Source organism: Syngnathoides biaculeatus, chromosome 23, assembly GCF_019802595.1.
Source record: "Syngnathoides biaculeatus isolate LvHL_M chromosome 23, ASM1980259v1, whole genome shotgun sequence".
In the NCBI taxonomy this organism is placed as follows: Eukaryota; Metazoa; Chordata; class Actinopteri; order Syngnathiformes; family Syngnathidae; genus Syngnathoides; species Syngnathoides biaculeatus.
The window spans coordinates 697,501-908,016 of record NC_084662.1 but is presented as its reverse complement, the minus strand read 5'-3'; the positions used below and the strand labels follow the sequence as shown (position 1 = coordinate 908,016).

At 42.5% G+C, this 210,516-nt stretch overlaps 3 protein-coding genes across 18 annotated transcripts in view; 1 reads left to right on the top strand and 2 right to left on the bottom strand.

The window, feature by feature from the left end:
* The first annotated feature begins 1,515 nt into the window (after positions 1–1,515).
* bach2b (BTB and CNC homology 1, basic leucine zipper transcription factor 2b) lies at positions 1,516–124,457 on the top strand. Of its 16 annotated transcripts, XR_009793913.1 has the most exons (11): positions 1,522–2,064; positions 26,495–26,583; positions 37,337–37,379; positions 37,932–38,038; positions 38,956–39,017; positions 57,411–57,665; positions 86,545–88,029; positions 101,072–101,278; positions 111,023–111,143; positions 111,237–111,374; positions 115,476–115,613. XR_009793913.1 is itself a non-coding variant. In XM_061813153.1 (10 exons), the coding sequence occupies exons 5-10, from the start codon at positions 37,967–37,969 to the stop codon at positions 115,944–115,946; spliced, it is 2,526 nt and encodes an 841-aa protein (XP_061669137.1). In that variant the 5' UTR covers positions 1,516–2,064; positions 21,778–21,884; positions 26,495–26,583; positions 37,337–37,379; positions 37,932–37,966; the 3' UTR covers positions 115,947–124,457. The 16 variants fall into 16 exon arrangements, 13 of the variants coding, with proteins under 13 accessions (XP_061669137.1, XP_061669139.1, XP_061669145.1 ...); XM_061813153.1 differs by lacking the exons at positions 111,023–111,143; positions 111,237–111,374 and adding an exon at positions 21,778–21,884 and having other exon boundaries at positions 1,516–2,064; positions 38,956–38,991; positions 115,476–124,457; XR_009793914.1 differs by lacking the exon at positions 111,237–111,374 and having other exon boundaries at positions 115,476–115,610.
* A 68,789-nt stretch (positions 124,458–193,246) lies between these two features.
* casp8ap2 (caspase 8 associated protein 2) overlaps positions 193,247–210,516 on the bottom strand; it is a 102,935-nt gene continuing 85,665 nt past the window's right edge. Inside the window, exon 8 of the mRNA XM_061812807.1 lies at positions 193,247–193,634. Within this exon, the coding sequence (XP_061668791.1) occupies positions 193,555–193,634 (80 nt within the window). The 3' untranslated portion in view covers positions 193,247–193,554. The remainder of the gene's footprint in view (positions 193,635–210,516) is intronic.
* Positions 209,085–210,516, bottom strand: part of gja10b (gap junction protein alpha 10 b) — a 1,446-nt gene continuing 14 nt past the window's right edge. The window contains exon 1 of the mRNA XM_061812146.1: positions 209,085–210,516. This exon is cut by the window's right edge and continues 14 nt beyond it. Within this exon, the coding sequence (XP_061668130.1) occupies positions 209,085–210,516 (1,432 nt within the window).

The window sequence follows — 210,516 nt, the reverse complement described above, 5'->3', positions numbered from 1 at the left end:
CACATAGTGGGTAAATGTCAGTAGAGTCACATATAAAAGATATTTTTCTGACAGTTGAGGATCACAGGCTTGATGCTGTGACAAGCCGAACTGACTTCCAGGTTTCTTTGTGTTGGAGATTGAGCAGACGGTCAGTTTGCAAGTTTTTACTGTTTTTGTTTTTTGTTTTTTTTTTTATTCTATCAGAATAAAAGGAGATTGTCTCCAAAAAGATCCACTTGTCACACCTTTCTTCAACCAACACAATAGAGAAGACCAACAATGACACATGCGCCACTGTGAGTTCTTCTAATAATAATAAAAAAAGTTGCCTGTGAATACACTGTCTATTGTTCTGAGTACTCAACATGTATGTCTTACTAGGGTGGCAACAATTACCAGAAATAAATTCCTTGTGTGTTGTTTTCATACTTGGCCAATAAAGGTGATTGTTTCCAATTTTACAAGTAATCACTGAGTTCCTGCAGTCTCATCAATCCATCCTTCTTTTTTCCATCCCTAATCAGAGGTCTGGTCAAGGCGCCATCGGGTTTCGGAGGGATGCCCAGACTTCCCTTTCCTCAGCTACTTCATCCAGTTCTTCCGAAGGGATCCCATGCATTCTGAGAGACAGTCTCTCCAGCGTGTCCTGGGCCATCCCCAGGGTTTACTCCTGGGAGGATGTGCCCATAACACTCTCCAAGGAGGCATCACAATCAGATGCCCCAGCCACCTCATCTGGCTTCTCTCAATGCAGAGAAGCAGTGGCTTTACTCTGACCGAGCTTCTCACACTCCCATAACCATCTCGCCATTTTAATATCACCTAATTGTTTTTTAAGCATCAAAGTTAATTTAATTGGACTTAGAGGAAAAAAACATCCTTTCTTGTCATTAAACCCAAGAATCAGAAAATTCCCTCTCCACCAAGTTTCCATTTCCTACCTCATCATTCCTTGACTTCTTCCTTTGTTTTTTTCAGACCTACTCTAGCAAAATGATTTTCCCTGTTCTTCACATTTCTTTTGTTTTCACACTTAACATATATGTCATCACTCGTGTCATTTACCGAATCTCATTTTGACCCAATCCCAGCACAGCTGAGTCTACCCGCTAACTCTGTCTTGTACTTGCTAATTTTTCTCATCATTGAAGATCGATACTTGCTTCCGCCCTGGCCAAGGTATAACCCGTATTCCACTCTCAGGTTATTCCTTTCGTTTTTCTCCAGTATCGTTCATCCATCCTCACAAGGGTCGCAGGGAGTGCTGGAGCCTATCCCAGCTGTCAACGGGCAGGAGGCAGGGTACACCCTGAACTGGTTGCCAACCAATTGGAGGGCACATAGAGACAAACAGCCGCACTCACAATCACACCAAGGGGCAATTTAAAGTGCCCAATTAATGTTGCATGTTTTTGGAATGTGGGAGGAAACCCACGCTGGCACTAGGAGAACATGCAAACTCCACACAGGCGAGTCCGGGAAGGACCCAGGACCTCAGAACGTTTAGGCCAACGCTTTACCAGCTGAGCCACCGTGCCGCTAGTATCGTTCATCATAAACGAATTTTCTATTTCACACAGTCAAGCCACTTCACTTCCATCCCTGAGTCTCCCATGTTCCACATTCAACATGGCGGTGACCATTACGTCAAATCGTGCGCCAAGGCGTTGTCTATTTATAATTTCCATGGACACTCACGCTAGAATTTCAGCTTTTAGCAACCATGGGAGCGGCGCGCTTACGGTGTTGTGAATGAAGGAATCGAATGATGTTGCCAGAATTTCAATTATATAGCGGTCGAGAGTAAGTTTTCCAGTTGAATGTAACAAGCAGTAGGAGAGACTATCACTGGTGCGCGATCACTGCAATCGTAGATAAGACTCACGTTTCCACTTAAGCATAGCAGCCACAATAGCGACTAAATATTTCTTTTGTAAGGGAGACGAATTAAATTTAATTGTAAACACTGATAAAGAAGTAGCTTACAGCAGAAAGAAAGGCTTTTAAGAGACGACAAAGCGAGTCAACATGTGAAAAAATTTGGATGGGGAAACGGACATTGAGAAGCAAAGGAAGAAAACGGTGAGCAGCCTTGCACTTTTACGGTGTCTTTGTTTGACTTTTGCCACATATTTTGCTGTGTAATATGTCTTAGTTTTCTGTCTCACAATCCGACAAATGACATCAATATGGTGAGTTTTGATATAGACATTGGGCTCACGGGGATTTTGAGCCATGCAAAAAGTCCCAAGTATAAAAACGTCTATACGCAATCATAAATGTCTGTGATGTTGTTGTAGTGATAGCTTGAAGATGTTGACATTATTCAAAGGTTCAACTCGTCACTGGTTCAAGAATTACACCAAACTTCGAACTACATCCGGTTACGTTTTGACTTGGCACGGTATATTTGCAGTCTTTACTCTGTGTTTGAAAGGCTATGATGTTTACGAGGAAAACATTTAACGAACAATGCCCACCCCACCCCTCATGTACCGAACACCTCAGTCACAGCATATAACTCATTCAACAGGGAGGTTTAACATATATATCCCAAGTTGTAATACTGTTGTGATGTTGGCGTAGCAATGCGAACAGTAGTTAGTGGTGCTTTCACAAGTTGTAGGCTATTATGATGATTTTTCATTATGTAGCTACTGTCCGTCCATGTATAGTAGAGCTGTAGGAACAATGTTGGGTAACAAACAACAATTCATTCCCTCGAATTTAACAAGAATGTTTTCATGTTTTAAAATAATGATCGAAATTTGCGGTGATTTCTTCCAATATATATTTTGCATTGCGAGTGAATAAATCCAGCTGCGCCTTGTATTGTTATCTGAGCGGGTCCTGCAACAGTGGCTTAGTCAGCCCCTTTTATTATGCGGGGTCCATGATTATACTGTGATTGCGGTCTTGATGAGTAACAAGTATTTTTTTTTTTTTGTAAATTCAAATAATATCCACTCTTAGCCCTTCGCTACTGATCAGCCCCTTTTATAATGATGATCCATGATTAACGGGTGATTCTGGTTTGACTGGAGTCTTGATAAGGAATGACACAAATATATTATAAACATTTTCATAATGTCCACAGTGAGCCGTTCATGATATGCATAATACTGATGTGCATGCCAGTGTTATTTTGCCATTTGCGGTCGTGTCTGAGTCATGCATTTTTTTTTTTAGGTAATTCCTACATCTTTCTCCAAATATGTGTCCCAGAAGAAGAATTTCTGTTCATTTATGTATTGCTTGAGTTCCACCCTTGACTCAAAATGTTCTTGCAAACAGTGATTTGTTATGGTGTATTTTTAGTCCGCATTACATAAAGTATAGTGTGCATCTCTTTGTCTGCTGGCTGCTATACCATCAGCCAACATTCCACCCTTTCTTGTCATCTCTCGTGTCATTATATGTTTGGGGGCTAGTTCAGATAGATAGAAAGAAAAAATTATTTGTCAGTGTTGAGAGATTTGTATATGTAGTATTAATGCGCACAACACCTTTTTTTTTAAGACTATGGTAAACATTGCCTGACTGTTCCAAAACGTGCAATGCGAAAGCGTTATAGCTGTCATTTAACACATTGATTCTTATCTAATTTACACGCCACCTATTTGTTTTTTATGTTTGTGGTTGTGTATAAATCCAAAGCAATAAAAATCTCAATGAATGGCTGAGTTAGACTTGAATACAACTGGATCATATCCACTCTTTCAATAACATTTAAAATTGTGGGATTATTGGCAATTTATTGCGTGACATTTTGTGTTCTTTTACAGAGGTGCAGACAGTGTTTGGAGAGTAACTTATTCTATGTACATGGATTAAGATTTGATTCTGATGTATGTAAAATGTATTCAATTGTAATTATTTACATTACTTGGAGAAATGTGGAATTAAATTGCACTAGGATGTTGGACATTTAAGTGGTTTCAATTTTAGTTAGATTTGAAAAAATGCCACAAAACCTCAAAAGAGGTACTTCTTTCTTTTAAGATGACACTTTCTCCAGTGTGCCATTGTGCTGTAGTCTCTAGCTGTCTTGTCATGTGGCAGTGTCCAAACATATTTTTCCAACTATGACCATAAAGCGCCTCCTTGCAGTGCAATCTAGTAGTTTTTTAAGATTTTCCAAAAGGTTTGACTCACACTTGAGCATACACAACTTTGACTTTGAGCAGTTTTGTCTTTATTTAGTTTTTTAATGGAACATTTATCTGAGTTGTCACAAGTGACGCTGTCTAAATTGTGCACATTTGTCACTAGATCACTGTATGGTATGGTTATTTTCCACATTACATGTATAATGTAATTTTTTTTTAAATTAATGTACTCATGAATAATGCGCTCCATCCATTTTTTTGAGCTGCTTATTCTCACGAGGGTCACGGCAGTGCCAGAGCCTATCCTGTCATCGGCCATGAGCCAGGGAACACACTGATGAGGTTGCCAGCCAATCGCAGGGCACATCGAGACAACAGTCCCACTCACAATTACACTTAGAGGCAATTTAGAGTCTCCAATTAATGCATGTTTTTGGGATGTGGGAGGAAACCAGAGTACTCGGGGAAAACTCACGCAGACGTGGGGAGAACATGCGAACTCCTCACAGGCGGGGCCGCGATTATTAGAACGAACAGGTGTGCTTAATTTTGAATGAACCTGATCCATCAGTGTTGAACTCAGAAGGAGGAAACTGCTCCATCGCTGAAGCTATTTCAAAAAACGGTCCCAATTACATTTGGCATTTCAACTCATTCGTCGATAAACTAAAACCATTTGGGATGTGTATTAACTCCTGCAGTGATGGGGTTTCCCAGAATGAATGAATGAATACATTCGCAGTCAGCAGTGACTCAAAAATTGGTGGTGGCAACTACATTAAGGCAGTCCACATATTAGGTGTTAGTCCAAGGATTGAAAGAGCCGAACACATCACAGAGAATGTGATAGTCCTCTGACTTTCAGCGATATATCCATTGCAACATTCATGATGGCACCGGTATTGACAGTTACATCGAAGGCGCAACCACGGCTAATAAGCACATTGAGAGTTTGTGGGGCTTCCTCAGAAAGGAATCAATTGAATTCTCTCTCTCTCTCTCTCTCTCTCTCTCTCTCTCTCTCTCTCTCTCTCTCTCTCTCTCTCTCTCTCTTCTCTCTCTCTCTCTCTCTCTCTCTCTCTCTCTCTCTCTCTCTCTCTCTCTCTCTCTCTCTCTCTCTCTCTCTCTCTCTCTCTCTCTCTCTCTCTCTCTCTCTCTCTTTATTAATTTTTTTTTTTTTAAACTGACCTGAAAGACTGTGGTTTTTTTTTTTTTCAACACGACATATTTGGACAGAAATCTCATTCATTTCTGCTTCCTGGGCATAATTCAGATAACGTATAATTTAATGTTTAATTTTCAAACAATGGCCTATTTATCTTGGATCCACAATAAGTTACATAAACAAAGATGTCGCTCTTGTATTTATATTCATTTAAAGTAGGGTAATAAATCAGATGCACTTCCAAGTGATTCAATTATGATGACCTCTTCTAAATAAAATCAAATAAAGTGTGCAGTGACTCTCGGCCAACAATGTATTTCTAGCACAATACTTGTTTTTCATGTCAGGTCCAGAGCTGTACATGGCACTGACTCATCAAAATCCGAACGTCAAATTCTCTGCTCTTGGACAGTTTATTCATGTGGTTCCCCCCACCATTTACTCAATAAAAATATCGTTTAAAATTAATTGGTTCAAGATATCCTATAAAAATACTATAAAATACCTGACATAATATATAGTTCTCTTACTATCTATAATGCAGCATATCATTCCCCCCCTCTCTAGGATAAATGAGAATTGTGTGGGATTCAGACATCATCAGACCGCTGAAGAATCCCATGGTACCCAGTGACTGTCCCCAAATCATGTACACATTCCTAGAACTCAACTCAACTTTTGACTCCATATCCCCAGTCGACAAAACTGATGTAGAATTGTTTTGGAGTGACTGCAGATTTCGCCCCGCAGTGCCATGTGACACAGACATGTACAACATTTGCAATATTATGATGATGGAGTCACAGATGCGTCTTCCATCTGATTCTTATCAAGCATTGGTTCTATACCTCCTCTTGAGGCACGAGAACTACCTTTGGACTCCTTAACCTATTCCCAATCCACCATGGTGTACTGCATGGATGTCAATAATTTATTTGTTGCAGGCCACACTGTAGTTTAGTTGTGGTTTCTTTCAAAGCACCATTATCTTTGCGAATCTCCATTAATCTATCCATTTAAAAAATGCAAACTAGCTCAAAAAAAGTATTTGCTTCATGTCTGTGTAGATTCTCAGTAAACCGGTTATGATAATCCAAAAAACATGTAATTGTAACTGTGTTGTTCTGGTTTTCCAAAAATATTTAATAATGACTGTGGCCGATTTGTTCTATTAGGCTAGGCAACTGAGACTGAGAAAAAAAAAGCCATCAATTGCATTTTGGGTAAATAACGCTACCTTTGTATTTGTATCAATTTATCCTTTAACTGCTGTTTAACCAACCTAGGCAGATATACTAGAAGCTAAATTGTGTCATTTGAACCATTTAATTTAAACAGTAATGTCTCTTGTTCTCTGTTCTTGCTTCTGTGTTGTTCCCTGTTTTCTGTTCTGTATGTGGTACCAGGGCAGCACCGACTGCTGAAGAAAAATTCCTTGTGTTCCACACACTTGGCCATTAAAGCTGATTCTGATTTAACGTAGTAAATCCAGCTAATGCTTGTTCCATAAAAATCTTGGGGTTGCCTGTCCTCCTCGGGATTTACCCCCTTCTCTTGTTCCACCGCTGAAACTGGGTGGCAGGAACAATCATGGCATGATGCACTGGTTTGCTGCTTAAATGGCTTTATTGGCTCCTTTTAACACAACTTTTTCCCATTTGCTGTCACTAAACCTTTTTTTTTTCTCCTCTCGAAAAACATGAAAACAGGCAAAGAGCTGCATGTGGCTCGATAGCCGCGGGTTGGCCACCCATGATCTAGTTTTTCAGCAAATCGATTTGTCTGTATATAGCTTGCTGTATATTCTTAATAAAACAATGACTGTCCCCAAGGGGTTGAGATTTAGACATGCTTGCTGTCATTATTTGAGAGTAAATAGTTCGACTTTCACAGTAACCTTATGATGGTCTCGTAAAAGCATATTGCTCACCTCCAAATGTAAATGCAAACCAAAATTGGCCTTCTTTAGCTACTGGGGTTCAGTAATATGTGTTACTTGTATTTACAATGAATATTATTGTGTCTGTTCTGGGGGAATTCAGAAAAGTGTTAGGGTCAGGCATGCAAGGTGCTCTCTTTTTTTCCCTTTCCCTTTTTCAGCATGATTAACATATTCCTTGAAATGTTCCTATTGCCAATCTTATATAAGGTTTCAATGGGCAATTTCGGTGGCTGTGGAGTTTTTGACCAACTTATTCAATCAAACGCAGGTGTAAAGATGCCTGAGGAATGGAGGAGAAGTGTGCAAGTTCCCCTTTTTGAGAACAAAGGCTATTTGCAGACCTGTGGGAACTATAGAGGAATAAAGTTGATAAGCCACACAATGAAGTTATAGGAAAGAATCGTGGGGGCTAGACTCAGGACAGAAGTAAGTCTCTGCGAGCAACAATATGGTTTCTTACCTAGAAAGGGTACCACAGATGCATTATTTGCCTTGAGGATGCTAATGGAAAGGTACGGAGAAGGTCAGAAGGAGCTACATTATGTCTTCGTGAATCTCAAGAAAGCCTATGACAGTACAATGAGAGGAACTTTGGTACTGCATGCGTAAGTCTGATGTGGCGGGGAAATATGTTAGAATAGTAGAGGACAGGTATGAGGGCAGCAGAAGAGTTGTGAGGTGTACCGTAGGTGTGACTGAAGAATTTAAGTTGGAGGTGGGACTGCTTCAGGGATCAGCTCTGAGCCAATTCCTGTTTACAGTGGTAATGAATAGGCTGACAAACGAGGTAAGACTGGAACCCCCTTGGACAATGATGTTCGCAGATGACGTTGTGCTCTGCAGTGAAAGCAGGTAGAGGAACAATTAGAAAGGTGGAGAGACGCACTGGAAAGAAGAGCAATGAAGATTAGCCAAAGTAAAACAATATATGTGCGGAATTGAGACGGATGGACCGGGAAGATTAAGGCTCCAGAGAGAAGAGCTAGCGAGGGTGGACAGCCTCAAATATTTGGGGTCAACAATCAAGAGCAATGGTTAGTGTGGTAAATAAGTAAAGAAACTGGTCCAAGCAGGTTAACAGCTGACGGAAGCTGATGCTTGGTGTGTTATTTGACAGAAGAGTTTCTGCTAGGATGAAGGGTAAAGTTTATAAAACAGTGGTGCGGCCACCCATGATGTAGGGTTTCGAGACAGTGGCACTTAAGAGACAACAGGAAGCAAAGGTGGAGGTGGCAGAAATGAAGATGTTGAGGTTCTCTCTTTGAGTGAGCAGGTTAGATAGGATTTGAAATGAGCTCATGAGAAGGACAGCCTAGGATGTTTTAGAGACAAGGTTTGAGAGAGCTGAATTCGAGGCACAGTGAGTGAGTGTATTTGTAGATGGGTGTTGAGAATGACGTTGCCAGGCAAAAGAGTGAGAGGGAGACCAAAGAGAAGATTGATGGATGTTGTGAAGAAGGACATGAAGGCAGTTGGTGTTAGAGATAAAGATGCAGAAGATAGGCTTACATGGAAAAATATGAAGCGCCGTGACGACCACCAATGTGAGAAGCCAAAAAGAAGTGAAAGGTTTAAACCACCTCCCATAATAATCATAGAATTGCCAGACAAGTGTGAAAAGAGCAAGTGAAAAAAATGTGTATCGTCTTTATTTGGAGGGTCGTCTTCTTCTTTTCCTTTCGGCTAGTCCCGTTAAGGGGTCGCCACAGCGTGTCATCTTTTTCCATCTTGGGCTATCTTCTGCATCTTCCTGTCTAACCCCAACTGTCATCATGTATTACCTCACCACATCCATAAACCTTCTCTTTGGTCTTGCTCTCGCTCTTTTTGCCTGGCAGCTCCATCCTCAGCACCCTTCTACCAATATACTCACTCTCTCGCCTCTGAACATGCCCAAACCATCGAAGTCTGCTCTCTCGAATCTTGTCTCCAAAACATCCAACTTTGGCTGTCCCTCTAATGAGCTCATTTCTAATCCTATCCAATATCTTCATTTCTGCTACCTCTAGTTCTGCTTCGTGTTGTTTCTTCAGTGCCACTGTCTCTAATCCGTACATCATGGCCGGCCTCACCACTCTTTTGTAAACTTTGCCCTTCATCCGAGCAGAGACTCTTCTGTCACATAACACACCAGACACCTTCCGCCAGCTGTTCCAACCTGCTTGGACCTGTTTCTTCACTTCCTTACAACACTCACCGTTGCTCTGGATTGTTGACCCTAAGTATTTTAAGTCATCCACCCGTGCTATCTCTTTTACCTGGAGCCTCACCCTTTTCCCTTCCACCCCTTACATTCATGCACATATATTCTGTTTTACTTCGGCTAATCTTCATTCCTCTCCTTTCCAGTCCATCTCTCCATCTTTCTAATTGTTCCTCTGCATGCTCCCTGCTTTCACTGCATATCACAATATCATGTGCGAACATCATGGTCCAAGGGGATTCCAGTCTAACCTCATCTGTCAGCCTATCCATTACCACTGCAAACAGGAAAGGGCTCAGAGCTGATCCCTGATGCAGTCCCACCTCCACCTTAAATTCTTCTGTCACACCTAAGGCACACCTCACCATTGTTCTGCTGCCATCATACATGTCCTGTACTATTTTAACATACTTCTCTGCAACACCAGACTTAGGCATGCAGTACCACAGTTCCTCTCTTGGTACTCTGTCATAGGCTTTCTCTAGCTCCACAAAGACACAATGTAGCTCCTTCTGACCTTCTCTGTACTTTTCCACTAGCATCCTCAAGGCAAATAATGCATCTGTGGTACTCTTCCTAGGCATGAAACCATACAGTTGCTCGCATATACTTACTTCTGTCCTGAGTCTAGCCTCCACTACTCTTTCCCATAACTTCATTGTGTGGCTCATCAACTTTATTCCTCTATTATTCCCACAGCTCTGAACCTCCCCTTTGTTCATAAAAATGGGAACTAGAACACTTTTCCTCCATTCTTCAGGCATATTTCGCTCGCTAGTATTCTGTTGAATAAAAAAAAAAAAAACTCCACAGCCATCTCTCCAAATTGCTTCCATACCTCAACTGGTATGTCATCAGGACCAACTGCCTTTCCATTTTTCATCCTTTGTAGTGCCTTTCTGATTTCCCCCTTATTAATCATTGTCACTTCCTGGTCCTTCACACTTGCCTATTCAACTCTTCTTTCTCTCTCATTTTCTTCATTCATCAACTTCTCAAAGTATTCTTTCCATCTATTTAGCACACTACTGGCACCAGTCAACACATTTCCATCTCTATCCTTAATCACCCTTACCTGCTGCACATCCTTCCCATCTCTATCCCTCTGTCTGGCCAACCTGTAGAGATCCTTTTCTCTTTCTTTCGTGTCCAACCTGGTGTACATGTCTTCATATGCCTCTTGTTTAGCCTTTGCCACCTCTACCTTTGCCCTATGTCACATCTCGATGTACTCTTTTCACCTCTCCTCAGCCTCTCAGTGTCCCACTTCTTCTTCGCTAATCTCTTTCCTTGTATGACTCCCTGTATTTTGGGGTTCCACCACCAAGTCTCTTTCTCCCCTTTCCTCCCAAAAGACACACCAAGTACTCTCCTGCCTGTCTCTCTGATTACCTTGGCTGTCGTAGTCCAGTCTTCCGGGAGCTTCTGCTGTCCATCGAGAGCCTGTCTCACCTTTTTCCGAAAGGCTGCACAACATTCTTCCTTTCTAAGCTTCCACCACATGGACCTCTGCTCTACCTTTGTCTTCTTAATCTTCATACCCACCACCAGAGTCATCCTCCACACCACCATCCTATACTGTTGAGCTACACTCTCCCCTACCACTACTTTACAGTCAGTAATTTCCTTCAGATTACATCATCTGCACAAAATATCATCCACCTACGTGCTTCTACCTCCGCTCTTGTAGGTCACTATATGTTCCTCCCTCTTCTGGAAATAAGTGTTCACTACAGCCATCTCCATCCTTTTTACAAAGTCCACTACCATCTGTCCCTCAAAGTTCCTTTCCTGGATGCCGTACTTACCCATCACTTCTTCATCGCCCCGGTTTCCTTTACCAATATGTACATTACAATCTGCACTAATCACAACTCTCTCGCTGTCTGGGATGCTCATAAATACTTCAGAATTTCTCTTTCAACTCTGGGTCACATCCTACCTGTGGGGCATAGCCGCTAACCACATTATACATAACACCCTCAATTTCACTCGATCTGATACTCTTTTCACCACCAAGACATTCTTAGCCAGCTCTTCCTTTTAAAATAATCCCTACTCCATTTCTCTTCCTATCTGCTCCATGGTAGAATAATTTAAACCCTGCTCCTAAACTTCTACCCTTACTACCTTTCCACCTGCTCTCTTGGATGCACAGAATAATCAACCTTTCTCCTAATCATCATGTAAACCAAGTCCTGAGCTTTTCCTGTCATAGTGCCAACATTCAAAGTCCCTACACTCAGTTGTCGGCTCTGTGCATTCCTCTTTTTCTTCTGACGATGGATCCGGTTTCCTCCTCTTCTTTGTCTTCGACCCACGAGTAGAAAAAATAGATATTCGTCGCTTATTTTGTGTAGTCTAGAGATTAATTTACGTGTTTATTTCATAAACGTTGTTAACCAAACATGCCTGCTCCAAAACAACCAGTATTCACCCGGAAACAGGATATGCAAGTTAACCATACCAAGCATGTACGGACGTTAGGCCGAAAGCGCATGTTCAGAGCTGCTTCACGTACTGCGAGCGCATTGATATCAAAAGTCATCAACGTCATGAGCCATGTCAAAGGAAGTTCAGTACACCAGGGGTGCTCATTGCGTTGATCGCGAGGCACTGTTGACGGTGTGTGTGTATGTATGTAGTGTGGCCACTACATCGAGCGCATGCACATAAAGGCGCGTTCCAGCAAGCCGGCCTCCCATTTACAGCAGTCCCGCGAACCGTTCGAGATTCCATCCCTCATCACACCCGCAACTCTATCTGGGAGCATGAGAGACTGCAATTGTGTAAAGCATGTTGAATATTGTGGCCTCTATACTTACATATCAGCTTCTGTATCCAGTTCTGGACGCTGTAAAAAGTACTTCAGTGAACTGGTATTGGGACTCCTCTGTCTGCAATTATAAAAGACGTGGGGGGGGAGAAACGGAGTAAAATTTGAAAAATTAAGGCATTTTTCTTCTGATTTACAGTGAAGAAAATGTGTATTTGAACACCCTGCAATATTGCAAGTTCTCCCACTTGGAAATCATGGAGGGGTCTGAAATTTTCATTGGAGGTGAAAGTCCACTGTGAAAGAGATAATCTAAAAAGAAAAATCCAGAAATCACAATGTATGAGATTTTTAACAATTTATTTGTATGATACAGCTGCAAATAAGTATTTAAACACCTGTCCATCAGCTAGAATTCTGACCTCAGAGACCTGTTAGTCCGCCTTTAAAAGTCCACCTCCACTCCATGTATTATCCTGAATCAGATGCACCTCTGTAAGGTCGTTAGCTCCATAAAGACACCTATCCACCCCATACAATCAGTAAGACTCAAACTTGTAACATGGCCAGTCGACAGAAGTGATGTACAATTGTTTTGGAGTGAAGTTCAGAAAATTATACAGTCACATACGTCTAACATCTCCAAGCTCATGGTGTCCACATTAGTAGCCAGCGGACGGGTACAACATGCTGCTAAAATAGTACAACAGTCCTCAGCCCATCACTGGTGGGAAATCTTTTCAGGGATGTCAGTCACTGCTAGGAGGACTTTGGTGCCCCCTCTGATTCTGTTGGTCATGCAACGCATGAGATGATTGTACGCCTTGAGAAAAGTAATGGACACTTCGGTGTCGAGAACTACACTGTTAAGTTGGTGCCTCACCCCACTCATGTATACATTTATGCTAGATGGCAAGGATGTTTATCACATCAATATATTCACAGAAACCTAACGTTGCGGGAATTATGGTCCATGTTCTTTCATGACATCATGAATCACACTGGAAATGGAATAGTGTTACCATCGACGTTTGACGGGTATATCAACTAATTTGTGAAGCCTCAAGAGTGGAATGAGAGGAGTGTTAATTAGTGATGCTTCCCATAACCGTTGAATACCCGAATGTATTGTGCAACCATGGTTATATAAGTTGTTTTTCACACTCACTTGTTTTTCTGGTCAAGACATCTTGACCGTTTCACTATCTTGTTTTTCACTCACTTGTTTTTCGCATATAAGTTGTTTTTCACTCACTTGTTTTTCTGGTCAAGACGTCTTCACTATCTTGTTCGCATGCATACCAAAGACGAACATTGTTGTGGGATGTCTTGACAGTTATGGCTGCGTAAGATGTTTTTCAGAGCCTGAAGGACAAACTTAGGTGTCAATAGTAAATCAGGAAACAAACGTTAAGGGCGCCAGGGGGGACGGGTAGGCCACCCGGCCTTCCTCTCGCACGCAACTGAAAAGTATAATCGAGAGATGCAGAGTACAAACAGGTAGAGTCTGCTGCGGGTTTCGTACGGACGCCCAGCTGGTTGACAAGCGGAGCTCTACCTGGGTGTTAGGCTCTCCACCTTCTCGGCATAGGTAAGGGGCTCATATGATTTTCACGCAATGTCAACTGTGTTTTGAGAACTTGCATTTGGTCGAAATAAATATGCCAGTTATTGAGGCTGAATAGCATTTGGGAACATTGGTCTTTTGTTGAGTGTCGTCTTTGTCTCCTGAACGCCGACCAGCACCGATCCTTTCAATAAAACAGCACCACACATCATTGTTACGCATTATATTCTCCACAGACATGTATAAGCAACAAAAACCTTATCCCCAAAAATGATAGTGGAATCTGTGAACTATGTGCGAAATAGTGCTTTGAGGCACCGAATCTTCAGTGAGCTGTGGAAAGAAATGGGCGCTGTGTTCGAAGTACTTATGTACCATTCAAATGTTTGGTAGTTATCCAGGGGACAGGTGCTGAATTGTGTTTTTGGCTTGAGTGTGGAATTAGCCTTGTTCTTGGAAGAGCACCAACATTGTTAGCGTGCATGGGTGAGATATTCGCAGTTATTAATCACCTTAAACTGCTGATGCAGGGGGCTGCAGGAAAAAAGCTCCCAGAACAGTTGAAATCTCTTTACCGAGAATGGCATGTCCCACATGTATATTAAAATAAAGGTTTGGAGTTAGAGTGGTCAAACACAAGGGAAGGAAGTATTTGATTGGAAACCAACTGGAGAAGGGTGGGACGACAGTGAGACAGCTGAAATGTATAGGAAACCGCTGTTCGGGATTGTACAGGTAAACGCAGGCATACATTCACACTGAAGAGAGACAGATCATCCAAGTTTTTTAACCATGTAAGAGGAAGAAATATTGCTTATGAAACCAAATTATATGTGGTCGATGGGGCCATCAGATGTTGGGCTGATAAAAGCCCATGAGAAGAAAAGCTCAGGAGTTGGTTAACATGATGATTAGGAGAAAGGTTGATACAGTGAAGAAAATAAGTATTTGAACACCTTGCTATATTGCAAGTTCTCCCACTTAGAAATCATGGAGGGGTCTGAAATTTTCGTTGGAGGTGAAAGTCCACTGTGAAAGAGATAATCTAAAAAGAAAAATCCAGAAATCACAATGTATGATTTTTTTTAACGCTTTATTTGTGTGATGCAGCTCCAAATAAGCATTTGAACACCTGTCTATCAGCTAGAATTCTGACCCTCAAAGACCTGTTAGTCCGCCTTTAAAAGTCGACTTCCACTCCATGTATTATCCTGAATGAGATGCACCTGTGTGAGGTTGTTAGCTCCATAAAGACACCTATCCACCTCATACAATCAGTAAGACTCAAACTTGTAACATAGCCAACACTAAAGAGCTGGCCAAAGACACTAGAGACAAAATTGTAAACTCCACACAGCTGAAATGGGCTACAGAGAAATTACCAAGCAACTGGGTGAAAAAAGGTCCACTGTTGGAGCAATCATTAGAAAATGGAAGAACCTAAACATGATGGTCAATCTCAATCAGAGTTGAGCCCCATTAAAGATATTACCTTGTGGGGTTTCAATGATCCTTAAAAAGGTGAGGAATCAGCCCAGGACAACACGAGAGGACTTGGTCAATGACCTGAAAGGAGGTGGGATCACCGTTTCCAAGGTGACTGTTGGTAATACACAAATACATCATGGTTTGAAATCACGCATGGCACGGAAGGTTCCCCTGCTTAAACCAGCACTTGTCAAGGCCCATCTTAAGTTTTCCAATGGTCATTTGGATGACACAGAGGAGTCATGTGAGAAAGTTTTGTGGTCAGATTAGACCATAATGGAACTTTTTGGTCATAATTCCACGAACAGTGTCTGGAGGAAGACGAATGATGAGTTCCATCCCAAGATCACCATGCCAACTGTGAAGAATGGGGTTGGTAGCATTATGATTTGGGGGTGTTTTTCTGCACATCGGACAGGAAGACTGCACTGTATTAAGGAGAAAATGACCGCGGCCATGTATTGTGAGATTTTGGGGAACAACCTCTTTCCCTCAGTCAGAGCATTGAAAATGGGTCGTGGCTGGGTCTTTCAACATGACAATGACCCGAAGCACACAGCCAAGAAAACCAAGGAGTAGCTCCATAAGAAGCCTATCAAGGTTCTGGCGTGGCCTAGCCAGTCTCCAGACCTAAACCCAATAGAAAATCTTTGGAGGGAGCTGAAACTTCATGTTTCTCAGTGACAGCCCATAAACCTGTCTGATCTAGAGATCTGTGTGGAGGAGTGGGCCAAAATCCCTCCTGCAGTGTGTGCAAACCTGGTGAACAACTACAGGAAACATTTGACCTCTGAAATTGTAAACAAAGGCGACTGTACCAAATATTAACATTGGTTTTCTAAGGTGTTCAAATACTTATTTGCAGCTGTATCAAACAAACAGATTGTTTAAAAAAAAATCATACATTGTGATTTCTGGATTTTTCTTTTTAGATTATCTCTCTCACAGTGGACATCCACCTACGATGGAAATTTCAGACCCCTCCATGATTTTTCTCGATATGTCAAGTTTAGGATTTGATCTATTATTGAAGCCACACCTGTAAATGAGAAGACCTTGACATACTATTAAATATGTCTAAAAAAAAAAAAAAAAAACTCCAATCCAATTTAGGAGGAGCATAAATATTTACTCTTGACTTTACTCTTACTGTTCTGCTAACACAGCCCCATACAATCACAGATGCTGGCTTTTGAACTTTGTGTCCATAACAGTCCCGATGGTTCTTTTGCACTTTTTGCCCGGAGGACATATTCACAATTTCCAAAAGCAATTTGAAATGTAGACTTGTTGACTACACACCACTTTCCGACTTTGCATCAGTCCATTTTAGTTGAACTTTGGCCCAGAGAAGCTGGGGGCGTTGTATCATCTTGCAGTGGTTATTCAAATAATAAATGGCATTGAATATCTAGGATCTAGACATTTACTCTGTTAGATGTTTATCCAATACAGAAATGGCTATTGATGAAAACATTTGTCCTGAAGAATTAAGAAACCAAAGGTGTACTAAAAAATACGAAGTGGATAGACAAAGTAAAACAACAGCAGTTGATAACAGAAACATATTGAGAGGGCTGAAGAAAACCTCAAAAGCAACTCTTAGTGAAATCAAGAACTGACTCCAAAGAGCAAGATTGAGCGGGTCACAACCTCCTGTTGTAGACTTGGTAAACAAAGGTATATCAGAATGAAATGTAAATACAGTACGTAGACATAACACTGTCTCATTCATATTTTGGTGTAAAACCTAAATGATTTCAGTCTGTAGCATAAGTACACTGACTCACATTTTATCTTTGCAAGAGGGTCTATCATTTTCAGTATATATGGTGCTTTTGCCCCTTTCTGCCACTGACACTATCGTTGGGCACTTAATGTACCATCCTTGGAGTGACAGTAACATTTATCCATTGATTCCTTTCTCTTATGCAACCATTTTTTTTTAAATTGCTTGCATGCGGAGCTGAGTACAAAGGAAATCTAGCCTCCAACTGACTTCCTGTGCAGGTGCTTGTATTGCCACTGTAGATTTTATATAGAACCAAATTGTCCATCCATCTATCCACTGATTATCTGGGCCTCCCATCTTCACAAATTGTACTACAAGGCTCTGGACACGAGACAAGAAAATTTAAATCTCTTCTCCTTCTACATCCATCCATCCATTTTCTTAGTCGCCTATCCTCACAAGGTTCGCGGGAGTGCTGGAGCCAAACCCAGCTGTCATTGGGTAGGAGGCAGGGTACACCCTGAATTGGTTGCCAGCCAATTGCAGGGCACATGAAGACATAGAACAGTCGCACTCACAACCACACCTTGGGGAAATTTAAAGTGTCCAACTAATGCATGTTTTTGGGATGTGGGAGGAAACCGGAGTGCCTGGAGAAAACCCACGCAGGGGTGGGCAGAGCATGCACACTCCACACTGGTAGGGCTGGGATTGAACCCGGGTCCTCAAAACTGTGAGGCCAACACTTTACAGCTGCCCCACCATTCCGTCCCTCCTTGTACATATGTAAAAAGAATGGATGTCCTCTTACATTTCGTCATCCATTTATCCATTTTCTGAGCCATTTATCCTCACAATGGTCGTGTGAGTGCTGGAGCCTATCCCAGATATCTTCACACCGTAAACAAATGTCGTCTCGTGATCACCGGTCACCACCAACACACGTCTTTTGCCAAATTGTTCTTATCATACAGTGTGGAACATCCACTTTTGCTGTCGTCGCATTTGAGTTGACAAGATAAAACTCAATGTAAAAATGAGATGCGGTGGTATCAGAATACCAGATTTTATTGCAGTAATTCTGACAATGCAGTCCTGAAAGAGATTTGTCTTTTTATTTATTTTTTCAAATAACTTAATTAGCTGTCAGATATTTAGAGTACCATGCCAAAAGATATGCGACAAGGCAAAAAATAAAATAGCTTTTGGATTTGAATGTAATGTGCTCAATGGAGATACAGCGAAAATGTCTTTTGCAGAGCTGATCAATGCTAATTGTGACATTTGTGCTGATCATTCAATCAGCACGAAATACTAAATATTGTCCGATACCGGTAGGATCAATCTGATCGGTGTAAATGCATAATGCACATGTCTAAGAATAAACACTGCTTCTGTTTGTGACTTCTCTCGCGTGTGGTTATTCTATAATGCACTAGTATGTCATTCTGTCTGTTAGGATTGATGCATCTCCAAGCTGGTAAAGGCAGTGAAAGAGACCATTGTTCATGTCACTTAGAGGCAAGAACCATGTACTTTTTAAACAGGGTGGGAGAAACTATTCCCATTACAACCCTGGAATGTGTTTCAATCTGTCAGAGCTTTATGAATGTGCTGCTGTCACATAAATGTGGTCATATTTGTCAGAGAACTGGAGACTTAAAATCAACACTGAGCCTTAAATCGAAGGATATTGGTTTTGATGCTTGATTTATGTTTCTTCTGTATCCTGGGAAGCAATCACTATCTTTAGCCTAAAGCTCAAGCACAAATGGCGCTTGCTCACAAGTTTCTCTCCCCACAGTTACATGGAAATGCAGAAAACAACCTTTGCAATTTTGTTCATTTGTTTGGAAGGAAGGGATTTTTTTGGGACAATTTCAGGTAGCTGTGTTCATGTGTGGCCAAAGGTGTCTTTAACAAAGATATGGGGTTTTTCTCAGGGGTGAGGTTAAGGGGGCGGCTCAACTGTTAGGACAGAAAACCGCAGTCTGAATCCCGCTGTTGACCACATGGAAACAGGGTAACGTGTTACTGGAGGGATGAGTCTCCTTGTTGGCTACTGTCAAGATGCTTTTGAGCTAGGCACTGTCCTCACCCCTGAGCTCAAGGTTCAGCACTATTTGCACACCCCTTTCATTCTAACATCTTCCTTACATGCCTGCGTGAATGTGATTTGGTTCCATGAGTTGGATGGGCAGCGCGAAATATATGCAGAAGACTATGAATTCAATTTCTCAAGGAATAATGAATATTAAAAATAGTTAACCATTTTCTAAAAATATTCAGTTTTTATTATTGGCAATCTTCAGCACGTTTTCGCTGAAAATAATCCAGCGGTCTATCAGCATGACTGGGGTGTAATGTCTTTAAGTGGCGCATTAATTTATTTGGCTTGATGCTTTCAACTGCCAACATTTTTAGACACAGTAAACACACCGGTCTTTCCTTGTCTCTCACTGTAGCCAAGCCAAGCGTTACATACGCTTCGTCATATTTCCTCGTCTTTCTGTTGTCTCATTGTCTTCGTCCCTCTCCACATTTCTTTTCATCCCTGTTAAAAAAAAAATGATGTTGCTTTTCATGGGTTCGTTTACTAAACTTCAGATCGCCTGCTCGGTGCAATAAAAAAGACCTACACCATAGAGCTAATACTCCCTGGCCACAGACTTGACAATGAAAGCGCCACTGCCAATTACTGTAGTAAATATGCAATTACACTTTATTTTAGGAAGTTGAAAAAAAAAAAAAAGAAGCATGTTCCCCAGGCTCACCCTGCATCGTGGTGCGCCCCACTATTTGAGAAGCACTGCACTAAGGCAAGGAGGTTAAGCAGAGGTGTTCTGTTGAGGCGTTTCTTTGAGCTACAAGAAGAAATTGGACAGTTTGTGGAAGAAAAGGGCAAGCCAGTTTTAGAATTTCACTCTGCAGACTGGATGCAGGGCCTTGCACTTATGGTAGATGTGACAGAGGACCTTGAACAAACAGCTGCTAGGGCACGACAACGCTGTTACTTAGTATTAAGACAGTATACACTCTTCTTGCACTAGGTTAGGGAACAGGATTATTTTTTAATATATTTCTGCCTGAGAAATGACTGTTATATAATAACTGAGGCATTGTGTTTGTTTGTTCTTTTTCCTCAGAATAAAAAAAAAGCACTTGAAATGTTTTATGATTAATAGTGATTCTTTATTTCGGGCTCTATTAATACAAATAAAGTAATTGTAAGGTTTTTAAGCCATGATGTTCCGGTCCAGCCCTCTTGGTAGTAGTAGATTCTCCATGTGGCCGCGAAGCTAGAATGATTTTGACATCCCTATTCTACACGATGGTGCAGAGTAGTTTCGTAGAGCAAATCAATGACCGCATTGATCGGATTGGCGTAAAATGACATTGAAGCTGATCAGACGATGAGCATAAAATGCTTATTATCATCGGACACCATCAAGCCAATCAGATTAGTTTAAAGTCTATTTAGAATAGATCCCAATATTGTAATTTCTTTAGGTGACAATTTTTGTGGGAAATGTGGAATTTCTGGAATGTGTGAAATATTTTGTACAACTGAAATGATTTGAATCAGCCTAGAATTGTATTTTTTTTTCGGGGGTGGTGGGGTAAAACTGGAATAATTTGGTGAAAATGTTGAAATTTTTGGTGTTTGGAGATTTTAACAATGTAGAGTCTACATTGTAGACAATATTTAGTCATTGGAATGGTTTAAAGTGGTAACGAAGTGTTGGAGGAGAGAGATTATGTACTGTATTCTATATCCTAATCGGGGAATTTTGTTGGTTAAAGGGTATGTAAAGTCTTCAAAGCACTGTTTGCTTATATTATACAGTATTTTATGCTGAACTCGAATCTGAAATCAATTAGGAAGGAAACATTTGTATATTTCGATTATCGGCAAAAATTGATCGCACATTGCTGAATTCACAGGAATACCCGAGCACACAGTAGAGAATCCTGGGCGTAACGTCACAACTAAGATAAATATGGCTGCCGTTCAACTCCAATGTTCAAACGATGATAAATTTTCCGATAATTCGAGCAATGAACATGATTCTGAAGGGTCCCATGAAGACTGTAAAGAATACGACCTTTATAAAGGTGTCAAAGATTATCAATTTGAATCGGTTAGACAGAACACACGTTTAAATGCAGACGAAATAGCTGGCGATGAAGGTGCCGAGCCAGCAGTCGGACCCAGGGAGGGTTAGTATTTAGCTAGGGTTCCTGGTTTGTATCCAATATTACCCTACTTTTCAAGTTGAGAATGGTCAAGCGATTTGCTGTAATAAAATGTATTTTTCGCCAAGAACACCACATGCTGCTTTCATTCGACCATGTCAACAGTGTTCAGTGTTTTCAGTAAATAAATGATCAACATACCTCCGCAACTTGTCTTTTAACATCAGCTCTTGGCAGTTTTGGTACTTTCTGTGGTGGGGCTGAGCTTGTCAAACTGTGTCCAGGTTCAGCAGATGATCCAATTTCGTGTTTGATCCCTTTAGCAAAACTGATCTGTTTAGGTGTCGGAACTTGCTGTATGGTAGGCACTGATCCAGGTTTTATTTTATTATTTTTTTTTTAAACATTTAAAACCCATCTCAGACATGAGTCCACCAGAGATGGGTAAAATGTTCACTGTATATGACAGAAGATTGTATGTATGTATTTTATGGTAAAGTTCAACATTTATTTTCTTCTAGATAAGATAACTTGCGCCTGAAAATTGACATAAGATACACTTTAAAAATGTGGGAAAATTTGAATAAAATGGTGAAATCTTTGTGTGTGGCTGTAGTGGACTTGCTCTCTGCATCACAATTGGCCGGCAAGTTCAAGGTGTACCCCGCCTCCTGCCTAAAGATTGCTGGGATAGGCGCCGGTTCTCCCTTGTCACTTGTGAGGGTAAGTGGCTCAGAAAATGGATGGATGGATAGAGAAGTGATTCACAAAAGTTGTATTTTTTTAATAGTTCAATTTGGCTGCACCAATGCAGTGTTCAATGCAAACTAGTACGTTGCGTGATTTGTTTGTGCAAGGAACGTCATTATGCAATAAACATACTCATGAGTGATTTTGATCATTCCTCCTTACAGGATTGCTTTCACTGTTTCTCAAAGTTAACGGTTAATGTTGAGTCTGTCAAGCACATGAAAACAAGTGCAGATATTTAAAATCAATGTCATTTAATAATAAATATAAATGTACGCAGGTGGCACGGTGGTACAGCTGTAAAGCATTGGCCTCACAGTGGAGTGGAGTTTGCATGTTCTCCCCGTGCCTGCATGGGTTTTCTCCGGTTTCCTCCCTCATCCCAAAACCATGCAACATTAATTGGGCACTCTAAATAGCCCCGAGGTCTGATTGTGAGTGCGACTTTTGTCTCTATCTGCCCTGCGATTGGCTGGCAAGCAGTTCAGAGTATAGCCTGCCTCCTTCCCGTTGACAGCTGGGATAGGCTCCAGGACTCTGACAACCCTTGTGAGGATAAGCGTCTTAAGAAAATTGATGGATGGATTCTAGTAATTCAGTAGACTCAAGAACTGTCATGCCCATCATAAAGCTCTGATAAAACTGTTGCTCTGTTTTTCAATTTGAGACTGCAGCATATGAAATAAAAATTTTAATGTAATTACAATTATAAGTTATCCAGTCAGTGCTTCTGAGATTATTACCACAGAAGTCCTAGTTATGTGAACATTTTCACATGTAAGCAGCCACATTACTAAATTTTTTTTTACTTCTCTTGAAAAGATTTCCATTTTTTTCTAAATGAGTTCTACAAATTGTCACAAGTTAAAAACGCTGTGAAAATATTATTTATTATAGGTTGTCTAATGGTATTACTTGAAAGTGGCACTAAAGATGCTCAAAAATGTCAAATTTGTTAGACTACAGATATGTGTAATGTTAACAAGCCTGTAAAATTTGAATCTATAATCAGGCTTTAAAACTTTAATCATGAGGGCCACTTCTCTCCTCTCAGACACTGCAGGTGTGTCGAATAAATGCACCAAAAGGAATCAAACATACTGAGAGCGGATGAGGTGATTGCTTATACCAGTGATTACAACCTTGATTTGACCCGAGGCATAAATTCAAAAATATCACAGCGCACCACCAAACAAAAGTGTTGCAAAAAGTGGATTCACAAGTCGATCAAATTGAAGAGCATTTGTTCTCTGTTTTTCTATGCCACTGTCATAGTTAAATGAACAAAGATACATCCATCCATTTCTTTGCCCCTTAGCCTCACAAGGGTTGCAGGGAATGCTGGAGCCTATCCCAGCTGTCAACGGACAGGAAGCAGGGTACACCTGAACTGGTTGCCAGCCAATCGCAGGGCACATAGAGACTAACAGCCACACTCACAATCACATCTAGGGGCAATTTAGAGTATCCAATTAATGTTGCATATGTTTAAACCACATCACAAAGTATAATATATCCATCCATCCATTTTCTTAGCCGCTTATCATCACAAGGATCGCGGAAGTGCTGGAGCCTATCCCAGCTGTCAACGGGCGGGGGGCAGGGTACACCCTGAACTGGTTTCCAGACAGTTGCAGGGCACATAGAGACAAACAGCTGCTCTCACAATCACACCTAGGGGCAATTTAGAGTCTCCAATTAATGTTGCATCTTTTTTTTTTTTTCTATTGTGGGAGGAAACCAGAGTGCCGGGAGAAAACCCACGCAGGCACGGGAGAACATGCAAACTCCACACAGGCGGTTCCGGGATTGAACCCGGGATCTCATAATTGTGAGTCCAACGCTTTACCAGTTGCGCCACCGTGCCCCCAACAAAGACACATTTGTTGTAAATTAATTTTTTGACCAATTAAGTGAAATTTGAGAAATGCAGGCTTACGGGGGCACAAGCCAGTGCAATCTGGAGGTCAGTCCCAAGCCCGGATAAATGCAGAGGGTTGCGTCAAGAAGGGCATCCAGCGTAAAACTCTGCCAAAAAAACTATGAGTGTTCATCTAAAGAAGACGATACCGAATTGGCCGTGGCCCAGGTTAACAATGCCGGCCACCGTTAACCTGCAGTGCATCGGTGGAAATTCAGCTACTGTGGGTCGAAGACAAAGAAGAGGAGGAAAGCGCATTTGTCGGCAGTGGAAGAAGAGGAATGCACAGAGGGTACAACTGAGTGTTGGGACTTTGACAGGAAAAGCTCAGGAGTTGGTCGACATGATTAGGAGAAAGGTTGATTATATTGTGCATCCAAGAGAGCAGGTGGAAAGACAGTAAAGCTAGAAGTTTAGGAGCAGGGTTTAAATTATTTTATCATGAAGTAGATGGGAAGAGAAATGGAGTTGGGGATATTTTCAAGGAAAAGCTGGCTAAGAATCTCTTGGAGGTGAAAAGAATATCAGATCGAGTGATAAGGTTGAAACTCGAAATCTAGGGTGTTATGTATAATGTGATTAGTGGCTATGCCCCACAGGTAGGATGTGACCTAGAGTTGAAAGAGAAAAGGAACTAGATGAAGTGGTTCTAAGCATCACAGACAGAAAGACAGTTGTGATTAGTGCAGATTGTCATGCACATGTTGGTGAAGGAAAGCGGGGCGACAAAGAATTGATTGGTAAGGATGGCACCCAGATAAGGAACGGATGGAAATGGCAGTTGTGAACACTTTTTAACCAGAAGAGGTTTTCGGTGTCAGTGCCACTTTAAAGTGGGACTGTCATCCCTATAAACATTCTAAAATAGATATTGTAATGAAAAATACATACAACAGTATTCACTTCAATGTCTATATGGAAAAAAAAAAGTGAGCAGAGAACGCGTAATCCATGCACAAAGTTGCGCAATTGAGTGTCCCTCGACATCCAAGTGGTCGCCATATTAGTCGCATCCTCTGTCCTTGACGTCATCGTCACTTCTGCCGTTGGAAATGCGCAGTGCCCGCTATTACGGAAGCCGAACAACAGAGATTCAGATTTTTCCGAAATCCTCTCTGACACCGAAGCTCTTTTCGAAAAGGACAACACCACACAACCGAGTGAAGTTACACTATTGTTTCAAGCCCTCGGGGCAATATTACACTCTTGTTTCAAGCCATATTCAGATGATATCCGATCACGCCCAAACCACATCCCGACCGATCCACTCCCGCAGCGGAGATGAGCCATCGCGGCTCATCGCAGCCGGCCGGTGTGGCGTATGACAGAGCCAAGCGGTGCTGCTTTCGTCACAGTCGAGCCGGGGCGCTTTATGCGTGCACGTGACTGAGTAACACATTCTCGGCTGGGTTCTTCAGAGCCGCCCCCATCGCAAAGCCCGACGTGCAGCCTTCGCAGAAGCTGTGACCGCCGAACGCGGCGCCTCAGCCGGTGTGGCTAAGTTTCGGCGCCCGTGATGGCATATAAGGAGGAGGGGGAGCCTGGCTATGTTGCTTTTAGCGGTATGTTCAAAGTCGCCGCAGTACTCAATGAACGCTATCGAGACATTGTTGGCTGGGCGACGCGCACATCGACACATTTCATACGCGGATCTTTTGTTATGAGAGAGACCGATTACGTGGTCCGCCCCACACTATTATTTTTTTTTTAGTAGCTGTATGTGCACATCAATACATTTCATACGCGGATCTTTTGCTACGTTATGAGAGAGACCGATTACGTGGTCCGCCCCAAACTTTTTTTTTTTTTTTTTTTTTTGGAGCTTTATACACACCTACCTGTTATTTGTAACTCACGAAGCTCTCGTCCTTTGCACCCGTGCAATCCATTTGTTCACAACGAACAGGGTCTCTTTCAAACTTCCCGAGTGTTCTAGCAATGTCCAGCAATGCAATGACCTGGCATTTTTGCTAACACGAAGGAACAATGAGCTCCCTTCGCGGAGGTAAAACTAATGAAAACAAACGAGTCCACTCGGGGGCTCCTCTGTCTTGTTCTTCTTGAAAACGAATCCCTCGAGAGCATTTTCATCGCAGGAGTTACAAAAAGCTGTATACGTCAAAATCATGTTTTGTGGTGCGGAAAAAAACACATGGGACCATATTGGCTGTGGGTTTTTCATTAATAATATACAAAAAATCATCCGTTTGATGGCTTTAAGTTTATGCTTTTTTTTACAGAAAAAAAATTAATGCAAGGGTTAAGGTTAGATTTGTTTACATGAATTGGAATTAAAATGGGAATTTACTATTTGGAGATTGGGAATGGATGAAATTCATTTTACATTTCCCATGGCAAAATATGTTGTGGAAGTTGAACAATTCGAACTTTGAACACTTCACAAGAATGAATTATATTCAAAGTCTGAGGTTCCACCGGTTATGCAAAATATAAACCTTCCAATACACTTGTACTTCAGAAGCATAGTTTTTAATTCTCTGCATCATCTCGGATTGTGTCTTGTAATCGGAGATTGTCTATTATTGTCTTTCGCTGTATCATTCATTGTCTTGGATTCATCTGCTGACATCTGATTTGTCCACATTGACTGTTGGTTTCTGGTTGTAATTATTTACATACTTCTCTTTTCTTTGCATGGCAGTGAAATTTGCTGGAGAAAGATGAGCATTGTTGAAGGGTCTTTCCTCGCTTTGGCTTGGCTGTTAACAAACTCACAGAAGAAGCAGAAAGGTGGGAATTCAACACTTTTTTTAAAAAAAACTTCTCCATACAGCGAGTCCTTGGGTTTACAACGTCCTCGACCTACGACATTTTGACTTTACGACACCCGTCCCTCGTCCGCAATTTTGTCTAGCTAATGCATAGTGCTTGTCCGTGTTTGTGCACCGGGAGTATCTTCGGGTTTTTCGCTGTATTTTTTTAGACATAATGGCCCCAAAGAAGAAACCTGACTATTTTAGCAATGCTGCAGCCAAAAGAAAATCCATTACCATGGAAGTGAAGCTCAAGATCATAAAAAGATCGGAGAAAGGAGAGACACTGACTTTAAAGAGTTGGGCTTCAATCAGTCAACCGTGGTGACATATTAAGGTCGAAGCCTGCATTTTAGAGCAGATGAAGGGTTTCGCTCCTCTGACGGATACAGTGATCACAATACAGCAAAGCTTTAGCCAATCTTCATAAACTCAGGGTCCAGTGAGAAGATGCATCCGCAGATGAAGCGGGTCATCGAGCCAAGATAATCCGGGAGGGTTGGTATCTTGCGGAGCAAGTTTTCAATGTAGACAAAACCGTATTGTTCTGGAAGCGGCTACCTAATCGGACCTACATCTGTAAAGAGGAGAAGATGACCCCGGGTCATAAAGTTGGGAAGGTGAGACTTATTTTGCTGTTTGGGGGCAGTGCTGTTGGGGATTTCAAGCTGAAACCTTTGCTCATCTATCTTTCCGAAAACCCCAGGGCACTCAAGGAGTTATGGAGTAGCATCCTACTAGTCATTTGGAAATTGAATAGGAAGGCATCGGTGACGCTTGCTGTTTTTGAGGATTGGTTCACCAACCATTTTGTCCCTGCTGTGGAGCAGTACTGTACAGCCAAGGGCATCCCTTTAAGGTCTTACTTTTGCCCGACAATGCTCTTGGCCATCTTCCTACTTTGGGTGATTTCCACACCAATGTTAATGTGGTTTACTTGCCACCCAACACACCATCCCTGCTACAGCCCATAGATCAGGGAGTCATCTCATCCTTCAAGGCATACTACCTTACAAGGACTATGGCTCTGGTGTTGGAGAGGATGTAAGATCAAGAGGGCTTAAACCTTATCGCTGCTGCATAGAATGAAGTGAAGCAGTCCAACATGAATGGCATGTAGAATAACGTGTGTCCCCAATTTGTGAGCGACTTCCCCGGGTTTGAGGAGATTCGGTTGGATCTGGGGTTGGACAAGGACGACATCATGGAACTTCTGGATTCCGGAGAAGAGCCATCAACAGAGGACCTGATTGAATTGGAGAACCAGATGATGCAAGAAGATGAATCCCAAGCATCCCCCAAAATTTCACAACCAAGGGCTTTGCTAAGGCATTTTCTTTTCAAGGCAGAGGATCCCAATATGGAACGATTTGCAAAGCTTTCAAGGTTAATGATGGACAATCTACAGCTCTACCGTGAGATCTGGGAGGAAAAGAGGAAGATTTCCTACAAGACAGACACATGTAAGTACTTCACCAAGGTGGAGAGACCAGTACAACCTGCACATGCTTCCTCAGCAGTAGCTCTCACAGTCTCCCCTCCTTCTTCTCAATCCATCTCTCAGCACTAATGCTAAGGATAGCATCTATTTTTTATTTTATTGCAGTGTTTTAGTTTTTTATATGAAGTATTTTGACTTTAATCGTTAAATCCTATTTACACCAAAATCAGAGTTAAATTTCCAGCATAGGAATGAAACTCGTTCATAACCCGTGGACTCTGTACAGTGAAGAAAATAAGTATATGAAACACCCTGCTATATTGCAAGTTCTCCCACTTCGAAATCATTGAGAGGTCTGAAATTTTCATTGTAGGTGCATGTCCAATGTGAGAAAATCTGAAAAATCCAGAAATCACAATGTATGATTTATTTATTTATTTATTTTAACCATCTGTTTGTGAGATACAGCTGCAAATAAGTATTTGAACACCTGAGAAAACCAATGTTAATATTTGGTACAGTAACATTTCTTTGCAATTACAGAGGTTAAACTTTTCCTGTAGTTGTTCGCCAGGTTTGCACACACTGCAGGAGAGATTTTGGCCCATTCCTCCGCACAGATCTTCTCTAGATCAGACATGTTTCTGGGCTGTCTCTGAGAAACACGGAGTTTCAGCTCCCTCCAAAGATTTTCTAATGGGTTTAGGTCTGGAGACTGGCTAGGCCACGCCAGAACCTTGATATGTTTTTATGGAGCCACTCCTTGGTTTTCCAGGCTGTGTGCTTCGTGTCATTGTTATGTTGAAAGACCCAGCCACGACCCATTTTCAATGCTCTGACTGAGGGGAAAGAGATTGTTCCCCAAAATCTCATAACACATGGCTGCGGTCATCCTCTCCTTAATACAGTGCAGTCGTGCTGTCCCATGTGCAGAAAAACATCCCCAAAGCATGATGCTACCACCCCCATGCCTCACAGTAGAGATGGTGTTTGTTCTGCCCCAAGTGTTTAATATGTTAAGATCGATTGATTTTATTAGAAAAGATCTGTTTGTGTTGTTAATTTTGAGAGTGCATTGCTGAGCTTTTATTTTGAAACTGTAGAATACAGGAAGTTGGAAGCGCTGAGCAGAGCGAAAAACGGGAAAAAAAAAAGCATGTCAACAGTTGAAAGATGTAGCACGTTGAAATCAGCTTATTCCTGTGCATGAATCCGTCAGAAAGCAATGGCTGTGAGTAATTTATGTTCTTAAATGTTTCAGAAGTATTGTTGGTAACTTTAACAGTATCTTCATGCATATTTGTGAGCTGCACTGATTTAGTAACTTTACATGTTGTGTTCATTCTCATGAGATAGCTAGCAGCAGTATGTGTATCTGCTACTCACTTCACTAGAATGCTGTTGCTGTTTGTGCTTAGACTTACTGAATGTGAATGTTTAATTCATATACTAATGGAAGATGTTTATACTCCATACTGATTTGACATTGCAGTCTATTTAGTATGTTTTGTATTTCTTTTTCTAGTTTCACTCCATTTTCATTGTGTCACCCGACTTGACCTGTTAAGAAGTCATTAAAGGAGCAAGAACGCTCACTTCCTGGCTCTTGAAAAGGAGTTTGGCTGGCTGTTTATTCATGTTAGCACTTTGGAAGTAAAACACATGAAGAGAACAGTACAGTGAAAATCCAGTGAATCAGAAGGATTCGTCTGCCACAGTTATGTAAGCACAAGCAATAAAAAGGGAGGAGAAAGCGGCATCAGTGTTCGGCTCCAACTCCAAAGCCACTTCCAAGTCTTCAGTAGTTAGTGTTTCTGCTAGAGCTAGAGCTAAAGCCGAAGCTGCACGCACCAGAGCCACATTCGCTCAGAAGGAGTTAGAACTGACTGAAAAGACAGAGAGCTGGATTGGATTTGGAAAAGCCTACACTAGAAGCGGATTTAGAAGCTCTAGGACTGGAAAAGGCAGCTGCTGCTGCTATTGTAGAGGCTGAAGTTTTAGAAGCTGCAGCAGGACCAGAACATGAGGAGTCTCATCTCATCGCAGATAACATGTCAGCGTACAAAGGCATATGTGGAACATCAGGCTCGAGCCAGCTTTGAAACTGCATCGTCTGTGGATATAACTCCTCATTGTTTTAAAGAAGCGTCGCCACCAAGACAGCAGGAAGCTTCTAAATTAACCCCTGCACACAACTGTGATGCCACGCCTACAAGGAACACACAGCAAAGTGAGTACTTATCAGCACCTCAGCCTCAGAGAAGCCTGTTTAAGCGCTCCAACCCGCACTCTCAGCCTCTCAGCTCGCAACCTCAGAACCCCCAGTCCTTTAAAGGTAAAGCCTATCAGGAGCAGAACTCTCCCTCATTCAGTCATGCTAGCCAATCAAACCACTTCATACAGAGCAACCCACAGCATTCTTCTTCTGCTCCAGCCGCTAACATGATAGACTTCGCTAGGTACCTCGCCCGCAGCGAGTTGGTAACCACGGGGCTCACTAAATTCGATGACCAGCCTGAGAGCTACAGAGCTTGGGAGTCCTCTTTCCTTAACGCCATTTAGGGCTTAGAGTTGACAGCCAGTGAAGAGCTGGACCTCCTGGTAAAATGGCTGGGAAAGGAGTCATCTGAACATGTTAAAAGAATACATGCTGTCCACATCACCAATCCTCACGCTGCTCTCGAATTAGCCTGGACAAGACTCCAACAATGCTATGCTACCCCTGAAGTGATTGAGAATGCTTTATTCAAACGATTGGACAATTTTCCTCGGCTAACCTCCAAAGATAACATCAAGCTAAGAGAACTTAGCGATCTGCTCTTGGAACTATTCTCAGCCAAGCAGGATGGCTATCTACCAGGACTGAGCTACCTTGACACTCCTCGAGGGATTAAGCCAATCGTGGAAAATCTGCCACCAAACTTACAGGAAAAATGGCTGTCTGCTGGCTCAAACTACAAAGAAAGGTACAGAGTGTGTTTCCCTCCTTTCTTGTTTTTTTTTTACTTTGTCAGATGTCAGGCAAAGGCCAGAAATGACCCCAGCTTTGTGTTGGTCAGCAGTAACCGCAGCCATTACCATAGTGAAAGATCCACAACCAAGCATGATAGTGCTAGGACAGCTGTGTTTGTGCATAGAACAGATGTGTCAACAACAGATTCAAGCTTGTTACACAAAACATCTACTGACAAGAAAGGTAGTGATGACCCAACCAAGTACTGTCCAGTGCACAATAAAGCCACATCCTCTGGAAAAATGTAGAGCTTTTAGAATGAAGCCGCTAATGGAACGCAAAAGGCTGCTAAAAGAATACAGACGTTGTTTCAAGTGCTGTTCTGGTACTCATGTGGCTAGAGAATGTCCAGCAGAGCTGAAATGCAATGAGTGTGAAAGCAATCAACATTGCACTGTCATGCACCCAGACACTGCTGTCTCCCCTGCACCATCTCCTCTGACAGAATCAGACGTAGAACAGCAAAACAGCTCTCCTCCAGAAGTGACCTCCAGGTGCACCAAGGTCTGCGGCGAAGGTCTCCCACCAAGGTCCTGCGCCAAGATATGTTTAGTCCGGGTTTTTCCCCAAGGACAGCGAGAACGCTCAATCAAGATGTAAGCCATCCTCAACGACCAGAGCAATCGATCACTGGCCAGGTCTGAGTTTTTTAAGCTGTTTGACATTCAAGGGGACCATACACCTTACCTGATGAGGACCTGTGCTGGAACCACGGAAATGACTGGGAGAAAGGCTGTTGGTTTTCAGATCGAAGCATTGAATGGTGAAGTGTGTTTGGACTTGCCTCCGCTCATTGAATGTAATGGAGTTACGAGCAACAGATCGGAAATCCCTTCTCCAAAGATCGCCACTCCCATGCTCACTTGAGATCCATGGCACCTCACATCCCAAAGATCGATCCTAAAGCACAGATCTTAATCCTACTGGGGAGAGACCTTATACAAGTTCACAAGGTGAGAGAGCAAATCAATGGACCCCACAACGCTCCCTTTGCCCAGCGTTTGGATTTAGGATGGGTTATAGTAGGGGAGGTTTGCATCGATAGTACATACAAGTCCACTGTATCAGTCCTTAAAACCCATGTCCTACAGAATGGATGCCCATCTTTTCTGATGCCCTGCCAGAATCACATCAGTGTGAGAGAGAGAGTAGGCTACGGCGGGGAGCACAGACAGTCTACCTCCGCACAGCTGACAACATATCCTGTGTCTGGTGTTACTGCAAAAGATAAACTCGGATGAGATGTGTTCGTGAGAATGGAAGATGATAACAAATCTGCCTTGTCCTTCGAAGATGAGACCTTTCTGGAGATCATGCAAGCAGAGTTCAAGAGAGATGAGCAAAACAGTTGGATCGCTCCTCTACCATTCAGAACACCCAGATCCTTTGAGCTGGTGGATCCTGAGGAAGACGTGGATGTGAGGCCTCAGCTGACCACTCTTGCTACTTCGCTCAGAGAAATTGAACTCACCTCAGAACGATTCCAACGGTTCTCGACCTGGGAGTCCTTGCTGAGAGCAGCTTCCTTCTTGATCCATCAGATTCGCTCACACAGGACAAACACAACAGTTACATGTAAAGGATGGCATCAGTGCAACCAACCTCTCACTCCAGAAGAGTTAGAAGCGGCAAAGATCGTCATAATCAAAGCTGCCCAGAGAAATGCTTATCCGGAAGAGTGTGTCGCACTACTAGAGAACAGGGCCATACCAAAATCCAGTACGATTCTGAATCTCGACCCTTTCGTGTGTGATGGTCTCCTGCGAATAGGAGGACATCTGAGACATGCTTCAGTCAATCCTGAGCTCAAAAACCCAATCATTCTCCCGAAACAAAGTCACGTCACAAGATTGCTTGTGAGTCATCACCATGGGAAGGTGAAACACTAAGGACGGCAGTTCACAGAGGGAGCAATCAGCGCTGCTGGTCTGTGGATTGTTGCTGGCAAAAGATTAATAGGCTCAGTTCTTCATCGCTGTGTCACATGCTGCAAGCTCAGAGGAAAACTTGAGACACAAAAGATGGCTGACCTCCCTTCAGAACGTCTGAGCTCATCTCCACCATTCACGTATGTAGGGTTAGATGTTTTTGGACCCTGGAATGTGATCAGTCGACGCACAAGAGGCAAAATGGCTCAAAGTAAGCGATGGGCTATACTTTTTACATGTATGAGCACCAGGGCTGTACATGTGGAAGTTATAGAGTCCATGGATACTGCCAGTTGTATCAATGCTCTGCGAAGGTTCTTCGCCTTAAGAGGGCCAGGTAAGCAGCTGAGATCGGACAGAGGCACGAACTTTGTGGGAGCCAGCTCTGAGCTGTGTATGGAACGAGCTGATCCAGGTCAAGCCTCCACTCTTAAGTTCCTCCACGAGAATGGTTGTACCTGGGAATTCAATCCCCCACACGCATCCCACATGGGAGGAGTTGGGAGTGCATGATTGGCATAACCCGAAGAATTATTGACTCGATGTTGCTGCAAACCAGACATACTCACCTGACCCACAAAGTGCTTTGCACCCTCTTGGCAGAGGTATCTGCTATCATCAACGCAAGGCCTTTGATCCCAGTCTCTTCTGATCCCACTTCTCCAATGATGTTGACCCCCTGCTATGCTCTTGACCCAAAAACCGGGGATACCTGCTCCACCTGGAGGCTTCAATGAAAAGGATCTCTTCAAGTGTCAGTGGAAACAAGTGCAAGCATTGGCAAACGTATTCTGGTCTCGATGGAGGGATGAATATCTCCACACCCTTCAGCCAAGACGCAAATGGCACACACCACGTCGTAACCTGCAGGTTGGAGACATAGTGCTGCTGAAGCAGAGCCAGACACATCGCAACGAGTGGCCGATGGGGCTTGTCGTCTCCACCTTCCCAAGCAGAGATGTACAGGTCCGCAAAATTGAAGTCAGGACGTCGCAAGACAAAATAAAGACTTTCTTGAGGCCTATCTCTGATGTTGTCTTGCTCCTGGCAAAAGAAAATCAGTTAAAGTACAGATGCTTTAGTGGCATTAGTGCCAGACGGGGAGTGTTCTGCCCCAAGTGTTTAATATGTTAAGAAGATCGATTTTATTAGAAAAGATCTGTTTGTGTTGTTAATTTTGAGAGTGCATTGCTGAGCTTTTATTTTGAAACTGTAGAATACAGGAAGTTGGAAGCGCTGAGCAGAGCGAAAAACGAAAAAAAAAAGCATGTCAACAGTTGAAAGATGTAGCACGTTGAAATCAGCTTATTCCTGTGCATGAATCCGTCAGAAAGCAATGGTTGTGTGTAATTTATGTTCTTTACATGTTTCAGAAGTATTGTTAGTAACTTTAACAGTATCTTCGTGCATATTTGTGAGCTGCACTGATTTAGTAACTTTACATGTTCTGTTCATTCTCATGAAATAGCTAGCAGCAGTATGTGTATCTTTTACTCACTTCACTAGAATGCTGTTGCTGTTTGTGCTTAGACTTGAATGAATGTGAATGTTTAATTCATATACTAATGGAAGATGTTTATACGCCATACTGATTTGACATTGCAGTCTATTTAGTATGTTTTGTATTTCTTTTTCTAGTTTCACTCCATTTTCATTGTGTCACCCGACTTGACCTGTTAAGAAGTCATTAAAGGAGCAAGCACGCTCACTTCCTGGCTCTTGAAAAGGAGTTTGGCTGGCTGTTTATTCATGTTAGCACTTTGGAAGTAAAACACATCAAGAGAACAGTACAGTGTTCTTGGGATGGAACTCATTTGTCTTCTTCCAAACACGGTTAGTGGAATTATGACCAAAAAGTTCCATTGTGGTCTCATCTGACCACAAAACCTTCTCCCATGACTCCTCTGTATCATCCAAATGGTCATTGGCAAACTTAAGACGGGCCTTGACATGTGCTGGTTTAAGCAGGAGAACCTTCTGTGCCATGCGTGATTTTAAACCATGATGTATTTGTGTATTACCAACAGTCACCTTGGAAACGGTGATCCCACCTCCTTTCAGGTCATTGACCAAGTCCTCTCGTGTTGTCCTGGGCTGATTCCTCACCTTTCAAAGGATTATTGAGACCCCACGAAGTGATATCTTGTATGGGGCTGCACTCCGATCGAGATTGACTGTCATGTTTAGCTTCTTCCATTTTCTAATGATTGCTCCAACAGTGGACCTTTTTTCACCAAGCTGCTTGTAAATTTCTCCGTAGCCCTTTCCAGCCGTGTGGAGTTGTACAGTTTTGTCTCTGATGTCTTTGGACAGCTCTTTGGTCTTGGCCATGTTACAAGTTAGAGTCTTAATGATTGTATGGAGTGGACAGGTGTCTGCATGCAGCTAACAACCTCACACAGGTGCATCTGATTCAGGATAATACATGATGTGGAGGTGGACTTTTAAAGACGGACTGACAGGTCATTGAGCGTCACAATTCTAGCTGATAGGTGTTCAAATGCTTATTTGGAGCTGCATCACACAAATAAAGCGTTAAAAAAAATCATACATTGTGATTTCTGGATTTTTCTTTTTAGATTATCTCTCTCACAGTGGACATGCACCTATGATGAAAATTTCAGACCCCTCCATGATTTCTAAGTGGGAGAACTTGCAATATAGCAGGGTGTTCAAATCCTTATTTTCTTCACTGTGACTGTGTCATGTGCACAGCTACAATCGTCAAAATCCCAGCTAGAGACACAGTACATTAGTACGGTTTTGATGGATGAGCGGTAGAAAACGAGCAGCATCTTTGTGTCAAAGTTGTTTTCCCAGAGGACTCTGAGGAAGTGGAGATGCTGTTGACCTTCTTGATGACCGCTGAGATGTTCTCTGTTCTGAAGAGGTCCACAGAGATCAGAATTCCCATGAACCTGATTGTGCGGACTCTCTCCACACACACACCGTTGATGAAGAGTGGAACCGGTTCAGTTCTCTTTCTCCTGATGTCCACAATGATCTTTTTTGTATTTATATTGTTCAGTGCCTGAGTGTTGTCTGCACCAGATTGTGATTTTCTGGAGCTCCTCTCTGGACAGTGCCTTGTCTCCCTTTTCAGATCAGACTTGGTCAACAGACAGATCACTCTTGTGTTGTCAGCGAATTTGACAACATTATTATTTTTGTGAACTGGGCTGCAGACAAAGGTGTAGTGACAGTTTAGGAGGGGTCTTGGCTTAGCACGCAGCCCTTTGGTGAGTCCGTGCTTAGTGTATGGGTGGAGGAAAGGTGAGAGCCAATTTTCACAGTCTGGGGTCTTTTAGTCAAGAAGTCGTTGATCCAGGTGCTTGTCAGAGGAGGGATATTTGTCTTTGCGGTGAAAGTCGTTCAAGACTGCTGTTTTGTGTCAGAATCAGAAGTCCAAAAGTTCCTGCCGTGTGTAGCAGTGTAGTGCCAAAGCGTACGTGAACAAAGTAGTCAAAAAAACAACAACAAAATACAAAAAGTAGCAATGATAGGGAGAGCTATGAGCCGCTGAGTCCATGTGCGCCGCCGTCATCAGACATTAGACAGTAGTTTTTCACTAGAAAAACAAGCTAGTTATCTGCTGTTGGGAGTTCTGGAGCTAGCATATTCCAGGGGTTGTGAGTTTGTCATCCACAGCAAACAGAATGACAGTATTGTTGACCTTCTTACTGATTTTAGAGAAATATTGCTGTCCGGCCCTGACTAACTCTTGATTAAAATTACCAAGACTTCCTATACAGAAGTCAATTTGAGTTTAGTTCTTACCCCTTACATTTTCCTTTCCTACACTTTGATTGAGAGGTACCCTTGTAGTGCTCCTCTACGGTGTTCTTGGTTACCTCAAGATTATCTTGGTTTTAATATAATCAACAACATTCATGACATTTGCAATTTTCCAGTGGAAATTTTCCAGAGATTCATCAACTGTCTCAGCAGTAAGTTTGTGGCAAAGCTATGGTCTCCATATACTGGCACTATTCTCATTTATCCATCTATCCATGTTCTGAGCTGCTTATCCTCACAAGGCAAGGGTATCAGAAGTGCTGAACTGGTTGCCAGCCTAAAACACTACTTTGGAGTTCTTTTTACTGCAAAAATGTTTCGCATCCTTGACTGCTCAATCATGACTATTAACGTTTTAGGTGTCCTTTTTTCTTGTATAATTTAGTATAACCTTTTGCGCGGGGTGGGGGGGATGGTGATGATGCATTCTTGGCCAGTGTCTAGTAAAAGTGCCTCAAATAGATTTGTAAGTCTGATGTCAATGTTTTGCATTGACTTGTCCTCCTTTTTTCTTGCCTTTCACTGTCCCGACCATCTATGGCCGCTCACTCAGGGTTGAAGCAGCACACAACACCACCAACCAGCCGGATTCCTCGGTAAGATCTTGATTCTTTTTCCTCCATTTTAGATTATGTCCCATATCTTTGGGATTTTCTCCCAGTTAATTCCAGGGAGAACTGGTGGATGATCCATTACAGTTTCAACAGTCCACATCCGTCCATTTGTTGAACTTTGGGGCTGTCTGTGAGCACATTTCTGCTAACCATTTTGAGACATTGGTAGAGTGGTTACATTCCCGACCTTCCATTTACAGTACATCCACAACATACACTTCAAAATGGCGGATTTTCACTTTCATGGTTGACATCCTCTGCAGCAGTCTGTGATTGTCCTCAGTGGAAAAGGGAAGCCTCTTGATTGATGGTCTTGTTTTTAATAGCAGGCTTATGCTAATTCGAAGGCTGGTCTCACATAATGATGAGAGGGTATTGTTGGATTAATTGTACATTATCTCATATTTACTCTCGTTTGCCTTTTTATTAATAGTACATAGCTCTGTGGGTTTCTTTTTTTTTTTTTTTTTTTTTTTTTATGCTTGAATAATATGATGCTATGGAGAAATACGCACTAACAATACATGCGGGAAGCGCTCGACTACAGAGACTGAGGCATCACGACCAGAATGATGAGGATGACATCACAGGACCAATACGAAGAGAGGACAACACCAAGATGCGACACGAGCGCTCTGCACGTCAGTGAAGGACGCACCGCAGTTCGTTTGTTTATTTGCCTTAGTTACTTTATGTCGTGACTCACATTTGCATTGCATGTCACATCTGCTTTCGGTTATGTTTACTATTGTGTTTTCTGTGTTTGTTACATTTTGGATTGCCAGGCTAATTAAAAAGCGGAGCCGTGGAGATGTGAGTAGAATGGGTTGGATTGTGAAAGAGACACATCCCACGTTCTCCTCACGAGCCAGAAGTTCCTCTTATCTTCCTTCCTTGCTCCGTAAACCTGACATTAAATTGGTCCTTCGAGCCAGATATTAACCAGCCAATAGAGGATGTTTTCCCAAACCACAGTATCCATTCCAAATTATCCACATGGACTTTATAGAACAAAATCAAAGTGAAGGGAAAAAGTATTGCTTGGTCATAGTAGATGCATTTTCAAAATGGATTGAACTTTTTCCAACAAAACATCCAGATGCCTTGACAGATGCTAAGGCATTCTGTAAAGACATAATATCTCGCTATGGCATACCAGAAAGAATTTATAGTAATAATAGAGCTCCTTTTGTAAACTAAATCATTAAAAAGATGGGAATAATATTCCACATTGATTTACAAAAAAAAAAAAAAAAACACATTGCGCCCTCAAAGTACCGGACTCATAGAAAGAATGAATGGTACCATTAAAAACGGACTCAAGAAGTGCATTGAGGAGACAGGGAGGACGTGGACACAATGTCTAGATTTAGTGAAATTATATAATATAACAAGTACTGGGGCATTAACACCATATAAAACATTGTTTGGGGGACCCTATAGATTGCCTCAATTTAAATATCAATGGGGAAACAGACAAAGAAAGTAATCTTGCCTATTTCATGTAAAAAAACAAATGCAAACATCCTCTGGTGAAGACCATTCTGTTTCTCAGCAGGACACCACTTTCGTGGAACCAGGAGACTGGATCTTGGTAAGAAGCATAAAGAAGAAGCATTGGTAATCACCCGTGTGGGGAAAGTCCATTTCAAGTTTTACTGACAACACCCACAGCAGTAAAAATAGCAGAAAGGTTAACTTGGATTCATTTGATACATCGTATAAAGGTCATTTCAGTCCAGGATCTGATTGGGGAGGTTAGCTCAAGACTGGTTAATAAGATGGGGGAAGATTTATAGTATCTCAAAATAGCTGCCGGCCAGTAAAGAAATTTAAAAACACCAAACCTATCGGGACACCTGGATGAAATGCCTACCCTAAAGTGGTTCGGTCCCAAAATGGAATGCTGTGGTGTTGTCGTAACCATAGTAACATTCTTCCTGCTTATGATGTATCCTTGAGGTGTCAGAATGCTGTTGTTTTACAATGGAAAACCTCTTGACACTCCTAAAATGAAATAATCCACAGTTGGGTTTTTATGCATGTGATGATCCCAATTTTTATTTTAGCGTAACTGTGTGTGTACCGGTAAACTCAATCAGTACTATAATCATCCCATGGTCAATTCCGACAGAAGGGGAAACAAGCAGCAGTGCTTATAGCCAAAATAAGTGCTAGATGACGAATAATCTGATGCGCACGGGATAGGAGACTCTGGTGGCTGATGAAAATAATTAATGGACACCATCTTGGTGAACATCTGAATTTGCTAGACACCAACAACAGACTTTACAGTCATACCAAACTAAGGAGGGCCACCAAATCATTTTAAACACTACCAAAGTCCCGTTAAAACCTCCTTCTTATGTAGGAGCAAATCCATGTTGGGGCTTTTTCCTCTGGGTCTACAGCTCCGGTAATCCACGCTTCACTTTGATGCTTTGCGAAAGTATAGAGGTAACAGGTAGCACTCTTTCTCCTGGAGCAATATTGGACAGAGTAAGGTTGGTCCAAAAGCTAAAGGTTCATGTAACAACAGTCTATTCGAATGCCCCCTGGAAAAAAAAAAAAAAAAAAAAAAAAAAAAAATCCCGAAAATAACATTACGCGCGTGGCGCAATCAGCTCATTTTTGTTATTCTGTACAACGCAGCACCTCTACACAGATGTGTCCCGGTAGTGACTGTTGTTTCTCCCAAGTGCTGACATCAAAGCCATCTGTGCCAAGTGGAACGAAATCCATAATTTCGTCGAACTTCATTACCCCAATAAATCTGAATGTTGCACAGCACTCCCCAAATTTTAATGACGTCGTGATAAGCCACTTCAAAAATGTTCTTAAGAGAAATGAAAGAAATGACAGATTCGTTTTTTGTTAAAAGGGGCGAGTCACCACCCTCGAAGACATTTGGTACGTACAGTTGTTGAGGCATTTCTGCATTTTTGTTTTCTTTAACTTGAATTACAAATGTTTTTGTGTGTTACTTTTTTCCCCCCGTCATTATTGTTTTCTTTAAGTTATTCGGCACTTTTGTTTGTTAAAAAAAAAAAGTTTACAAGGCTGGGGGCCTAGTAGCTACAGATAAGGCAATGCACTCCCAGCTCAGCGTACTCTACTATTAAAGCATACATTTTAAGAAAAAAATAAATATATATCTTAAATTATTTTATTTTATAAAGTATTTAAACTATACATGTATTTCTAGTATGGAGTTTATTAAAATAATATTTAAAAAATATGCTTTAAAAAGCCTAATTTTTTAGGTTTGGAACGTATTATTTATTTTTCCATTCATTGTAATGGGAAACATCGATTTGGTTTTCGAACAATTAACTTTTCGAACTGTTTTCTGGAACAGATTGTGGTCCAGAACCTAGGCATCACTTTATATTCAAAAAAGGCACAGTCCCTCAGGTTAAAAAATATCCAGGAGCTGCTGCTACGTAATTTTTTAAGACTAAAATTAAGAAAAACAATCTTAACAGCAAGAAAAAAATGTAAGCATAGGCCAAATCAAGTAGACCAAGAAAAGGGAGTGTCTGCACCGTATGAGAGCAGATGAGAAGAGTTATGAAAGCAGAAAGTGATGTTATGTACAATTACTCTTACATTTCCCCCGTTGATAATGATATGCACAAGTTCTCTCATCTCCAATCTCCAATATCTCCAATCATGATTTTCCATTGCGAGACCATTTTTATGTTAACAGATAGTTTTACAGTTGAATGAAAACACAATTTCAAAACTCCTATCTCCTTTATGTGTCCTTTGTGGACTAAACACCACTATTATAATCTGGATCTTGAAAGAGATCTGAAAGTCCAACACAGTCATTACCATTAACATCATCGTCAACCTACACAGTTCCTGGGGTCCTCCCTCTCACTTAATGCAGTTATGATTAAACGTTCTATCATAGAAGAAGGTGTGGAGCAGCATCCACAGAGCAGGTGCAGTGCTGAAAACAGTTTACAGACACAAGCACTTAATATATCAGACCTTTGAACTATGCCAAGGTAGACCATCCCACATGGACGTGTTAACTGCAGAATGTTCTTTAATTTTGGCATTCTGGGCCCTCATGGCTTGGGTGAGTTGGCCATCAGGAGCCGTGTTATTTACCGAATGAAGGTACAGCATTGCTCCCCAATCATCCCACACATACACACATACTGTTATTTGTGAATTTAGACTATTCAACATATTTTCAGTCTTATCATTATGACAAGAGGAGTTTGTAGATGAGTCATCAGCCTCTGAGGCTAAAGAATGAACAATAACTGTATCTGGTAGATCACAAATGGAATCATTCGGCAAAGAAGTTGAAAAGTTGAGAAAAAATTTCTTTTGTTATGGAAGGAGTCACTGTATAAGATGGAAAAATACCCGGAACGTTACACTCTAACTTCTCTGTACTGGGTGAACATCCGGAGAAACAATGACAATAGGATCAGCGCCAACTTGTGCCCCTATCAACAAATCAACACCCGGAACTGGAAGAGAGTCAAGAACGCCATCCTCGATGGTGTCACAAACCAGATCTGAAGTCAAATTCACAAAATGCAAAGGAGCAAGAGAACAGCCACTTATACCCTTAATAGTAATATCTGAGTTAGCTGAAGACTCTGCAGAGAAAGTCAAAACATCTTTCAAAATCAGAGAATGCAGAGCTCCAGTGTCCCTCAGATCAGTAATGGGCCTTGGGGTAGAATTAGCTCCTATAAGTGAAACCGAACCATTGTGAATTAAAGGCAAAAACTTCACCGGAACTTCAGAATCTGAATGTTCATTGTCAGAACCAAAACTCTCCTCAGAACCACCTGGCAAGGAAGGCTGAGATGCAATTATGCACAAGCATTTAGGGAAATAGTGGACTGATTTTTGTATTTGAGCTTTTTGGAAATAGAAATCAAGTGACCGGGTTTCTTACAATAGGCACAGACAGGTCCTTGAATCTGAGAATTTGAATTTGAACCTGCCTTATCATCACTTGAATCTGTATGAGAAATAGTCTTTTGGTGAAAAAACTGGGAATTGCCATCGACTGAAAAGACCTCTTGTGAGTCAAAAAATAATTATCTGGCAACACCGCTGCATCATGTAAGGTTTTAACATTTTGTTCATCCAAATAAGTCCTGGGATCGGAATGAACACTGCTTAAATTCCTCCATCAAAGCCAACTGCCTGAAACTCTGCCAATCCGAAACCCTCTTTGAACTACACCACCTATCAGACAAAGTTTCCTTTTTCCCTTGCAAACTCTACAAACGTCTCGTTGTCCCTTTTTTGAGTACTTCTACATTTCTGACGGTACGCTTCGGGCACTAACTCATAAGCTTCCCGTAGGGTCTTTTTGACAAAATCATAGTCATAACATTGCTCGACAGAAAGGGCCGAATATGCATCCTGACCTTTTCCCTTTATGACGATTTGCAAAATCAATCTTGAGGCTTTCAGCAACTTTCTCAAAGTAGCGGAAGTACTTTTCAGCTTCTTTTTCACCGAAAGGAGGGACCATTTTGGTACACCGTATAATATCAAAAGGTGTTCAACTAACTGAATCAAAGGACCTTTCAAGGTTCTTAACTTCAATTTCTTTGTCAAATTCTAATTTTCCAAGTTATCTGTCCTTCGCCTCTCTCTTTCAATCTGAAGTTGTAATTCCAGTTTCATTAATTCCAAAACGTCTGAAGTTTCCTCTTCACGTCAAAACATCAGTAACAAAAGGTCCTCATCAATGTAATGATTCAATTTTCAAAATTTTGAATTTTCTCATACCAGTTTTGGCATCAAGTTGGAAATTACTACCAAGCTGCAAGAGATAAGACTTACACAAATCACAGACTGATTCTGGGGAAGGGGACCTAATAAAATGCTCAACATTAAACTCCATATTGCTCGGTTCACAGTTTAAGTTGCAAATATGCGAAAAGATTAAATGTTTTTAAACAGATATCAAATGAATTCGATCCCGGACAAGCCACCAATTTTGGTACCTGTGAATTTAGACTAACGTCCCCTTTGTTCAAACCAGCAAAATATGACAAGGCAGTTGTATTGCGTTTCTGACGATTTAAACTCACACACATCAACACAACACAAACGCGATAGAATAGCTAACACAAAATAGGCGTTCAAGAACAGAGTAGTTGAGCCACAACGGTGAATAGTCACCAATGTTGAACGAGTGTTCCCAAACAAGCAAATGTTCGTCCCAGCAGGTATTCCATGTTAGCGAAAGTTCCAGGCGGTCCAAAACCGAAAGGTGGCAGGCATCTGTGTAGTTAGCGTTCCAAACAGCGTAGTTTCCCTGAGCAGCGCTGAGGTCGTAAGAAGAAGCCTCATTGTCCATCTTTCACGTCCTTATGTAGGTAATCCTTGAAACATTTCAGACTTCCGCGCCACAAAGGACGCAAAGAGTTTGCGTCACACGGACCCAAGAGCATTAGAGGGAACCGTGTCACGTCATAAGGACTTAAAAGTATGAAAGGAAATAGTGTCGCAAAGACTGACATTATAACAACTTAAAAACATCATGGGAAAATAAAAACAACAGAGGAAAAAAAATACACAACACTCTCCCCCTTACACATATAACACTCTCCCCCTTAAGGAAAAGAAAGTTGTAAAGAAACTTTCTGTTGTAATATAACTAAGTAACACTTAAAACAATAAATACAGAAACAAAAACACAGAAAAAAAAAATACAACAGAAGTATCAAACATCAAACGCAACCATACACCATAGATAGTGCATCAGCGCGTGCAGTAGCCACCACCTAAGCACTAACTGGTTGTACCTGGCTGTGCTCGACAACATGCCCCAAGAATTCAACCTGGGCCTTTCCAAACTCGCACTTTGCAAGATGGACAGTCAGTTTCCCCACTATCAGTCTCTCGAAGAACACAGGCACGCACACACATAAAACTCCACAAAAATCAAACCCGGGTCCTCAGAACTGTAAGGGGAACGCTTTACCAGCTGACCTACTGTGCGGCAGTATTAATTTCCACCAGGCAAAAGATCATTTCATTGTCACTTGGACCCCAGCCACCCTGATGGCTATAACAACCTTTCCCACAATATGAGTAATATATAATATCCTTCATGGCCACGAGTGCTGTCCTCAGACAGTCCTCCGCTGGCTGGCCTAAACGCACTCCAAAATCGATAGCATGGATGTATGGTGTGTCCTGAGCCTCAGCTTCCGCGTAGTCAGACTCGTGTCATTCCCATCCAAAGAACCATCCGAATAGTCAACATTTACATCCACAGGTTCAAATCTGTATGGACGTATTCCTCCATCTTCCCAATCAACTGATACTGATATTTCTTCATCAGATGAGGATAAATCCAAGAAATCAGCCCTGGACAAAATTATTTACCAACGTAAGCAAGCCTTTGTTGATGCATCTAATATGTCACATCTGTGCACGTTGGTCATGTGACTCACCAAAATGGCAGCGCCCAAGAAAATTAATAATTGCCAATAAAAATCTTCTCAAAACATCATTAAAAGGAGGGTTACCATCACATTTTCAAGATACAGTACATATGACATGACCTATTGGAAATATTGTTAATCCAAACCACCGGAATTCCCCTTTAAAAGGAGAGTGTTGCTACAAATCATTGTTCTTCCTCTCTTAACCATGGGTGCCAGTAAGGAAACATGCACAGTCATCATTGCGATGCACAAAAAGGGCTTTACAGGCAAAGATATTGCTGTTTGTAAGATTGTACATAAATCAACTGTTTATCAGATCATCAAGAACTTCAAGGAGAGAGGTTCAATTGCTATGAAAAGGCACCAGGCCGCCCAAGAAATTCCAGCAAACACCAGGACAGTTTCCTAAATTTCATTCAGCTGCAGGATCGGGTCACCACCAGGAATTGCAACAAGCAGGTATGATTGCAAATGCACGCACAGTGCGGCGAAGACTTTTGGAGGATGGTCTGGTGTCAAGATGGAAAGCGAAAAAAGACACTTCTCTCTAAGAAAAAGGACCGACTGACTGCAAAAGGTACAGGGATTGGACTGGTGAGGAAATGGGGTAAAGTCATTCAGTCACATTTGACAGCGTCTTGTGTCAAATGTCGAGATCTTCAAGTTCTTGGGAATTACAGTGTCAGAGGACCTGACGTGGGAGACAAACATCAACTCCAACCTCAAAAAGCCCACCAAAGGATACACTTCTTGCGACTTCTAAGGAAGCACAGCCTGTTACAAGAGCTGCTGAGACAGTTCAACACAGTGGTCATCCAATCAGTACTGTGTACCTCCATCACAGTCTGGTTTGGGGCCGCCTCAAAAAAGGGCAAACTCCGACTGGAATGGACAATCAAAACCAATAAACGGATTTTCGGCACCTCTCCACCCACTATTGAAGATTTGTACACAACTCAAACTAGGTCTAGAGCAGACAGGATCCTTTCAGACCCTCCACATCCTGGCCACCAGCTGTTCCAGCAGCTCCTGTCAGGAAAGCGCTTACAGATCAATGAGAGTTAAAACTAGCAGGTATTCAAACAGTTTTTTCCCAATTGAGTCATTAAAGTCTTGATCAGCGAACCTCCTATTTTCTGTCTTGTGCCATGGTTGGGACACACCCTCACATCGTGATGGTCCCAGCAGTATTACTAATAGTAATATGTTTTGTAGACTATTGCACTTTTTGTCACTTTATACTGCTCCTATTGCACAATTGTCATTGCAGTGGTCTATCATGGGAACCACAAATGGGCAAAGGCATTCAGTGCAAGCTTAACACAATGTGGGACAGTGACACACTTATCTCTTCCCTGTTCTAATTGAAGAAGACCTTACATCTTGCACATCTGTGACTCTTATAAGGGATAGTTCCTACGAACAGAAATGCCTCTTGTTCTTTGTTCTTGTTACTTTGTTGTTCTTTGTTCTGAATGTCGTACCAGGGCAGCACTGACTGCCTGAGAAACATTCCTTGTGTGTTTTTACACTTTGCCAACAAACCTGAATCGGATTCTGATTGTGAATTCCCTTTCCAATTGTTTGGGGCATCTGGGGGAAAAAATGTCCTTTATCATGCCAACCATAATGCATCCTGAGACCATTTATGTGTGGGTTGCTTCTCAGCCAAGCAACTGAGCTCACTCAAAATTTTGCTTAAAATCACCACCATGAATAAAGAATGGTACCAAAACATCCTCTGAGAGCAACTTCTCCCAACAGTTTGGTGACAAACAATTACTTTTGCAGCAGGATGGACCACCTTGCCATAAGTAAAAAGTGATAACTACGTGGCTCAGAGAGAAAAACATCAATATTTCGAGTCCATTGCCAGGTAACTCCCCAGATCTTAATCCCATTGAAAACTTGTCGTCACTCATCAAGAGACCCGTATCTTAATCAGTGACCACAAACAAAAACTGACAAATTCTGACAAACTCCCAAAAGTGATTATACCACAATGGGCTGCCATTAGTCAAGATGTGGCCCAGATGCTAATAGACAGCATGTCAGGGCGAAATGCAGAGGTCTTGAAAAAGAAGGGTCAACACTTAAATGTTGATTGTTTTCGTAAATTTAATTTAATTGTGACAAATAAGCCTTTGAGATTCTTTTAATTATACTTCAATATTTCACAATAACATTAACAAAAGGGTCTAAACACATTGAAGCAGCAAACTGTGAAAACCAATACTTGCGCCATTCTCAAAACCTTTGGCCACAACATATATTTGTTAGATTCCTTTTGTTCAATTATTAACAAATCCATTTCATACCTGAACAGTTAAGTGGGTCGTTATTTATACTTTTATGGACAACTATAAAAATGCAGACAGCATATGTACAAAACTGTAAAGCATCAGGAAGATTTTAGGAAAAAGTGGGAATTTTTTGGTTTGTGTTTTTAAGCAGATTCATTTTTTCCCCGTCATCAATTTCTAATTGTAGACAAACTATTTCAAACAAATAACTTTTAGAGTCAGATAGTGAAACACTGAGTTGTGTGCATGTTTTATTTAAATATGCTCTGCTGTTGTCAGATTAGTCATTTCAGTGGTGACACAAAACTCATTCACATCACTCAAACTGTCAACCACAATATACAAGAGTGTGTCCTCAGGATTAGCATTGTTTTGCATTATGTGTAGGCTTCCTGCATGTAACACGAAAATTTGACTTGCTTTTGTAGTCAATCCGGTTCCTCCTAAATATACTCACAAGCTCGCACATACAAGTAATTGAACATTTTACAGAAAGAAGGCTGTGCATGATGTCCACGAATCCCATGCAAATCACACCCATCCATTTTCTGAGCCGCTTATCCTCACTAAGGTCGCCAGATTGTAAATCACGTGAACATAAAAATATGAATCTATGAATGCTGATTTTTGAGGTAAGGGAGCCCAAGTCCAATACTGGTATTTGATAAATTTTTTTGACCAAAGTAGATTATTCCAAAAATCACAATACTTTACAATGCGGGACATTACCTTTTTTTTGTCATTTGTCAGCAATATGCAAGAAGGGCATACGGCGTAAAACTGTGCCACACAAATATGCATTCATCTAAGATGATGCGCTGTGGCGACCCCTAACGGGACAAGCCGAAAGGGGGAAAAAAAAAGATGATGATGCAGATAATCGTCACCTCTCATAAGACAGCTTGTACATCAATTACATTGTTAACTGCCTCTGAGCAAGGATTTGTTCCTTCATCCATCCATTTATCCTCACAAGGATCATGGGAGTGTAGCCTATCCCAGCTGCCATCGGCAGGAGGCAGGGTACACCCTGAACTGGTTGCCAGCCAATCACAGGGGATATAAAGACAGACAACAGTCGCACTCACAATCACACCTAGGGGCAATTTAAAGTCTCGAATTAATGCATGTTTTTGGCATGTGGGAGGAAACTGGAGTACCCAAAAAAAACCCATGCGGCATGCGGGAAAAAATGAAAACTCCACAAAGGCGGAGCTGAGATTTGAACCCCATCCTCAGAACTGTGAGGTCAACATTCCACATTTGCTCCACCGTGCTGCCCATTCATTCATTCCTTCATTTTTTTGTATCACTTATCCTCACTCGGATCACGGGCATGCTGAAGTCTTTCCCAACTCACTCTGGGCGAGAGGTGGGGTACACCCTGAGCTGGTTGTCAACCGATCGCAGGTTACATAAGAACAACTATTCACAGTCACATTAACACCAACAGGCAATTTAGAGTCTTCAGTTTACCTAGCATGCATGATTGTGGGATATGGGAGGAAACTGAATTTCCCGAAGAAAACCCATACAGTCACAGGGAAAACATCCAAATTCCAAAGAGGCATGGAATGCCAACATTCGGGCAAAAAAAAAAAAAAAAAAAAGTCTGTTTTTGTCACTTTAATTGGCTTGTTGATTAGTCCCAAATCCTTTTAATTGGGTACCATGGCTCACTAAAGTTTTGGCAGACACTAGTCCGTTCGCAAATATTCCAACACTTCCACATGCACTAACACACATTAATGCATACATGTCATTTCGATGTGGATGATCCCTCTGTTTCAGTGATGCATGAAACTTTCCATTTGCCTTATTATAAATGTTTTTCTCAGTTTCACACAGGCTTCAACACTTACATTTTAACGTCTCTTCCCATGTCAGTTTTTGTTTTACAAACCCAAAGAAATGATTGTTCTTTTGGGAAAATACTTCAAAGGACTAAATTTTTCAATGTGAGCTTGCTTTTGTGCTTTTCAGGCTTTTTTTTTTTTTTTTTTGTGGCGACAAATGTTATTTTTGGCTGAAGCTGCATCATGTGAAAGCAAAAAAAAAAAAAAAAAAAACAGCCCATGTTGATTCATACCATCTTGCTGTTGCGGGGTGGAGGGATCCCAAATAAAAGCATCGAGTAACTGTTTTTTGTCTTTTTTTTTTGGTGTAGGGGGATTATTCAACCAAGATCAGATTACATTCAAAATATGAATGCTGTACTTTAATCATAATAGCTTTATTCAATGTATTTTAATGCTATGTCAAACATAAGAGGCCAAGCAGAGAAGCAATGCTTCAGATATTTGAAACAGTGACTCCAGTCTATAGATATCACGGTGTTTCTGTCACATGTGCATTGTGTTACCATATAAGACAGCAATATGACTCACCCCACTCACTGACCTACTTTGTGGGAAGTCATGATTCATACAAGCTGCATTTAAAGCGGGCAGGAGTCTAAAATAATCTTGCATGTCGTCATACAAATGCGTGCACGTACACGTACCTTGCTCGTTCAGTCATACTTAGCTACCTTCAGACGGTCAGATGGTGTTGGTAACAAATTGTGGGAAACATTAGAAAGTTGTCCCAGCAAAGGGGAATATCAACATGACTGGCTCTACATTTACACCTTTTTGAGGTAATGCAAATATATGCTTGCACCTGGCATTTCCAAGACTTGTCAGTCTGTTGAATTTGTTCAAATATCAGTAGGTAATGTAAGGTATATTAAATGAATGGTAATGATTATCTGCTGTCAGAAAATCTAAACTGATTACATTTCATTTATGTCTTGTCTTTGGCCCACATACATAAAGATTATAATGTGAATTTATTCGAAGTATTGTAAAGCATGTACATTGGTTATTTTTTTAACACCAATATAGACCACATTAATCATACTGTGAGAAGAGCAAACAAATGAAAAGAAATTATCATATTTAGGAGTGTGATATAAATATATATATATGTGTATGTGTGTGTGTGTGTGTGTGTGTGTGTGTGTGTGTGTGTAGTAATAAGTATTATGGAAAGGAACCGCCACTTTGTTGCAGTGTGATAATTGCAGACGCTTTACAGAGTGTGACATAGATTCTAGAATGAAGAGGGACGAAGCTAAGCATGGCATGAGAGCTGATCAAAGAAATAGTGTTTTGTGCATATACACGACAGCACGGTAGAGCATCTGACTAGATTATTTGCCTCACAGTTCAGAGGACCGAGGTTCAAATCCCAGCCTCGGCTGTGTGGAGTTTTCATGTTCTCCCCGTGCCTGCGTGGGTTTTCTCCGAGTATTCTGGTTTCCTCTCGCATCCCAAAAACATGCCTTATTTGAAGACTCTAAATTGCCCTGAGCTGTGATTGTGAGTGCGACTGTTGTCTGTCTTTATATGCCTTGTGATTGGCTGGCAACCAGTTCAGGGTGTATGTAACCCTGTGTCATAAGCCAGCCGCACGGTGGCGGATCCAAATCAGAACTCCGTGGCTTGGGCATTATATTAAGAGTGGTTTTATTCGAGAAGGAGGTATAACACGAAAAGGCAGTCCAAAACAGGTGGAAGCCCAAAAACGCTAGACAACAGGCAAGATCCAAAAACGTGCACAAGGTCCGATGGTGATGAGGCAAACTAAGAAATATGGACAAGACGCGGTCAAATTAAAAAGGCACAGGCTCACTGTGACAGAGGATTGCTCTACACTAAACTTGTTAACTTACGCACAGTAGCAGAGTATCCCAGGATGCAGTAAAGCATAAGCAACGACCTGGCCAATGCCGATGACACATTCACCACTTAAGTGCTTGCTCAATTAGTGTCCAAAATGCAACATAGCTTTATAACAACTGTCAGAGGTGGCACCGTCCAAGTCAGTGGCCTGGCCACGCCCCTCACTGGAAGCACCGCCCACGGCAGTAATTAGGCAATGCCCCTGACACCCCGCCCCTGCCTGATGATAGCTGGGTTGGCTCCAGCACTCCCGCGACACATGAAGATAAACGGCTCAGAAAATGGATTGATTGAGAGATATATATATATATATGTATACATTCAATCACTTAATATATATTAATATATATTATATATATATAGTTTATATTAATATATATAAATTCAGGGCATAAACCTCTGAAATGAAGATATCTGTAAATGCAAACAAGAACATGCCAGTAGTTCCTAAAGTTGACCTATTTAAGCAAACTCAATGTGATATTTAATTGAGTTTAAAGGCCAAGTGTCATCCCTATAAACATTCTAAAATAGATATTGTAATGAAAAATACATATAACATTATTCACTTCAATGTCTATACGAAAAAATAAATGTGAGCGGAGAGCGCGTCATCCATGCGCAAAGTTGCAGAACTGTCATCCTGCGACATCCAAGTGGTCGCATATTGGCTGCATCATCTGTCCGTGACGTCACCCGGACATTCACCAATGAAAACACGCGCACCTTAACTATGGGAGACGAACACGCCCCTATTCGAAAAGGAGAACACCACACAATCGAGTGAAGTTACTGCTACCCGTCCGATCCACTTCCACGGCGGAGATGAGCCATCGTGGCTCATTGCAGCCAGCCGGTGTGGCTCATTTTCGGCGCCGAGGTGGCTTATCACGGAGTCGAGCTGTGCTGCTTTAAGGGTTGTTCACCGCCGTCGCAGTACGCGATAAACAACACCATTGAGCCGGGGCGCTTTACTGCGTTGTCGTCGCACGCGGCTGAGTGAGGCAGAGCCGAGCCATGTTGCTTTAGGAGGTTGTTCATAGCCGCTGCAGTACGTGATGAACAACACCGTCGAGCCGGGGCGCTTGACTGCGTTGTCACAGAACGCGGCTGAGTGAGGCAGAGGCGAGCCGTGCTGCTTTAGGAGGTTGTTCAGCTGAGTGCTGCATTATGGCAGCATTCTTCAGAGCCGCCGCCGTCCGGGAGCCTGTGCGCTTCGCTGGCGAAGCGACGCAGCAGCCCGACACCGTCCGACGCGCTCATCGACACATTTCGTACGCGGATATTTTGTTACATTATGAGAGACGGATTCGTGGTCCGCCCCAAACTATAATTTTTTTTTAGTAGTTGTATACACACCTACCTGTCATTTGGAACCCACGAAGCTCTCGTCCTCTGCACCCTTGCAATCCATTTTTCGCGACGAACCGGGTCTCTTGCAAACTTATGATGGGTAAATCCATCCTCCCGAGTGTTCAAGCAATGTCCAGCAATGCAACGAGCCGGCATTTTGGCTAACATGAAGGAACAACGAGCGACCTTCCGGGAGGTAAAACTAATAGAAACAAATGAGTCCAATTGAGGGCGTGTCTGTCCTTTATGTCATTTCCTGCTTCTTCTCGAAAACAAATCCCTCGAGAGAATTTTCATGGCAGGAGTTACAAAAAGCTGTATATTTCAAAAACATGTTTTGTGGTGGAAAAATGCATGAGTCTGTGTCGGGTGCCGTTTATTTATTAATAACATACTAAAAATCATGCGTTTCATGACAGTGGCACTTTAAGCTGTTTAAGCAAATTCTTCTTTTTCCTTGGATTGTCCCGTTAGGGGTGGCCACAGTGTGTCATCTTTTTCCATCTCAGCCTATCTTGTGCATCCTCCTCTCTTTAACACCCACTGTCCTCACGTCCTCCCTCACAACATCCATCAATCTTTTCTTTTCCTCTCGCTCTTTTGCCTGGCAGCTCCATCCTCAGCACCCTTCTGCCAATATACTCACTCTCTCGCCTCTGAACATGTCCAAAACATCGAAGTCTGCTCTCTCTAACCTTGTCTCCAAAACATCCAACTTTGGCTGTCCCTCTAATGATCTTATTTCTAATCCTCTCCAGCCTGTTCACACCAAGCGAGAACCTCAGCATATTCATTTCTGCTACCTCCAGTTCTGCTTTTTGTTGTTTCTTCAGAGCCACCGTCTCTAATCCGCACATCATGGCCAGCCTCACCACTGTTTTATAAACTCCATCCTCATCCGAGCGGACACTCTTCTGTCACATAGAACACCAGACACCTTCCGCCAACTTTTCCACCCCGCTTGGACCCGTTTCTTCACTTCTTTACCACACTCTCCATTGTTCTCTATTGTTGACCCCAAGTATTTGAAGTCATCCACCCACGCTATCTCTTCTCCCTGGAGCTTCACCCCCCCCCCCCCACATTCCTGCACATTATTCTGTTTTACTTTGGCTAATCTTCATTCCTCTCCTTTCCAGTGCGTCCCTCCATCTTTCTTATCCGCCTGCTCCCTGCTTTCACTGCAGATCACAATATCATATGCAAACATAATCCAAGGGCATTCCAGTCTAACCTCATCTGTCAGTCTATCCATTATTACCGCAAACAGGAAGGGGCTCAGCACGGATCCCTGATGCAGTCCCACCTCCACCTTAAATTCCTATGACACACCAACGGCACACCTCTCCGCTGTTCTGCTGCACTCATACATGTCCTTTACTATTTTAACATATTTCTCCGCCACACCAGACTTGCGCATGCAGTACCACAGTTCCTCTCTTTGTACTCTGTCATAGGCTTTCTCTAGATCCACAAAGACACAATGTAGCTCCTTCTGACCTTCTCTGTACTTTTCTACTAGCATCCTCAAGGCAAATAATGCATCTGTGGTACTCTTTCTAGGCATGAAACCATACTGTTGCTCGCAGAAACTTACTTCTGTCCTGATTCTAGCCTCCACGACTCTTTCCTATAACTTCATTGTGTGGCTCATCACCTTTATTCCTCTGTACTTTCCACAGTTCTGAATGTTGCCTTTGTTCTTAAAAATGGGGACGAAGACAATTTTCCTCCATTCTTCAGGCATCTTCTCTCCCGCTACTATTCTATTGAATAAGTTGGTCAAAAAATCCACAGCCACCGCACCAAATTGCTTCCTTACCTCCACTGGTATGTCATCGGGACCAACTGTCTTTCCATTTTTCATTCTTTTCAGTGCTTTTCTAACTTCCCCCTTACTAATGATTGCCACTTGCTGGTCATTCACACTTGCCTCTTCTCCTGTGCCTTCTCTCCCATTTTCTTCATTCATTAACTTCTCAAAGTACTCTTTCCATCTACTTAGCACACTACTGGCACCAGTCAACCTATTTCCATCGCAACCCTTAATCACCTCCACTTGCTGCACATCCTTCCCATCTCTATCCCTCTGTCTGGCCAACGTGTCGAGATCCTTTTCTCCTTCCTTCGTATCCAACCCCGTGTCGTCATATGCCTCTTGTTTAGCCTTCGCCACTTCTACCTTTTCCCTACAACGCATCTCAATGTATTCCTTATCTCCGTGTCCCACTTCTTCTTTGGTAATCCCTTAACTTGGATGACTTCCTGTATTTTGGTGTTCCACCACCAAGTCTCCTCCTCCCCTTTCCTACCAGAAAAACCCCAAGTACTCTCCTGCCTGCCTCTCTGAATACCTTGGCAGTAGTATTCCAATCTTCTGGGAGCTCTTCCTGACCATCTGGAGCCTGTCTCATCTCTTTCCGAAAGGCCACACAACATTCTTCCTTTCTACCCGCTCCCAGAGTCATCCTACAGACCACCATCCTATGCTGTGGAGGCACACTCTCCCCCACCACTACCATACAGTTGGTAACCTCCTTCAGATTACATCGTCTACACAAAATATAATCCACCTGTGTGCTTCTACCTCCAATCTTGTAGGTCACTCTATGTTCCTGTCTCTTGAAATAAGTTTTCATCACTGCCAATTCTATCCTTTTTGCGTTTGTTTAAGCAAATTCAGTATGATATTTGGATTCAGTACATCAAAATTGTCCCGAACAGCAAAAAAAAAAAAAAAATCTGAGACTACAATTTGTTGAAAGAGTGTAATATTTTTGAGAGGGTCACTTTCATATAAGGGAATCGTTGATATATCCGGATGCTACACTGAAGTTAAGCTAACATTTTTGTTAAATGTGAGCAAAATTTTTCTACTGGCAAAACTGTCAGTCAAAACTCATCAATTATATTAAATCACCAGCACACCATCAAGAAAAGCATCACTGTCCTACAGTGAAGAAAATAAGTATTTTAACACCCTGCTATATTGAAAGTTCTCCCACTTAGAAATCATGGAGGGGTCTGAAATTTTCATCTTAGGTGCATGTCCACTGTGAGAGAGGTAATTAAAAAGAAAAATCCTGAAATCACAATGTATGATTTTTTTTTAATGATTTATTTGAGTGATACAGCTCCAAATAAGTATTTGAACACCCGTCTATCAGCTCGATTTCTGACCCTCAAAGACCTGTTAGTCCACCTTTAAAAGTCCACCTAATCAGATGGACCTGTGTGAGGTCGTTAGCTGCATTAAGACACCTGTCCACCCCATATAATCAGTAAGACTCAAACTTGTAACATGGCCAAGACTAAAGAGCTGTCCAAAGACACCAGAGACAAAATTGTACAACTCCACATTGCTGGAAAGGGCTACGTAGAAATTGCCAAGATGCTTGGTGAAAAAAGGTGGGACAACTTGCACTATAGCAGGGTGTTCAAATACTTGCTTTCTTCACTGTACATGTGCTCTTGTACAACAAAACTCGAGGTTAGTACGATTTTTACCAGCCGGAAAAATATTGTCAGATATACTAGTTAGACATTTATTAAATGGGACAAAAAAGGAAGGAAAGACACCAGTTCAAGTTTGACAACTCGCGAGGAGAGATGAGAGGAATTGTCTCGTACAATTCACCACTGGATTCTGATTTTCCTCTCTTCGCCACCTTTAGTTACATATTTGGTTTCAAATGCCCCTTATTTACATGGATGTTACAAAAAGGAGACGGGAGCAAAACATCGTTGGAAACAAAGTGTATTTGTTCATGTGCGTGTGTGTATGTGCATGTGTGTGGAAGATTGCTGAGTACATGTGTGGTCAAGTTTGTAATTTTCTTTAACAGACATCAAGTGCTCCTGGTTCAAACAGATTAGCTGTTCTTGTTCCTATGCTATTTCCTGTTAAGCGGCTGGCATGTGACCTAAAGCAGAGCAAAACATTTCTTCATTGCAAGCAGATATATGATAAATATATTCACAATTATTCTTTCAAATATACAGTATTATATTTGTTTATTTATTATGACCATAATACTTTTTGCCAATTGGAATATAAATGAATGTAATTCATTATGAAAGACACGCGAGTCATTTTGCATTTTGCCTACTTTGTGAACTGATTGAACTGGATGACTTCACAAAGATGGATTGTTTCACAAAATTTTTGACATTTTCATTTGAAAATCCTTGTTTCATGAAAATTTCTCTCTATAAGAAGTGATATTTCAACATGGAATGGGTCTGACCTTGAGCAGCTCGACAATGATACAGAAAAAACAACCACAGAAAATGGACAAAAGGCTAGATTGATGCAGAAGTGTGCAGTTCTGAGTAAACTGCAGGTATGGTATTATTTCCTCTGAACAAAGGTTGCACAATATATTGTTTGAGCATCATCATCGCAATGTATATGTGGCAATAGTTACATCGTAGGATCCTGCGCAATGTTGGTTTATTTATCTGCATCAACTGTTATATGAATAAGTGGTCAGCAGTTCTATCTGGTTTGACGTGGTAATAACATTAGCACTGATGTTATGATTAATTATAACCCATCAAACAACAAGCATGGAGCAACCCAGTGTTAGTTGTTTTTTCCATGATAATTATTTACGAGGACACAGGAAACAATCAACCTACAATACATTTGCATTTTCGTAGACTGATGAACAAATACATGTCACAACGGATTACACTTGGTGGGAAGGCCAAGGCATTCTAGAATGGATAAGGGTCAGGGGTACGGACTGTATTTTGCTTAACTTAATGCACTGCAGTGCAATATAGAAATAATGATGTAATATTATAAAATAATGTAAAATATTTTAATTGAAAACAAAAGAATAGTGTTTGGAATGTACTAATGACTACAGTTTTAGGCATGAAAAAAAGATTTTAACTGGTCTGACTGCACTCTCTCATAACTAGTTCATTTAAATACAGGAATCTCTTCCTGTAAGAATACTTTTGTGGTTTAACAAATATAGTTTTTCCCGTGAGGTATAAGGAGAAATGTTTGATGGTTTTATCCTGTTTTTAATGTCGCTATATATATACAGATTAACCAAATTGCAATGTTACGTTTTTCCACTATAATGCAGACTTACTTTTCAGTTGTTTTACAGTATCTACAAGGTTGCAGTAGATAGGTTTGGTTGTAAACTTCATGCCTTTTTTTTTCAGGTTGTGAGCGGAATGTCCGTGGATGAGAAACCTGAAGCCCCCATGTATGTGTATGAGTCAACAGTTCATTGTACCAATATCCTCCTCTGCCTTAATGACCAGCGGAATCAGGACATCCTGTGCGATGTGACAGTCCTAGTGGAGGGCAAGGAGTTTCGCGGGCATCGGGCCGTGCTGGCTGCCTGCAGCGAGTATTTCCTTCAGGTGTTAGTTGGTCAGGCAGAGAATGGCTTCAAGGTCAGCCTTCCTGAAGAGGTATGTCCATCAAACACACAGTTTTTAGAGTAATTGTTTTAACCTGCAGTCCTGGAAATAAATCGTTTTAGACAATGCCACAGTGAATGATTAATTTCCATATAAGAGGTTTACTAATGGTAAGACACTAAATTGCAAAATCTAATTTGTGCCACCTTGGTTTTATATGGGTAAATATCTCTCTTGCTGATACATCCACGCAAAGTTCTATTTTCCAAAAGATATTGCTGATTTAAAATTTTAGGCATTCATAGTCAAGGCAATCCTGATTGTCAGACCAAATGGTGATTTCCCACTGAAATATACTTCTTGGATAATAGTGAAGCCCAAATTGCATCATGTTAGAGACACAAACAGGTTCACAATAATTGTGAGTTGCTCAGTTTACATGTTGGTCTTCAAACTCTGTGGATACAAGTGCATAAATGATCATAACTACTCATTAAACCCATTATAGGCGTCTTTATACAATTGTAATAATGGTAAAGACCTGCAATAGTCCTGACATTTTTACAAATGTAATTTTAAATTACATAAATAAATAAATAGAACTAATAATTATTGTATTTATTTTTTTATATTATATAATAATTAATTAAACACAAACTCACACGCGCGCGCGCACACGTGTGTGTGTGTGTCTGTCTGTCTGTCTGTCTGTCTGTCTGTTTGTCTTTCTATAGATTCATTCATCTTTCCATTATGCTTATTCTCATTATGGGCGCAGCCGTGCTGGACCTTATCTCCTCTATCTCCGGGCGAGAGGCGGGATACAACCTGAACCGCCCACCAGCCAATCAAAGGGAGCATATAAACAAGCAACCATTCAGACCCAGTTATGGGCAATTTAGAGGCTTCAATTAACCTACCCTTTAAATTTTGGGGATGTGGGAAGAAATCGGTGTTTCATCCGTATGTTGCCGCTATGTGATAATTGGGAAAATAAATGAGTGTCCACCTGAAATGTATGTTATTTGTCTCAAATATCCACATCAAGTCTTCCTTTTTGGTCAAAGTTTTGAAACTGCTTTCTTCAAACCTTGTGCAGTTGCGGTGATCACCATTCACCTTCTTTTGAGACATTTGACAGCACATTTGACATGTCAGCAGGTAGATTTGACAGTCAGTATGTGCGCCACCAAAACTGCACAGTATCTAAACAAACTATTTTGTGTTTTTTTTGGTCATTTAATTGTAGTCGTTGTAAATTGTAAGATTATTGTATTGTATCATATAACACTAGTAAGTAACTGACTCAAGAAATTAACATTACAAAGGCGGATTAAACATCTTTGTTCGAATGACTCCAAATCAGTCTGGCACGGATGACAATTGCTCACTAATTACAAGCGACAATCCTCTTCCGGTAGACAACAATAGTGGACTAGCCGACGACCTGAACAGCTTTTGCTGCAGATTTGAAAAGGACACTGTCACTCCACACACTCGCCAAGTCGCACCACCGTCTACTTCATCATCTCCAACACCACCGTTCAACATCCATGAATGGGACGTGAGGCAGCTCTTCAAAGAATGGAAGATTAAAAAAAGCACCAGTCCCAGACCTTGTGTCCCCATCCTGCCTCTAAGTCTGTGCAGACCAACTTGATCCTGTCTTCACAAATATCTTCAACAAGTCTCTGAACCTGTGCGACCTGCTTCAAACGCTCCACCATCATGCCAGTCCCGAAAAATGAAGCAGTCTCAGGTCTTAATGGCTTCAGGTCTGTTGTCCTGACATCTTTGGTCATGAAGTCCTTTGAATGCCTTGTGCTGGACCACCTCAAGTGTGTCACAGGTCTCCTGCTGCACCCACTGCAGTTTGCTTATCGAGCTAACAGGTTTGCGGATGATGCCGTCAACCTATGAACCTATGCGAGGATCCTGTTCATGGACTTCAGCTCTGTGTTTAACACCATCGTCCATGAACTCCTCTCCTCCAAGCTCCGGTTCAGCGTCTCGCCTGCCATCTGCCTGTGGATCTACAACTTCCTCACGAATAGGGCACAGGAGGTGAGGCTAGGGGACACCACCTCATCCACGAGCACTATCAGCACCCAGGCACCCCAAGGTTGTGTCCTCTCTCCTCTGTTCTTCTCGCTCTACACAAATGACTGCACCTCAAGCCACCTGGCTGTCAAACATCTGAAGTTCGCAGATGACACCACAGTCATCGGCCTCATCAAAGACGGATATGAGTCTGCGTATCGACCGGAATTGGCGAGACTGGAGGTTTGGTGTGGCCAACACAAGCTGGCGTTGAACTCTCTAAACACTGTAGAATTTATTGTGCCCTTCAGGTGGCATTCATCACCACATTTGCCCCTCATACTGTCCATCTGTCTTGCATCAACCGTTGAGACCTTCAAGTTCTTTGGAATTAGTCTCACAGGACCTGAAATGGGAGACGAACATCAACTCCATCCTCAAAACACCCCAGCTAAGGTTCCACTTCTTGTGGCTTCTGTGGAAGCACAGCCTGTCGCAAAAGCTTCTGAGACAGTTCTACACAGCGGTCATTAAAACAGTACTCTGTACCTCCATTACTGTCTGGTTTGGGGCTTCCACAAAAATGAACAAACTCCACCTGCAACGGATAATTAAAACCGCTGAATAGATTGTCTGCACCACCCTACCCACATTGCAATTGTGTGTAACGGTGAACCGCAAATGGGTAAGGCCACATTGAATACGCTTTACATCAGGGATGCTCAATGCGTCGATCGTGATCGAGGCAGTCATGGTCGATCGCGGGACAATGTGGCAAAAAAAAAAAAACGCCAGCCAATGTTCCCTCTAAACTGTGCGGTTTGGGCAATTGTGCACCGCTGATGCATTCTTTAGCAGATATTCTGCGCGCAAAAAAAAATCTAATGCAAATTGAAAGTACAACATTCAGCTATTCAGTTTGTGGCATTTTGCAATGTGATGAGGGATGATTGGTTGTTACATCCAATGGCACAATTCACATACATACTGCAAAATATGAAAAGAAGAAGCCACTGGTTTCTTTTAGGCAGCGCACGGAACTCTGTCTAACAACAACCGCTGCTCCGCTACCCTTTTTTTTCTAGTTTCTTACACCCACCCCTCTTCCCTGCTCTTAAAGACGTACACTCATAATTACAAATGTTACAGTACGTACGCAGCCCATCAATGTGTTTTATGACAGCGTCCACCACCGCTGCTTTAGTTCGCAACAAATTCATTGCTTATGTTTACTTTCAATATTAATGGAGAATGTTAAAGAAGAAGTGGCGTTGTTTTAAGATTCAATGAATGTCGGCGTATGTGAATAATTGAAGAAAAAGTGGTTAAACTGGACGAGATTTTCTCTTTTCCGAGTGGGAAAGGTCTGGTCTGAAGCCAAAGTGGCAAGTGCAGGATGAGATAGTGTTTAATTTTAAAATTCCACCTTTGCACAGCCTGATCCAGGATGAATGCACAGGCAATACAGTGCACAAAAAGCTAATTCTGTATTTTGAACATATGTATCACATAACATTGGGAGCACAATCAAGCACCCCCCAAAGTTGTTGGTAGCTCGCGAGAGGTTAGCTGCTTGAAAAGAGACACTCTTCTAATTCTTTTCCTTCCGGCTTGTCCCGTTAGGGCTCGCCACAGCGCGTTATCTTTTTCCATGTAAGCCTAACTCCTGCATCTTCCTCTCTAACACCAAATGCCCTCATGTCTTCCCTCACAACATCCATCAACCTTCCCTTTGGTCTTCCACTCGCTCTTTTGGCTGGCAGCTCCATCCTCAACACTGTTCTACCAATATACACACTCTCTTGCCTCTGGACAGTCAAAGTTGTCATGGCCAGAATACGAGGCTTAACCCAAAATGCACGACTCATGAGACCAGGTAAAGTTCGGGAAACATCTTTATTAAGGCCAAGGTCGAAACACAGGCAGGCAGTCCAAACAAGCAGCAGTGTCAGAATCAGGAGGCGAAGAGGCAGGGTCATCAATGAGGCAGTGTTTGGTACACAGAGCATCAAAGGCAAGGACATGGAGTTGTGGAAACATGACATGAAATACAACCATCTGGCAAGGACCAAACCCCACACGTGGCAATATATACGAGCCGTAATTACCAAGATGAGACGCAGGTGAGCGCATCTGTTCAGCAGAGCAGGTGCGTGCCAGGTTGAGGACTCACACACGCATGACAGAACGGGGGGGGCGTGAGGAGGCCTGGCAGGTGAACCCCCATCTACTTCAGAAGTCTCAATTTCATGGTAACCGGATTAATCACCTTTACAATCGGGAACGAACCGACGAGCTTCCATGATTCCACTCGGACTGGGAGGCCCTTAGCTGACAGCCAGACTCTCCGACCCCCTCTGTAAACCGGTGCAGGCACCCTTTTACAGTCCGCCGCGGCCTGATAGGAGCACCCCTTCCGCAGAAGCATCTTTCGGGCTCGCTCCCAGGTTCTTTTGCAGCATCTCATAACAGCCAACGCAGATTGCACCGATGAGTTGTAGTCTGTAGACGGGAAAAGAGAGGGTGGATAACCGTGCACAACGTGAAAAGGAGACATACCAGTGGACGCTGAGAGAAGAGAGTTGTGAGAGTATTCGACCCAGATTAACTGTTGGCTCCATGAGCACGGGTCATGAAAAGGAAGACATCGGAGCCCCATTTCTAAGTCTTGATTTATCCGCTCGGTCAGTCCATTGGTTTCCGGGTGATGGCCTGAGGAAAGGCTCACGGTGGCCCTTAGGGAACAAATTTCTTTCCACAACTGGGAAATGAATTGGGGACCCTGTCGGAAATCACGTCAGTGGGTAAGACCATGCAACCCGAATATGTTGTTCATTATGAGGTCGGCCGTCTGTTTTATAGAGGGGAGTTTAGGCAGCGGAATGAAGTGAACCATTTTAGAAAATCACTCCACCACCGTAAGAACTGTGGCGTGACCCCGCGACGTCAGTAGCCCGTTCACAAAGTTGAGTGAGATATGTGACAATGGCGACGTCGCACGGATAGAGGGCGTAATGCCCGTGCATGGCGCTGCCGGGAGGGTTTGTTTTCTGCACAAGCAGGACAGGCATTGACGTACTCCTGATCTCTTTCTTAATATTCGACCACCAAAAGCATTGGTCTATCACAGACTGCGTTTTGGCCATACCCGGGTGGCATACTGTGCGATTGGAGTGGGCCCAGTCAATTACTCAACCTCTTAGCGGAGGAACCACATACTTCTTGTCTTCGGGGACTTCTGGACTGTGAGAGTTCTTTCGTACGTCTTGAACTAATGTTTCTATTTCCCAGGTGAAAAGTGAGATGAAACATGGTTCGGGGAGGATAGGCGCCGGTTCAGATTTAGTTTTCTCGCTCTCATAAACCCGCGACAGCTCATTAGGTTTCCCATTCTTGGTTCCCAGTCGATAGGACACTCTGAAGCGAAATCGCATGAAGTGGAGGGCCACCTAGCTTGCCTGGCATTAAGTCTTTTGGCGGACTTAAGGGAATCGAGGTTTTTATGATCTGTAAACACCATGAATGGAACCTGAGCCCCCTCCAACCAGTGTCTCCATTCCGACAGCGTCGTTTTGACTGCTAAAAGCTCCTGGTCTCCTATGTGTTATTTTCTTGGATAGAAATGTGCAGGGGTGTAACCTTCCGTCCTCGGGACTCCTCTGTGAGAGCATTGCCCCTATAACCAAATCGGACACATCAACTTCTACAATGAATTGCCGGTCAGGATCCGGCAAGATGAGGATAGGGGTGGAGGTAAAGCTGACTTTGAGTTTACGGAAGGCGGTCTGGCAACCTGGGTTCCAGTCGAAGGTACTGTGGGCTGAGGTTAGCGCATGTAACAGGGCCACGACTGCACTAAAGTTTCAAATGTATTTTCAGTAAAAATTTGCAAGCCCGATTAACTTCTGCACCTCCTTTTGAGACATAGGAGTGGGCCAATGAAGATTGGCCTCCACCTTGTGGGGATCTTTGCGGATCTCACCCTCAGCCAAGACGAACCCCAAAAATGAGGGAGTTAGGAGCCAGGCATCAAATCTATTGCGTAATCATATGGGCTGTGTGGAGGAAGCGACTTGGCCTTATGTTTGGAAAATACAGTGATGCCTCGGTTCTCGACCACAATCCATTCCAGAAAACGGTTCAATAAGTGAATTGTTCGAAAACTGAATCAATGTTTCCCATTGCAATGAATGGGGGAAAAAGAAAAAATGCATTGCAAGCCTAAAAAAATTGGCCTTTTAAAGCATTGTTTTTAGCTTTTCGTGATAATAAACTGCATAGTGGAAATACATGTATAGTTTAAATAATAATGATAAAATAATTTAAGAAATGTTTTTATTTTTTCCTGAAATGTATGCTTTAGTAGTAGAGTACGCTCGGCTGGGAGGACATTGCTGTATCGACTTGGCCCCAAGCCTTGTAAACTTTTTTTTTTTTAATTAACAAAAGTGCCGAATAACTTTAAACAAACAATAACGAGGGGGTAAAAAACTTTTTTTTTTTTTTTTTAGAAAAAGTAACAAAAACAAGTACCTCAAGTTAAACAAAACAAAAATGCAGAAATGCTTGAACAACTGTATGTATCAAATGTCTTCGGGGGTAGTGACTCGCCACCTTTTAACAAAAAAAGCAAATCTAATTTCTGCCGTCTCTTAAGAACGTTTCCGAAGTGGCTCATCACGATATCTTGAACATTTTGGAGTGCTCTGCTACATTCACATTTATTTGGGTGATGAAGTTCGACGAAATTATGGATTTTGTTCCACTTGGCTCATATATGAATGAATAGAATGGGAGAAAAGGTAGAGTTGAAGAGGTGTTGACTAGTGCCAGTAGTGTGCTAAATAGATGGAAAGAATACTTTGAGAAGTTGATGAATGAAGAAAATGAGAGAGAAGGAAGAGTTGAAGAGGCAAGAGTGAAGGACCAGGAAGTGGAAATGATTACTAAGGGGGAAGTCAGAAAGGCACTACAAAGGATGAAAAATGGAAAGGCAGTTGGTCCTGATGACATACCGGTAGAGGTATGGAAGCAATTTGGAGAGATGGCTGTGGAGTTTTTGACCAACTTATTCAACAGAATACTAGCGGGCGAAAAGATGCCTGAAGAATGTAGGAAAAGTGTTCTAGTTCCCATTTTTAAGAACAAAGGGGATGTTCAGAGCTGTGGGAATTATAGAGGAATAAAGTTGATGAGCCACACAATGAAGTTATGGGAAAGAGTAGTGGAGGCTAGACTCAGGACAGAAGTAAGTATATGCGAGCAACTGTATGGTTTCATGCCTAGGAAGAGTACCACAGATGCATGATTTGCCTTGAGGATGCTCGTGGAAAAGTACAGAGTAGGACAGAAGGAGCTTTATTGTGTCTTTGTAGACCTAGAGAAAGCCTATGACAGAGAGAGAGAGAGGAACTGTGGTACTGCAAGCGCAAGTCTGGTGTGGCGGAGAAATATGTTAGAAGAGTAAAAGACATGTATGAGGGCACCAGAACAGCGGTGAGGTGTGCCATTGGTGTGTCAGAAGAATTTAAGGTGGAGGTGGGACTGCATCAGGGATCCACACTGAGCCCCTTCCTGTTTGCGGTAGTAATGGATAGGCTGACAGATGAGGTTAGACTGGGATCCCCTTGGACTATGATGCTCGCACATGATATTGTGATCTGCAGTGAAAACAGGGAGCAGGCGGAGGAACAATTAAAAAGATGGAGGCACACCGTGGATAGGAGAGGAATGAAGATTAGCCAAAGTAAAACAGACTATATGTGGATGACTTCAAATACTTGGGGTCAACAATACAGAGCAATGGAGAGTGTGGTAAAGAAGTGAAGAAAAGGGTCCAAGCAGGGTGGAAAAGTTGGCGGAAGGTGTCTGGTGTTCTATGTGACAGAGTCTCCGCTAGGATGAAGGGCAAAGTTTATAAAACAGAGGTGAGGCTGGCCATGATGTACGGATTAGAGACGGTGGCACTGTCGAAACAACAGGAGCTCATTAGAGGAACAACCAAAGTTGGATGTTTTGGAGACAAGGTTAGAGAGAGCAGCCTTAGATAGTTTTGACATGTTCAGAGATGAGAGAGTTAGTATATGAGCAGAAGGGTGCTCAGGATGGAGCTGCCAGGCAAAAGAGCGAGATGAAGACCAAAGAAAAGGTTGATGGATGTTTTGAGGGAGGACATGAGGACAGTGGGTGTTAGAAAGGAGGATACACGAGATAGGCTTAGATGGAAAAAGATGACACGCTGTGGCGAACCCTTACGAGAAAAGCCAAAAGGAAAAGAAAAAGGACAATTTCCACTTGACCCAGATGGGTGGGTAAGATGCTTATTTCCGTTTTTTTTCAGCGGCGTTCGAGGACCAATTTTTCAAAAATGGAAGCAAAAAAATCTCAAAATTTTCATTCGAAAACCGATTTGTCCGAAACAGGGACGTTTGAGAACCAAGGCTTTACTGTACTTCATCCAGGTCATTGTAACAGGAGGACACTAGGGACAGGTCTGGCTCATCCTGCAAGGTCCGCGGCTTGCATGGAGCAGCATCTGGACCCTCTGCCCTCTGGGATGAGAGGCATGTGAGTGTGCACTTTGTCCCCCAAGACTTGATTTAACCAGTAGACCAGTCAATATGGAGGTTATGCAGCCTCCGGAAATGTAAGGGTGAGCGTCTGAATGCGGTGGGTTATTTTGCTGAGAAAACTGCCATTTTCCGCGTATGCATTACAGTGGTGCTGTACTTTGCGTTTGACCAGCTGTGAATTTAAAAGATTGGCGTCCGAACCAGAGTCTATGAACCCAGTCGCCCAGAGTGGCTGTGCTCCTGAGCACAAGGAGACAAGAGGAAGTGCTTGGTCTGGACTGTCCTGAATGAGGTTGATACGCACCATGGTCAGGGTTTGGGGTGAGGTACCAGCTGGTTTGACAGGGCACTGGGTCACTGTGTGCCCCGACTGCCCGCAGTAGAAGCAGAGTCCCTCCCTCTGCTGGCGCAGACGTTCTTCGGGTGATAGGTGGAGGCAAACCAGCTGCCTGGGGTTCTCCACCTCAGCAGACACACCTTGAGGAGTGTCGGCGTCCTTGATACGTGCAGGCGGGGATCAACTGGTCCTTTACCGCGGGGGACAGCCCTTGAAAGAATGCATCTGGGAGCGCCCTATTTTTCCCCTGGCTTTCAGATGCAAGAATGCGGATGCCAATGACCTCGTCTGAAACCCGGCGCTTGCCTTGCCGCTGCGTGATCAAGGAGTTTGCCGCTTCGAGTTCAAGGGATGCAAACTGGAACACTTGAAGCATGGCCTTCTCAAAGGACACCCACATCCGACACGTGTCCGTGTCGCGGCTCCACTCAGTGGTTGCCCATGCTTCCACGCGTCCAATCAGGTGGGAAATGACGAATGCGATCTTGGCTCTGTCAGAGGGAAAGGCAGCTGCTTGTACCTTGAAGAGGAGCTCACACTCTGTGATGAATGGCTTGACATTACTATAGTACCATGAAAAATGCTCCGGACGGGAGAGCAGAGAGCAGACTCCCGAATGTGTGCCAGGGATCGGCTTGTGCATATGGGAGGATCCCGTGGCAGCTACTGGCGCTGGGCTGGCGTTGCCTCCACTGGGGAAGAATGCAAACAGGGAACGAAGCTGGGCAAATACCTCGCGCAACTGGTCGTTCTGCTGCTCCAACTGGTGAGCAACCATCTGGAAATTGTCATTATGTTCGGTGAGACGCCATCCTTGAGTTTGTAGGGCGTTGCGCACCAGATATGAGTCGGCTGAGTCCATATGTTGGCCAGATCGTTCTGTCATGGCCAGAACACAACACTGAACCCAAAATGCATGAGACCAGGTACAGTTCAGGAAACGTCTTTATTCAGTCCAAAGTCTAAACACAGGCAGGCAGTCCAAACAGGTAGCAAAGTCAGAATCAGTAGGAGAAGAGGCAGGGTAATCAATGAGGGAGGTTTTGGTACACACAACATCAAAGGCAAGGACATGGAGTTACGGGAACGTGACATGAAGTACAACAACCAGAACGCACGTGTGGCAATATATATAAGCCGTAATTAGCAATTACCAAGGTGAATGCATCTGGTCTTTGGAAAACAAAACATCTAACTTTGGCTGTCCCTCTAATGACGTTATTTCTAATCCTATCCAACCTGCTCAGTCCGAGAAAGAACCTCAACAGCTTCATTTCTCCCACCTATACCTGTGCTTCCATTTTGCCCCTCATCCTAACAGAGATCCTTGTCACATAACACACATGACACCTTCCGCCAGCTCTTCCAACCTGCTTGGACCCGTTTCTTCACTTCCTTACCACACTCGCCATTGCTCTGGATTGTTGACCCCAAGCATTTTAAGTTGAACGCTCGCTATCTCTTTTCCTTGGAGCCTCACACTTCCCCCTCTACCCCTCTCATTCACACAAATATATTCTGTTTTATTTCGGCTAATCTTCATTGCTCACATTTCCAGTGCATTCTCCATCTTTCTAATTGTTTCTCCACCTGCTCCCTGCTTTCACTGCTGATGACAATGTCATCTGCAAACATCATGGTCTAGGGGAGGTGTGCTCAATGTGTCGAGCGGGCCGTTTTGGTTGATCTCGTGAGGGGATGCCCAAAAAAAAAAAAAAAAAGATGTCAGCCAATATTCCCTCGAAAATGAGCGTGTACACAATTGCACACCGCTGATGTGGTCTCTGTATAAAGATATTCTGCGCGCAAAAAAAATCCAACGCAAATTGAAAGTATAACATACAGCTATCCAGTTCATAGCATTTTGCAATGGGATGGAATGACTGAGGGATGCGTGGTTGAGGGATGCGTGGTTGCTCCATCCACTGTCACAATTCACATACGTACTTAAAAAAATGAAAAGAAGAAGTCACTGGGTTCTGACCGGCGATGTTTAATGAACATTTCGGCAGCACACGGAACTTTCTCTAACAACAACCTGTTGCTCCACCACACACTCCTGCCAAGTTTACCTCCGCTCTCCTCCACTCTTAAAGGGGTACACTCATAATTAGATATCTTACAGTACTCACGCAGCCCATCAATGTGGTTTATAATGACAGCGCCCTTAAGCACCGCACTGGTGCTTTAGTTAGTAGCCCAGTCTGGGCAACGTAGAGCAAGACTCTTATGTTCACTCTCGATAATAATGGTATTGAAGTAAAAAAAAGAAAAGCTGTTGCTTTAGAATGCCATGAATGTTGGAGTATGTGAATAATACAAAAAAATTTGATGAAAGCCCCCGAAGCCCCCCCGACCCCCACCCTCCTCCTGTTGGTATATCACGAGAGGCTGGCTGGTTGACAAGTAGATCTTGGAGTATGAAAGTATGGGCACCCCTGGTCTAGGGAGATTCCTAGTCTAACTTCATCTGTCTGCCTATCCATGACCACTGGTAATAGGAAGGGGCTCAGAGCTGATCCCTGATGCAGTCCCACCAGCACCTTAAATTCTTTTGTCACACTTACAGCACACTTCACCACTGTTCTGCTGCCCCCGTGCATGTCCTGTACTATTCTGACATGTTTCTCTGCCACAACAGATCTACATATGCGGTACCACAGTTCCTCTCTTGGTACTCTGTCATAAACTTTCCCTAGATCCACAAGGACAGAATGTAGCTCCTTCTGACCTCTATAATTTTCCACTAGCATTCTCAAGGCAAATAATGTGTCTGTGGTACTCTTTTGAGGCATGGACTCATACTGTTGCTTGCAGGTACCTACTCATGTCCTGAGTCTAGCCTCCACTAATCTTTTCCATAACTTCATTGTCTGGCGCATCAACTTTATATCTTTATATTTCCCAGAGCTCTGAAAATTGCCTCTGTTCTTCAGGCATCTTCATTCTTCAGCCATCTTCGCGCCCACTACTATTCTGTTGAAAAAGTTGGTCAAAAAAACTCCACAGCCACCTCTCTAAATTGCTTCCATACCTCCACAGGTATGTCATCAAGACTAAATGCCTTTCCAGTTTTCATCCTCTTTAGTGCCTTTCTAACTTCCCCTTTACTCATCATTGCCACTTCCTGGTCCATCACACTTGCCTCTTCTACTCTACCTTCTCTCCCATTCTCTTCATTCATTCACTTCTCAAAGTACTCTTTCCATCTACTGAGCACACTACTGGCACCCGTCAACATAATTCCATCGCTATCCTTAATCACCTTTACTTGCTGCACATCTTTCGCCTTCGCCACCTCTACTTTTGCCCCATCTCAATGTATTCCTTCCGCCTCTCCTCAGTCCTCTCCATGTCCCATTTCTTCTTTGCTAATCTCTTTCCTTGGATGACTTCCTGTATTTTGGGGTTCCACCACCAAGTCTCCTTCTCCCCTTTCCAACCAGAAGGCACCCCAAGTACTCTCCTACCTGCCTCTTTGAGTATCTTGGCAGTAGTATTCCAGTCTTCCGGGAGCGCTTCCTGTCCATCTATAGCCTGTCTCACCTCTTTCCAAAAGGCCACTCGACATTCTTCCTTCCTCAACTTCCACCACATGATTCTCTCGTCTACCTTTGTCTTCTTAATCTTCCTACCCGCTACCATAAGCATCCTACACACCACCATCCTATGCTGTCGAGTTACACTCTCTCCCACCACAACCTTACAATCAGTAACCTCCTTCAGATTCCATCATCGGCAGAAAATATAATCCACCTGCGTGTTCCTACCTTCGCTCTTGTAGGTCCCTGTATGTTCCTGTCTCTTTTGGAAATAAGTGTTCACCACTGCCAATTCCATCCTTTTTGCAAACTCCACCACCATCTGACCCTCAAAATTCTCTTCCTGGATGCCGTACATACCCATAATTTCTTCATCACCTCTGTTTCATTCACCAACATGTCCATAACAATCTGCACCAATCTCAACTCTCTTTGTATCTCGGATGCTCAGACTCGAGGTCATATCCTACTTGTGGATCAAAGCCGCAAATCACATTATACATGAACTTTCTTTCTGCTTGTCCAATTTGGGGTCGCCACAGCGTGTCATCTCAAATGAACGCTCATATTTGTCATAGTTTTTTACATCAGATGTCCTTCCTAACGCAACCCCTCTTGCGAAGTGGAGGCCGTAGTGGGAAAAAAAATCACATTTTCATAACGCCCTCAATTTTAAATTTCAGCCTCTTAATTAATTGAATGTCTATTGTTCTTCGTTCTTATTAGTTTGTATATTCTTCTCCGTACTCAACGTGAATGTCGTACCAGGACAGCACCAACTGCCAGAGACAAATTCCATGTGTATTGTTCCATACTTGCCCATTAAAGCTGATTCTGATTCTAAATCTGATTCAATCAACACACCACGAACATTTTTTTTGGGATGTAGGAGGAAACTATTGTACCTGGAATAATAGGCATGGGTGGAACATGCACACTTCACATAGCCAGGGCCGAGATTTTAACCCCTATCCTCAAAACTGTGAGGCAGACGTGACATAACCAATCGTCAATTGTTCCCCCTCACAGAAATATATACAATACAATAACCATCAAAATACTTATTTTCTCTTAGTTGTAAATGTCTTTTTTCTCCACGTAAAATCTCTGCAAGCATTAGTGAAAGGAAGATTTACTGAAAAATTTTACAAAATGCCAAAGTTTAACAAACTAGGTATTACCTTCACAATTTTCTAGCACGTGCTGGGACGAGGGTCTGGTGTGAGTGTTTGATTTTGAGGCCAACAGCTTTTCAGAGGAATCCAGGACTATGGATTGGCTTGATGAAGAATTGTTCGATAACAGAATGCACCATCTGACAGAATGTGGAATGAACTTGGTCCAGATTGCCACTCGTTGAAAGTAACTTTTTGACTCGGCAAACCTAGGCTGTTGTGTCATTTGTATTTTCGCTTTTAGCTCTGAAATAGTCATCTGTCGTCTTCACCTCTTCTCTTACATCACATTTAGTCTTAGACATACCGCAGCAATGACTTCGTTCAAGTGTGAGTTGCTTGTAAATATTCAAATTCACCCCTTGCCATCTTCCCTTGTGTACTCCATATGTTTTTCCTCTGTCTCCCTTCTTCGTGTGATTCATGCTGATCTCATTCAAAGAGACCCTTCATTGCCATTTACTGGCCACAAATCATCATTTAAACATATTCTCATCTTCATAATCAGAGGAGAACTGGGCCAAACCCATCACCCATCCATCGATTTTCCTAGCCACTTATCCTCACAAGGGTCTCGTGAGTCCTGGAGCCCATCCCAGCTGTCAACGGGCAGTAAGCATGGTACACCCTGAACTAGTTGCCAGTCAATTGCAGGGCACATAGAGACAAACAGCCGCGCTCACAATCACACCTTGGGGCAATTTAGAGTGCCCAATTAATGTTGCATGTTTTTGGGATGTGGGAGGAAACCGGAGTGCCCGGCGAAAACCCAGGCAGACACGGGGAGAACATGCAAACTCCACACAGGGAGGCATGGGATTGAATCCAGGTCCTCAGAACTATGAGGCCAACACTTTCCAGACCAGACTTTACCTAGCACCTACCACCAACTGTTCCACCCTCTTTAATGTAATTGAGGATTATTATTCAACCATAAACTCAGCCACTCGTGATTAGATGTTTTTTTTAGCTATTTACAATTAAACGGCAAAACCATATCCCATTAATCCCTCTTTAGATTTCAACACCCTCTTAATATGCAGCCATGTTTGCTCTAATATGTAATATAGCTCAAATTAAACATAAGAAACGTAAAAAAAAAAAAAAAAAAAACCTTAAGGAGGGGATACAAAGGCGACATCCAATTGACTTTCAATCTTGCATTTACGGACAGATGATTGTTAAAGATGGCGGCGCGCACGGGTGCAGCGGTTCTTACCTCTCCAGTTTGGTGCTTTTTATTTTTCATGATTTTGGCACTATTTGTGGATTTTTGTAAGCCATGCTCAACTATAGCTTCCAGGACCTGACTGAGCTGGGACTGAAGCATAGTTTACCAATCACAGACAAATATCAAAAGAAAAACAATATTCTGGAGGACATCATGAGACCACCAGGATCTTCGTGGATAGCCGGTCTATCTGGCAAGCGATGGAAAAGGCGGAGGGAACGTAAGCAAAAGTGAGATTGTCGGTCAGGCCTGGATGCTAAGCAAAGAAAAACAACCACACAGACCACACGTCCAAGCATCTGTTTGACCAATGCAAGATCCATTACCCACAAAATGGATGAATTGGAATTACAAATAGCCACGAGCAATTTGATCTGGAACTGCAGTATTTTCATCACAGAGACGTGGCTTCAGCCGTGAATCCCCGATGCTGCAGTTTTGCCAGCGGGCTGGACGCTACATCGGCAGGACAGAACCGAAGTCTCCGAGAGGAAAAGAGGATGACTTTGTGTTTATGTGCACAATGACAGGTGTTCTTACAGCAGGATCATCGACACCTGATTTAGAGGTCCTTGCAGTCTCATGCAGACCTTTTTATCTACCAAGAGAGCGAACTGTAATAATTGTGGTAGTGGTTGCTAACATAAGCACAGCACTTAGCCATCTGCTCGCTACTGTAAACAAACAGCAGCTCGCCCACCCGACGGAGTATTTATTGTTGTTGGTGACTTCAATCAAACGTTTAAAGATTGTCCAATCTGTGGAGTGTCCCACCAGAGACAAAACCTTGGATCATGTTTACTCCAACATTAAGCATGCAAACAGGGCCACCCCCATGCCCCATCTTGCTGGTTCCGATCATGTTTGCGTCACCCTTACGCCCACACAGATCCCCCTACAAAAATAAACAAGGCCTCGAACAAAGGCAATTACAACGTGGCCTGAGAATGCACTCTCTCAGCTACAGGAATTTTTTTCATGTACTGTTTGGGAATTATTTGAACAGCAGAACCTCCAGGTACACACAGATACTGTTCTGTCTAATATCAAAAACTGCATAGACACTGTGACTGTCAATAGACACATCCAGGTTTTCCCCAGCCAAAAACCCTGGATGGCCCAAGACTAAGGCACTCCTGAGACGCCGCTACACTGCCTTCAAGTCAGAGAACAAGGCACAGTACAGCACTGCTCGAGAGGCATTAAAGCGGCCAAGGTGATCTACAAAAAGAATATTGATAAGTACTTCACGGAAAATGACTCAAAAAAGATGTGTTAGAGATTATGACACATCACAAACTACAAAAAAAAAGTATGCTGGAAACACGTCACTCCCAGAGGAACTAAATAATTTCTTTGCCTGTTTTGAGATTGACAGACCAGATTCTGTCTCACCACCACACCTTGCATCATCAGCACAGTGACGAGGATAAGCCTCCTGAGAATGATCCAACATCCACACAAAGCAAGCACAGCAAAGACAACCAGGATGGTCGAGGTCAATGTCAAAATGAGACCTTTCCATTTAACAAACATCCTGTTCAGCAGGTAAATGGGTTGACATCCACTCCAGACATTGATTTAAGTTTAACAAGTGGCTTAAGAATCTTTCATGGCAGTGGTTAATTCCAGCATCTCAACAGGACCCGGTTAATTATACAAGTTCAGCAGTACGAGGTGTTGTTCCCCAGGGGTTACCAGCTGAATACTACCTTTTCCCAATTTTATCCTTTTCCTCCACTGCCAATTCCTATCCTTTGTCAGTTCCCAGTCTCCCAGTTTCAAGTGAATAATCACATGCTTCCAGCATACTTCCCCCAGCTTGTAGTTCAACTTTAGACCCACTGGTGGTTGCACGCTTCTCTTCACCACTTGTTCTTCTTGGTTTGAGGGCATTTCGATATAGATTAGTATCACTATCATAAGAGAGATCACCAGATCCATAATTATGACCTTCTTCGGCCAAACACATTTCCGCCTTTGGTAAATGATCAATTTCACACAAATACCACTCATACACAATGATGAAAGAAATTAAAAATGAATATAAATAAATGAAAATACAGAGACTAGGTACAAAACACTCCCAGCGAATAACGGCACGCGAAAAGAAACATCAGTATAAAAAATGTAGCAGCAAGTCACTCAAGCACTAGAGACCTGTGCTGGACATCCCTGTACCACTTGTCCCACTTTCCCAAGACACGCACGATGTCTGAGCTGTAACCTCAAACTGACCGGTCCACCGTGGTCCAGACCACTCCATTTGGAGCCCTTTTATGTACATGTGAGTCGGAAGGGAAGGGTCACTGATGTGGATTTCTGCAACAGGGATCTTAAACACAAAGCTATGACATAAGAAATGACAGTTCCTCCTAGTAGGGCTTATAACCCTTCAGCGGTTTCATGTACAGCTGGAGCAAAGCCGAGGCCATGGCAGGCATCAGGCAGCCAGTTAGGAGTTCAAAAGGGGTTCACTCTGTCCAGCAGTTAATGGCTTGCCTGATGGAAAACAAAGCAAGCGGCAGGGCTTGGACCCAATGGACCTTTCCGACCTGTTAACCACTTGTACAATAATAGCTAATCAGATAGCCGCATTGTTTTAACCCCTGGCTTGACACGCCCCTGCCTCCAGGTTGTCCCACAAGCAATACTGGTTGTCAGTAGTGTCCCCTTGGAAAAGTTAATGTTGTGAAGAAAATGGTCCTCAGATGTGCTTGGGGAATGTGCAATTCTGATGAAAGATATGCAGTTAGGTTACAAGGAGCCTGGTTGATTCATTTTCCAAAGCCTAAAACACAGTTGAAGTGTCTACGATGGGTTATAGAGTGCACGTACAACTAAATGTGAACAATATCAACACACACAAGGCTGTATCTTCAAAGGTCAGGGAGAAGTATCTTCTCTGAGTTTGATTTAATTATTATCCGTGCTTGAGACCTTGTTATTGTATCACTGACCTGCTGAATGAAGTGTGTAATTTTTTATGGCGAAGAGTCGGGTTAGTGATACGTAAATGCATGATGTCATGTAAGAAAAATGTCAATTTGCCTATTTGTATCACATCAGACTTTTAAGACAGAGGCCTGGGTTCGATTACGAGCCAAGTCAAAGTTTTTTAAATCTGGTGACTATGGTACTGACTGAGTTAATCACCATTGTTTAAATGCACTTGTATGAGGCCCCAAGCTCAGTGGTTAGAGCGTTGGTTTGGTAAACAAGGGGTAGTGAGTCCGTATCTCAGTGGGGCCTCTACTCCCCAAGAGGGGTTGCATCAAGAAGGGCATCCGGCGTGAAAACTGTGCCAAACAAATAAATAAGCTGAAACAAAGATTTAAATGCACTTGTAGAAAATCAAACCTAACTAACTTATAAAGACTACGATATTACGCATGATCTTTCCAAGTAAAAAGTTCTCACCCTGCTTTACATGTGCAGTAAGATTCCCCTATTTTATCCAGTTTGATTTCAATATGAAGTTTGTGAGGCGAAACTTTTTTGCATCCATCGCCTACATTTCGCTGTAACTCTGACATTGCGTTCTGCTCCGTCCAAAATCTTAATTCAGTGAACATATCCTTGTGTGAAATAGTTCAGACTTCTCTGTAGAACTCTCTTGGACAAGTCTAACACATGTGGCATAAAATATACTGCAATATTATCTGGAATACGCGATAATCGACTTCAAACTAGTTTTGTTCAGTTGCCATTTTGGAAGCTTGTGGGTCATGTCGACTGTAGCTAAGGGGGCGGAGCTTAAGATCGCCAGTCGGAAAGGTCCATGAAGGCATCTCTGTGCACACATTGTCGCCAGTCGTTTGACCGTCCGGTTCATCCTTTCCACATGGGCTTGGGACTGAGGAAGGTAGACAAATTTGTGTCTGGCATAGATTCGGCCGTAGCCAACAAATTAGCAGTAAAATGGGTACCTGTATCCAATCTGATTACTTGAGCAAACCCATGTGTCAGGATATAATGGTTAACCAGCGCTTTGATGACAGACGGTGCGTCCTCTTTTGCACAAGGATTGGCCTTGGGCAATCCAGAAAAAAGTGTTGACAATGACTAATAGGTATGTTTTTCCTTGGACTGGACTACCATGTCGGTATAGTCCATTACCAACACATCATTCGGGCTTTGGCCCATCAATGTGTTGTAGTTCCCTCTTCGTTGTTGGGCCAGCACTGAAATTTTGGCATATATCACAAGAAACATAGAACTTCTACCTTTCGCAGAAGATCAGGGTGGCACCAAAACCGCAGCTTGTTCAGCATCGACGCATAACTCTTATATGTTGGAGTGTGTTTTTCTTCACTGACTACATGAACTTCACTGGAGCACCAGTCTTCTAAGGCCCCTCACAGGGCCAAACCACAGTTTCATTTCTCCTTATCGTCATCCGGAACCTTCAGCACTTTTCACTTGTCACTTACGTTTATCTTCCGCCTCCTGGAGGTCACGCACTACTTCAACTGTCGCTGCGGGAAGGAAGTCGATCAACTGATCCTGTTTGACAACAAAGTTACCTTCAGCATCTGCTTGATGTTGGTTTCTTAGCCATGTCTTGAAATATGAAAATTATACATCTAGATATTTATATATAATATAATATTTTGGTATTTTTTTTCATCGCTCAAAATATGCGTCACATTCTCTGAGATGCCGATACGCCTCACAAACAGCACTTTACAGTCCTGCATAAAGATGAAAGTGTCTTCCTGCAGCCCTGATTTGCAGAGACTGTCCGCAGAGGTTTAGGAGCATGAGTCCCATTAATCGGGTAAAATAAATATTCAGACAGTTATTTTAGAAATATTTATTTTCATTATTGAGTGAACGAGTGCTCAATTTCCTTTTGTTTTGTTAAACCCTTGGCAATGGACAATAAGGAACCAGAGTCACCACAAGGTTTTTTTGTTGCTTTTTTTCAATTAACACTCTGGCAGGACACCAAACTTTCGAACAATAATCTGCTCGATTACACTCACTCTCCCCATTGTCTACCTGACTCCGCTCCCTGCTCTCTGAAAGGCATAATTACAGATCTTACAGTAATTTTAAATTTGCTTCAAGCCTTCGTTACAAACGACAAAAGCCCAAAGAATGATGGTTCACAGCATTTTTGTCCATAATTTAAATTCAGATTTTTAATTCATTTAAAAGAGACCAATGCTGCAATTTTTTTTTGGTAAGTGTTCAAAATATGCTCATTTAAGCATCCATCCATCCATCCATCCATCCATCCATTTTCTTAGCCGCTTGTCCTCACAAGGTTAGTGCTGGAGCCTATCCTAGCTGTCAATGAGCAGGAGGCGGGGTACACCCTGAATTGGTTGTCAGCCAATCGCAGGGCACATCGAGACAAACAGCCGCACTCACAATCACACCAAGGGGCAATATAGATTGTCCAATTAATGTTGCATGTTTTTAAAACGGTGGCTCTGAAGAAACAACAGGAAGCAGAACTGGAGGAAACAGAAATGAAGATGCTGAGGTTCTCACTTCGTGTGAACAGGCTGGATAGGATTAGAAATGAGCTCATTAGAGGGAAAGCCAAAGTTTCAATGTATTGGAGACAAGGTAAGAGAGAGCAGAGTTTGTTTTGTTCGGACATGTTCAGAGGCGAGAGAGTGAGTATGTTGGTAGAAGGGTGCTGAGGATGGAGCTGCCAGGAAAAAGAGGAGAGGAAGACTAAAGAAATATTTGATGGATGTTATGAGGGAGGACATGAGGACAGTGGGTGTTAAAGAGGAAGATGCACGAGATGGGCTTAAATGGAACAAGATGACACGCTGTGGCGACCCCTAATGGGACAAGCCGAAAGGAAAAGAAGAAGAATTAATGTTGCATGTTTTTGGGATGTGGGAGGAAAGTAGAGTGCCCGGAGAAAACCTACACAGGAACGGGCAGAACATGCAAACTCCACACTGGCGGGTCTGGGATCGAATCCGGGACCTCAAAACTGTGAGGCCAACGCTTTCCAGCTGAGCCACTGTGCCGCAACTTAAGCAATTACATTTAATTTTTTGAAACATGGATGGACTGCATCCATGTGAACTATCCTTTGCAGCCCAGCCTGAATGCCTGTTAAAGCATGCTTGGTCCAGTGGAGGTTTGCGAGCGCTTTCCCTGCCTCCATCCCATACCACGACTCCCACCTCATCCCCTCTTCGAACCCTGTCCCATCCACATCTGCTTCTCTGCTTCCATTATATTTACTTTACTACTTTTCGGGCATGAGCCAATTGTAACTTCAAAAGTTATTTCTCCATGTTTTTTACCTCATCTGATTATTTGTGGTGTCTGTCAACATAAAGTTTCAGATGGTGAGACACATGATGATTAAAGTAGCAGTCTTCGCCCCCTCCATGAGGTCAGGGTCCTTTATAAGTTGAGTTCCAACTTCAGATAGCAATGTGTCAAGCAAAGTAATTCTATAACTAGCACTTGCCTTTCTGAACACAGGAGGAGTGTGACACCGTCTTATTTGTCCAAATATTTGGACAATTTGACGTGACAAATGACAGCAACACCAGAGGAGCAATAGGGGCAGATAAAATTTCAGGTTTGACATTATTCACGCCAGACCATGTCAAAATATCATCTGATTGATGAATTAAAATGCAACAGGTGCAAAACAATCTGTTTGAACTCATGCATGGCACGGAAGGTTCCTCTGCTTAAACCAGCACGTCAAGGCCCGTCTTAAGTTTGCCAATGACCATTTGGATGACACAGAGGAGTCATGGGAGAAAGTTTTGTGGTCAGATGAGACCAAAATTGAACTTTTTGGTCAAAATTCCACTAACCATGTTTGGAGGAAGACGAATGATGAGGTCCATCCCAAGAACAAAATCCCTACTGTGAAGCATCAGCTTTGGGGCTGTTATTCTGCACATGGAACAGGACAATTGCACTGTATTAATGAGAGGATGACCGCGGCCATGTATTGTGAGATTTGGGGGAACAACCTTTCCCTCAGTCAGAGCTTTGAAGATGGGTCGTGGCTGGCTCTTTCAACAGACAATGGCCCGAAGCACACAGCCAGGAAAACCAAGGAGTGGCTCCTTAAGAAGCATATGAAGGTTCTGGCGTGGCCTAACCAGTCTCCAGACCTAAATCCAACAGAAAAACTTTGGAGTGAGCTGAAACTACGTGTTTCTCAGCAACAGCCCAGAAACCTGATCTGATCTGTGAGGAGGAGTGGGCCAAAATCCCTCCTGCAGTGTGTGCAAACCTGGTGAACAACTACAGAAAACGTTTGACCTCTGTAATAGCAAACAAAGGTTACTGTACCAAATGTAAACATTGTTTTTCTCAGGTGTTCAAATACTTATTTGCAGCTGTATCACACAAACAAATCGTTAAAAAATCTTACATTGTGATTTCTGGATTTTTCTTTATAGATTATCTATCTCACATTGGACATGCACCTACAATGAAAATTTCAGATCCCTCCATGATTTCAAAGTGGTTAGGGTTAGACAAATTCCAAAAACAATTTGAATTGTTTATAATGTGTGCCTTATGTGCACACCAACTTCAAAATCTGTAAATGATGTTGTGTGACTACCTAAATGAAGTACAACTGAACACATGCACATTACATTGTTAGCATGTATGGTAGGGTGTGTTTGAGTGTGCATGAAAGCTACTACATGATGGCACTCACAAGGCAGTAAGGAACAATTGCAATGTATATATGTAAGCAGAAGAATTTTACATTCCCCCACTGACAGTGTAGGCAAGTCATTTCGTCACAATGTTGTTCACAAGATGTCATATGAAAACTAGAATTCTCACACCACAGCAAACGGTATAGTATAATTCGCAAATAATAAAACTTTTAAAGGGGTTGTTTTCTGTCAATTATTACTTCAGTGGCGGGGCTGCATCTGTAGAGAGTAAGCCTCACAGTTCTAAGGACCGAGATTCAAATCCCCCCCTGTGTGGAGTTTGTATGTTCTCCCTGTGCCTGCGTGGCTTTTCTCCTGGCACACCGTTTTCCTCCCACATCCCAGAAATATGCATTAGTTGGAGACTAAATTGCCCCTGGGTGTGATTGTGAGTGTGACTGTTGTCTCTCTCCATGTACCCTGCAATTGGCTGGCAATCAGTTCAGGGTGTACCCTGCCTCCTGCCTGATGAGAGCTGGGATAGGGTCCAGCACTCACATGACCCTCGTGAGGATAAGTGGCTCAGGATGAATAGTTCTTCAGTCATTGCATATTGAGTTTTTCATCGTATAATCAAGCTAAAACAACTGTCTATGACTATGACAGGAAAAGCTTAGGAGTTAGTTGACATGATGATTGGGAGAAAGGTTGATGTATTGTGCATCCAAGAGAGCAAGTGGAAAGGAAGTAAGGCTAGAAGTTTGGGAGGAGGGTTTAAATTCTTTTACCATGGAGTAGATGGGAAGAGAAATGGAGTAGGGGTTATTTTAACGGGAGAGCTGGCTAAGACTGTCTTGGAGCTGAAAAGAGAATCATATCGAGTGATGAGGCTGAAATTTGAAATTGAGGGTATTGTGTATAATGTTATTAGCGGCTATGCCCCACAAGTAGGATGTAACCTTGAGTTGAAAGAGAAATTCTGGAAGGAACAAGACAAAGTGGTCCTGAGCATCCCATAGTGAGAGAGAGAAAATTGTGATTGGTGCAGATTTCAATGGACATGTTGGCGAAGGAAACAGGGGTGATGATGAAGTCATGGGTAAGTACGGCATTCAGCAAAGGAACTTTGAGGGTCCGATGGTGGTGGACTTTGCAAAAAGGATGGAATTGGCAGTGGGGAACACTTATTTCTAGAAGAGACAAGAACATAGAGTGACCTACAAGAGCGGAGGTAGGAGCACGCAGGTGGATTATATTTTCTGCAGACGATGTAATCTGAAGGAGGTTACTGATTGTGTAAGGTTGTGGTGGAAGAGAGTATAGCTTGACGGCATAGGATGGTGGTGTGTAGGATGACTCTGGTAGCAGGTTTGAAGATTAAAAAGACAAAGGTAGAGCAGAGAATCAAAGGGCTGGAAGTTGAGGAAGGAAGAATGTTGTGTGGCCTTTTGGAAAGAGGTGAGACAGGCTCTAGATGGAAAGGAAGAGCTCCCGGAAGAATGGAATACTCCTGCCAAGGTTCTCAGAGAGACAGGCAGAACAGTACTTGGGGTGCCTTCTGGTAGGAAAGGGGAGAAGGAGACTTGGTGGTGTAACCCCAAAATATAGGAAGTCATCCAAGGAAAGAGATTAGCGAAGAAGTGCGAGATGAAAAGGACTGAGGAGAGGCGGAAGGAATACATTGAGATGCGACGTAGCAAAAGTAGAGGTGGTAAAGGCTAAACAAGAGGCATATGACGACATGTACACCAGGTTGGATACGAAAGAGGGAGCAAAGGATCTCTACAGGTTGGCCGGACAGAGTAATAGAGATGGGAAGGATGTAAAGGCAGCAAGGCAGCAAGTAAAGATGATTAAGGATATTGATGGAAATATGTTGACTGGTGTCAGTAGTGTGCTAAGTAGATGGAAAGAGTACTTTGAGAAGTTAATGAATGAAGAGAATGGGAGAGAAGGTCAAGTCAAAGAGGCAAGCTTGAGGGACCAGGAAGTGGCAATGCTTAGTAAGGGTGAAGTTAGAAAGTCACTGAACAGAATGAAAAATGGAAAGACAGTTGATCCTGATGACATACCAGTGGAGGTATGGAAGCAATTTGGAGAGGTGGCTGTGGAGTTTTTGACCAACTTATTCAATAGAATACTAGCAGGAGGAAAGATGCCAGAAGAATGGCGGAAATGTGTGCTAGTCCCCATTTTGAAGAACAAAGACGATGTTCAGACCTGTGGAAACTATAGAGGAATAAAAGATGAGCCACACAATGAAGTTATGGGAAAGAGTAGTAGAAGAGTAGTGTTCGATGGAAAAAAGATGACACGCTGTGGCGACCCCTAAAGACAAGCCGAAAGGAAAAGAGGAAGAAGATAATCAAGCTAAAACAACATATTCGTTTTGATTGCAAAATAGTCAGGTCTTTCGGCTTATAAGGCTGATAGATGCAAACTACCTGGATTCCACATCAGATACTTCATGTTGTTTCCTGAGTGTTGACATTGTCCTCGTCATACATGAGGGGTGGCCAACCCGCGACTCTTGAGCCACATGCATTTCTTTGTCTGTTTTCAGCGGCTCTCGAGAAGGCAAGAAAGCATATTGAAGTTATGTTTTTTTTAAAGTGCGTGCACGCACTTTGCTTGCGTTTTTTACGGTATTAGCATGCACACTTTGCTTGAGCTTATTATAGTTGTTGCGTGTATTGTGACAACAAGCGCAGTGTGTGTGGGCATGTGCGTCGGTGTGTGAGTGAGGTTACTGTGCAGGCTTGTGAACCGCGAGGGTGAGAAGGGGAAAAAAAAAATGCGTGACTGTGACCATGGAAGATCAGCATTATTGTTCCCGCCATCCAGCTCAGCTGTGCAACAAGAAAAAGGAGATAAACGCTAGGAGGACAACCGTGTCTCTCGACCACATTCAGGTGACTGCATCAGGAAAGGTTAAGGTCGATTCGCAAAACGGGCATCTGCATTGAAAGAAAATAGCTCAAAGTTTCTCAGTCAGCTCGTGATTTTTGGAGAAAATAATTTGTCAGTTTTGCTCAAATGGCAGGGAAAAATTCGTGGACATTTTAACCTAAGTGCGTATTGCTCCTTTTGTGTCAGACTTCTATTGCATTTCACAGTTTCAAATCTTCACTTCAGCTCACTTGACACTAACATTGACCAGAAATTTCCAAAAGGAACTGAACTTTACAGTCATAAGTTAGTCACTTTGAAAAATAAGAAGGAAAAGCAGATGCAGTTGAAAAAAAAAATAATATAGCATCCAGAGACGAACACTTCCATGATGTCAACTGACTTGGAACATTGCAAGGTAAAAAAAAAACAAAAAACATGCAAATAAGGGGAATTTATTTAAAAATGCCTCAGTGATGTTGCTGAACTCTTGTGTCCTGAAAATGGAAATCTTGAACGAATGGTATGAGATCTTCAACTGTCTAACTACAGAATAGAGAGAATCTTGGACATGAGCATGGCTACTGATACTCGGACCTCCAATCATGTCAGTATTTTAGTGTTGCATTACATGAGTTGTGACATACTAGACAAAACTTTGTTGAACTGGTAGTTTGTCTGTGTGTGAGAGAGCATACAATTTTATTTTTTTTTAAATTACTGGCATGTGGTCTTAGTCCGCTGGAGGAGTCCGTTTTTCTCATCAAGTTGGTGTGTGACATTTACAATAAATCTGCCTGAGCAAATGTATGTGAGTGAGGAGGGAATGATGTTCATGTGTATGATGTGGGTCTTTGCTGTAACACCGTAAATAATGTGGCTCTTGATCTCTGACTTGTTGGACACCCTTGTCATATATGATCTGTTATATACATTTCTGAGAAACAGAGTTGTGGTAAATACTATAATAAATACTTTGTGAATACTCTACATAGAGTACGTTTTATTTCATCAAGTGTAAAAATGGTTCACCTCATCCAATTTCTACCATGTACGTGGTGCCATTTTTGGCCCAGAAACACAGGCTGAGAGGGCTGTTTGTGAAATCTAAAATGTTGCATTGCTACCACCTACAGGCGGGTTTCGATATTAAAAAAATAAAGCCATTTTAAAAATTACAGCGTACCTCTTAACATTAGTTCTTCTCCGGACAGTCCCATGAAACAAAACTTATTTGACAAAACTTGTACAGAATTTAGTTATTATACTTCAAAAGCTAATTTGTCAACTTCACTTAATGAGATAATCGGGCAATTGGGCAAAACAGTTTCTCATTTACAACACCAATCTGTAGACAATTTAGACTTCTGTTCCTTGCTCAAGGACACTTCCACAGTGGACTGTCAGAACTGGGATTTGAATTGCTTACCCTTCAGTCAGTGAACCACGCATACTACCAATTGATTCACTGCCAACCTAATTATTTTAGTCATGACTTTTTCAGGCCGTTGATTTTAATTTTAAAATGCCAGTTTCATGCATTTCTCACACAATAAGAAACCTCTCAGAATCTACTGAATTTGAGTAAACTAATAATCACAACAAAGTCTTAATGCTCATTTTTAAAACATTGGCTCATAGTAAGGTGCTTCACCATACCCTTTTTCTCACATAAAAGAACGCATCAGCCTAGAATTCTGCCAGCTCTGGAGTTTACCCATTAACTGGTATTAGGTCTGGAATGGAATGGAAAGCTCACTCTCTATCATCACACACTACATGGTGGTAACAGAACTAAGTTTATACAGACACTTGATCTGAGGACACAAGACATTGTCCGGACTAATACCGTAATTTCTCGGGTTTAATGCACTAACATACAATGCACACCCCTAAGGTAGACCTAAAAAATCTGGAAAACCCTTCTACCAATGTACAATGCACACCACCAATTTGCCACTACCCATATGATCAGAATATTAGGAATGATCTGTATTTATATTTTGTAAGGTTTGTACTTGTATTGTTTTTCAAAAAACTGTCCGTATAACAATCATTAATAATGATCATTGTGCATGTGCTGATGCAGTGGTAATGTATATCTCGTGTCAGGTAACAGGGCACGCTTGTCCTGGTCCCTGTAATTGTGAGTACTGAATCCCTCAACCAACTAAAATAATTGCTCAATGATGGCACAACATTTTAATACTGTTGATAACACATATTACAGTCATAAAAATATAAACTATATAAACTTTTTAACACTGTTTATCAAACACTACATTAAATATTTGTGCATAAAACGTTTGTGCATAGTGCAGTTTAACCACTACATTACACATCTGTGGCCAAGCCTCCAAAAGAAGCATCTGACTCATCTCCAATCCGAAAAAGATTCATAGTGGCTACCTTTGGTGAATCGCCGTGGAACTCATCATTGATGACTTGATACTTTTTTTTAATCCCAAGAATTTGGGTTGCGCGGTGCAACATCTCCCCCTCCGTTCGGCTCCAATCTATAGCATCTTTCACTATGACGTCAGGTGGCTATCAAAACAACGTGAGCTCAAACTATATAGAAACGAGCATAATGGGCACATTTTTAAAACGGCAAGCATTTCAATTGTGTGCGCTCTCCCGTTTTTTTTTTTTTTTTTTTTAATGTGCCCATTACGCTCATATTACGCAGTTTGAGCTCACGTTGTTTTGATACCCACCTGAAGCCATTGAGGTGAGCTCTCGTTGTTTTAGACCACGGCGCTACTTCCAGGTCGGCAGCATCTCCGGCACGAGTGATGACACATTTCCTTTCAAAGGAGGTGCACAACTGGCCGTTGTAGTCGACATTTTTTGTCTTAGTTTAAGTTTGAACAAACGCATGGGCAATTGTTTCTGATCTTTGGTGCAGTAGTAACAAGGATGCTACCCTAACAATCGTAAAATGCAAAGCTCCCCCCAGGAGGTCAGAGTTCGGGTTGGTGGGGCACATTGCCGTAATATATGTAAATGTGTAACAAGACATCGAATATCGTATTGAAATGTATATGTATACAATTTTTTACCACACTATGTACCTGTATACGATTATACAATGTGATTGTATTTTTTATTTTTCATCCATACCTAAATATAATGCTCTCTATTAACTTTTTGTAAATATTTTTGGAAAAACATGCCCATTGTTTTTGAGAAATTACAGTATATTATATTGTAGGCCGACAAGACAAAGAGTACAACGAAGTGGTTCAAATGAGATCCCAAGATTATCAGAAATCCTGTTCCTTCCCAAAAAAAAAAACATTCCTAACTTTTAACTTATGCAATTCTCTGTAATGTCTCCTCAACAATACAACAGCCAGCAATGATTAGTTGCTATCGACTTTCATTTACAGTTTCATGAAGATAAACTTACATTTTACACCATATTTTAATGACCATTGGGATTGTCTGATTTTCTCATCACACCCAAGTACTCCAAACACTGACTGTTGTGATGTTTATCCTGACAATTTTCCTGTTATTTTGCAGGTCACTGCTAGAGGATTTGCCCCATTGTTGCAGTTTGCCTACACTGCCAAGCTATTGCTCAGCAAAGAAAACATTCAAGAGGTCATCCACTGTGCCGAATTCCTACGCATGCACAACTTAGAGGATTCATGCTTTCGTTTTCTGGAGGCTCAGTTGTGTAGTGAGGACAGCTTGCTGCACAATGTGGCGTCTGAAGCTATGAACTCGGAGAATGAAAGCGTGCAGTCAGTAACTGAAAGGTCCTCCTCCCCAAGTATTCAATGTGCTGATGGTCTTGCCTCCTTTCAATGTCCAGGTGAGGATCCCCCAGCAATGACTTTACCAAGTAACTTCCCAGATGGTAGATTGAACTTTGATCGACATAGAGGATCAGACCTGCCACGATGCCCTAAGTACAGGAAATACCAGTGGGCTTGCAACAAGCACAATAATGATTTGTCCTCACACACCAGTACCTCAGGTTTTCCTCGCACAATAAAAGAGAGGACCATTGGTGAGGGATTATCAGGTCAGGACAGGATGTCTTTGACACAGATCAAAGTTGAACCACAAGCAGAGGATGAGGCCGTCTCATTGTGCCTCTCGGGGGAAGAGCAGGACATTGGGGATAAGGATAGTGAGTCAGCAATGGAGATGGATAATCCCATGTCTACAGAACTACTCAAGAGAACCAAGTCAGCTTCCTGTGTCCAAGCCTTATTTAAAAAGGGAGTGGATCCCTCCAATACATCACAGCAGCTTTTTGCCAACAGGGTTGTATGCCCCCAGGACAAGTGTAACTCTCAGGATAATAAAAAAGACTTCAGAGCTTTCACTGGGGAGTTCAGTTTCTCTTTGATATCCCCAAAGAACAAAGACAATTTTACTGCAGGTCTATCACTTAAATCCACATCCTGTGATGAAATCTGCAAACAAGAAATTGAGCTTGATCGACAAAGTGTCATATTTTCCTCAGGAGCCTGCAATCGTCTTGTAACCCCAGCACATTCCTACCCTGGTGGGAATTCTTTTCAGATGGAGCTTTCTGAGCACTTGCCAAAGGGAATATGTCCTTCAGCCAGTCAGTCGCTTCCAACCTCCCAGGGCTATTCTCCCAGTGCCACTTCTGTTGATCCTCCAATACTATTCCGCCCACAACCAAACACCAGCTGCCCTGTTCCAATAAAAGTTTGCCCACGCTCACCACCTTGTGAGACACGCACCAGGACATCCAGCTCCTGTTCGTCACACTCATATGCAGAGGATGGGAGTGGAGGTTCTCCGTGCAGCTTGCCTCAGTTTGAGTTTTCTTCCTCACCTTGCTCCAACATAGCCCGCTGCCTCAATGTGGAACAGCAGGAAAAAAGTGTAAGGGGTGTCATTTTTGACCAGGGACAACCCAAGATAAAATGTGAACAGACCTATGGCACAAATTCCAGTGATGAGTCAGGTTCATTTTCAGAGGGAGACAGTGAGTCCTGCGCTGTACAAGAGCGTGGCCCAGAGGTGAGTGTATATTATTAATCTATGAATTGATCACCCATATATTTGCAGGGATTTTTGTGCTATTTTGACAGATGTTTTGTCTGTCCTTTTCATCAATTCACCATATTTTATGTGAGAAATATTTTGAGATTCACAAGAGAAGTTGCTCACAAGAGTTTATAGGTGGAGGTGGTTGAAGACTACTCTCCTCACTCACTTAGAAATTTAACTGAACTCTACATAAGTAAACACTTGGCGGTAGGGGCAAGGGGAAAAAGAACCCTCTTGCAAAGAAACCTCGAGCAAACCAGAGACTCAATCTGCCTCATCCGGTTGGGTTACAGAGTAGAAAAGGAGAGTGTGAGAGTGTGACAGAAATAGACCAATATAGAGAGTAACAGATAGAGGAAAAGAAAAAGACAGGATGAGAGACTGATAGAGAGTGCGACAGAGAGAGGTGCATTTTGTCAAATTCTTGTCATTTTGGAACTGGCCTTGTAGTCCTGGGGCGTTCTGTGCTGTTGTAAAAGGCGGTTGTCCTGTTGTGTACCTGTGGAGAGAAAGTTAACCAGTTATTTTTCACGTGATAGAAGGGAGCTCATGTTAAGTCCCCGTTCCAGGCTCTGATGGGCAAGAGCACTAGGAAAGCGAAGAAGGCCATTTTCTTCACCAAATATACTTCCAAAGGTGCTATAGACCTAGAAATTTCACCAGATGTTGGGAACAACCCAGGTAATCCCTAAATACAAAGAAACGTAACTGTAACAAATAAGATCATAAATTAAGCTGTGTAAAAACTTGACCAAAAAAGGTGAAGAAAGGGAGGTGTAAAAAGGCATGGAAAGCCAAAACAACACCTAAAACATTTCAATAATCAAATCCAGAAGTCCAGCCCCTTTCCAGTGCAAATTAATGTCAGTTGGTTCAGCCCTAATTGAGGCCAAACAAAAACATCTCATTGCCAAGGTGTCAGTAAAGACAGATCTTATGATGGGTATGAGCAGAAAGGCGTCTCAAGACTATCGCAAACGAATTGTTGCAAAACATAACGATGGCATTGGTTACAGGCGCATATCTAAGCTTCTAAAAGTTGCAATGAGAAAAATAGGAAGTATAATACATTAAGTGGCAAGCCAATCATAAATATGGCTCGGCCAGGTGCAAGATTTCTGACAGAGGAGTAATAATCAAATAGAATAATAATCAAAACAGATGTCCAAGATCTCAGCAATTTTTGTGGAGTTCTCCAAAAGCTAAAAAGACAGAGAAATCATGAGATACTGATGTCACAAGGAATACAATGAGTAATGCACTCCTCTACCGTAGCCTGTATGTCACCATGCCAGACCCTATTGCTGAAAAAGTATGGCAAAGCCCATTTTAAGCTTCTTGAACAACATTTGGACAAACCAGTTAAATACTGGGAGAATGTAGTCTGGTTGGACGAGAGCAAAATCGAACAGTTTGGATGCCATAATGTGTATCACATTTGGAGGAGAAATGGCACTACACATTGTCCTAAAAACACAATACCATAAATTAAGTGACAACATTATGGTGTAGGGCTGCCTTTCACCGAATGGTACTTGGCACGACCATGCTTGTTGTTACGAACAAGCTTGTTTGTTTTGTGCTGTGTTGTTCTCCTTTGGTGTGGAAGTGGGTGGACAGATGTCCGTATGGCCTGATTGTGCACAGGTAAGACCTGCTGATTTGCTGCATTAACGTGATTGCCACCAGGTTATTGGCCAGAGTAGGGTTCCAAGGTCTTTTTAACCAGCAGATGGTTGTACTACAAGGAGTGGTCCCGTTCTTCCATTTCCAACTTGGCCAGGCACTGGTTGCATATCTGTGGATTCCATTGTTCATTGGTTGGAGGGAGAAGATTTTTTTCTTTAAGATCAATTTGTCAAATCAAATAAAAAATCAAATCAAAAGTCTTTAAAGACCCACTGTCATGCCTATAAACATTTTAAATAGATATTGTAATCCAAACTACATGTAACTTTATTCACTTAAATGTCTATACGAAAAAATAAATATGAGCAGAGAGTGCACCCAAGTGCAAAGTTGCGGAAGTCTCATTCGACATCCAAGTGGTAGTTACGTCACCTGCAACGTTGTCAGCAGATGTTACACCGGGCGGCGCTGCGATGATCCACCCCGGCCCAAGCCGTCCGCGGCTGACGGGGCCACCAAAGCCGTCCGAGGCGAACGAGGCGCCGCCATCCGCGGCGCCGACACACTGAGCACCCCTGACTTACACATGTATGAGCCACATGGGCGCCGCCGCAATGAGCCACCCCGGCCGAAGCCATGATCGGCAGACGAGGTGCCATCGAAGCCGTCCACGGCTACATACATCACCCCCCCAACTATTGTTTTTTTTTAAAAGCTCTATACCAGGGGTGCTCAGTGCAGTCTTAGTCGATTGCAGGACGGTGTGCCAAAAAAAAAACTACGTACTGTAACAAAAATGAAAAGAAGAAGCAACTGGTTTCTTTTAGGCAGCACAAAGAACTTTCTCTAACAACGACCGCTACTCTGCCACACTGTCTTTTTCCTACTTTACCTTACACCTGCTCCTTCAATGCCCACATGGGCAATGACAGTGAGACCTGGAAGTGTGTGTTTGGGAAGAACGATCCCCCTGATCAGAACCCGAGTGGTGTTCTGTTACTGGACTTCTGTGCTCATCACCGCTTGTCCATAACGATAACCATTTTCAGGCATAACGGTGTCCACATGTCCACTTTGCCCCATGACACCCAAGGTCGCAGTTCAATGATCGACTTTGCGGTCGTATCATCGGACTTGCGACCGCATGTCTTGGACACTCGGGTGAAGAAAGGGGCAGAGCTGTCAACTGATCACCATCTACGGGTGAGTTGGCTCCCGTGGTGGGGAAGATGCCTGTCCGACATGACAGGCCCAAACATATTGTGAGGGTTTGCTGGGAACGGCTGGCAGATTTCCCTGTTAGAAGGAATTTCAACTCCCACCTCCGAAAGAACTTTACGAACGTCCCAGAGGAGGCGGGGGACATTGAGTTTGAGTGGACAATGTTCCATGTCTCTATTGCTGAGGTGGCCGACCAGAGCTCTGCTTGTCGTGGCGGCAACCTGCAAACACAAAAGTTAGGGATGCTGTCAAGCTGAAGAAGGAGTCATATTGGGCATTTTTGGCCTGTGGGACTCCCGAAGCAGCTGATCGGTACTGGATACCAAAGCGGAATGCAGCTTTGGTGGTCACTGAGGCAAAAACCCGGGCGTGGGATGAGTTCGGTGAGGCCATGGAGAAGGACTTCAAGACCGCTTCGAGGAAATTTTGGCCCACCATCCGGCGTCTCAGGAGGGGGAGAGCAGTGCACCGTCAACACTGTCAATATGGAGATGGGGCACTGCTTACCTCAACTAGGGATGTTGTGAGTCGCTGGGGAAAATACTTCAAATACCTCCTCAATTCCACCAACACACTTTCCCATGAGAAGGCAGTGTCTGGGTTCTCTGAGGTGGGCTCTTCTATCTCTGGGGTTGAGGTTACCGAGGTGGTTAAAAAGCTCCTTGGTGGCAAAGCCGCAGGGGTGGATGAGATTCCCCCGGAGTTCCTAAAGGCTCTGGATGTTGTGGGGCTGTCTTGTTCGACATCACCTCTGCAACATTACATGGACATCGAGGACAGTGCCTTCGAATCGGCAGACTGGGGTGGTGGTCCCTCTTTTTAAGAAGGATGACCGGAGGGTGTGTTCCAACTATAGGGGGATCACACTCCTCAGCCTCGCTGGTATCTAGATCTATTCAGGGGTACTGGAGAGGAAGGTCCATCGGGAAGTTGAATCTCAAATTCAAGAGGACCAATGTGATTTTCGTCCTGCCCGTGGAACAGTGGACCAGCTCCACACCCTCTGCAGGATCCCCGAGGGTGCATGGGAGTCTACATGTGTTTTGTGGACTTGGAGAAGGCGCTTGACCGTGTCCCTCGGGGAGTCCTTTGGGGGGGTTCTTCGGGAGTATAGGGTACCGAACCCTCTAATACAAGCTGTTTGGTCCCTGTACGACCGTTTTAAGAGTTTGGTCTTGTTGCCGGAATCGTTTCCGGTGAGGGTTGGACTCCGCCAAGGCTGCCCTTTGTCACCGATTTTGGTCATAACTTTTATGGACAGAATCTCTAGGCGCATCCAAGGCTTAGAGTGTGTCCAGTTTGGTGGCGTCAGCATTGCATCTCTGCTCTTTGCAGATGATGTGGATCTGTTGGCTTCATCAAGCCGTGATCTCCAACACTCACTGGCGTCGTTCGCAGCTGAGTGTGAAGGGGCTCGAATGAGAATTAGCACCTCCACATCAGAGACCATGGTCCTCAGTGATGCGGACTTTGTATCTGTCTGTTGTGGTAAAGAGGGAGCTCAGTCAAAAGGCAAAGCTCTTAATTAACCAGTCGATCTATGTTCCTACTCTCACCTATGGGCATGAGCTGTGGGCTGGTGACCGAAAGAACAAGATTCCGCATACAAGCATCTGAAATCCTCCGTTTCCTCCGCAGGGAGTCCGGGCTCTCCCTTAGAGATAGGGTGAGAAGCTCGCTCATCCGGGAGGTGCTCAGTATCGAGCTGCTGCTCCTCCGCATTGAGAGGAGCCACAGGAGGTGGCTGGGACATCTGATTTGGATCCCTCCCAGATGCCTTCCTAGTGAGGTGTTCCAGGAAAAAGAGACCAAGAGAGAGAAAGAAAGAAAGAGATAGACTCCAACACTCCCCGTGAACCTTGTGAGGATAAGCGGGTCACAAAAAGGACAGATATGAATTAAATAGTGGGTTTTTTTTTCAGTCTTATTTCCCCTGTCCAGGCTTGGTTTTTACAACCAAGAAAAGCAAACAAGAACTGCAGTTGTATAATTTTAGATGACAGTATTATGTTTAGTGGTTTTAAATTCAAGATATTGATGGCTCAAGGGAAAAAGGTGTCTTTGACTGTGCTTGTCCATATTTTTGGGACCTGCAACGCGTGCCTGAGGGCATCAGGTTAAATAATTGGTGACAAGGATGGGAAGAGTCCTTCATGATATTAGTAGCTCTCGTGATAGCAGGAGTTGGCAATGTCCTTTGGGAGGGCAGAGATCAGCCAGTGAGCTTCTTGGGCACTATTGATCACTCACTCTGTGCAGAGCTTTCCTGTCTGCTGTTGTACATCCAACATACCATACTGTGATGTAATATCTGAAGATGCTCTCCGTCGAGGTGGGCGAACTGTTGTTTGTATACATTCACGAGCAGACCGTGCTAACGTTAGCATCCGGCAGGCTATAGACAGCTACCACAATGACTACTGTTGGCTCCCTCAGTAGATACAAGGCTCTTGCGCAAGACTCCTTCTTATTATTATTATTATTTTCCTTTTGGCTTGTTCCGTTTGGGGTCACTACAGCGTGTCATCCTAGATGAACGCTCAAATTTCTTTGTCACAGTTTTACGCCGGATGCCTTTCCTAATGCAACCCCTCTGCTTTTATCCGGAAAGAGAAGCTTTACAGTATCTTGTATTCCAAGGCAGTCTCCCATCCAAGTACTAACCAGGGCCAACCCCGCTTAGCTTGCTAAATCAGACAAGTTCGGGCGTTCACAGGGTAGCATGGCCATAAGCACTTGCAGGAGACCTCTCTAAATCAGGAGAGCAGTGGGTGTCGATGATCCTGCTGTTAGAACGCTCGTCGTGCACGTAATAACAAAGCCCTCCTCTTCTGCTCTTACGGGCGACTTTGGTCCTGTCCTGCCGATGTAGCGTGCGGTCCGCGAGCAAAACTGCGGATGTAACCACGTCTCCGTGATTAAAATAACATTACAGTTCCGGACAAAACTGCTTGTAGCTAGTTGTAATTCCAATTCATCCATTTTGTGGATAATAGATCTTGCATTGGTCAGAAAGATGCTTGTTAGCAGTGATCTGTGAGATTGTTTCCCGATCTTAGCAGCAAGGCCTGACCGACTTCCTCGCTTTCGATTGCGATGTCCTCCAAAATCTTGTTTTTCTTTTGATATTCGTTTGTGAAAAATTATGATTCAGTCCCAGATCAATCAGGTCCTGGAAGCTATAAGGGAACGTGGCGTTCCAAAAATCTGCAAATAGCACCAAAATAATGAAAAAGAAAATGCATCAAACTGGAGAGCAAAGAGCCGCTGCACCCATGCACACTGCCATCTTTACCTGTGTTGGGTTAGGTGTCAGGTAAGTGAGTGTCTTTTGTTTTTAATCATTGTTTTGGGACTCGACAGTTTTGGTTGTTTTGCTTTTTGTTTGTTGTGTTGGCATGTTTCTCCTTCTGAAGCTGGAATAAAACCTTGCAAACTGTATAACATGGTGGCTGGTTTAACTTGGGAGTTGGAGAATGGGAACAATTTGATCAGGGTAGGTTCTGGGTTTTCCCCTTCACTAAAATGATTTGGGAGCTTGTCTGCTTGTTTTGTAAGTTGTCAGTGCAGTAAATGTTTTGTTTGTGTGACAATTTTTTGTTTGGTGAGGGACTGTGTGCATTTCTTGGGAAATTGAGTTTAATTTGCAGGATTTCACGGGTAATCCTTTGATGAAAAAATTGGGGCAGTGTCAGAAGCATGATTTGTTGTTAATTGTTGATTATTGATATATTTTTTTTTTTGTTGTGCCTGCTAATATATAAGGAAGTTGGTGTTTCTGAAGCTCCTGGACGGTGTTCTGCATAACAGGGCTCTGTTTAGTGGTAAACTTGTGGCAGTGGGTGGCAGATTGGATGCTCTGGCTTGTGTTCCGACCCCAGTCCCTATGGCTCCTATTAAGGCTGGTATTTCTGCAGACGATTTGAAGGTTATTATGCGTATTAAGAAGGTGTATGTTAGAAATCAGGAGTTGAAGTTGAAGATTCTTGAAATGGAGAGTGGTCCCACGCCTAGTCCCTCTGCTATGCCAGTCTTTCAGGTGGCCCAGGACATTTTGATGTTAGCAGGCACACTGCACTTTTCCCTCCATTTAGTGAGGTTTGTGTGTTTTTTTTTTTTTTAAACACATTTAAGCCCCATTTCACCCTGAAGTGCTTTGTGTGTGGTCTCTACTGTTGCACTGTAACAGTCACTTATTTATTTCAGCAAATGCTATGCTAATTTACTCCGAATAGTGACTATTGCTGTCTTAGGTGAAGAATTTTGGTCCAAGCCAGTGAAACGGCAGCGATTTGACTGGTGGCAAATGGCAACCAGCAAGCCTCTGTATTCGACAGTCCTTGTCATTTTTTTTTTTAATCTGAACGATCATTGTGATGTCATGTTTTCAAACACTGGGCTGAAAATTATCATGTTGATGACCATCATGCATTACAAGGCCTTAGACCAGGGGTCGGCAACCCAAAATGTCAAAAGTCATATTGGACCAAAAACACAAAAAGCAAATGTGTCTGGAGCCGTAAAACAATCAAAGCTTCATATAAGCCTTATGATGAAGGGAAGACATGCTGTGTCTATATCTGTCCACTATCCAACCGACATAATGAACATACATGATTCATGCTGGGCCGGGAAGGTACTGAAGGCCTGTGCTGATCAGCTGACGGGTGTTTTCACAAAAATCTTCAACAGCTCCGCCAACAATCAACCATTCCCTCCTGCCTGAAATATGCAACAATCATCCCCATCCCAAAAAAATCAGCCATTGACAGTCTAAATGATTACAGGCCTGTTGCACTCACACCTGTGATCATGAAGTGCTTTGAGAGGTTGGTTGCATGCCAACATAAGGGGCTCACTCCCTCCCTCACTCGAACCCTACCAGTTTGCCTGTAGAGGAAACCGGTCCACCGAGGATGCTATCGCAATAGTTCGCCACACTGCACTGAGCCACCTGGAACGCCAAGGGAACTATGTCTGTATGCTCTTCATAGACTACAGCTCAGCCTTTCGGTTGACAACTTCTCCCTCCTCGGACTATCTTCTTCCGTCTGCTGCTGGTTTAAAGACTTCCTCACAAACCGTCCAGTCTGTCAGACTTGGCCCATACCTCTCTTCCACAATCACCCTCAGCACCGGGTCCCCCAAAGCCTGTGTACTGAGCCCTGTGCTGTACTCTCTGTACAAATATGACAGTTTACCAGCCCATCCTAGCAACTCCATTATCAAGTTTGCTGATGATACTACTGTGATCGGGCTCATCACAAAAGGAGACGACATTGGAAAACTGTCAAAGTGGTGTTCTGCAACAACCTCATACTGAACACCACAAAGACAAAGGAAATCATCCTGGACTTTTGAAAGTGTGGCGTCGACCCAGTCCCACTGTTCATCAATGGGGTGTGTGGAGTGGGTCCACTCCTTCAGATTTCTGGGAGTCTACATAAGAGACAAACTCACCTGGACTGTAAATACCACCACTGTGGTGAAAAAGGCCCAGCAGCAACTACACTTTCTGAGAGTTCTCAGGAAGAACAACTTGGAAGCTAAACTGCTGCAGGCTTTCTACAGAACCACCGTGGAGAGCATTCTCACATGCTGCATTACAATGTGGTATCCTGGATGTACAGAAGCAAACAGGAACGCGCTGCAAAAAGTGATCAATGGTGCCCAGAAGATCACTGGCTGCTCTCTGCCCTTCCTAGAGGAGAATGCCAACTCCCACTATCACAGTAGAGCACCTTATATGCTATAGGACTCTTCACATCCTGGTCACCACCTGTTTAACCTGCTGCCTTCTGGCAGGTGATATAGGTCCCACAAAACACAGACAACCAGATCCAAAGACAGCTTTTTCCCCAACTCCATCAACTCCTTGAACTCAAAACCACTAAACATAACAGCCTGGACAGGGAGCATAAGAGTGAAAAAATACACAATGTTCACTTATGTATGTATTTATTTATTTTAGCAATAACTGTGCCTTCATATATTTTATCTGATGTTTGTACCAAAAATGTTCTGCTATTTTTATTCTATGTTATTCACACTTGTACCTTGTGGAGTAGCACTCACCATTTTCGTTGTATGCACAGCATATAATGACATTAAAGGCATTTGATTTGATTTGATTTTATGATTATTTTTCCTGCAGCACATCCTGGAGGGAATGACGCACCACATAGTGCTGTATGATGCTGTTTTAAGTTTAACATCCATGAGTGATGTGTTGTGTTTTGTTGAATTGATAAAATTGTAGCAATATAATAAAGAAAACAATTTTTGTCACACTTATTTTGAGGATTTAAACAAAATGTAATTACAGACTTCCCTGTCATAATAAAATACACCCTTCAATTATAAAAATAAAACCGTTGCCTTTTACAAAGGTAAAATAATATAATACAGTTTATGTTTGATCTCTGTGCATTATCCTCTTTAGTTTTGATGAATGCTAAGTGAGTGCCAGGTAAAACATACTATCGTCTTCTCTTTTGTCACATACGCTACGATGTGTCCATCCTCAGGCCTGTGAAACAAAACAATAATACCCCCCTGTGTCATTCCAAATATATACTGACAAAAAAAGAAGCTCCCAAATAAACAGGCACTTTGTTGCTAAATATCTGCCCATTGAATGTGATTTCTTTTTTCGGACATCACTGGACAGCTTCTCAAAATCGGGTATGTAAAATGTTAACCAGCTCTTGTCTGTGAGGAGATTATGATACAGTATTTAGATTTAATGTAGATCATTTTGGAGTATCTGCTTGCACAGGTATGTTGATCCAAGATGCCTAATACTCCAAATGTACTGTATATTTGTTTGTTACCACAACTGTCAGGAAAAGCCTTCCATGTTTCAGACAAGTTTCTTGGGTAATGTGAGGCATTCACCTTCGCTCCATTTGTGGATTTGGGCTAACTCTGCTTTCTGGGAAATGACTTTTTCGCTCTAAACTTGGCTACATATGTAGCATGCCTTCCCAGGAAATATCTTACCACATTATACTTTTAATTATTGAACAACTTCTCAATACAAAGCAGGTGTGCAGGCAAACCTTCTGCATTGACAGTGAAAGCAAAAGAATAACTGTTGACTCATCTGTTCTCCTAAGCAATAGAGCTTGTGCATATGACATCACCATTTTCACGGTGCCATATTGCTGGTCAAAAAGAGCTACTCGACACTGTGGGGGACATTGAAACACAGCAGAATTTAGAGAACATTGCCCGAGACTTGTTGTGCTGTTGGTTGTGACAACAGACAGAACAGATACTCAAAGAGGTCATTCTAAAGAATACTAGCTGAAAAGACCAGAAACGATCGATGGATTTCAGCAATTAAACGTGATGGATGGTGCCCAACCAATAACACATGGCTGTGTAGCAATCACTTCATTTCAGGTAGGAATTATTCTTCTCTATCTCAAAAAAAGAAATATTTATAATGCCAAGTTGGCTCATTCGAGAACAATGCGTTCAAAAAAAAAAAAAAAAAACACAGGGAGTCATCTCCAATGTACACAGAAGCGTGTTGCGGCCATACGTTAAACTTCGGTAAGTCTCTCCCCGACAGATAGTTTTTTTTTTTTAATATATCAAATTAGTCCAATTTGTATTTATTAAAAAAAAAAAAGAAACGGTTTATTTTCTTTTTTAAATACACATTGGACTCATTTGAGAACTAGTCTGTCACAGAGAGGTTTATCCAAGTTTAACATCTGGCCGCAACACGATTCCATGCATGTTGGAGACGACGCCGTCTTATTTTTGTGTATATCTAGTTGTCCAAGACAAGCCGAAGCAGGTTAACTGTCCAATTTCTTATCGGCTAAAACATCGACTTCAGCATTAACTATGGGTCCTCAATGCCAAGTGTCTCTTATTTTTCCACGTACCTTCGTTCATTAACACCTTCTAAATGTTTAACGGTAACGGACAAAACTCTGGGAGATGTATTTTCATGTCGTCTCCAACCGACTTAGCATTGAACAATGCTTTGCTTGACCGGCAATATGGCCAGTCACGTGATTTCAGTGACGTAGTTGCACAAGCTCTATTTTTCTCTTTTTCCCTTTGCGATCCATGGCCCATCACACACCCAACAGTTTATTTGGGACAGCCACCTGGCTTGCCAAGGTCAAAGAACTACGTTCACAGGCCATGACACAAATCTTCGTTGACAGAAATATTGACATTTAATATTTACTCCACACATTTTTACAGCAATGGAAAACATTAAGAATGTTTGTCATCTTTGTCCTCCTACAGAAATCTCATTAAAAGAAAAATTATATTTTTCTCCCCCAACTCTTTCCATTTTCATACATTTCTGATAAAGTTCCAGGGAGCCGATAGGGTGGCGCTAAATATATATATAAATATATATTCACCACTTCACCTGTCCATCTTCTAATGTTTAGTCGACAATCCCGAGGCATTGCCAGGCTATCCAACAGACGTAGTCTCTCCAGTGTGTCCTGGGTCATCCTTGGGGTCTCTTTCTGGTGGAACGTTCCCAGAATAATCTCATGAAGGAGGCATCTGGGAGGTATTCGAATCAAAAGCCCCCGGTCACCTCATCTGGCTCCTTTCAATGCTCTGAGCCCTTCCAGGTTGACCAAACATCTCACCCTAGCTTTAAGGGTGAGCACAGACACCCTGGAGAGGAAACTAATTTCTGCCGCTTGTATCTAGGATCTTGTTCTTTCGCTAATGATCTACAGCTAATGACTATAGGTTAGGGTAGAAATGTAGATTGACCAGTAAATTAAGAGTTTCGCCCTTCTTCAGCACAATGGACTGTGATACAAAGTCTGCATCACTGCAGACGCAGCACCGATCAGCCTGTCGATGTCCCGCTCCATTTTTCCATCCCTCATTAACAAGCTCCCAAGATATTTGAACTCCTCCACTTGGGGCAGGATCTCATTCTTGCCCTGGAGAGGGCACGCCCCCTTTTTCTGACTGAGGACCATGTTCTCAGATTTGGAGGTGCTGATTCTCATCCCAGCCGCCTCACACTCTGCTGCGAACCACTCTAGTGAGAGTTGGAGATTGTAGCTTGATGAAGCCAACAGAACAACATCATCTGTAAAAAGCAGAGATGCAATAATGAGGCCACCTCAGTTCCACCTAAGAATTTTTTTCCATAAATGTTGGTAAAATAATCGGTGACAAAGGGCAGCCTTGGCAGACTCCAATTTCTCAAAGGAAATGCATCCGACTTACTGCTGCAATGTGACACTTGTCTGACTCCAGTCGTACAGGGACTGAACTGCTCGTGTCAGGGGGTTTCATTACCACATACTCCTGACGGTTTGCCCATGGGACTCAACAGGGGACACAGTCAAACGCCTTCTCCAAGTCTACAAAACATGTAGACTGGTTGGGAAAACTCCCATTGGACCCTGCTGTGGGTATTGAGCTGGTCCGCTGTTCTATTGCCAGGACAAAAACCACATTGCTCCTCCTGAACTTGATATCTGACTCCCTGATGGACCCTCCTGTTCAGCACCCTTGAATAGACCTTAACAGGGAGGCTGAGGAATGTGATCTCCCTGTAGTTGGAACACACCCTGCAGCCCCCCTTTTTAAAAAGGGGGACACTATCACGGTCTGCCAAGCCAGAGGCACTGTCCCTGAAGTCCACACAAATGTGAGCCTTTAGGAATTCCATGGAGAATCTCATCTACCCCTCGGGCTTTGGCACCGAGGAGGTTTTTAACTACCTTGGTGACCTCAACGCCAGAGACAGAAGAGCCCGATTGGGATTGCTGTCACGACAGGCTCCTTACGTCCACAGCTCTGGTCTACCGCCTCAGCAATGGAGGCACGGAACATGCTCCACTTGGACTCAATGTCCCTTGCATCCCCCAGAACACGAGCAAAGTTCTTTCGTAGGTGGAAGTTGAAACGCTTTCTGACAGGGGATTCTGAATACCCTTATGTGTGAAGGGCCAAATGGAAGAACTTCACTGTACCTTGAACTCTACACATTTTACAAATTCTAAACAGCTTATCAAAATCTGGTAAAACGCTGAAAAAATAATTATCTATCATACCACATACTGCACGTACCTTTTCATATTAAATGTTTTATCACCTTAGATATCTTATCACCGTTGATATCCAACACATCTTTGTGTGAATTTTCCAGGTGAAGCTTCCTTTCCCTGTTGATCAAATCACGAATCTTCCACGGAATGACTTCCAATTGTTGGTGAAAATGCACAAGCTGACCTCAGAGCAGCTCGAGTTCATCCATGATGTGAGGCGAAGGAGTAAGAACCGCATTGCTGCACAACGTTGCCGCAAAAGAAAACTCGACTGTATCTTGAATCTCGAGTGTGAGATCAGAAAACTGGTGAGTCTCTGCCAACATTTGTCTTTGAGGATTTCCTCGCTTCATCTTGCCACTAATTTTTAATTTAAAAAAAATAGTGTCTGCCCTCTAGTTGCCCTGTTTTCATGTTCAGCTTTGTAGCTGCACCTGCAGCAGTGTTGACTAGGGTTTGTTTTTGTTTTGTCAAGGAGAGGAGGGCAACAATTTAATCTGTGTGACAACTGTGAAATAAATATGCACACTGGCCAGTGCAATAAAAATCCCAAGATGGTTTTTTTTCTTGTCAGAGAATCGTATGTAATTGAGAGCTAATACTTTCAGACTTCAGCCAGCAATTTGTCAATTGTGGAAGTTTTAGCAAAAGACAGTTTGTCACGACCCATCGGAATGGAGGTAGGACCCAAATGCAGGAGTACACGGGAGACGCAGAGGTAATTCGGGAAAAACGTTTACTGTTCCACGGTCGGGGATCGGTCAGGCAGTCAGATGCACCAGCATAGGACGTCGGGCGTAGAGAGCAGGTCAGCGGGCAGGCAGGAGTCGGTACATGGGAGATCGATCAAAGCAGGCAGGAGTATCAAAGGAGTCGGGCTTAAGGGGGCGGTTGGAGAACGGGCGGTGGTTGGTACACATGGGTTGTTGATCAGAGATACGGGAGTGCAGGAATGGGGCTTGAATCGCAACGATCTGGGGGCGGACCAATCGTCCCCATGGTCCTATATACATCGGGGCCAATCAGCCAACATGAGGCGCAGGTGTGTGCCTCCCAATCAGCGCGACCGTGCGGGCACCCGTGCAGCCAGAGCTTGACCGGCAGGATCATGACAGTTAACGTCACTTCCTGCTTCTCCAAAACAAATCCCTTGAGAGGATATTCATGGCGGGAGTTACAAAAAGGCATACACGTCAAATCATGTTTTGTGGTGAAAAAACGGATGGGTCCTTTCCAGCTGCCTTTTTTTTTTTTTTTTTTTTTTTTAATTGATAACATACTAAAAATCGTGCATTTCATGTCAGTGGAGCTTTAAATAGGGGGTACCTTAGCCACATCTTTTTTTTTTTTTTACAAAATTGAAAACCTCACTGATTGAATGCCACACTGCTATGTTTTAACACACCCTTTGAACAAATTGGCCAACTGCACAGACTTAAGATTGTATACATCATAAATGCTTGGTCTTGTTAGTTTTGAGAATCTATTGCACATACTAGTAGGTAGATGACAAACAAGTGTTTGTCATGTAGCAATAACAAGTATACTGAAAATATGTATTAATCCGGTTAGTCATATTGCACTGCTATTATTTTGAACACTGAAGTGCTGTCGGAGTTACGACTCATGTGTACCAGACAATTTTCTTCACACCCATAACAGTGCTGTTGGAGTTATAACTCATGTGTACCAGACAATTTTCTTCACACGCTTATGTATATGATGGACTCATCCCTGTGGTGCCCCTATTTTCCTTGAAAAGGGAAGTTTATGCGTGGAGATGTTTTTACAAGAAGTAGCTGATTCAAAATTTAAATAAGTTTCCTAATCTTTTGCCGATATTCAAAAGGTTGGTGTCATCAGAAAGATGGCTGAACCCAAAAACCAACATAGTCGTGCTTTTCATTTATTATTAATTTCAAAGTTAAATTACAGATTGTAAGACCCAAGAATAAGCAAAACACTGCATATATTGAATACATGGGAATAAATAGCTGAGCAAAGAGGCATTTGTAGTTAATAGGATTCATGAAATTTCCTTGGAAGTAAAAGAAAATACCTCAGCCAAAGTACATAATACTCCACGCCAGCGGTAGTGTTTTTATAAATAGATCAATTTTCTTTACATATGCAGAAACACGGGGAAAAAATACATTAATCAGATTATTGTAGGGATTGGAAAGAATAATGAAGCCTTGGAAAGATGTTAGGAAATGCAGCTGGACGGTCTCATCGCGCTTACTCGTTTGAGTGACATTCATCTCCGCACGCAGACAGTTGGAGAGGGATACACATAAATACACATCTCCTACATTACAAGGCAGCACTTTAAGGGCATGAGGCTTGAAGTGATGTGAAGTATCCTTTTAATTAATTAGGACAGTCAACTTTATGGTTTGAGTTATTGCCAAATGTTCCACTATGTTGTGCATCTTGGGGAGAAAACTTTGACGTGGTTTCGATGAATAATCCTGGATTATTTGTGCGTTTGCTTGATCTAAAGATGTTCTAAATTTGATCACACAGTACAGAGAAAAACAAGCACAAACATATTGATAAATCACAAGGTATGTGTGTCAAATGAGGGTAGTATGATTTAAGGACAAATCTGTGCATACACACAGTTTGTAAAGGTGGCCCAGCGTTTTCACAAATTTACAGCTCATTAGGTTTCACTTCCCCATACATCATATTTAATATTGTTGTTGTTTTGCCGCCGCTGCCACACATCCAGGGAATGTAATGTGAGCATGATTAACATTTCTTTAGTATTAGATGAGCTACTTCAAAGTATGCATGTGACTGTTCTTGATTATGCTGCTCTATGTATGTCACTGATTTTGGAAATTGTTTTTATATAGATTTTACATTGCATGTGAGGGACAACTTTCTGAGGCTAAACAATGTAAACCAAAGAATAATTCCACCCACTGTGCTAACTACACAATTCCAACATTGTTTATACAGTGTATGAGTTTTTACAATTCAGCATCCAAACATCACTGTTTTGTCAACACCCAGTCCAGCAGCGGCACGTGATTTACAGACATGGTCTCTCGCTCCTATTTTGGCGACTCCTGACCACCAGCCGCTCCCTCACTCTTACTTCAGTGGTAACACCCGGCCCGTGGGGTCCACCCCGTGCTCCTGTCTCTTTGGCGCCCAGCTCACAGCGTCCACCACGTTCTCCTGTTTCATCACAGTCCAGCCTGCAGCCTCCATACAGTGTTCTTGTTTCGTCGGCGATCGGCCCACGCCACTTCCTTGCTCATATGCCTGGAAGTCCTGCATTTGGGTCCTGCCCATATCCGTGGTCATGACAGGGTAGGATTATGTATTCTTCCTAATAAACTATGGATGCAGTTCAGTGTCCACAGACTGCAGACCAATTCTAAGTCTCACAAGCCATCTGTTACTTAGCCTGCGCTACGTTGAACGCAAAGCTAAAGTCCACTAACTTCCATCGATCCCTGCAACACCGAGGTGTTCCAGGATGAAGTGCTGTCCCATTTTGACTGCATCAGTCACAGACCTAGTTGCATGACAGCCAAACAGCAGGGGTCTGTCTTGAAATTGGAGGTGTCTTGGGGGCTGGGATAATGGAGTTTTTGAAGCAGGATGGGACTTTTCACAGTTCCAAATATCTATTAAAAGTGTCTTTGTGAAAACTGGATTAAGATGATCCATGCAGACTTTAAATCAGGAGGGGAACACAGGGCCTCCCCCTGTGTTGATCATATGTATTTAATGTTTCACCATCATGTGAATGCAGAACCGTTGGTGGTCATTGGTGGTGCGGCTTGTTGGGTGGAATGGATGTGGAATTGGCCTTCTCAAGTGTGAAGTAGAAGGTGAAAGAATGGCTGAAGGACTTCATCAACCAGTGCTTTATTGTTTACCGTTTGGGGGGGATGATCTTGTATCATCTATGCTGCATAATTTATCTTGCCAATCTTGATTTCATTTTTTTTCTGATGGCCTGATTGTACAAGGGTCTGTCCCCACTGCAGTAGGTGCCATCTTGAGCAAAGTCTTCTTCTTTTCCTTTTTTTGGCTTGTACCGTAGTTGTCACAACATGTTGTCATCTTTTTCCTCTTTAACACCAGCTGCCCTCATGTCTTCCCCCACAACATCCATCAACCTTCTCTTTGGACTTCCTCTTGCTCTCTTCCCTGGCAACCCCATCCTCAACACCCTTCTACCAATATACCCACTCTCTCACCTCTGGACATGTCCAAACCGTCAAAGTCAGCTCTCTCAAACCTTGTCTCCAAAGCATCTAACTTTGGCTGTCCCTCTAAGAAGCTCATTTCTAATCCTATCCAATCTGCTCACTCCTAGCAAGAATGTCAACATCATTTCTGTTACCTCTAGTTCTGCTTACTGTTGTCTCTTCAGTGCCACCTTCTCTAAACTGTACATCATGGGGGGCCTCACCACTGTTTTATAAACTTTGCCCTTCATCATAGCAGAGACTCTTCTGTCAAATAACACACCTGACACCTTCCGTCCAGTGTTCCAACTTGCCTGGACCCATTTCTTCACATCCTTTCCACACTCACAATTGCTCCGGATTGTTGACCCCAAGTATAGAGCTCGTGCACCTACGTCATAAAATCACGTGACTTTTCTTCACCTCACCATATTGCCGGTCAAGCTAAGCATTGCTCAATGCGAAGTTGGCTGGAGACGATACGGAAATATGTTTTGTAATACGACGCCTAGAGTGACATTTAGAAGGTGATAATAAACGACGATATGTGAAAAAATTAGATGAACTCTGCATAGAGGACCCGTATTTAATACCGAAATCGATGTTTTCGCCGATAAGAAATTGGACTGTTAATTCGTTTCAGTTTGTCTTGGACAACTGGATATGGATCTCGTGAGTCAGCCGTCGAAATTTACACGGATAATTTTGAAAGCGTATAAAAGTCTGGATCTGTTCTCATCAGGAATAAATCCCACATAGTGACGGTTTTGACCTTTTGCTAACGCGGACTTGTGTTCGGCGACACGTTAACCTTTCCATCGATCTTTTCAGCTAGTATTCAATACAAATAGCAATATTTAAATAAATGACCCCTGGTTTTACACAAACTCGCATTCATTAACTATGATTGGAAAAAAAGAGGACAAGCGAGTCGACTGCTCCGTAGCATTTCCCAAGAAATATTTACAATGCCAAGTTGGCTCATTTGAGAACAATGTGTTAAAAAAAAATAAGACAGTCGGCTCCTCCGTACACGAAGCGTGTTGCGGCCATACATTAACCTACATAAACCTCTGTGTGACCAACGGTTTATTTTCTTTGTTTAAATACACATTGGACTCATTTGAGAACAATGCATATTATTAAAAAAAAAAAAAAAAGTCTGTCGGGGAGAGGTTGGCCGCCACACGCTTCCGTGTATGTTGGAGATGACTCCCTGTCGTTTTTTTTTTGTTTGTTTTTTTTAAAATACGCATTGTTCTCAAATAAGCCAATTTAGCATTATAAATACTTATTGGGAATTTTAGATTGAGATGAATAATTCCTTCCTCAAGTGAAGTGATCGCTACACAGTCATGTGTATTTGGTTGGGCATCATCCATCATGTTTAATTGATGAAATGCATTGATATTTTCTGCTGGTATTCCATAGAATGATCTCTTTGAATATCGGTCTCATCTGTTGTAACAACCAACAGCACAACAAGTCTCGGGCATTGTGTATATTCTGCTCTGGTTCAATGTCCCCCACACAGTTGAGCAGCAATATGGTGCCGTGAAAATGTTGACATCACGTGCACGAGGTCTGTTTGAAGTTGTCCACCCTCGCTATCTCTTCTCCCTGGAGCCTCACTCTTCCCCCTCCACCCCTCTCATTCACACACATATATTCTGTTTTACTTGGGCTAATCTTCATTCCTATCCTTTCCAGTGCATGCCTCCATCTTTCTAACTGTTCCCCCATCTGCTCCCTGCTTTCACTGATGATCACAATGTCATCTGTGAACATCATGGTCCAAGGGGATGTCAATCTATCCTCATCTGTCAGCCTATTCCTTACCACAGCAAAGAGGAAGGGGCTCAGAGCTGATCCCTGATGCATTCCCACCTCCACCTTAAATACGTGTGTCACAGCTACAGCACACCTCACCACTGTTCTGCTGCCAACAGGAAGGGGCTCAGAGCTTGCCCATCAACTTTATTCCTTTATAGATCCCACAGCACTGCAAATCACCTTTGTTCTTAAAAATGGGAACTATCACACTTTTCCTTTCGTCAGGCATCATCTCGCCCGATAGTATTGAAACAAACTTGGCGAAGTAACAGCAACGAATCATGGCATTTGTGCTGGTATGATGGCATTAAGAGAATGAAACTGTGATTAGATGATAGCAACAGAATAGTAGCAATAGTAGTAGTAACAGTTGTAGCCTTGTATAGTAAGAGTATACTTTTCGACAGTAATCCCTCTCTACTTTGCACTTCACATATTGCAGCTTCAGTGCATCCCATTTTTTCACCCCCCCCCAAAAAAAAGAAAGCCAAAAAAGGCATATAATCTTACACTATGTACTATATTACGTGAGGTGCATTGATACAACGCACATTGATACAAGGCAAAATCCAACGTGGACCAATTAAGCAAAAAAAGAAAAAAAAACCCAGATCGGCTTTTTGAGCTGTGCATCATTGAAGCCCCACCCACAACTCTCTCTCTCTCTCTCCCTCCCTCTTCCTTCCTATGCAGCATTTTCTTCACTGTTACACGCTGTGAGACTGTGTGCACATAACCTCTCTATTCACAATGCCTCCAAAGCATTGTGCTTGATGTTAAAGCTGCCCCTGAAGCATCCAAGCGGAAGAGGATGATGCGAAATGAGAGGATTGTTCAAAATAAGAGCTGCGTTCACTTTGTGGAAAACAGATTGGAGATAAACGGCCTGGTGACAATGAGGAAGAGGAACCTGATGGATCGGCGAAAAAGTATAAATTTGGATATGATCAAAGAGCAGAAGTTACGCTTTTGTGCTTCCATTATAGCATTAATAAATCAACAATACGCTACATGAAGAATAAAGTAGTAAACATCCATAAAACTGCTTTAATAACTTTTAATAATGATGCGGAATGTGTGATGTTGCACGTCAGGCTGCAATGAGGGATTCACCCTCTCAAGGACAAGGCTTTTCGGCAAGCAAAGGTTGGTTTGAAAAATTTCAAAAGTGTGCGACAATATGGTACGAGCTGTCGAGGCTAGCAATTGTGTTGTACAGGGTGTTGGATTACATGGATTTAATTGTACATAAAGTTCTCTCTCTTGTTTTGCTTTTAATGCTCTTTTCGTCTGCTTAATATGGCTTACATTGATTCGCGTTTGCTTTGTTTGGTTACCGTTGCTCTATATATCAACTGATGGTGACTTTATTTATCACGTTCGCTGTGTTTGTTATGTTTCGGACCGCCCTAAGGAAATTGAAAAAAGAAAGGATTTGTGGAGCTGTGGCCAGAATGGGCTGGAGACAGTGAGAGAAATGTAGCTTGCGTTCTCCTCGCGAGCAAAAGTTCCAAGAAGGGCAGCCCCAAAACGAAGCACAATTGACGTCAAATCGTTGCCTCAGAAGTGATGTAACATTTGCTTGGCGGAAGTGGCGTCACAACAGTGCACCAGAGACATTTGGTGCACTACATGATAAGACATGACTCATTTGCTTTGTTTGTAACTTTCTGTACTGCAATAAAAATGTTATTTTATCGTTATTGTTTAACTTGACACATGTACTGATGTCATTTTTTTTTTCTCAATTATCCAAAGTATAAATGCTGTACTGTTGATTAAACATTCTGATACCCACACAGCGGCTCCAGCAGAAATCTCTTGAGTGATGATTGGGAACTATACAGTAATATAGTACTGTGTTTTATAATTTATTATTACTATTATTTATACTATAAATTTATAACACTATATATTATATGTATACGATTTTATGATTAAAGATTTACCTAAATACTTAATTTTGTCACAAATATGCAATGTGCAAATACTGTTTGTATATTTTAAACTCTCTGCTACACAGATAAACATACATCCTTTGGTTTTTACTTTTACGGGTTGTTCTGGTCCCAATTAACCATGAAAAACGAGGGATTCCTGTTACATGAGTTGTGATTGAATGAAGGTGTCAGGGGTTCGGTGTTAAGGAGGCATTACTTGATTCCCACATAGTTTATAAACTGGACACCCCCTGGTGCAACATGAATGGCTTCTGGGTCAGGGGAAGGGTAGGTTACTGCAAGATGACCATTCCAAACATGTATGTGATTTGTATAAATGAAAACAAAGTTAGGTTTATGGCTGAGGTTGGGGTTTTAAAGCGGATAGGTTTACGTTGGTTAGGATTACTGGGAAAAATATTAATGCTGCTAAATTTAAGTCACATTTTCTTTTCCTGTCTGGAAGAAGGGCATGTCGGGATACAGAAGTCAATCATATTGCAGTGGGGTGTGTCTTGGAGCCAGTAATGTTGAAGCAGGGCATGTCCTGCCTGGAAATATAGTAAATATATACAGTAATAACACATGTACAAATCCCAAACTTAGTACAGCAAAAGAAACTAGTCAGCGATATCCCTCTTCCTTTTCCTTCTTCCTTTTTCTTAAAGTAAAGAAAGCTTATCAAACATGAGTATGAATGCTGGAGCAAAGAAGAAGACAAAAACGTATCACTTTCATACGTAAATTGCGTTTGTCTCATCTACCAGTGTACTATTGGAATACCAAAGAAGCGAAATGTGGAGCGGCATTTTCGAACTGTTCATGGAAAATACGATACCGATTTTCCGGAGAAAAGTGAGCTGAGAAAGAGAAAAATGGATAAACTAAAATCCCAATTGGCTGGACAGCAGTCACTTTTCACACAACATAGTTCAAAAGTGAAAGCCACCACCATCGTTAATAAGAAGTCCTTCCAAAATGGAGAGATGGCATTTATTGAAGCAGCTGACTCATTGTTTCAATCTTTTAAAAATACAGAAATATTATCTTCAGTAAAAACGCTCCAGCTGTCAATAAGTACAGTTACATGCCGCTGTGAAACCATGGCTGAGGATTTAACCCAGCAAATGTGGAAGGACATCAGAGATTGTGTTTCTCACTGCAGTTGGACGAATCTACTGATGTGAGTGACACACCCCAGATGTGCATTTTCATTTGTATGGTGTTTAGTGATCTCACTGCAAAAGAGGAGCTATTAACATTACTTTCCTTGCAAGAACACACCCGAGGAGAGGACATATTTCAATCATTTAAAAACTTTATTGTGAAAACTCAGCTCCCAGCATACAAATTGGTGCCAATCACCATGAATGGAGCACCCGCAATGGTTGACAATGTGAATGGATTAATTGCCAAATGTAGGCAAGACGATGCTTTCCCACACTTTTTGAATTACCATTGTACAAGCGTTATGGGATAAAATGCTAAATATGAAAGAGAATATGGATGTGGCAAAGAAGATGTTCCATTCGCGCCAGATCTCTTCAAAGACGATTATTCTGTGCACATCTGGAAAAGGCTGATGCGACCAGTCTTGAGTTGTTGCTACATACTGATGTGAGTTGGCTGAGTCGAGGGAAATTCCTGCAAAGATTTCAAAAGATCTGTCCAGAGATTAAGGACTTTTTCTGTTTAACTGGACATGCAGAATAAAAGCAACTAAATGACGGTCAATGGCTGTTAGACTCGGCCTTTTTAACAGATCTGACAAACATGTTGAACGACCTAAATCTAGAGTTACAAGTTAAAGACAAAACAGTGATCTGAATGATCAGCTCAGTGAATGCTTTCAAATGAAAGATGTATCATCTCTCCTCAAAGCTGCAGCGCCATAATTTATCGAATTTCCAGAACCTGGGTTCAGAGCTGGAAACGCAAGGGAAGGACTGTGTGCAATTTGACACAGAGCAGATTGAGAATTGTCTGTCAGAGTTTGACAAACGCTTTCTAGACTTTTCTTTGCTCAAGCCAGTTGCTACATTCATGTGCTATCTGTTTTGTGAAGATGCCGAGGTTGATTCACTCACATCAAAAATTGCAACACTGGAGTGGAAGATGAAATTTTGACTCTTCAAGCCGACATTGAGCTGGTCAAGCACTCGTGGACAGCTCTGGAACTTACAGAGGTGAAGTACCCCAATTTAGGGAAATGTGCTACCTTCTTGACTGCATTATTCGGCTCCACTTATTAATGTGGGTCCGCCTTTTCTCACATGAAGATCATCAAGTCTAAGTACCGCTCCACGATCACTGATGAACATTTGGAATTGTGCTTGAGGTTGGCTGTCAGCAGCTACTGTCCGCACTATGCATCCTTGGCTGATTGAATTTAGTGCAAGTCATCAAACTGAACTCAGGTAGTAACAAAAAAATGTTCATAGTTACTGTAATTTCTTGAAAATAATGCAATTTTTTCCAAAGATATTTTCAAAAAGTCAATAGAGCATATTATATTTAGGTATGGATGAAAAATAAAAAATAGTCATATTTGATGTCTCATGTTACACATATTTACTATGGTAATATGCGCCACCAACCTGAACTCTGACCTCCTCAGGACGGGGTGGGGGAAGCTTTGCATTCAACGATCGTTAGCATAGCATATTTGTTGCTATTGTACCAAACATAAGAAACGACTGCCGGTGAGATTAATTTAAACGAAGAGAAAAAATGTCGAACACAAGAGCTGGTGTGCAGCCGCTTGTAAAAGAAATGTGACCTCACTCTGGCCGATTACATGGGCAAAACAGAAGCAAAACAACGTGAGCTAACTGCTAACAGCTAACTTACAAAACTGTGTGGTATGATCGTAATGGGCACATTTAAAAAGAAAACGGGATAGCGCACAAAATTGAAATGGTCGCTTTTTTAAAGTGCACATTACGCTCATTTCGACATAGTTTGAGCTTTCGTTTTAATCGCGACCGGACGCTATGAAGAGCCAGGACAGATTGCAACCAAACGTGGGCAAAAGGCTCCACTGTTAGCACAGTGGAACTTCCCCCTCAAAGTGCTGACGATAATGAGAAAAAAAGAGAACCAAGACTCTTTGGATTCAAAAAATGTTTCCTCAAAAACACCGTGGATGACATAGAGGAAGACAAGATAGGATCACCATTCATGAATGCAGGAAGCACCAGAACTAGACCAATTAATCACTGATGAGTTTGACAGTGATGCACCAAAGGTAGCAATGATGGATATTTTTTAGATTAGAGATGAGTTAAATGCTTCTTTTGAAGTTTTGGCCAAGGACGTGTCATGTAGTGAATAAACTGCACTAGGCACAAAGTTTAATGCAAAAAATGTGAAACTGTTAAATAGTTTAAGACTTTGATATGTGTTAGAGGATGCCTGAAGAATGGAGGAAAAGTGTGGTAGTCCCCATTTTTAAGAACAAAGGCAATGTTCAGAACTGTGGAAACTACAGAGGAATAAAGATGATGAGCCACAAAATGAAGTTATGGGAAAGAGTAGTGGAGGCTAGACTCAGGACAGAAGTAAGTATCTGCAAGCAACAGTATGGTTTCATGCCTAGAAAGAGTACCACAGATGCACTATTTGCCTTGACGATGCTCGTGGAAAAGTACAGAGAAGGTCAGAAGGTGCTACATTGAGACCTCTAGAAAGCCTATTACAGAGAGGAACTGTGATACTGCATGCGCAAGTCTCGTGTGGCGGAGAAATATATTAGAATAGTACAGGACATGTATGAGGGCAGGAGAACAGCGGTCAAATGTGCCGTTGGTGTGTCAGAAGAATTTAAGGTGGAGGTGGGACTGCATCAGGGTTCCGCGCTGAGCCCCTTACTGTTTACATTAGTAATGGATAGGCTGACAGACGAGGTGAGACTGGATTCCCCTTGGACCATGATGTTCGCAGATGATATTTTGATCTGCAGTGAAAGCAGGAACAGGTGGAGGAACAGTTAGAATGATGGATGTACACAGTGGAAAGGAGAGGAATGAAGATTAGCTGAAGTAAAACAGAATATATGTGCTTGAATAAGAGGGGCGGAGGAGGAAGAGTTGAAGCTCCAGGTAGAAGAGATAGCGAAAGTGGACGATTTAAAATACTTGGTCTCAATAATACAGAGCAATGGCGGAAAGTGTCTGGTGTTCTATGTGACAGAAGAGTATCCGCCAGGATGAAGGGCAAAGTTTATAAAACAGTGGTGAGACCAGCCATGATGTACGGATTAGAGACAGTAGCTCTGAAGAAATAACAGGAAGCAGAACTTGAGGTAGCAGAAATGAAGAAGATGATGAAGGTTCTCGCTTGGTGTGAACAGGTTGGATAGGATTAGAAACAAGCTCATTAGAGGGACAGCCAAAGTTGGATGTTTTGGAGACAAGGTTAGAGAGACCAGACTTCGATTTGCACATGTTCATAGTCAAGAGAGTGAGTACGTTGGTAGAAGGGTGCTGAGGATGGAGCTGCCAGGCAAAAGAGAGAGAAAAAGACCAAAGTAAAGTTAATGGATATTGTGAGGGAGGACATGAGGACAGTGGTTTTAAGAGAGGAGATAGGCTTAGATGGAAAAAGGTGACATGCTGTGGCGACCCAACGGGGCAAGCCGAAAGAAAAAGAAGAAGAAGAATATGTTTTGACAGTATTAATAAAATGCTATGTCATCGTTGAGCATTTATTTTAGTTCGTTCAGGGATTCTGCTCTGACAATTGCAGGGACCAGGACAAGTGTGTCCTGTGGCCTGTCCCAAGATATATATTACAGCTGCATCAGTGCATGTACTACTTCTTTTCTTTTCGGCTTGCACAAAGATTATTATTATTAATAACGATTGTTGTACAGACAATTTTTTGAAAACTAATACAAGTTCAAAAAATAAAAGTAGGTTTCTTTCTTTCGGCTTGTCCCTTTCGGGGTCGCCACAGCGTGTCATCTCAGATGAACGCACATATGTTTGGCACAATTTTACGCCGGATGCCCTTCCTGACGCAACCCTTCTCAGGGAGTGGAGGCCCCAGTGGGATCAAACAATAAAAGTACAAACCTAGCAAAATGGAAATACAGATAATTGCTAATATTTTGAGCATATGAACAACAGCAAATTGTTGGTGCGTATTGTACATTGGTAGAAGGGTTTTCGTGATTTCCTTAGGTAAATTTTGGGGGTGCGCATTATACATCAGGACGCATTATGCTCGAGAAATTACGGTTATTATTTGTTGTGCAATATTGGCTCATGTGATTATGCAAGGCACATATACATCTACACATAAAGAATCCTCAATATCTCAAAAATATATGTTTTGCATTTTTGTAATTGGTAGATTTGTTTGACTTGGTCATTCTATAAGTAGCTTGCATGCCGGGAAAGTGGATCAGCCTGTCATTCATCTCGTCACTTGATTCAGGTGTGGCCAGTATGTCGATCTCACGCACAAAAAGGCGCGTTCTAGCAAACTTGCCTCTTATTTGCAGTCTCTCTTTTGCTTTCTCCACGTCAGTTGTGGCGATGTCTCCCACCCCTCACCCCCGTCAGTAGATCCCGAGAGGCTCACTTCTCTGGGCACCCCTGAATTATAAAATCTTTTAAATACAATACATTTTAAATTTATAATACACATATAAATTATAAAACACTGTATAGTTACCATTCATCACTCGGAGATTTGTGGTAGAGGTGCTGCTGATGTTTGTGTGTGTATATGTGCAAGCTGGAGTGTGTGTGTGTGTGTGTGTGTGTGTGTGTGTGTGTGTGTGTGTATACCAGAAAGTTTAATCAACAGTACAGCATTTATACTTTGCATACTTGAGACAAAAATTACAACTATACAAGTGTCTAGTTAAACAATAACAATAAAACTAACATTTTTATTGCAGTACAGAAAGTGACAAACAAAGCAAACGCGTGATGTCTCCCCCTTTCGAGCGTAGAATGTTCCCAACACACTATTGTGACATCACGTCCGTCTAACGTTGTGATGTCCCCTGCTACGACAAGAGGAAGTTTTGCTCGTGAGGAGAATGCAGGATGTCTCTCTCTCACCATCTACAGCCCGTTCTGGACACATCTCCATGAATCCCCTTTTTATTTTCTTAGGGAAGTCTGAAACCTAACAAACAAAGCAACCGTATTAAACGGCAATAATGGGTAGGAAGGACAAGGGAGAGGAGGGAGAAAGGAAAAGTTGCTGGCTGGAGGTTCGATAATGTGTAGCCAATCACCTCACGAGATAATTCCACTCATGCTCTCATTGGTCAGGGAGGGCCGGGATTGAACCCGTGTCCTCAGAACTGTGAGGCCAACGCTTTACAGTTTCACCACCGTGGTGCCTTAATTACATCATCAATTAAAAGATATCAATCAATGGACTTTGACCATTTTTTTTTTCGCATCAACCACAAAAAAAAATATGGGGCCATTCAACCCCTTGTAGTAGTTAAGTCAAATTAAAAGCAAGTATGTTTGTGTGCCTTTGTACAAATACAGGTGTGTGAAAAGGAGAAGCTTCTTACGGAAAGGAACCAACTGAAGGCTTGTATGGGAGAACTATGGGAGAACTTCTCCTGTCTTTCCCAAGAGGTATGCAGGGATGTCCAGCTAAGTCCTGAGCAGGTTCAGTCATTGCACCACTACTGCCCAGTCCTACGACCTACAAATTCCACTGCCAGCAATCACGCTGCCTACGATCCCAAGCCTTCTAACAGACTTAATACCACCAGCAACAATTTCACTGTCTGTTTGGACTCTGCCACGCCTGAAACAAACATTCCTGGTTCTCCTGGCCCTTTTGAAATCAAGGAAAACGAAGATTTGGACAGGCAATACATCAAGTTGTACACAAATCCAGGGCTGACCATGGAAAAATACAATAATCAGACAGTAACGGTTGATTTTTGCCAGGAAATGACAGAAAAATGTACAACTGATGAACAGCCCCGGAATGACTCTACAAAGTAATGGTGTTTTGTTTTTGGTTTTTACTGTGTTTTTTTTTTTAAATTATTATTTAAATATACTCTTGACAAACCTTCTGTCAGGGTTCCTTTTACCTAGCTCATACCAGTGTTCATGAAAAAACAATATATGTATACGTATTTGGGTTTTGCTTTTGGGTGAACACTTGACACTTAAGTTGTTCCTAGTAGTAGAACTACTGTTCACAAGGTATTCTCTCTCCTAAAGTGGGAGCTTCTCACTAATGGTGCTATATTGCCCCATCAGCAACATGAGGGTGGAGGTGGGTATGTGTCTTCACATGTCATCCAAACACAAAGGCACACAAAGAGGAACTTCATTGGGGGAAAAGAAATCTTTCTATTTTAGAAGACTATCCACAGCTCTTTGCCTTTTTTTTACGTTCCCCTTCGCTCTCTCAATCTGGCTCCATTTGTCTTCACTACCTCTCTGGCTCTTGTGTTTTTTTTCTCCTTTTTTTGTCTGTGACCTTTTCATCTACAGCTATTCAAATCTCAGGAAAGAAACACTGAATGTTTTAACATAATTCATGAAAAATTAAAATACAGATTTTATACATGCAGAAGTCATGGAATTAGACTGTAAAATTGTTATGCAAAAATGTCTTTTATTTGTATTTCTGTCAAGGTTGTAACTGATAACATTCCTTTTTTTTGCCTTCTTAAGCGATCAATGAAAAGTTTTTGCTGGCACATACATAATTTCTCTTGCTAACCAGCAGTACATTGTTTGGATGTTTACTTTGTGCTCATTTGACAAAATGTATATAGTGTGAAGCATGATTATTGTATCAGTGATTTAGATTAGTGTTTTGTTTGGGGGTTTTTTTCCCCACCAAGGATGCAGAGGGCATCTTATTGCTGAGGGAAAATCTTTGCAGTCTCACATACAGTGCTGTGAAAAGCTGTTTGCCCAAATAAGGTTATCAAACAAAAATAATCCAGGTGATTTTATTTACTAGGAGAAATCAATTTGAATGAGCTGTAGCTAATCACATTTCGTAGAACGCTGAATTCATTTTCGCTGACCACACCCGAGCCCAATTCCCTCCAGACCTGTTCAATCAAGAAATCACACAATTAGCACCTAAAGAACTGCAGACCCCCCTTGCTTCCATTAATGTCAGTTTTTATGGCACAGCAATTAGAAAAAGACTGGGCAAATTTTTCCATTTTCCGAGCCCCTTAATTTACGAGGGTCGCAGGAGTGGTAGAGCCAATCCCAGCTGTCATGGGCAGGAGGCACGGTACACCCAGAACTGGTTGCCAGGCAATTACAGGACACATGGAGACAGACAACAGTTGCACTTACAATCACACCTAGGGGCAATTTAGAGTTTCCAATTAATGCATGGTTTGAGGACATGGGAGGAAACTGTAGTGCCTGGGAAAACCCACGCAGGTACGGGGAGAACATGCAAACTCCACATTCAACGCACTACAGCTGCGCAAGAGTGGCGCCCCAATCGATCGATCGAATCAACAAAATTGCATTTGATCCCCACGCCACAACTTAGATGAAAGTTGAAGGTAGAACTAATAGAACTAATATTTGATTTATATCCACCATCCATCTTCTACCGCTTTTCCAGCCACCAAGCAAAAATCAGTGTTGGCCAAAAAGATCTTATCATTTTTTTTTTTGGGGGGGGGGGGGGTTGACTGATGCATTCATTCATCTTTCGTCCCGCTGATCTTTACTTGAGTCGCCGGTGTGCTAAGTCAGCTAATCCTAGCTAACTGGGCGAGAGGCGGGGTACACCCTGAACTTGAACTTAGATCTGAACAAATAATCATTGATTCCCAAGAATTTGGGGAGAATATTATATGGACTGCTGAGACAAAACCCAAAAAGCAATTCAACTTCTAAATGGGTTACGTTTAGAGTGGCAATTACGTTTTCACACAGGTTCAGGTAGCTTTGAATAGTTTATTGTAATTAATAAAATAACCATTTTACAAAGTGCATTTTAGGTTTACCTGCATTATCTCTGTATGACAGTTACACTTAATTGATGGTCTGATTAATACGTGGGGAAATGGCAAAAAAACGGCTAATACGGTACTTTTTCACGGCACTGTAGCAAATACCACAACCCACCCCCCAACATTGTGGGTGCTCTTAATTCTCAGGAAATCAGCGTCACAGACATTTACATGCATAACGATACACAAACATTTCTTGACACAAGCATGTCAAAAGGTAAGCTAAATGTGTCCAAATACAGTGAAGAAAGAAACTGTTTCAACACCCTGCTATATTGCAAGTTCTCCCACTTAGAAATCATGGAGGGGTCTGAAATTTTTATCGTAGGTGCATTTCCACTGTGAGAGAGATAATCTAAAATGAAAAATCCAGAAATCACAGTGTATGATTTTTTTAACGATTTATTTGTGTGATGTAGCTGAAAATAAATATTTGAACACCTGTCTATCAGCTAGAATTCTGACCCTCAAAGACCTGTTAGTCCGCCTTTAAAAGTCATTTGCTGCATAAGGAAACCTGCTCAGCCCATACAATCAGTAAGACTCAAACTCGTAACATGGCCAAGCCCAAAGAGCTGTTCAAAGACACCAGAGACAAAATTGTATTACTTCACACAGCTGGAAAGGGCTACGGAGAAATTGCCAAACAGCTTGGTGAAAAAAGGTTCAGTGTTGGAGCTTTCATTAGAAAATGGAAGAAGCTAAACGTGACGGTCAATCTCAATCGGAGTGGAGCCCCATGCAAGATATCACCATGTGGGGTCTCAATGTTCCTGAGAAAGATGAGGAATCACCCCAGGACTATACAGTAGGACTTGGTCAATGACCTGCAAAGAGCTGGGACCATCGTTTCCAAGGTGACTGCTGGTAATAAACTAAGATGTCATGGTTTGAAGTCATGCATGGCACGGAAGGTTCCCCTGCTTAAACCAGCACATGTCAAGTCCCATCTTAAATTTGCCAATGACCATTTGGATGATACAGGGGAGTGATGGGACAAGATTTTGTGGTCAGATTAGACCATAATTTAACTTTTTGGTCATAATTCCTATAATTGTGTTTGGAGGAAGACGAATGATGACCTCCATCCCAAGAACACCATCCCAACTGTGTGACTGCGGCCATGTATTGTGAGATTTTGGGGAACGACCTCTTTCCCTCAGTCAGAGCATTGAAGATGGGTTGTGGCTGGGTCTTTCAACGTGACAATGACCCAAAGCACACAGCCAGGAAAACCAAGGAGTGGCTCTGTAAGAAGCATATCGGTTCTGGCGTGACCGAGTCAGTCTCCAGACCTAAACCCAATCGAAAATCTTTGGAGGGAGCTGAAACTCCTTGTTTGTCAGTGACAGCCCAGAAAGCTGTCTGATCTAAAGAAGATCTGCGTGTAGGAGTGGGCCAAAATCCCTCCTGCCGTGTATGCAAACCTGGTGAACAACTACAGGAACCGTTTGACCTTTGTAATTGCAAACAAAGGCTACTATACCAAATATTAACATTGGTTTTCTCGGGTGTTCAAATACTTATTTGCAGCTGTATCACACAAATAAATCGGTAAAAAAATCATACATTGTGATTTCTAGATTTTTCTTTTTAGGTTATCTCTCATAGTGGACAATGCACCTACGATGAAAATTTCAGAAGCCTCTATGATTTCTAAGTGGGAGAACTTGCAATATAGCAGGGTGTTCAAATACTTTATTTCTTCACTGTACCTGGATCCTAAATATATGTTTTCAATTTCTTCCCTTTTCAATAGTGAAAGTGAAAAAGGTTATGAGGCTTGAGGAAAGAGGTTTTGTTTTTTATTGCATGTTTTTCTTACCATTCTATGAAGAAACTATTTGGATATGTTTTGTTTCAGATCACATTAATCCTAAATGTATGAGTGTTTTGGGGTCACAATAAAGTGGGAGTTTTCCGAGAACTAAGATGTACTATAAGAAAACGAAAGTTGTAATTTTACAAGAACAAACTTACAATATTATGAGCAAAAAATAACCATTGCAGGACTTGAGTATCTGGTTAAGTTTAACTGCAATAACTTTAATGACTTTAATGAAACTGTTTCACACATCAGTACAATCATTAGCGTGACAAGTTTAATGTGATGGTACAAATTTTTAAGTTGGAAAAACTACCTAGACTATCACTTTTTATTGCATCTGTTTGATAAAATTTTAATTACTGCCTCATTTGCTAAAATGTTTGACTTCATTCTTATAACATTTTTTTTCATTTCCTTTTTTTCCTTTTTTAACTCTGTTTTTATTCAGTGTGGCCCTAATACTCATTCAAATGCATGGAATAAACACACATTGATGAGGGAAAAAAACAGGTAATCAATAATTCAGGCAGTTTTTCAGATCCCTGGCTCTAAAAAGATTTGCCCACTTCAGTGAGAAGCTTTCTCTAACTTTCAGATTATCTATAATTTTAAAAAATATGGGGACACTTCCAGGAAATAGCTCCTTCTAAACTACAAGTCGAAACATCATTAAAACATGTTAACAACACCCATCATTCCCATTATTTCTCCTTGTTCAGGAATGTAACAATTCTTATTCTAATGTGTATGTGATGTTTTAAAATATATTTTGTTCAAGCAGGAACGCTTCCTATCAAGCCGATTTGGAAGTGAAATAATTGTTGGATCCACGTTAAAAGCTGGAAGCAGTGAATTAAAATTTACCTTTGGAAGAGAAACCACCAATAAACATTTCCAAAAGGATGAATAATGTGCATGGGATTGTTTGATATCGTCAATAGTGACTGTATGATCATCTCTGAACAGTGCTACAGGATTAACCACTGAAGATGGTCTGCCGCTCCCTTGCTTGTCATGGGAGTCACTCAAAGCAGGCTCTCGTTCTTCATCTTTGAGTCTAGAGAGCCATTTTTTGACTTTGCTTTAGCCTATTGCGGCTTCCACGTACCTGTTTTACAGCCATATGAAAAAGTTTCGGTTCCTCTTCCAAATATAGAAATTCAATCTCAGTTCTCTGCTTCCGACAGTCATCCAAAAATTACATTTCCAAAATGGCTGACAGGAAGCAGACAGCCTTAAACAAAACTTTTTTAAATAAACGTTCAAACAATTATTAATCCAATTAGTAGTAGATAAAAATGAGGTTCAGTCAGTTATGAGGCCAATTGAATTTGACCTAGGATTCACAGCTACAAAGCATACAATGTGTAATTAGAGACATGTTCTTCGGTGTTTTACATAACAGTATCACAAATAGATAAACTTTTTAGAAACACACAATGTGGAACATATTTACTCCCACTTGATTGTTGCATTTAATTTCCCTTCTTTTGGGGTGTCAGATTTTGGAGTGTCATTCTCCGTAATTGCATTCCCACCTGTGCAGTCCTGGAACAGAAAAAGTCCTTCACCAAACTCCTCCAACAGAGATGGTGTAAGCATAAAATTAGCCAAACTCCAGATTCATTATTGAACTGTATCTCAATAATGATGTCGTTCCGAAGTGTTAAATTACTTGTCATCTATTGGGCAAAGAAAAGAAACTGAAGTCTATTTGGAAATAAAAACAAGCCCAAGTCACCCCTGACCAAGTATTATGTCTGTAGAAATTTCTTTATAGGCACTTTCTCATTTGTGGTCCCGCACACTCGTGAATTTTGCTCTCAAAGTTTTTTTTTTTTTCCAGAATGTACCGTATTTTCATGACCATAAAGTGCACTTAAAAGTCAGAAATTTTTGCATAAATTGACGGGTTGTCTTATCACACGGTGCACCTTATTCCATAGTTACCATGCATGCTAGTGTGTGTCTTAGCGTGCATGCATATATGATGGCGCTCATAAGGCAGTGAGGAACAAATGCAATTTTACATGTGTAAGTAGAAGAAGCTTATATTTACCTTGACACTGACAGTGTAGGCAAGGCATTAGTCGACATTGTTTACACTCACAGCGTCATATTGAAACTAATATGATCACACCATAGCAAACAGAATAGCTTAACTATCAAATTATACAACAAATAAAAATGACTGAAGAAATAATTGACACAAATCATGCCCTTTAAATGTTATTTACATCCTTAGTGCCGCAAAGCATTGTGAGAGCATGCTGGGAGGCTCTCTGCTGAGGTGTGATCATTTTCGTTTTAATATGAAACCCTGAGTGTAAGCGTTAGTGTAAGCCTCTTCTGCTTACATATGTATTCTTCTCTTCCTTTTGGCTTGTCCCAATAGGGGTTGCAACAGCGTGTCAACTTAGATGAACGCATATTTGTTTGGCACAGTTTTACGCCAGTTGCCCTTCCTGCTTAAATTTGTAAAATTGCAAATATTTCTTACTGCCTCGTGAGCCCCACCATGTGGTAGCATACATAGATAAATGCTAACCCATGTTTGTTTGCATGCTATCTATGTAACCATCATGTTTGGTTGTACTTTTAAGTACTGTAGCCACACGAAAAATATTTACAGATTTTGGAACTCGGTGCACACATAGCACGCTGTCCACTTTGGAGAAAATGTAACACTTTTAAGGACGCCTTATGGTCACGAAAAATATGGCATTTATCATACATTGGGTTTTTTTTTTTAACACATTATCAAGTTCATCGATTTTCGGGATTCGGGGTGGGGGTGAGGGACATAACCCCCCAAATAATGAGGGAACCCTGAATTATAGATTTCAGTTTCAGATGTGTTTTTACAGATTAGGCTGTGGCTGTCTATACTCAATTCAGTTAGTCTCCCCATCTGGTAAACCTCTTAAAAGCTGGTCCATTTTTCTAGGAATCAAAGAAACGGACAGTATTTCATTCACTGAATTCACACACTGAATTTGCTGTGGCACTGTCTCAATTTACTGCATTGGTGATTCTGCAATATTTTGACAGGTGTTTACTGGTTTGCGTAAGCATGGACTGTTTTTGCAGTTATGTAACTCTCTAAAATGTATTTTTATTTACATGAACTGCATAAGTGTTTAAAATTTAAGGTCTTCAGACTTGAAAGTTAGCCTTTGGACAGCTTCATCACATACTTCAAAATTGATCATTGTAACACTTGCTTTTGACTTCACTGGAGGTCATTCCAAGATTTTTGTTGCCTATACAGTAAGTAGATTATTCAGGTAGCATCTCACAGTGACAAAGAACTATTACCATGAAAAAAAAATGAAACTGTTAACTTTCAGGGTTTTAGAATCTGTTTTTAGAATTTGGCTTTTTGTGGGGGTGGGGAGGGGTGTTATCTCATTAAAATTATAAATCATGTCTCTGAATTTGATAATTAATCAATGCAATAATTGAATTAAGAATAGGTTTCTGATACAGAAGTTCCTCCGAAAAGCATTTTTGCCAGGTTAAGTCAAACTCCATTTCAGTGATGTCCTTGATGTAAGCAGAAATCTCCCCTGCATGGGCATTTCTGAAGCCTTTGGCTCTGTATATAGACCTGATCAGGTCTTATAGTGACCGAAGTTATTGGTTCAAATCCCAGCTACAACTGCCCAAAGATCGAAGTGTCCTTAATCAAGACACTGAACCCTTGTTTGCTCTCTCTGACCCGAGCAGCACCTTGGATGGCAGAATTCGCCCAGTGGTGTATGAATGTTAGTGGGTTCATGTAAGGCTTTGTAAAACACCTTGGGTACTGTGATGGTGTACCTAAACCACTATTAAGTGCAGTCCATGAACCATTTTTACCATTTAAATCCAAAATTTTATAGCGGACGAAGAAAAAACACCTTTTTGATGAAAAAAAAAAAAAGAACAATAATCTACAATCCTTGTTTGATGGATATGGTATGGCTATAGAGAAATGTTTACAGTACTGGGTTTCAAATAGTTTGGGGTTTTTAGAGGAAAAATTGCTTGATTAAATTTGATAGGTTTTCAAATTTTGCGTGAAGAGACGAACAATGGGTTGCCTTGTCTTTCTTTATGGGATGGGTCAGCAGGGTTCGATATGTGGATATACTATAAGTGCGCCGCCAATATACAGCAGAAAATGCCTTAAAACCTTCAGAGGCTATAATTCACATTCAAGTGAAGTGAGTGTATGCAGGGTCTTAGCCCCACCCTCAAGTTACCAGTGCAACTTTCTCATACTGACCTACCTGTGAAATGATTAATACCTCTCAGAACTGGTTACTGACTGTATCAACAAATTGCATCAGGTGTTTTACTACATGGTTTTTAATTAAATTATATCGACTGTTGTTTACTAGCATGTTCTGGTGTATCATTTATTGTAAAATGTTAAAATTACAGTGTCATTTTTCTAGTTTTGTGTTACTGGTGTCCATTTGAAAAGGCCCTAATTTGCTTATTCTCCAAGTTGTGTTTAAATTTTATAATGCTAAATGCTGTCACAATTTAAAAACATTGTAAATACATTGTGAAACCACCTCTTGAATTCATTTTAATTAGCAGTGTTGTATAAATAGTACTGTAGCTTTTCTATCCACCCTTTTGCTTGATGAAATAAACATGCATATCACTGAGTTTTTTTACACAAGTTTACACATGTCCATCATTACTGGTCCTTGTGTTTTAAGCTTAGAGTAGTTCTATAGAGATAGTTCCTCCACTCCATTGTGGTGATTTTGCCCCAAGCATTTATTTCTTCTATTTCTATTTCTTCATCTATTATTTATTAGTTCATTCATTGTGTTATAAACTCGAGTATAAGAATTTAAACACAGATGTAATGTTTTGTGATTTGGGAAAACTTCTTGTTTTCAATCTTATGAATACAAAACTGCCGTAGATTTAAAATGAAAGAACAAAAGATTAAATAAATCGTTATTGTATTTTAAAATGTTTAGCTTTATTTTAATGGTATCAAAATGTGAATTCATCAAGATATTTGTCAGGGTTTTGATTTAAACAAAAATACAGTGCAACTCAAAGCACTTTATATCCATCAGTCTACTTTCTACACTGCTTATCTCCTCTCTAAGCGACAAGGTGGCGCATATGTAAAGCGTTGGCTTCACAGCTCTGAGGGCCGGGCTTCAATCCTGGACCCGCCTGTATGGAGTTTACATGTTCTCCCCGTGCCTGCGTGGGTTTTCTCCAGGCACTCTGGTTTCTTCCCAAATCCCCAAAACATGCAACATTAATTGGACACTTTAAATAGCCCCTGGGTGTGATTGTGAGTACAACTGTTGTCTCTCTCCATGTGCCCTCCGATTGGCTGGCAACCAGTTTGTGCTCGATGCCAGCTGGAATTGGCTCCAGCACTCCCGTGACACTCGTGAGGATAACCAGTTCAGAAAATAGTTTGTTGATGATCTTTACTCGGTTCACGAGTATGCTTTAGCCTATCCCAGCTAACTGGGCAGGAGTTACTGTATAGTCAGAGCCAGTAGCCGACCAATCCCAGGCCAAATCTAAAAACAAAATTATAGTGCAGATTCACATTAATACCAACGGGCAATTTAAAGTCTTAAATTAACCAACCCTGCATGTTTGGGGGATATGGGAGGACACCAGAGTACTTGGAAACAAAACGAGTCCTCAGAACTGTAGAGGCAGATGTGCTAACCATTCCTCTTCTTTGGCCCTCTTTACATAAAATTTATTTTAAAAAATAATAATAATCAATCAATCTTCCCTGCTACTTGTCCACAGGACACACACACACACTTACAGGTTGACAAATATTACCATCATGACCAAATAACCTGCGGCTCAGTACTTCTGTTGGTCTGTCTAACCTTAACCAACCTCATCATATTTCGCACAAGGACTGGACTATATGCCGCATCCCCCAGGCCACCGAGATGGAATCCCTTGTGCAACAGTCCAGCAAGAGCAGGCTCACACTGAGACTGGGGTCCACAATCAGAACCCACAATTGATCCAAGTGCAGATAGTTACAGTGAAGAAAACAAGTATTTGAACACCCTGGTATATTGCAAGTTCTCCCACTTAGAAATCATGGAGGGGTCTGAAATTTTCATCGGATGTGCATGTCCACTGTGATAATCTAAAAAGAAAAATCCAGAAATCACAATGTATGATTTTTTTTTTTTAACGATTTATTTGTGTGATACAACTGCAAATAATTATTTGAACACCTGTCTATCAGCTAGATTTCTGATCCTCAAAGACCTGTTAGTCCGCCTTTAAAGGTCCACCTCCATTCCATGTATTATCCTGAATCAGATGCACCTGAGTGAAGTTGTTAGCTGCATAAAGATACCTGTCCATCCCATACAATTAGTAAGAATCAAACTTGTAAGACCAAAGACCAAGACCCAAAGAGCTGTCCAAAGACTCCAGAGACAAAATTGTACAACTCCACACGGCTGAAAATGGCTACGGAGAAATTGCCAGGGAGCTTGGTGAGAACAGGTCCACTGTAGAAATCATTAGAAAATGGAAGAAGCTCAACATTGACGGTTAATCTCGATCGGAGTGGACCTCCATGCAAGATATCACCTCGTGGGGTCTCAATAATCCTTAGAAAGGTGAGGAATCAGCCCAGGACTACACAACATGACTTGGTCAATGACCTGAAAAGAGCTGGGACGACCGTTTCCAAGGTGACTTTTGGAAATACACTGGTTTGTTGAACTGCACCTTGTGTGTCTGTCCAGGTAAAAGGACATGATTGGGAGGACCAGTTGTGACACATCATCAGCAACAGTGTACTTAAGTCAGTCCCAATCACTACGATTTACTGTTCGAAATATCCCAATCAGTTGATCGTTTTCTGTCCAGGAGCTTCAGTCCCTGTACTCCTGTCCAAAATCTCCATTCCTGCTTCCTTGCTTGCACTCCTGTCAACGAAAGTCAACACGTGACCCAGAGTTTGCATCACAAGAGGTTGCCACCTGCCACAATCCTAATCTCTAAACCAATACTCAACTAAATAAACTCTCGAGTTCTGACCTGCTTTTTCATATCTGCTTTTGGGTCCCCTCCTGCACTGCGAACCGTAACAGGTGGGTACACCCTGAACTGGTGGCCGGGCAATCGCAGGGCACAAGAAAACAACCATTTGCACACATTCACACCGATGGGGAATTTAGAGTCTTCAGTCAACCTACCATGCATGTTTTTTTGGGGGGAAGTAAATAAAAGTCATGTTACGAGTAAATTTAGAATAATGAAATCCCCTTGGTCAAACCAACTAAATATAATAAGACATTTGTGTTGCGTTAAAAAAATTTAATTCCACACACAAGAGTTAAGAAAACAATACACTAGTACAAAATAGAGGTACAATGGAGAAGATGGCAGTTTACGTCACACAATATGAGTTAACTAGCTATTCAATATATAGTCACCATAGTCCGAACAAATGTCCCTGGAGACAAATGTTATTTCCAGCAATGAAGTAATTAGCCGAACAGCATAATTTTAATAATATTGATATCGTCTATCAGGCATAGCAAATGCAGAAATCTTATCTGTCAGCGGCACCGAGCAGATGCCCTTCATCAGGTCAAACATACCAATGTGATCAATCATCCACTCTCGGTATAGGGTGGGGGTCAGTTCGTGTGAGTGCATTGATAGTTTTCATGTCAACGCAGCACCACCAACCACCACCACTCTTTGGCATGATAAATCAAGGGCAACTCCATTGACTGACACTGGGTTCAATGATGTAATTGTCCAGCATGTACTTCACTTCTTTCCGCAGAATTTCACCATTCGCAGGATTCATTCAATATAGGTGTTGATTCACAGGCACAGTATCACCGACATCTATATCATGACTAACGATTTCTGTGTGGTCAGGCACATCAGGAAATAGGTGAGCAAACTCATAAATCAAATGTGACATTTCAGCTTTCTCTTTAACAAACAAATGTTTCAATTTCTCATCAAGGTGAGCTAACAGAATTGCACAAATTTGGTGAAAGATTATCACTCATTGTCAAACGTCACATTGCTAACGACATCAACATTGTCATTGACGTACATTGTCACCAACAGTACAATCAGTCACTGGGGAGAGTGTAGTGATACAACTGAGTTGTTTGATTTCTACTTTGTCATGATATTTCTTAATTATGTTCACATGACATTACCCTTTGTGTTTTACGATGGCCAGGAGTCAGGACAATATAGTCTGTATTGCTGACCGTTTTGTTTTCAGATATGGACCCGAATATCTAGCTTTGAGTGATTGGCCAGAAATGGGAAGTAAGACTAAACCTTTTTCACTTGGAAAAAAACTTTGCTCTTCTGACTTTTTGTCATAATGTTGTTTCATTTAGGCTTCAAAAGCTTTCACGCTGAGAGCCAACAACAAATGCACCCCACTCATCCTAATCTTTCTCTGTTTCAACAGAGTAAGTCTTGATCATATTTTTCAAAGTTTGATGAAACCTCTCTAATGCTCCCTGTGACTCTGGATGATAAGGATGATAGTTTTTTGGGGAAAACACAAGAAATACACAAACCACTGCAGGTCTATGACTCAACAAGGAAAAATGCAAGCTTAGCCAACCAGAACTGAACTTCCTGGGACAGGTCGTGACAAAGAACGGAATAGCCCCTGACCAAGAGAGGGTAAAAGCAAAAACATAAATGGAACCACCTCAGAACGTGAGTGACCTGAGACAGCTGCTTGGTATGGTGAACTACCTAGGCCATTACCTACTTAACCTCTCCACTGTGTTACAGTCGCTCAACAAGCTACTTAAGACTGAGCGTGATTTGTGCTGGGCTCCACAGCAAGACAGAGCATTCACAGAAGTGAAACGGCTAATTTCATCAGCACCAGTCTTGGAATTCTTTGATCCGGCGAGGCCAATCTTTCTCAGTGCAGATGCAAGCAGTTACTGGCTCGGAGGACTACTCCTGTAGAGCATGATGGGGTCCTGAAGCCTGTTGTGTTCTGTTCGCATTCGTTGACTGATGCCGAGAAGAGATACGCACAGATCGAAAAAGAGTTCCTTGCAGGAGTGTGGGCCTTTGAGTGTTTCTACCAGGATGTTTGCGGCTTAGAGAGATACAAGCTACTTACAGACCACAAGCCACTGGTAACCCTAATCAACTCAAAAGGCCTTGACAACGCACCAATTCGTTGTTAGCGTCTGCTTATCAGGTTAATGAAGTTTAACCCAGTCGCAGAATATGTTCCAGGGAAACACTTAATCATTGCAGACCCCCTGTCGAGGCATGGTAGACACCGAGCCAGGTGAAAGCGGAGTTGAAAGCGTACGTGGAGTCAGTTGAGGACGACCTGAGAGTGAGGAAGCCAGTCGTCGAGTAGATAAAAGACCAAACAAGAATGATGCTGAACTCCTGTGTGTCCTCAAGTACGTCCAGAATGGATGGCAGGAACACTCGAAATGTGTAGTTGTCAGAGAAAGCACCTACTTCAAAGAATGTCCCTCACTCAGTGAGGCGAATGGATTGTTGCGACATGGCAAGCAGATTGTGATTCCCAGCAGTATGAGCAACTACATGTTGCAGATGATTCATGAGGGCCAAGTCGAAAGATAAGACCACAACTATTGATCGTGGATATGAATCTTCTTCTTTTCCTATCCTATCCTCAGGAATAGTCTTCTTCTTCTTTTCCTTTCGGCTTGTCCCGTTAGGGGTCGCCACAGCGTGTCATCTTTTTCCATCTTAGCCTATCTCCTGCATCTTGCTCTTTAACCCCAACTGCCCTCATGTCTTCCCTCACCACATCAATAAACCTTCTCTTTGGTCTTCCTCTCGCTCTTTTGCCTGGCAGCTCCATCCTCAGCACCCTTCCACCAATATACTCACTCTCTCACCTCTGAATATGTCCAAACCATCGAAGTCTGTCTGTCCCTCTCATGAGCTCATTTCTAATCTTATCCAACCTGATCACTCTGAGTGAGAACCTCAACATCTTCATTTCTGCTACCTCCAGTTCTGCTTCTTGTTGTTTCTTGAGTGCCACTGTCTCTAATCCGTACATCATGGCCGGCCTCACCACTGATTTATAAACTTTGCTCTTGATCCGAGCAGAGACTCTTCGTTCACATAACACACCAGACACCTTCTGCCAGCTGTTCCAACCTGCTTGGACCCGTTTCTTCACTTCCTTACCACACTCATCATTGCTCTGGATTGTTGACGTTAAATATTTGAAGTCCTCCACCCTCGCTATCTCTTCTCCCTGTACCCCCACTCTTCCCCCTCCACCATTCTCATTCACGCACATATATTCTCTTTTACTTCGGCTAATCTTCATTCCTCTCCTTTCCAGTGCATGTCTCCATCTTTCTAATTGTTCCTCTGCATGCTCCCTGCTTTCACTGCATATCACAATATCATCTGCGAACATCATGGTCCAAGGGGATTCCAGTCTAACCTCATCTGTCAGCCTATCCATTATCACTGTAAACAGAAAGGGGCTCAGAGTTGATCCCTGGATGCAGTCCCACCTCTATCTTAAATTCTTCTGTCACACCTAAAGGCACACCTCACCATTGTTCTGCTGCCATCATACATGTCCTGTACTATTTTAACATACTTCTCTGCTACACCAGACTTACGCATGCGGTATCACAGTTCCTCTCTTGGTACTCTGTCATAGGCTTTCTCGAGATCCACAAAGACACAATGTAGCTCCTTCTGACCTTCTCTGTACTTTTCTACTAGCATCCTCAATGCAAATAATGCATCTGTGGTACTCTTTCTAGGCATGAAACCATACTGTTGCTCGCAGAAACTTACTTCTGTCCTGAGTCTAGCCTCCACTACTCTTTCCCATAACTTCATTGTGTGGCTCATCAACTTTATTCCTCTATAATTCCCGCAGCTCTGAACATCGCCTTTGTTGTTAAAAATGGGAACGAAAGAACACTTTTCCTCCATTCTTCAGGCATCTTTTCGCCCGCTATTATTCTGTTGAATAAGTTGGTCAAAAACTCCGCAGCCATCTCTCCAAATTGCTTCCATACCTCCACCGGTATGTCATCAGGACCAACTGCCTTTCCATTTTCCATTCTTTGTAGTCCCTTTCTGACTTCCCCTTTACTAAGCATTGCCACTTCCTGGTCCTTCACACTTGCCTCTTCAACTCTTCCTTCGCTCTCATTTTCTTCATTCATCAACTTCTCAAAGTATTCTTTCCATCTATTTAGCACACAACTGGCACCAGTCAACACATTTCAATCTCATCCCTAATCACCCTTACCTGCTGCACATCCTTCCCATCTCTATCTGTTAGGTCCAAAGCACGGACTTCTCGCTCAATGTGGACCCATAGGCTCCGGCACCAGGATAAAATGATGAGACAGAGGCAGAGTTGTTTTTTTACCAAACTGCAGTTTGGGGAGAGCTCGGGGGAAAAGAACATATTCCTTACGCCCGCACGTAAGACTCTCTCCGAGCTTTCCCAAAACCACACATTTTATTGAGCTTCACACATAGGTTGGGGGAGAGCAGGTTTCACAAGACAAGTAAGGTTGTTTTGCAGAGACAGTTAATCTTCTCAAGGCCGGGTGTCCTCTGATTAGACACAGTTCTTCCTGTTACAAAAACCCACAAGAATGCAGGTATCATAAATTTGCAGTCACTTTGAGCTCTTAAGCTTACAAGAATGCAGCTATCATAAATTTGCAGTCACTTTGAGCTCTTAAACTTCCCATAGACAAACAGAACACACACGCATCTTTGCACAGTAACAGAGTTATTAAAAGAGATTTATGACACATGAGGTGATACATTTCACAGGCCTCTGTGAAATGTGTAAGCTTATCTTACATTTCCCCCCTGTTGTGGATTTTTGGAACATCAATTGAGCTCAGTCCTATAACAGGTTTTAGAGCACAACATCATAATAATGCACAACATAAGTACCCAGTCAGGGGGAGGCGAAAACCCTCTTAATAGGGAAAAATTCCTCCCCTGCCCTCCGCTTGGAGCGACAGCCTCATGGCTTGGCTGAGAAGGGAATCAAATAAAAAATGGCAGAGAACACAGTAAACCTAAATAAAGAGGGAAAGAAAGCGGAGGACAGAGGTTACTAGCACATGTCCTCACCGGTGGGGTTTGGTTCTCAGTACCGCACCCGTAGACAGTAGGAAATCAGTCAGTATTTATACCGGGTCGTCAGGTTCGTGGAGAGCCTTCCTCTCCAGGGCCGTCAGGGCCATGGTAGTCTCGTCATGCGATGCTTCGGGGCCTTCCCCACTAAACCAGATCAGTGTCCCTACACTGATCGGGAGGACGGTTGCTACAGCTGCAACTGTAACTCTCACACTGGAACCCATAGTAGCTGCTTTAAGTGACAGGATGGACCTTTTTGGTGTGGGACTGGTGAATCCACGTCTCTCTCTCCGCGATTTTGACAGCTGTGGGTGTGGTCAGGAGCACTGTGAATGGGCCTTCCCACCTCGGGCTGGACCAGCACTTCCTCTTGATGACCTTTATCAGCACCTGGTCTCCTGGAGTCAGCGATTCCTGTGTGGAAGGGAGAGAAGGACCTAGCAGATCCATTGCTCTTTTCACATTGTCATTTTGGAAAAGTCTAAGCAGCCAGTCTGTCATGGGGTCAAGTTCCCCTTTTTCCTCCTGTACTCCTGACGCTTCCCATAATGGAAGATGAAAAGGTCTTCCTTTTACTGCTTCAAAAGGTGTGATGCCTGTTACTGTTGGAACTATTCTCATGTATGTTTTGACTAAGGGCAAACACTCTGGCCATGGTTTCACTGTTTCTTCCATGGTCTTTTTGAGTCTAAGTTTGATAGTGCCATTAGTTCTCTCCACTAGTCCTGCACTCTGTGGATGATAAGCACAGTGATGTTTTAGGCTGATCCCTAGATGTTGGGCCATTTCTCCAATAATTTGGTTAACAAAATGTGACCCATTGTCACTCCAAATAACTCTTGGAATACCGTGATCTGGGATGATGTTTTTACATATAGCTTTTGCTACTGTCAGTGCATCTGGCTTTTTTGCTGGGAAGATTTCTACCCATTTTGAGAATGAGTCCACTATTACTAAGCAGTATTTGTGTGGACCGGATCTGTTCAGTTCTATGAAATCCATGTGGATGATTTCAAATGGGTAAGACCCTTGTGGGCACTTCCCTCTTGTAGGTCTGACATTTCCCTGAGCATTGTGTTTGCAGCATGTGAGGCACGATCTGCAAAAATTTTTAAATGAGGCCTTTCGTACAGTAGAAGTTATTTTCTACTATCCCCACCATCTCCCCTGTTGAGACATGGCTTGGCCCATGACTCAATTTAGCCACTGCTTGAAAAAGACTCCGAGGGAGGCAGGGTTTGTCCAAAACTCTGTAAATGCCCAGGCCGTCCATTTTTGCTCCTGCTGCAGTCCACTGTTGCTTTTCATTCGGCGGGGCATTGTCCTGCATGTCCTTCAGAACTTGGAGAGGGATGATGTCTTGCTTCTGCGAAGGATGTGTCGTTCGTTCACACTTATCTTCATCTGTGCTGTCTGCTTCTTCTTGAACATGGGTGTGGCTGGTTCCCATCGCTGCTTGTTTTGCTGCTTGGTCAGCTTTAGCATTCCCTTGGGAGACTGGATCTGTGGCTTTCGTGTGGGCTTTGCACTTACAGATAGCAATTCTCCTTGGGAGTAGAACTGCTTGGAGTAAGGCTTTGAGCAGGTCAGCATGCTGGACTGGTTTTCCACTTGATGTTTGCATGCCTCTCCTGGCCCATTGTGCAGCAAAGACGTGGAGCGTTGAATAGGCATATTGGCTGTCCGTATATATCGTGACCTCTTGACCTTGGAAGAGTTTGCATGCTTCTGTGAGTGCCACGATTTCTGCTGCCTGCGCTGACCAGTTGACAGGGAGCTTTCCCGCTTTGAGTATTGCCTCTTCTGTTACCACTGCATAGCCTGTATTGTTCTTTCCATCAGGTGTCTTGGATGAGGACCCATCAAGATAGACGACGTGACCTACTCCCAATGGAGTGTCTCTGAGATCTGGGCGTGGCTTGCAGCAGACTACAGTTTTGACGTGAGCATCTGTGTTGCAGTTCTTTCTAGGTCACGGACAACTGAGGTTGGACCAACGTTGTCAAGGTCCAGTGAATAAAATTCATCCGGTGGTCCGTTTCCTTGGCTGACACAGGCGTCCATCTGTTCCATAGTTTTGATTGGTTTGATCCCATCTTCCATGGCAATCAGGTTTATTCTCAGTGCTGTCAATAGGTCTCTGCCCATTAGATTCACAGGGCAGGTGTTGCTCATAACAAACTTGGTTTCAATTTGTTGGCCATCTTCATCCTCTACCAACCGGGTGAGACCATAGTTCGCGTTGTGCTAGGCCTCCAGCTCCTATCACTATGATTTGTCTTCTGGAAGCTTTTACTCCCTTAACTGGATCTATCAGGACTGAATGGTCTGCTCCAGTGTCACATAAAAATTTTGTTGGTTTTTTAAATGGCCCAACTTTGAGCCACCGAAATGGTTTGGGTCTTAAGCGGTCTTCCAGATTTAAGATGGAGAGGTCAAAAACTTGGATTGATGATGCTTCCTCCGGGTCTGGTGGTTCTTCTGGCTCATCACCCTCATCTTCTTCTCCCTCTAATAGTCATTGATCATATTGTGGATTGAATGGGGGGTCTCTTGGTGGTTCTCGGTTGCTCCCTCCCTTCCGGCTGTCCGGGAGGGGGCATTCACGTGCCATGTGTCCCTCTTTCTGGCAGTTGAAACACTTCTTGGGACTCCTGCATTCTCTAGTCAGGTGTCCTGGTTTCCCACAGTTGTAGCACTTCAGGCTTGGTCCCCCTTTTTGTTGACCTTGACCTCTTCTTTGACCTCTCCTTTCTCCTCCTCTTTGCATAGCGTACACCTCAGAGGACTCGTGTGTCTCAGTAGACGTTGCCATTCCTCTTATGGCTGCAGTCAGCGCTGCCATGGCTGTTGTGCTGTCCATTCCCTTCTTTCTTCTATGGTTCTCCTCTGCATGACTGGCCCAGTCCATCAATTGGTTAGTGTTCAAAGTTCTGTGAGTCACACAGTGTTTTTGGATGAACCCGCTGATGTGTGGTTGGAAACCGTCCATAAGGCATTGTCTTAGCTGGCTGTGGTAGGGACCATTGTCGTTAGCATCTTCAGGCAGCCCACTGTTGGTTTTGAATATTCCTTCCAATCTGATCTTGAAATCATGGACTGATTCTTCTGGTTTCTGGCGGCACTGTCTGATTTTGCTGTAATCTGGTGGCTTCTGGTAAGCTGTCATTACTCGCTCCAGTACTTCATTCATCCTGGTAGTCAGGAGGGGGTCATCTGGGCGTAGGATTGGTCCATTGTTTCCTCCACGGGGGTTAAAATTTCCTCTCACTCTTCCCCAACGATGTTTCAGCGCTGTCTTGAATGTGCTCTCCACTTCACTCCCATTAAGGTGAAAAGAGCTTTTTAGTTCTCTGAAATTAGAACACCAAGAAACTGGGTCTGTCTCTGGATCCCCCAGGCCTGTACAGGCTTCAGAACATTCAGTTGCTGTCCATGGTCTTGGCACTAGGATGGTGGGTTCGTTATCTCCATCCATCCCATAATGAGGATTGGCAACAGCATACAGTGGGTACATCTCTGCAGCTCCACTTGTAGTTCCACTTGGCCCCGCTGGGTGGCGTTGTGTCCTTGCTGGGGTCTGCTCCTGCCAATCAGATAAGCTGGGGTAGATCTTCACTTTTGTCTCATCAGCCCTCCGGCGTCCCCCTCTGGTGGTGATCGGCAAGAATGCAGGGGCTGCAGGATCCGTTGCCTCTCTCCAATCTTCTTCTTCCTCTTCAGCCCCGCCTTCTGCTGGGCTTTGGCCCACTGCTCGGGTGGTTTCACTTCCTCTTGCGCTTGCAGCTTGCGTTTCCTGTTGCTGATCTTCTCTGTGGCGCGGTTGTTTCTTCATCTGGCTTGATGCCAAGGGCAGCAATCAACCCCCCTGTTTGTCTTTCTCGTCTCTCTTTTTTTTCTGTTCTTTTTCTTTTATATCTCTCTGGCTTTTAACACACTGGTCTTCCCAAATTTTCAACTTACTTAATTCCATCTCAACTTTCCCTGTCTTCTTTCCCTTTCTCACCTTCTCTTCCCATCGAGTTTTCATGCATGCTTTTAACCTCTTAATTTCCTCCGGATCTTTAAGATCGGGTCGGAAATCATATTTATTGACCCATTTTCTCAAATACTCACAACTACCCGGATGATGTCTCTGCATAAATTTCACATCAGGAGGTTCAGCCACCTCTTTTGTTTCTGCTTGTCCCATTTTTCAGATTTATTTTAGAAAATTCAGAATTTTGACGGGTGTGGTTGAGGCTCACGAACCTCCTCCTCCTCTGCTCACTTGTGCAGCGTCCTGCAGCGTTTACTCTATTTTAGTTTCACCTAGAAACTTCGCGTATGCAGAAACCTATTCTGCTTGGTCTCACCTAGAGACTTACACGTATTTTACTCTATTTTAGTTTCACCTAGAAACTTCGCGTATGCAGAAACCTATTCTGCTTGGTCTCACCTAGAGACTTACACGTATTTTACTCTTTACAGAAACCTATTCTGTCTGTGTCTCACCTAGAGACAAGTTTTAAAAGGCAGGAAGTATCGGAGCGGTCCTCACACACCACTTTTAGTCTCCTGTTTTAACGTAATTTTACTACTTGTTAAATCTGGGTTTATTTCCGCTCTATTTTATTTTTAGATGTTAAGTTATACCATATAACCATCCTATGAGACCAAATAAGTTTTATCCTACCTCAGTGCCGTGGCCCTGGTCCGTTGGGACCCGTCACCCGACGGTCCGGTCCGGCGCTGGATCAGCGATGCGACCGATCCTTCAATGGAGGACACTGGTACCAGATTCTTGGTCTCGTTGATCCCGTTTCGTTCCAGGCGTCAAGCTGTTGGGTTCCCGGGTTTCGGCACCAGAGAAATGTTAGGTCCAAAGCACGGACTTCTCGCTCAATGTGGACCCAGAGGCCCCGGCACCAGGATAAAATGATGAGACAGAGGCAGAGGTGTTTTTTTACCAAACTGCAGTTTGGGGAAAGCTCGGGGGGAGAAGAACATATTCCTTACGCCCGCACGTAAGACTCTCTCCGAGCTTTCCCAAAACCACACATTTTAATGAACTTCACACATAGGGTGGGGGAGAGCAGGTTTCACAAGACAAGTAAGGTTGTTTTGCAGAGAGAGTTAATCTTCTCAAGGCCGGGTGTCCTCTGATTAGACACAGTTCTTCCTGTTACAAAAACCCACAAGAATGCAGGTATCATAAATTTGCAGTCACTTTGACCTCTTAAGCTTACAAGAATGCAGCTATCATAAATTTGCAGTCACTTTGAGCTCTTAAACTTCCCATAGACAAACAGAACACACACGCATCTTTGCACAGTAACAGAGTGATTAAAAGAGATTTATGACATATGAGGTGATACATTTCACAGGCCTCTGTGAAATGTGTAAGCTTATCTTACACTATCCCTCTGTCTGACCAACCTGTAGAGATCCTTTTCTCATTCTTTCGTGTCCAACCTGGTGTACATGTCTTCATATGCCTCTTGTTTAGCCTTTGCCACCTCTACCTTTGCCCAGACACACCAAGTACTCTCCTGCGTGTCTCTCTGATTACCTTGGCTGTCGTAATCCAGTCTTCCGGGAGCTTCTGTTGACCATCGAGAGCCTGTCTCACCGCTTTCCGAAAGGCCACACAACATTCTTCCTTTCTCAGCTTCCACCACGTGGTTCTCTGCTCTACCTTTGTCTTCTTAATCTTCATACCCACCACCAGAGTCATCCTACACACCATCATCCTATGCTGTCGAGCTACACTCTTCCCTACCACTACTTTACAGTCAGTAATCTCCTTCAGATTACATCGTCTGCACAAAATATAATCCACCTGCGTGCTTCTACGTCCGCTCTTGTGGGTCACTATATGTTCCTCCCTCTTCTGGAAATTAGTGTTCACTCAAGCCATCTCCATCCTTTTTGCAAAGTCCACCACCATCTGTCCGTCAAAGTTCCTTTCCTGGATGCCGTACTTACCCATCACTTCTTCATCGCCGCTGTTTCCTTTACCAATATGTCCATCACAATCTGCACCAATCACAACTCTCTTGCTGTTTGGGATGCTCAGAACTACTTCATCTAATTCCTTCCAGAATTTCTCTTTCAACTCTAGGTCACATCCTACCTGTGGGGCATAGCCGCTAACCACATTATACATCACACCCTCAATTTCAAATTTTAGTCTCATCACTCGATCTGATACTCTTTTCACCTCCAAGACATTCTTAGCCAGCTCTTCCTTTAAAATAACCCCTACTCCGTTTGATATGAATATACAACCAATCTTGAGTCTCCGTGCATGCATAAAGCTAAATCTTGTGAAAAGAGTGTTTGTGGTGACATCATCAGACACGGCAACTGTTTAGCATTCACCCATGGAAGAATACAGAGACTGTTTAGAAGGACTTGGATGTCTACCTGGTCTACATATCATACATGTGGATAAAAATGTGCCTCCTGTTGTGCATCCTTGCAGAAGAAGTCCATTTGCACTGCGAGAAAAACAAAAAAATTAATTGACGCGCATGGACAAACTAGAAGTCATCAAGAAACTCAATGAGCCAACGGAATGGGTCAGTTCACTTGTCGTTCTGCAAAAGAGAACAGTTGCCCTGAGAAGATGCCTCAATCCAAAGGATCTAAATAAAGCAATCAAAAGAGAACATTTTAAGGTACCAACCAGAGCACAAATCATGGCACAGTTTGCTGGAGCTAAATGGTTCAGTAAATTAAATGCTTCATCAGGCTTCTGGCAGATGAGGCTTGATGAGGAGAGTTCCTGACTGTGCACATTCAACACTCCAGAGGGAAGGTTTAGAATTCTTCGTCTGCCATACGAAATTGTTGGCACCTGAGGTTTACCACAAAACCATACACATGATTTTTGAACACATTCCTGGAGTAGAGACGGTGACGGACAACATCATTGTTTGGGGCTTAACTCCAGAAGAGCATGACAGAAGATTGAGGCACGTGTTGGACAAGACAAGGGAGGTGAATTTGAAGCTTAAGAAAGACAAATGTGAGTTTGCAGTGAAATAACTTACCTTTATGGGAGATGTTGTGAGTGAGGAGGGGGTGAAAGCCGACCCTAGAAAAAACCTCAGCTATCAACAACATGGGGAGACCAAATGGCAAAGACGAGGTCAGACGGTTTCTGGGGATATTCACCTACCTGGCAAAGTTTGTCCTACTACCGTCAACACAGTAAGCACCTCTGAAGAGTCTGCTTGAGCAAAAGAACTAATGGATCAGGTCTCACGAGCAAGAACAGTGTTTCCTAAAACTGAAAGAGACTGACAAAGGAACTGGTATTGAAGTTCTACAACACAAGGAAGGGCACCAGGATCCATTGCAATATGGCTTAGGAGCAGTGTTGCTGCAGCAACATGAAGAGCAGTGGTTACCTGTTGCCTATGCATCCCGAGGCTTGACAAGCACTGAGTCCAGGTACTGTCAAATCGAAAATGAGTTGTTGGCAAGTTTTTTTGCATGTGAGCATTTCCATCAGTACGTTTATGGTCAGATGTTTGAAGTGGAAACTGATCACACACCTTTGGTGTCCATCATGAACAAAGCATTAAATGACTGTCCTGTAAGGATCCAGTGCATGCTAATCAGACTGCAAAAATACAACGTGCACATGATATATACTCAAGGTAAATACATGTACAAAGCCGACACTCTGTCCAGAGCAGTGGATAAGAAAGAAAGTGCAGACAAGGAGGAAAGTGCTGAAATACAGACATATGTGGACGTGGTTGTCACATCTCTGCCTGTAACCAAAGACAGAACAGAGCAAATACAAAGAGAGACTATCACAGATGAAACAATGAAAGAACTTAAGAGTACAATACTGAAAGGATGGGCTGGTAATAAAAAAACGATTGCTCTGTCAAAATACAAGACTATTGGAATTGTAGAAATGAGGATGAGATCATAATGAAAGGAAGTAAACTTGTTATTCCTTCCTCTCTTAAACAGATGTTGAAAAAAATACATGAATGCCACCTTGGAGAAGTTAGATGCAAACGGAGGGCTCGAGAGGTAATGTATTGGCCAAGAATAAACCAAGACATTAGCCAGACATCGGCATCATTTGAAGTATGCTGCATCTACAGACCAAAACAACAAGCAGAGTCCCTGATGATTCATCCAGTGCCCCACCGACCCTACTACAAAGTCAGAACAGATCTGTTCGACTGGGAAGTAAAGGATTACATTGTGGTCACCAACAATGTTCCCTCTAATTTTTTACGTGTCTGAGCAAACACACTAAGGCCGTGAGAGGTCCTTTCGACCACTGTGTGCAACATCAGACATATGCACTGTGGTCAGTCGGTGTCATCCATTGTTACATGGCTCATTAAAAACTTCAGATTACATTCCCATCAAAACATTTTTAAGAACAATTGTGTTTTTGCAAATTTACACTGAAAATGTCAACAAACAAAAAAATACAGTACAATACAAATACATACCAAGCCAACTATAAATTTGAAATGTCGCTTTCAACTTTGTTTCTTTTTTTTTTTTTCAAGTCACAATGATATCCCGGTCTGTTTTTCTTGGTGTAAAACTGAATTATTGCTTGCAGAATATCTTTCGCAATGCATGTTTAAAGCTGAATGATGCTCCCAAAAAGTTTTAACGTTAATGTTATATTGCCTCCTATATTTAAAATACAGAATTAGCTTTTTGGGCAATGCATCGTCTGTGCTTTCATCCTCAATCAGGCTGTACCAAGGTGGAATTTCAAAATTACACATCATCTTATCCTGCACTTTCTACTTTGGCTTCAGACCAGACCTTTCTCACTCAGAAAATAGAAAATCTCGTCCAGTTTCACTATTTTTTCTTCTATTATTCACATACCCCGGTGTTTGTAATTATGAGTGTATGCCTTTAAAATGGAGGGGGCCAGTGTTAGGTAAAGTAGAGTGTGTGGCCGAGCAGCAGCACTTTGTGAGAGGCAGTGTGCTGCCGTGTTTTAAAAAAAAAAAAAAAAAAAAAAAGCGTCAAGCTGTAGTTCACTGCGCTGGATTTGCTTTCCTCTATGCTGAGACGGAGAGGGACTATTGGTCACTGACTATTTCTCAAACTTTCCTGAAGTTGGAGTCCTGCAGTCTGCATCGAGCAAAGCAGTTAGACTGTTTTTGCGAGACATGGAGTCCCGTGTGAACTGTTTTCAGACAATGGGTCTCAGTTTTCAAGCTGTGAGCTTGCAGCTTCTGCCAATGAATGGGAATTTAAGCGCACCACATCAAGTCCAGCATATCCCAAATGTAACGGTTTGGCAGCGACAAATCTAAAGGAACACTTCCAAAGGCTTCATCTAGATGAGGAATATAAGAACACAACGGTTGCTGAATTCAAGGTGAAGAGAGCCAGATTCGATGATAAGGCCACTCTACCTGCTCTTGGATTTGTATCCATTAACATATCGATCCTCACAACATCATGTGAAGTTGTGTACCTGATCGCAAAGCAGGGCAAGCCACACACTGTTAGTGAAACACTTGTAAGAACAGCTGCATTAAAGATGACGAATCTGATACTCAGAACAGGGGCCAAGGGTAAATTATCCCAAATTCCTCTCTCAAATGACACCATTAGCGACCTGATTTCAACCACGGAAAAATTTAGCCTTTAACTCGCCGAGACCACAAACGTTGCTAATCTAAGACAGCTTGTGTTACGATTTATCGGTACGGGAGAGGACCTAAATGCAGTACTCCGGAGACGCAGAGGCAATTAAAGGAAGGTCTTTATTCGTTCCAAGATCACGAATCAGGCAGAGAGTCAACTGGAGCAGCGGTAACCAGGACGTCAGGCAGAGAGAGCAGCAGTATCAAGGACGTCAAGCTTACGGGGTTGTTTGGAGGACAGGCGGAGGTCGGTACACAGGGGTTCAGGATCCGGAACGAGGAAGTGCGGGAACGAGGCATGGATGGCAACGATCTGGCAAAGCCAGACCGTCCACTGGGTCCTATGTATACTGGGGTTCATTATCACCGATGAGGCGCAGGTGTGCGCCTCCAAATCAACGCAGGTGTGTAGGGGACCTGCAGGACCATGACAGCTTGCTGTTTTTGTGCGGTACGTGAAAGACGACGTGATAAAAGAAGAGTTTTTATTTTGTAAGTCTCTTACAACAACTCAGGCAGCTGATGTGAAGAAGCTTGTGGATGACTTCTTTAGAGACAAAAATGTTTCGTGGGATATGGTTTCCACAGTTTGTACGGACGGAGCTCCAATCATGCTAGGAAAAAAGTCTGGTTTTGGTGTGCTCGTAAAAGCCGATGCACCTGAGAGGAGTGTTAATTAGTGATGCTTCCCATAACCGTTGAATACCCGAATGTATTGTGCAACCATGGTTATATAAGTTGTTTTTCACACTCACTTGTTTTTCTGGTCAAGACGTCTTGACCGTTTCACTATCTTGTTTTTCACTCACTTGTTTTTCACATATAAGTTGTTTTTCACTCACTTGTTTTTTGCATATAAGTTGTTTTTCACTCACTTGTTTTTCTGGTCAAGACGTCTTGACTATCTTGTTCGCATGCATACCAAAGACGAACATTGTTGTTGGATGTCTTGACAGTTATGGCTGCGTAAGATGTTTTTCAGAGCCTGAAGGACACACTTAGGTGTCAATAGTAAATCAGTACGGACAAGCGGACCTCTACCTGGGTGAATGGCTCTCCACCTTCTTGGCATAGGTAAGGGGCTCATATGATTGATTTCACGCAATGTCAACTGTGTTTTGAGAACTTGCATTTGGTCGAAATAAATATGCCGGTTATTGAGGCTAAATAGCATTTGGGAACGTTGGTCTTTTGTTGAGTGTCGTCTTTGTCTCCTGAGCGCCGACCAGCACCGATCCTTTCAAGAAAACATTTTTGGCGTTGTCGGCAGGATCGTGCAGGCTACGCGCAGGAGATAAAAACGGGATGAATTGGTTTAGAAAGAGAAATAAGGGTACGGAAGAGGCACCAGAGGAGGAGGTGGTGCCAAGGTGGGAAGGCATCACTTTCCGAGTGATAGAAGCTGTCTTACGGGAGCATGGAGGACGCCCCGGACCGTGGACAGGAGTGAATCCCGCTGCCACGCCGCTGGCATTATGTGATATGTTGAGGCGGGTGGATGTGAATGCTCGTGCTCCGCTGGGAGGCACGCAGCAGATGTTGTGGATGTGTGCGGAAGCTTGGAAAAATTGCGTGTTGGAGTTGGATAACGTTAGAAGCGCACAAAATCAAAAGGCGCAAGAGGTTATCCAGCTAGAGGTTATAGTGAAAGAATTAAAGGAGCATTTGGCAAAAATGCAGAGTATAACTGCTAAGAGCTGTAATGCATATCTCCCGAATGGCGCGAAGAGGGCGAAAGAAGAAACCTGATGAATATGATGGAGATATAAGACCGGACCCGCCACCACAGACTGGGTTGTATCCCTCGTTAAAGGGGTTGCAGATACATCCTATCACGCGACGAAAAGAGCAGCGACGCGTGATACCAGATCGAATCCAGGATCTGATGGGGGCGGACGGTCAACCAATTCTGGACGAAAATGGCGAGCGAGTGCGAGGGCCGGTCCCACAAGCGCAGCCAGAGCCAGAATTGTTCATGACTAGAGAAGATTATACACAGGTCGGCATGGTTGTTTTGGGAGTATCAAGATGGCGACTACAGTTTTGGTGGCCAATGAGCGATCCAGTCTTTTTTTCGTTTGTTTTTGGGTTTTTTTGGATCAGTGCATTAAACAGTGAGGATAACGCAGTATAGGAAATGAATGAACGTTCACTTTTGCACATAATACTGCTTACAACCATACTCTTATTGTGCGTGTAGGTGTTTGTACGCATGTGTGCGCGCGTGGGTGTTGCCTTTCTACAAGTGTTTCAATAGACTTAACGTGACAAAGATCTTTGTTTACCAAAAAAGCTATCCAAACACTATATTGTATGCTTCTCATATCTTCTGAATAATGTGCACTATGTTTGCATGTACAATTTTACAAAGGATGCACCGGTTCCTTTTTGTTAACTACGACTGTGTCTTTTGAAGTATATGATATGGAAATTTATTGGGATAAATTAGTTCAAACAGTAACAGCGTTAGTAGATACCGGGGCGGAGGCCTCAATAATTTATGGAAATCCAGAGAAAATGAAAGGACCCCTAGTACCATTAACAGGACTAGGAGGAAAAGTGATTTGTGGAAAACATGTAAACTTACCTTTGAAAATAGGAAATATGCCTATAAAAACATATATGGTGATTATAACCCCTATCCCAGAGTGGATAGTCGGCATGGACATATTAGCCGGAATGACACTTTATTTGACAGCCGGGAGATTTGAATTCGGAGTAAATCCACTGAAAATACATGCAATATTGGTGGGTAAAGTAAAAATGCCACCTTTTCCGATACCATAAGCTACACAGGTAGTTAGTCAAAAGCAATACCGGATACCTGGAGGACAGGAAGAAATTTCGGTGACCATGAAAGAATATTTAGAAGCTAGTGTATTGAAAACAGTGACGACAAACTGGAACAATCCGTTGTGGCCAGTCAGGAAATCAGATAATTCTGGGAGGATGACAGTAGACTACAGAGGATTGAATAAACACACACCTGCATTGACTTCCGCGGTGCCCGACGCAGTGACAATTATAGAACGAGTGCATCATCCCGGAACGTGGTATGGGGTCATAGATTTGGCTAACGCATTTTTCACTATTCCTATTCCTGAGGATAGGAGGAAACCGGATCCAGCGTCAGAAGAAAAAGAAGAATGCACAGAGCCTACAACTGAGTGTAGGGACTTTGAATGTTGGGACTATGACAGGAAAAGCACAGGAGTTGGTTGACATGATGATTAGGAGAAAGGTTGATATTCTGTGCATCCAAGAGAGCAGGTGGAAAGGTAGTAAGGCTAGAAGTTTGGGAGCAGGTTTTAAATTATTCTACCACGGAGTAGATGGGAAGAGAAATGGAGTAGGGGTTATTTTAAAGGAAGAGCTGGCTAAGAATGTCTTGGAGGTGAAAAGAGTATCAGATCGAGTGATGAGACTAAAATTTGAAATTGAGGGTGTTATGTATAATGTGGTTAGCGGCTATGCACCACAGGTAGGATGTGACCTAGAGTTGAAAGAGAAATTTTGGAAGGAACTAGATGAAGTAGTTCTGAGTATCCCAGACAGCGAGAGAGTTGTGATTGGTGCAGATTGTAATGGACATATTGGTAAAGGAAACAGGGGCGATGAAGAAGTGATGGGTAAGTACGGCATCCAGGAAAGGAACTTTGAAGGGCAGATGGTGGTGGACTTTGCAAAAAGGATGGAGATGGCTGTAGTGAACACTTATTTCCAGAAGAGGGAGGAACATATGGTGACCTACAAGAGCGGAGGTAGAACCACGCAGGTAGATTATATTTTGTGCAGACGATGTAATCTGAAGGTAACTGACTGTAAAGTAGTGGTAGGGGAGACTGTAGCGCAACAGCATAGGATGGTAGTATGTAGGATGATTCTGGTGGTGGGTAGGAAGATTAAGAAGACAAAGTTAGAGCAGAGAACCATGTGGTGGAAGCTGAGAAAGGAAGAATGTTGTGCGGCCTTCCGGAAAGAGGTGAGACAGGCTCTCGATGGACAACCGAAGCTCCCGGAAGACTGGACGACGACAGCCAAGGTGATCAGAGAGACAGGCAGGAGAGTACTTGGTGTGTCATCTGGTAGGAAAGGAGAGAAGGAGACTTGGTGGTGGAACCCCAAAATACAGGGAGTCATACAAGGAAAGAGATTAGCGAAGAAGAAGTGGGATACTGAGAGGACTGAGGAGAGGCGAAAGGAGTACATTGAGATGCGACGTAGGGCAAAGGTAGAGGTGGCAAAGGCTAAACAAGAGGCATATGAAGACATGTACACCAGGTTGGACACGAAAGAAGGAGAAAAGGATCTCTACAGGTTGGCCAGACAGAGGGATAGAGATGGGAAGGATGTGCAGCAGGTCAGGGTGATTAAGGATAGAGATGGAAATGTGTTGACTGGTGCCGGTAGTGTACTAAATAGATGGAAAGAATACTTTGAGAAGTTGATGAATGAAGAAAATGAGAGAGAAGGAAGAGTTGAAGAGGCAAGAGTGAAGGACCAGGAAGTGGAAATGATTACTAAGGGGGAAGTCAGAAAGGCACTACAAAGGATGAAAAATGGAAAGGCAGTTGGTCCTGATGACATACCGGTAGAGGTATGGAAGCAATTTGGAGAGATGGCTGTGGAGTTTTTGACCAACTTATTCAACAGAATACTAGCGGGCGAAAAGATGCTTGAAGAATGGAGGAAAAGTGTTCTAGTTCCCATTTTTAAGAACAAAGGGGATGTTCAGAGCTGTGGGAACTATAGAGGAATAAAGTTGATGAGCCACACAATGAAGTTATGGGAAAGAGTAGTGGAGGCTAGACTCAGGACAGAAGTAAGTATCTGCGAGCAACAGTATGGTTTCATGCCTAGAAAGAGTACCACAGATGCATTATTTGCCTTGAGGATGCTCGTGGAAAAGTACAGAGAAGGTCAGAAGGAGCTACATTGTGTCTTTGTGGAGCTAGAGAAATCCTATGACAGAGTACCAAGAGAGGAACTGTGGTACTGCATGCGTAAGTCTGGTGTGGCAGAGAAGTATGTTAAAATAGTACAGGACATGTATGATGGCAGCAGAACAATGGTGAGGTGTGCCTTAGGTGTGACAGAGGAATTTAAGGTGGAGGTGGGACTGCATCAGGGATCAGCTCTGAGCCCCTTCCTGTTTGCAGTGGTAATGGATCGGGTGACAGATGAGGTTAGACTGGAATCCCCTTGGACCATGATGTTCGCAGATGATATTGTCATATGCAGTGAAAGCAGGGAGCATGCAGAGGAACAATTGGAAAGATGGAGACATGCACTGGAAAGGAGAGGAATGAAGATTAGCCGAAGTAAAACAGAATATATGTGCGTGAATGAGAAAAGTGGAGGGGGAAGAGTGAGGCTACAGGGAGAAGAGATAGCGAGGGTGGACGACTTCAAATACTTGGGGTCAACAATACAGAGCAATGGAGAGTGTGGTCAGGAAGTGAAGAAACGGGTCCAAGCAGGTTGGAACAGCTGGCGAAAGGTGTCTGGTGTGTTATGTGACAGAAGAGTGTCTGCTAGGATGAAGGGCAAAGTTTACAAAACAGTGGTGAGGCCGGCCATGATGTACGGATTAGAGACGGTGGCACTGAAGAAGCAACAGGAAGCTGAACTGGAGGTGGCAGAAATGAAGATGTTGAGGTTCTCGCTCGGAGTGACCAGGTTGGATAGGATTAGAAATGAGTTCATTAGAGGGACAGCCAAAGTTGGATGTTTTGGAGACAAGATTCGAGAGAGCAGACTTCGATGGTTTGGACATGTTCAGAGGCGAGAGAGTGAGTATATTGGTAGAAGGATGCTGAGGATGGAGCTCCCAGGCAAAAGGGCGAGAGGAAGACCAAAGAGAAGGTTTATGGATGTGGTGAGGGAAGACATGAGGGCAGTTGGGGTTAGAGAGGAAGATGCAGGAGATAGGCTAAGATGGCAAAAGATGACACGCTGTGGCGACCCCTAACGGGACAAGCCGAAAGGAAAAGAAGAAGAAGACTATTCCTGAGGATAGGATGAATCAATTTGCCTTTACCTGGGAAGGGCGCCACTACACGTTTACCAGAATACCATGGGGTTATTTACATAGTCCCACAATCTGCCACCGGGTGGTAGCAGAGCACCTGGAAAAGCTAAAAGTTCCTAAGGAAATAATGATACTTTAGTTGGGGAGAAGAACAATAGCGATCATTTGATATGGCGAAGGAAGCGATACAGCAAGCAGTGTCACTGGGAAAAATGAAATCGGGACCGGTAGAATTGCAGCCCCTAACTGGAGTTTGAGGCAAAAGCAATATAGGATTCCTAAACCCTTGGGATTCTGGTCGAGAAAGCTCCGAGAAGCAGGCCTAAGGTACACACCTTTTGAAAAGCAGCTATTAGCATGCTATTGGGCATTGGTTGAAACTGAGGCTCAAAGAGTGGGCCATGAGAACATACCAATTTTGACATGGGTTAAAGGTAACCCGACGACACATAGAATAGGAACCGCACAGGAAGCTAGTATTATCAAATGGAAATGGTATGTGTCTGAGCGAATTAAAATAGGGGAAAAAGGAGTCTCTATGTTGCATGAACAAGTTGCAGATGCTCCGGAGGATGGAGAGACGCCGTTCGAGGTACATCCTCTCGAAGAGTCTCCAGTAAAGGCGGGAACACGATGGGACGACCCAGATAAGGAGGAAAAAGAGCGTGCTTGGTTCACTGATGCGTCGTGCCAATACATTGCTGGTAAACGGCGATGGAAGGCCGGGGCGTTCAACCCACAACTCGGACAATCTCTAGAAGAATTAGGAGAAGGAAAGAGTAGTCAATGAGCTGAATTGAAGGCAGTACACATGGTAATTATGCAAGGAGGGCCGCAAGGACTCTGCTTATTTACAGACTCGTGGTCAGTAGGCCAGAGGCTTCTTACGTGGATGCCCACATGGCATGCCACGGGGTGGAAAATTCATTCAAAAGAAGTTTGGGGAAAAGCTAAAACTATTCCCATCACTGTGGTGCATGTGGATGCACACACTAACATAGGAGACTCAGAAGCTCTCTATAACAAAGCTGCAGATCAGCTAGTAAAAATCATGACGGAAGTAAGAGAGTCTAGCCCAGGGTTAGCTAGATGGGCTCATGTTAAAGCAGGACATTGGGGAGTACAAGGAACTCTCCAGTGGGCTCGAGACAGGGGCATAGATATGAAGTTCGACGATGTTAGAACCGCTATTGCAGAATGTGAAGAATGTCAACATCAGAGGCGAGGTGTTCCTCAGCATGTGGCAGGACAGCTACACAGGGGTAAAACCTCCGGACAGATCTGGCAGATGGATTTTGTTGGACCACTGCCACAGTCGCAGGGCTGTAAATATGCCTGCACCGCAGTAGACACATTCTCAGGGGTTCTGGTAGTTCATCCCTGTAAAACAGCAAAACAACAAAGCACAATACGATGTTTAGAAGTAATACAGAGGTATTATGGAACACCAGTTCAAATACAGATGGATAATGGAACGCATTTCACAGGAAATATGGTGAAAGAGTGGGCAAAGACTCACCATGTAGAATGGATCTATCACATTCCCTATTATCCGCAGGCTGCTGGGTTAATAGAGTGAATGAATGGAATTCTTAAGCAAACATTGAAAAAGCTATCTCGAAACAGAACGCTGTACAAATGATGCAAAGACTTACCCGAGGCGGTGAATCAGATTAATAATAGACCGCTTGGGGCGGGAATAACGCCCCTAATACGAATGATAATGGGGGAACCGGTACAAAATTCCAATGGGGAAATTAAAATGTGGAAAATTGATCCTCAAGCTGAAATTCCCGTACGAGCTACTCCAGGCTCAGCGGGATTGGATTTGAAAATCCTGACAAATATCACTCTGGTTCCCAACGAAATCCAAATAGTGAAAACAGGATTGGGGCTCCAGTGTCCATCAGGGACATATGGACACATTCTACCACGAAGTGGGTTATCACTAAAAGGGTTAACAATTCAAGCCGGAGTAATTGATGCGGACTATCAAGGAGAAATTGGAGTGGTATGCAAATTATTAGCAGAACAGCCCCTTACATTGGAAAGAGGGGACAAAATTGCTCAATTGGTAGTGAAGCCTTGCCTTGTAACCAAGATAAAGGAAATACCTAAACCTGTGGTGATAACCACCAGAGGGGAGGGAGGATTTGGCTCCACTGATTTGGCAGGGGCAAAAGTTTGGGTAAAACAGCCAGATGGTCCTCCCCGAGCAGCAGAAATTATAGCTCAAGGGCAAGATGCTACTGTGAGCGTCTTATATCCTGGAGAGGAAAAATGGGTAAATGTACCGGTGTCAAAATGTCATATAAGAGAGAACTAATCACATGTTTGTAGTATGCACTATTTGTCGTAATACAGATGCCATGGTGGTATTTGCTGATTGGAAGACCATCATCGGTGAGGCGCCATGGCCGGACCAGGGAAGACCGAGGGCCCAAGAGGTGGCAGTGTCGTCTGCTAGGTCACGTGTATCCTTGTCCTTGGTGCCATGGTCCAACTCTGCTGCGCAATGACGGAGGGTGACAAATTGGAGCAGGTCCAGCGGTTACACATAAGATGGAAAAGCAGTACCCAGGACCATACTCAAGGAGACTACACCTGTCCAGCTTACCAAGCTTGCGACGTGGTAAACGTCACCAGCAATTGTCAGATGTGGAAGTGCAAAAGGTGCCTTGCAGGAAAGGACATCCCGGTGGTGGAACAAGGATGCAACTTAACCGTCACTTCAGTAGTCCCCATGTGCCACTACAACAGGACGACCAGGACCTGCAATGAGCACAACTGGACGAGGTGGACGATTACCGTAAAAGAAACCCTTTTTTGTTTAAACAGCACTGAAATCTCGGGACGGAACACATTTTTGTATATAATATGGGTGTTAACTGGGAAACCTAATGCTACAAGAACACACATAGCACCAATATTAGATACCTGTACATACATGGCACAAGCCAGGGTTAAAACCCGAGTGCACTGGGAAATAAAATTCCCCGATATACCACACTGTACACGAAGACGTAGAGCTTGGTATGATACTCTCTTAGGAGGAACGGGAACACGGTATGGTGTAGCTAATGCTGCAGATAATGAAGTAACCAGAACAATGTTATCTAACACAGGGCAACATGCATCAGAGGCTATACATCAGGTAGGGGTATGGCTTCCAAAAGCTATGATAGGGCATTTGGAAAACACAGGTGTTTGGAAAAAGGCATTTACATGGGAGTTAAAATTATGGAATGAAACGTATGATGCGTTAAAGAATATATCACATATGGGTAATTGGACAACCTGTGCATTGCAAATGATACATGCGGAAGCTCAAAAAGAGCGATTCCAGAGAATAATGACAACGGGAAATTATCACGAATGGAGATGGGTTTGGAATATTAGTAGCAAACTTTGGTTACAGTTACACTCTGAGTGAACAAAATGCTGCAGTACATATTGTGCTGGGTATTGGACTCAGTACAATGTGTCTACTGTTAAAACGATTTGTAAGTATCAAGTATTACCGGTGATTACTACCACAGTATTTTGGTTTCTACATCTGGATGGAGAGTGGATGGATGTGTGAACAAATACGACTTATGAGATTAAAATGTGTGACGAAACAGACAGAGGAATGGCGTGTACATTACAACAGGGACACAGCAATCCATGTTTCACCGACTCAGAGGCTGTACTTTGTGATTGGACTAGGGAGCCACGAAGGGAGATGTTGTGGCAAATTGGACCACATGCTCTATGTGTGGCAACAATGCAAAATCATTCACAAGTACCATCGGTTCCTTGCGTTGGTTGCTTATATAATGTGCACCTATGGCATTGGGGAAACCAGACGTATCGTTTGACGAATTACTCTGTCTCATCGGCTGACACAAGTACAATGGGATGTATTAAAGAATCCCTGGAACCTCTCACTAGAGCGTTTCAAATGCGCATTGGAACAATCCACTGAAGTTCAGAAAATTATACAGTCACATACGTCTAACATCTCCAAGCTCATGGTGTCCACATTAGTAGCCAGCGGACGGGTACAACATGCTGCTAAAATAGTACAACAGTCCTCAGCCCATCACTGGTTGGACATCTTTTCAGGGATGTCAGTCACTGCTAGGAGGACTTTGGTGCCCCCTCTGATTCTGTTGGTTATTGTAATAGAATTGCTATCACTATGTAATCTGCTAACGTGTATCTACGTAAGACGTATCCGAGCTGAAGTGGAGTGGGTGATTATGCTACGCCTGAGATGATTGTACGCCTTGAGAAAAGTAATGGACACTTCGGTGTCGAGAACTACACTGTTAAGTTGGTGCCACACCCCACTCATGTATACATTTATGCTAGATGGCAAGGATGTTTATCACATCAATATATTCACAGAAACCTAACGTTGCGGGAATTATGGTCCATGTTCTTTCATGACATCATGAATCACACTGGAAATGGAATAGTGTTACCATCGACGTTTGACGGGTATATCAACTAATTTGTGAAGCCTCAAGAGTGGAATGAGAGGAGTGTTAATTAGTGATGCTTCCCATAACCGTTGAATACCCGAATGTATTGTGCAACCATGGTTATATAAGTTGTTTTTCACACTCACTTGTTTTTCTGGTCAAGACATCTTGACCGTTTCACTATCTTGTTTTTCACTCACTTGTTTTTCGCATATAAGTTGTTTTTCACTCACTTGTTTTTCTGGTCAAGACGTCTTCACTATCTTGTTCGCATGCATACCAAAGACGAACATTGTTGTGGGATGTCTTGACAGTTATGGCTGCGTAAGATGTTTTTCAGAGCCTGAAGGACACACTTAGGTGTCAATAGTAAATCAGGAAACAAACGTTAAGGGCGCCAGGGGGGACGGGTAGGCCACCCGGCCTTCCTCTCGCACGCAACTGAAAAGTATAATAGAGAGATGCAGAGTACAAACAGGTAGAGTCTGCTGCGGGTTTCGTACGGACGCCCAGCTGGTTGATAAGCGGAGCTCTACCTGGGTGTTAGGCTCTCCACCTTCTCGGCATAGGTAAGGGGCTCATATGATTTTCACGCAATGTCAACTGTGTTTTGAGAACTTGCATTTGGTCGAAATAAATATGCCAGTTATTGAGGCTAAATAGCATTTGGGAACGTTGGTCTTTTGTTGAGTGTCGTCTTTGTCTCCTGAACGCCGACCAGCACCGATCCTTTCAATAAAACAGCACCACACATCATTGTTACGCATTATATTCTCCACAGACATGTATAAGCAACAAAAACCTTATCCCCAAAAATGATAGTGGAATGTGTGAACTATGTGCGAAATAGTGCTCTGAGGCACCGAATCTTCAGTGAGCTGTGGAAAGAAATGGGCGCTGTGTTCGAAGTACTTATGTACCATTCTAATGTTTGGTAGTTATCCAGGGGACAGGTGCTGAATTGTGTTTTTGGCTTGAGTGTGGAATTAGCCTTGTTTTTGGAAGAGCACCAACATTGTTAGCGTGTGCATGGGTGAGATATTCGCAGTTATTAATCACCTTAAACTGCTGATGCAGGGGGCTGCAGGAAAAAAGCTCCCAGAACAGTTGAAATCTCTTTACCGAGAATGGCATGTCCCACATGTATATTAAAATAAAGGTTTGGAGTTAGAGTGGTCAAACACAAGGGAAGGAAGTATTTGATTGGAAACCAACTGGAGAAGGGTGGGACTACAGTGAGACAGCTGAAATGTATAGGAAACCGCTGTTCGGGACTGTACAGGTAAACGCAGGCATACATTCACACTGAAGAGAGACAGATCATCCAAGTTTTTTAACCATGTAAGAGGAAGAAATATTGCTTATGAAACCAAATTATTTGTGGTCGATGGGGCCATCAGATGTTGGGCTGATAAAACCCCGTGAGAAGAAAAGCTCAGGAGTTGGTTAACATGATGATTAGGAGAAAGGTTGATACAGTGAAGAAAATAAGTATTTGAACACCTTGCTATATTGCAAGTTCTCCCACTTAGAAATCATGGAGGGGTCTGAAATTTTCATTGGAGGTGAAAGTCCACTGTGAAAGAGATAATCTAAAAAGAAAAATCCAGAAATCACAATGTATGATTTTTTTTAACGCTTTATTTGTGTGATGCAGCTCCTAATAAGCATTTGAACACCTGTCTATCAGCTAGAATTCTGACCCTCAAAGACCTGTTAGTCCGCCTTTAAAAGTCCACTTCCACTCCATGTATTATCCTGAATGAGATGCACCTGTGTGAGGTTGTTAGCTGCATAAAGACACCTATCCACCTCATACAATCAGTAAGACTCAAACTTGTAACATGGCCAACACTAAAGAGCTGGCCAAAGACACTAGAGACAAAATTGTAAACTCCACACTGCTGAAATGGGCTACAGAGAAATTACCAAGCAACTGGGTGAAAAAAGGTCCACTGTTGGAGCAATCATTAGAAAATGGAAGAACCTAAACATGATGGTCAATCTCAATCAGAGTTGAGCCCCATGAAAGATATTACCTTGTGGGGTTTCAATGATCCTTAAAAAGGTGAGGAACCAGCCCAGGACAACACGAGAGGACTTGGTCAATGACCTGAAAAGAGGTGGGATCACCGTTTCCAAGGTGACTGTTGGTAATACACAAATACATCATGGTTTGAAATCACGCATGGCACGGAAGGTTCCCCTGCTTAAACCAGCACTTGTCAAGGCCCATCTTAAGTTTTCCAATGGTCATTTGGATGACACAGAGGAGTCATGTGAGAAATGTTTGTGGTCAGATTAGACCATAATGGAACTTTTTGGTCATAATTCCACGAACAGTGTCTGGAGGAAGACGAATGATGAGTTCCATCCCAAGAACACCATGCCAACTGTGAAGCATGGGGGTGGTAGCATTATGGATTTGGGGGTGTTTTTCTGCACATCGGACAGGAAGACTGCACTGTATTAAGGAGAAAATGACCGCGACCATGTATTGTGAGATTTTGGGGAACAACCTCTTTCCCCCAGTCAGAGCATTGAAAATGGGTCGTGGCTGTGTCTTTCAACATGACAATGACCTGAAGCACACAGCCAGGAAAACCAAGGACTGGCTCCGTAAAAAGCATATCAAGGTTCTGGAATGACCTCGCCAGTCTCCAGACCTAAACCCAATAAAAAATCTTTGGAGGGAGCTGAAACTCCATGTTTCTCAGCGACAGCCCAGAAACCTGTCTGATCTAGTGATCTGTGCGGAGGAGTGGGCCAAAATCCCTCCTGCAGTGTGTGTAAACCTGGTGAACAACTACAGGAAAAGTTTGACCTCTGTAATAGCAAACAAAGGCTACTATACCAAATATTAACATTGGTTTTCTCAGGTATTCAAATACTTATTTGCGGCTGTATCACACAGATAAATTGTTAAAAAAAATCATACATTGTGACTTCTAGATGATTCTTTTTAGATTATCTCTCTCACAGGGGACATGCACCGACGATGAAAATTTCAGACCCCTCCATGATTTCTAAGTGGGAGAACTTGCAATATAGCAGGGTGTTCAAATACTTATTTCCTTCACTGTATATTGTGCATTCAAGAGAGTAGGTGGAAAGGTAGTGAGAGTAGAGGTTTAAGAGCAGGGTTTAAATTATTTTACCATGGAGTAGATTGGAAGAGAAATGGAGTAGGGGGTATTTTAAAGTCAGAGCTGGCTAAGAATGTCTTGGAGGTAAAAAGAGTATCAGATCGAGTGATGAGGCTGAAATTTGAAATGAAGGGTATTATGTATAATGTGATTAGCGGCAATGCTAGGTAGGATGTCCAATTCTGGAAGGAAGTAGATGAAGTGGTTCCGAGCATCCCAGACAGAGAGAGAGGTGTGATTGGTGCGGATTGTAATAGACATGTCGGTGAAGGAAACAGGGGCGATGAAGAATTGATGGGTAAGTACGGCATCCCGGAAAGGAACTTTGAGGGAGGGATGGTGATGGACTTCGCAAAAATGATGGAAATGGCAGTAGTCAACACTTTTTTTTTCTCCCAGAAGAGGCAGGAACATAGATAGACCTACAAGAGCGGAGGTAGAAGCACACAGGTGGATTATATTTTGTGCAGATGATCTAATCTAAAGGAGGTAACTGACTGCAGAGTGTAGCTTGACAGTATAGGATGGTGGTGTGTAGGATGACTCTGGTGATGGGTAGGAAGATTAAGAAGGCAAAGGTAGAGCCATGTGGTGGAAGTTTAGAAAGGGAGAATGTTGTGTGGCTTTTCAGAAAGAGGTGAGACAGGCTCTCGATGGACAGGAAGAGCTCCTGGAAGACTGGACTACTACAGCCAAGGTGATCAGAGAGACAGGCAGGAGAGTATTTGGTGTTTGTTCTGGTAGGAAAGGGGAGAAGGAGACGTGGTGGTGGTACCCCAAATTACAGGACGTCATACAAGGAAAAAGATTTGTGAAGAAGTGGGAAACTGAGAAGACTGAGGAGAGGCAAAAGGAATACATTGAAATGTGATGTAAGGAAAAGGTAGAGGTGGCAAAGGCTAAACAAGAGGTATATGACGACATGTACACCAGGGTGGACATGAAAGAAGGAGAAAAGGATCCCGACAGGTTGGCCAGGCAGAGGGATAAAATGGGAAGGATGTGCAGCAGGTAAGGGTGATTTTGGATAGCGATGGAAATCTGTTGACTGGCGCCAGTAGTGTGTTAAATAGATGAAAAGAATACTTTAAGAAGTTGATGAATGAAGAAATTGACATGGAAGAATAGAAGAGGCAAGTGTGAAGGACAAATAAGTGGCAATTATTAGAAAGGCAGTTGGTCCTGATAACATACCTGTGGAGATATGGAAGCAATTTTGAGAACTTATTCAACAGAATACTAGCGGCCGAGAATCTGCCTGAAGAATGGAGGAAAAGTGTGCTAGTTCCCATTTTTAAGACCAAAGGCGATGTTCAGAGCTGTGGAAACTATAGAGGAATAAAGTTGATGAGCGACACAAAGAAGTTATGGGAAAGAGTAGTCGAGGCTAGACTCAGGACAGAAGTGAGTATCTGCGAGCAACAGTATAGTTTCATGCCTAAAAAGAGTACCACAGAAGCATTATTTGAGTTGAGGATGTTGGTGGAAAAGTAGGTCAGAATGAGCTAACTTGTGTCTTTGTGGATCTCGAAAGTGCCAAGAAAGGGCCTGGGGTACTGCATGCGTAAGTCATGTGTTGCGGCGTAATATGTTAGAATACTACAGGACATGTATGACACCAGCAGAACAATGGTGAGGTGTGCCGTAGGTGTGACAGAAGAATTTAATGTGGAGGTGGGACTGCATCAGGGATTAGCTCTGAATTAATGGATAGATTGTCCGATGAGGTTAGACTGGAATCACCTTGGACTATGATGTTCACAGATGATATTGTGATATGCAGTGAAAGCAGGGAGCAGGTGGAGGAACAATTAGAAAGATGGAGGCATACACCGGAAAGGCGAGGAATGAAGATGAGGAATGGAGATTAGCCAAAGTACATGAGGGCAGTTGGTGTTAGAGAGGAAGATGCAGGAGAGAGACTTCGATGGAAAAAGATGACACGCTGTGGCGACCCCTAATGGGACAAGCGAAAGGAAAAGAAGAAGAAAAAGCTGCCAAAGCAGCAAACTATAGTTGTGTTTTGTGTATGGGCCCAAGGTCCCTGTTCAGAGTAATTCCAGCACAAATTCCATTAAATTGCCTTCTAGAAGTAATGAATAAAGTGACTCCAAATCAACCTTGTTCTTTGTGGAATGCTGTGTATCCTGTGACCAAAGTTCAATTTTTTTCTTCAAATATTGCAATGGCTAATCTTTCTTGTGTTAAACTTACAGGTACTGCCAATAAAATAGGAGCTCTTAATTCAACATGGTGGAAGGCAACTGTGCTCCAAACAGACCCACTACTACAACGCAGTGGGGTGTGGTGGTGATCCAGTGGTAACAAGTTATAGGACTCTTTGAAAATTACTTCTGGTGTTTGTGTGCTTGTGTCACTACTGTTGCCCGTGTTTATCTTCCCATCAGAAGCAGGGGCCATCAAATTGACTGCTTCTGCATTCAACCGCCCCTTCCTTCTTTCCAGAGGACGGCGGGCTTCCTGACTTACATTGATCTCAAATGCTCTAGCCCTTACAAATTTCAAATTGAATGAGGTGTACCCTTTGCTTGCTGAAAAACGCAACAATACTGTTGATGACTTTGACAATCCTGATGACCAGAATGATGATTATGTAGTTCCCCTCACAGACCTTTTCCGTGAACCTTGTCACGTTTATGAAAATGAATTCTGTTTTTGTGTGTTTTTGTTTTTGTTAATGATTTAAATGAGTAGAGCCTATTTAGGAAGTCCTATTGATGATGTTTTTGGAACAATTGTAGGATAAACAGGAGGGAAATGTGGGGATAATTGTAAATATAGTTACCATACATTTGCTGTGCAATGAAGAAAGTGCTTTGCTGCAATCATGAAATGCTTGCTATAGAGATTTATTTAGCAATCCAGGAGAAAATAGATCTGCGCTCAAAAGAGGAAGTAGCCAGCTGCAGAAGACCAGAAGGAGCCAGTATGATGGAAGGCACCAGAAGATTACCCGAAATGATTTTTGCCACACGTACCATTTCCAAAATACCTTCCTAAACAGTTTCCACTTAGTCACATGGTCTCAAAGGAAATTAGGCTGAGTTGTTTCACATTTTGGCAAAAAAAAAAAAAAAAAAAGAAACTCAAATTTTCACTTGTTCTGGAATCAGAGGCACACGCTGTAAACTTTTCTTTTTTGAGCTACAGTCACCATGTTTGAAATGGGGTGTTCTGAAATGAGGACAAAAGGTTAGATGTTAATTGCAAGATGGATGTGCCTACAGTTCTACTGCCATCTTCTGGTAAAATATAAAAGTTTTTTTACACAAGTATTTTATATAAGCCAACGACGTGAGCGGGCCGCATGGAATTAATCTTTTAACAGAGGCTGCAGGCCAGAGAAAATTTGGACACAGGGCTCAATTGGCCCCTGGCCCGAACACTGAACATGCCTGTTGTTGACTATCGCATGATTCGTCACTTGAAATTGCATCCTTTGCACAATTGTCATTGCACTGGGAATGTGTAAGGACACACTGTATAAGCTTAATATAGTGGTGGGTTTGACGCACTCTAACTGCTCTAAATGCTAGAAGATTATTTGCAATACTGTGACTCTTAGAGGAAATAGTTCCCCATTAATTGAATGTCTATTGTTCTTCGTTGTTGTTTGTTTTTTCTTCTGAGTGCTCAACATGAAAATTGTACCAGGGCAGCACTGACTGCCAGAGACAAATTCCTTGTGTGTTGTTACATACTTGGCCATTCAAGCTGATTCTGATTCTGATACATCTACAAGCAGAAGGTTACATTGCCCGTGCAGGCAGGTCATTGTACACACTCATGGTGTCACATCGAAACGAAACGCATACTGTGAGGATGAAAAAAGCTGAAAAATGTTTGGTATCAATTATTTCTTGAGTCATTTTTTTAAATTTTATTATTTGCCAGTTATGCAATTCTTTTTTTTTTTGTGGTGTGATAATTTTAGTTTTGATGTGACACCGTGAGTGTATAAAACATAGTCAGTAATGACCTGCCTACACAGGCAGTGCATGGGGCTACGTAAGCTTTTTCTGCTTACAGATGTGAAATACAATAGTTCCTTACTCAAACCTGTGACATTCCTGTGAGGAGGATCCCAGACAATCTTTTAATAATTTGTGACACCATCTGTTATGCGAGAGACAGAAACATGAGATTTGTAGTCTTAAATTTAGATTTTGAGAAAGATTTTGATCGGGTCTCGCACAAATATCTTTTTATGTTACTGCAAAAATGTGGCTTCCCAGAAAGATACGTAGTGGGTAAAACTGTTGTATCAAGATATCATCAGTAAATATTTGATTAACAAGAACCTGACCAAAGCAGTCTGCAGAGTACGTCAGGGTTGCCCGTTATCTGCCCTCCTTTACGTTCTGTGTATCGAACCTTTGGCAAAGTTTGTGAGGAAAGAGAAAATTATAAAAGGGGTAAATATTCCAGGAAGTGGGGGCCTTAGCGCAAAATGTAGTTTATATATGCATGATTTTAACATTTTATGCACAGATCTTTTAATACGACACTGGACTTGACCGACTTGTATGGACAGGCCTCTGGGTCCAAACTCGATAGAGAAAAAACCCAATCCCAACTTTATGGACCATGGACTGAGCCAGAGATGACTGGACTACCCTTGACGGTGACACAGACAGACCAAAAAATCCTCCGGATCAAGTTTGGTCAAGATGGTTTAGGACTGGGGCGACGTGATGGGGAGAGTTAGGAAAAGACTCAGGTTCTGGGGACTGAGACAGTTGATATTTGAAGGGAAAGTGCTAATTATAAAAGCGGTTACCTTTGCGTTTATTAATTTGTTCTTTTCTTACCCCAACAAGAAGTGTGGTTTTAGATCTGGACCGAGCCATCTTTTACATCCTCTGGGGCTCCAAGTGGGAAAGACTCAGGAGGGAGATTGTCAAGAAGACAAAAGAAAAGGGAGGAAAAGGTGTGCTGGACTTCCAGATCTTCCTGGGTAGCAGATACACATCTTTACACCTTCGAAGCGCATTGGGCCCATCCAGTACTCCCAAATGCCAAGCAATGGCCCGGTTCTGGATAGAGTCATACCTCCAAAAGATGACACTGCTTACAGTTGATTGAAGAACTCCTGTCTTTTAATTTGCCACCAGCATATGCCCTTATTAAGATTTTTTTTAAATTTTAAACTGGATCATGGAAGCTGTCAAGTTTCAAAAAAACCACCGTGTTCTTATTTCTTTTGTGCAGGAATGAGATACAGTGAGTCCAGTGCGGGCTTGCACTCTGCGAGTCCACAACAGTTTGCCGCAATGTTAACCATCCTGCACCCCCAAGCAGACTTAGAGAGCTGTCATGGTTGGTTGCCCACGAAGTCCTCCCAGGCAGGGCCGTTATGCACTCCCGAAGTATGTCACCGCACTCAACATCCCCCCGACCAGGTTGTGGCACCCCCTGATCAGTGAGCCATCTCTTCTGGGAGTGCAGTGCTGCCGTAAACCTGTGGGTGACAGCCGGCCACCTGGAATTCCGGGACTTACCAGGAAGGGTGTACTAAACAAGCAATCCGTGCTCAACGGGGTGAGCCAGTCACGGTTTAGAAGGTGGAGTTCGAGAGGCACTGATTCACCATTGCCGCCATCAAAGCGCCATCCGGACCTCCAGAAAATTGCTGGTCAGGAAGTACAGACAGACCCCCATACCATGGCTGTGCTCCAGATGGCTGCAGCCACTATCAGGCTGCACGCGGCAGGCCACGACACAGCCACAAAGAAGAGTCATCTGTGCCTCACCCGGACGAGGGAACCGGAGCTTCACGGTGAAGGTCTCGGCAGTGACGCCCTGACAAATATGGGACAGGAAGGAGCAAAGAAAAGAAAAGAATGTCGGCGACCGTCACTGGGCATCGTGGCAGGTTCCCGGACCATGCTGTTTGGGAATGTGGGATGAGTCACACTTAGTAAGTGATCACAATACATGCCTGCACAGTAGAAAAATGGAAATTTTAATACTGTATTTATTGCCTTATTTATTTTGTTTAAATCTTGGCCAGTTTTCATGTTTATGTATATTATTAGCGCTTGTAATGTAATAAGTGCTTTCTATTTCAAATGTTTTTAAACAAACAAAAATAAAGTTTCTCACTGCCTCCTCATGAGGGCCATCATATAGTATCTTACCTATACGTTAAAACATGAGTTAGCATGCATGCTAACAGTGAAACCAGTGTGTTTAAGTGTACTTTGTTGAACAAGTCACACAACAAAATTTGAAAATGTTGGAATTCCGTGTGCACATAAGGTTCAGTGTATTTTCTGCAAGGTGCACTGTAATGCACTATGTCTAATGTTGTGCCTCGTCGATTTAAAAGCGAATTTAAGACTACAATAGAGAAAATACAGTCCATTTAAAAAAAACTTAAGAGAACAAAATCTTTGAATATGCTGGGCCGCAAACTGAACTACGAATAGGCAAGGGCACACGGTGCACACACACATTATGTCATACTTAACTTTTGTGTTGTGGAATAGCAATGGCATTCGATCACAGATGAAGAGAATTAAGATTATGGATTACATTAGTAAATTTAAAAGAGACCTTCTCTCATTACAATAAACACATCTCATTGAGTTAGAAGAAAAATGTCTAACTAACTCTAATTTCACTCAGGCTATCGCTCCGTTGGCGGCATGGTGGTGCAACTGGTTAAGAGCATTGATTTCACGGTTCGGAAGACCAAGGTTCAAATCCTGAACTCACTGATGTGGAATTTACATGTTCTCCCTGTGCCTGTGTGGGTTTTCTCTGGGTACTCTGGTTTCCTCACGCATTCCAAAACATGCATTAATTGGAGACTAAATTCCCCTATGTGTGATTGTGAGTTTGACTGTTGTCTGTCTCTATGTGCCCAGCGATTGGCTGGCACCCACTTCAGGGGATATCCCACCTCCTGCCCAATGACAGTCAGGCTCTAGCACTCCTGCTACCCATATGAAGTTGAGCGGCTAAGAAAATGGATAGATGGATATCTCTGCCTTTTACAAAAATAGACAAAGAGCAGACTCAATGCTAGTTCAGATAAGACTTACATTTTACAGTAAATATCACGATAGCTGATCCAAATGTCTATTATTCTACAATATTTAACAAACTTTACACAATCAATATCAATATATATGCCCCTCATAAAGATAACCCAACCTTTTTTAACATGCTCTTTTCACACTTGCTTGTCAGTCAGTTCTACTATTACCATGGGAGGTGACTTTAAACCTTAACGCTAAATCCCCTTATCGATTGCTCAAATCTCAAAAATATTGTAGCAATCAGCCACAATGTACCAGTATATTAGAAGCGTCTATGGACGACTTTGGAGTTGTTGACACATTGAGACTGAAAAAAATTTACAAAGAGAGAATATACATTATTCTCCTCTCACTGCTCTTTTTCAAGAATAGATTTTTTCTCTCCCTCAATTCTACAGCTATTGTTAGAAACTACCTCCAAAACATTACTCATCATTAATACCCACACACTGTCTATCCAGCCATCCATTTTCTGAGCCATTTATCCTCATAAGGGTTGGGGGAGTGCTGGAGCCTTTTCCAGCTGTCTTCAGGCAGGAAGCGGGGTACACTGTGAAGTGGTTGCCAGCCAATCACAGGGTACAGAGAAACAACCATTTGAACTCCCAATCACAGCAACAGGCAATTTATAGTCTCCAATTTATGCATGTTTTGGGATTTGTGAAGAAGTGCCAATAGAAAACCCACGCAGGGACGGGAAGAACATGCAAACTCCACACAAGCGTGCCCAGAATTTGAAACCCAGTCCTAAGAACTGTGAGGCAGACGGTCTAACCAGTCATTCACCATGCCGCCAACCACACCAATTTCTCAAAATTTAAAAATTCAGTCAAATCTGGGAACCCCACTAACATGGCAGTTTAACACATCCCAATTAAATGACCCAGACTTATGATTTTTTTGTGAAGACGGTATGGGATAAGATTTTTTAATGAAATGACTCACCAATTGTGCTGTATTAAGGGGTTGAATCATATACTCTCCTTACAAGAAAAAAAGAACAAAAAATTGAAAATGAAATTGAGGAAAGAAAAAAAACGTCACATAAGAATATAGTTAATTCAAAAGATACGCTTTGAAACTAACTTCAACATTCAATTTAAAAAATACTTTCTCCAACAAGATCATAATATAATAAAAGTATTAGCAAATAAAGTATAATAATAAATTAGGTAAATTTGACCTAAACATTCTTCAATTATACATCCATCAAATTTTTAATGCATTATTTAATATTGTGATGGAGCATCAATACTGGCTTTAATTTTTGTATATAATTGAAGAATGGGTGCCACGGTGGAGCAGCTGGAAAGCACAGTTCTGAAGATCTTCAATTCTTCAATCCCAACCCTCCCTGTGTAGAGTTTGCATGATCTCCCCGTGCCTGCGTGGGTTTTCTCCAGGCACTCCAGTTCCCTCCCACATCCCAAAATGACGCAACATTAATTGGACACTCTAAATTGACCCTAGGTGTGATTGTGAGGTGTGATTGGCCTGCAACCAGTTTAGGGTGTACCCCACCTCCTGCCCGTTAACATATGGGATAGGCTCCAGCACTCCCCGTGACCCTTGTGAAGATAAGCGGCCAAGAAAATGGACATAAATGTCACCATTGATTTTATACCATTATTTGCCCATAATTTAAAACCCCCATCTGCTCCTCCAGCTTTAAATGTCGCATTACCCCATATGGGACAAAAGCATGAACGTAAAGGAGTGTCCTCTATATGTTTGTGCGATTTGAACCAGATATCTATAGTGTTTTTCAAAAATGGATTCTTGGTCTGCCGTTTTAATACTCAATTCCCAGTAGAATATAAATAATACTTTCACAGAAGGTGTGGTACTGTTGCTTGCTCTATTTTTACCCAAGAGGGTGATGGTGATGTTGAAAAATAATATATAGCCGAGCGTAGTTGAGCAGACCAGTAAGACCATTTAAAGTTTGGAAGTTGTAACCCTCCAGTTTCATAAAGCATATAAAGCAACCTGGCTTTCTTATTATTCCAAATAAAATTCGGGAGCATTCTGTTGAGTCTAGTGAAAAAGATATCAGGTAATGGAAGAGGTATGGTTTGAAAAAAATATATAAAAATTTCAGCAAAACGCTCATTTTAACTATGTTTATACATCCCAACATTGAAATTGGCATAGTCATCCACCTGTCTGTTGTACCTCCAAGATTAAAGGGTCATAATTAACCTGAACTATATTGTTAACATCAGGGGAAATTTGGACCCCCAAATAAGTAAATCCATCTCTCGCGTTCAAAAAAGGAGTGTTAACCACAGGATGAAGTCTCTCTTCAGTACTTAAAAATAAAAGTACTTAAAAATAAAATGGATGATCACATAACCTGAGAAACTACCAAAATTTTTAATTTGCTCCAATAAATTTGGAAGGCTCGTCGATAACTTAGTCAAAAAGAGAATGACGTCATCAGCATAAAGAGAGATTCTGTTATCTTGATCACCAACTTGGATGCCCGTCAAGCCTTTATCCATACGAATCGACATGGCCAGGGGTTCTAAGGCTACGAACAACCATGGGAAAAGAGGACAGCCCTGGCATGTGGATCTTTCCAAAACAATTGGTTTAGAAGAAAAGTGGAAAGAAGTGATAGTACTAGCAGTAGGGTTTGTATATACAATTTTTAACCATTGAAGAAAATTATTGCCAAATCCAAACCGCGGTAGAACATTAAATAAAAATGATCATTCAATTCTGTCAAAGGCCTGACGTGCATCCAATGACAGCAGTGTGTGTCTTTAACTCTGCCTTTTCATGTAATATATTCAAAACTCTTCGAATATTGTGAAATCCTTGGCGGTTTTTAACAAAACCATTTTGATCATTATGTATTAAAATAGGTATATACTGATCCAATCATATTGCCAGGGCTTTGCAAAGTATTTTTATATCGCATCCCATCAAGCTTATTGGTCTATACGAGGAACATTCTGTGGAAGGCTTATTAGGTTTGAGAATCAGGGTAATCACCACAAGTCTCAATGTAGGAGGAAAAGTCTCCTTATTTATGATTCTTTATACATGTCCATCAATGGAGTCAATAATTGTTTTTGAAATGCTTTATAAAATTCTATAGTCAGTCCATTGGGCCCAGGAGCACGATTAGTATTAATACTTTGAATGGCAGCAAAAATTTCTTCTGTCAGATGGTTATATAAGTTTTGCTTTGCCTCCTCTGATAGCACTGGAAATACAACTGCATCAAGAAATGCATCCCTCTTAAACGAAGTCTGTTGTATCTCGGATTTATACAATTGTTCATAGAAATCGCGGAAAGTACTAATAATTTCTTGAGGGTCTACAGTCAAATCTCCATTGGATGTCCTTATGCCATTAATTGCCAGTTCTGTTTGTAATTTCCTAATCCTCCAAGCGAAAAGTTTACCTGCTTTTTCACCTTGATCGTAATAACGCCGCTTAAGCCATAATAAACTTTTTGCCGCATTATCTGTAGATAATTTATTATATTTACTTTTTAAAAATAGCAATTCTTTATATTTAAGTGGATCATCTACCTGATCTAAATCATTTTCTAACTCCTTTATTTGCTTCTCTCAATCACACATCTCTGCTTTTTGTTGTTTAGATTAGGAACATGTATAACTGATAATTTCTCCTCGAATGTAAGCTTTGAATGCTTCCCATCTTGTACAGGCTCCCGTTTGATCTGTATTAATTTTAAAAAATAAATCAATTTTACTTTTTATGAAGAAACAAACTTCTCATTCTGCAGCCATATAGATTTAAATCACCAATTGCAGGGGCAGTGACAAAGTTTGTCTATTTGAATATTCATAGATATTGGTGTATGGTCGCTAATCACTACACTGTCATACCAGCAGTTTTTAACCTTTGACAGAAGGTTTTGAGAGACAAAAAAGTAATCAATCAATGCGCGATCGAGATTTCTGGGAGCCTGAATAACATGAAAATTTCATTTTAGAAGGATTAAAATATCTCCAATTTAAATCAACACTATATTGTTTTCAAATGTTCCTTGTTTTCGCTTTACTTGGATCTAAACCTGTAGACACACAGGATTTAATGTTCAATTAAAGTCACCACCAATTATAACTGACCCATGTAAAGCAGAAATTGTGAGGAAAAAGGTCTTCAAAAAATTTAGGATTGTCCTCATTTGGACCATATACACATACCAAATTTAATGCGAGAGAGAAAATAGTACCCTGGATTATCACATATTGCGCTGCTGGATCCTGAATTGTATTAGTCATTTGTAATGGTATAGTTTTGTGAATAAAAATTAAAACACCCCGTGCATAATTATTGTATAATGCATATAGTACATTTCCTGGCCACCTATTTCTAACCTTTTTGATTTCTGAATCAGTCAAATGACTCTCCTGAAGGAGTACTATTTTAGCATTCAATAATTTAATTCTATTAATAACCTGTTTCAATTTATTAAGATTTTTAAGACCCCTAACATTCCAATTTGTAATCTTTAAATCAACAATTTTATGACTTGTACTTTCCATAAGCATACAAAATACAATATTATCAAAACAGTGACTTGGATTAACATAATGTCTGTGCAACTTAAACTGAACAACACAAGATGAACCTTTATAAACAAAAATCTATAAAACATCCCCATCCCTTACTCTAAATAAAACAGATATGGGGACTAACACCAATCCACAATAAGGAGGAGTGGTAAAACTATTCAAGCAAACAAAAAACGGAGAGAAACATAAATGGTGGCATCCACCCAACCCGCCAAAAAAAAAAATAATAATAATATGATAGCAAATCTAGCATACCCAAAACTTACTACTCTTTTTCCCCCTCCACAAGAATAAATAAATGAATAAAATCAAAACAAATAGTAATCGGTCAAACTGACTAAAAATTACCAATTTTGACCAAGCACACACTGAGCAATAACTATATAAGATCAACCCAAAACCAGTATAGGGGCACAACTTATAAAGGTCTGACATAAGAGTGTATCATGAATCTCACCATAACGTTCAAGTGATTGCTAAAAGTTCTCAGCTTCTCTAGGCGTGGCAAACCGCTGTAGTCTTCCTTCATGTAGGCCCTTTCTCAACAAACTTCTTTCTCACCACGTTGAACTCGTTGCGTTGGGGCATGGTTTCGACCGACAAATCTGGTGCAAATGTGAGCTTCTTTTCTTCATGGGTAATGTTGAGCTGCCTAGCGGTGCGTAGAACAAATTCTCTATCTTGAAACTTCAGAAATCGAATGATCACAGCTCTACTTTGCCCTGGTTTTGGCCGTGCCAGAGTACACGCTCAAGAGTGAAGCTTCTGTCACCACCTAGTTCCAACCATGTTGGTAACTTGTGCTCCACAAACTCCAACAAGGACCGATTCATTTCAGCGTTTTCACGTAAGCCAAACAGACGAAGGTTTTTGCGGCGCCCTCGGTTCTCTTAATCATCCGCCTTGGTTTCCAAAAGAGCGATGCGTTTGGCAGCAGTAGGTAGCTCCGCTTTAGCCACCTCCAAATCATCTTCCAGGGATGATATACGCTCCTCAGCTTCAATTACACACGCTGTGTTGGAGGCTACGTTGTTCCTGATCTCAACCATGCTTTGCTCCAAAGCGTTGAGTTTTTCATGTCTTTCAAATGTCAGTTTGTGGTGTCAAACTTGGAAACAAGATCCGAGCGGAGGGTTTTTAGCTCCGTTAGATCCGAGTGGAGGGCTTTTAGCTCTGTTAGCACAGCCGCCATGTCTGCCACGCTTTCACAGGCCTCCTCGTGCTCTTCTCCGTGCTGCTGATTAGATTTTGGCTTTTGCGTGCCACGGGTCCGGCCATAGCTTTTACCACTGGTCGTTGATGTGGTCTCAGACATTTTTCAAAGTCACTCTTACACTTGTATTCGGGTAGTTAAATGTTTTTATGCGGAGTTGAGCGGAGCCTCGATATTATGCTGCCAACTTGTTTCGCTGCTCAACAGAACCCCCCACCCGTTCAAAGTTGAGTCGACGATTATGAATATTATGATTATGACGTGGTCATTGACAAACTTAAGACGAGCCTTGACATGTTCTGGTTTAAGCTGGGGAACCTTCCGTGCCATGCATGATTTCAAACCATGACGTCTTAGTGTATTACCAATAGTCACCTTGTAAACGGTGGTCCCAGCTCTTTTCAGGTCATTAACCAAGTCCTGGGCTGATTCCTCACCTTTCTAAGGATCATTGAGACCCCACAATGTGATATCTTGCATGGGGGTCCACTCCGATTGAGATTGACCGTCATATTTAGGTTCTTCCATTTTCTTATGATTGCTCCAACAGTGGACCTTTTTTCACCAAGTGCCTGGCAGGATCTCCGTAACCCTTTCCAGTCGTGTGGAGTTGTACAATTTTGTCTCTGGTGTCTTTGGACAGCTCTTTGGTCTTGGCCATGTTACAAGTTTGAGCCTTACTGATTGTATGGGTTGGACAGGTGTCTTTATGAAGCGAACAACCTCACACAGGTGGCTCTGATTCAGGATAATACACGGAGTGGAGGTGGACTTTTAAAGGCAGACTAACAGGTCTTTCAGGGTCGGAATTCTAGCTGATAGGTGTTCAAATACTTATTTGGAGCTGCATCACACAAAAAAATTGTTTTAAAAAAAATCATACATTGTGATTTCTGGATTTTTCTTTTTAGATGATCTCTCTCACAGTGTACATGCACCTACAATTTCAGACCCCTCCATGATTTCTAAGTATGAGAACTTCCAATATAGCAGGGTGTTCAAATACTTATTTTCTTCACTGTATATGGTACATGTCTATACATATATGAATACGGCATCCATTATTTGAAAATTGTCATTATTTGCGGGGGTGCAAGGAATGAAACCCCCACAATGCATCCCTATGGAGGCACAAGCCAGTGCAATCTGTAGGCCAGTCCCAAGCACGGTTAAATGCAGAGGGTTGCGTCAGGAAGGGCATCCGGCGTAAAACTGTGCCAAACAAATACAGTGTGAGCGTTCATCTAATGAATACCATACTGGATCAGCTGTAGCCCGGGTTAACAATGGCCGCCCCTGGCACCGTTAACCTGCAGGGCGCCGGTGGAAATTTAGCTACTGTGGGTTGAAGACAAAGATGAGGAGGAAAGCAGATTGTTCAGCAGAAAAAGAAGAGGAATGCACAGAGCCTACAACTGAGTGGAGATACTTTGAATGTTGGGACTATGAGAGGAAAACCTCAAGAATTGGTTGACATGATGAAGAGGAGAAAGGTTGATATATTGTGCATCAATGAGAGCAGCTGGAAAGGTAGTAAGGGTAGATGTTTAGGAGCAGGGTTTGAATTATTTTACCATGGAAAAGATGGGAAGAGAAATGGAGTAGGGGTTATTTTCAAGGAAGAGCTGGCTAAGAATATCTTGGAGGTGAAAAGAGTATCAGACGAGTGATGAGGCTGAAATTTGAAATTGAGGGTGTATACATACCTCATATAATGAGGTATCCTATCATATAATGAGCTATGTATAATGTGATAAGCAGCTATGCCCCACAGGTAGGATGTGACCTCGTGTTGAAAGAGAAATTCTGGAAGGAACTAGATGATGTAGTTCTGAGTATCCCAGACAAAGAGAGCGTTGTGAAGGAAACAGGGTTAATGAAGAAGTGATGGGTAAGTACGCCATCCAGGAAAGGAACTTTGAGAGACAGATAGTGGTGGACTTTGCAAAAAGGATGGACATGGGAGTAGTGAACACTTATTTCCAGAAGAGGCAGGAACATAGAGGGACCTACAAGAGCAGAGGTAGGAGCACGCAGGTGGACTATATTTTATGCAGAAGATATAATCTGAAGGAGGCTACTGACTGTAAGGTAGATGTCGGGGAGAGTGTAGCTAGACAGCATAGGATGGTGGTGTGTAGGAAGATTAAGAAGACAAAGGTAGAGCAGGGAACCATGTGGTGGAAGCTGAGAAAGGAAGAATGTTGCGTGGCCTTTCAGAAAGACAATTGACAGGAGGAGCTCCCGGGAGACTGGACTACTATAGGCAACGTGATCAGAGAGACAGGCAGGAGAGTACTTGGTGTGTCTTCTGGTGGGAAAGGGGAGAAGGAGACTAGGTGGTGAAACCCCAAAATATAGGAAGTCATAAAAGGAAAGAGATTTGCGAAGAAGAAATGGGACACCGAGAAGACTGAGGAGAGGTGAAAGGAATACATTGAGATGGGACGTAGGGCAAAGGTAGAGATGGCGAAGGCTAAACAAGAGGCATATGACAACATGTACACCAGGTTGGACACAAAAGAAGGACAAAAGGATCTCTATAGGTTGGCCAGACAGAGGAATAGAGATGGGAAGGGTGTGCAGCAGGTAAGGGTGATTAAGGATAGAGTTGGAAATGTGTTGACTGGTGCCAGTAGTGTGCTAAATAGATGGAAAGAATACTTTGGAAAGTTGATGAATGAAGAAAATGAGAGAGAATAAAGAGTAGAAGAGGCAAGTGTAAAGGACCAGGAAGTGGCAATTATTAGTCAGGGGGAAGTTAGAAAGGCACTAAAGATGAAAGATGGTAAGGGAGTTGGTCCTGAAGACATACATGTGGAGGTATGTAAGCAATTTGGAGAGGTGGCTGTAGAGTTTTTGAGCAACCTATTCAATAGAATACTAGCGGGCGAGAAGATGCCTGAAGAATGGAGGAAAAGTGTGCTAGTTCCCATTTTTAAGAACAAAGGCGATGTTCAGAGCTGTGGCAACTATGGAGGACTAAAGTTGATGAGGCACACAATGCAGTTGTTGGAAAGGGTAGTGGAGGCTAGACTCCAGACAGAGGTTTCTGTGAGCAACAGTATGGTTTCTTGCCTAGAAAAAGTACTACAGATGCATTATTTTAGAAAAGTACAGAGAAGGTCAGAAGGAACTATATTGTGTCTTTGTGGATCTAAATGGTATAACAGAATACCAAGAAAGGGTAATGTGGTACTAGATGCGTATATCTGGTGTGGCGGAGAAATTTGTCAGAATAGTACAGAACATGTATGAGGGCTGCAGAACAGTGGTGAGGTGTGCCGTAGGTGTGACAGAAAAATTTAAGGTGGAGGTGGGACTGCATCAGGGATCAGCTGTGAGCCCCTTCCTCAGAATCAGAATGGGCTTTATTGGCCAAGTGTGTAAAAACACAAGGACTTTTTCTCCGGCAATTGGTGCTGCCCTGGTACAATATTCAGAACAAAGCTAAAAGAAAGCAACAACAACAAAGAACATGACATTTCTGTTGATAGGAGGTATTCCTTATAGTATAGTTATTAGCTGCCAACATTTTCTACTGTGTGCGTCATTCACCGCCCTGTAAAGAAAATGTTTACAAAAACCAAGGACAAAATGATCCAGTTGTTCCCAAACAATCGGAGGAACAAGAGATAACGCGAGAAAAGGTGCACACAGATTCATTAGCATCATCCAAACAATCTGATGAGCAAATGACAAACGGAATGTGCTAGCACTTTAAATCTCCCACATCTCTTCCTGCCATATTGGAGCCATCCACACCTCAGAATCTCCCCTCTATGACTACAACAACCATACAATCCACAGTAGATGTTGGCTCCCCCTCTTCCAGCCTGAATGTATTGTTGGGTCTGATGGATAGGATGAAGACTGTCAACAATGGAGTCCAGCCCGTACCACGCTAAGATCCTCCTCCCATTCCCCATGCCTGAAACCACTGACCACTAAGAAGCGAAAAGCCCCTCCTCCACTATCTGTAAATCTGACTGATATTTACCGGGTCGTTTCCAGAATAACTCAGACCCCTATGGAGATCAGTCATTTTACATCCCTGAAATTACAAGGGACAAAAAGTTAGTCAAAAAGATATGGCTCCAAAAAAGTAAAACTTCCAACTTAGTGAGGATAAAATGTAAGTCCATTGAACCATTCTCTCCAGCCATCTCTGTGAGACTACCTCTTTTTAATATCAGGTCATTGAGTAACAAATCAAAGTTGATCAATGACATCATTACAATGTATGGCCTGGACTTTTTGTTATGAAATGAAACGTGGTTAACAGAAAGTGGCTGTAATATCATTTCAAATGAGGCAACACCAGCAGATTTTAATTTTATGAACAAGTGTCGTACAGGGAAAAAAGGTGGTGGTATTGCTGTTATTTATAAATCATTATTTCAATGTGAAGAAATTATACTGGGTTATTTTAGCTCTTTTGAAAATCTGTGGTTTTTTTTTTAGTTAAGGGTGACCCAAAGGTTATAATTTTAATCATTTATAGACCTCCAGGATGCAATGGAAAATTGATGGAGGATTTTTCAGAACTGCTGCCAGTTATTTGTACTGAGTACAACTATTTTGTCATAACAGGGGACTTTAACATTCATGTTGACAATAACATGGAAAAAACATCCAAAGAAATTTCTGCAATACTAGACACGTTTGACCTCTTTCAAGATATTAAGAGTCCAACTCACACTCAAGGTCACATCTTAGACCTGGTCATCTCTAAGGATATTGAAATTCTATCGATTGACATTAAGGATATGGCTATTTCTAACCATTTTTGTGTATTTTTTGAATTACAGATTCTTCCAAAAGTTCAGACAACCACGATCTCTATTCGGAAAAGGTACATAAATGAGAGTACTGCCACTCAGTTTATGGAGACTGTGGCTGTGCCACATACCGTGAATGTTGAGACAGTTGATGAACTTTTGGACAATTTCACCTCAAAAATCACAAATGCCATGAATGCTGTCGCTCCTGTTAAAACTAAAACCATCCTGAGGTGACCTAGAACACCATGGAGGAGCACAATGATGGCCAAGAGATCTAAATCGGAGTGTAGGAAAGCAAAACGCAAGTGGAGAAAAATTAAACTCCAAATCGACTAAGACCTCTCCAGTGTCTTTGTAATTTTAACCAAGAGTTAGTTAGAGCGAGACAGCAACACTTTTCTGAAATCAGTAAGAACCTCACAATACTCATGCTCTATCGAACTCGTAAAAGCTGACAAGTGCAATGAGTTTGCCAGTTATTTTAATGAAAAAATACAATCCACCAGGTCAAATGTCAGCACAAATCAGCAAAAAGATAGAATGATCTCACATTTGAAGCCACCCAGAGAAAACTCTATTAACTTGTCAAAATTTGATACAATTCAGCAGTTGAAACCATCAACGAGCTGTCTCGACTCAATACCATCCGACTTTTTCTAAACTATTGTGAAGTCAGTGCTACCTGATTTGCAGCAAATAATCAATTGCTCACTTCAGTCTGGCGAGTTTCCCAAAGCTCTCAATGTAGCTGCTGTGAAGACTCTTCTAAAAAAACAGCACTGGACAATTCCATGTTAGCAACCGACAGACCTATCTCAAATCTCCCGTTCATAGCCAAGATTCTTGAGAAAGTTATTTTTAATCAACTCAGCAAGTTCTTGAATTTAAATTGACTTTTTGACAAATTTCATTCAGGTTTTAGAACTCATCACAGTAGAGAATCTGCTCTCATCAAAGTGCTAAATCATATAAGGTTGAATATTGACTCAGGAAAGGTGGCAATTTTGGTCTTGTTGGACCTCAGCGCTGCTTTTGATCACAATCACAATATACTGCTAAACAGGTTGGAAATGTGGTTAGTGTCATGATCCTGCCGCTCCAGCCCGGGCTGTGGGGGTGTCCACGCGGTTGCGCTGATTGGAGGGCGCACACCTGCGCCTCATGCGGGCTGATTATTCTGTGTATTTATATGACCCTGAGGACGACTGGTCGCCGCCAGTTAGTTGTCCCGTTCGAGTACTCCCGTATCCCTGATCAACAACCTGTGTGTACCGACCTTCGCCTGTTCTCTGACCAACCCCGTAAGCCTGACTCCTTTGACACTTCTGCCTGCTTTGATCGTTCTCCTGTGTACGGACTCCTGCCTGCCCGCTCACCTGCTCTCTTCGCCCGGCGTCCCAACAACTGCTGCTGCACCTGACTGCCTGCCCGATCCCCGACCACGAAATAATAAACGTTTCTCCCCGAACTACCTTGCATTGTCCGAGTCCTGCATTTGGGTCCTACTCCCATTCCGATGCGTCGTGACAGTTAGGACTAAATGGAATGGTCCTTAAATGGCTGAGGTCCTACCTGGAGGAAAGGAGCTACTTTGTGACCATTGGAGGTGCTCAGTCTGAGCATATGGCAATGACCTATGGGGTCCCTCATGGGTCAGTTCTTGGACCTCTCCTGTTCAGGGTGTATATACTACCCTTGGGTCAAATTCTTCAAAACCTTAATTTTGACTACCACAGTTATATTTAGCAGTGTCTCCAGAAGACTACAGTTCAATTGAGGTACTGTGCCACTGTCTAAATCAGATAAATAACTGGATGAGTCAAAATTTTCTTCAACTAAATCACAACAAAACTGAGACAATTGTTTTTGGCAATAAAGAAAAGAGAATTTCTGTTAGTAAACACCTGGACTCTATCTTTAAAAACCAAAGACCAAGTCTGAAACCTTGGTGTTCTGATTCATTCCGACCTGACTTTAAACAATCATATCAGATCAATCACAAAAACTGCCTTCCACCATCTGAAAAATATATCTAATATATCTAGAGTCAAGTCTTGTGTGTGTCAAGCAGACCAGGAAAAGCTCATCCATACATCAAGTAGACATGACTACTCTAATGGTCTTCTGACTGGACTCCCCAAAAAGAGTATTAAACAGCCGGAGCTCATTCATTTACGTTCTGACCAAAACAAAGTGGTCAGAGCATATAACTCCAATCTTAAAGTCCTTGCACTGGCTTCCAGTCAGCTTGAGAATCAATTTTAAAGTTCTTCTACTGGTCTATAAATCACTAAATGATTTAGGTCCTGAATACATGAAAGAAATGCTTACGGAATACAAGCCCAGTAGAGCTCTGAGATCGACTGACTCAGGTCAAATAGTGGAGCGCAGAGTCCAAAGCAAACATGGTGAAGCAGCATTTAGCTATCACGCAGCACACAAATGGAATAAGTTGCCAACAGAGGTGAGGTCATCCCGAAGTGTGAATGTTATTAAATCCAAGTTTTTTCTTATGCTTTTTAGAATATATCCACTTTTTGATCATATTACTTGCACTGTATCTGGTTTTAATTGTCTTATTTAAATATACTTTGTTTGTCATTTTTAGTTTCATCCCGTTTTAAATGTTTTATCTCTTTGTTTTCAAATGCCTTTAATTATGTAAAGCACATTGAGTTACCTTGTGTATGAAATGCACTATATAAATAAATTTTCTTTGCTTTTCTTCCTGTTTCTGTGGTAATGGATAGGCTAAAATAGCTTAAGGTGGCAAAAATGAAGATGTTGAGGTTCTCTTTTGGAGTTAGCAGGTTGAATAGAATTAGAAATTACCTCATTAGAGGGACAGCCGAATTTGGATGGTTTGAAGACAACAGAATGAGTATATTGGTAGAAGGGTGCTGATGATGGAGCTGCCAGGCAGAAGACTGAGAGGAAGACCAAAGAGAAGATTAATGGATGTTGTGTGGGAAGACATGAGGGCAGTTGTTGTTAGAGAGGAATATGCAGGTGATAGGCTTAAATGGAAAATGATGATACGCTGTGCCAACCCCTCACGAGACAAGCCGAAAGGAAAAGAAAAAGAAAATGGAGTGTAACGGTGGAACTCTGTATATCAAATATTTCATCTACTAGTTCTACCTTAGCACAGTGGAGCAGCTGTAAAGCTTTGGCCTCACCCGCCCCACCTGTGTGGAGTTCTCCCCATGATGGTGTGGGTTTTCCTGGGAACTCCAGTTTCCTGTCACATCCTAAAAACATGCAACATCAATTGGACACTCCAAATTGGCCCTAGGTGTGAATGTGAGTGCAACTCTTGTCTGTCTCCATTTGCCCTGCGATTAGCTGGCAACCAGTTCAGGATGTACCCTGCCTCCTTCCCATTGACGCCTGGGATCGGCACCACCACTTCTGCAACCCTTGTGAGGATAAGCGGCTAAGAAAATGGATGGATGGATGGATGTATGGATGGATGGATAATTATACCTTCAACTTTCACAGGCTTTGCTCTCTTGTGGCTTCTAACTCTTCCGGTCATCGTGTTCTACTGGCTCCATGTGCATAATACTTGCTGCAGCTCTCAGAGCTCTACTGGGCTTGTATTCCGTAAGCATTTCTTCCATGTATTCAGGACTTAAACCACTTAGTGATTTATAGACCAGTAGAAGAACTTTAAAATTGATTCTAAAGCTGACTGGAAGCCAGTGCAAGGACTTTAAGATTGGAGTTATATGCTCTGACCACTTTCTCATTGGTCTCACTTTAATATAACGAAGGGACTGTTCATCAGAACTTCAGTAAATGGTGACAAGTCGTAAGACTTGTACCTTTTCTTCTCTTTGCAAAGAATTTTTCTTTTGAAAACCCACCAGGACAAGATTGGTTCCCCACACTGGATTGGACTGCACTGGATGCCTCAGGCTGCTCTTGCATGAACTCCTGGGTCTGATCCCGCTACTCAATTGATTGGGAGCCATATTGAAGGCAGAGCATGTCATTCTGCATGTGAAACGGGGTCAATTCACTTGCATGTGTCTGCAGACACAAACCCCTGGGAGTATTTCACCTGGTGTGGGGCCACTCACTCACTTACTGTGACCTCACTTACACTCTCGTGAAAAAGACATCATTTACCTCCAGTCCCACTACACTTCACTTGTACAGCCCGTTACACGACCGGATGCTTTGTTTTTTATCTTCTTTTTCTCACCCCCTCGAGAAACTTTGTTCAGTTCTACTTATCGACTGATTCTCAATAAATATCCATTATAATATTAAGAAATCACAAAATCACAGCAGCAGCTTTAAAGACTCCACTGTGACAGAGTAAAACTGTTCCGGCATAAAAGGTATACATATTTTTCATTCTGCTTGACTTAATAGCCAAACATGATATGGAGTTTAAAAAAAAAATCACACCTCATCACCCCCATCAAATTTAAAAATAAGACACCTAAGTCCCTTAATGATGTATTAGTCCATGAAGCACTCATTAACTCCAGAGTCCACCAAAGCTGTAACCATTCTTGGAAATGATTCCAGGGAGTTACTCTTTTACTAGCAGCACTGCCAACTGTCTTAGAGTATGCAGAAACCGCTTCAAAATACTGTCTCCTTGCCATAGATGGATGAAAATGTGGCATCATTGAACCTCCTTGCAGAGTGGGAATCATACTGATATTCCTAGCGATCTTGGATGCCCTTCCCGGACAGGTAGAAACCTGATGACCGGGTTGCCCACAGTAGAGACATCTTTGAGCCCTCAGACATCAAGTGGATTCTTTTGTGCTTAGCCAAGCTTCCCAAGTGTGCATAGCCTCTGCACTCTGCAAAATCGGCACGCCCAGGTCTGACAGTGAAGAAGCACATTACCACTGTAGCTGGGCTTTGTCACGACCCATCGAGACGGAGGTAGGACCCAAATGCAGGAGTACACGGGAGACGCAGAGGTAATTCGAGAAAAACATTTATTGTTCCACGGTCGGGGATCGGGCAGGCAGTCAGGTGCAGCAGTGGTAGTCAGGACGTCGGGCGTAAGAGCAGGTCAGCGGGCAGGCAGGAGTCGGTACACGGGAGATCGATCAGAGCACGCAGGAGCATCAAAGGAGTCAGGCTTACGGGGTTGGTCGGAGGACAGGTGGAGGTCGGTGCACACGGGAATATGATCAGAGATACGGGAGTGCTGGAACAGGGCATTAACGATCTGGCGCCGGACCAGTCGGCCCATGGTCCTATATACACCAGGGCCAATCAGACAGCATGAGGCGCAGGTGTGTGCCTCCAAATCAGCGCGACCACACGGGCACCTGCGCCGCCAGGGCTGGACCGGCAGGATCATGACAGGCTTCTTAACGATATGACGGGTACTGACTTGACAAAAATGTCAAACTTTGTGAGGCAATTTGTAGACCCACCTTATTAATTTTTTGCTGGGCTCTTTCCAAGTTTTTCCACTGTACGGACAGTGTTGGTCACTGATTCAGTCATCACATCACAAGTATCCAGCATCAACAGTTTTGCAGTGTCATTCATAAAATCATTGACCATATCACTGATATTCTTGGGAAGGCTCAAAATTTTCCCCTTGAAACTCTGTTGAGTTGATAGACCTTCCTCATGGTGATAGTGCATTTCAGATCCCTCAGAGAAACTTGCTTCAAACTCCTTCAGCATTCTTGCGTGTTCTTCCACTTTTGAAATGCTGACGGGTTTCCAGTGAGTCCAGAAGCACCACCTCCCCCTTTCACAATGTCAATGTTGTTCTCATGGGCCCAGTTGATTGGGATTGCCGAGAATCTGTTTGTGGTCTTGAACACAACCCAGTCAATGCCGTTCAAATTCTTCTTTGATTGTTAGAGGCAGATTTTCTATGTGCCTTGTGTGTACAGGGATCCAGCGAGCATAGTTATGGTGATCCGTGCTGAAGAACCAAGGAACCAAGACTTTCAATGACATCACATACAAGACGAAGTTGGCGATGAGCACGGATGAAGAGCAGCCCCAGGAGCTCAAAGTGCAGGATAGTGTCCTAAAACTGAAACGATGGGCTTCGGCTGATCATGTCCTGTCTCCAGGTCTCTTTTCCATCTTCAATGTCAGGTTTACCAGTTGACAAGAATGCATCTTCTTGAAGCTTGGCCAAGGTCACAGCACTGACTTGATGTGCTCTTTGTGTTCTTGTGAAATAGCAGTTGCGGAGAAAGGTGTTTGCGGTTCCAGAGGAAGCAATACCTGCTTGGGTAGATGCAGCAGTCCAACCTGAATTTTACAAGTTGTCTACAGGTCTTCCACGCTGCCATCTCTATATGAAGTCCTCCAAACATCATGACATACCGGTCTTCCCCATGAATTTGTGGCTTTTTCCACTGGATGTACTTTACCAGGTCATAAAGTGGAGCATCCATGTCCGGTTTGGTGGCCTCAGCATCACATCTCTGCTCTTTGCATGATGATGTGGTTCTGTTGGCTTCATCAAGTTGTGATCTCACTGGAGCGGTTCGCAGCCGAGTGTAAAGGGGCTGGGATGAGCATGAGCACCTCCAAATCTGATAACATTGTCCTCAGTCGGAAAAGGGTGGCGTACCCTCTTCGGGTCGGGAATGAGATTCTGCCCCAAGTGGAGGAGGTCAAGTATCTTGGGATCTTGTTCATGAATGAGGGAAGAATGGAGTGGGAGATTGACAGGCGGATCGGTGCAGCGTCTGCAGTTATACTGACTTTGTAGTTCATTGTGGTAAAGAGCGAGCTAAGTCGAAAGGAAAAGCTCTCAATTTACCAGTCGATCTACGTTCCTACCCTCACCTATGGTCACGAGATTTGGGTTGTGACCGAAAGAATAAGACCCTGGAAACCATTGGCCGAAATGAGTTTCCTCCGCAGGGTGTCCGGGTTAGAGATAGAGAGAGAGATAGAAGCTCGGTCATCCGAGGCGCTCAGTGTCGATCTGCTGCTTCTCCACATTGAGAGGAGCCAGATGAGGTGGTTGGGACATCTAATGCGGATGCGCCTTGGACGCCTCTCTGGTAAGGCGTTCCAGGCTTGTTCCACTGGAAATAGACCCCGGGGACAATCTAGGACACCGTGGAGAGACTATGTCTCTTGGCTGGCCTCGGAACACCTCAGAATCCCTCCGGAAGAGCTGGAAGAATTGGCTGGGGAAAGGGAAGTCTGGGTATCCCTGTTGAAGCAACTTCCCCTGTGGTAGGAGATGGATGGATGGATTTATGGAACACAAACTACCAATACCCTGAGTTACCAATTGTTCCAGACTATGAAGAGCGGAGAGAACTTCCCAATCCACCCAATATGTTCTTCATTTGCTGTGACAGTGCGGTGACCAAGTGTAATGCAATTATGGGTTTATAAGGATATCTGGATGTGTCTGTCATGGGATGTAACAAGTGTACACAGTGCTGTTTAAGCATGCACCCAGTAATTTCTAACAACATATTGGCTGTTCAAGGTGAATGTGAGGTAGAGAAATCTGGCATGTTCATGTGACCCCCGCCCTGCTTAGCTGGGTGGCGTAATAAGTGTGAATGCTGTGGATTCGATTATGCTCATCCAGCAAGTCCCTCATGGTTTAACTGTCAGTATCCTATGACCTCTTTCCCAGCACACATGTATCGTAGAAAACCTACATTTTATGCAATGTACCGGTCACTGCATTGTCCACCATGAGCAACAGAAATTAACATAATTGGATTTTGTTTGAACTTTATCAAAGTCATAAGCATTTGGCCTACAAATGGTATTGATTGTGGAATTAGGGCAAATGGGCATTGGCAGACTACAAATGGTCTAAAATGGACCTTTCCGATGGCGATCTTGAGCTCCGCCCCTTAGCCATGTCCCACAAGCTTCCAAAATGCCAACAGAACAGAGCATGTTTAAAGTCGAGTCTCTATCGCGTATTCCAGATAATGTTGTGGTACGTTTTTTTGCTAAATGGGTCTGACTTGTCCAAGAGAGTTCTGCAGAGAGGTCTCAACTATTTCACGCAAGGATATGTACACGGAATGAAGATTTTGGACAGAGCAGGACCCAATGTTAGTTACAGCGAAATGTTGGTGATCGATGCAAAAAAAAGTTTGACGGCTCACAAACTTCATATTGGAATCCAACAGGTTAAAATAGTGGAATCATACTGGACATGTAAAGGAGGGTGAGTACTTTTAACTTGGAAAGATCACGAATAATATAATTGTCGTCTTTATAAGTGGGTTAGGTAAATTTAGCCCACTCTCTATGCCATGTACCATATGTAAATAAATGGGTGTATTCAATTGAATTTGCTCGTAATCGAATCCAGTGCTCTGTCTTAAAAGTCTGATGTGATACAAATAGGCAAATAGATATTTCTCTTGCATGACATCGCGCATTTACGTATCACTAACCTGACTTTCGGCATAAAACATTACACTGACAGTGAAAGTTGTTCTTCTGCAATGTATAAAGCACTGATAATAATTAAATCAAATTCAAAGAAGATACTTCTCCCTCAACTACCTTTAAACATAAAGCCTTGTGTTTGTTATTGTTTACATTTAGTTGAATGCGCGGTCTTCCACAAGCCTTAATCCAGCATAGACACTTCGTCAACTGTGTTTTTGGCTTTGGAAAATGAATTAACCGGGCCCCTTGTAACCTAGCAGGATATCTTTCATCACAATTGCACATTCCCCAAGCATATCTGAGGATCATTTTCTTTGGAACATTAACTTTTCCAAGTGCACGCTACTGACAACCACCATTGCTTGTGGGACAATATGGCGAGAGGGGGTGTCAAGCCGGGGGTTATGACAATGCTGCTATCTGATTTACCATTATTGTACCAGTGATTGACAGGTCGGAAAGGTCCATTCCCATTGACAGACAGGAGTCACCATCACTTTCTAACATGCAGTCAGTAAGTGGGTATGACATTTCTGGTGGTGGTCCTCTGTGTAGTCCTCCAACCCTGGGTCTGACAACTGCATCTGGGCATCACAGGATGATGTCGCTGCTTTGCATAATTTTTCATAGGAATGCCATTACATGTTGCTTGTCTGGGGTGGTAACAAAGAACAGGGTTGCCTCACTACTTTGTGCTTCACTTTGGTGGCTTCAGTGTGTCGATTTTTTTTCCACGCCCCTCTCACCAAAAAAAATACCCCTTGGAAAAATAAAGCCAATTAGCATATTGCGGGAAGACACATTGATACAACGCATGTGATTGGTCCGCGGCGCGACATCGAGCAATGAGACCGTGTGTTTATTTAGCTGATTGGCTGCAGATCATTGAAGACTCACCCAGAAACTTCCATCCCACCTTCTCCTTTGTCCTTCCTTTCCGCCATATTCTATTGTGTTGACTATCTAAGCGATAATCTCTCGTGTTCACAATGCCGCTGAAGCGCTGTGCTGTGTAAGCTTCCTCTGAAGCGCCCAAGAGGAAGAGAAAGATGATGACGATCGTCGAAAAAGTAAAACATTTGGATATGATCAAAGACGGCAGAAGTTACGCTTTTGTGGCGGGCCATTATGGCGTGAATGAATATACACTGAGCTACTTAAAATCGCTTCAATAACTTTCAATAAGGAAACAAAAAGTTTGGTGACTCCGTGAAATAAGAGGATTGTTCAAATGGAAGATGCATTAGTTTTGCGAATAGTGGATTGCAGAAAAAACACCCAGTGACGATGATGAAGAGGGTGAAGGAAGTGCTAATGAACTTCAAGCCAGCAGTAGTGCTGCAAGAAACAATCCTCCCTCTCAAGGACAAAGCTTTTCGACAAGCAAAGGTTGGTTTGAAAATTTCAGAAGTGCTACAGCCTGAGAAATGTGCCTCTATATGGTGAGGCTTCTTCCCCTGAAGATGCTGGTCGTCCTTATGTAGAGGAAGAATTTGACATTGACAACAATATGGTACAAGCTGTCGAGTTTCACAATTGTGTTGATGGGGTTGTCCTTGTACAGCGGAATTTTGAAGTATAATGAAAAACAAACAACACCATGTTTTTCTCAACCTTTACCTCAATTACATTGTCAGAACCTCCAGCAGAAGATTCTCCGAGTGAATAATGTTAATTAATTAATTAATTGCGTACGTACTGCAATAAAAATGTGAATGTCCAACACAAAGTTTTAATAGATAAAGATTTAACTAGACACTTGTACTGATTAAAATGTTTGTCTCAAATATGCAAAGTATAAATACATACTGTACTTTTCATGTATGTGAAACATTTTGGTACTGTCACGTTCATCACCTAATTGCTGGAATAATATGCAAAGTAGAGGCACAAGGAACATGTCTTTCTCATGAGGAGAACGAGATTGGCTCACCAGCTAAAATCTCCAACCCCGCTCTGGCTCAACTTCTCCCTTCTCCTCCTTTTACTCTTTATTTTCAAGGCCATATTTACAAGGTCACAGGAAACAATGGGGTAAAAGATTGCAAAGCAAGCATATTCTTGAAAAAACAACACTCCTTTGAAGTAATTGCAGTGCTCTGGTCCTTTCGTCTGAGTCAGCGGGAGCATCTCTGTTCAGGCACAGTTGGGTCACACCTGCTCGAAAGTAGAATTGTTCAAAGCAAAGGTAATAGCTGAAAATGCATGTTAAATATATTTACAATCATTCTAACATTTCCCTCCTGTTTATTATGTATTTGCACAAATTCTTATATCATTATATCATATATATCATCAGTTACAGAATAATTTTTATGAAAACAAATACTGTCCAGAGAAATTTTTGTTACTCATAATCTGGATCGAGAAACAGGTTAGATAAATTTATGGAATATTGTCATCACTGTCACTATCATAGACATTCCTCATCATTAAAGGATACAATTCCAACACCTTTTCCTTTGTGGGTGAGATGGTAGTGTTACGTTTCAGGATAAGAGCATGCACACAAGGAATACAACATTCACACAAGGTCAAAATTGCTGCAAAAACAGCGACTGATACCAAAATTGAGGACACAAGGGCTTTGTATTTTTCAAAGACATTTATCCAGGAATCCCTCACGGAAGTCTCAACACCGGGATGCTCATTCATCTTTGCTTTAAGGGTTCAAAGTCCCTTAATGGCTTTCATGAGACTTCCATCAGCAGCTGTGTTGTTGGGAATAAATGTTGCAACATTGTTCTCCAAGCATAACACAGACTGCTCTCGCCTCAGCCAACAACATATCAACATCTATCTGGGTTCGGAACGTCATAAGTGGGTGTGGAGGTAATTCTGCTGCTTATGCTGAATAATATATTAATAACACCATGCACAGTCCTAAACCCTCTCTTTGTCCAATTTCCCAATTTTTCTATGTTCTAATGAATGTAATTCTGTCCACGATTTTGTTGGTTTACACCAGCAACAGATAAAGGACTCAAATCCTTCTGCTATTTGATCTACTAATTTGTGCTCATGTGGGACTGCACGAGGAACACCAATGGAATCAATGTATGTTGAATGCCCTTGTCCTTTCCATTCTGCCTCCAGTCACTCACATTTGTAAAATGTACAGGTGTGGTCAGTCCACCCCGCAGATATAGTTACAGGTGTGGTCCACCAGTCATGCCCGCAGATATAAAGTTGTGGGTGTGATTAGAATTGGAATCTCAAGAACTTAAAATAACTTACTGAGTTGTTATGCCCGAGTATGTAGTTGTTACCTAATACCATAATCATAATTTATTGACACTACATAGACTGAGATAGACATCTTTAAAGAGATCAATAGACATTCAATTTAAAAACTAAGTACTCATATGATCAAATGTTTTTATTTCATCATGATGTATTGTGATAGTCTCGCGTAATTTACGGCGGTATCTATTGTCAATTAATTGATGAAAGCTAGCAAGAGATGATCTATATCTTCCCAAAGCATGTAGAGGGGAAAAGTTTTCGACTTCAAGATAATGCGGTACCATGGGAGAAAATGACCATTCGCATTGAGATATATGGACAGACTCGTCTAATGTTAGAACTTACATCGAGTCAAAGTAAATCACAATCTCATACGTATTATAGTTAGATACTGAAACATTACCTGTGTTATATCCCAGAAATGTTTTCAGTGTAACTGAATTTCCTTTGACATGGCTCATGATGTTGTTGACTTTCAACGTAAATGCGATCGCAGTACATGAAGAAGCTCTGAACATGTGCTTTTGGCATAACTTCCGAAGATGGTCAGTACGGTTAACTTGCATTTCCTGTTTCCAGGTGAATACTTTTTGTTTAGAATCAGGCATCTTTTGTTACCATTTATTAAATAAATTAAAGACCAACGTTCCCTCTAATGTTTTACATCTGAGCAAACACAGGAAGCCTTCAATAAATCTTTTTAAGGAACTGAATCGAGTGAGTCATGCCACTCCACCTCCAATATTATATATTGTAGGAATAATTGTGATCATAATTATCATACATCTGCTTCCAATAAAGAAATGCTTTGCTCTGCTCGAGATAACGTGGAAGCCTCCTAGCAGATTATAGCAAGAACAAAAACATCTAATCATCAGAACTGTTAGAACTGCTGCCTGTTAAAGAAATGATGACCACACATGTATTCAGCAATCTTCCACACATGCACACGCACATAAACATGTACACCTTGTTTCAAACTGTTTTGCTTGTCGTCTCCTTTTTGAAACATCCATGTAAATAAGGGGCGTCTTAAAACTAAATAAATAGAGGTGCTGAGGAGAGGATAATCAGAGAGTGCAGTGGTGAATTGTACGAAACAGTTCCTCTCCTCTCTCCTCACGAGACTTGAACTGGTGTCTTTGCTTCCTTTTTTGTCCTGTTTAATGAATGTCTGATTGGTGAACCTGACATATATATTATATAATATTAATAATTAGTAACACATTTAGTGGATTTAGTGGAAATTTAAGATAAATTGTTCTACTTATTATTTGGGCGGAACGGTGGTGCAGCTGTAAAGCATTGCCCCCACAACTTTGAGGACCGGGGTTCAAATCCCAGCCCCGCCTGCGTTGCGGTTGCATTCACCCATGCCTGCGTGGGTTTTGTCCAGGCACTCCGTTTTCCTCCCACATCCCAAAACCATGCATTCATTGGAGACTCTCAATATGTAAAATCTTACTTACTCAATACAATCAGTTTTCAATAACACCAACAAAACTATACATCATGTTAAACTCAAGACCCTGGGGGCTACATCCGGCCCACCACATTGTTTTATGTGGCTAATCATTTGAGTCAACTTCATGTTTCTTGCGAAAATACTACCCATCCAAACAATTCATTTTCAACTGTACTTGTCCCAGTGTGGCTCACTAGAGCCTATCTCAACTGACTCCGGGCGGACTACATTCTGAATTGGTTGCCAGTAAGTCACAGGGTACATATGGACAGACAACCGTTTGAAGCCTAATCCAGACTGAGTGGGAACTGAACCCATGCTGTCTGCACCAAAGTCAGGCATGTGTACCACGACACTAACTGTCAGTGACTTATTAAAATACTGAAATCGCAAATTGTCTCAAATTTTAATATCACTAAGATATTGCATTTTTTTTAAATCAATCTCACTTTAAAAGTAAATTGAAAAACAACTGTTTTTCTTTTGTTACTGATGGTTTAGTTTTATGGAGCCCTATGGGGGCACCAGCCAGTGCAATCTGTAGGCCAGTACCAAGTCCGGATAAATGCAGAGCATGGCTTCAGGAAGGGCATCCGGTGTAAAACTGCGCCAAACAAATATGAGCGTTCATCTAAAGAATTCCATGCCGCATTCATCGTGACCCAGGTGAACAACGCCCACCCATGGCACCGTTAACCTGCAGGGCGTCGGTGGAAATTCAGGGACTGTGGGTCGAAGACTAAGAAGAGGAGGAAAGCGGATTCGTCAAAAGAAGTAGAAGAAAAGAAATGTACAGAACCCACAACTGAGTGTAGGGACTTTGAATGTTGCGACGATGACAGGAAAAGCTCAGGAGTTGGTTGACATGATGATGAGGAGAAAGGTTGATATATTGTGCATCAAAGACCAGGTGGAAAGGCAGTAAGGCTAGAAGTTTAGGAGCAGTGTTTAAATTATTTTATTATAGAGAAGAAGATGGAGTAGATGGGAGAGAAATGGAGTAGGTGAAAAGACCAGATCAAGTGATGGGGCTTAAAACTCAAAATTGAAGGTGTTCTGTATAATGTGATTAGTGGCTATGCTCCACAGGTAGTATGTGACTTAGAGTTGAAAGGGAAATTCTGGAAGGAACTAGATGAAGTAGTTCTGAGCATCCCAGACAGAGAGAGAGTTGCGATTGGTGCAGTGTAATGAACATGATGAAGGAAACAGGGGCGACGAAGAAGTGATGGGTAAGTATGGCATCCAGGAAAGGAATTTTGAGGGAAGGATGGTGGTGGACTTTACAAAAAGGATGGAAATGGCAGTAGTGAACACTTTTTTTCAGAAGAGGCAGGAACATAGCGTGATCTACAACACTGGAGGTAAGAAGCACGCAGGTGAATTACATTTTGTGCAGATGATGTAATCTGAAGGAGGTTACTGACTGTAAAATAGTGGTAGGGGAGATTGTAACTAGACATCTGTAGGAATAATTGTGATCAGAATTATCATCCATCTGCTTCCAATAAAGAAATGCTTTGCTCTACTCTAGATAACGTGGCAGCCTCCTAGCAGGAGATGGCAAGAACAAAAACGTCTAATCATCAGAATGATTAGAACTGCTGCCTGTTAAAGAAATGATGACCACACATGTATTCAGCAATCTTCCACACATGCACACGCACCCGAACAAACATGTACACGTTGTTTGCCGTCTCCTTTTTGTAACATCCATGAAATTAAGGGGGGTCTTAAAACTAAATAAAGAGGTGCTGAGGAGAGGATCATCAGAGAGTGCAGTGGTGAATTGTACGACACAGTTCCTCTCCTCTCTACTCGCGAGACTTGAATTGGTGTTTTTGCTTCCTTTTTTGTCCTGTTTAATGAATGTCTGATTGGTGAAGCTGACAACATCATAGGATGGTGGTTTGTAGGATGACTCTGGTGGTGGGTAGGAAGATTAAGAAGACAAATGTAGAGCACAGAACCATGTGGTGGAAGCTGAGAAAGGAAGAATGGTGTGTGGTCTTTCAGAAAGAGGTGAGACAGGCTCTCAATGGACAGGAGGAGCTCCTGGAAGACTGTACTACTTACAGCCAAGGTGATCAGAGAGACAGGCAAGAAAAATTAGTGTGTCTTCTGGTAGGAAACTTTTAGAAGGAGACTTGGTGGTGGAACCCCAAAATACAGGAAATCATAAAAGGAAAGATTTGCGAAGAGGAAATGGGACACAGAGAACACTGAGGAGAGGTGAAAGGAATACACTGAGATGCGATGTAGGGCAAAGGTGAAAGTGGCAAAGGCTAAACAAGAGGCATATGACGACATGTACACCATTTTGGAGACAAAAGAAGGAGAAAAGGATCTCTACAGGTTGGCCAGAGAGAAGGATAGAGGTGGGAAGGGTGCAGCACGGGTGACTAAGGATAGAGTTGGAAATGTCTTGACTGCTGCCAGTAGTGTGCTAAATAGATGGAAAGAATACTTTGAGAAGTTGATGAATGAAGAAAATGAGAGGGAAGGAACAGTAGAAGAGGCAAGTGTGAAGGACCAGGAAGTGGCAATGATTAGTAAGGGGAAAGTTAGAAGGTACAAAAGAGGATGAAAAATGGAAAAGCAGTTTGTCCTGATGACATACCAGTGGAGCTATGAAAGCAATTTGGAGAGGTGGCTGTGGAGTTTTTGACCAACTTATTCAACAGAATAGTAGCGGGCAAGAAGATGCCTGAAGAATGGAGGGAAAGTGTGCTCATCCCCATATTCAAGAGCAAAGCCGATATCCAAAGCTATGGGAATTATAGACGAATAAAGCTGATGAGCCACCAAATGAAGTTAAGGGAAAGAGTAGCGGAGACAAGACTCAGGACAGAAGTATCTGCAAGCAACAGTGTGGTTTCATGCCTAGAAAAAGTTCCACAGATGCATTATTTGCCTTGAGAATGCCACTGGAAAAGTACAGAAAAGTTCAGAAGGAGCTACATTGTGTCTTTGTGGATCTAGAGAAAACCTATGACAGAATACCAAGAGAGGAACTGATACTGCATGCATCAGTCAGGTGTGATGGAGAAATTTGTCAGAATAGTACAGGAGATGTATCAGGGTAGCCGAACAGTGGTGAGGTGTGCCGTAGGTGTAACAGAAGAATTCAAGGTGGAGGTTGGACTCCATCAGGGATCACTGCTGAGCCCCTTCCCGTTTGCTGTGGTAATGGAGAGGCTGACAGATAACCTTAGATTGGAATCCCCTTGGACCATGGTGTTCACGGATGACATTGTGAAATGCAGTGACAGCAGGGATCAGGGCAGAAATGAAGATGTTGAGGTTCTTGTTGGAGTGAACAGGTTGGGTCGGATTCGAAATAAGCTCATTAGAGGGACGGCCAAAGTTGGATGTTTTGGAGACAAGGTTCGAGAGAGCAGAGAGCAGACTTCGATGCTTTGGACACGTCCAAAGGTGAGCGAGTGAGTTTTTTGGCAGAAGAGTGTCGAGGATGGAGCTGCCAGGCAAAAGAACAAAATGAAGACCAAAGAGAAGATTGATGGATGTTGTGAGGGAAGACATCAGGGCAGTTGGTGTTCGAGAGGAAGATGCAGGAGATACGCTTAGATGGATGATATGCTGTGGTGACTCCTAATGGGACAAAGCTGAAAGGCAACGAAGAAGAACATGAGAAAAAGATCAAATCAAATCAATAAAAGCTCAATTAGATAAGTTCATCATAGATTTGCATGGAAATACCCCATTTTCTCAAACAAAAGAAATTCTGGTGCCCCTTTTTGTCCAGCGCTTCACAATTTTTCTCTGAAGTTCATCATGGAGTCAACATCCATCCATCCATCCATCCATCCATTTTCTGTGCCACTTATCCTCACAAGGGTTGTGGGAGTGCTGAAGCATTTCCCAGTTGTCAACCGGTAGGAGGCAGGATACACTCTGAAATGGTTGTCAGCCAATTCAGGTCACATGCAGACAGACAGGCTTTTTCTGCAATGTTTAATGAACATTTTTAGTAGTAGAGGAAACTTTCTCTGACAACGACCTGCTCCTCGGCCACACTCTCCTGCCTCGTTTACCTTACACTGGTCCCCTCCTCTCTTAAAGGGGTACACTCATAATCACAAATGTTACAGTTCTTACACAGCCCATCTATGTGGTTTATAATGACAGTGCCCTTATCCGCCACCCACTTTAGTGAGCAACACAGTCTGGACATCGTTGAGCAAAGACGAGCTAGACATGCTGCTTATGTTTGCTCTCGATGATAATGGTAAAATTAAAAAAAAAGAAATGCTGTTGCTGTAAGAGACCATGAATGTTGGAGTATGTAAATAATAGAAGACAAGTGGTGAAACTCAATGAGATTTTCTCTTTTTCGAGTGAGAAAGGTCTGGTCTGAAGCCAAAGTAGAAAGTGGAGGATAAGATGGTGTGCAATGTTAAAATTCCACTTTGGCACAGCCAGAGCACGAAAAGCATAGACAATACAGTGCACAAAAAGCTAATTCTGTATTTTAAATACAGGAGGCAACATAAGATTAACCTTAAAACTGTTTTGGAGCATCATTCAGCTTTCAACATGCATTGCTAAAGATATTCTGCAAGCAATAATTCAGTTTTACACCAAGACCTTTGAAAGCGATCTTTGAAATTTATAGTTCATTGTTGGCTTGGTTTGGTTCGCAATGTATTTTTTGGTTTACATTTTCATTGTAAGTTTGCAAAAACACAAATAAAATTGTTCTTAAAAATGTTCTAATGGGAATGTCATGGTGATCTGAATCTTTTAATGAGCCATGTAACTTCAATGGATGACACTAATCTGACCACAGTGCATACGTCTGATGTTGCTCACAGTGGTGAAAAGAACCGATCACGAGTTTAGTGTGTTTACTCAGACACGTAAAAAATTCGAGGGAAAGTTGACATCCTCAGCCTATCATCCATCTTGTCGATTGATTCAGGTGTGGCAGATACGTCGATCGCATGGACAGAAAGGCACGTTCTAGCAAGGTGGCCTCCCATTTACGGTCTCTTTTTTGCTTTCTCTTATATTCCCCCCCAGCGGTAGATTGTGAGAGACTGGCTGCTTTAAAAGTAGATTGATCCATCCATTCATCCATTTTCTACCGCTTCGCCGGGTCAGCGGGGGAAGTTAACATTGATCCCCTTCCGAATGACCAAGCCTCTCACCCTATCTCTAAGGGAAAGCCTGAGAGATAACACCCTTATTACCCTGCGGAGGAAACTCCTTTCAGCCGCTTGGATCCAGGATCTTGTTCTTTCGGTCAGGACCCAAAGATCGTGCCCATAGGTGAGGGTAGGAATATAATCGACTGGTAAATTCAGAGCTTGGCCTTTTGACTGAGCTCCCTGTTTACCACAATGGACCGATACAAAGTCTGCATCACTGGAGACACTGCACTGATCCGTCTGTTGATCTCCCACTAGATTCTTCCCTCACTCGTGAACAAGACCCCAAGATACTTGAAGTCTTCCACTTGGTGCAGGATCTCATTCCTGACCCGAAGGGCATGCCACCCTTTTCCGACTGAGGACCATGGTCCAGATTTGGAGGTGCTGATTCTCATCCCAGCTACTTCACACTCGGCTGTGAACCGCTCCAGTGAGCATTGGAGATCATGGCTTGATGAAGCCAACAGAACCACATAATCTGCAAAGAGCAGAGATGCGATACTGAGGCCAACAAACCGGACACCCTCTACGCCGCGGCTGCGCCGAGAGATTCTGTCCATAAGAGTTATCAACAAAATCGGTGACAAAGAGCAGCTTTGGCGGAGTCCAACTCTCATTGGAAAAGTCAGACTTATTGCCGGCAATGCGGACCAAACTCTGACCCGTATCAGGGGGTTCGGTACCCCATACGCCAGAAGAACCCCCATGGGACACGGTCCTTATTTTGTGTCAAGCCTGGTGCTCTACGTCACATCTCAATTTATTCCTTTCGGCTCTCCTAAATCCCCTCAGTGTCCCATTTCTTCTTCGCAAATCTGTCTCCATGTATGACGTCCTGTATTTTAGAGTTCCAGCACCAAGTCTCCTTCTCCCCTTTCCTACTAGAAGACACATAAAGTGCTCTCCTGTCTGTCTCTCTGATCCCCTTGGCTGTAGTACTACAGTCTTCCGGGAGCTCTGCCCTGCCACCACCTTACAGTCAGTAACCTCCTTAAGATTACATTGTGTGAACAAAATATAATTCACCTGCACACTTCTACCTCTGCTCTTGTAGGTCACCCTATGTTCCTGCCTCTTCTGAAAATAAGTGTTCACTTCTGCCATTTCCATCATTTTTGCAAAGTCCACTACCATCTGTCCCTCAAAGTTCCTTTCCTGGATGCCGTACTTACCCATCACTTCTTCATCGGCCCTGCTCATGTCTCCAACATGTCCATTACAATCTGCACCAATCACAACTCTCTCTCTGTCTGGGATGCTCAGAACTACTTAATCTAGCTCCTTCCAGAATCTCTCTTTCAACTCTCGGTCCCATCCTACCTGTGGGGCACAGCCGCTAATCACATTATACATAACACCCTCAATTTCAAATTTCACCCTCATTATTCGATCTGATAGTCTTTTGACCTCCAAGACATTCTTAGCCAGCTCTTCCTTTCAAATAACCCCTATTCCATTTTTCTTCCCATCTACTCCATGGTAAAATCATTTCAACCCTGCTCCTATACTTCTAGCCTTACTCACTTTCCTCCTACTCTCTTGGGTGCACAATATATCAGCTTTTCTCCTAATTATTATGTCAACCAACTCCTGAGTTTTTCCTGTCATAGTACCAAAATTCAAAGTCCCTACACTCAGTTGTAGGCTCTGTGCATTCCTCTTCTTCTTCTGGCGACGAATCTGCTTTCCTCCTCTTCTTTGTCTAGCTGAATTTCCACCGATGCTCTGCCAGTTTACGGTGCAGGCATTGTTAACCCGGACCACGACCGATCCGTTATGGTATTCTTTACATGAACGCTCATATTTGTTTGGCACAGTTTTATGTCTGATACCCTTCCTAACACAGCCCACTGCATTTATCCGGGCTTTGGACCAGCCTACAGATTGCACTGGCTTGTGCCCCCAAGGGGTCAGGTGTCATGGTTTGGAAATGTATCTTTGAAGAACAAAAATTCCATGAACCAAATTAAGTGGTCCAGTAGGCTGACTGGTGAGTCACAGCTTACTCCAGCATCCTTGTAGATCACTTATAGCAGATAATTAGCTCATTCTTAAAAGAAGAGCCCCCACCCTATGCACAGTGAATTTCATCTCCTTCACAGCCCCAAAATAAAAACAAATGGTTGAGAACTTGCTTTATTCCAGCCGCAAATATCGAAATATATACCAATCTATCCGTATACCAATGAAGTAACATTGCGCACACAAGGTAGAATTGAGGTTTGGTTAGGAGCCTTGAGTACTTTTACGTTTTTGTATGTCTACAGTTGTGGTTGCTGTGGTTCTATGATCACTAATGCTGGAAAAGAAATCGACCTTCGGGTATGAAAAAAGTGAATTGAACTCATACTTTTTAGCTTAGCAATTGTAACCTTTCACTTTGGTTCCTCATTGACAATTGCAAAGAAGGCCATCAAAACTATATAATTTGTTTCTCAGTCAGCTCCCAGTCCATTTCCACAACCGATTTCCAAGTTTACTTTTTCATAATGGAAGATAGCTCCAGAAGCATGCTCTGAAACAAAAAAGAAAGAAATGTAAGGCAATTACAAAATCAGAGACAAATTTCAAACAATCTTTAAACTTTTTTAATCCTCTTATATCACTCCTCTCATCACAGGTCGGAAGACCAGGGTTCAAATCCCAGCCCTACCTGTGTAGAGATTGCATGTTCTCCCCGTGCCTGCTTGGATTTTTCTCTGGGCACTCCAGTCTCCTCCCACATCCCAAAAACATGCATTCATTGGAGACTCTAAATTGCCCCTAGGTGTGATTGTGAGTGCGACGGTTGTCTGTCTCCATGTGCCCTATGATTTGCTAGTAACCAGTTCATGGTGTTCCAGGTAACTGGCCATTTTAAGTATGAAAAAAACTTTAAATGTTTTATAATTACTAATGATTTTGGTCTTATACTATTTTGAACTGTATTAAAACAAAGAGGTTTTTGTTTTTAAGTTATAACTTATATAACTTCGTATATATGTCATGATTGACTGCTTGATGTGGCCCCTGAGCTAGAATGAGTTTGACACCTTTGATATAGACTGTTTGTAGCAAAGCAAAGCCAATTTATTTTATCTTGCACATTTCATACACAAGGTAACGCAATGTGCTTTACATGACATGATGCACAATTACATGATATACACCCACCAAGCCACACTGAAAGCTGCACCACCTTCCACTCCATCGTTTAAAATCCATGAAAGCGCCAGACAGATCTTCAAACAACAAAAGATTAACAAAGCGCCGGGCCCAGGCCTTGCGTCGCCATCCTGCCTCAAAGTCTGTGAAGACCAACTTGCTCCAGTCTTCACAAATATCTTCAACAGGTCTCTACAACTGTGTGAAGTACCAACCTGCTTCAAACGCTCCACCATTATACCGGTGCTCAAAAAAAGCAGCAGTCTCAGGTCTTAATTACTACAGGTCTGTTGCCTTGACATCTGTGGTCATCAAGTCCTTTGAGTGCCTTGTGCTGGAAATTCTTGGTAATTACAGTCTCAGAGGACCTGAAGTGGGGGACAAACATCAACTGCATCCTGAAATCATCACCATCATCACAGTCTGGTTTGGGGCTATCAGAAAAAAGGACAAACTCAGACTGCAACGGACAATCACAACCGCTGAACGTTATTGTTGGCACCACGCTACTACGATTGAGGATTTGCATGCAACTCGAAATAGGTCCAAAGCAGGCAGGATCCTTTCGGATTTTCCACATCCTGGTCACCAGCTCTTCCAACTCCTTCTGACTGGAAAGTGCTATAGATCAATCAAAGTCAAACATTGCAGGCATTCGAACAGTTTTTCACTCTGGCAATTAAGTCATTAAATTCTCAGCGAACCTACTATTTTTCTGCCTTGTGCCATGTTAGGACACTTACTCAGCATTAGTACTATATATATTACTTTTTATATTTTGTTCACTTTAAACTGCTCCCTTTGCACAATTGACATCGCACTGGTCTATAACGGGAACTGCAAACGTGTAAAGGCACTCTGTACAAGCTTAACACAATGTGGGACTTTAACACACATAGCTCTTACCAGTTCTAAATGCAAAGGATTTTACATCTTCCAGGACTCTTATAAGGAATAGGTCCAATAAACATAAATGTCTCTTGTTCTTTGTTCATGTTACTATCTTGTTCCTTGTTTTGAATGAATGTCCATGGCAGCACTGACTGCCAGAGAAAAATTCCTTGTGTGTTTTTAACACTCGGCCAATATAGCTGATTCTGATTTTGATGGTTAAAAATATTTTAATACAAAGAAAGAAAAAACAAAATGAAAATTTAACAGGAAAATAAAAGTAAAATTTAAAACAACGGACAGAGGAAGAAATATCATTAAAAAGTGGAAATACTCTAAAAAGCATGAGAAAAAAGTTTGCAACCTGAATTTAAAAACATTCACACTTGGGCTGATGTCACCTTTGTTGAGAATTTATTCTATTTGTGTGCAGCAAAAAAGGTAATTGTCTGTCAATCTTAGAGCCCGAGTGGGTCCCTCTCTACTTCGCGCTTCATCTATTGCGGATTCAGTGCATTATTTTTCATTCCCCCGCCACAAAATAAACAGGTTGGCTTACAGTACAACTGTAACAGTTTAAGAAGCACCCCCCCCCCATCCAAAAATAAAAAAACAACTATGTATGTATAAAATAAAATGCCAGATCAGCCTTTCGGAGCAGATTGGCTGCATAATCAAAGCTCCACCCAGCAACTCTCTCTCTCTCCTCCCTCATCCATCCTGTCCACCATTTTCAACACTGTTAAGAGTGTGTGCGTGACAATGTGTAAATAAAAAAAAAAGAGCATTTGTGGGGATGTGGCCAGAAAAAGATGGAGATGGTGGGAGCGAAACTTCCCACATTCTCCTCCAAGCAAAAATTGATCATGTCGAGAAAGGGTGCTACACCGGTGAAACGGAAGTGAACGGAACGCCAGCACCCCGAGGTGAAACGGAAGTGAACGGAAGGCCAGCACGCCGAATAGTGACAATGCGTCTCGACATTCAGTACTATCACTGATCTAAAAAAAAAAAAAAAAAAAAAACCTGGATAGCGCATACATATCTAGCGGTGTGTTGACTGGTTGAAGCCACTTGGCCGCCATCTTGGTACTCCCAAAACGCATGAAGGACATGGCTTTTAGGTTGGATTATGGTGAAGTTTTTCTCAAGTTTAGCATGTAGCTGGTTGTGTGAGCTTGACATTTTTTCAGTTCTGGTAACATGAAGGGTTTTTAATTTGACTTGGTAAGCCAAAAAAGGCTAAGTGCAAAGGAAAGACATAACAGCGTGACTACCAAGAAACCTTGCATATTACCTAGGTTTCTGATTTCCGTGACATTAACTTTTCCTAAAATGCGCTGTGAAGGACTATCATCATAACATAGCAAAAAGCTAAGCATTTTTTTGTCATAAAAATCTTGAATTTTAAGTCAGTTATATTTTTGAAAATAAGGACACACAAAGGGAAAATAAACGCTAAACACATTGTTCATTTGTTGCCCCTGCGATGTCCTATTTCAGACAGAAAATTTATACTTGTTTCCTCGCATTTGAAAACCAAATTCAATTTGCAGAGTTCTGAATTGTGAAATTCATCAAAAATTTCACAGGAAATGTTTTTTCTTGCTTATCCAGTGATGATCGCTTTTTTACAAAAAAAAAAAAAAAAAAACGGCCTATAAAAGTGAAGCAGAGAGTGAACAGCAACCATAAACAAAACTTTGTTCAAGTGAATTAAGATCATCAGAAGATAAAAAACCTTTACAAACAAACTTTAACAGTGTCAAAGTAAATCTTTCTAACTTACCTGTGAAATGTTTTCTCACAGCCACAAAACTGGTGATTAACACAATTAATCACTGCACAGGTCATGCATGGTTATTTTGGGAGTATAAAAATGGTGGATATCTGTTTTCGGTAACTTCAGCTTTGGTGGCCAATGAGCCACCCAGTTTTTTTTTTTTTTTTTTTTTTTTAGATCAGTGGGTTCTACACGAGAAGATATCATGCGTTTGCTTTGTGCCTTTCTGTACTGCAATAAAAATGTTGTTTTATTGTTTAACGAGACACTTGTACCATTGTAATTTTTTTTTTTTTTAATCAAATATGCAATGTATAAATGCTGTACTATTGATTTAACATTCTGGTACCCACACGGCAGCTCCAACAGAAGTCTCCGAGTGATGAATGGTAACTATACGAGTAATATAATACAGTAAGTGTTTTAAAATTCATATTATAAATCTACAATACTGGTGGGTACAGTGGATCAACTGGAAAACATTGGCCTCACAAGTTCTGAAGTCCCGGGTTTAATCCCGGACCCGCCTGTGTGGGGATTGGATGTCCTCCCCATGCCTGCATGGGTTTCCTCCCAATCCCCAAAACATGCAACATTAATTGGACACTCTAAATTGCCCCTAGGTGTGATTGTGAATGCGGCTGTTTGTCTCGATGTGCCCTGCGATTGGCTGGCAACCAGTTCAGGATGTACCCTGCCTGCTGCCCGTTGACAGTTGGGATAGGTTCTAGTACTCCCACAACCCTCATGGGGATAAGCAGCTTAGAAAATGAATGGATTTATAATACCGTATATATTATATTTTTTAGGTTTGATAATTAAAGACATAATTAAACACCTCTTTTACTTAATACTATTACCATATTTTAAACATTCTGGTACCCACATAAACGTACATCAGTGCTACTTAGCGGCTTTTCACTTTTCGCAGGTGCTTCTGGTCCCAATCAACCACGAAAAACAAGAGCTTACTGTCCTCCATAAGCATATCTTTCATGTATTCAGGACATAAACTATTTAGTGATATAGACCAGTTGCAAAACTTTAAAATCTATTCCAAAGCTGACTGGAAGCCAGTATAAAAAGACTATAAAAAGAATTTGAATTATATGCTCTGACCTCTGTGTTCTGGTCAACAGAACACGATGGTTTCGGACTTGATGATTTTAAAAGATAGTGAGTCCAAGTATTAACTAACAGCAAACTTCTTTTCTTCATTATCAAAAACAATTACTTAGGTTTTGTTGTTTAGCTGAAGCAAATTTTGCGTCATCCAGTTAATGTGCTTTACAGTGACAACACCTCAATTTAGCTGTTGTCATTAGGGAGACGAGACCTGCACAACAAGGAAATGAGTTGCGTGGGGAGACGTGAACAGCAAGGAAATGGATGGGACAAGGGACGTTGTCACTCGTGCACTCATTCGTTGATGTCGCGCTGGCAACCAATCAAATGTTTGGTTTTTTTTGCTTCATTGTTCCACATGTTGCGTTGGGGATATACCTTGCATCGATCTGCAATGTATCAATCTGCCTCACGTAAATATCGTGCCGAATGTAAGCCGGACTGGGTTATTCTGGGGGGGTGAAAAAAATGTGATGCATTGAATCCGCGATAGATGATCCGTGAAGGAGAGGGGGATTACTGTACAACCTGAACAGGAGGGTTCCAAGAACAGACCCTTGAGGGACCCTATATGTTATTGTCATTTGTTGAGCTTGAGCACTTCCAATGGTTACAAAGTAGCTCCTTTCCTCCAGGTAGGACCTCAGCCATTTAAGGACCATTCCATTTAGTCCTACCCACGTTTCCAACCTGTTCAACAGTATATTATGATCGACCATATCAAAAGCTGTGCTGAGATCCAACAAGACCAAAATTGATACCTTTCCCGAGTTAGTATTCAACCTTATATCATTTAGCACCATGATTAGACAGGTTCTGTACTACGTTTGGAAACCTGATTGAAATTTGTCCATTTAAACTCAAGAAATTGGTGAGATGGTGAACATAACTAAACAATCTTGGTTACAAAAGGGAGATTTGAGATGGGTCTAGCTTGCTAACATGGAGGCATCCACTGTTCAGTTTTTTAGATGAAGCTAAACAGCGGCGGCTTCAAGAGCTTTAGGAAACTCGCCAGATTGAAGTGAGTAATTGATTATTTGTTGCAAATAAGCGAGCGCTGACTTCACAGTAGTTTGAAAAAGTCAGATTGTATTAAGTTGCGACATCATTGATGTTTTCACCTGCTAAACCGTTTTCTTCGCAATTTTTTGGTCAACTGTGTCAAATTCAGACAGAATAGTTTTCCCTGGGTTGCTTCAGATGTATCATTTTAGGATTTTACTATTTTGTGCTATTTAATATAATGGATTGTGTTTTTCACAAAAATAAACTGGGTGAGCCTGTCCACCACAGCTAACAGACTGACAGTATTGTTGAGGTTCTTAGAGATGATTTCAGAATGGTGTTGCTACCTTATCCTGACCAACTCTTGGTTAAAATTACAATGACTGACGAAGCTTTAGTCAATTGGGAGTTTACTTTTTCTCCACTTTTGTTCTACTTTCCTACACTTAGATTTAGAGGTCTTGACTATCATAGTGTTCCTCCTCTGGTGTTCTCAGTCGCCGAAAGATGGTCTTAGTTTTAAGAGTGACAAAACTCATTTGTCTTCTGAGGCTTGGATCTTTGTGAGAATAATTTAAACTGTGACCAGAACAATTCAAATTACACAAAACTGAAACACACACTTCTTCACCATTGTAACAGTTAATAGGTTTTTCCTTCGGCATCAACAAGCAATGGTGTGAACGATAATCCTCAACTGCCCCCTCCCAAGTCATTGTGAGCTTGACAATGTAGACGAGATTGAGAGAGGCAGGCCAAACCACACAACCTGGTCGTAGGGTGGTAGCTGCAATTTGTACTGGAAAGCAGAACTTCTTGTCCAGGTCTGACAGCACCTTCCGTGTGGTGCACTGCCCAGGTTTCTGCTGTCTGGTGGCTTGTTGGTGTGGCCGGTTTGACTCTCCGCCTCCCGAACAAACACCCTTGGTTGCCAGTTGGATGACAAGGGTGGAAAGGCGTTCTCCCTCATCTGCTGGTTCTCCACAAGACCAGCGAGACACTTAAGCACTTGTTGTGCCGCCAGGTGTAACAGCCTTGAGTAAAGCTGGTTTTACATCAAACCAGGATCTGATCCAGTATTGCAGGACTTAGACATTACAGGCACTTTGGGTCTTTGGCATACCAGTGGTTTAGGTTTGTGGGGGACAGCAAGATGTCATATGCAGCTCTGATGGTAAAATTTGCCCTGAATGCCTCCATCTACAACAGCTCTTTTCTGGTGATCTTCCTTGCCTGCACTCGTTCCCAGGCCAACCTCTTACCTTGCTTGGCCACCGACACAGCTTGGGTGCACCTTTTTTCATCCTCTTCTTGACGTACCTCCTGGACGACCAGCATGCACCTCTCAGCAGTCCCAAGCCCAAGACCACCCCTCCCCTCCAGCACTCAGCCAACAATGTCCTTGTTGCTAACTGCTGCCTTTGCCTGTTCAGCTGCAGCCAGTGGAGTCCACTTCCTCCCAGTCTGCCAGGATGGGGGCAATCTGGGCTGGAATAGGATCACTGAAATCTAATAGCATCATTTCCAGTCTGTCAGTCAGTCTTTGGCACAATTGTACTCCTCTGCTTTCCTGAAAAGGGCAGTTGTAACATCCATTTGCCATAGAGCCCAATGCTGCTGAGGAACCTGGGAAGGCTGAGCCACTTCTTCACAAATGAGACGACCAGTCTCTCCAGCTTTTCTACCTTTGAGAGTAGGATCTCATAAAGGGCGAGTGGCCAAAAGAGTCAAGGAAATATTCCGTACTGCAAGCACCAGCGCTTCAAGCAGGGTTCTGTCGATGCATTCCAGGCCACTACTCACCTCCTTTTTGAGCTGGTCTACTCGCTCCTGAACAGAGCCTTCCGGCTTAAGCTCTTCACAGGCTTCTCAGAGACCATTGAAAGTGGTTACTCACCAATGTGAAAACAGTGGATTGACAGTTTTCTCTTGATGATGGAGATGCTTAAAACATATATTCAGCTTGATCTTCATGCGAGCCAGCTTGATGTATTCCTGGAACTTTTTTAACAACTGTCCAGTGCAGGCCTTGGTTGTGGTAAGCGTGGTGAGGTCATCCATGTAGGTTCAGACTGGAGGCAGCCTCACCCAGAGTCTTATTTCCTGCCTAACAACCACCCAGTGAGAGGCCCGGATGATGACCTCCATGAACTGGGTGAATAACAGCAAGGAGATGGTACACCCAGCCATGATTCCCAGTTCCAGGTACTGCCATCAGAATCACAATCACAATTAGATGTAATGGCCAAGTATGGAACAACTCACAAAGAATTTGTCTCCGGCAGTCGGTGCTGCCCTGGTACGACATTCATTTTAAGTACTCAGAACAAACAAACAAGAAAGAACAATGAACATTCAATTAAAAGGGTACTATTTCTTATGAGTCACAGTTGTGCAAAGATGCAGTCTTTGAATTTGAAGGTCGTGTCGTTTGACACGAGACAGTTTCTGTGAAGAGGTGTGTGTTCCAATAAAATCCTTTCGAACGTTCAATAACAAGCCGTGGTTTTCAGCCAGACTTGGGCAACTTCGTTAGGGTAAAGATATTGCATATCGCAGTGGGGCGCATATTGATCTACACTAACGAGTGCACCCCATAGCATCCAACTGTCAAACTCCTGAAGTTCGCAGATGACACTGCGGTCATCGGCCTAATCAAAGACGGCGACGAGTCTGCATATTGACAGGAAGTGGTGAGACTGGAGCTTTGGTGTGGTCAACACAATCTGGTGTTGAACAGACTGTAGAGATGATTGTGGACTTCAAGAGGCATCCTTCACCACAGCTGCACCTGACTGCACAACTGCCTTGTGTCAACTGTCCAGACCTTCACGTTCTTGGGAATTACAGTCTCAAAGGACCTGAAGTGGGAGACGAACATCAACTCCATTCCTCAAAAAAGCCCATAAAAGGAAGTACTTCTTGCGGCTTCTGAAAAAACACGACTCGTCACATGAGCTGTTGATAGATTTCTACACAGCGGTCATCCAATCAGTACTTTGTATCTCCATCCCAGTCTGGTTTGGGGCCGCCACAAAAAAGGACAAACTCCGACAGCAACGCACAATCAAAACAGCTGAACGGATTATCAGCACCGCTCTACCCACTATTGAGAACTTACATGCAACACAAACTAGGTACAGACCAGGTAGGATCCTTTCGGATCCTCCACATCCTGGCCTCCATCTCTTCTAGCTCCTTCCATCGGGAAAGCGCTTCAGATCAATGCAAGTCAAACCTAGCAGGCATTCAAACAGTTTTTTTACCTGTGGCAATTAAGTCATTAAATTCTTGATCAGCAAATGTACTATTTTCTATCTTGTGCTATTGTTGCAACACTCACATGCTGCTGGGGCAATCAATATTTGTATTAGTAATATATTTAGTAGACTATCGCACGATTCATAACTTTAAACTGCTCCGTTTGCACAATTGTCATTGCACTGTCTGTAAAGGGAACCGCGATCGGGGAAAGGGAATATGTACAAGCTTTACACAATGTGGGACGTTGACACACTTATCTCTGATCTGTTCTAAATAAATGAAAATTTTACATCATGCACAACTCTTCTAAGGAATAGTTCTTATAAATTGAAATGTCTCTTGTTCTTTTTTGTTGTACCAGGGCAGCACCGACTGCCGGAGAAAAATTACTTTTACACACTTGACCAATAAAGGTGATTAAGACCTGAGACTCCTGATTTTTTGGGGGGGAACCGGTATGATGGTGGATTGTTTGAAGCAGGTTAGTAATTCACACAGGACAAATTTTCAGCACATCGTGTTAGATAAAGTCACCCTCATTGAAAGATATGCAGTGGTTCCCAATCAGCGTTGCCAGCTCGTAGCTCACCCTTTTCATCTGACTCACGGGCTCTTGTGAAAAAGCGCTGCTGAGCCATTAAAACAGCTTACAGTTATTTTGATTTTTCGCCATGTTCATCTCCAGTAAGCTTGTCGTAGTTAGCATCTTTTGTCTGGTAGTGCCGTTTGACATTGAGTTTCTTGAAAACAGCCACAGTCTCATGATAAATTAGGCAGACAAAGTTGTTTCATATTTTGGCCCAAAAAATACTCCAATTTCCACTTGCTCTGGAATCAGCGGCACATGCTGTCAACTTTTCTTTTTTTAAGATAGTCACCATGTTTGAAATGATGACAAAAGGTCAGATGTGAAGTGAAACAAGGATGTGCCCACAGCGCTACTGCCATCTTTTGCTAAAATGTAAAATATTTTTTTACACAAGTATTTTATTCAGCAGTCAACGATGCAAGCGGGTCCCATTTAATGATCTTTTAACAGAGGCTGCGAGTCAGTGAAAATTCAAACATGGCCTGCAATTGGCCCCCAGGCCAGAATTTGGACATTCCTGCTCAAGGATAACCCCCGACCCAAGTAAGGCCCCAAATTTCCAGGCACACTGAAATGTTTTCCAGCCAAATTTCAGCCATATTATATTATCCATTCACCTTTATCCAAGGTGCTTATCCTCTCAAGGATCACGAGACAGCTGGAGCCTATCCCAGCGAGCTTCATGCGAAAGGCGGACTTCAGCCTGAACTGCACCCCAGTCTGTCGCAGAGCCAAATGACGCCATTACTGAGTGGGAATCGGTGCCTTACGGCCTGCGCCCAAGTCAGGCATATGTACCACTACACCATCAGTGACTAATAAATTCTATTCTATTCTATATCCATCCATCTTCTACTGGTTATCCGGGTCAGGTCACGAGGGCAGTAGCTTTAGGGACGCCTAGACTTCCCTTTACCCAGCCACTTCATCCAGCTCTTCTGGAGGGATCCCAACCAAAGAAATTGGGGGACTGTATATGCCCAGCTGCAGCAGAATACGAAAGAATTGGACTTTTTTCATTAGCACTGAATGAGAGCACGCTGTTCATTTTTATCCGTGGAGTTAGCACAAACTTTGAAATGTGTTGGTATCTGCCAGCCCTCCAAGGGACTAGGGCGTGGGAAGATAGTTTCGGCAAAGTATGCCGAACCACGGAAGAGTGGAATCTGGACTGGTCAAAACTTGTTAGCGTCATGACTGATGGAGCTCCTATTACGGTGGGCGTCTTGGGGTTTAATCAGACCCGTGCACCGGGACATGGAACAACGGGATTTTACCGCCCCGCTACATGTCCACTGCCTAATCCACCAGCAAGCAGTGTGGTATAAAGTGTTGAAGTGGGATTCCACACATGCAGGGCTGGGATTTGAACCATGGTGGTCTTCAAAACTGTGAGGCAGACGTGCTAACCAGATCTGAATTGTGGCACCAGCATTGCCACGAGTATCATAAAAAGCTCGTGTTTCTGTACTAGACAAATTATGTGAATGGTGTAATTTAGAACGATGGTTCGTGAGTCCGGCCTTTGGTGATAGTCAAAATAATTTGCAATCAATTATCTTATCTATTATCTGAAAGGGTAACATGGGTCCCTTCCCATGGGCTTGCCACCTGTGAGAGTGGCAATCGCGGTTGAGTGCAATGTGAGCTGGGCAGTGGCTGAAGGCGGGAACATTGGCGATCCAATCACCGGCAACAGAAACTAAATCGAGGGATATAAAATGTTTCTAGGAGGGAATGAGCCTGAGCTAGTGCACAGGGTTGAGAAGTTGTGTAGAATGTCACCTCTCTGGCAGGGAACGAGCCTGAGCTGGTGCATGGGGTCGAGAAGTTCCGACTACATAGACTCGGACTCACCTCGATGTACCACTTGGGTTCTGATACAAGTCCTCTTGGGAAGGGTTGAACACTGCTCTCGAGTTGAACACTGTGAGAAGCATCGAGCAGGTCTGGGTATACTTATTGCCCCCCGGTTCAGCGCTTGTACATTGGGCTTCACCCCAGTGGAGGAAAGGGTAACCTCCCTCCACCTTTTGGTGAGGGATGGGTCCTGACTGTTGCTTGTGGCAATGCACCAAGCAGCAGTTCAGAGAACCCACCCTTTTGGGAGTCCTTAGAGAGAGTGCTGGAGAGTGCGCCCTCTTGGGGTGCCATCATTCTGCTGGGTAACTTCAATGCCCACGTGGGCAATGACAGTGAGACCAGGAACTGCGTGACTGGGAAGAATGCACCCACCCCCCACCCCGGTCAGAACCAGAGTGGTGTTCTGGACTTTTGTGCTCGTCACAGATTGTCTTTAAGGAACACTATGTTCAGGGATCAGGTGTCACCATGTGCATTTGGCACCGGGACACCCAAGGTCGCAGTTCGATGATCGACTTTGTGGCTGTGTCATCGGGCTTGTGGCCATGTCTTGGAGAGTTGGGTGAAGAGAGGCATGGAGCTGTCAACTGATCACCACCTGATGGTGAGTTGGCTTCGTTGGTGGGGGAGGATCCCGGTCTGACGTCGCAGGCCCAAACTTACTATGAGGGTTTGCTGGGAACGGCTGCAGATTCCCCTGTTGTGGGGAGGGTTGGGGTTAGGTTGGTGGGGAGAATACTTCAAAAACCTCAATTCCATCGAATTGCCTTCCCATGAGGAAGCAGAGTCTGGGCTCTGTTCTATCTCTGGGGTTGAGGTCAACGAGGTGGTTAAAAAGGTAGAAAATAAAACAAACAAAGATGGCTCCTACCAGTATGGCTGCCTTTGGTACGTGCTCCCTGGTACTGTTTACGTTTGTGTTTTTCAATTGTCTCTGGACTCAAATACACAAGAAATGACTTGCTAAACATTAGAGCGTCTTTCTCCAGACTTTTTTTTTTTGACAACTCTTGGCAATTCGCTTCTTTTCCCAGAGTTACTTGTCAGCGCTCTCTATGAAGCTTTGCATCAAAGACCCATTACACAAGTTCAACAAAGTCCTTGGCCTCACCAAAGACGGCGACAAGTCTCTGTATCGACAGGAAGCTTTGAGACTGTTGCTTTGGTGTGGCCAACGCAACCTGGCATGGAACACTTTCAAGACTAAAAATAATTGTGGACTTCAAGAGCCATCCATCAACAAAGCTGCCCTTCACGCTGTCCAACTGTTTTGTGTCAACTGTCAAGACATTCCAAGTTCTTGGGAATTACAGTCTCAAGGGAGCTGAAGTGGGAGGCAACCATCAGCTCCATCCTAAAAAAAGCCCAGCAAAGGATGTAGTTCTTCTGAGTTTCGAGGAAGTACCCGCTGTCACAAGAGCTGGTGAGACAGTTCTACACAGCGGCCATCTAATCAGTACTGTGTACCTCCATCACAGTCTGGTTTGGGGATGCTACAAAAAAAGGGCAATCGGACTGCAACAGACAATCAAAACCGCTGAACAAATTGTTAGCAGCACACAACCCACCCCTGAAAACCCCACCTGAAGTAGAACCACGGCGGGCAGGATCGTTTCGGATTCTCCACATCCCAGCCACCAGCTCTTCCAACTCCTTCCATCACACACAAACACACACACACACACACACACACACACACACACACACACACACACACACACCGCACGATTTGTCACTTTAAACTGCACTCTTTGCACCAATGTCTAACCCTAACCCTATAATAGCGAACGTAAAGGCACTCTGTATAATCTCAACATAAGTACTCTCCCTGATCAAAGTGTAGAAGACTGCATCTTTGCACAACTGCGACTCTATTATAGTTTCCTATTAATTGAATGTCTATTGTTCTTTGTTCTTGTGTGTTCTTCTTCTCAGGACTCAAGGTAAATGTCATACATACAAATTCCTTGTGTGTTGTTACATACTTGGCTATTAAATCTGATTCTGAAAAAAAAAGCTCCTCAGTACCCAGATCCCGGGGGTGGATGAGATTCGCCCGAAGTTCCTCGAGGCTGGATGTTGTATCCTGGTTGACATGCAATCGTGTGGACATCAGGGACAGTGCCTCTGGATTGGCAAACTGGGGTTGTGGTCCCCCTTTTTAAGAATGGGTACCGGAGGGTGTGTTCCAACTACAGTAGGGTCACACTCCTCAGCCTCCCTGATAAGGTCTATTCAGGAGTGCTGGAGAGGAGGGTCCGTCGGAAAGTCGAATCTCAGATTCAGGAGAAGCAATGTGGTTTCGTCCTGGCCGTGGAAAAGTGGACCAGCTCTACACCCTTGGCAGTTTTTTTTCCACAGGGTGTCCGGGCTTTCCCTTAGAGATATGGTGAGAAGCTCAGTCATCCGGGAGGGGCTCAGTGTCGAGCCGCTGCTCCTCCACATTGAAAGGAGCCAGTTGAGGTGGCTGAGGCATCTGATCCAGTTGCCTCCTGGACACTTCCCTGGTGAGGTGTTCCAGGCACACCCCACTGGAAAGTGACCCCGGGCATGACTCAGGACACACTGGAGAGACTACATCTCTTAGATGGCCTGGGAACGCTTCAAGATCACTCCAGAAGAGCTGGATGAATTGGCTGGGGAAAGGGAAGTCTGGGTATCCCTGCTAAAGCTACTGCCTCTGCGACCTGACTTGGAAAAGTGGTAGAAGATGGATGGATTAGAGGACTATTGCCTTTCCACAAAGCTGTTATTGCAACATAAGGATGGGGACCATGTCATTGTTAAAGGTCAAGTGTCATCCTTGTAAAAAATCTAAAATAGATATTGTAATGAGAAATATATATAACATTATTCACTTTAATGTCTATACAAAAAAATAAATATAAACAGAGAGCGCATCATCCATGCGCAAAGTTGCGGAAGTGTCATTCGACGACATCCAAGTGGCCGCCATATTGGCTGGATCCCCTGTCCGTGACGTCACTCTGAACATTCGCCATTGAAAACACGCAGTGGACCCTACTATGGGGGACAAACATGCCCCTTCTGACACGGAAGCTCTTTTCGAAGAAGAGAACATCACACAACCGAGTGAAGTTATCGGGGAAATATCCATATTGTTTCGAGCCATATTCAGATGAGCCAGGGCGCTTTACGGCGTTGTCGTCACACGCAGCTGAGTGCGGTATTGTCAGCAACGTTGTTAATAGCTGCTGCCTTTGCCAGCGAGGTGTCGCAACGCAGCAGCCTTCGCTGGCGAGGCTAAGCGAGGCGATGCAACAGCCTTTGCCGGCAAGGCGGTGCAGGACACATACATTGACACATTTAGCATGCCTGTCATACGTACGTGGATCTTTTGTTACGTTATGAGAGACTGATTACGTGGTCCGCCCCAAACTATTATTTTTTTTTTGTAGCTTTATACACACCTCCCTGTTATTTGGAACCCACGAAGCTCTCGTCGTTTGCACCCGTGCAATCCATTTTTCACGACGAACTGAGTGTCTTGCAAACATATGAAGGGTAAATCCATCCTCTCGAGTGTTCAAGCAATGTCCAGCAATGCAACAAGCTGGCATTTTGGCTAACACGAAGGAACAACGAGCTACCTTCCCGGATGTAAAACTAATAGAAATAAACGAGTCCACTTGAGGGCGGTCCTGCCATGTACGTCACTTCCTGCTTCTTCTCGAAAACAAATCGAGAGGGTTTTCATGGTGGGAGTTACAAAAAGCTGTCAAAATCATGTTTCGTGGTGAAAAAAAACGCATGGACCATGTCGGCTGCCATTTTTTCATTAATAACATCATCATCTATTTCATGACAATGGCCCTTTAATATCCAGCAAGTTAAACTGTAAATCCATTTCATCAGGCAAACACTGCAAAAACAAAATGACACTGCTACTTTTATCTGTTCATTTTTGGGGTGGGGGGTGCTGTACATTTTTGTTTGAAAATAGCAGCTGCAGAGGAAGATTAATAAATACATTGAAAAAATTAGAAACACTGTGGTGTTACAAATTAACTCCTTTGTTTGCAGCCATGTTATTGGTGGAAGCAGCGTATATAAGATAGCAATTAAATTTTACTCAGCAAAGTTCCTTTTTTTGAGCAGGTCGTCGACAAAGTTTCAAATTTAAAGTGAAATAATTCCTATGGCAATTAGGAGGACATGTGGTAGTTTATTTGACGTTCAGTTTATGAAGGGGTGCTTGGAAAATTATTTTATCTAAGGCTACCTGGACCCAAAAAGTTTGAGAACACCTGACTGATTAGTTGTTGATATATATTAATCTATAAAATGTTTTTTTTTTTTTTAATAAGCATTTTATATATTCTCACCATTGACATTCTTCTCCCACAAGTTGGTGGAGTCACTACGGGACTCTCTTTCTTGTTAAGATACAGCGCCTCGGTGCTTATTCCATTCATAGAATATAGGCTGCCTGACAGACTGCCTTGCCTTCCATCAGACATTCCTCGGGACATGAAACTGCTTTTACGGGCTGTCGAGAAGTAGTCACTCCCAGGAGAATCACTCGTGTCACTGTGTCCTTTATACACGCCCATAGCACTTTGTATTTTCTCTAAATTGCTCTGGGCTGCAGGGCTTACCATGTGGCTGCCCATTAATGTGGTTTGAGTTCCAGTATATTGCTGCTTCCGCAAGTGATGAGGTTCATCTAAATCACTGCAAGATGATTGCATCCAAATGTCCAAAGTGTGTTGCCTCCCCGTCGCGCTCAGATGCTGCATACTCTGGATGTCCACTTGGTTTGGCTGGTGACCCTGTGCCGGTAATTGGTTGTCACTATGAGGCTCCGGAAAAAGAGGGGCTATGGATGTCAGACTTAATGGCTGAGTTTCTTTGTGAGAGCTCGACACAACTGAGTACACTATTTGTGGAAGCCGCATCAGTCTTTGTGGGGAGGAATTTGATAATTTGCAAACTCGTTGCATCATGGAGCTTTTCTTTGACCAGCAGATGCTGTCACCATCTCCATATTTATAACCATACAAACTTTGTTTGATTTTTTTCATCCCCAGATGAAAGATCTCAAGAAGGTTGAGGAATAAAGAAACTCCAGATATAACCAGCATGAACACCATGAAAATGTTCTTCTCAGTTGGTCGTGATACAAAACAATCCACGCTGTTGGGGCAAGGCAACCTCTCACATTTGTACCGAGGAGGCAGGCTGATGCCAAACAGACCACATTGACCAATAATAAAACCCACTTCCAATACAGATCTTGTCAAGATATGGAAAACATATGTCCGTAACAGGGAGCCTTGAAGGGGAACTTTCCTTAGTTTCTTCTGTTCATCTAGTTTTCTGAGCTCCCATTCTATTTGCTTATGTTCGAGAATTGGGTCTGTCACGTCCAGTTCAGCTTTCAGACATGCTTTTTTTCTGTGCCTCTCCTTCTCAATGGTTCTTAAACAGTACAATGCATGACCCATGTAGACCAAAGATGGAGAGGACACAAATATGATCTGAAGGACCCAATAACGGATCAAGGAGATGGGGAAAGCCTGGTCATAGCAAACATTTTTGCACCCAGGTTGCACTGTGTTGCAAACAAACTCACTCTGCTCATCATCCCAGACGTCCTCTGCTGCAACACCCAGTACAAGCATTCGAAACACAAAAAGGATCGTGAGCCAGATCTTCCCCATAATGGTGGAATGAATATGGACCTCCTCTAAAATGTTGCCCAATAAA

What these genes read in the sequence shown, in the direction of transcription:
- bach2b (XM_061813153.1), top strand. Translation starts at nt 37,967, where the DNA reads ATGATGAGGATGACATCACAGGACCAATACGAAGAGAGGACAACACCA. An exon ending in TACAAGAGCGTGGCCCAGAG is followed by an intron (nt 88,030 to 101,071) that starts GTGAGTGTATAT and finishes TGAATTTTCCAG; the next exon opens with GTGAAGCTTCCTTTCCCTGT. An exon ending in AGTGTGAGATCAGAAAACTG is followed by an intron (nt 101,279 to 115,475) that starts GTGAGTCTCTGC and finishes GTACAAATACAG; the next exon opens with GTGTGTGAAAAGGAGAAGCT.